At 40.5% G+C, this 254887-nt stretch overlaps 1 protein-coding gene across 1 annotated transcript; it reads left to right on the top strand.

Annotated features, from left to right (window-relative positions):
- Positions 1-44151: 44151 nt before the first annotated feature.
- Positions 44152-210292, top strand: LOC122396746. Its single transcript, XM_043395395.1, has 6 exons — positions 44152-44389; positions 112254-112368; positions 164149-164273; positions 208978-209219; positions 209299-209431; positions 209517-210292. Exons 1-6 carry the CDS (start codon positions 44152-44154, stop codon positions 210290-210292), a joined length of 1629 nt encoding a protein of 542 aa, XP_043251330.1.
- Positions 210293-254887: the final 44595 nt, after the last annotated feature.

Raw genomic sequence — 254887 nt, 5'->3', positions numbered from 1 at the left:
ATCTTTTACGCGTCGTCTGGTGAATTATGCAAGTAGCCGTGTAAGATCCATCTGCAGGCAGGATACCATTTTCTCTGGTGATTTCCTATACAGTGCTGTACAAATGTGACGTTCTAAAAAAGAAAAGAAACAAATTATTTGTACTTTGTTCCATCTCTTCCATTTTACACACTTGCACCCTCAACATCTCGGTTGTTATACATTTTATTCGACGAAATATTAATTTGCTCCCCAGTGGCAGTGCAAATGAAAGGTATCCTCGATGCTCGAAACCACACGTGTAACGTTGGCTGTACAAATATGACGTTCTAAAAAAAAAAAAATTATTTGCACTTTGCTTTTATTTTATACACTTGTATATTTTATTGGATGAAAAATTAATTTGCTTCCCAGTGGGTACAATTTTCATTTTATGGAAGCTCGATAACAATGGCAATGCAAATGGAAAATTCGATGTTCAAAGACACATGTGCAACGCTGTGCTGCTCAGGTGTCCTAGAACGCTAGGTCACGGACTCTTTTACGTCACCTTGCACATGCATCTGCATCTTTCAACGTTAGTACACTCTGTTACACATGGCGTTTTTTCTACATAAATCGAGACACTAAAGAACATTTTTAAAATTCTTTATTATTTAAAAATTCTTCCATTTTCTCCTTTCTCTCCGTCCACTCTCTGCAAGCGTTTCGTTTATTGTTTTTATTATAATCGCGCTACTTGTAAACGCGAGAGGAAGCAAGGAGAAATAGTTTGCAATTTGTATCGTTCCAGCGCGAAAGTTTCAGTCAGCTGACGAGATTCTTCCTCGCGATTCCGTTTGGGATACCACGTGTCGCCTGTCTAAGGCACCATTCTTGCTCACAACGGTACATTCGACGCGTCTGTGTGTGGACCGCGATCCGAATGCGTCGGTTTCGAGCTGTCCAAGTGTGCACGCGTTTGCGTGCCAGCATACATACGAGCTGATATACGTTCCTATGAATATACTGCGTCAGGACTCCTTCGGGAATGTTTCGACCTCCGGAGCTATTGCCGGAGAAGCCTCGTGTTCGATTCGGCCGATACGATCGCTAAATTCCTTTCGAATCCTGATGGAATATGGGCATATCGATCCCGGCAGTGTCTAGCGTCTTTCGTGCACGCGATCCAAGTTTGAAATTACTCGACGAAGTATTGAGCGATAATAAACAGCATTCATTTCCTGGATCCAGATCACGGGAGCTATACGCGAAGTCTCTCGTTCGGTTCGAAATAGCTATTGCATCTCGAGGAGAAAACAAACTTTGGCTTTTGAATTTTGGAACACAATCTCTACAAACACAATGAGAGTTAGAAGCTTAATGAGTTGTTAAAGGACTGGATGAATCATTGAATAATTATGTGAACGTAATTTGGTCGCCATAATCCGGATGAGGGTTAATATACAAGTCCATCTATATTGGGTATGTAATCTCCAGCTCAGAGCTTATTTCTGAACCGACTTAACAGTTTCAGAAACATTAATATTGTTCTAATTAAAGGAAGCAGTCACTTTCGTAAATAAATATGGCGTAGAAATTTTTAAAATACATAATTTCAACCCCTAAAACAAAAATTTAAGAGCACAAATTTCAACACATTTCATTTTCCAAAACTAAATACGTCAATATGTCTAAATCTGGCAGCTGTTTTGGTGCTTCCGCTTTAAAACCGTGGAAGGCTGTTTGTCCCCGTGGCGTTATCGTTTCGCCCGCATTTATTATATTTCGTCGGTTCGATCGTCGAATAAACACGAAGTTTGTTTTCCCCCGGTCCTCGGTGCGTTCTAACGCAATCCTGTTTTGATTAAACAATTTCTAACGGCGATTAATCTCGCGGGACGTTCGTCTTTGTTCCGCGCGACAATTAATTAACTACCCCGGCGGTTATCAAAGTCACACTGTCGGCGGCGTCGCGATGTCCTACTCGAGGAGACGTTAAATTGTTGCTCGAACGGCTCGTTCGAGGTTGAATATCCATTTAGTCCCATTTCGCGACTACCTGGGCCGTTTTAGACAATGATATTTCATTGTTAAGCGCTATTACGTCGGGTGGGGTGCTAACCTGAGAGATCCTCGGGGTGTGCTTCATTCTGGAAACTACGGGATCGATTTCCCCTCGACCGTTGCTTCGGGCCCGGCTCCTGCGGCGCCAGGCGTTTCGTTTACGCGAAAATCGGGACGCGGCCGAATCTCGTTGCCGATTACGTTGTTACGATTTACACCGTCGGTTCCTGCGATTCCCGTCCTCCACCCTTGAGAGGGAATCGTTTTGGCCCATTGTTCGGAAAGACAACAATTATTCCCGTGACATGCACGCATCGCGTGATCCGAAGAAAAGCATCCCCGCGGAATGAAAGCGATGAGCGGCAGCCGGGGCGTTCAATTTCAGTCGGCCTCCATGCGGGCTCCGCGCGCTTTTTCTGAGCAACGGCTCGACAGCGGTTGCAGACGCGTTCGCTTCGATTACTCTCCGTGCATCGCGAAAAGATGGAAACAATTGACGCGGAAAACGACGTTCGCTGATTGTTTGATAGCGCCCCGAGTTGAATCGTTCGAATCAATTCTCGCGTTGCTGAACGTGTAACGAGCGGGCCGCGTATAATATTTTCCTTGGGTCGAATACCACCACTGGAACAAACAGTGTTTAAAAATAGGGCTTCAACCTCGAGTAAAATTATTATTAAACAGATATTTGAGAGACGAAAATTCAACGCAAGTGAAGAACCAAATAATACAGATACGAAGTAATAATAATATATATTACCCGTTATTATTAAATGTAATTTTAAATTTAAATACCGTATATAAATATATTCATAATTTAACTTCAAATTTGTTTCTCTCGAATGAAATTACTTTGTGTAATTTTTAACGTCACCGTGGCAATCGTTTGAAGTTATTGTTGCGTACATTTTGATACAAACATGATGTTGCAAAATATTACAAAAATATAAAGAAGAATTTTTTCACACGATATTTTGAATGGTAATTGTATCAAACGCGCGGATATTAAATTTGCAGATGGTCGGTCGCGTCTCGTAATCCGAGTTACGCTGTTAATATATACGCCTACGTAACAAATTCCGGGATAATCTCTCGTTGCTTTCATGTCCGTCATTTTTGTACCTGCGCGTAACAGTTTTGGGTCCGCGCTAACACGATTGTCCGCAAATTTTCGTGTCGACGAATTTCACTAAAATTTATTCGCTGTTTCTTGCGCTCGGATCGACAGAGAGTAAAAAATGAGGGGAAAGTTTAAAACTGACTTTTAAATAGGATCTAAATTTAGAATTTAAATTTTGCCAATTACTGCTCGCGAAACCGTGTAAGTCTAGTTTAGTGGGACCAACATTTAAACTCGGTATTATAAAAGTTATGGAAATATTAGTCGTTATAATTTTCCAAATTTTGCAGATTTTATACATATAATTGGTCGTTGGAGCACTAGTGTTATTCTAAAACGATAAAAATTCCTATTATCCATTTTTCTGAATTTCACGTAAGAATTAAAGCTTGTAATATTTACTATGTTTTTGTTTAAATAAATTGTCTTGGTGGTTCACACAGTTTAATAGGCAAAAATTTATAAAATGCAGCGACTTTTAGATAAAAGATATTAATTTTTTTGCGAGGTAATTGCGTAAGATTCGCCTGAAAAAAGTTTAACAGTGATTGCAATACATTGCATGAGAAATGCGACCCCTGATACTGTTGAAACCGCCACCGCCACGAGGACACCATAGAACATTGATTTTCTCTCTGGTGGAAACAAGTTCTCCGAGCACCGGCTCCATCCCTTGCAAATTGTTATCCTTGCATTTCAATGAAGAAAATTCGGATCATCCTGGATCGTTCTTTTCTCATTTCCATCACTTCTTCCGCATCCTTCATTCTTTCTCTTGTTCAGATCAATTACAGTCTTTCTTTTTCTCTTTTACGAGGCAACGTGCTTTCAATTTCTCCATTAGATGTATAGAAAATTGTGTTTTGATGTTTATTCGTATGATATCCTTTTATTTTATGTTAAACAATTTTTAAACACCATTGAAAACAAATTGTTTCGAGGCGATAGTTAGTTCTCGAGAAAACAATTATTTAAGAAAAAGTACTGGCTAGTAATTGTGTAAACATCCTGTATTTACATTTAAATTCATTTTCAATTATATAAACAATTTATTATCCAACAGAAATTGCTGAAACTTCATTGAGTGCATAGTGTCAAAGTAAATGTGAAATTAAACATAGAGGGGAGCATAAATTGAAATAGTTCATATGGTCATATGATAGGGGATGAAATGCCCTTTAAAACGAGCGTTCGTACGAGACGATAGCTTTATTAGTTCCGGAGATATGGCGATTTTAGTTTCAAGTCGATATAAGTGTCCGAAGCTTTGTTTACTACGGCCTTGTCAAGGCCGTTGACCGCACGTGACCGTAGTAAATAGTAAACGTGACGTCACTCATTCATTCGGTCAGTGGGTCAACGTGCGACAAGGAGGTCCGACGCGACGTGTTAGACGAAGACAGCGATAGTCGAATTAAGAAAAATTACCTTTTACATAAATTACGATATCTCCAAAACGGGAAGTCCGATCGGCAAAAACCAAAAGCCATTTCAAAGGGGAGGCTTTACCGCTGCTAATGATTGCTTAAAAATAGAGAAAACACTAGTAGTTTCGGAACTGCACGCGTCCAAAGTTTAACTATTTTTAATAGGCGTTAATAGGCTTACGTAAGACGTAGAGTGGAATTTTAAAAATTATACTTTCACATAAATTACGATATCTCGAAAACGAAAAGTCCGATCGACAAAAACCAAAAGCCATTTCAAAGGGGAAGCTTTACCGCTGTTAATGATTGCTTAATAATAGAGAAAACACTAGTTGTTTTGGAACTGCACGGGTCTAAAGTTTAACTATTTTTAATACGCGTTGTTAGACTGTTCTAAGACAGTGGAAACTGAAAATTCTTTCCTTTCAGTAGCTAACCAGAATATTGGTACTAAAGTTTGTCCAGTTTTTTACAAAATAATATAAATCATTCAACCTGTCATTTGATCAATCGTGGTAAGTTTAATGTTAATATAAATTACATTGTAATCATAGATGGACAAACCAAGTGTTGTGTATATATTTTTTAATTTATTAACAAAATACAGAATTACACAAATATGTACACTATTCTTTATGATATCTTTTTATTCTACAAGCAGTTGGTTGTTAGAATTAGAATATATTTGCACTTGTAATCGAACTTACTTATGTTACAGTCCACTGTAAAATGGGGTGATAATTTCTTTTCTTCCCCAAGTTCTTGATAAAGTACAGGTACTAAATTGAACTCTCATTAAAATGTTATGAGCATTGCCGCCATAAATATTTCCAAGTTTCTAACGACTTTGTTTTCCATGCAACTGCATTCGTTACCCTTTTGAACGCCACTGAAAGAACCACTTGGCGCACAAAACGGGTACGCATCTTCATTTTCTTTTTTTCTTTTTTATGGCTTATCGATTCCCGGGACGTTAATACACGATAGCATCAACCGCAATTGATACTCGCGAGCGTAAAAAATTTCAATACCTATTGGCTTCCGTATTATCCGGCCGCCGCACAATCGCCCTGAAAACTGTTTTTTGATAACAGCGCGTTTCCATCGTCTGAAAGGTTTTAAATCTCTGGGTTGGCTGCACCGCCGAGAGATTTCGTCGAAGAAATCCGGAAGTCCCCTAGAAGGAAAAAAGTCGATCGTAAAGAATCTCGTTTCCTTCCTCTGGTATGCGTATCTGCTTCGTGTTTATAGTCCCGACCTACATTTGCGACAATCAATCTTTGTTCCCCGCGTCTGTATGGCGAAATAATTATAATATGAAAAGCGTGGCAGTAAAAGGTCTATAAAATTGAAAATGCTCATCCAATATTCCCCCCGTAGTAAACGCGGGACACGGAACCCTGTTATTGGGATAAATTCAGTTTTCTTCCACGGTGCTATAGTTTACAAAGTCACAATTTTATTTTTTTTAATTCATGTTTTACGACGACTTGATTTCGTAGATGTTGGTTTCTTTTAGATATTTCAGGGCATTTCCTATATGTTTCTGTGACTATAGGTGATGTTATCTTGCAATTTTGTCTTCTACATTCATATAGTAGATGATTGGTCGTTATGGTATTTCTCATTACTCGTGTGTGAGTTTACAGTGTCCTGTTCGTAAGCTTATCGTGATTATTCAATTTGCCCTATGATAATGGTTGATAAAAATCCTGTGTTATTTCGTGCATTTTTGTTTTGTTTTGGACGAGGTCAATAACATGTTCTATTCTCGTTTTGTGACGTGATTTATTGCAAAAGTTACAATTTCATTTACACAGATATTATGAGTGTATCGTATTTGGTCGAACGTAGAAGTTTTCGGCGTCGAAAGCCAGTGGACGAAAATTGCCTAATAGGTCGACAGGTAAACAAATCCCCCGGGATAGACTCCTCGTGAAACATCGGTCGACTCGCTGCGACAGGAAATTTAATGAAGGTTTCACCGGGAAGAAAAGAAATATATATATTTACAGGCGAGCAGTGGCCCCGTGGCGATAAATGCCAAGCGTCGTTTCGTTGGCCTTCGGGAAGATGTGCTCGTTTGTTCTCGACCCCTCATTATACGTCCCTCGTCACCGGTGCCCGTGGTCGGCCGAACGTGTCAAGAGAAACGTGCTCCGAGCCGGGGAAACTTTCGCTGGTCGATTTACGGGAGCAAGGCTGCCGATGAATCAAGAGAGAAATGATGTCGTTCCGCGCGATCACGATACGTTACACGCTACTGTTTTTCACTCGGGGGAAAAACGCGAAACGCGGGGGGAATGATTAATAGGGTCGAATTGATTTCGTCGACGACGCACAAGCGACGGGACGGCTCTTCGATTGTCTTTCGCGACACCCCCCCCCCTGCCCCCCCTCGTAACAAATACGTTGATCGGATAAAGATGTCTCGGGCTGAATGGATTTTGATACCTCGGATACGTCGGCCATTCTTTCGAGCGGAATTTTAGTGGACTATACTTTAAACCAGCATTTGTCAAACTGGAGCTCGCGAACATGTTCGAGGGATGTACTCTCTCGAGAGAAAAAATGGTACATCATATCCTGGATTGCTGTGTAGAATTGTTTAAAATCAATCAAAATATAAGGTATTGTCGATTTTAACGCTAGAACTACTGAGAATTACTGTGTATTTATTTCTATTAAAGAAATTAAAGCGATAGTTGCTTGAACTAATGTATAATGAAATGGGGAAAACCACAGTTTGTTTCGCAATTTTTATTAGAAATTACAAATTACATTTTGACAACTTTGGTTGTTCTAGTATCAATCAAATCAACTCGATTTTAATTTTATTCAGAAACATTCATTTCTAAATGTTTTGGCGTATTTCTACGCACTTTTGCCCCAATAATGGATACGAATAGCTGTTTTATTGTTCAAATACTCCACCAATTCGGTTAGAACGAGGATATAGTCGCTCCTCTATTACGAACTGAAAACAAATGCACTGGGATGCACCTAATTCAACAGAAGTGACAGGATTTGATGTTCAGCTGTAAAACAACTGTGTTGTTGCTTGTTTGCAAGCATCTAAACGTTATTATTACCGTATTTCTACGTATTAACCCCTTAACGCTCATATTTTTCGAGTTAACCAAGTATGATCAGTTTTCTTTATTGGATTTGTTTCTAAGCTATATAAAAATGCGGTTTTTGTTAATTACAATGTTGCGTCTAACGTAAAATTTGAAGGAAAACAAATATTATCATCCCTCAAACCGCCAGTCAGACTCGGGTATGAACGTTAAGGGGTTAAAGAATATATTGCAATTTTTTAACGTTTGCGTGTAAAGAATGAAAGGTCTGACACCTTTGATATCAGTTTATCGATCAATTAGAAAATTGAGAAAGGTAACGCAAGTATTTATTTATGCCTACATTGCAAATTGTCTGGAATCGATCGAATATTGAAGTGGAACAATCAATAGGCACGGTTGTTTGGAGTTTGTATCGGTTACCTTGGAGTTTGGCACTTATTATTCTGGAAATTCTATACGGTTCGCGTGATCTGTCGACGATTAGCCGGTGCCATGGCGCATTACGCGAATAAGGTGATCGATAGCGGTCGGATATCATTGCGAAGTTTCTGCCTCGGGGGCAAGAAGTGTTGTTTGTGGGGAGAACGTGCCGCTAAGCTCGCGACGGGGCTTACGGGAAGTCAAAGCTTTAGAAATAATGAGACGCTTCGTCCGCTGTTTTCTCACACCCTCATCCGCGGCTCTGTTGATTCTGCGAGTTTGCTGTCTCGCAGAGTGACCGTTCAAAAGTGCCTAGGAATACCCGGGGTAACCGACGCGATACCCGGCTCGTTATGAAATTAAAAGCGCGGGAGTGAATTACGAAGCCAACCCCGATAAACAGAATCAACAACACACGGATTAAGGATCGATTCATTAAAATTTTCCTCGAAATTTATGCCTCATTATCAGTGTCGACAGTCTCGTTGATAGTTATATATAGTTATAGTACGCGTATGTGATTTTTATTATTTTCCGTGGAAATAATACGCGAATCCAATAATAAACGCGGCGACAGCGTTAGTCGGAAATCAGTTTGCCCGAAGAAAATTGTGTTCGCAGGGAAACTTGTAAACCGGCAGGAGGAAAGACGATAGAAACTTTCCGCGCAGGTGTATTAAAATTCAGTACACCATACAAACTTCCCGCAGCGGCTCGGAACTCGGGAGACAATGAAATATGAAATTATATCGAATGTAGTGGGCCCTCCGGATACCATTCGAATTAAACTCCGAACAACGGAACGAACCTCTTTAACTTGCGTTATTGTCAGGCAGCGGGGGCCACTTTACGTTGCATTTTTACCGATACGAGCTTTCGGTTTTAACTCGCGCGCAATACAGGAACTCTGAATAGGCTTCATCCCGCTCGAAATGCACTGCCAGATGAGTGAAATACAAATCTATCGAAGCCTCTATTAAAAGAATAAAAATAACCATTCGCATGTATACAAAATCAGATTTAATATCAGACAGAAATGTCAATAAAAGTATCTTTGCATTTCATACTATCGTGAATAGGTCTGGGTTATTTTTATGGAGCATGAGTGTTGAACAGTCAAGTTTTAAAATATTTTAAAAATGACTATTATAGGAATTATTGACTCTGATCGAATTTGAACATTCCACTAGTTCTTTACAACATTATCGATTATATAATGATATTTTCGATTATAGTAGCAACCCATTCGTTATTAGAAACTTTCACCCACGTATCCTACTGTATCTTGAAGAAAATTTTATGGAGTTCACAGAGGACAGGTCAGAAAGTATTGATTAAGACGGAATCTGTCGGATTCTTAGCTAAGACAGGCGACCAGGGATGCAAGAAATGTCTTCCCCCCGCGTACGAAGATCGCATTCACATTTGCACGCAAATCTTTTCCACGGTCTCGGTCAGTAAAAGACGACGCAGCCTAGTATACGAACGTATTAAAATTCAGGACTCCTCGCGAGCTCCCTGCAGGAACTTGGAACTTCGGGAGACAATGAAACGCGAAATTATGTTAAAAAGCGAGTCGCGCGGATACGGGGTTCGGTGACTGTACGGGGAGGGGGGTTGAGTGGGCGAGCTGTGCTCGGATAAAAGTTACCTTGCTTATCGCTTTTCTCGGGAATTCACTGTTTCGCGTGTGCCGAGCGGCCCTCGGCGCGTAAAACAATTTAAATCTTGTCTCCGACCAGAGAATATCTTCCGTTGACAGTCTGCTTAATGCACACAGGTATCAGTCTTTTGACATTTTCGCCGTAATAGCAAAAATACGATCCGATGTAACGTTGGAGTTCTTTGGACAGTGATCTTGCGAATAAATAAACTTTTCTACGGATAGAAAGGACTCTTAAATTAATTACAGGTGTGCTTCCGTTGCTTTGATGACTCGTAAACGGAACCTGATCAATGCAGACCATTGCGTGCAAAAAATAATGATCGAACGGTTTAGATTACAGAAAATGATAATTGGAAAGCACTGCAGTTTAGCTTAAAAGATATTTATTTTTCGGAGGTGGAGTATTGTGGATGTTAGTTAAGCGACGAGAGTGTAATAGCGTGATTTGATTAATAAAACGTTCGATAATGAAACTTAGCTTAGGGGAATTACGGTTTGATGGCGTGGACGTTAAATCGACGTCAGTACACTATCGACTATCGTTAAGTACTGTTAAATTACACGTTGATTCCAGTTACTGTAACGTTGCCCAGTCGTCTAATGGGTATCGACTGTTACTTGAATGCAGACGTTAATCGCGCAAGTAGTGTATAGTAATGCGATTCGAGTGGTATGAGTAGTTTGTTTAGGCGATCGTTGGAATGGCTGTCGCGACGATGTTGTATTAATGATTGGCAACCGCGAGCTACGCGAAAATCATATCATAATTACAGAAAATGTTCGATACTGTGCTGGGTAACCGCGGCAATATTGGTCTATCGATTTTCATTCACTTACGAAGAATAACAAATGGACGGCGAAAATTACGTTGCCCTCGTTACGTACGGAATATTGTACAACATTAAATGCAAATGTTATTACGGTAACTTTGAAAATTACGTTGTTATCAACAAATACATCCGCGATCGAATGCATGTAAATACGTTATTCTATGGAACTTCAGAGTCTACGGTTTCTAAAACATTCTTGATATTCCATTTTGCACAATTTTCTGTAATTGTTCCGTTTCAAAATTCGATCACCTTTAGTACTAGGGGATAAAGATATTAAAAAAAATTATGTAGAAGTATAGTGGATCGTTGGTTTTGTTTTGACAAGGGGAATCTAAGAAATTGTAACAAATTTGAAGAGTAAAGTTGATTAAATGAGAAAGAACTCGTAGAAAATCTTTTTTAAACGAGCAGTACAGGGAGTAGGATTAACTGTATTTGACAAAGTCGGTAGAGAGGAAGTTGCATAAAAGCTGCTACGTAATAATTAAATTATTAAACAGACTACTATCTTGAATTAGCACACCGTGCTGTAAGAACAGTTATATAACGCGGAATGTGCAGTGATATCGCGCTGCAGTTGACTCTTGTCGCGTTCGCCAAACTGCACCGAAGTCTATGAATTTCGGATTCGGTTTTAATTTTCAACAGGTGTGCTCGCCACTTTATGCAGGCGCCTGTTGTTGCAGAAAAGGTTGATCGCGTTCGGCAAAATTAGACGCGGCAGCTGCAGCGACGGAGTTACTCGAAATTCTGCCGTTCGATAAGACTTTACGGATGCTCCAAACAATTTAGCATTAGAATCGAATTGTTTCGGAGCTCTGGTAACTGCGTTCAAGAAGTAAACAAGATATTTCTGTACTCGAATTTCTCTTCCCTTGTCTTTCAATCTTCTCGACATATTCTAACCCTTGGACTCTCGATTTTAACTGAATTATTTTTCTTAATGGTGATTTTTACCAAATTGGCAAATGGAAATCACTTAAGGGTTAATAATAACTTTAGCATTCAGTTGTAAAGTTTTCAATCTGTAATCTGCAATTTTATTCTTAACTGAAATCGTGCTTTGACAGCAACTATATTTCATTATATTTATAATTAATATTGCCTTCTGTGTGTAACTAATTGTATAGAGAAAGGTCAACTGTACAATGTTGTTGTATTTTATTTAATTCGAAAAGAGAATTCGACGATCATCTTTCGATGACATTAAAAATAAAATACTCATAAAATGGTTATAATACCAGTTACGGATTTGTTGTCGACAATCTTTACTCCGATCCGATACATCGTGATTCTAAGTGGCTTCACCAGACTACAAATTTTAACCGTCTCCTGTAGTCACACAGCGTCGTTACCGAGCCTTCCGATAGCTCTATAAAACTTTATATAGAAGCAGAACGAAATTGCCTTTGCACCAGACGCACGTGACGCGCTAAAAGCGAACACAAAATGCTAAACTAGAAATCACGTCAGTGCGATGTTTCGACGGGGGTTTTCTAAAAATCGATGAAAACTGTGAACTTTCAAGGCGTTCAACGCCGGATCATCCACATACGGAAAATAATACAAAATAATTAATTCTCAGGTTGAAACGTTAAAGGAAATAAATTCGAAAGGATGTCACGAATTTATAAAATCTTCTAAAAAATTTTACGGGTTTTGGTTTGACACTGAACGCGTTGAACACGTTTCAATTCGAAGAAAATCCCAGACATCGACGGGGGGGAAAACGATCGATTCGTACGTAAACAAAAAATAGGTTTGAACGAACGAGAACGAGACACGGTGCATCAAAGTTTACCATCGAGATTCGGATCGTTCGCGCAGGGGGAGACCGACTTGCGTCAGGAACCGCGGACTATGGACACCTCCTGAAACTTTTATACACAAGGATGGTCCAATTTCGCGTAAACAAAGCTCCTCGGAAGAGTATTCTCAGCGGTATAACCCAGAACACCTTTCCCGCCGGTCAAAGGTCTTCCATTTCCATTTTGCATACATCTTCGGGGCATCCCTTTCTCGGTGGAACCCCCCGGCGCTAATGTCGAGTGTCGCCGCGACCCCTCGAGGAAGGAGGCACCAGCGAACGTTTTAAAACAGAAACGCTTCCACGTAACGTCCGGCCGGGGCCAGAACTCGTTCATCACTTTTTTATCCTGTTGCCTTCGCAGGATTTCCTCGGAATATTTCCGGTCTCGTAAACCTGGACTCGAGCACGCGTGCATCCAGAAACGATTTCGCCTGCATTCCGCCCGTTGGGGGTGGGAAAGGGGGGGTCGAATGGTCGCGAAGGCGCGTGGAAAAGGTCCGGTGCAATCTACCGAGTAAAAATCCATCCTAAAACTGAAACAGTGGACAAACGGCTCGGTGGATTTTATCGGTTCGTCGTTAAGATTAAAGCCTTTCGTTGGCCCTCCTTCGCTGTTCCTAAACATCGAACGCAAAAGGGAAGAAAGGCGAGGAGTCAGAGGCCCGCCAGGAGCAAAGAGCCTTTTTATTGACGGTGATAAACATTTTTATGGACCCCACGTGAATTACTACTTTTTACAACCCCCCCTCCGTTGCTCTATCCGCGCTTCCCCTCTGCTCCTATCTTCGACCCTCTTGCGTTATTCCTGTTTCTTGGACCTTTTCAACGTTCAGCTTCGCCAAAGAAAATTCATCGACCCGCGTCGCGTACATGCAAATCCATGTTTGTCCAACGAGAGTCGCTTTCGGTATCGCGACCAACGATAATTGCAGCGCGAGATTATGCAAATGTCAACGTGACGCGAAAAGCAACCCCTTTTTTTCCATTTCGTCCCTCCTTAACGACAGTTACGAAACTTAAATCTCGGCTCTCCGCGAATAGAATTACACGCTGCGTTTGCTTTTACACTTTACCAGATTATAATTCACGGATCGAGTCTCGTTCCTTTCTTATTCTCCGAAAATAACGTAAATGCTCTGCGTTGAATTTTTCCTAGCCGCGATATTAATCGTTCGGTACGATGTGTGTAAATTGTCAAAAATCGTAATAATGAAACGTCGTTTCAGCCCGGGAACAAATGCTGTCATAAATTTTATCGTTGCTGGCAGTTGTCTGCATGTAGCATGTTCTCCTTTATCAAAACATTAAAGCGGGATATGCCAAACACGAGCGTTCCTTTTGTTGTTTTTAACTGCACGATATTAATCATTTCGTTTCGACGATTCGCGGAACGCACGTGTATGCTCGGTCGAGAGTTTGGACAACTGAATACACAAAATGTTATAGTTATTTTAAAAAACTTGCGCGGAGACGTGCAAACAAACAAGATCGAAGTGACCCGTCAAAGTGTTTGTCCTCGAATTTATAACGATTTAATCGCTCGATGTGTCTGCGAGGCTATTTGCACAGTTTTCAATTACCGGAACGTCAAAAGTCTCGAAAGTGGTTGGAAGTTTATTCCCTCGGCAGTAATTCAACGCTAAAATTATTGCCCTCCGGGACGCACGTTCGACTGGGTTGTACGGCACGTCGTACAAGCACAGTGGTATCCAGCATTCGAGCTTGCAGAACCTTGAACAGACGAGGCACGTACTACAATGGAGGTACCGTGACCAAAGAAACGTAATTGCAGCGGCGTCAGTCGTTACGAATTGCTTACACTGGACATGCTTTAATTAACTACAAATGGAATTATACTAGCGCCACTGCGACGCTCTCACCGTGGTTATTGTCAGCCTTAAAGATCGCCCGGGTCCATTTTATTCTTACCTCGCGACTAAATTGATTCCAATTTCTCGAGATGCATTTTTCCATTATATTTACGTCACGCTAAGGACACAAAATACAATTGCGAAACCTGTTAAAGATAACGTTCCAAGTATAGAATGTACAAGCTTCCGACGACAGAAAGGAAGCGACAGGAACGTCGAACAAAAAGGAAAACTCGACGGATCGTCGCGCGTTGGTTACACGTGTTTCAATTTCGATTTCCAGTGTCGTGTCTGGAACACGTAACAGGCGGATATCTGACGCGTCCGTCGACGTTTGATTATGTACAACGCTGCGCACGTGTCTATGGAAAATGGGCGGATAAAAAATTTATAAACAACGATGGAACAGTTTCAACTTGTCGCGTAACCGTTACCCTCGAAATAGTTGGAGACGCGATATCTTTATAGCTTGCACTTCAATGATGCGGTTAACTACGCGAGAACAAGCATTTTTATGGCGCGATAGCTCGCTTGTCTAGAACGCGACGACCGTATCGTTTCGACGATGGTTTGATCATAACCGCCTGGCTTCTACTCCGCTCTTAATGGCCTCGCAGATTTTTAAACAATTCTCCAGAAACTTTGATGTTCGAACGCGCCCCCCTGTTGTTTACTTCCGTTTTCACGACGCTCATTTTTCTCTACACGAAACTTTTTTTAACTCTTCCAAGAGCAAGTATTCGGGCTGGTAATTTATAATTTTATGAAAATTGGCTCTTCTCAATGGGCCTCGAAACGTGAGATATAGCTTCCTAATTTTCTTTAAAATCACAAACTCAAAATTTCAGCGTCTCATATTTCCGCCCTATCTCGTAATCCCACCTTCTATTCTGTCGTTTAAATCATGTCGTTGTCATGTTCCTCTGAATAGGTCGTTTATTTCGAGAACCGACAACCGTCGAAAGAAACGACGCTGGAAAAAGACGCGTCGTCTGTAAACACTTTTTCGTCCGGCTTAGCGTTTCCTGACGTTCGAATCGTCGTGACAACCGTCTCGTATCCCCGTTGTGTTTTTTTGCGAGGATCTCGTAATTAGAGTGTCAGTTTGAAAGTGTCGGGGTTCCCCCGAGCCATCGCGCGTCACCGGTGACAGACGCGACGTTTTCCGGATTTCATCGTGACAAAAAAAAATTCCGGGGGAAAGATTCCGCGCGGCGGTAACCGTCGGTTGCAACGTGTACGATAGCCAACCATGGGGATAGAGAGCTGTGTGCATGTTAAGGCAAGCGAGAGCACGGTTGAAGGATGATGCAGACCCAGCAGTGCAACCTAGCACCTAACAGCTCTTATCTCTTATCTGGAACGTCTATGGCTGGAGAGGTTGCTCGACGAAGCGAAATATTCGTCTTGTATGACGGGTCCATCCAAATTGAGATTCGATCGATTCGATACACCACGTCGCGCTCCTCCCCGTTCTCGACGATTTAATAAAATGTTGCCAGCATTTTTCCGACGTAACAATTTTCGCCGCACGATTCCGGCATTTTTTTCGGGCCCCTCCTGACGTCGAAAATACCTTAACGAGGAATTTTCATCGAGTTAATAAAGCTCGGGCATACTTTGTTCCTGATAGAGCAGAAAATACAACGAGAATACACTTCGTTTCTGAGATAATTAATTTTCTAGACAAAGCTATAATTTTAATTTATGAGCAAACATTTGTTCCTTGAAACGAGAAGTGTCTATAGAATTTAGTAATTGGAGGAAAAAATATTGAAGCACGAAGCAAGTTTGCCCTCAGAATTTCGAGCATTGTTCTCTCCATTTCGAAGACTGATTTTATTAGAAGCAATCGACCCTCGTAATTCGAAGAAAAACTTCGTACGGTGTCCCTTAATTCGTGACACGATCGAGGGCTTCCTTTTCGAGACAATTGATTTCGAAAATATATTTCTCGTGATTCGAGTAAACAATTCGTTGGATTTTGTTCGAATGTGAGTTTTTCCTTGTCTTAAAAGCAAAATTATATATTATTTTCTGAACCGACAATATCGAGAACAGAACATTTTAGAATTGAACATTTCGACTTTCTCTGGACAAGGAACCCTTCTTCGTTGGTACCAAGATGCAATACCTTGTGTATTCTCTGAGAAAACGAAGGAGGCATTGATAATATTTTGGAAATTGGCTGTAGCGTTTCCGTTCTGGATTTCAGTCTCTAAACACTCGCGTTCGAGGTCAGACGGAAAAATTTTCTCGAGAAGCGTAATGGTAACGCTGCCAGAATGTAAATCGGTATTCCCTGGGTCGCGTTGAATTTTATATAGCGCACCATACGCGCTGCACCAATTTTCATGCATTTATTCGTCGACACTTTAACACCGCATACAATGAATATTTTCCGCAGTGCGTTGTTCCAGCGTAACACGCGACAACGTGCTTCGACATTTTCTGACAAAAATACTCCCCGTGTCAAATCAGTCGAATAAGCCTACGTTTACCTCTTCGATAATGCATCCAGCATACAGGAAACAATATTTTCTCGAAACTCTTCTGCTTGGGTGGACAATTGAATACAGGAAATATTTAATTAATATTAAATCATGAAAATGATTCAATATTTTCTCAGATTCTTTTTTTTAAAATAAATAACACAGAAATATCACGTATATTTCAACTAAAATTCTCATCGACCAACAGTATCAAAATTGAAAAAATTTTATTATAGAGAAAGATCTTATTTGTTTACAGATAGACTGTTCAAATAGAGAATAAAACAAGCGTTCTTCCAATACAAAATCTCAACTAGCGACGAGGTGGCAATAGGAACAAGCGTTGAAAGTCTCGTTGTTTATAAATAACGACAGTATCATGCACATTGGACGCCCGCGGTGCAGGAACGTAGGAACGAGATGAAATCACGTAGCATCCGCAGTGGCTATAGTTGCGAGTTTTGAGAAGCAGCTACCACAGGAACGTAGTTGGTATCTGGTCCAGGAGCCATAAAGGTTATCGTCATTACGACACACGACCTCCGCGGTGCTATAGTTCCATGTCTCACGTCTCTGCTCGAGAGTAGGACTGTAGGGAATTAGTTGTTGGTTCCCGGAAAACGCAGGGACCGCGCGCGACGAGTCTCTATCTTCGCGGCGCGCAAATATAGGAGGAGATCGTTTTCGCGGGGAGTTTGGACTCGCGTGGCCGTTCACCTTGTTTCGTCGGCGCATACAGAATATTTACTTCGTTCGAAGTTTGAAGTTAACTCGAGGAAAGTTTCGATTGGCCGAGGCACTCCGTCGGCGGGAGCGTCGCGAAGAACAGAACACTTAATTAGCCTGCTTTGGGATACCGTGGGCTTCATCGAAACGCGTTGACACGATGCTCTCGAGAATGATAACACGGAGGAAAGAATATCTTCCCGCGGCGTTGGTGCAATCGCTCGCATTTTTATCGTAAATATTAACGCTTAGGCGGTCACACGGGGACCCAGGGATCCCCCAAGCTCGTTATATCGTTAGTAACTCATTGACTTAACCCTTGGTATACCCAGGCGAGGTCTCTCGAGGACCACGGTATTCTTTTTATACCATAAACGTGGGAAGTTGCTTGTGATTTTTCTATGGGGGCAAAAGAAATAGTGTTTTCGAAAAAATCAGAATTTAAACATTGTGAAAGCCAGGCTCGTAGAATTCTTGACACATTTAATAGTACTCAATGATATTTTTACTACTTTTGCTTCCATTTTTACTTTCATATGTTCTTAACGATCTTTGTCAGGTTCAGATATTTCTCCCGCTCGAAATGCAATCAGAAATGCATTCAAGTGACCATGAAACGCAGAGGATTCAGTATGCTCATGATGCATGCATTGTTTGTTAAGGGACCAAAGGTGAGTGCACGTTGCTGGCGAGTAGGGTGTACCTGTTGGTAAGCAGGAGCGTTTCGCAATATGGAATATCGAATGCAGTGACTTGGCTGTCTGGGGCAGACAAGCACCTAGGTACGAACCTACCGGATGCATCAAATGCACCAAATGCACCAAATGCACCGTGATAACGTCACTCACAGGATGTAGGGCTAGTAATTCAGCCCTCCAAAAGCATGGAAGGGGCGTTTGTCCCCTTCGTGTCTGCTTGTGCAGTGCAACGAGTAATTTTCGAAATTGCCCTTCCGACGTCAATTTCGGGACACGTTATCCGAGGATTCGAAGGAGCGCTCCTTAGAAAAATGGGCGCGATTCGATCGACGGAACATGCCGACTTCGATAGAACGAAACTGTTGAACAGAGCTATGAATATCGTAGATTTATTTGTCTGAGTCGCGACATTATCGAAGTGGATGATTTTAATTTTCGTGCTGATTTGGTTAAAATGTTTATACGTTTTGTTCATTTGTCGGGTCGGTGTTGAAAATGCGTTACAATATTTGCGCGAATGTTCTTTTAATATTCGCCCGACGGAATATGAAATACGCGTGTTCGTTAAGCAGATATTATGCTAATTACTCGAAAATCGATGGTATTGTTGACACCGTACAATTTATACGCTTGATGAATGGTTATAACGAGATCCAGCAGTATTTGATTAATAAATTCTCACGTACTCATGACATAATAAAAACTGATCTCCCGGGGGAATGTAAAATGAGGTGATTATTCATGAGTCTGTGAAATTGCATATTCAGAGGTCGTTAAGAAAGGGCTCTTCTTCTATTAAAAGGAACGCTGAAAAGTGGGAAAGAATTTAATCTGACAATACATACAAGGCGGGGAGCAAAAAGGGGTAATAATTGAGCAATGAAACGGTAATAAATTTTAGAGGGCGATATATTTTTTAAGCCCGGTGTTATCGGTGTCGCAGACTCTTAGATCTATTACAGAAGTATGTAAATAGAAATAACGTTCGATGTATCAATGTATTCGTGGTGTAACGTTTAGTTGTTTAAAGTCCATAAAATCTCTACTTTAAGCGAATTTCCATAACTTTAATATCGTTACGAAATCGTTTACTAGTTACCACGTGCATGATCATGTTGAAAGTTTATAACTATTTCCTGTAATGAATTTTACTGTAAACAAGCCATTGATGGCGCAGTTTCGTGTTACAGTTTGTAATCGAACAAGTCTGCAAACGAGTTAACATCGAGTTCGCCTCGGATAGAATGTAAATAATACAATGTTGCTTGCACAGCATAATCGAGGAAAATATTGTAAGATTTTCAAACGGCGACGTCTCGCTTCCTAGAACTACGCAAAAGAAGTATAATTTTCTGTCTTCCGTTCGTAATAAAAAGTCGTCCATTCGTTTCCTCTCGGTAGTTTTCACAAGAATGATATAGATTATACAAGTCATTCGAGAAAATACAGAAAAGTCGCTTCAGCATTGTGATCGATCTTGAAATTAAATACTATTTCACATTCGTCGCTTTGGTATAGAGGGTGTTCGGCCATCTCTGGGAAAAATTTTAATGGGAGATTCTAGAGGCCAAAATAAGACGAAAATCAAGAATATCAATTTGTTGATTGAGGCTTCGTTAAAAAGTTATTAACGATAATTTTTCGAGGAAATTAAAAAATTTTAAATCATTCTGAAAAAATTATTTTTGGTTGTGGGGGTCAATTACAATCATTTTTGGTCATTAGACATACTCCCGAAATCCTACGCACTTTCGAGAAAAAAATTCCTAACCAATAATATAATAATGTCTGACCATATATTGATATGTTTCCCTGAAATTTAAAAAAAATTTCGAATCGTTCTAAAAAAATTATTTCTAGCTAGAGGGGCCAATTACGATCACTTTTTATGAATAGACATACCACCGAAATCCTACTCACTTTCGAGGAAAAAATTCGTTTAGGTGGACAAATTTTATTAATAATTTTTTCAATAATTCTTCAACTGAGCCTCAATCAAAAAATTAGTATTCTTCATTTTCGTTTTATTTTGGCCTCTAGAATCTCTCATTAAAATTTTTCCCGGGGGTGGTCGAACACCCTGTATAATTCTTAAGGAGTGCTAAGCAAGTTTTAAAATCCGCACGAAGCGTATGTAAAGGCTGGTACCCGGTTCCTAGGGATCCCTCGTGTTCGTAAAAATGTATCTTGAGAGCACTTAGAAAATAAAGTCGCAGAATCCGCGTCATTGAAGTAGAATGGAACGCGAGGCATCAGTACACATTACAGCTGTAGCGGCACAGACAGCGTGTAAACGAATTTTCGCGTCACGTGCAATTCCTTCGCTATGTCCGTACCGCCATTGTGACCCCACCCCGGTCACCGCCCCCTCGTTGCTCTTTTTTTTCTTTTCCCATCCTGCCCCCGATCTTCCTCCATCCCCGGCCACGGCGAAATAAAATGGAAGAACGCCCGGCGCACCGGGGGAACGAAAAGAGCGAAAGCATCCCTCGCCTCGTTTCTTTTCTCCCCGGTACCTTTTCTGTCTTTTCCTCGCGATGCGGCGAAAGGAGGACCGAAGTTTATTTTTATCCGACACCTAGAACTAATTTGATCTCACGTTCGCAGACACTCTTTGAATAAAAGTTCCCCTGTTTCGCAGCGTCGCGACGCTTTCCACGCAAAAATTTCGCGCTGTAACGGCAATACACCGCCGTCACCTTCAGGTGCTCCCCTCTCCAATCGCTGACCTTTGATCTTTTCCACCGATAGATTTTGTTCTGGCGTCGATTCAAAAAGAAACGGCCGGAACCAAGGGGATAAATTGAGGAGTCGTTTTATGTGCTCGGATGCGATCGCCAATTTATGCCGCCGTTCTGAGTACAAAGAAAGGAACATGTTGGACGGGGGTTTTATCGTTTAAAAATTATAGAGAATTCTTGGTGCTTGACGAAAGGTGCAATACCATTGTTTGAGATCATATTTAGCGGTCTTTTCGAATTTATTCTATCGAACGACACCATTTTGTTGTTGGTTAATATATTTATGAGACAATGATACTCATTTCTACCATAAAAATTGTTTCAAGAATATCGACATAATTTACTTAGTTATAATGACATCCATTTATAAATAATGGAAAATAAATTAACTCAAATATTCCAGTCGTTTATTATACTACGTTATATCGTAATACATTGATTTACATGTAATTATTATGAAAAATTAATTTCTGAAGCTCAAAAGAGTCACTACTTTTACAATAATACTTTTAATAAGTTTAAATCAAATAGCAAATGCATGTAATTTCGAACAATATTTATTTCCATTTTCTAAAATTGCTTTCTCCTTTAAATATTTAACTCATACAGAAACGCGTTAAACAAACGTATTATATCTTGGTATTCCAAAGACGATTTCAGCTCGAAATCATTCTAACGTTACGTTTACTCAGCGACGATATTCAGTTTTATTAGTTTAATAACCAGACAGATCTGAGAATATTTATTTCGTACAAGATTCGCGGGGAACTGTTTCTAGTATGTTTTAACATATTACCAGCGTTAAAGTGTACAGGAAACTTCTGGCAAATTTACAAATCTAAAAGGGTACCGCTTGCTTTAAATTTGGTTACACCGAGTGCTCTCAATCGCGTTGCAATCTCGGGAAACGTATTTCATGCTGTAAAAGTGTTGAACGAGTACTTGAATAATGTAGTCTCGGAGATTTCCACTAACCCATTATATGTGCATTTGTCCGTCTAAAATCAGAGATGCTTTTAAAGGGCTTCTATTGTCGGGAAAGAAAAGTAATCTGGAACATACATTTCCTATTATGTATCCGCGTTGCTATTATTTGCGTACGTTCCATTGAATCTTGATATATAGACATCGATATAAACTTATAATTACTAAATAATTTTGCATTTTATTTTATATTTTTTAACCAAGAAATAACATTTTGTCCCATTGTCCGACCACGCGTATTACTATTCTACTTGCGTTTCGTCTGATCGGATACCGGTACGTTCTACTTAATTTTATTAAGTCATTCCAATTATCGTCTTTCGTTCTATTAACCATCTAAGCTCTAGATCTCCAACATTTATTATAAAGTTTTACTAACAAAAATCAATTTTGTTATCCTTATGGGTATTAATAAAAAAATTAAACAAACTTCATACGAGGTACATTAATAAAAAGTAGAAAATAATTTAAAACGTTTCTATCCTTTCTTTTACACATTAAATTAACTTTAATCAGTACAGAGACAATAAACATAAAATTCATTTTGCAAAACTTGATTTTATTTTCGTTTACATTGTACAACACATGTTTTACTACATAAAGTAACTGTTGCATTCGACACTTGACTGTGTTTTATCGAATCTCACGACTTACAAAAATAATTTATCGAAAGGTTTCGAAGAAGCTCGTAAAGTCGAAAGCAGTTCAGGTTTTTATACCCTGTAAATCACTTACAATCGCAACTCCGGGTTCACTGTGCCCCGCTGCCTACATTAACGACTGAAATTCTTCGGGAATCCCGTCGGGTGTAAATTATGGAAACAGAACGTAACGAAATACCAATTAAGCGTACGTTCGCTCCTAAACTTCGCGTTTCGTTAATTAAATATCGAACGCGTAAATATTTCTCGGCACGTTTTGGCGCTGCCATGAGAGTTTCGCCCGTTTCGTGGAACTGGTAAAAGCTTCTCGAGCGCGGCGTAGACCCCGGTGTACTTTACATCCTGGATCGCCACGTATACTCGATCGTGCTTTAACTTCGAAGGGCTCGTTTTGCTCCGTGCCGCTATCTCGACACGCAAACATCGGCAATTTCGAGTCGAATGCAACACGGATTTATTCATACCAACGCATCCGCGCCAGTCTGGAACACTCAAACGTACGTATTTGTACCGGAACGTGCCTCTAACAATCTCCTTTCAGTCCCTCTGAGTGTTTTGTAAGGGTCCAATGGTCGCGACAGTCCGCTCCCACTCAATTAGTCGAACGTTCCTGCGGGCTGCGTGTGCCTAGTTTTGCAGTTGATGCACCTGTAACGCAGTCCACGAGTAATTAGGCACTGTTCGGGCTCGTTTGTCGGACACGCTTTTGTCCTCCGCCAAAAACTCACCATTACCCACCGTGACGTTCTATTCCTCTATCACGGTCTCCTACTATGGTTCAAACTGCGAATAGAACCTGCAACACAGCCGTAAGTTAAGTCATTGTTTCGTTACAAATATTGTGAAATTCCACTAAATTGCATCCAATTAATTCTCAAAGACATATTCGCGTTTTTATATCGAATATACGATTCGGGGGGCGTAGAATCTCGATAAACATTCCGGTTAAGACTGCTGTTCACTTAGAATTAAAATAGAAACGGAATTTTAAACCTCGACTGGTACTTTGCTAGAAAGGGATCGCGTTTTGCAATTCGGTCCTCGTTGGTAATTAATTTCAACGCCCCCAGCGTCTTTGGTTTACTGAGAGGAGATTTCGCGCGATGAAAGCATCTCGCGCTGCCACTAAGCAGCGGGAAAACATTTTGCTCGACGATGTTAATTCTCAAATGTGATATTTCATACGGCGGTTAGAAGTAAATGCGCCCGAGTTCGGGTCGCTTTTGGGGGCGAGACTGGGTTTCCTCGGATATCCAGTCTTACTGCACTCCCATCCCGCGAGAGTGGTTTCCACATTATTGCGCGGAGGAATGTCGTTGTAAGAATTTACCCACCGCCGGACAGTTTTGTACGTTACGCGGCGGTTCGAAGGGACGAATTAAATTGAAGTCGCTGTTTAAGCGATCCAATAAGAATGGGAAGAAGATGTAAGAATGTAGGTTAATACAGAAGGCGGGGGGATACCGGGGAGGCTGATAGCAGCTTACGTAGAAAATTGTGGGGCTGTGGGTCACCGCGACTCGGTATGGTCGTTCCGGAATTTAAGATAAGGAAGGTCTTTGTTCAAACAGGAAAGGTGTTATCGTGAATGTATTTTAAGAACGGCCCCTACCTCGTAATCAGAATACATTTTAAACATTCTACAACGGTAGCATATCGTCATCTGGAATATTCGTACTAAAAAAAAAAAATATATGGATCTTTAACTTTTCTCGTTCGCTGTTGCTCTAGAACCCCAAAGGATCTAAGCTGACTGCTCTCGAATGAAATGGAGAATTATTTCTCAAAATCGAAGTTAATTCGTTTCAGGGGTAACTTACATCGCTCACGTTTTGGCAGCCACGTACTTATTATACGAAGAATAGTCGATGCCGTAGAAAGGGCGAGCTTTGCGAACGATGTTGCTGAAGCTTTTTCGAGAAACTCAGGGCTTTCCTTTCGACGAGCTTTCGGCATTGTGCTGGCTAGCACGCGGGGACTAGCCTGCTCACGTAAATACCATGATTGATGGGCTAGAAACAGCTCTCGAGTCTCCTCTATCCTCTCCCTTGCTCCACTCTACTCTTCATTCACGTCATAGTTCGACCTATTTGGTACGAAGAGCGAAGTTTACAAGGTGCACACAATGGAACCCGATTTTACGCATCCACACTTTCGTCCTTGGCCACTTAACACATCATCCCCAATGGATGTGGCCATCTTGATTGCCCCTCGTTTTCTTTGCTTCGAACATCTTTTTACTTTAGAACAATGGGTTCTTAACCTGGGACCCAGAGATCAATTTTTATATAGAATTACAGGATAATTATTTTCGTTGAATATATTATATTTTAAAATAACAATTTTATCCTTTCAGTGCTTTGAAATAATAGATCAGAGTAGATCTTTCAAAGTCGAGGAATTATAAACTTTGTTGGCTTTTTTATTTAGAAAATAAGTAGTAACAGTAAGTAATGGTCAGACATACCAGCCAATTATAGTGTAACCTTTCACAAGTATTATTCAAAGTATATACAGGCTGAAAAAAATATTGGCAGAAGTTGATGACGATCGTAGAAATGTCTTTTGAAGAATAGATGTCTTTTGACGTATCTCTATTGGAAATATTGATCGCTATGTTTAAGCACGACGATTTGTTTCGGGGAAACTTGATCGTACAGCGAAAGAAATATAGATTGATGCATTCGAGTAGTGAAATGTGTACACGGGGTGCTTCAATGCATTACTTGAGTCGAGTTTGAGAACGTATAGAAACGTGTTTCCGGCGCAACGCAAACGATCCCGTCCAATGGTATAAATCTATCAAGTTCCTTTAAGCATTAAAGCAGTTCATCGGCGTTATTCCCACCTCGTATATAATTTTCGGGCCATTTGATCGTAATAGCAGTATTCAAACGATGTATTGGTTAACAGAGCTTGATAAATGGGGACTTATTCCATGTGCATTGGAATTTGCACGTACCATTACAAGCGATCCTCCGGCATTGAAAAGGATGAATTCACTGGCGGAACGTACTTTAATGAAACAGAAATCAATGTTACTTTTACTCGAATACTTTTTTGTTGCACATAGTTTTCCAATTACTTCCTCAAACACTTTAGCATCTATAAATTTCTCTTGAAAAGGTACGTTCAAATTGAACGTTCCATTTAATCGTCCCACCGTGGAACAAATTCTGTTACGCCATTTTGACTTCGTAGCGAAAATTGAACAACTCATAAACCACAATGAAAATTTAAAAGATAAGTACCAAGGTAAATTGTTGGCTGCTGCAAACAGTTCTGCGGGCTCCGCCAGTAACTACATCGAATTAGGGCGAACCGAAATCAAACCGAATCAAGCTAAATCAAACCGAGCGCAAATTGTAAAGGGCAGCAAGCGTCCGGAACAGTCGCGTACAGATAATGAGTCAATACGATTATCCCAGCCGTAGAACGTTCGTTCCCTTCTAAAGGCCAGTCGATTCTATCGTAACAGGTAATATTTCAGTTTTCTTTCACCCCCAAAATCGAATTCATTATTAAACTCGAACAAACGTTTCACACACCCTTTTTTAATGTACTCTTGCACAATGTAAGCAGTGACAAAGTGTTAAAAAGACAAAAAAAAAAAAATAAAATTTCATACTCTTTGAACACTCACGCGTCAAAATAAAATTCGGTTATATTCTTTCAGAGATAAATCCATCAAAGTGACTACATTTTTTAAATTTGCTTCTTCCTTTGTTTTTGCCATAGTACAATATTCCCTTCGCCTTGTAATAATGTTTAAATTATTTAATACTACGCTGGAGATTGGAAAAAAATTCTTGGGAATACTCTGTTCTTCGGTCGTTCGGGTGTCCCGTCTTGGATGGACCAAGTTGCAAGTTGATATTTGCCTGTTCGCGTTGCCCACCGATTCTACAATTTCTCTGTAGACAATTTAGACACTGGCTGCACTAGGAGACGAACCAGGATCTGTTATCAGCCACAGAGTTTAGTGGTTTCCTCGATCCCAACGTGGATGTCTCTGACACGTATATCTTCACCTGTGCAGCGGTACATCCGTATCTGTCATGGCTTTCGACCCAAGTCCACAGCGTATGACCTCAGGATAGATCAGGTCCTCCTTCCGAAAACCTCTTTCCACCATGACCATCCAGTTCAACGATCCCTGATGCTTCCGCGTCTTCTAAGCATCCAGCAATTTTGCGAGAATTTCACCGCGAAATTGTGCCCCGTCCATAAACGCTCGTTGCTCGTTTCCGATTTATCACGGCCCTGAAGATCGACGACAACGATACCACGAACGGTTGCCTAACTGTATCGATTCCTCCATCCACCGATCAGCTCCCTACTTTGTGTATCATCCCCATAAATCAGCGGTTGTTCGTATTATTTTATATGACTGGCACAGAGTCGATATTCACGATAAAACAACAGTAATTTACTGGTTCACAGAAAATCCAAAGAATTTTCAATAACGGTAAATTACATTTATCGTCGACTTTGCTTGCTTGAACGTTAATAAATATTCATAGAGAAACACATCGAGGTTTTGTTCAAACTTTATTTTACCACTGAGAAAACGTGTGTCCAACTTCGTAACTCCACAGAGAGATTAATTTTGCCAAGGCAATATTGATGATTTTTCCGTTTACCGCGCGTAGATTATAAATCACGGTTCAATCATGTTTATTTTATTACCCAACACGATTAATTATTTCCCAGCGATTAATTATTCTCAAGATTTCTCGGCAATTAATTATCATTAGACGTTTGCGTCTAGCGCTGGAGAAGCTATAATATTATTGACCGCGCTCGAGACTTACCGTTATAATATTTCTTCTTTCGCGTATTATTAAAGCAAGGTAACAAATCACTATTTGTCGGTATAAAAATTACGAAACTAATGTAAAATAAACGTTTTCTCATCAAATGAAATCAATTTTGATTTAACATTTATATTAATAACATGCTTTCCTTGTATCAAATTGACATAATTAAGAAATTCACGATCAAGAGAAAATAAAAACGAATATATAGAATTAGAAATGATTAAATAATAATTGTATGCTGTTACCGAACTAACCTTGGGACTCTAGAACAATCGATTATAAAACTTGGATCGTCGGGCAGAAAAGCTTTTGTGAAATTAACCAGCTCGTTATAGTAATCGATTAATTCCTAAAACGCTCGTATCGGCCGTAGCACCGAAGTTGTTCGACGTCGTTTCTGGCACTCATGAAAATGAAAGTGTCATACCGAAGGTAATTCCAAGGCGGCGGTACAACATTAATCGGCGAAATTTCTGCGAGGCTCGTGCAGCAATGTATTAACAATTTAACGGACCGACACCTGCGATAGCTATTATAATACAATTATACGCAGCGTTTCGAGCGGAGGCGTGTGCATTTGTGTAGCAGACTGCATCCGTACCACGAGGCGCGGGGCGAATTGTTTGAGCTCATAGGTCCCGGCGTAAACTCTATCATTATTCCCTTTCTTGCCAAAGTTTATTGAACCTGATGGGAGCAAAACACGACACGGCATTATATAGAGCATAATAACGAACGGAAAATTATTATGAACCCCGTATCGCATACATACGTAAGGCCGGATTAAGGCGTTACAATTTACCACCCATAATTTAGGTATCAATCATCTGCACTCTTTGTGTAATTTTTTAACTAAAAAGTAGAATTTTAGAGTCATAATTACAATTTTTGAGGGGGATAAATAATTATAGTAACAGGTACTTTTACCATCATGGGGATTATGATAAAAAATTTTTATTCTCATACAGTTTGGTATATTTCTGTAAAATGACACCAGAAATAAAAATCAAGTTGTGACTCTGTAATACATCCTCGTTATGTATCATGCAAGTAGCAATGTTCGTATTTAACGAGTAAACGAAGGTACATAAACGGAAGGCCCGGCGGCGATTGAAGAATATGATCTCGAAGAATCTGCCTTCATGTTAGGAATTTTCCCCTTTCCACGCAGGCATCTTATAATTAAACCTTTTCAAGGAACATCGCGTCGAAGGTACGCGTAAACAAGATAAAAATGTGGAAACTTTCAAATTAAGTCGATCGAATATTAAATAATTATCGGTAGTTATTAAGTAAATACGGTGGAATGTCGATTATTGGAAAATGTGAGACAAAACTTTCCTGATATACCGGTGTATATACGAAGGATCGATAGGGATAAAAATAAAAAGGGAGCATTTGAGGATCAAGTATAACTTGTTTCATCGAACAAAGTTACAATATCGTACGGGCACACAGCTATCGCGTATGTTCAAAGAAAACTTGCTCAGCTTTAAACTCGAACAATTTCAAGATGTGAGACAAAGACTATTTATATTTCACATATTTCATATTTTATGGTTGCATTCGATAGTTCAATCCTCATCTTGTATTCATGACACTAAATCACGCAGCAGTCGTGGTCGTAGTTTCAGGTGTTAGGTGAAATAAATAATTCATTAATATATTTGAATCAATAGATTTGCATCTTACGAAAAAATAATTATATTTTTCACGAAAGTTAAAATTAAAATTAATTAATGCAAGCGTAACTATTATACAATATAAAAATATGTTTGAACACCTGCTGGTATTAAGTAATATTCTAACGTAAAATATGGAATATCTTGAAAAATATTTTATTTTCTATTTATGTGAAAAATGCACAATTCACAAGTTGTTTCAGTTTTTGAAATATCACTGTATTCCAAAGGGAATACTGGAATTTATGAGCAACAAACATAATTCAACAGCAACTGATTCTGCACTGTTGGAATGCTTTAGTTGGTTGGACAACAACGTCCAAATGCTTGCAGACGCTAGATAATCATGCCGTAATAGTTATCTCAGGTCTGTAGCTGGTAATTTCGCATTGCCCTACGCATTCGCGAGGAATTTCTGTAATTTTACCAACGTTATACGTTGCACTTTAAATATATTCGCGTAATTAATTATATCGTGGTAAAAATTTAATTGTTTCGTACCGTAAACAGGAAAATCTCATTAAATAACAATATTTATACTATTTCTGGTCCGCAACGTTCACACATATATTATTACTTTATAATATTAAATAAAGCATTATATAAAAATACAAGTGAACATGCATCATATTCCGAGCGAATACTGTAACAGATATTTTTAACAAAGTATAATATATTTTTGATGTATGGTTTCTTTTGGATCTTTTGGTCCATTATACCACCAAGTAAGATAGATACGACACAACAGTAATATTCGCTGTAATATTTCACACCGAGTCTCGTCCCTGAGAGAGTTGTACGAATAATAGTCTCTATCCAGAAAGAAAGACCCAAGAGAAAACGTCCTTACAATCAAATATAGCAGAAAATTGATCTTCCATGTAGCTTGGTAGGCTCCCAATTTCTAAATTCCAACCATTGCCATGAATTATATATTCGAAAATACATTGGAATTTAATTTCTTAAATAAATCCTCCAATTATTGACGAATTTAATGAGCCCAGTAAAATGAAATTTTTCTCTACTGTAGAAAGTACTCAGTGATAGTTATGAATTGTTTTGGATAATATTCTTTTCGTATGATGCAATGTTTTTGAATATCATTTAATTCGTCACTCATGTTCATCTGAAACAGTAAGGATAACTGTTTAGGGATTTAAAAAATTCTCTCACAAGTACTCGATCGACCCTCCTGTCCTTATATCTATATAAAACGTTCTAATACAGGCTTTAGACCAAAAGTTTATAAATAACAAAATTGTATTTATATTACGTACGCATAATGTATTTTATCAAGGCATTTTCCCTTTGTTGTTTCATTCGCCGCTAATGAACAACGGTTGAATTAAGCCGTAATTGGTCCTGAAATATTCACACCTTCTTTAATTATGTACCATCGCGTCGTGAATACTGCATGAATATTTTTGTAACGGAACAATCGCGCATTATTTCGTTTAATGTTAATTGTAACGTAATACTTACACGTTAGACAAATATTTCATGGTTTCGTTGATTATAATAAATGAGGTACCAGGTGAAAATAAAATTTACATATTTCATAAATAATTAAGTTATACGATAACAAAATTATAAAATTAGGGTATCTTTTTTCGATTTAAATTTATGTGAGAATTGGAGTGCATTGTACATAGGTGTCTCATATCTGTGGATGCGTGTTTCACATATTTTTAACGAAGCTTTCAAAAACTGTAGCATCAGTAATTCTTTTATAAAATTACTACATAATTGCATACATATCCAATGTCTGTATTGAGTTTAAATATAGAAAATATAACATTTACTCGTAAAATTCGACGTGAAAAACAGTGAGGAATATTTCTTGTTCAATATGTAATATTCATAATGCATTAAAATAAGTTTTTTCTTCGTCTAAGAATGTTTCGTAAATTGTCAGTATCTCTGTTAATTTTTAGTTGCATCCTCGTTGCTCCGCTGATTGATCCGATCGGTGCTAATGACCTGCCGGTGGGACCCTGCATTCAATGAACCACGCGCGACCATGATTTCACGCACATTTATCCCGAAGAAAGCCCCGTCACGAAAAGATCGCGTGAAATCGTCCCTTCCTACAGCGTTGGGGATCACCAGCACGCTTTAGATGGCGGCGCGCGCGTTTCGAAGGGCAGTTCGCCTCCAGCCGTCGTGGAGTACGAACGTGCCGGCGCGTCTCTCGATCGTCTCGATACCCACATTGCGTCTGTGTGCCGTGATCCCGTGAATGTTTTGTGCTCGAATGTGTCAACCACCAACGTCGTTCCATCTTCGACGAACCGCGCGTTTTCCACAAAGTTCGAAACGCAAACGATCGTGACTGTCGGAGCTTTCGACAGACCGCATCGGGCAGTGCCCAGCAGCGTTTAAGGACTTACCGGAAACTCGGGTACGTGTCCGCGTAAGCAATCCAGAAGCGAGTTCAACAGCACGGGAAATCGAAGCTATCAATTTGGCCATTTTAAAATTTGAAATTCGAAATAGAAACGATATCGCGGCTCGCTGTTGGCGATCCGACCAAAGCACTCTTTATGCGTTTCCCGGCGTTTGAAAATAGATGTCGCGTGCACGATTTACGGTTCAATCATTGTTTATGGTACTGGGGGAAACGTTTCGCGATCGGGCGAGTTTGTACCCCGTTACGAGTGAGTTCGAGAACGGTGTTGACTTTGAACCGTGGCACACGTTAGTATAATATCTGGTAGCTGTTAGGCGTTCGTGATAGTTCTCAGGTAGGAAAACACGTCGTGTTATTGCATCGATATGTTTGATTATGTTTGTACTGCGATCCGAAGTCGGTTGAATTCCCTTGCCCTCAGCAATTATGTAACCGTTTCATCGAGTTCTTTCGCCAACGAAACCGTGTGCGTTCGCTGGTTTGAATTATTAATTTAACGATGGCGGAACGCAATACTCGTCTGTTTCTTTTAGCGACGTATAAAAAAAAAAGAAAAAAACGCTTCGCGTACGACTAAATGCGTAGGCAGTCGATACCCTTTATTTTCATAGCCGAGCTTTTTCAATGCGTTATCGTGACATTCTCCATACCGTGAACGTAGGAATCTCGACGTTCTGTTTTTTTAAAGTCCACTGTTTTCAAATTAAAAGTAGTCCATCGATAAATACAATTGAATATAAAAACAACAGTAAATAAAAGATTTTGAAATGGACAACTAATTTTCAGAATACACGCCTTCGAACACTCGGTCCTAATTCTGGGGATTTATCCAAGAAAAAGAGAGTGGCTTTTAATTTAATCCATTAGCACGTGGTTTATTTTCAAGAAACGTGGACTTGACTTCTCGTGAAATAGATAAATAATAAACCTTAAAAACGAAAGTAAAAATTTGTGTAATTCGTGTGCAAAGTTTGCATTTATAAGTTAAATGCGTCTTGTTCTCAAAGAACGAGAACAACTTTGTTTTCTCGTTTGCAAATCCTTAGAAAAAATTGCATTATATTTCAATTATCGTTTCGTTTGATCCTTATCTCATTATGAAAATATAGAGAATGTATATCGTTTGGTTAATTTGGTTAATTTGTCTAAACGCGTCCGTATAAATTGCTCGAGATAAATCATGATGACTCGCAGAAGGAAGTAATAAGGACTAGGGAATCTCGACAACGAAGTAATCACGGGGCTAACTAGACGTCACTTCCAATTTCGCGATGCTGAAAGAACGCTTCAGATAAATTGTTATTCGTGGTCGGTGAACTATTATCTCAGTCTAGATGATTCACGGGACGGAGAAATAAACGACTCGATATTCCCCTGTGTATTCGCGGGCCGAGGCACGCCACATTTTCCCCGCAAATTGTTTACGTCTCTTATTTCCTGTTTACCGCGATACTGTCAGTATGGCAGAAGAAAGAATAACTGATAATGCCAAAACGCTGAAAGTTTTCGCGACAATTTGAAACCTCTTTCGAAAATAGGTTCAATTTAAACCACGTTGTTCAAAATAGAGTCAACGTTTACACTAAAATATTTTACTAAATTTTAATTTACAAAAAGGTATAATAAAACGAAGAAAGGTCCTTTTAAAATTAACTCTTCTCGTAACATTTATAGCGAATGCAAATTGAACTTGTAACCTTTATCGCCTGGCTTGAAAAATCGTGAATGGAAAAATGTTGTCGACGCGTTGTTTAAAACTGAACCGTGTAGCAGTCGATGGGTTTAAAATAAACAGATGAGATCTAGAAAGAAAACGCTCGACGCAATTTTAAAGTCATCTCATGGATTTCCTGTCGCGATGCTTTACGATCGAGAAGACGCGGTGGCATTTCCCGGGGGAAATTACGAATTACACGTTTTTCAATTAAATATAGCGAGACTCGTCCACTGAGAAATACGGAGGCGACACGTGGGCAGGGACAACGACGAGGATCAGCGGCGAGGTTCGCATCTGCTTATGGATCGTGAATTTTATCTCGCTGGGACACGTTATATCGACTTAATATCGGAAATGAGAACTATTGTACGCTCGGATACGTTCGCGAAGCGATGAGCTTCGTTATTAAATCCGGTCGAATTCGTGCGATTATTCGTCTCTCGATTGATTCGGATTACATTGAAATACGATAAACAGTTAAAAGTTCCTGGAGAACTTTGATAATTGTTATAGGTGCAGCGGGGAAACGTTAAATTCTTAGTATTCGGAGATTATCTCTGAAATATAACCGAATCGTTTGCTTTCGTTTCTGTAAAGCAGCAGGTCGGATTAATGCTCTACGTTTTTTAATGCAACTGCTGTAGGATTACCGGAGCACAAAGAGATTACGGAATACTATCTGCAACGTTAATTGGTTCGTTAATCCTTTTTTTCCCCCACTGTAAGGAGAATTCATCTTACGCCGTGGCGCGGATTACGTTTCCATAATGGATCATTTTCGATGGTGAAACGATACAAATGATTTTGCAATCAGCATTACACCGTGATTGATCATCGGCTTTTATTGAACTTGTCCAGGAACAAATCGCCATTCCATTACTCGGGAGAGTTACGGGCCACGGATAGTAGCGAAACGCAGCTAAACGTTTTGTGCCACGTTCGAAATTGTACACAGTATTTTAAGGAAATGACAAGAAACGTTCCAACTTTTTTCACTATACACACGTGGAATTATTTCTTGGCCAATAGTTGACAAATCAAAACCTGAAATTAAAAACCTGACTGTAAATTAAGTTCAGTTTTATTTACAGATTTCAGGATTACAGTCAATAATAGAATAAGAATTCTTCCAATTCCTTAGACAGTTGATAAATAGTTAACAATTTGATAAATCTAAATAAAAGAAAATTGATTAATTTCCATTGAGGAAATATCGAGTAATGGTGAAACACGTTGGTCAAGTTGAAAATCAATTTTCTCGGAAATAGTATTTCAAAAAAAAATTCTATTACATATTTTTTTAGGTGAAATGACCATGTTGTTGGTTACACTCAGTTATTGGACATAAATATTTATTGAAGTTTCGTTGAAAAAAAAAGTGCAACAATAATCATTATAACAGTACGGAATTTCATTCCCCGATGTTTTTTTACCTTTATTTGAAACAGAATTTTAGATTGACCCATTTGCAAGAATAACTCTGTGTAAAAATATATTTTTTATTTTTAACGTAGTAAAAGAAAGTTTACAGATTAACTTTGCTTGTTACTCGCAGCCGGTTTGGTAGGTGTTAATAACAAAATATGGAACAGAATTCGTTGCAAACGCTGATTGTCGCTGTTGCAGTTATAAATGGAAATCAATGTAGAATAATAAAATATTCCAACAAATTGCGTAGTGATTTCGAGTGAAAAGACAAATATTCGCGATATGTATGTAACGCAATCCATGCTCTACGTAAAACTGTACACTCGTGTTTTTTGAATTATTTAAAATCTACACTTGATGTTTCACATACAGCAAAAATGTGCAAAGAACAATTTATTATAAAGATTTACAAAAACACGTAAACCTCGTTCGTTCGACAAACGTTTGAATAATAAACGTAGTTCCAGCAAACGTTCAAAGACATCAATCGATGTATACTTTCGACACTCGTCGTATGTATTTGAGTTTTACCCGGCAATAGATCTCGTATCGGTGTGCAAATATTGAATTCACAGGCTTGTTTCTCGGTCGTGAAACTGTACGAGTTAAAACCCAGTTCGCCAATGGTCTTGTTCAATTGATTTGAAAAACGAGCGTTGCGCGAAGTTTGGGTCGTTGCCCCGGTGGCAAAGGATACTCGAAAGATTTTCGTTCCTGTTAGAAAGCAGTTAGAGTGGTTGCTTAAGTCTGTTCCACAAACGCGAGTCGTTTCCTAGTCTTGCGCGTTCCGCAGGCCATTTCATTCGCTCCCTTTTCCTTTCGCTGTCTCTCCTTTTTTTTCCCCCCTTCTTTCCTTCGTAGACCGCTCCTTAAGTACCAGGTAATTAAAAGTTCGAACCAACCACGATTCACGCCTGGAAGGATCAGCACCAAGCTTCTGCTCGCTATCCTCGTTCACCTTTCGCGAATGACGCCCTGGCTCGACTTTCTTTTTCACCTTGTTTTCCTTTCCTTCTTTTTCTTTTTTCTTTTTTTTTTTTTTTGTGATCGCTTTTTGTTGAAAAAACTTTTCCACACCCTCCTCGGCCCCGACGACCCCTCGCCGCGATCGCGACACGTTCGACGTACCGACGAGAAACGTTGAAAAATTCCACGGCGGTTTTGAATCGAATACCAACGGTTGTTCTAACGTTCTTTGATGTCTTCGCGCCTTCTTCGAATGCTCGTCACCGGGACCCCGGAAAAACTGTCGTGCGTTTCTAAACGGAAACCTCTCTACCGACGACCACTAATGAATTTCGACCGAAAGAGATGAAAGCGCCATGGCATATACCAGCGGTTTAATTACTTCTCCCAAACGTCGGTCGCCGTGTTACTTTATTTTCGTGAAATAAGTGTCCGCAAAGTACTCTTCTTTCGCTGTCGCTGGAAATTCTTTCACAGGCATTTCTGACTCAGTAATTACAAATACAGTAGGCTTACGATCATCCAGCACCCGGACGTTGATACTGAACAGTTGATTTAGGAACAAATTTTTAAGAAAAATCGACGGGAGGTACAGAAATTTTTCAGCAAAAAAAAAGATTTGAAATCGTTCTGAAAAAATTATTTCCAGTTGCGGGGGTCCACTAGAATCATTTTTGGTCATTAGACATATTCCCGAAATCCTACGCACTTGCGAGAAAAAAATTATCGAAAATATGTCTGACCATACATTGATATGTTTCCCTGAAATTTTTCAGCGATAAAAAATTTGTTTAAATCGTTCTAAAAAAATTATATTTAGCTAGAGGGGTTACTTACGATCATTTTTGGTGAATAGACATACCTCCGAAATCCTACTCACTTTCGTGAAAAAAATTCGTACATTTTCCTGAAATTTTCGGCGAAAAAAAAAGATTTAAAATCGTTCTGAAAAAATTATTTCCAGTTGCAGGGGTCAATTACAATCATTTTTGGTCATTAGATATACCCTCGAAATCCTACGTAGTTTCGAGAAAAAAATTCATTACTGAAAATATAATGTCTGACCAGACATATTCTACTGAAATTTCATGCGTATGTTCAAAACATCATAATTTCTGAACGAATTGGTGGAATTTGATGTTTCTTGAAAACATTTTTCATTGTTTTATGCACACCATTGACGCGAGAACCACATATTTTACAGCAGCTTGTTTAAACAGCGAATGAATGATGTATCCGTGAAGAAATAAAATAAAATTCGAGCAATGGAGGGTGAACCGACTAACCTACTCGTAACGTATGACGTATTGGTGCATCAAAGCCTCACGAGCCAGTTTCACGGATGATGTGCCGGTACGTCGAACGCTTACTGGCCATTTTCAGAAACACAAATGCAGTAGCACGTTTTTGTCGTTTTCGCTTTTGATGCTCAAACAGAATCTCGACGGGAACTTTGTTTTTTACATTCGCCATGCTGTTCGTCTGCCTTGTGTTTAAGCACAGCATGCGGGAGAGTACTGTCGTTGCAAATAGGTTAACGTACGCGGCAGACAAAGGATATTATGAAATTCAGATTCAGAAAATAAAAGAATATCGTCTGGAAGTAGAGTAGTTTATTCGTAGGATAAAATCATTTTTCGTTACGCGCCATAATACGGTTAGAGATAATGAAATTACCCCTTGAAAGTTGTTCGGTCTTTCCTTTTTCATAGAATAACCGCAGAATGGTAAAAGATATCGTAGAAAAGTTTAAAGTAATATCGAATTCTTCGAAATACGAAATTATGAACACTGGTAAATGCCTAACGAATTATACTTTTCGTAGAGTAACAACGAGGAAATTAGTATGCTCGGTGTATTTTACGAATGAAACAAAAATGGATAAAATGCTGCACAGATACGTCGAATTGAATGTTCTAATCAAAGACTATTCCTGTGAATACATTTTTGCAAATTCGAGGAAATCCCGAGAGAATACAACTAATTTATAAAGCCAACATGAAAGTTTACAAAAATGGCAGCGGGAAACGAAGAAACAAAGTTATACATAGCTATGTATATACACAACTCAATCCCGCTGTTTCAACACGGAAATAGCAACGAAATTGAACATTATCCGTAGCTTCGTTTCTCGAATTTTAAAATCACAGAATTTCCATTCATATTATTATTTTATCCTAAATATTTGACATACGAGGGAGAAAATACGAAAAATATGATTTCGCTAATGTTCCCTTTAGTAAACATTTTGATATATTATTTTCAAATAATAGGATGATTGATAATCAGAATGATCGCTTAAAAATATTCGCTTTCTATATTTTAACTTTTCCATCCAATACAAAAAGAATTTCATATTTAATAATTAAGTAAATTTAATGCACTTCATTCAGTTTCATTATACAGAACATTTCGATGAGGGTAGCAAATAAAAAACACATTTTTATTAAAGCAATTAAATGTACCATAGTGGTGTATATATTAACGCGATGTATGTTTTTAAAATTTTATATAAACGAACAATTTTACAACAATGCAATTTTTGTACCACCTTTTTTATAAATTTAACATAGTCAAAGTTATATTCACGTTTATTTATGATTTGTTTAACCAACAAAAAGCGAGTATTAATTACCTCGACCGACGAATTGCATTTAACAAAGGGTAGTATGAAAATTTGAAACGACCCGGTGAGATATAATGACAACGTAGATGTGAGATACTTGATACGCGTATTATAGTTCCACGTTTGTTTATCGATAATATTATACAGGGTCAACGATATCGGAATTTCTTGGGATTCGCACTGCCCTCTGCATTGCACGTCCTGTTTCAGCTACGGTGCAATTTAAAATTTTTCCAACAGGATGGGGCATCAGCTCATAACGCCCGGATCGTGACTCAATATATGTACAACGGCAATATATCGAGAAAAATGGTTTGCTATACGAAATCCCACAACTTGGTCGCTTCGTTTCATCTATTTCAACTCGCTCGACTTTTTTTTTCTCTCTCGCGCGGTTAAAAAAAGAAATTACGCGGACGCGGCCTTTCCTTTCGATCGATGGCATTGAAGTTAAAATTGAAACTAATTCCGCGGTCATAACCGCTACGCGACTTAAAAATGTAATGGAAAATGTAAAGAAGCGAGTGATTAAATCCGCGAACGTTTACGGCGGGATGTTTGACTATCTGCTGGAATGAAGTAATTCCGCAATATGAAATGCGCAATGTCTCGTAGAGTATTACGATTTTAATGGGCATAGCTTAATACCTTTGCACGAGGAACGATGAAAAAAAAATTAGATCGTTTTTAATTGGAGAATTTAATTGGTTTTTAATAGAAGGATTCAATTTATTTGGTCGAAACATGTTTCTTCTGGCAATTTTATATTTATTCAGAATTACTCAAACGAGGAACACTTCCGATTGATGCGGCAAAACCGTCCATTACATCGTCTGATAGCCAATTAGGAAAGACATTAGGAAATACGATAATTGCAAAAGAAAGTTATGAGCAGAAATGAATAAAAAGTATATAAACAGTAATTTGAAAAATATTATACAACATCCGTTATAATAACTTTCATTGTGATGTTTCTAAAGCTTGAAATGCTGAGAGATGGTACAAGAAAGAGATCAATGTTTTTTATCAACAATCTAGATCTCTTTAGGGCTTTATAGTTGAGGGAGCAAAGGTGGAAATTTATCTCAGTTTCATGCGGAGGCAATCAGACTTCCGAAAGAAGGGAGAGATATCATCAAATTTACAACCATTGTATACGAATCGGAGACAAGAATTTTGGACACGTTGCGCACTGGGGAATATCAAATAAAGCATCCAGCATATACTATCTCGTTAGTTCCAAAAACTTTGATCACAAAAATGCAAATCGAGTTTTTGGCATTTCTAGGCTAGAATATAGCGAAGTTTTGGTTTTAAAATTTTGTGTTTAAATTGATTTATTTATGCAAGACGCGACGAGGCTCCTGTAAGTCGGTGCAGGACTTTACAGACAGAATTGAAAATTGCGTAACTCTTCGGTGGGGGCGATGTGGTTCGGAAGAAGCGTTGTGCGGTGAAGGCCGTTAATGGGTTTCTAGTTACGTAGAAAAACCATTGAAACGTTTTCCAGCTCTCGAAGAAATTAATTCCGCTTGCCATTATCGCAGGCAGCTTGAAAGAGGAGGCCTACCAGTGGTAGCGATCGCAGTATGCTGAAGTGGAACGAGACACCATTATCTCTACCGCATTTACCACTGTGGGGGTTTGATCTGGCCTCAGAAAAATTCTTTTTCCGAATTCCATACACTCGCTCGCGGGTAGGAAATGAGGGAATATTAGACAAAGGGGAAAGAAAGAGAAATGGATCGCTTAAAAACTGCTCGCGAGATCACGCGGCATTTATTCAATTAGCTGACTTGTTCTGCTCGAAATTCTCCGATATAAAATCTAAAATTGTTTAATTATACTAGTTAACGTTGAAACTTGGGCCACGTACTAAAATACAAATAATTATTTAGAAATAAAAGCAGGAAAGTTCAACACAACAAAAGTGTCAAGTAGACACCCACGTTTTTCTAAATGACTAGATATTTAATGTGGAGGAAGAACTATGTAAAGTACAGAAATTAGGTGGATCAAAAAACGTTACACGTGTATCACAATTATATGAATTTTTAATTTTCGTCGTAACAAAAGACAGTTTACGCGGTTCGCGATGTTCAATTTGCCGCTCGTTCAAGATTTCGACTGTCAGTGAAATGATTTTTCTAGCGGCGAACGAGAGGCAGGTATCGAAACGTAAAGTCATTATTTCCATTTCGCTCGTTACAGCCGTTCTTTTTCTACTCCGTGACCCAGTTAAACGAATGAAGTCGTTTGCCGCGTAAGGTTCATTAAAATCCTCTCAATGAAATCGACGCTGCTTCTTGCTAACGAAAGTTCTGCGACGTGCCCCTCCGGCCCCCGACGGTTCCACGAATTATAAACAAAGAGGAGAAGTGGGTTAACGCGATCGAAAAGCCGGGAATTGTCGGGCGGCAATGGCAAACGGGGCAATTTGCGAGGCGTAACTTCCGAAAATCCGTGGATTTCGATGAGTCCTGCGGCGCAGCTGCTTAGAACGAGCGAACGGTGTAAACTTCCTGACGGAAATTTGCGAGACGGCTGGAAGTCAGCCACCCCGGTATATTTACGAAGACGGAAATATTCTCGCGGAAGTAAATTCTCGTTTACGATGGCACGCGCTGCCATTTCGAAAAAGCTTTATTCCCGCCGTATATACGTCGTTCAAACGTCAGGTCAGTCCTGCGTGCAAGCTGTGGTTTCATTGTATCGTAAAATTACGCGAAGTGTGGGGAAATACGAGCAGAACGGCGCGTCGAACGCTTCTTTTCACCAACCGCCCTAACTATCGTCCAAAGCGTGAATGGGAACAGAACGATCATCCCCCGATGTGGTTGTAATAATTATAAAAACGCGAAAGGCAGAATAACGCGGAGTGTTTAATGCAACATTAACTTTGATACTCCACGTGGTTTATTTTCTGAGACAGTCGCGCGGCGAAAATCTCCGCGTAATGCGGCTAAATTGTTACAACTCCGAAACACAATGAAAAAGAATGCGTAAAACGAAAAATGCGGGGAACGGTATTTGACTTATATGTAGACTTTGTAAACTTGTTTTTTATCCGCATACAGAACATTCTCTCTTAATGGAATAACACATCACAGAGATTTACTTATTCTCTGCTTTAATTTACACAAACGTCTACTAAAATGAAAGAGTGTTTTCCTTGTACGCAGTAGAGAGAAAACATTTGTGAGCAATTTTAAACTCGTTTCACGTTTCCTTTTTTTTTGCGTTGATATCCTTTTACATCAGACAGTTTCTCGTCACTCTGGAACAATTTTGCAAAATAAAAACATTTCTGAGTGTTTCACTTCAGCCTCCTCGTGTCCATAGATGGATAAAAGTCTCTCTTCTTCTGCTCTTTTTAGATCGATGTTATATTCTTTAAATTGTATTTAAATTTAATTGTGAGCTGTGTCCTGGATCCATCGCGTGAAACTTTAAATATTTTTAGAAATATTTCAGTGTAATTAGTCGAGGGCATTAAAAATTATAGAAAAATTCCGTGTAATCGTCGAACGGGATCTGGAACACGTATGCCAGTCATGAAGTAATCGGTCGCGATCGTTAGTACTGTTGGCCATTTAAAACAAATTCACAGCGTGGTTTTCCATTCCCTTTTTCATCTGCCTAGGTAGCTGTCGACCTGATCTGTTTCGCAGTCAGCGAATTCCACGTGCATTCGTGTTGGAACATCCGTTGGTCCGACACCAGCATCGATAAAACTAGCTTAGTCGATAAAACTAGCGACGTCTCTGATCCGGTAAACAACTGGTCGTAGTATTCTTTATCTAACCAACTGACAGCATCGAAAACGACAGGCGACATTTCATCGAGCTCGTAATTCTCATCCAGCTTTGTATTAAAAAATACTTTTAGCTTCTCCATTTCAGGAATAGTGATCAGCCATTTTCTTCTTCAAAATTCAATAATTCTGTGTACTTTCAAAATGAAATAATTTTGTTCTTATTTAATTACAAACTATAAACGATCATTATTATTTATTATTGAGACGAATACATATTTGTCTAAAATTTTCGAGATTCAAATATGAGAATTATCTCTCGAGAAACGCGAATGGTGATTAAAAAATCTCGGGGAACTCTAGGTACGAGATTCTCGACCATAATCTCTCAGTTCCTGCGAGATCCATTAACGCAAAGAAAATATACGAAGCGACGGTTATAAGATATTCAATATATATATCATTCGAAATTTTTCCTTTGAAAGTAAAATAGAATACAAGTGTCCTATTAACTATAAATTATAGATTGCCGTTAAACTTCGGTATTCATTATAAAACTTCAGTACGCGATCGTTAAAAAGTTTGATGAAACTTTTAATAATGCGAATAAGTTGCTTAATTCGAACGATAAGTTTTATCTGTTTGGATTGCCCCGTCGATATTTCCAATGCCATTCAATTGGTTATTCTGGCCCGATAGAATTCCACGGTATTAATTGAGCGATTTTATTTTGTCGTTCTCGTCTTCGAGTCTTAGAATCACTACGCTTGTTTAATTTGTATGCAAACAATTTGTCTTGTAAGCAGAGAAATATTCGCTCGAGCGAGCTACATCTATGAGGGTCCCAGACAACCTAAGTCTCGACCATAAATATTTTAAGAGAGTAATACTGTTGCGCTGGAGGGTTACTGTCGGGCTACGTGTATGCATAGAATGTAACTACAGGTGGGCAATTATTTAGAGGCTGTTTCCAGGTGCTTAAATAATGCAAAAATTAAGATCGAAGAAATTGCATTTCACATTTTGACTATTGATAGTAAACATATAATTTTGTGGGTGTTGAAAGAATGAATAATTAATAATTTTTAACAGAGTGTTGGCATCGTGTAACGTAAAAAACAAGTCGAAATCATTTCCCATCGATTATTTATCGCCACTTGGAGCCTATATTTCGGCACGAGAAACTGTGGACCGTAGAACAGTGAGAATTTTCATTGCGAATTAAACCATCGTGGCGCGGGACGGACACAAGAATTCTCCAGAGAAGCTCGATAAAGTCAAACTCGATGGTGCCCGGATAACTTGCTTATCGAGGTCGGATTATTCGCTTTCATCGAAAGGGAATGACAGTATCGCTGGTCAACTGACAAATCGCCACAGGCTTGAAACACCCCGCGTACGGATATATCGTGAAAATCAAGTGCAGATGATCGATGGAGGTACAAATTGCTGTTTCCGTGTGTCGGTACTTTGGAGTGACTTAACGTCGACAACGGGTCGTTTGTAACGCGAAGAACGTATGCATAGTTAATGTCGAAAAAGGAATTTTAATGCCCACTTATAATTTTCTAGAAGAACCGCGAAGGTGGACAGTAGTTTTACGAAACAGTCAGAAATTTCTAGACAGATTGATAAATATTCAAATATTTAAACCACTAACGTCCGTGAGTCGTGGTTTGCATTATTCATTCAGAACTCGGGCCAATAGGAAATAAAAAGTATATTCGGGCGTTATTTAGAATTAAAATTTGCGCCCAAAGTGGCCAACTGGATCAATTTATATTAAATAACATTGTGTCTCAGAATGCCAAAGATAAATTTCTTTAATTTCAACTAAAAGGGTAATAATACTCTCCATAGTTACTTCAAATAAATTTTACTTCACGTGTCAGGATTACGAGTCGTTTAAAATTTTTCTAATACTTTAACGTTTTATATGTTTCAGGATGGTTAACCAGAGACTTTACGAGTTCCAAGACTCCTCGTAGGATATTCGAAACACGAAGTGTGCATCGGTGGCCAGGGGAAGGAGGGACAATGTACCGAGTGTCGCGGAACTCGTGAGCGAATCGCACGATGATGTGTCGAAGCTCGCGAAAAGAAAGGCGGGGATTGCTGAAATCGGCGAGGCGATTCCTTGTGAGCCGAGAGATGTCATCCTGAAGAAAGTGAGGGATCTCAGAGACAAAGATGTGCTGCTCGGGTGGCCCTGGTGGCATCAGATTGACCAGATGCGGCGTCGTTTGCGGCATCGCGGCGCTCGCTGCTCTCAGCACGGCGCTGTTAGGCCCTGCTTGGCTTCACACCGAGGAAAAGTTGAAACTTCCATACTTGCCGCGCAGTTTCGCGAACGTCGTGACCGTGCGCTTCAAGTTGGGTCTCTTCAGAGTCTGCCCGAAAATCGTCAAGCCTGCCAACTTAACGATCCGTGAGTACAAACAGCAATTTTATCGATAATTCTGCAGGCCTTTCAAATTTGGCGCGGTTTGGAGCTCAGCTTGAACGCACGAACAATTTTGTAAATTTTTTCTGAAATACTTTCAGGCATATAGCTTACGTTTCTTGCGGTAAAATAACCAGAAAACGGGTTTATGACTTTCTTAGAAGGAAATGATATTATAAATGTTATATGGAATAGACAATTTTTTTTTTTAATTTTAATTAAATTTGAGAGAAATCGTGATGTTATTATTTTTGTAACGTGTTTATCAAACGACGAATTCAGAAGTACTTTGCTCGGTGTAACGAGCCGCGAAGAGTCGTTTATTATTAGTTGACAAGACAAAGATAAACAGTCCCTTTCCTGCATTAATTTCAGTCAAGTTTGCACTATGTACAAACGATGATTTTATTGAAAATTTACGTTAACTATGTTTTCCAGAGAATCTGAAAAAAGTAAGAATGTTAAATAAAGAAATATTAAATGCAAGAACGAAGGAAAACATGCTTCGTCGCTGAAGCAAGAGTATCATTTTTGGTGTGAAGATTTCATTTCGTTCCATTGTTCCTTCGAGGAACGAAGAGTCATGGTAAAATGTTAGATAAGAACGAAGAAGAAAACTGTTAAGATTACAAGGCTATCTGTATTCATTAAACTCTTATCTTTTCTACTTAGCCCTTGCTAATTAAATAGTCTGGCAAAATTAATACGCGATACTGTCTTTATCGCCTTGAGCGCCTACTTTTCTCAGACGTCTTTTCTTGCGAATGAGATCGAACTTTCTTCTTTATTTTCCGTGAAACTTTTTTCCAAAGTTCACGCACGGAACTTTTAACCAAACCTTAAAGATTCTGTGTCAATTTCAACCTTTTGTAAAATCGTTGTCCTTTGACGAAGAATAGTCTTCTTTTTCGTCGATTCATTCTGAAAATAAAATAAAATCTTTGAGGAGGATTGCAAGTATGCATCAAAATATAATAATGGTTAATAGAAATCGTACAGTGGAACTTTGTGATGTTTGCAATTATCGAACTTTATATACAACCTATAACTTTAACTACCTGTTGCTTAGCGATCATCCCCTCCACTTGTCAACACCATGAAACGTACATCGTGCAATAACCGAGGTTCCACTGTAACTCATCGAACTCGATTCTTGTCAACCATTATTTTTAATATTTTATTAAAACTAGAGTGGACAAGCGCCCCTCGTAAATCGGGGGCGTGTAAATCGAGCTCCCTAGGATTAAATAAAAAATGATTCTCGACGTTTCCATCGCTCTTGATGGATATGAGGTCGATAAAACTGTTTGGCAAATACAAGCCAACAGCATCGAATAAAAGTCGCTGTCGGTGAAATAGCGTGGATGAAAACATTGTGAGAAAAAATGTTCCCCCCGTTGATTGGGAACGCGTCGATAAAACGTACAGGAAGTTGTTATGGCGGAAGGCAGCGACGATGAAAATATTATCCGCGAAATGTTTATCGGTTATCGCAAGGAAACCCACAAAATACACCACCTCGGGTAACTGGCGGTCGAAGTAAACATTGGAGGAGCGAGATAATGCAACGAGTATATTTATCTAACTAATCTAAACGAACGGAACTTTCCCTCCGGCCCCGTCGAGACAGATTATCCCTGTAGCCCCCGATCATCGACGGCGCGAAAAGTTACGCCCGAGAAAGTTTAAAAACACATGACCGTATTATTAATCCTTCTTGGTAAATTATCCGACGGTCCCGACCGGTTAAGTTCCCGCGTACAGATGTCGGGCAGACATTTTCTCAAAGTCAATACCCCAGCGGGGTTAATCCCGCTCGAGATCCACGGGTTGATCTTGCAGTTGAACAGAATTTCATCCGAAAACTTTCTCCGTAAGTTCAACACACCGAGAAATATAGAAAACAGCGGGCCCCGGGTTTTCGCACTCTTCCAGAAAACTATATCCTCCGCCAGAAACTCTAACAGACGGGAAGAGGGTAGGTTGCGGAGGAGAAGGGGGAGGGGCACCTTTATCTAGAGACTTCGAAATTTTCTGTCAGCTTTGCGCGCCCTTCTTGTTCCGCGAGAAGGGTTCGAAAGAGAGAGAGAGAATCCCGGAGATTGCCAGCGCGTTTGAACTTCTCTCGACGAGAGCGGTGTCTCTCTATTCCACGACGAAATCTCGCAGGACAAGGAGGGGCGAACGGCGTTCACGACAGGCGAAGGATTTTCAGGAACGGCATGGAGCGAACGTAAAAACAAATGACAGTGGCTGTAAAGCGGGGCTGAGGAAAGCTCAAGGGGTAAGGGGTACGGTTACAAGGGTGGTTGCAACCACCCGGACGATGACAATTTCTTTTTATTTCCCTTGCCGTCTCGTCTCGCTCGCTCGTCCCCAGCTTTCGACTTTTATTTCTTCTCTTGGCCGCTTCTACGTGCTTTCCACCCTCCCCCCTCACCCCCTCCTACCAGCGACTTCCTCGTCTGTTTCGCCTCTTTTTCTTCCTTTACCCGTGCGCTCCAAGATTTCTTCCTCGCCACACGTGTACACACGTAGACACGCATACGGTCGCCCCGACGTTGCTTTGCTTCGTTGAGAAATTTCCGTCCTTCTTGCGTCGTGGATACTAACTAGGCTTCGTCTGGCATGATTGGCAACGTTTCACCGTTGCAATTTTGGCGCAGTATAGTTTTTGCAACCTCGCGAACACGTTTTTGCAATTCGTACCGGCACGAGGAGAAACGTGGCCTCGCGATTGCTCCCTTTTCCGGTTGCAATTCTTGGGAGTTCTATATCGCGAGAGGCTACGCGTAGTTTTGCAGGCGATACAAAATTTTGTATCGAGTTTTTAATGGCGTTATACCTTCGTAAATGTATTCTCGTTATAGGTAGTTCAAATACATTAATGTTCTCTCACAAGTTTGAATTATGCCTTATTTATCGTTTATAATATATATTTGTATTACCTTATCCTCCCATGAGTTTTCTAAATTTTATCCAGTTGGAAACCCAGACTAAACCACGAGTCTATGAATCGAAAAACTTTTCTATTATTGGACAAAGACGATTTAAATTACCTAATAGTGAGGCGACAGACCTGATAGACCGTTTCACGACTGACAAAGAAAATTCTTCCCGATCGACGTCCGGAAATGTCTCCCGTGTCCACATTCTCAGCCTCTTTAGGGACAAGCTGAAAACTTTGGTTAATTTTGCCAACTGGGGATCGAAGTTTCGTGTTTCACTCCGCTGTTATCTTCTTCGCGATCCTTTAGATTTGGGATCTAGTTTCGATGAATGAGAGAGTCCATCCTGTTTCCCCGTATTCCTCCGGGATCTTGATCTTGTTCTGTTCCTTCTCCCTATTTCTTGCCTCGACGTTTTGACATACTGACATGGGAGAAATTCTCGAAACAACGGTTCGAGAAACACATCGAGATATGGAACTTGGGTACAGAATTTAATAAATCCATCAATTTTTAATTCAGATAGTTTTCCTCCGGGACTCGAATGATTTTGTTCGAACGATCACTTTGTTTTTTAATAATCCGACCAGTAACCAAAGATCGTTACAGTTTTACGAGTTACTTTTTTCTGCCATAACTAAAGGAGTACGGCCACGACGAGGCATAACTTTCTGATTTATAAGTTCGCAACTCAATTAAAAATTTTAATATGCAAACTTCTTAAGTTCCTTTCTAATTCCACGAAGTCGTTATTCACGTGATACTTAACACATAACGGATGCTTGTGTATACGTAAATACATGCAGTACCGCGGCGCTAGAGACTACTAAACGCGCTTTTAATTAATAGTCAATTAGCGATGAGATACTACTACATGTTTTGATACCATCGATTGGTTTACGTTCGACAGTCGATATACTCTTGCATTGAAACACTCGAGCGAATGTTTTCGAACGATTTGAAATATACTGAATCATGCAGCAAATATACTTGTGTAATTACATTAAAACTCTTTGAAATTTCATTGAAGAGTCATTGTCGACTTGTTTGAAAAGTTACAACGGGAGAGTCACCGCGTACCTGTAATAATTTGCTATCTCGATCGACGCGATCCATAATCTTTTTCAAACAAACGAAAAAATACTGGCGGCGGTTTTCCTACAGTTTCGCGCGATTAATTCCCTTTATACGATCAGGCCGTTTAGAGCAGGTAAGATAAATCTGACGTAGCGCCAGGGGATTCCGGCGTGGCTCGTTAAAAATGGAAATTACCGGCATTTTAAAAAGCTGATCTCGCAGGGCGCGCGGAAACGAGCGCAATCGAGCTGGAAAAAGTTGGTTGGAATTTGGCCGGGAAGCAAACTCGGTCTTCCGCAGGATTCACGGAGGCTAACGAGTCCTTATTATCCTCGTCATCGGTCGGCTTTCGTTTCACTGGCGATGAATCCGCGCAAGGACGGTGGAAGGAGATACAACGCGAGAATCGAGAACCACCCCTATGATTTCCAATGCCCGATAGTCGGTGACTAACGACTGCCATTAAATAAAACGAACGAGATCGCGTCAGAATCGCGCGGCTGCCACTGTCACGGAATATTACTACTTTTCTGGACCGTTCGTGTCAGTAACGTTCTACCGATCGCTCTGCAGGAAACTCCAGAGATACGCCACGAAGATAATTTAAACGAAATTATCTCAGCGTATCAATTTTTCATTCAAAGTTTCGACCGTAGTTGCCTTTCTCAGGATAGCTATTGAAAATTTTAATTATCTATTTTTGTATAACTAATTTTATGCAGTTGTATAGGCATGAAAAAAATGCAATATTTGTCTAATCGTTTCTCACCTTTTGATTCCACTTTCACAATTTGCATAATGCCGCAAATGAAATATGATGTTCGAATATCTTCACGAAACTAAGAGTTTGTTAAAATAGAATATTCAGTATATTTCCAGTGAATTGTTCACATCGACGTTAAAAATCGATCGAGTAACTTGATTTTGTGTTACAAACAACGCTAGTTGTACACGATGTTTCAATATTTTTTGAATTCCCTTTTCTTGTTAACAAAACTAAGAGTTTTTAAAATAGAATATTCAGTATATTTCCAGTGAATTGTTCACATCGACGTTAAAAATCGATCGAGTAACTTGATTTTGTGTTACAAACAACGCTAGTTGTACACGATGTTTCAATATTTTTTGAATTCCCTTTTCTTGTTAACAAAACTAAGAGTTTTTAAAATAGAATATTCAGTATATTTCCAGTGAATTGTTCACATCGACGTTAAAAATCGATCGAGTAACTTGATTTTGTGTTACAAACAACGCTAGTTGTACACGATGTTTCAATATTTTTTGAATTCCCTTTTCTTGTTAACAAAACTAAGAGTTTTTAAAATAGAATATTCAGTATATTTCCAGTGAATTGTTCACATCGACGTTAAAAATCGATCGAGTAACTTGATTTTGTGTTACAAGCAACGCTAGTTGTACACGATGTTTCAATATTTTCTGAATTTCTGTGTTCCCTTTTCTTGTTAACGAAACTGAGAGTTTTTGAAATAGAATATTCGATATATTTCCAATAGTTTGTACCGACGTTAAAGATCGATCGAATAGCTTGATTTAATATAATATGCACACTGGAGCATTGAACTCGATTCAACGTTTGTCGTCTATCAATCTCAATCGGTTACTACGGCGTAGTGAATGACAGGTCTGCAAATGATCAAACCACTAATTGACCGATCACCACGATTTCATGTCAAATATCGCGGTAATAGTCTTTAAAGTAAAACGCGACACGGCCAAGCATTACACGCCATCGCGCCCCAGTTCTCTCGCTTGGAAATCGTTCGCGGGAAATGTGCGTTATTCGAAATAACATTGTAATCAATTCCCACCCTATCCATCAATCTATTCGAGCCCTTCAACCTTTGTAACACTGTAAACCGCGACAATGTTGAATTTGTTGAATTTCCAGTTTCCACCAAATCTATAAGTCACATTTTCAGAATGGTTTTAGAAACGACCCAGCAGATTTCGATAAAATTTTATCGATACATAATAAAAACTAAGCAACGTATCGTCGATTTCGCGGGCGGTTAAAATCGGGATCCCGACGGAGCGTTATTCGGTTCGACGCTCCCGAAGAAAGTCAACGGCAAAATTAAATTTTAGGAAACGTAGAAAACCTGACTCGATTTGCTGGTCTAACACAATTGCACGTAAAACCTTGGGGCCAACGAAAAACAACGGAAAGGATCGAGCAATTTTCTACGTGAACGGTTAACGATTAGTTCCCCGAAGGACGTGTGGTTTTCCCCAGCAGCTGTTTCCTGAGCCGGCTCCGTGAACGGCCACCGACTACATCCTTTAGGACCCGCGTCGTATATACGGATATCGAGTGCGCGAACAGGGCAAAAAGATTGACAAACGACGCCGCGATATTATAAAACAATTGATGGATGATTCGATACCGGAAGGAGGACGGCGAAGTGGCGCGTGTTACTTTTTTTTGCGTCCTCGCAAATTTACTTTCGACGGTATTTTATCCATCCCTCGTCATTCTCGCCACCGTCGTTTCTTCCTTTCGCGGCCCTTTTCTTCCCCGCGTATCGCGGACTCGCACGCCCTGATAGGTCGCCCCTCCAATGAAGACAAATCGTCGGCGTCCCGCAGTTTTACGAAGGGTAATTAATTGTCGAGAACGTAACGAGCCTCTCGGTCGCCGCTGGAGCGTCGATACACGGTCTTGATGTACGATCAACGCGTACCTATGGCTATCTGTACAGCAATTTCTTTCAAAGCGTTCGCGATTTTTCTACCTCAATGTGTCACAATGTTATCCTCGCTGCTTCCTGAAACTGCTCGCTCGTTCCTCTTCGATGGCTGAAAATCTTGAATAGGTAAAACATCCAATTACTGTCACTCTGACGATACTGCATTTCTCTTTCGCGTTTATGCATCGAAAGATTTTTCTCGTATTCCTGCTGCACAGTAATTGATAAACTTTTACCGCCGTAAAAACCGCGCAGATATTTTTAATTGTTCTTTAAGCTCCTGAAATTAATTCATTTGCATCCCCTTGTTATCAATTCATCGTTTCAACAACCGATCTATCTTGCGTTAGTTGGCACTGTGAAATCTCTTCTTGCTTGTCCATGGCACAATCTTCTTCAAATTGCATTCCTACATATAGAACCCTTGAATTTGGATTTTTTTTAATCCGTGAAATTAACAGGTAGATCCATTTTGTGTCCGACATCCTTACGGAAATTGCTAAGCAGAAGAATTTTTCAGACTCTTCCCGGAACTTTGCCAATATTCCAAGAAGAAAGTTTCCGTTGGCTACCGAGAGAGCACTTCGAGAAGAGAATTTTTACTGTACGTGTTGTTTCCTTAAATTTCTTTCGAGCTTGTTATTTCTTCGACGCGGGGTGCCGTATTGATGGAGCGAACGCAACGAGACGTAGAAATTGTACGCAGTTCAATTTCATTTCCAGGTTTTCATTGTAAATTTCTCTTATCTTTTCGCCGGCGTTCGCTCGTTTCCCAGCATTCTCTTAGGGGATGTAAGTGGGTGAGTCACGAAGAAGGCTCGGATTCGACCACCATCTTGGGTGGCTCGCAGCCTCGAACTGGAAGCCCCGGTTAACACGCGGATTATTCTGTTCCGTATTTACGGTATTCAAGGGAAGACCGCTAATACCGCTGCGACGAACATTAACATAACATTAGCCGTTTGCATTAATCTGGAATATATCAGAGTGCAACGGCAAAGCAACTTCCACTTGAGGGGATGAAAGTGGAAAAAACGAAACTCCCGGAGACTCGGGACAATGAAGAATGGTTTCGAGCGCGGGCGTAGAAAAAATTAATGTCGTGGAAAATTTTGGAGATTCGTTTCTTTCTTACGGGAGCACGGATTCTAGGAGGAGCGATAAAGAAGTTGTAACGTTCTGTAAAACCGGGGGGAAAATAATATTTTTAATTTCCACGATTTTTTTCTCCCTTCTCCTCTTTTGTCTGACTTGTTTAATTGTTATAATTTGAACGGATTTTGTGTGCTCGGTTATTCGACACAATTATTGTATCATCGTTTCATTTTCAAAAACAATTGGCAATAAAAATTTCAACTTAAATTGACAAGTTATAGAAGTTATTTGATTTCGTAACATACTCGGTTTATTATTGTTTGTACAAGTAAATTTCACGCGTAGATAGTTGCTATTCGACGTAGAAAACCATTATCAGTAATTTTCCGTAACTTTTTAATTTTATGTCGGGGAGGAGTACATTTTCATACCGTCTTGAATATTCGAGTACCCAAAGAGCTCCGTTCAATTTATTTACTAGCTTCCCCGACTGAACCACGAGGGTAGACAGCATGGAAACAGATACCTTACAAACTATCGTATTTCATCGTTACAATTACGTTCTAGCGTCGGTGCAATTAATTTTCAGCGTACAATTTCACAAAAAATATGAAACGAAAGAAGAGTTTGAAACTCGTCATTGTTCACGCCTAATGAAATATTATTTTATGCAAGGGGTTGGAATTCTTTGAGACAGGTTTCGAATAATCGAGAGGCTCGAAATAATATTCGTAATATTTCCTATTAGTTATTATTCCTTGATTATAATAAGTGTTTTATTCCTATCATTGGGGGTAGTTTTCGTCCTCTCAATATAGATAGCAGTCGACGAAAGGAATGGACGTTTGATATCTTTTAATTTTCTATCTTTTGGATAATAATTCTTGATAGTTGTATTATTGGTATAAATATATTGACAAAGGGGCGTGGTAGAATCTCGGAGAAATATCGTAGCGTTTCCCGTTGGTTGCTTAAAAAATACTTCCTCCGTTGCTAACGATTTTCGCCGGGACCTCTATTTTTTAAGCGAGAGAAACAGAGGACTTCCCGCTAGGTCGAGTTGCTCGAGTGCTGTTGGAGCTCAATTTAAGTCACCTAATGACCTTTCTCTGGCTCGCACGTGCGCGTTGGGGGGTTCGCGACGGGTAAAAAGGAAATTCGGCGGTATAAATCGCAACTGTCTCGACACGGCGTGTGCCTTTGCCACGATAATGAGGTTATTTGTAATTCCAGGGCCCACTGATCAAATCTTCCTAATTTCCTGGATCTGCTCGCTTAAAATTCTGCCCGCGGAACGCGCCCCGGTCCGCCTTCCCTCGAGGAACGCGGCCATCGAAAAGGAGTCTTCCTCGACAATGGAACTGTTGCGGAAAAGCTCCGTTGTCGAGTGAAAGAAATTGAAGGAGGACAGAGGTTAAGAGAAAGAGATTGAAAATAAACACGTAGAACGTTGTCGTATTAACTTTTAACGAGCAGTCTGCATGAAATCCCACGAAAAGTTGAGAATTTCCCGAATGAAACGAAACTGGCCCGCGAATTTACCCGTCCCTTTGGAAAATATTACAATTGTAATCCTCTACGTTAAAAATCAAGTTTTGTGGATGGGAGATAGGAATCGATTTACTCGAAGAAAATAAAGACTAACAATTTGAAATAGTGCTTAATGGAACTGAATTATTCGGCCACCCTTGGGAAAAATTTTAGTGGGAGATTCCAGAGGCCAAAATAAGACGAAAATCAAGAATATAAACTTGTCGATTTAGGCCTCGTTAAAAAGTTATTAAAAAATTAAATTCAAAAATTTCAAATCATTCACGGAAAAATTATTTCCAGTTGCAGGGGGCAATTATAATCATTTTTTGTCATTAGACATACCCCCGAAATCCTACGCACTTGCGAGAAAAAAATTATCGAAAATATGTCTGACCATACCATTGATATATTTCCCTGAAATTTTTCAGCGAAAAAAAATTTGTTTAAATCGTTCCGGAAAAATTATATTCCACTGCAGGGGTCAATTACAATTATTTTTGGTGAACAGACATACCCCCGATATCCTACTCATTTTCGAGGAAAAAATTCGTTTAGGTTGACAAATTTTATTAATAATTTTGGTAATAACTTTTCAACGAAGCCTCAATCAACAAATTGATATTCTTGATTTTCGTCTTATTTTGGTCTCTGGAATCTCCCATTATAATTTTTCCTAGGGTTGGTCGAGCACTCTGTATATTTTTTTTATTTCATGACAAAATTTGTTTAGTCGAAGGATATTTATTACAGGTGTACACGTATATACGTTCGTTTGAGTCAGCTCCTATGTGTCAATGATTAATGTGTCAAGTTATAACTGAAACATTTATTGGTATATCCTGGTAGCAATTGATATTGAATCCTGGAAAACTCCATCGCTAGGAAATGAAATATATTAACGCAGGGCATATATTTGGGTTATTTAATTAGTTCGCAGTTCATTCATTTGAATATCATAATAAAATCATTGGGGTAAATTGAAGTAATTACTGGAAATACATTAATGAACGTTCTGTCTAATAATAGACACGATAATTTCAAATTCCATTGCAAACTAAAATGTCCAATTTGTTGTAATTAATTTATCAAATATCTACCGGAGGTGAACGAAACAACAATTTTCTATGGAATAAACTCCAGTAACTCGCGCGTTTGATAATCAACTTTATATCGTTGCTTTAAATTATTGCAATCGTGAGTTAATTGAAGCTTGAATGCACCGAGCGACAAAGTTTCTCGTTGATTGAAATTTATATGGTACGTCAATTCAGTTATTTATTTGTTTATCGAAGAAAATTCTGGTCCACGTCAAAGATTGTTATATCCAATAATAATTTGTAACGTTCCCGTTGCGAACATTTTATTAAACTCTATTATTCTTAAACTCGGTTCTGCTGGACGTAGCACACAATGTATCGTGAAATGGTAAATTTCCATTACAAAGTGAATATTTCTTTACACAGAGAAAATTGGGAAATATGCCAGACTGGGCAATTGAAATCATTTACAGTCGAGTATAATACTTTTTACATCTTATTTTGATGTTAAGAGTTCAGATTTTTAGAAATTTTCTGAGACTGATATTTAACAAGTTAAAATTGAAATTCTGTTAACGTCAAAGTCGCCAAGCACATGTACGCGAAATTATACGGCTGCAATACCAGTGCAAGATGTGATCGTGAGTTTCCTGGAACGTAAACATAACTCCTGTACCCTTTGAACGCAAAGCATGACCATCCTTTGTGCAATAAATACTGCAGACCCTACGTTATGAGCGGAATAATCTCGTAATTTTACACTCTGTGGGAGGTTACGACGTTTTGTGCGCGCCATCTGGAATATTAATGAATATTAATGAATGCCCGTTTTTACCCCGTAACGAGTTCAATTTAACACACTAACTTTCTTCCAAATTAGTTTGGCGCGAAGCGTCTCCTCTCAATTACCATTTCAGAGATCGTACGCGATCGCGAGCACAAAACTTGCGGCAAGTCCGATACATTTTCTCCAAATCTTCCCCGTTCGAGAAACAAAGAATTCTTTTTCTGTTTCGGCTGCTACGCGCAAAACTGAATCGCTATGCAAACGATGAAGTTTCTGAAAAGCTATTTCCCCTCTTCGCTGCTCTTTTCACAACGAGACGATACCCCCCTTCTTAAATCGAGGAAAAAGTGTTTCTTTTACCCTTATACTCTGCAAGTTGTTTTTCCTTTTTTTCTTTTAGTTTTCTTGTTTCTAGTTCTTGTCCGGTCGTTTCTCTCGCGAAATTCTTCGACTATGGCTCGCTCCCTCGCACCAGCGTCCCAGCAATTTAATCAAAATCCATCTCCGTTCTGTTCCGTCCGTCCTATCGGCTTCACCAGCCCCGGGGGTTTTCTTTTATTTGCACTCGAGCTTGCTGCGAAGCCCTCCGGCAGTTACTTCTCCGGACAAACGGAAATTTGAATAATCCTGCCGGTAAGCCTCGTTAAATGCCACGCAATGAAATTTGATGTTGATCGTGGGTGGCGCGAGCGCGTCCCGGCGTCGCCGTTAGTCACGCAATTACGTGATTGCGGTTCCCGGATTATTCAATTATCGGCCACGCACGCGGCGATAAAAATTACAAAGTATCATTTCGATCATTTCTCGATGACGTCCACGCGTCGAGAAGCTAACCGTGAGCTCGATTTATGCGACTAATACGACAAGTTCGTCGTTAGTTCTTCGAAACTAGTCGTCGGAATAAAGTCTGATAGCGAATGAATACTAAAATTAGAAGAGTTTCAAAATTGCTCGTATTTAATAAAATTGTCCATCGATAATTCGATCATCAAATTCTGAAAAGACTTTTGGAAACGAGTGAAACAAATTTGATCTGAAATTGCTTCGAATATTGCACCTGTGACAATCTACCAGCCATTTCGATAAAAAAGTTTTCAATTTCAAAATCGATCACATCGTTGGAGCGTACCCTGTATTTAACCCCTGCATAACCTTATAACATTTTTCAGAATAAAATGATTTATAGAAGAAACACTGTTATTAAACGCTAGAAAGTGAGTTTCAATAAGTCTATGATGAAGTAGGTTTGGAAGGGACTATCTATTGTTTTACTGAATTATTCATAAAACTTTATTGCCACGACTTGTAGTTTATTCGATTATTCACTGGCGAGATGCCCCTGAATCGTAAATTAGGTGATATATCGGAGAAAATTTAATCAAATGTATCTTCTCTGAGAGGAGTAACTCCGAATTCAAAAATATATTTGAAAGACCCTATTATATTGTGTCATATAATATTTCCTTTTCGGAATAATTGAATCGGAAAGTTTGTTGGGTTCGATGTCAGACACGTCTGACCATTACTCGTTGTTTCTACTTGCAACGATATCCAAGTTTTACTCCACTGTACACGTACTCGATAAACATTCAGAATCGATTTTCTCGAAAACAGAATGTTACACAAACAATTTTTATTACTTTTGTATTACAGAATTCTTGCATTTTTCAAAAATTTGTATTCTTGTTGGACAAGTAAATGCTTTGTTTTATTCTAAAACCTTCGATGTATTAGAGATGGTCTCAAATATATAAAATATGATTTTTTGAAGTGTTTAAGCGTTTAAAAATTAATTCATTTTCGATATCAATTTTAGTAGATGAAATTGTCCAATTAATTTCCATTTCAAGTTCTGTGATATGTAAAAGAGAATAAAGTAGCTCCGTTTGGGTAAAATTTGTATAAAATATCGAAGCATGGTATGTGTGCAGCATTTCGTTGGAATTTCGGGATCACGAAAGCATATCGACGCTTCGTTGCGCCTCATATACCCGTGTACGTCAATAATCCAACTTCTCAAAATTTTTCGTTTTCCGATATTTCACTCTCGTTTCAGTTTCCCCTGCAAGCACCGTGCAATACTGCACACGTTTCTGAGACGAAAGGGAATGCGTTAATCCTTCAAAACAGTTCTCTGTACTTCGAAGAAGTTTGGTTGTTAGCTGTCTGTATTTGTACCTTCCGCTTTCACGACTTTCGAAATTTATATTCCTCGTCCAGACAAAAAACAGAGCACCTTGAGCGTAGAGCTAATTGTGGCCAGTCACACGGACGACGGACAATCGAAACGTCTTTAATTAAGAGGAAATGGGGAAGCGCAATTTACAAAATTGCAAGGCAAGCATCGGTTCTATTTTTCGTTCGCGAGATTGCTAAGCGCTACGAAGATAAATTAGAGCAATTTCCGGTTGCAATACAACTAAAAGCATTCTTGGACCTCTCTTAAAAGCTTCCTTCAGTTTCATTAAATATTGTTTCTGAAGCCGGGTCTACGGGATAGCTCTTGCACGGCTAACGTCGAACAATCTGTAATTGACACACTCCCGGGAACGAACAGCTCCGTTTGATCGCTTTCTCAAAAAACTTTACTCAATTCTTGACACACGTGGACGGACAATCTGTGCTAAAAAATAAAGTTATAAAGTTATTCCTCGGTAAATAAAATTGTTAAGTAGTTTAAATATTGTGTAAAGATTTGGAGAGAATTATTCAGAGTCGAATTTGTTCTTATTTGACAAATTGAACCGAAAAACAAAACACGCGAGGGCCAGCGAATAAGTCTGGGTTAATTCTACGAAAACTAAGATGTACTATTTATTTAAGGTACAGAGTATTATAGTTGAAGCTGTGTGACGTAAATAAAATTGCTACTTACGAAACTAACATAGCAGAATTACTTGCACACTAATTTAAAATCCAACCTGAATATATAAGCGAACAAAAATAATTTTTAATTATAATTTGGAAACTAATATGTACCATTTATTTAAGGTACAGACTATTATAGTTGGAGCTGCGAATGTCTAATAGAATATTTTTTCTAAACGAGAATAAACGCGGGGGATAAAGAGTCGAAGTCGGTCGAACGAAAAAACCGACGAATTCGATGAAATTTACGAGGGAATTGGATTAGAGCGTCATCCTGTGGGGTGGCTGGCCGTCGCGTTTAACACACTTGATGCCCACGATCGACGTGCTCGAAGTTCCAGACCTTTCGGTTCGTGGTTTCGAGAAATCCAAGAAAATCTCCGGGATTTTCACGCGGCATTGTCGCGGACCGAAGGTAAAAAGGGAAAGAATGTCGCGTCGCCGGGGGTAGCGACGGGGGCGGCTTGCGAGGGTGTGGTAAGCAACAAGAAACTCGAATCGACTACCTGATGGGTCGGTGCCACGTACCAGATGTTCGGTGTGGTTCTCGGTGGCCATGGATTCTGGGCTCTGACAGCCTCTCGGCAGCGGGAAAAACTTTTTTCGATTTACCTCCCAGACCCCGTCCATTTTTCCTCGATTTACAATTTTCAAAAGCTTTTACTACGGCGACGTAGGAAAATAATATTCACGGTGGTGTTTAATAACAGAAACTGTTTGCCAAGTCCTGTTTCCAGAGTCGTCCGTGGCTCTGAAAACAATTGTTCATCGAAGAACCACTGTTTAAGTAGAACGAAATAAATGAGAGCTCGTGGTAAATGCATATGAGAATAGAAAAGATGTGCATTTTTCTGCATAGAAACGGAGTATTTGACGGTAGGAAGAATATCATTGGGCTGGCAAATAATAAGACGTTCCAAATATGCAACAATGATTTTCCTTGACGAAATCAATGGTAGCAATCCTGTTTGCTTTTGAGCGTTTTATGGGCCTTAAAAGGAAGTTGAAGTTTTCTCGTTTCTGTTTATACCACTTTCATTTACATAGTAATTCCGGAAGAACGGGCTCGAAAGCTGGCGAGTCCACTGGGCTGGTCGATACCCCGTGAAAATGGAAAATTTCCTCGCGATTTATCCGGGGCATGGTGAAACGTAAAGTTCAAGGCGGATGTAAAATGCAGGAACCAAGTGCGAACCGTTGTAAAGCATTACTCGGGAACTGCGCAAGTTTTGGCCGGGAGACGTGGTTAACATGAATCTCTCTGTTTATTGCCCGTATGAATATCGTGGGCTCGAAAACTTCGTCGCCAATTTACCAGTCGAAAGCCCCGCCCGTTTGGCATCGTTGATCGTCGAAGCGACAGTCTTCGAAAACATCGTTGCTCGTAATATGTGGGCAGTTCGTAGAAATTAGAGTTACTTTTTGCACGTGCACGGCAGTACTCTCGCGGAAACAAACTGTGAAAAATCAGAGAGAAGGCTGTGTTTACTGAGTACCAGGCAAGGCGGAACACGAGATACCAAGCGTTGCTTATAAACATTTTAATGGAGTTTGTACACCGGCGCTGGGAGCTGTTGGAGCACGAAAATGGCTAGACCCCGAAAACAAAACGAGGCAGATGATGTGATAATTCATGAAATACGAAATCTTTTTTATCGCGAGATACCGAAGAAACAGTTTCCATTCTACGAGCTAATAACGTAAATCGTTGACGGAAAACAAAAGTCTTTCGTTTCTGTTTATTTAGAGTTTTTATTGACAATACCAAAATAAATTGAAATGAAAATCTCGAAATAATTTGGTGAATTTCAACCACGAAATGCAGTGGAATTTAAAAGGTCATTGACGCTACAGCTGGAAATTTTTAGCCGAGGCAACTTGGCTGCGAGGTTTTAGTAAATTCCTTTCTTCGCATTGAATATTTTCCTGGAACCGACCCGAAAAAAATATCGCTGGCTTCCATTCATGGGCTGCATATCGCGGAATTACGTTGCGTCACACAGTTGGGCTGAGAGGAATCGGGGATTAAGTGTGCGTACTGCGCTGTATAGATTTTCCATAAGCATCGTCTGACTGCTATTTGGAAAGCGAAATGCAGTTTCCGTGCACGGATTTTCGCGATACGAGTATCCATGGATCCGAAACGGCGAGGGCGGTATTTCGCCGGCGAAAATATGTATTTTCGATCAAATATTGGCACAGCGAATTAGTGTCCAGGAGGTAGCTGTAACGAGATCATAAGCTTTCATCTATTCATGAACAGGATTCCCTAATTGGGAGTCAAACGAGCTAGATTTATTGGAGCGTAATGATGGAGGAAAATGAGCCGAAACTGGCCCCAATTACGATTGTTTTTATCGATAATTTACTGGACATTTGTAATCTTCTTATCTTCATCACATTGTGATCTTGGAAAAATTTTATTCGAATTGAAAATAAGGGAAAACATTTCGAAATAACTTTCAGTCCTTTATTTACTGTAGCGGTATTTGGAAATAATTCAATTGTCCATTTTAAATAATTGGTATTCGAGGTAATGAAGTTTTACTGTTTCAAATAAATTTTGGAACGATTTCGTATAAGTTTTGAAATATAAACGTTATCGTTTACATAAAGTATCAATATTTATTTGGTTACATATGTATAGTACATTCGTTTTAGTTTGAATTATATGAATCAATATTAATCACGTATTTGAAGCGATCAATATGTATGATGGACAATAGATTTGTAGAATATTGATGCAGTATATTTGTTACATCAATTTCTTCATTTCTTCGAGTTACTATTAGTTCATAATTTTAATGATTTAAAATAATTTGTAATTCTATCTATGAAAGACTTTCGACATGTTACATTCATTAAAACATATTGGTTATTTTTAAGAATATCTCATTATTATATTCTTCTAAATATAATAATATTAATTTCAATATTATTCCATGAAATAATGCAACGCGATTCTAATTGAAAAATGAGATAACAATGGAATGTGATAACACGTTACGTGAAACTGATATCTGATAAAAGTATCCGGTTAAATAATAATTTTGTCGTATCATTTTGGAAAATTGTCAGCAAATTCTCAGTTGTATGACGATTTCAAGAACCTCTGTGCACAATAATAATATGTTTATTTTACTTTAAAAAAAATAATGGTAGCTACGAACAACAATTTATCTATTAATAGAATAAAATGAAAAACTTCCGAGTTCGAGTTTGCAATTTTGCTTGGAAAAATGCGCCGCACAATGGATCCAAAATCCCGGACGTTATCATGGTTTTTCCGAATGTATTTACATATACAAAATCTGAATACAAAATATAAACATTTTACTGCAATCCTTGGAGGGCTCTCATGAATGTGTAGTTGCGTTCAGTTTACATAATATCATTTTCACCTGAATATTTTCAAAGTAAATACGCAGAAATGCACAGAGTATATTGCAAATCTACTTTACTGTTTTCCTTTATAACGGATCTTGTGGCGGGGATGCTACGTGAAATTTATTAGAATAGATATGAAACATCTACGTCTGCTCCGTTATAGACGCCAGTAAACATTAATTTGCAACGTGTACTTTGATGGATGTACTCGGTTTATTTTAATGCTTTCTCCGACGAAGACAGTTAAGCGCTCTGCTGTGTGCAACTTTGCTTGATTATATTTCGCTGCAGTTCACGATTGAAATTCTATTCGAAATATTTTTGTCAAATTCTATATATTTAGAAAATCTAAAATAATTTCTTACGTCTCGCATATTTTTCAATTTGGAGTCCTGTGGGGAAGTACTGCCGCGTTTAAATAATATCTTGAGTTATTTTCGAACGACCACTCCTGATACGCATAGAAATGACAGCGATCTGAATTTTCTTTTTTAAAATACCCGACGGTTGTATTGAATGCCCGTAGTTGCGCGAGGAAATCAATTTTTATGTTCACCGGAAGAGTCTTGTGGAATACTCCATTACTTACGCTGACATTTTATGGATCGAGACTGTATTATCCAGAAACCATAACTTAAATATGTAATTTATATAACACTTACCAACTTCAGAGTCTCTACATCTGTTCTCAAGATCTACTCTTTCCCTTAAAACGTCAGCGCACAGATATTTCACAAATTCGCCCAACTAATGGCCTTACGTTAAGTTTTAAAAAAATATAAACTATATAACGATTATATCAATCGATAGGAACTTCTAAAAATCCTCCAGAGATTCGAAACTGAGGACAATTGATTCTCGTTTCAGTAAATATCGGAAACGACCGGATTTATTAACGAATTTCGCGAGAAACACGCCCCTGGGACACTTTTCACCGAATTTCCAGTGAGAAACAGAGGACAATAGTTGCGAGAAAATAAGGGGGATTTAATTAGAATGCTTAGTCTCTGCTCTGATTCGTCGATGCTCTAGTTGCCAATCAACGCCCCTAGATATCGGAATTCACTCTTTATCAGACGATTTTCCGTGCCACCCTCGTTATACACGCGAACGTATGCATTTATCGGTACGTGTGCACGAACACGAGTGCCAGGAACGCTTCTTGTCGGGGCGAATCGCGTCGTTTCGTGGATACGAAGCTATCGAATGCCAAAGATTCAAACGTTTATTGCGCTTTGACCATTCGACAGTCCCCAATCGGCGCCCTCGACAGTTATTTGTTTCGATGGGGTAGCGTGGAAAATGCTGTTCTCCTTTTATAATCCCCGTTGAATTGTTTTAGAAATCTCGATACTGTGTTGCGAAGATAACCGACTTTTATTTCACGCAACACGCATATGTTTTACCAACAAATGGAGCATTTACTATCCAAACATTACAGCAATTTTTGCATTGAAAGTTATCGATTTGAATAATGGTTACAATTTTAAATAAATTTCTAAAGTGTTTATCGTATTGCTTTCACAACCAAGGAACTTTAAACTCATTTAATCAAAAGATACTTTTTAAATTCGTAGTAATTCTAATTGCAAGATTTGCATAAGATCTTTTACGCTCGGAATGGAATCTTTATTGTTCGAAAGTTCGACGCGCACGGCGAAATCGATTTTCTGAAGTAGCTCAAATTATGTCATTCCTAAAGCTGTACTTCAGCTTGAAGGAGTGCAAGTTTCGCAAGTTTGTTCGTGTCTAGTTTACTCTCGTTTATCTAAATCGTAGCCGGGAAGATCGAGTAACTGAGAACTTTATCCCTTCTTGGGGTGAACGATCGAGAACCTTTAAATTCTCGAATGCAAATTTCGAAGCATTAACCGGTTATCTGTTTCTGGAAAAAGGAAAGTGCTCAGCCGAAGGAGGTAACCGTTCTACGCGGTTATTCATTTTAAAATATTTCGTCGATGTATTTTAATACCGATTTATGGATATGCATGGATACGCCGATAGTTCTGCAGATACTATTGTTTGATAAGCCCCACGGTATGAAAACACGGTATTTGTATGCCTGAGTTATCGCGATCCGTGCATCAAACCGACTGGAACGAGATAAAGTATTTTCTGTGCGAATTCTGTTTTCCTATCTTCGTTTCGTAATTGTTATAAACATAATAAACATTTAATTTTTAGCCAAGTGTGACAGATATTATTATAGTACAGTCTCTATTCAGTATATTTAAGCAATTAGTACCGTTGCTAATCATTTCAAGCTTCCATGCACCAAAGAATGAGAATAAATATCGAGGGATATTATATTTCATCGCTTCAGTTTCAATCATAGAATCCACTGCAAATTTTGTGTCCATTTTTGCGCGTGTTTCAAATTTCTGCGGACGGTGCGTAGAAAATTAAAATGGTATTCGTTGTAAAAACAGAAATTTCGTAGCGTTTGTAATTTCTTCGAATTTTTTTCCCCTGAATTTATTGGACACTTGCTACACTTTCTCGTCCCGGCGTCTGCAAGATTGCGATCTGATAGATGCATCCGTTCGAACAAAATTACTTTTTTTTCATCGATCTGCGGACGAGCTGAACTGGAAACCGGGTAAAGCAGGTTCGTTATCAGAAGCGATATCTTTGCTCGAACCGGTAATCAAGTTTCAACCTTCCGGTCGCACCGTGCTTCCGGGTTGCTAGTTTCCCTTGCATTGCGGCTATTAAACAACGCAATCTGCGATTCCACGCCCCCGATAAATTAATTTTCCGGCTTCGTTAGCGGCATAATGAGCTTATCAACCGTAATACTATGTTGAGCTCACTCCAGACAAGCGAAAGAAAAAAAAATAGTCAATTCTTCGGTTTGGATTTCACAAATTTACACGAAACACTCGATGGTCGGTGATCGATAAATGCAGAATTTATTTCTGGGTTTAACAGTAAACAATTTTTGCATTACATGCACTCTTATCAGAGTTTTTAATAGTTTGATTTACTGGGAAGCTTTCTTGAAAAATAGTTACACGACAGCTGAATATTGTGTGCTTTCTGTTTAATGTTGATTCCATCGGATATCAATAAATACGTTTATGGAATATTTGCGTCGAAGTTTCGATTCGGCGGGGCAATCATTTTATTTGGGAAAAAGGTTGAAGTTTACTTTCTGCCGAACACAGAACCGTGTCCAGAAATCTATATCCGTGGCTTAAGAGTCAATAATAAAAGGCGAGCAACGGAAGGTATTAGAAAAGGTGTAATATATTTCGAGGATTTATTCCCTACCGACGAAAAGGAATCTCTCTCTGCTAAAGCTATTGCTTTAACAGCCACTCACGTATAGCCGCTCACGTATCGCGATTTATGTTACCATCAATAACGTATAAAAATTTAATTACCGAAACAATAGTACTCTGGCGGATACTGGATATATCGCTTCATGGGTTTCACTCTGTTTACTTTGAACTACTATTTATATTCCATTGCGTGTTTTATTCATTCAAATAACCGGAAGTGTCTGTCGTGTCGCTATTTTCATTACTTTCAACGAACCAATGAAATGTGGTTATCATAGAAATAGTATCAGTAAATAATAGATATTTATTTTCGTTTTTAAGATGTCAAACATAGTACCTCTTAATTTAAATTCATTTTCATGGATATAAGAAAAGAAAAATTTCAAATTATTTCCCAGAAATCCTTACTTTCAAGACTGATCGAATTAGTTCCATTCACGGTAGCGACAGTTATTACTTTTTTTCATACTCGATTGAAAATTGAACTTCCGAAACAACCATATCGTATAACGTTTGATAAAAGACGTAATAAAACACCGCCGAACGAAGTCCTCTGGATTTAACGTCGGTACGAATCCCGGATTACAGGATTACCCAGTTTTCATTTTTCCTTCCTCAATTTCCGCTTTATAATGAAATCAGTTGTCTTTTCTCTGTCACTGTAAAATTGATCGCTTCTCGAGGATTGACTATGAAAATTGATGTCTTGTCATATTTCGGAATCGATTCGTTCATTTGCTGAACGTCAATCTGCTTCGTTATCCATTCTGTTCGAGCAAAAACTCTCGTGCAACTCTTCGCTCCCTTCGTTTTGAAATTTCACAGCACCTGGAACGACGTGAAGCTTTAATTGCGACTTGGATATTTATTTACCCTCCACGAACCACGGTCTTTTTTATTTAAGCAGATTTCAGTCTTCGTTGTGAATACTCTTTCATCAAGCTATGTTTTTAAAAATCACGTGATGGACAAATCATGAATTATACGGTCGTTCCATTCGTTATCTATTATTTAGATACAATTTCACGCAGATCCCTGGAATTCTCAGTTTCGAAACGTTCAGGATAAAGTACGTACATATGGAAGAGTTTCTTTCAGGTCCGTGTTTCGTGCGATTCCCTCTCGATATCCACAGACATCGAAATCCCCACGTCAGCAATTATTTAAAACAGTAACGATCTTCTCTGCCACCTCGCCCTCGCCGCCATTATATCTGTCAATGAAACCAATCCTCTTGTAACGGGCCCCCGCGTCGTTTGGTAAAAGGAGAGGTCGAGATGCTCTTTGGTGTATGAGACTTTATTCGAAGTATAGCGGAGATGCTAGAAAAAGATATCAGAAGCTTCGGTCTGAGCCAAGTCGTCTGAGCAAGTTCGTGGGGTGTAGATCAAAGGAGCCATGTAATTTTCTCGCAGGGTCGTGCCCTATCAGCACGATGACTGTCGCGTTTTCACGCATACGCACACCTGCGTCGCTCGATACATCACGTTCCTGGAAAAGTGCTTCGCGGATGGTCGTCGGTACCAAAGACACACCGCGACGGCCGGCTAACTGCTTTGACGAGGCCGTAAGTTCATTTAGCGCTCGAGATGTCTGGCCACTGAAAGTTGTCTAACTAGTTTATCTTTTATCTTTTACTCGAAATCTGTGTCCAGATAATTCACGTTCCGGGCGTAGACTAGACTCGATATGATTACAAATTAGCCAAAAAAGGCTTATTTGCAACTCCTTTGCATTGTTGTGACATCGAACACGTTGACAAATAATATAATAATACGTTGAAAAATATAATAATGCTTCATCGTACAGTGATATGTTTCCCTGAAATTTTTCGGTTTAAAAATATTTTTTCAAATCGTTCTGGAAAAATTATTTCTGGGTGCAGGGGTCCATTACAATCATTTTTGGTGAATACACATACCCCCGAAATCCTACGCATTTTCGAGAAAAAAATTCTTTACTGAAAAATATAATATGACTGACCATACATTCATATGTTTCACTGAAACTTTTCGGCGAAAAAAAATTTCTTCAAATCGTTCTGGAAAAATTATTTCTGGTTGCAGGGATCCATTACAATCATTTTTGGTGAATAGACATACCCTCGAAATCCTAACCATTTTCCAGAAAAAAATTCCTTATCGCAAATATAATTTGTGGTCAGAAATGCTTCCTCGATTTTTCATGCGTATCTTTAAAACGTCATAATTCCTGAACGGATTGGACGATTTTAATGTTTCAAACGGCAATCAACGCGTATTTTAATGCAGAATATGTAGAAATTCTAAAAATATTGAAATAGTTGTCCGTTGACCCTGTAAAGTGAGAAACCCCCCATAAAAATGGTCCAATTTGCAAACAGCCATAACGTCTACAATAGTGAATACATTTGAATGAATCTTTTTTCTGAAGTAGAGCCCATGTGTACCTATAGACAAGTATTAGACAACTTTTCTGTAGGGCGTCAAACAAAATGACTAAAAATGGAAAACGAATTTTAAGGAAAAATTGATAGGGTGCCTAAATTTTTCGACGAAAAAAAATTTTACTCACAAAACATCTATTCCTTTTCGTGGCCACTCTTTGTACGGACAAATTTGAACAAAATTAAATGGTATACGTTCGACAAATTATTTGAAAGTAAATATATTTGACTCCGTGTTTCTGATTTTTATAATAAAACGATAAATCTGTTTGACGTCGACGACCAGGCGAAGAGGGGCGTTGTTTCTGTGGGATTCTATTTTCTTTTCTAAGCAGAGGAGCACTCGTGCGCCCCGCCAGGAGGTACGATTGCGAGACACGTGTTCTCGTCCAGCGACACGTTGCCCGAAGTTTCCACTCTCGATGCCGGGCGAGCGTTTACACGCGCGAGGATCGTTGTACGGGACGTGGTCGAGTAGCGCCGTGAACGACGCAAAAATTCCCGCGGGCGATGCGGCACGTACGTCGTCGCGAAAACTTCCGGATGATTCCGTCGCCCCCCGTGGGGGTGGGCGAAGGTGTAACGGAGAAAAACGCGGGTCTGCGGGGACCTGCAATTGCGGCGGTTGTAATAAGGACGAACAGAGAACCTGGAGAGAGACCAGGCTCGACCATGGCCGGTGTAGCGCTGTAACTTGTCGGCATTAAGCCAATTAAGATGACGCATGGTTCCAAAAGTTTTGCCCGCCCGTTGGGGCGATCAATTTCGCGTGCCCGTTCTTTGCACCTAACGCCGAGCAATCCTTGACGCCGGCGTGCTTTTACTTTCTGGTAACTCGAGCCAGACCGTGTCCGCGCCCTCTGTTTCCCCTTTCTTAACCGTGGCCACCGATAATTTTTCACGTTTCCAACCGGCGCGGCGGCTGGGAAAATTGATTTCCGGAGTTTCTTGTCGGCTCGACGGTCATCCGAGCGATTTGTCACCGGTAACGTCTGTCGTTAATTCCGCCGGGGGGATCGATTCGCAGCCCTTTCGGTACCAATTAGGGGAAACGGCAACCGACGAAAATCGTGGACAGATTTTATGACCGCGAAGACGATCGTAAACAAACGCTCTGACAAATTGCGTTAGAATCGAATAAATCGAGTGGGCGTTTGCTTCTAGATTTTTGCATAAGCTCAATTTTCAATTATTTTTTAGCTATTTAAAGGGCTAGACTCATGTGAAATGGTAAAACGAGAAACGATATTTGTAATTTAACTACAGCTTTTCTCCCTATTTCTGCACATTAATATAAAGTTTTTGGAGAGAAAATTCACCAACCTGCTCTCTGATAAGAATTAATTCAATAATGGTCAAATATAATACAGCGTGCAGTTCACTGCCGACGATTTTATCATCGCTTTTTAAATCAATATCCCTCGACCGAGAGTTACGAGTATTATGAACTTCTGAACACACCTTTCGCATTAGAGAAAAGCATCGATTTATTTGCAAACTCGACCCTACCAAGGGGACCACTATTCGAATTGTTCTCCATCTTTCTTTCCCGGGCGCACGACTTCCCTTTTCACTTTGATTTGGCAACAGTCCACTTCTCCCCAATTTACATGATCTCGTAGAAACAGTGTTAGCCGGCGATTTTCTTACCGGAGAAATCTTTGGACACCGTCCAAACGAATCATCAGGAAATTCTAATAAAATATTCCGATTGTATAATTTCTATCCACCACTTTATTTGAAATACAGGATACAGAACTAAACAAACATCTGTTTAGCTCGAAATTACGACAGTAGCTTCTGCGCTAGGATACACTTAATTATACATAATAATACAATTTCCAATGCAAATTCACATACATATTTCCAATAAATAGAAAACTGTAATTCGAAATTTCCCACGCGTTTCGCGATACTTTCGTAGTAACGTCTGCGAATTCGATCTAAGATAGTATCGATTCGACACACTTTCCATGAATCCTTCCCCGGCGAGCGTTCATCGACAAAGGCTATCGCTCATTCGTTATCGCCGTATTCCTAATAATAGCCTGTAACCAGTCGAATCGCGGAGCCCTGAATTCGAATCGACAGCAGCTACACTGTGAAATTCTCGTTCCATTTCCTCAATTTGCGAGCCGGGGAGCACGCGATCTGCGTTAAAAGGGGGTCAACGGTTCGAGTCGACAGGTCTGGGTCGTCCAGATCCCGATGAAAAGCGTCTCGCGACCGATTAAAGCGACCGTCGGGTCATTTCCGTCCGGCCACGTGCGATCGAAGGAACGAGGGGGAACGCCGCGTCCTCTTTCTCGATTTGATTCGCGGCGCGTCCTCGACTCCGCCTATCTGTGCGTCGCTTTCGGTTAGTTAACCTCATTGAGAAGCAGTCGCGGCCTCGAATCGTGCTCGATTCGACAGTCACGCCGGGAATGCTGTACGGATTACGTTACCGACGAAGACGTCACCTGGTTCGGAGAAAACAGGAAACAGTTGTTGCGTCGTGGATGGAAATCTACTACAACCCCCCGACGTACGATTTAATTTAAAATTATTTTTCAAACTTATACTCTTTAATTTTGTTTCAATTTATTGGCACACGGAATGGTAAAAAGAATAGATTTGTTTTACTTATAATTTGTTTATTTGTAAAAATAAGCAATCAACGATGAGATCTATCCCAAGTTTCATTCTGATTAAATACTTTCAACTGTTTGCATTTTTGTTGAATTCCAAATATCGTTACGATTTTTTATTTGAAAGTCAGACGAATGTTTGTATTATTTAATTAGCGACAGTAATTTTCCAAGCGTTTTGGGAAATTTGCGAACGCAGAACGGAACGTGACTCCGCCGTATCCGATAGGAAATACTACGCGAAAGGGTCGCGTGGAAAATTACGATATTCGTTGCCCTAAGGTTTGCATACATTCTCCATATCTTTGCCTAAAGTCAGAGACGAACGTTGAATATTATTAAGTACGCACACGAGTATGGAAATCTACGATAATGATAGGAAATTAGGGTTATTCTTTTTCAATGAAGAGTAACCAGGGTAGAAAGACACGAATTTTGCAAAAATTAAATACAAAGTGAACTGTTATCTGAGGAATTGTTTTGTAAATAATTTTTTATCAAAATATTTGTCAAATGGAAGTAAACTAATTTTAGTTAAGTGCGTCTAAAAACGACGAACACTCTGTACAACAAAACCATGAGATCGTAGTGTGTCTACGGTCTATTTAAAATGGAAAAATCGTAATCCTAGAAATGACGAGTGATCGGATTCCGTCCAGTGTGTCGTCAGGATGGCACCCTTTAATCCACTTAGCCAACCTTTTAATCGCATCGGAGCTTTTTCGTTACGACAACAATAGCCTGGCCCGATTCTCGCTATTAGCGAAACGCCCCGCGCGACCATACTCGTTCAGCCACGTCGTAGCGGGCCGAGTTAATATGGCTTTGGGAGCGAATCGCCGCAACAGAATACGCTCGTCCGCCATCCGAAGAATATATGGTTCACAGCAATTAAGCTAGAACGATGGTTTACGGCGAGCCCGCGAGCGTAACGGGATACGATCACTGATTGATTCGAGGCTCGATGAATGCCTACGCTCGCCGCCGCCGCAGTTTTCGGCGGACGAAATTTCATCGAACTTAGATTTGACGCACGTGCGCCGAGATATTTGAGTTTCGTAACGAGTCAACCGTGTGATCTTTGTCGATCGGTGGATTTTCTCAGCGAGCGATTCGGCAAATATTGATAGAGGTGGCACGGAAGTGAAGATTTCGCGGAAGGTTCGCGCAACATGCTTCAAAAAGAGCTCCGAACCACGGATACCAACTGCATCTAGCAATTGATAGAACGCGTTCCACGAGTATAGCCCACACAACAATTTTAATATCAGTAGAATCCAATTCGGACGAGAAATAGAATCGAACATAGATTTTTGGAAATTTCTACCATTGCACTTTATTACCATGGACATACTGAATAGATTTTGTTGGAAACATTTTTTCATTAAATTAATTTTATTGTACTGTCTGACTATGTGTTTGGTTCTTCTACTTAAACTCTGTCTGACTATGTTCTTGGTTGTTCTACTTAAACTCTGTTTAACTTCACTTATCGACTAGGAAAGAGTTTTATTACTATGATCATTACAATATAAACTTATTATAAAGTAAATTAAGAGGATTAGTAACCTGTAGCAGTAAAATTTGACTCTTTATTATAAAGCGTTACAGGAGATAAATAACAATGAATCGTAAAAGAAATAGGAATTCCTGGCAATTTTAAAGTGGACGCGGAACGCGTTTAGCAGTTTTTTGGCGCTTGAACTCTGTTCGACGTGGAATTAGGAACAAGTACACGTGCATTGTGCGTCGAGCTTTCTCGTAACGCATTTAAATCGCTGTTTAATTGTGCGCCGGCGGGAATTCTGGCACTAATAGGTTGTCGCGATGCGCAGAAAACGTGCATAATGGAGCAAGAGTTTAATTAAGCGCCGCTGAGCGTTTAAAGGTGCTTCCGGTACGTTCGTTGAGGTGGGCGCGCGTAACTGTCAAAAATACTCAGTACAGAGTTAAAACTGTTTGAGGAGAAATTATAATTCATTCCGTAATAAAAAAAAATTCCACCGTGCTCTCGTCTGGTCGTAAATTCTGACGCAAATACAGTAATTCCTCCACTTACACGCTTAGGTCGTTTAGGAGCTTTTCGCGTAAGCCTAATTGTATACATACGTATGACAAATTGTAGGTAAAAAGAAGGATCAGGGCCAGGTAAAAAATAATATATTACTTCGTTCTGGTGTAGAAATTTATTCAAATGGTACATCATTCGTTTAAATATCAAATTACCGACGATCTGTATTTTTTATCATCTAATATACTCGTAATAGGATTCGTGGATGGGCCAAGGTATATCAAAAGGAACGTTTCTGGCAGAAAGAGCGAAGATTTCGGGAGATTTTCACAAAGAGTACGTCGTAGGATTATTCCGCTAAAACAAACATTAATATTTCCGCGTAGCTTCGTTGACTGGCAGCAACTGCTGTAGAATTCTCTCGGCAAGAAAAAAAAAAGAACTGACAATGGCCCATCGCTATACTAATGTTACCGACATGGGTCGCTACTCACTGCGTCTCTAAGAGGAAAATTCCCTACTTTCTTCTTTCCTTTCCCGTTCACGAAGCCTTCTTATCTCTCTCCCTCTTCTCCAGGCTCGTTCGTCTTCTCGCTTCTTTCGCGGTTATGAGAAGGACGAGGGAAACTTTTGTTCCCCCCACCTCCTGCGAGTCGACTTCTATTCCCGTTCTTTATCTTTCGTCACCTTCTCGCCTTTTCGCGCGTCGCTTTTTATCCCCCGGCTGCCGGCAAATTCAGCTTTACGAGCGTGAATCCGTGAAAGTTTCACACGTTTCGCGACGGGATGGTTGGAAAAGTAAGAAGTAAATGGAAATCGGGCCAGACATCATTCGCGTACCCGATCCACGTACCGGCCGGGGGAAGAAAATCGTTACGATTTGCCGTCGAATTCGCTACATTTTTATCGTTTACCACCGATTCTTACCCTTGGAAACATACTTGTCGCCGATCTTAAACGATAAACATTTCGATTATTTGGGAGAGGGGATCTACTTTGCTGGATCAGAAGACATTTTCTCAAAAGTGTTTATCAGAATAGAATATTCGAGTAATCGGATATGCCAAATTTTATTTCAATATTAAGAAAACATTCGACGATATCACTTATGGGATTTGCAACTCTTCCAGGCCTAAAATATCTTTATTATCGATCGTCCTTCTATAAATTTGTCTTAACTATGCCTTCGATACGGGTTAACGAAAGCATCAACGTGGATGCAACTGGGTTATTATCCGAGTTTCCAAGTACGCGAGGTTCGACACACACGGCCGTTTCCATTTTCTCCCGGTTTTTCGTGGTCAAAAGTCGCGCGGAATCCGTATTACATATTCCGGAAGTTTGTATGCAGTCCGCAGTTTGTGGGTCAGTCATGTCCAGTACGGAATCAGGAGTGTACACAAAGTAAAAGCTGCCAGAGTACAGCAGACAGTGGAGGCAAACAGAACTGCGGTTAACTCTCACTAAATAGTTACAACGTCGTGCTCGACCAAGGATGAAGTACCAGGACGTTGGCAGCCCCGGTAGTAAGACGTCATCCATTGTCGAAAGATAGTCCTGCCCGCTGAATAAACATTTGCAACCCGGAGCCTTGATTTCCTAACGCATTTAACTTGCTCCGCGATGCTCGTGTCCAGCGATATTAGCTCCCTAAGGAGCGAACAATTTTTCCCGATGCTCTGGTCCCGGTTTAAATCTGCTTCGAGAACGCGAACGGGTGAAAACGTGGTTCCACGGTTATGAATAAATCTCGCCCTCGAGTTACGAGCAAACGACGCAACTACAGCTGGGATATTATTACACCTTGACAGCGAGAATACGGCTCGAACGCATGAAAAAAACATTTATGATAATTCGTTTCTGGCCCAACAATGAATTTCTCGCTTTTCAGAAATTATTTGTCGCGTCTATTGTAAAGATCGAACCAACAAGCTTTGTTCCTAACAATGTTGGATCGAAAGAGTTTGTCCAATGCATAGCAAGAAAGGAACTATGTACCGTTAGTTATGACTTGTGTGATTAATAACATCGATACAAATTGCTTTTCTTATTCGAAGTTCGAAACGAGACCGTTCCTGATTGCGTTTAAACGAGAATGGAAGGTGTCTGGGATTTCATTAGCAGAATTTCGCGACACTCGACGCGGTTGCTTTCGCTTCTTTCCCCCCCCGGCGTCATCGATCGGCGTTGTTTTAAATGAGATTTGCAGACTGCTGTCTCGCGAGCCTGAAAATCCAGTGAATATCGTTAAACGTTGCTTACGGTAAACGCGAACTCGAACTCGAACTCGACGGTTTCCCGCCGCGACGAATCGCTGGGAGCGCGATCGAACCACGGAGAGCTGCACTCTCAATGATTCTCACAGACGCATTCTCTCCCGCGAAACAATCGAAAGAGAGACGATTGTCGAAGGAGACAGCGAGTAACTCGCTACGGGGTAAAATGCATGGCCAGGGGGGAGGGAGATTCCGTCGTAAATTGCACCGTTATCGAAGCTTCGAAACCGTCTGGTAACGAGGGCAGATACGGAGGGTTCTCTCGACCCTGAACAAGGCCAGAAAGAAGATGAAAGTATCTGGTATAACGTCCGCTGAACGAATCTAAAGAACAAAGCTGAGGGCAAGAACGAATCCTCTTGCTCTTTCTTCGATTAGAGAATTTCCCAGCGAACGAGAAAACTTTTTGATCTCTTTTCGTTACCTTTATTTCAACTCCTAACGCGACTATTACAATCAGTTAATTGTTTCTGTGCATTTCCTTTTGAATCGATACATTTTTTCCTCGATGCAAATCGTTCGTGTCTTCTCACTGCTGACTTTCTTGGAGAAAACGTCTCGTAAATTTCGTATCGATCGGCGAACATGGACCCGTAGAAAGAGGATGAAATATATATAGATGGTCGTTCTTCCATAACGACACTTTGAAAGTCGTCGAATGTTTAAACGCGCGAGGATTGTGTACGTCGAGCGTCTTCGCGGGCAGGAAAGTTTACGAGAATAATGCGAGTTGTCGCGGAATAATGTCTAAATGCGAGACCGCTTAGCTTTCGTAGATCATTTTCGCTTCGGTGAGTTGTACTACCAGCAGGAAGCAAGCTTAATCCCTTCTGGTTGTAGCTGTGAATGTAAAATGGTTACCAGTGTAATTTATAATTATGTATATTTGCTTAATTTACGAAGGTTAATTGAAAATATATTTTATAATATACAAGGGTTACTTGGTTAGCGTTTAACACTAGCATAGCTTTCATAATTGCGGCATTGTAACGCGATAACTCGAAAATCACGTGTATTTGCAGGACGAGGCAGGCCTCGTAGGCTAAATTATGCCAACAAATTTCGCTGGTCCGCCACGGCAATCGATCTTCCCATTCCCCCGTAGGAATGCAAGCACTTACGAACCTCGCAACTACGACGACGTATTGTGCCATGATAAATCGAACGGCGACGAGCCTTCGAGACTTATCAGGGAGACCAGGATTAACTGGGAACGCTAGAAAATGTCCAGTATTCACTCATCTCGTAGAAAGCTTCCCTTACAATGCGCAGCACGAAGGTTCACTGACGCACACTCTTTGCATAATGGAACCTCTGTAAACATTCTCAATTGCGACACGTTTTCTCAGAACCTCCTTTGGAGTATATTGATTGCATCTTCCATTGCATTTTTCCCCTCCCAGCCACCGTCTCTTTGCAAGAATACAGTTTTCATTCACGATTGTTATCCTTAATTGAAGCTTCTTTCAAATCGTCACTTTTCAAGGAATTGAATTTTATTTTCTCGCGTTAACCGTGAAGCGTCTCTATGGAACATGTCTGAAAGCTGTCTGTGTGATTCGATACTTGGTAATAAATTTTTGTCGAACTTAAAAAGCCCGAGGGTCATCCTGGTAATTTGAAAACCTAGCCGCGGGCAACGTTGGATAAACTTTTTTCGTTGATTTCCATTGGCGTTTCGAATACGAGAACACTTGTCGAGATTTCGTTGCACGGGTTAGGAAAATAGAATAGTCCCCTTCGATTTTCGATATCAGATACGTCTCGATATTTTCTCGAGCGAATGTAAGATCCTTTCTCGTTTCATTGTTATGGGCAAAAATTTCATACTCATTTATGCACTACCTATTCTGCGAGTGCATTCGTACAATAAAATTAGGAAACGAAATCTCTGGCCGTGTTTGGAGAACGTAGTGAGCCTCAGGGATGAAAAAAGCATTGTGTCGTGCAAAAAATAAATAAAAAAACGTAGAATAATATTTTTACATAACTTTTCATTGTTGAGGAGGATATTCGTATTACCTGACAGTAATAAAAATTTTGTTATAATAAACAGAGTTCTATCGTGTACAGCAAGTGAAGCTTTTTTAATTACTGATGTAATTACATTTAGAAGCGAGCAAGGCAGGTTTCGAAATGTAGAAATCTATACGAGGTGTATGCTTCAAAACTCTCCTAACATATCCATCAAATATACTTGCACTATGTTAATTGAATTGCTCGTGTAACATAAAGCCAACTCTATATTCCAATTGAAACTACTTAATAAGGATGAGTACTAAGTAGAACGACAGCGGTTCGTCGCTTATCTTGTAAATGAATTTCAGTAATTCGCAACTACGCAGACCGAACTACCGTGAAACTAATAAGGGGCGAAGAAAACATGCATTAGTTTTCCAAGGCTTGACACCTAATTACAGTCGCGTGGCCCCAGAGACCTCTTATTTCTTCGTCAGCCTTCTCGAAACCATTTAACTTTAACTCTTTGATGATAGCTTCTGGCAGGAGCACGAGTGAATAAGCAGTACTCGAGAAAACTTATTTCAAATACTTCTATAATATATAGTGGTGATTCCACTTTGCATAATTAAAATGGGGAAACAGAAAACATGGTAATATATTTTTCCATCGATTAAAATGTATCTAGAAATAGTATTCGATTAAAAAAGAATCGAAGGATAAGAAAATCATTGGTACCATTATCATGTATATGAATGAAAAAGCAGGAAAAGCTTACTGTGAAAACCATAGGATAAATGGGAACCGGTAGCTCATACTGAAACGAAAGCATTTCCTGATCTTTTATTGGCCATCGGTCGATTCAGAGAATCGCCCGAAGATTCTTCACGGAGGAAAAATAGTACTTTTTCAAGACAGATTTATACAGCTGTAATGTTTCGTGGCTGGATCGTCGATATCTTGAAATTCATACTGTTCGATGATATTACTGGAGAAAAAACAGTTAACGATAACTTGACCCCTCTAAAAGGCTAGAAATGTTTTCCCAATCCATTTAAAATTTTGCAGAATTTTAAAGCAATACGAAATGCATAATAAAATATTGGATATTTTTTTAGTTATAGAAGTGATTTATAAGGTCATAGGTTAGTGTACTAAAATGTTTCTCCTTTTTTAATAATTACAAAACCAATAGAGGGTTAATATAAACAATATACAGTATTTTTCTTTTATCAAGTTCTAAGTATAAATATGATGTATATTAAATATGTCTGAACAAGTGTCCAAGTGGTCAAAAGCGTTCCTGGGTGGAAATGATGGCTCGTCGAAGGAAAATGTAAACGTGAGCCTGGAGGATCGGTAAAAGTCCCCTTTCTTCGTTCAGTTGAAAACCGTCTTTGGATCACGCACTTTGCCACCAAGTTAGAAGGAAGTTGAAGCCGAGTTCGAGCGTGCCCAAATCCTACGTTCTCGTATACTAGAACCGTGCTGCAGGTGCAACCACTTTGAGAGAACTTTGACACGTATTATGCTCGTTAAGTTAGCTGCGAGTTGCGGGGACCACTTCGCGGCACGCCCCGGAAACGTGTTTGAAACAGTTCGATTTAAATTAATCGGGGGACACGATTTCGCTGCGAATAGTTATCGTGCGTGAAGAAGTTGGTAACAAAATGACGTCGGTTTCCACGTGCTTCAAGTTTGTAATTTTCGCAATTTTCCAACTACTATAATCAGACAACTGCTAGCTTGTCTAAGTAAGCTTTAAGAAATGTTCATCAAAACGTGCTCCAAAAGCAGCTACAATGAGCTCTGTAGACTCGATAGTTCATGAAATAAAAATTCATTTTCACTTTTACTTCTCATATTTCGATCAAATCTTTGACATTCACGATGAAAGGTGCTCGATTTACGAATAAACATTCGTAATTAAATTTTCCAATAATACAACACGTGGTTACGAGATCGACAGGTGTAGTAGATCAATGTCAATTTGAATCTTTATTTATTCGAAACGAGTTCGTCGAGAAGTGAATAGAGATTACAATTATCGATTTCTACTAAAAAAAGAAACGCGAGGGTAAGTAGCAAAGCTAGGGCCATTGAACCGCACGATAGATCGAGTTTGTTCCGATGAACATATTGTATTTATGAACGTCACGTGGCGTTTCGATGTTTGTTCGCGTCAATAACGCGCTACTTTTTTATTCAATTTGTCCGTGTACCGTTTTCCTATCGGCGCTCGGACGATTCGATTTTACTTTCGCCTTCTACCGTAGTTCGAGAAAAGTTCGGCAAACAGCTAAGGCGAAGTCGATAAGGGAATATAGGAAACGAGTAAATCTCTCGTGGGATCGCGGAAGATTCCGATCAGGTAGCCGTCGTGTTACGCCCTTGCATCAGACGACCGGGCAGTTCTTTGAAAAAGTCAAAAGAATCTTTGAAGTCGCTATGACATGAATACAAATCTAATTTCAAATGCGCCGGCGGTGCACGGGCACGGTATCATTCGTTGGCTGTGAAAAAATTCTTGGACACAAGCGAGGCAGAATGGTTTAAGCACACGGTGCATTAAATTTGGAATTTCTTAATTCCTTCATTTAAAAATTCCTTTGCTTACTTCCGCCATCATCCTGTTTCTTCGTACTTTCGAGTGGAATTTGTTTTAATTACGGTAATGTATATTTTGCCACTGTAAACAGTTTGCTTTGAACGTAATATCGTGGTCGTAATTTAATTATCGGGTGAGTTTTGTCCGCTATAATCGAGTGTGTAAATACCGAAAGGAATTTAGCTGATTAATTCTCTGTATTCGCTGTAAATATTTTACAGCATTATATTGATAAATATATTTTCTTTAGAATCCACGCGCAATCAACAGGAATTCGTTCGAGTAGTTTTACACGTTTGGTCAACAAAGTGAGTTTCGCGCGATCCCGCTTAAACAACAGACGTAAACGCGTTAAATTCGACGGCTGTAATTAAAAAGATCGCGAGGCTCGACGAAACGGTGGAAGGGGTCTAAACATAAACGAAACGCGTTCCATATTATTGGGGCAGGCTCGAATTGCGCCGTGTTCGCGGAATGAATAGCCAATAAAACGTTCGAATTGCGCGACAACTGATTAACGATGCGCTCTACACGCGTTATTTCAATCGTTGGAGGTTGGCGTCGCGGCGAGAATTCGCAGTGAAATTTCATCGAGTCGAGCCCAGGCCTCCGCGCGATTCTGCAATTCAATGCGTTCCGTGCTCCCGAGTTTCTTTGAAGAACGAGATGCTGGGCACGGGGTTAAGAGGTAATGTCTGCCGAAGGAAGAAGTGGGTTAACCCTCCGTATCCGGAGCCTGAGTCAATTTTGACCCACCGTTTTAGAGCGCTCACGCACACAGTAACAGAGCTGTTAATATTATTCGTAACCAAGCGGTCATTTAGCTGTCCTCAAGGAGGGCCTCGCGCTTGGGGGTGTCATAAACCGGGGTTTTTCCGGGGCCTAAAGAGTCGGAAGCTCGAAGCGACTGCGTTGCCTTGTGGCATTCGCAAATGTATAGCCGACAACGACGCTTCGCTGCTTTCTCGTGTTTTTTTCTAGGATTGTTGTTAGCTTTGTTGTTTTTATTATTATCATTGTCATTATCGTTATCGTTGTTATCATTGTTATTATCGTTATCGTTGTTATCATTGTTATTAGTGTTATCGTAATGGTGTCGTTTTGTTTGAATTGATACAATGTCTCTACTACCAAACGACGAGCAATCTCTTTTTGCGGAAGACCAATCTCTTTTTGCGGAAGACCACGAAGACGTTCACAACTGCGAACAGTCATCGGATGGTGGAAGTGCTTCGAATAGTGATTCTGAGCCAGAGGTGCAGGATTGGGAATCCGACGAATCTGATACGTCAGAATCTGAAGAAAATACTGTTCCAGAAAACGAAATTGTATTTGGACGTAACTGGCAGTACATTGCACCAAATAACGGAGCAGTCGAAGACCTTTCACGTAAGTGTTCACTTACAGAAAAAAGTGAACACGTAGAAACGGTGGATGAATGTTTCCATTTATTTATGAATGATGAAATCATCCATACGATCATTCTGTACACAAACATCAAGGCAACGAAGAGTATGCCGCCAAATAAACACTGGAAGCCAGTGGACCGCATTGAACTCGATGCATTTTTTGGTCTTCTCCTACTTATTGGGCGGTTCAGAGAATCACGTGAACGCAAGCAGGACCTGTGGAAGACAAGCGATGCATTTTCTCGACAATTTTATACGGCAACAATGTCGCGTGATCGCTTCATAGATATACTAAGGTATGTTATTATTATTATTATTATTATATTTATTTATTATCCTGGTCGTTCGGTTTTGGATGGCTTTCGCTTACATCTTCACATACATCCACACTTACATTTCCATTTACATTTTACTCAGGTATATCCGTTTTGACGATTCTGCCACACGAGAAGAAAGGAAATCAAAGGATAAATTGGCACCTCTGAGGGACATTACAAATATGTTTGTACAAAACTGCAAGGACTCGTACGATGCAACAGCCGTTGGGTGCGTCGATGAACAACTAGTTACATTTCGCGGTCGTTGCTCGTTCAAAGTCTATATGCCAAGCAAACCAGGAAAATATGGCATCAAAATATGGACCCTTTGCGATTCAAAGACTTTTTATTGCTGCAACATGCAAATATACCTGGGGAAACAAGGACAGGCCCCAGAAAAGCAACAAGGGCAACGGGTCGTCAAAGAAATGACAGATTTTTGGAGAAATTCTGGACGCTGTGTAACAACAGATAATTTTTTCACAGATATAAGTTTGGCGGAATATCTGCTAGAAAACAAACTGTTTTTGGTTGGAACAATTCGAAAAAATAGGCGGGACCTACCAAAAATACTAACAAAAATACAAGATCGACTTACATATTCGTCTCATTTTTTATTTACAGAAACAATAAGTTTAGTATCGTATATCCCGAAACCGCGAAAGTGCGTTGTTTTACTTTCAACACTACACCGCGAACACAATATATCTACAGCAGCAGAAAAGTTCAAACCGGAAATAATAAAATATTATAATTCCTCAAAAAGTGGGGTAGATATATTAGATAAACTAGTAAGGGAGTACTCTTGTAGGCGTTGCACCCGCCGTTGGCCATTAGCACTATTTATGCACTATATCGATATCGCCGCATACAATGCTTTTGTCGTATGGCATACGAAATATCCAACATGGGAAGTTAGACACTCCTCAAACATGAGGAGAAAGTTATTTTTGCAAGAGTTAGCAAAAAATTAACTGCTAACAATATTGATAGACGGGCGACGAAATTTGAAAGTGAAGGAGGAGGGCTACAAGCCAATATTGCAATCGCGATAGAAGCGACGGGCAGAAAAATTGTAAAAAAAAAACAATTAGCAGGTCACAAACGTGGTAGATGTTGTTTCTGTATAGGGAACAACAACAAATATCACAATGTATGCGATTCCTGTAAGAAACATGTTTGTAAAAACCACTCTACCGAAAACCGCACACTGTTATGTAATACATGTAGTAAGTAATATAAATGAATAAACATAATTTTTTTATAATTCACAAATCGCAACCCTATTATTGTTTCGTATAAGTACACCAAATATCCAAACGTAATCCGAAACCCTTTCCACCACTTTGCCTAGTATTTCGGCGAGGATCTCGACCGTCCCTACCTGAGTACAGTATCGGTGAGGGTCTCGAGCCACCGTGAATATGTATTAGTGAACTATCGGTGTGGGGTCTGCAAGAACCCAGGCTCAGGACTCGAAGTCCCGTACTCGGAGGGTTAAGTGATCCTGACTGAACAAGTAGACTCGAATCCCCGCTGCGTGACTGACAATGAACCTTTTGTCGGCTGCAGAATTTGTTTTGCAAATTGCCAGGCCCTGCTAGCCCGTCTGCGATCGATCAGCCAGGATCTCGAAAAGCTGTTGCCTGCGAATATCAAGCCTGATCGTTGACCCTTTGTTACTGATGAGATATGTGTGATCGCTCGAACATTGTACAATCTTGCTCCAATGATAAACGAAACCTGAATTCGACTCTACTTGTCATATAGTGTAGATATTTGGATGCAACAAAAATTTTGATGGGCGATTCTAGAGGCCAAAATAAGACGAAAATCAAGAATATCAATTTCTTGCCTGAGGCTTCGTTAAAAAGTTATTAACAAAATTAAATTAAAAAATTTCACATCATTCTGAAAAAAATGTTTTCGGTTGCGGGGGTCGACTACAATCATTTTTGGTCATTACACATACCCCCGAATTCCTACGCACTTTCGAGAAAAAAATTCCTTACTGAAAAATATAACAATGTCTGACCAAACATTGATATGTTCCCCTGAAATTTTTCGGCGAAAACAAAAAATTTCAAATCGTTGTGAAAAAATTATATTCAGCTGTGGGGGTCCATTACAATCATTTTTGGTGAATAGACATATCCTCAAAATCCTACGCATTTTCGAGAAAAAAAATTCCTTACCGAAAAATATAATAACGTCTGACCATACGTCGATATGTTTCCCTGAAATTGTTTGGCGAAAAAAAAATTTTTCATGTCGTTCTAAAAAAATTATTTTCGGTTGCAGGGGCCAATTACAATCATTTTTGGTGAATAGACATACCTCCGAAATCCTACGCATTTTCGAGAAAAAAATTCAGCACGGGCGGAACTTTAAACGTTAATAACTTTTTAACGAAACCTCCATCAACACATTTTAATTTTCGTTCTATTTTGGCCTCTAGAATCTCCCATTAAAATTTTTCCCAAGGGTGGCCGAACACCCTGTATAATCATCGGAAACTCTAGATATCATATCGTTAATCAAAATAGGTATAATATTCCTGAATAATTCAACGGCTACGTCGATGATCAAAGAAAATTTCTACATATTTGAGATGAAAAATTGAAAGGGATTTTTAATTAGGATAGCAGATGCTGGAATGGAATGAAAAAGTCGATAATTAAAAAGGTGGCAACATTTCAAAGTTTCTTTTCATTTCCATGCACCAGAGAAATATGAAAGGAACAAGACATTAAATTTAATTTAATACTCGAAGGAGAATCCTTTGAAAGTCGATTTTTCAGATTAAGGCCAAAACAACCACTTGAAAGTGATTGCAAAACTGGCGTAAAAATAGTGAAAGTCTCTAGTGGAATCTTTTACTTTCAACTATACACTGTAAATGTTTCTATATTTGTAGCATAAAGGTAACACGTTGCACAGGATTTTTGTTCGCGTGAATGCCTACGTGACGTAAGAATAGCATCGACGTCCACGCGGTTTAAAGTCGATCGCGTAATGACTGGCCGCCATGCAAAAAGGTCTAAAGCTTCTGTTATACGCGCACTAATTAACGGGATGCATAAAAGCGTATTAAGTTCGACGCTCGATTTTCCCCTCTGGCAATCAATGCGTCTGGCTACGGTAGCGACAGAGTCCGTATAATCACCTCCGTTTCGTCGCATTTCATTTAAAATATTTCCACTGTCCGTGTTTCATTCGGAGACCCGACGAGCGGGCCAACTAACTCGCGGATGAAATCGTTTGACGAAATCCGAAAAGCCCGGACAAAACGATTTTGAATTTTAACTCGACGCGAGAGAACGTCTTCGACTGAACTCGCATTGTGCCCGTTTCTGATCGTTAGTTCTCGTTCCCCCCGCGCTCGTAATTAGTTATACTACTAATTACGACTGTCCAGGTATTAAGTATAATTAAGGATCCACGACGACTGTTTCGCGAGAAAGTTTCAGCGATCAAATGCTTCCTGTTTCGTTTGGCACATCCTGTCCGTACGTCTCCCATTCCGTGGGATTTCAGCAAACGGGTTAACGAACTCGGTGCCAAAACCAGTCAGCATTCAAATGAAAAAACACCGCGGTGTGCTGGCTAACAGTTAAGGGAAAAAGTAGCGTAACGAGACTGTTGAAAGGTCTTTTGTGGCCAGCGAAAAACGAACCATATTTTTAATACGTTTGCGTATTCGCTGGTCGCACAAAAGTTACAACTGCAGCGTTCTTCTATTTAATAAAACAGTTTCGATGCCATCTGCAGCTAAAGTGAATCCCCACGATGGAACAAATTTTATTAAAAATAATATTAAAAATAAAACATTTTTCTGTCAAATCTCGAAAAATATATTTTTATTACAACATCGTGAACAATTCACATATTTGGGGTCGTATTAGACGAGATACTATTAATTTATATTTTCTATATATTGCTAGTTGCTTACGTGCAGCAACTGGCACCACTCACGTGTCAGCAGTTTCGAAATACTCTGTTGACGTTCACAGTTTACGTTACGAAATGTACAGCAAGCCGAATCTAAAGTACGTTAATAACAGATAGGCCAGAAAAATTTTCTAAATTTTAATTCAAACAATTTCTCGTTAACACGTCAACAAGAAACTTGAATATTTCCACTTCTATTTACAATTTTCTCCAATTTATTTCGCGATTTTGTATCAACCCCCTTTGTCAGGGGTTGGGAAAACGGTGTATAAAGCATAGTTTCGTATCGTCCGCCTGTATTTAGAACACAGATGACACCGTGCGTTCTTGCGCGATGAAATTAGCGAAACCGCGTTCGTACCGCCAAATAAATGAGAAATTAATTGGCGTAAGAAAAAGGCCTCGATTGCAAATGATCGTGTAAGGGATGGGAAACGATCGGGTTCGCCCGGGTAAAAAATTCCGCTGCCGGTGATATCGGATTTTTCTTGGGCACTGGATTTATCTGACCAGCTCCGGCGGTATATATCGAGTGGCCAGTGAACGATAGACTCGATGGTTCAAAGTTTATTAGTAATTCGTTTTATCCGTGAAATCCAATTGGGTGTACGGCCGAGAAGGAGGACGATAGGAAACGGAACGACGCTGGAAGCGGCAGAAAAGAGAGACAAGAAGATAGGGAATGACGAACAACCACGGCGAATTGGCTGTCGCGCAGCGCTTTCCTCGCCCTCGAGGAACCTATGTCTAACCCAAACTTTTTACGAGACTGATAGCAGCCACTTGGGCTTCTCCTAATGCAGTTTTCTTGTCAGCTGGGAGGGGGGCGGCGGTGGTTCGATGGTTACGCTCGATTTTTTCCCCTCATCGACGACTACGGAGTACTGCGAAAACTTCTGGACCCGTATTCCGCGACAACGCTCGGACTTGTCTGCGGGTTCGAGTTGGCCGGGAAAGGTTTACCAACGAAACCGGCAAATTTTTCGGGACGCGTGCTCGATTTCACGGGCTCCCGGGTTTCATTGTTTACGCAAAACCAACTGCAGACTGCACGGGGCTCCAACGTTTAAAGTAACTTATGGAGATGGTCGTACCAAGCAGCGAGATGGGCCCTTTGTTACTCCACGATACAGGAAATTGACGGTAAATTTTGTTTAAAGATTTTGTAAACAACGTACTAAAATCGGAGTAATGTCTTTCAGTAAACTTTCTTCCGTCGAATGTTTTAATCAAGGAAGTAGCGCGATTAAATTAAATCGCCGCGTCCTCCGTAATTACTTTAAGCACAATACGGGTAAACGATTTTCACCTACAGCGTTGGAATCCGGTACGCATTACTGTTATTAAAACGTACGGAACACAGAGTTCTTCTTGTTACCCGTAAATATGAAATTTAGTATGCACGGTAATCCCACTTTTATTATAAATTACTCTCCCGTAAACTCTATTCGGAGCGTATTATTAATTCTATATGCTTCCGGTGCGATTAAAAATTTACTAATTTTATTCAACGCGGTTTTACTTAATCCGTTAAGTGCCTCTCTTTCCTAAGAGAATCGGTCTTTATAATCCTTTCGACGTGGCTCCACGGTATTCTTAATTAAATGCCACATCATTTAATCACTTTTAAATCAACCAAGTTGTTCAGTAGCAAGAATTATATATTTTATATACACGACCATTATGTCCATTCTATTGAGTCCTAAAAAAAATTCACACTGTCGATCCGTGTATAGAAATCAAGTACGATTTAAACATGTTTTAAAGACTTTTCAATAAAATGCTGATAATGAATTAAACTCGACCTATTGGGGCAAGCATGGACCAGCGAAATTTCTATTTCGACGTAGAAACGCGAGTAATATTAACATCGAGAAGTACTAACATTCATAAAGAAGATTACTATGGCTGTCTAACGTCCCGGCGTGCTTCAAAAGGAAATTAGATAAAAAGGAAGAGACGGGAAGAAAGGGAAAAGGACGAGGATGCTTGCCACTTCTTATTACATTAATTTCAGAGGCTCCTTCACTTTCTATAGCACGGTCTCGTTACGGTTTAATTGCATCGCGCATCTCCGCTATTTTGATAAGAGCATCCCAGGAAAAAGAAGTACGGGAAGACAGTCGTGACAGAGCGGAACGGAGAGGAGTGAATATCTGGGAAGATGACGTAGAGAAAGAGGGAACGAAGAAGGGTTGGGCCGGGGTGATATTGATTTCGCAGCAACAAACCGACGGCAGCATTTCATAGCCTATCGAAGCTGTCCTGCGAGCCCAGGACTCGCAAACACCAGAAGTTGCCGAGAAGTTCCGAATTTTCGTGATAAATGCAACGCTACCAGCTGCGTCGAGTAAAACGCTTATCGACCATAAAACACACCGCCAGCGGGTGTTTCCTTTTACCCTTAATCGATTTATTTTCTGGTGTTGCAACGGCACTCGTTGCTGCTGCAAGTTATTAATCGCTTCAAGGTTTTGTTCGTCGGATAACACCGAACACGGTGAAATTTTCCAACGGATGTACGAATTTCCATTCTCCGGGCTTTCAAGAGTTCCGCGGCTTTTAATGCCAATTTCGTAACTGGAGCGCTCGAAATTAAAAATATCGACGGCCGCGAAATCATCCTGGATTGCTTCAGCCTCGTTTCGAATAAAATTTCTTCCGATGGGGCGTAATTTGATATCGATTCTTTGGAATCAGAAAAATTTAGGATTATATTTAAAATACAAAGTCTTAAGTTCGAAGAAACAAAAAAGACAGACATGTTGGAACAACGAAACTTAAAGTCTGAATATGGCGGAGACGCGTCAACAAGTATAAAGTAATATTGATAAAATTGTACAAAGGATTTCAGATCCACCAAACTTTCAAGTTTCACGCTTTCAAAGTTTCCTTTTGATGGCTGTTCTACCGACGACAGAAAACTTTTTAACGGGTGTTTTTTAACGAGAACAATGTATTACGGAAATTAGTTTTTATATAATATGCTTCTTTACACTCAAAACATATGTATAATAGTAAAATTTAAGGGAAAATAAACCAAAGTCACGCTGTGAAGTAGAATAATCAAATACAAATTTTACAGAATTTTATTTTCTTTTTTTGGGATTACACGACTGCGGTAGAAATTTCAAACAACGTTTGTAGGATTTGGAGTTTCCACTTCGCGCGAGTAACTAAAATTGAGGGCCAAAAATTGCGAGGACATCGATGGAAGCAATTGGACCCCAACGGTGCCTTGTAATGCCAGTTACACGCCCGCGGAGAAAAACTTACAATTTCCTGCCTGAACCCGCGTATAAACTACTCCGGAGCAGCGTGGAAAGCTGAAATATTTCTAATCGCGCGGAAACGCTTGGCTACGCGGACCTCGTACTCGTCGACCCGTAAAGTTCGATAAGGCCTACCAAGTGATAAAGTCGACCTTAAGGACAGTGGTCTCAGGACGTGGTTTATCGTTTCGGACTTAAATCGTGTCTGTTATATCAGCGAACACAGGTTCATCGAGAACACATTACTGTCAACCAGAATTGCTGCTTTCTTACGTACTTTTATAAACGATTCATTTTTTAAAACTCGGTATTAGAAATTAAATATATTTTAGCAAAACTAATCCTTCTTTTAGTAAAAATTAACAAAATTGTGGTTATATTTAATTTCTAGTGTCATATTTTTCCTTGTACAATTAATTACACATCCAGATGTTATTCACAGTTTTCCTAATATATTATTGCATGCAAGAATTAAAAGAAGTGTATATTATAAATTGAGAAAAATTATTAAATTGGACGTCAGTAGAGATTGAACTCGAGTTATCCATGTATGATCGAAAACTGGCTTTCACGTTACTTTGTCACTAAAAGGGTCTGCATATTTTTAAAGGGAACAAAAAGATTTAAGAGCCTCGCAATGTGCTCTACTCTGCAGCGTATTTTCATATTGCATATTTGCTTTGACACGAAGGTTGCTTTGCACGAAATTTCGATCCCCTTTCGGCGCAAGAATATTTTCGATTTTACATTTCTACTCGAATCTCGTTGCTTTGAAAGTATAAATTCCGAAATCCTTGTAAAACCTACAAACCGAGTGCTTAAAATATCTTTCAATGATAACTATTAAATTATTTCTTTATTCATTTAATTATTATTTTGTCGTGTTGTAAAGAAAAATCGAGATTAAAAGATGAGAGATCACCAGGTTTGAGAATGTCGAAATTTCGGTTAACGCATCGGCGTCTGGGGTGGTTTGGAGGGTCGTAGAACCGAAAGGGGTAAAATCGCGGATTGGCGGCTAATACAGAGATTACATTAAGCGAGATTTCCGAGTCAAATGCCAAAATGATTAGCATTAACAGGGAACGTCTAACCGGATTAGCTGCTCCGTGATTTACCATCTCCTACAGAAAAGCCGATTTCATCCGCTGGGAGAAAATTTCTTTCGATCGAGTCGACACTCGTACACTATCATCTTAGGAGAATCTCAAAACGAGTCAGCGTTAAAAGCGACTGAGGATAATTCAGATATTATTGGTATCGTTCGATTAAAAAATAAATTTATTTTCAAATTAGATGCAGATTTTTTGTTTGTGAACAACCAAATATTATAAAATATCAGTTTGGAAAATGTGGAAATGCTGTACAAGGATTTAAAGAAGTCAATTGTTGAGCTTCTTAAGCTGTTATTCAAACATAATATTTTGCTGACAGATTCGGTGTTATTAGGGAGATCTATGAACCTTTGAGAGGCAACATTAGCTTAAGGGACAATCTAGTTCGACGCAAACACAAGGATATTAGCAAGGTTCTCGTCCAACCTGCCTTTAAGTGGACACAGCTCACCAGCGCCAAAGGGTCCTTATCGAAGGGACACGTTTCTCTTGTACGATATCTCCTTCGATTCTCAAATCTATCATGGACGTACGAATGCTTGAACAGACGCGATGAACGTTATGAAATTCCCGTAAATTAAACATTTCGTTTCTCATTTCTCCCGAGTGCTGTAAGTTTCTCAAGAACGTGACGTTTTATTTCGTCTCGGACTACGTACAAAGTCTGTCGACAAACTAAAAGGAAAGCGTGATAGCATTGCGTTAATTCGATGTCTTTCAGAAGTTTAAACGGAATAGCGAAATTCTACTTGAATTTGACACTCCATTAGTACATACATAGTCCGTGTCTAGACGAAAATTTTGTTACCGCCGCCAAGTTGATGACATAAATGCATTTTATGGAATCCATTTTCAGACTAATGGATAGCTGCGTACTGTGTCGAAATAATGGATAGACCAGAGAGAGAAAACATTTTTGCTCGTTCCGTCTCTCTTTGTTGATTGTTGCGCCTAGCTTCAGCGATAGCGAACGAACATTAGCACTGTCGATATTATTTTCTAGTAATAATTATATTAAAAAATATGTCATTCATTGGATAGTGGAAACTTCAGATTGCAGATAGTTTTGAGATAAACTGGAAACAATTAACTTTCTGTCTCATTAAATATCTTGCAAAAACTTAATGACTGCTCAAGTAATTCCAACAACATAATCGTTTGGCATAACAGCGTGGAACAATGTAATAACGAGACTACTGTACTTTTCAACTGACACCGCCAGGATCTTCTTTCGCTTCCACCTAAATAACCAACTATCTCCGGTTTATTTGTAGCCGATATTCTTGACAGAATGCTCCACATGGCTCTGTGTTCTGTAAACAAACACCGCCAGTACGTAATGACAAGTGCAACAAGACTTTTTGCGCTGTTTACGGGCGTGGGCGTGCGAGTCGTTCGTTCGATGTGTCCTTTGATCATCGTAATACCCCGATACTCGCATTCCAGCGTGTCCTTCGACGAAGTACGAGCCCGTCCTTCTGTGCAAGAATTTATGAGCGGCCCTTGGAACGCAATGGCGGACCCAGCGCTTTGAGTTGTTACCAGCGGCAAATCCGGAAATCGATGAAGCCGGTGTGTTCTCGCTACAATATTCCGTGCCCAGTGGCTAATGTCTGTTCCCGTATCCATCGATCTACTCTTAATGAACCTCCTGATCGCTATCAGCGTCGTCACCAGCTACTTCAGTTTCCGGCGGTTTAGTCCCGGTTCGAACTTCGCTGGCAAGTTTCGGTGTCCTCCTTTCGCAGACTTCCGGGCCAACGGTTCACCAAACGTGGAAAGTACTGCAAAGGGACGAATTTCACTCGCAATAATCGTTTTTTAACCATTACTTTTTATATAAACGTGAGAGGACAAAGAGCCTCAGACTCATCTCTTTTTGTCTATAAAAGAAGACTATAAGAATCATGCGCCATATTCGTCAGACCTAGCAACGTCTATTATTATTCATTGAAAATAAAAATGATAATGCTAGAGAAATAACTCGAAGATTGTTTCAAAGAATACAAGTGAAGAGCCATTGAACTGACTGTTGCGCAAACATCTTTAATTTGGGAGGGAAAATGGCGGGCGGCAATTTCACGTGTCGGGGCCACTTTCCGCCAAAAGAACTTTAACGCGTGTTCTTTGGTTGCAGAAATTAACAGGACAAATTTGCGCCGAATAAACCGGACGCAATAAAAATGTTAATTCTTCCGGGGATGTAGACGGCTCTGTAATCTCTTTGTGTTTTAAAATATGCGCGACGTTCCGGGTCTCAAAGCATCGCGTGTGATGCAAGATTAATATGCGCTTGGTGCAGCGTAGAGAGGATCAAAGGAAGCCGCAATTTTATTGCAGGTTATTTTTTTACGAGAGCTTAATGGAGATATCTATCATGGGTCTCTATAAGACTGTCAATTCATTTCGAGCGAAAGCGGATGACAAAGCCCATAATGCGATTAAGTTCCGCTAGGCGATCGATCGATCGGGCAAATATTTGGCAAGGAATTCTTTTCATCATATTCCCAGACAATTTTCGGTTCGTCCATTAAGGCGGTAAGCAAACGTTTTACATTTACTATTAATAATATCCTCCAGGTATTTGCCTCGTATACTCTCATCCCTATAACTTTGTTCCACATATTAATATTCGAATAGTATCAGATTCTGCTGAAAATAATACTACTATTGTCAAACTGTTAATAATCACGAGTGAAATTGAAATTGTCACTGGGGGCAATTATCGAAATTATATGTAATTAGGTTATTCGATAATGCTGTTCGATGTAACTACTGTTAATTCTTTAAACGCGAATAATGTATGAGGGATCATGCTGTAGTTGCATAAAACGCGGGCGAACAATTGTCCGCGATCGGGGCTGCGGTCTATTTATCTGCTAAATCTGCATAAAATCTGGCATATCCGCGAGACTCGATTCCATGATCGAACGACCATCTGTTCACATCCGCGTAAAACGCAGCGCCGACGATGGGAATAAATTGGAAACATCATTCCCGATGCTTCTTTTTGAGGTAACTCGCTTGTAATCCTTTTGTCGGGCATCAGAAGATATCAACAACCTCGCCGAGATACGCGTCTTCGATCTTTGGCGCTCATCCAGCGCTTCCGGTTGGCTGCCTTCACGACTCATCGCTTTGTACAATTCCCGTGAAACTCCCTCCGATTCACGAGCCCTTGTATGTTTTCCTTTAATCGGCTTCCTCCTATAGAATCATCGTTTGCTAATAAGATGACGTCATTAATCGAAACGAGCAGTACAATGGGCGGGTAGATGTTATTATGGCGTCGCTATTACGGGTTATTATAGAGGGTATTATCATGTTATAGGAATTTCAATAGGGTGGCCAATATTGAATGGAACGAGCTTCTTTTGATTAACATTCAATCCACTATATTTAACGACAGGCTCGCTAGAATTTTCATAGAAATCTTAAATAATATCACGCTAACTGGATGTTACAACTTGTGTTTTAATTAAAATACTTTTCGAGCACCATAAGCATTCACAGCCATCGATATTTCTTCTCGACGATTATAATTGATGATTACTGGAAAACTTGTCCTCCGGTTTATAGTTTATTTTTCGTCGAAGCTCGCAGATTTCACCTCCTCCACGCAGATCCGCATGATGAACTGTTTTCACCATGCGGACGCTTTATCTGCTTGTTTAAAATCAATAACACCGTTCATAATTTACGTCGTGTCAGAGATTATCGTTGGCGTTCGTAAATCTTCTTATAATCGGGCGGTTTGGTGCTGAAAAATAATCTTCCATTATCGAAAGCGTATGCGGCTGGATCATAGGAGAAAGATGCCAAAGGGAGCAATATTCAGGTGCTCGTACCTAACTCTATTAAATAGTTTAGTTACTTAAAATTATATAAACACGATTCGTTTGATTATTTCACGACCAAGTCGAAACTAATTTAATATTGGAGGATAGCTTCAAGCAGAATTGTGACTACAAATATAATTGTAAATTCATGTATCTAGTATCCTATTTATAATAATTCTCGTATAACCCAGATGTGGTCGTTGATTAATTAAAAAGAGAGTTAATACTCGACTATTCGTTAGCTGTTCGACTCATGGTCATTGTTATTCCTCTTGAAGTCTCGTTCTTTGATAAAAAAAATTCCACCGGAAGGCTCATAATCACTTTGGACTGTTCCGGAATATAGAAATAGACTCAATGTCCCTGATTGCTCGTTAACGTCGATTCAGTGTCCAAGCAGACAGTAAACGAGTTTACCGAAACGCGGTAGACAACGGTCCAATCGGTGCTACGCGAACTGACACCAGAACGACAGCCCGAAGTCTGAGGGGCGTCGTTCAAAGAAGAGTTAATCCAAAACGAATCAATGTCAGCGTCAGATTAACCAAACGCGCCTCGGTAATGGCGGGCAGAGATAGCTGAAAGCAGACAAGTAATCCCTTTCCATTCTCCGATCGCCGGGGCTAGACGTTTCCCTTCCGATTCAGTCAACTCAGCAATCCTTCTCCGATCGACGGGTAGTTTGAATTTACTGCCCGCCTCGAACCTCGACTTTTACGAGCGAGGCAAGATGCTCTACTTGGTACAATGTGTGGAAAACGATCTCGGCCGGGATACACGCGTGCTTGCCGATTGAATCGCGCCCTTAACTGTCCTACGATCGCTGCTCGGCACATGCCTGCGAATGTACCACCCGGGGATTTATAGCTCGATGACAGTCCTACCTCGATTAAGAGGTAATTTCAATGGCCGTCGACGCTTAACCTGATTCCCGAGCAATCCTTGTCAAAACGCGCGCCATTAATTCGTACGCTACGGACCAGGAGTTCGGGATCGTGATATTCAATTTAATTTTATCCCTAATTGTTCCTCCCATTCAACAAATGGGGAGTTGCCAGCGTCGTGCAATTTTGGATACTTCAACTTAAGTTCCTCATTTAGTATGTAAATCAACCACCACCAGCGATAAAATTTTATTCCATTATCAGTGTCCAACGTCGTGCAATTTGGGATATTTTATTTTACGTTTCCTATTTGGTTCGTATTTAAATCGACCGTGTACACTGTAATTTAATTTTTAATCCGATATTTTTACAACACAGTGACAAAGTTACGATTTGAGTAGCGCGAGTAAAATTCTGTTTCGTTATTAAAAAATAATTTGGGATACCGGAGGGTAATAACGATATCGCTACAAATTTCGCTGGGAATGCCAGTCCGCGAAAGTTCGACCATTCTTCCGTTTCTCCGGGAAACTGAGCGAACGTTTCCGCGGGCTCGGGTTCTCCTCCCGTCACGGATGAAAAAAACTGCAAGATCGGCGCGTGAAAAGTTAGCCAATTTCGCGGGGAAACATCAACAGCGCGATGGAAAAGTCGAATTAGCAAAAGGTCGAAATTTATCGGTCTGTCACGCGTGACCCACCAGATTCGGTGTCTCCATCGTTCCACGTTGGTCATCATCAATCACGCGGATGACGAACAAACACATCGATCCACTACTTGTTTGCCAGGCCCGTCCGGTTATTGAGTTATTGACTTTCCTGAATCGGGTCATCCGTGTCGAGGATCGGGTTCAAAAAGTGCACCGATATCGCGCCCGCGGTTTGCTCATCCCCCGCGCCGTTTTCGTAAAGGAATTACAAAAACGATACTTCGAATTTAAGCAGTGCCCTTTACGTCGTTAATTTATTCTTCGATTTCGTACTTCGCTCAGCGCGATCGTGTTTCCTGTACAAAACAATTGGGTGTTTAACTGTAGTGAATCGAAATATATTTTAGGGTTCAAATTATATTCGATTACAATCGGCGCGGCTATAAATTGGTGTTCTCGATTTTCGAAAGGGTTTGATTTACAATTATGGGGTGCTGTGGTCGGCTTAATGAATGACTGGATAACGATACCTCAATTTAGTGGGTTGTGAAACTTGAATGAAATTTACGAGTATCGAGGGAACGACGCGAATAAAAATATTGAGCTTTAGTGTCGAGCAGAAGAAAATTTGATATACGGAGGCGTAATAAAATAGAGAGATTTTTACTTGGACAAATTTTATAATTAGAATACGTAATCTGCTTTGTGGATATTTAAAAATTAGTTTCTTAGTTGTTTAATTAAACAACTTCGACGCTAAAGCAAAATATTTCCGGTTAATTAAGCTCTTATTATACAGTCCTTCGATGTATAAAAATCGCTGTAACGCGAACGCTATATAATTTAATTTATAACAAATCTGTTTGGCACAAAGGCTGCGAACATGTCAGACAGGAGGATGGAACGATGGATAATGGCGCCTGGTTCAATGGAGGCTTAATTCCACCTATCTATAATTATAGAACTACGAGGGGTATATGCCACGGTGGTTTATAACGTGACAAGTTTTATTTATAGTCACTAATAATAGCGGTGATAGGTTATTGTTCCTTTACAATGCAAATACTTCAGTCTTCCTTTTATATATTTAATGAAGTTCGTAATTATACCACATTCTATCGTATCGATTCGTAACGGAGTCAGAATACTATATTCTGTGCGATAATTGCTTATGAGAATTGTTATTGACAACCTTTGCAATATACGTATCCTAATTACGTATCTACTGCACCAGATTAAATTATATAGAGTACTATTCTCATCGATTTTAGCTCTTTCGGACCTGATCTGATAATGAAAATGATCTTCTATATTTCCACATCACCTTTTAATTTTGCTCTGAGGTTGAACACTAAAATTATAGCAGCCTCATAATGATTCGTAATTAAATGCTACGTAGAATATTTTCGATTAAATTAAACTCAGCTTTATATTAAGCACGCCATAAATAAATATCTAACGAGTTCACTGGATGAACACTTTGGCGCCAGTTAATAGTATTCGATTCAGCTTCGCTGAATTTTCTGACTTCAATGGTGTTCCAAAGGTGACGATGAAGCGAATCAAGTTTTTTTTTCGAACAGTTGGCTCCACCCTGAGCGAGTCAACCCTCGTATCACCGCAATCCGAATCAGGGCAGATCGACTTGGACTCTCGTGCAAGCGCAACAACCCAGAAACTCCTGCACACTTGTCCCGTTCTTCGTTAAATTCACGCAATAAATTGTCCCCGTTATCGAACCAATTGACAATCGACAATCCAACTCCGCCGTCATTAATTTGGCTTTGGAGGCGTCTCATCGGAGAACAACTTGGAGCTAGGCACCATACGAATAATCCTCCCGCGGTCCCATCAAATGGCGAGAGGAAACAGAGACGCGGTACAGTGAATAATGACTGGCTGTTCAATGGAAGCTTAATTCCACGTATGCATGATTGCGGAATGGTATGCCGTTGCAGATACAAGTAGAGCGCGGTGCTTTTTATCAAAAGCGTCGATATATTAGCGGGACGCTGGCGCCATACGGTCGTCCTGAATTGTTCGACAAGTGGATGACTCCTGAATTATTATTCATTGTCCGGGCGAAATTACTGGAAATTTTACGCTTTGCTGAAACCTCCGCTTGCGGATCGCTCTTCGCACGCAGCTATGATTTTAATGCCGCGATCGAACAAATAGCGTTGGGGAGGGGACATTTAATCGGAGAAGTCTGGAATTTAGCACTCCATTTCTGTGGGAGATGCAAATATATAGGAAGACGCAGAAGTTTCTATAAATCCCGTTGTTCGATAGCAAACGTCACCAAACACGACGAATGCATCGAATTTTCAGAGTGTGATTAGCGCATAGGTATATTTATTTGTGTAGCTTTGTGGCTACCATACTTATGATATTAACACGATGCTCCATTCTGTATTTACTTCGTTTGCAATATACCGACGCAGATTGTTTACCATTTACGTTCAGATTCCTTTGAACCCAGTTACGAGTAAACTGACGCGTCAAACGCATGTCGGCTGATATTACGCGTGGTTTAATAACCAATGTTTCGCCGTATTTAACTCCGTCGTTGCATTCTTTCGCTATTCTCTTTCTAAGCGACCCGAAGCGAAACGATCGTGGGAATTAATGGGCGCGGTAGTGAGCCGCGGCATTTAAATGCCGCATAAAAATTCACCTGCTGTCCCGTATCGCATTTGCTTCTGTATTCATACGGTTCCCGCGAACAAATTGTAAAACTTAAAGATTAATAGGGACATTAAAACATTCTTGTAAGTCCCCCCAGTGGTACGATTCATCGGTATAAACAAACTTTGCGTTCGGGGCACGCGACCCTCGATTTTCTGGTTCATTCATTGAAGAATTTTCTGAAAATAACCTACAATAAAACGAGACGAGATTATAGAATTTAAAGCAGTCATTTTCTAATATATTTTTGTTATTGTTTCTAAATATATAAAAACACATTTCTTAATTTCCTAAAAATATCCGTTTCGCTCCTTTGGTGCTCTGTAATTCAAAGTGACGTTTTGACAAGTATACGGTGACACAAAGTACTTCTGAAAGGACAGCGCAAAAGTGTCTATGGGGATGCTTTGGAAGGAAGCGTTGGCGTCACTATTCAATTTCATTTTCAAGTATATTCTTCTTATTGTTTCTAAATACATAAAAGGTGGAATGAAAACACATTTTTTAATTTCTTAAAAATATCCGTTTCGCGTGGTGCTTTGTAATTCAAAGTGACGATTTGACAAGAGCTTTCAGGAACGTAAGTGTACAGTGACAGAAAGTGCTTCCGAAAGGATAGCACGAAAGTGTCTATGCTTTGAAAGGAAGCGTTGACGTCACTGTTCAATTTCATTAGGCGAAAATTTTTCGGAAGGTCGGCTTTTAAGGATCACCGACGCGAAGAATTGATGGTGGTGGGTGTGTTGAACAGGCGTGATTAAGCATTGCATAAGAATGCAGACCTGGCGCATAATAATCCCGAACGATGCTTCATTGCGGCAATAAATGTCTCACGGGGCGTCGGCCCCGGCATCGTCGCTGTCGTGGAACTGAAGGGAAAAGGCGGGTAAATTGAAATTACCCCGGTATCCGTGGCCCGGAGACACGGCGAAAAGGTGCACGAAATGGAGAGATAACACCCGTGACTTCCGTTGCCGCGCGGATCGAAATTTCCACCCTCCAGGCCGATGGTAAATCTCTGTAAACAAGGAATTGCAGCCGCGAAACTCGTGTAACCGATTTATTACGGGCCCCGGACGACCGATACACACTTTCTCTAGATCGTGGACGGAAGATCGCTGCTGGACAGTGGCAAATATTCGATCAACGTCGCGACGCTGAAGGATTTATCCGGGGAAGTTTGTTATCTGGCCAGAATTGCTAGTGAATCCGCCTTGAACGATATTCGAGGCGGAATAATTTATCGCGGGAACTTGAAATTTGCTCGAGAACCTCGGAAAGAAGGAGTCGATAAAGTTTGATACCGTCGAGTTTGTTTCGTATATCAGATGAACATTATTCCGTGTTACCGGGGAAATTTACCCTCGTGGACGCGCGAAGCTTTTTGGAGCTTCGTCGTTGGTAGTGGCAAACTTCGAGCAAAGTAAATTTGTGGAAAGTGTTCTTTATTCGTTCCCACTTTTTACACAGTGATGAGACACACGACTCGTGCGTACCTTTTCTACGTATTAACGTTAGAAACCTTGTACAGTCTTTCGTTTCAAACGAGACATGGTGCTTAGTCTTCGTACACTTTAATTGTGCTCCTTTTAACCAGGCATACAATTTCAATTGTGTACTTTATCATAAAAATTCTGTAAATTGGACAGTACAAACAGGCTGATAGAGTTTTATTTTATTTACTGGAGTTCGAGCGATACACACAGATCTTACGTCGTCTCCTAGGGCCAAAACCATCAATCTCGGCGAAATTTCCCTTTGTCAATTAAAATTTAATTTCTACACCGAACTCGATTATCGCTCCCCTTTTAGCAGCCCCTAACTCGCTCTCGCGAGTGTCTGGGGTGTCTGAGAACCTCTTAATTACGTAATAAAGAATTTCGCAAAATCTGACACGCGTATCGATTGAACGTAGCGAAAAAAAAAAAATTAAAAAGAACGGAATAATCCGTGGATAAGGAAATATTTAATTCGAAACGGTAGGTTTTGGGTCGCGCAACGCGTCCGAGGAACTTTTCTAATAAAACCCGGTCCGCGTTAGTACGTCATGAACAAAGAGCCAGCGGGTCGCGAAAATCACGGCGCTGATTTATAACCCCAGAATCCTTTCCATCGCAAAAAGAATATTCGCGTTACGGGGCTGGCAAATAGTCGGCTGGCGGGTTTTCGTGGGACGATTTACAGACTGCGCCCGTGTAGATAAAGGTTTCGCCCTCCAGTATAATTTCGCAGACACCGATGGAGGATTACATTCCGCGTGCAAACGAGAAGCAACGCTGGTAGGCTGTTTTGTTTGCTGACCTGCGGAAAGAAAAATTTCGTCGAATAAAAATCTAAAATCAGTTTTCTGACTGAACGTCTTCGACCCCTTTTGCCTTTAACACAAACGACGAATCGAAATTACAGCGGATGGACGAGACACAAAGAGTGTAATTTTTCTTCTCTCAATTTTATTTCTTTCAGAGTTGCCCGATAGACGGGTGACTTTTACTTTGTGTAAAATATTCATTAAAATTTTCGATTCCCTTCCTTTGCCACGGTTAAATGACATTTTGATCGGTTTTGGACGAACAAAGTGTTGAGAAGAAATTATCCAATATGATAACGGAGACAGCGTGACGGACTGAAACGAGTTGCGCGCCGGGAGCGTTTACTTAAAATGTTTCGAGCGTCAAGTTGATCTCGACTAACGAACTTGCGGCGAACAGAACAAGTGAACGTGTTTGCGTCCAATTAATTTAATTACCGGAAATTATTCTGACGCAGAACAGGGACAAGCGAATATTGCAATGGAACGGACATCGGTTGACGTATTTTCAAAATTACTCAAAACTTGTTCAATTAATGGGTAATTAACGTTCAAGTGTGTCGATAGCGTGTACTCTGAAGCAATTGCGATATTTTGCTGATAAAGGAAATCCAATTAGTTGGAGTCGTTTGGTAGATGCCAAACTGCCATTTACGCGAAGGAATAGTGACGTTTGAATTTTTTGTCCTTAAAATGCTTCAAAGGAAAAATGCAACGAATCTTTCTGCGTATGACAATACATTCCACGCCATTAGTTAAGTGAAATCAGTTCGCAGAGTTCGCGTTACCGAAGTTAGAAAAACAGACATTCGAAAGATCATTTCGAAAGTTTTCGTCACGATCCGCGGATCGTCTCTATGGTCCATTAGTCGACGATTCGAAACGATCGCTTGGCATCGATCCCTCGAAATTTGTCTAAAAATCCCTTCTCGAACACGAGCTCGACGCGTCTTTTCAATCTGTTTGAAGAGGACGCGATCCCACTAGATCACCCTTAAAACCGCGCGTCTTATTCTCGAGCTTCCCTTGGGCACCAGTCTTCAAGTCACGATTCCATTATCGGCCCGGTTTTTCATCGGAATTACAAACAATCGGTCCCGAGTATGGTTTTTAATCCGGCCCAATAAAACAATCGAGTGCCCTTCTCTCTCCGATTCCTTCTTTCTCTCCGCTCGTTCGATTGATGCCAGAGATGTCAGACGAAGCTCTGGGTGCACCGAGGACACCTCATTCCACTTTCTCACACTATGCAAGATCACGCGTACGTGAGCTCGTAGAGTTTCGAAGAGTCGACAAAGGCAAACTGACACATGCCCTTTTCCTCGATTCTCTGAAGCTGACCAAAGTAATTTCAGACCGTCGCGTAGGAGTCGGAAGAGGAAGGCTCACATTTGCCTTCTCGCTCTTGAACAACTTAAATCTGTCCTCATGGCAACGCCATACAATATGGAATTTCATCTCACATAAGCAAAGCATAATGAAAAAAAATTTTGTGAAATTTTGTTCACGGAAATATACGTTTTAAGATCCCCTGATCATGTCTTAACTATTGAAAAACAAGAAATATTTTTTTATTATTCCTACGTATGAGTGTACATGTGTATATTATTTCAGATATCACTTCTGATATATCTGGCAACGTATAACGATTACAACTGACTGCTGCCTGCCTTTGCTGACCATTTCTGATCTCTGGCAGCGTGTGCTGGTCTGTGCTTGCCTCTGCTGGCCTCTGCTGGCCTCTGCTGACCACTGCTGACCACTCCTGATACTTCTGACATCGTATAACGATTTGCTACTTGCCACTGCTGGACCCTGCTGGCCTGTACTGATCTCTGCCAGCGTGTTCTTGTCTCCGCCGGACTCTGCTGACCGCTGCTGAACACTCCTGATACTTCTGACAACGTATAACGATTACTACTAACGTCTGCCAGTCTCCGCTGGCCTCTGCTGACCACTGATGACCACTCCTGATACTTCTGACAACGTATAATGATTACTACTGGCTACTACGAAGCTCTGCTGACCTCTTCCAGCATCTCCTGACATCAGCTGCCCTCTGCTGACCACTGCTGACCACTGCTGACCACTGCTGACCACTGCTGACCGTTGCTGGCAAATTCTGACATGATATATATGTACTAAAGCTTTGTATAATGTAAATCTATGACAATAAATGATATAATTTCAAAGAATTCTATTTGTTCTCATCATTTTTACCTTCCTTTTCCTCTCAAAATCATTACCTTAGTTATAAGACTCCCTGAAACTCCTTGGTTTCCCTGAACCCACTAGGAAGTCCTGAAACTCAGAACTTTGCTAAAAATTCAGGTTTTCCAAGAATTTTCGGCGTTTCTAAGAAATTCCAGGGCTTCCCAGTTCTCTCAGGACTTTCCAGCTGTTTCAGGGCTTTCCAGCTGTTTCAGGACTTTTCAGTTGTTTCAGGACTCCCCAACTGTTTCGGGGCTTTCCAGTGTTTCAGGGATTTCCAACTGGCCCGCGACTTTCTCGCTGTTTCAGGGCTTTTTCGTCGTTTCAGGGCTTTTTCGTGGTTTCAGGACTTTTTCGTTGTTCCAGGACTTTTTCGTTGTTTCAGGACTTCCCAGCTGTTTCGGGGTTTCCCAGCTGTTTCAGGCCTTTCCAGCTGTTTCAGGACTTCCCAGCTGTTTCAGGACTTCCCAGTTGTTTCAGGACTTTTTGACGAAAAATGAATTCTCGATTTTGCCAGCAGGTACGAGAGTGACGGTTACGGATTTCTAGGAAATGACGAGGACATCAGCAGGATATCAGGGGGACATGATATGGGAAGAGGTGGCACGTATCTTATAACTATGGGAATGATTTCGAGAGGAAAAGAAAGGAAAAAATGATGAGAACACATAGAATTCTTTGAAATTATATCATTTATTGTCATAGATTTACATTATACAAAGCTTTAGTATATATATAACATGTCAGAAGTTGCCAGCAACGGTCAGTAGTGGTCAGCAGAGGGCAGCTAACGTCAGGAGATGCTGGCAGAGGCCAGCTGAGGCCAGGAGATGCTGGAAGATATCAGCAGAGGTTCGCAGTAGTCAGTAGTAATCGTTGTACGTTGTCAGAAGTATCAGGAGTGGTCAGCAACGGTCACCAGAGGCCAACAGATACAAGAACACGCTGGCAGAGATCGGTAGAGGCCAGCAGGGTCCAGCAGTAGCAAGTAGTAATCGTTATACGATGTCAGAAGTATCAGGAGTGGTCAGCAGTGGTCAGCAGAGGCCAGCAGAGGCAAGCAGAGACCAGCACACGCTGGCAGAGATCAGAAATGGTCAGCAAAGGCCGGCATCAGTCAGTAGTAATCGTTATACGTTGCCAGATATGTCAGAAGTGATATCTGAAATAATATACACATGTACACTCATACGTAGGAGTAATAAAAAAATATTTCTTGTTTTTCAATAGTTAAGACATGATCAGGGGATCTTAAAACGTATATTTCCGTGAACAAAATTTCACAAAATTTTTTTTTCATTATGGTACTTTGCTTATGTGAGCCTACATAGTTTGGAAAGTAGAAATGCCTGGACAGTCGAGATTCCAAATCGTATGCCGTTGACGTGAGTTTGGATTTCAGTTGTTCAAGAGCAAGGAGACAAAATGTGAGCCTTTCTTCGGAGAATCGAGAAAGAGGGCATATGTCAGTTTGCCTTTGTCGACTCTTCGAAACTCTACGAGCTCACGTACGCGTGATGTGGCATAAGTGTGAGAAAGTGGAATGAGGTGTCCCCAGTGCACACGGGTCTCCGTCTGGCATCTCTGACTGGCGCGTCTTTAAGTCGATGAGGCCAGAGAAATCCTCACCCTTCTCGATGCCCTCCTTTATCCCTCTGCTCGTTGCAGTTCAACCCTCTTCGCGCGTTGCTCGTTCTCGTCGTTCTTTCCTCGTCGCTCTCCCGGGATCGTTGCCAACGATTCCTCGAGTTTCGTCTCTTTTTAAAACAATTGAGCCTCGTAAACAACGTCATTTCCAGGCCTTTGTTTTAGCCGGCCATCTTGCCGCTTGGGGGGATAGAGAAAATGTCTGAACTTGAACCGTTCACTCTCTACCGTTCGCCTCTATTTTTACCGCGAATCGTTTCAAGTTTGCCGTAAAATGTTTGCTTTCTCCTCCTAGGGGTGGTAATTGGACTTCTTGGAAGTTGTGTTTATGACTCAGACCCTCGAAACACCGCCGCTGTTGAGAAGCATTTGGGAAAGCGTTAACGCGTAACGCAGGATGAACTTTTCAGTAAAAAAAAGCTAGTTTAGGAATAAATCGAAAATTTTTGTTATTTCCGAACAAAGCCGAACTTTGGATCGCCCCACTCGTTAAGAGACATCTTATATTGATATAAAGGATTTCATCCATTTTTCTTGAAAGGACATTATTTAAGGATTTTTGAGTCTCCAAGTATTCTCGAAACGCGCTCTCCTCGAAGAAGAGTATTTGGTCTTGACAGACGAGGCTTCTTCCGCAGATACTTGGCAGGCCCGCGATTTCGTCCCCACAATCCATTTCGTCGTGGAAGCTTTCCAGTGCCACCTACTGCCCCCCTCCTTACATCCTTGTACCTGCAAGCTGACGTAAAAAGCCATGGATCCTATAAAGCTCGAAAGAGCAGGCGCCAGGTCGAAAGCTCTTAGCATGTCGGCATCTGTTAGAGTCTGGCTTTCCAGCCGGATGCCAAATGGAGCCTGACAATTTAAGAGGGGGGCCATAATCAAACGAAATGCAATTATTCGCAACGATGTTCATTCTTGGTGGCTGAGACAAAAAAGTTGTGACGTGTTCGAGCTGGGAAAAGACTTAGTCTTCGGAAGAGAAGTGACGTGGACCGATCCTGTCAAATTTATTCCGCAAGAATGACGCAAAAAGGCCATCTGTACGGATTAAAAGAATCGATACCTTCTGTATTTTACAATTACTCATTATTATTCCGTTTACAAAGAATCTATGTAGCGCAAGAATAGTCGCTTTCTAAACGAAGGATTCGATTCTTTCGAACGAGCAGGGAAAGGGAAAATCAAATCGTTCTTTGAATATCGTCTTGAAAAATTTTCACGCTCCGAGACGTCTCCTTTGATGTCTGGCGAACGCACCACGAACGGTTCAGAATTAATATTTTCGAACCCCTCGTACGTAATTTCGGGCTGGAACGGCGCCGAAAGCAGAGAAGACATTAAGACGAAGGGAGAGGAGCGGAATCGAGGGTGGAAAGCGAGTGATAATGGCGGTTATGGGGACGGGGCGCCTCTGAGATCCCACTTTCGAAAACACGCCACGCAGAGTGACGAGAAGGCATGAAGACGCGAAAACGCTCGATGAATACTTAACGTCCTCGCCAATGTCCTTAAAGAACCGCGCGGTAAGAAGACTTTTCATCTCTGGAAACGTCCTTCCCTCGCCTTGCATGAAAGAATAAGGAACCATTTTTCGCCGTTAATCTTCGATGAGCATACTGTCACGCGGAAAATTAATATCGCGTTTCAACGTTCCAAGTTCGACTCTAACGCTAGAAATCGACAAGGGTTAGTTGCCTAAATTGTTCAACGAAAAAAATTTTTTCAAATCGTTGTGGAAAAATTATTTTCAGTCGCGAGGGTCAATTACGATCATTTTTGGTGAATAGGCATACCCCCGAAATCCAACCCACTTTCGAGAAAAAAATTCGAGAAGGTGTGAAATTTTTTGGAAAAATTAAAAAATTTCAAATCGTTCTAAAAAAATTATTTTCAGTTGAGGGGCTCAATTACAATCATTTTTGGTGAATAGACATACCCCCGAAATCTTACGCAGTTTCGAGAAAAAAATTCCTTACCGAATGTCTGACCATACACTGATATGTTTCCCTGAAATTTTTCGGCGAAAAAAGAATCTTTCAAATCTTTCTGGAAAAATGATTTCCTGTTGCAGGGGTCAATTACAATCATTTTTGGTGAATAGACATACCCCCGAAATCCTACCCAGTTTCGAGAAAAAAATTCGAGAAGATATGAAATTTTTCGGCAAAATTAAAAAATTTTAAATCGTTCTCAAAAAATTATTTTCAGTTGCAGGGGTCAATTACAATCATTTTTGGTGAATAGACATACCCCCGAAATCTTACGCAGTTTCGAGAAAAAAATTCCTTACCGAATGCCTGACCATACACTGATATGTTTCCCTGAAATTTCATGCGTATGTTTAAAACAGTATAACTTCTGAACGGATTGGATGATTTTAGTTTTTCAAAAGGCAAGCAACATGTGTTTTAATGGGGAATATGTAGAAATTCTGAGAATATTGGAAAAGTTGTTTCTTAACCACGTACAGTTAGAAAAGCCCCATGAAATAGTAGGAAAGAAATTTGGTACCCCACGAATAAGTTTCCATTTAGAGGTCCTGAGACACCTGCCAGGTTTGACCGTACAGCACAAGCAAGGAGGGAAGGGAATCGGCAGAATCCCAATACTCGTCGCAGCATTCAACATTAACAGGGGGAGCGTGCTCTTTAAGCCAAGTTCCGGCAATCTGGCATCAAAGAGGCCGGGGGCTGTTTCAAGAGCGACGTTTGGAAAAGGCGCAACGCCACGGAAACACCGAAAAGGGTAGCGCATGAACGATCCCGTGGAGGCTACCTAGCCAGAAGGCTAGCCAATTTTTGTGAGTGCACCTTGAAATAATCATAGCTTTCCACCGTAAGTGAAGTCTCGGTGTTGCACACGCTGAAACATCCGTGTGCACGTGCACGGTTGGGTCGGATACAGACGCGGGAATACATTCACGGTGTATGTTCCCTGTACATGCCCTACATTCGTTTGCAGTAGTCTGGCAGACTACGGGCACCAACCACCGCAACGATACAACGGTCTAAGGTGGCTGTAAAGACGCGAGTATCTGGCAGGTGGTGGTCGTGCGGATGCTATATAATATTCATGCAGCGATATTGCATCTTGAGTGGTGCCATTAGAGCGGAGCGTCAGCCGTCGCGGTCTCGTGGCGGTTTGTTGTTCTCCTGGCGCCTTCCTCGCTATTCAACTATCCCCACGGTCTCCGCGCTCTCAAATCGTCGTCATCGAAGTTTCTCGGGACTTTACCGTTCGCTTGGGCTCCCGCGAAGGCGTGAAATTCAAGTTTTTGACAGAGGAACGCATTTTCTCCGCGAGGAATTGCGTGTCTAGGAATTTGCGGCTCTATCGGGGGGCGACTGGGTGTCTCGATTATGCGTGGAACTGCACGGTTGTTCAGAGCTCACGTGGGGTGATAACTACCTCTCGAATTTTGAAAAAAGAATTACAATTTTGTTCGAACGACGTTCTATTCCTTATCACGTTAGAGACACAACAAGCGTTCAGGGACCACTGATACTGAAACCCTACTGTTCGATGATGGTTTTCTGGGGACCCATAATGTAAATTATGTCCATTAACGTGTGTAGTTAGTGTTGAGTAAATGTTCTGGTAGTCTTGGAGTACTAGAGACCTGGTTTCTGCGTAAGCAATTATATGTACTAATTAGAACTCTTTAACTTTGAAAAATCAATGAGATTTAGAGATTGGAATGTTGTGGATGTAGTTTTAATCGTTTAGACCTGTCGTCCCCTGTTTTTTTTATGAATTGGGCAATTTAATGATGCATAGACCCTAACAGATACTTTATACCAGAGGGTAGTTCTGCAACGTGGAATGCTCGGTGATTTCGAGGGACTGGAGGCGAGAGACGAGCAGGCGCCAAAGTCAGATAGGATACAAGCATAGTGCGTGAAAGATTAATGAGGAGTAAATACCTACAGAAGCAAGTGCACGTGGATTGACGAATAAATAGATAGATGCACGTAGAAACACACGGCTAGATGCCAAATGCCAGATACCTGAGCCAACAGCGTCGAAGGGGTCCATCGAACGTCTGCGAAAGCTCCCGGAAAACGACATAAATATTAAATGCTATCTGTTTTCCGAGACGCAGCAGTATCGTGAACTTTAGTCGCAGAAACATGTTTCCAAAGGTCGAAGCCTCCTGGAGAGAAAACTCGTGTGCTCTTTTCACCGTGGGTAATTTTAAACTTTTTCCACCTGCAGTAGACATTTCTTTCATTTACATTTAATCGCGTCACGTCGCTGCAGCGTTGAGAGTGAAAATTCTCCAATTATTTCGGGTATCAATATGCTAAACTGCATATTAAATTAAGTGAAGCAAGCTTGTGGTTTACGATATTATTTTTACGTAATATGAAACGCATTTTCTGGAAAACCACCAGTTTCCATTAAAAAAGCAATTTTTAAATCTTCTCGAAATGTGATTGTGCGACCATTTAAATTGCTCACTCAATCTGTACCCATTAATTTTGAAAAGATTGGATTTCATTACACGGCTATGAAATTCTTTTTCACAAATTTTCACTGAAGCATCACTGAAGAGATCTTTTCTCTTCCATTAAATAATCTCGTTTTAAATCTTCTTAAAACACGTTCACGTACCTACGTAAAATATTCCAAATATTATTCCATTATCTTTGGTTTGTTAATTACGATATTCAATCGATCGAATATCAGAAATCTTTTTTCACCAAACACATGGTTGCGTGGTGTTCGCTCGAACGTTTCACCTACGACCCAAAGCGCGCTGTAATTTTCTATAATTCAAGAAACGCTCGTCGAGAGGTGAATTTTTTAACAATTTGCGAGCACCCTCGGTTTATGCTGGATAGTCTGTTCCCGCCTCATTAACTGTGAATCAGTAGAACGTAACACGGCCCGAAAAAAAACCGTCGGGGGCACTGAAAAAGGCGGAGGGTCGGATGGCGAGGGTCAGGAAAGGGAGAGAAAATTTCGGGACACGAAGTTATCAGGTAGAGACGCGGAGGGGGTAATAGTCTGTAAAGGTGAGGGAGGAGGGGGCACGGAGATTGTAAAATCGATGAGGTTCTTTCACGCCCGCTGCGAGACCAGGCTCATCGGGAATCTGACGTTTTCTGTTTTGCTCGATGTCTGACACCGCGCCACCGACGATCGGAGGGCTGTTCTTTCGTTGGCTGAGCTTAAAACAGGACAAATTCACCTTACTTGCCCCCGTCGCTGCGGACGGATGGCGGCTGGGAAAGCCATTTCACCCTTTAAAGCGAGCTGTCTGCAGTCGGTATATACCCCAACGTTCGAAGATGCTCCAGGCGCCTTCGGAACTCTTCGACTAGAACAGTGGTCGCCAACCCGTCGCCCTCGAGCTCCCCGGTTATTCCTTCCAATCGATTTACCCGATCGTGTTAACTGAAACGGACAGAAAGAATAATTAAGTACACCGTCCGACTTATTTCGTTTTAATAGACTCTGAGCATCGATCGTTTGCCCGGCTGCGTTGAATAACACTTTCGAGGGGATGAAATCCACCCTTAAGATGTGCCAGTTATATTTTAAAAAATTAAAAAACGTTCGCGTTATTAATCTAGAGAGGATTGATGTTAAAAAAATTCCCTTCTTTCGTCTCATTTGTGATTCACTAAGTTTTCAAATTTCAACAAGTAGCACGTCGTTTCTCCAGGTTGAAGACCACTGGACTAGAACTCGCGCCCCCTATTTTAACCCCCACCCACGCGCCAACAATCGTGCACCCATCGTACTCGTTCGAGACGCGGAAGTTTTCGTATCTTCGTCGAGCCTCTTGTTTTGCCGCTTTCCAGTCGTCTAGCGTTGTTGTCGTCGGTAGAATTTTTTGAAAGCATCGGGGTGATTCAGGGTAATGGTTCGCCACTGGCGAATTTATCGGTAGTCGTAGGAGTGCTTTATGATTTGTTCCTGCGGAGATTTAGGAAGCTGTTCTCTCGTGAAGCAGCGTTTCAGCGTATATTCGAGTACGTTCGCTAATTACCTTGTTTAGGATAGTTAGATAACCATCTGTTTCAGTCAGATCGTTAATATCTCTAAAGCTGCGAGTATTGTACGTATTATATAACGAGGAGACTGCACCTCTCCGTTTCTCAAAATCTACTACTTACGCTTGTTTTATTTATGAAAATTAAGCAGTTGTTTCGAGACTGACTGGTTTCAACGCCGAGTAAAAATCGCGACTATTCTCATGACGTAAACAGGAATTAAAAAGTTTCCATCCTCTCATTCAGCGCGGAATTCTCCTGCAATTCAACGCGACTTAAATTGTTTCAGGGATTCCTCGTTTTTACATTGTCTCAGTTTTTGTTTGTTTCTTCCTCATTCGTTTCCCCTATTGTTCCAGCGTGCTTCCTTGAGCAGATAAGCAATTAATAACAATGGTGCTGCGACGATAATTAAAAAGTCGTGCCGCCCCGGCGAAACACACCTTTCCTATCAATACTTCTATCGCGATATTGAATCGACAAAGCAATCTGTCTGTATGGAAATATAATTCCTTTGAAACGAATATCCTATATACAGTGGTTCGTTTTAATTATTAAAATGGAATATTATTTTTCATCCCACTGGCTAATATACCTTCCAAAAAATATTTTTTATTAATAATTAAAAACTGAGGCTTCTATATCCCATCCTGTAAAATATTTTTAATTAAATATCTGGAATCTCCGACGTTGACAGAATTTTGCAAGGAGCTTTTGTTAAATAATACACGTATTTTTAGGTTATTTATAATTTCCTAATGTACACATATCACGTACGATTTCCTCGGAAAATTGCAAAATAATTTCAGAGATAGAATGGACAGGAGGAATTCCTTTTGTAACCTCATATTTTTGCAGCAGTTTTATCTTTCGAAAGAAGAAGGATGACAACTCAGATTCTACTTTGTAACCATAGCGGTACATCGAAGAAACTATTGGGTATTGCGGACGAAGGAAGTATTCTTCACTTCCGCCGGAGCTCAGCATTTCTCTTCTTCCTTGTAGTAACTCTTTATACTGCACTTACTTCTGTGGTACAGGGAGGTCTCGCTTCGAAAACTTAAAAGCACGAAGCTTTGTAAAGGAATCTTCTGCTTTTTTGCCTGACCTCTTCTTCGTAAGCTTGCGGATCTGCATGATAAATTAGATACCGCATTGTTATGGGAGGGTTCTTTCTTTCTAACTTTTCATCCTATTTTAGACTGCACTACGGCCAGCTATATTACTCCCTTTTGCGAGCAAATCCATAGATTTGTCGCGATGCTTTCAAAATATTATTTTAGCGTCGAAATGTTTCCATCGACAGAATTTATCGCTGAAATCCAGCGTATGGTATAAAATTGTGCAATAATCGCAAACCAAAGATACAGTATATCGATACGTGTATTCCTTTCTGTAAAATATATAGAAAGACTCTCTTATTCGTTCTTAGATCATGCATTATAAATATACAAAATTACATTCGTCAAGTTTCTCGATAATTATTTCTGTACACCTTTGTAAACGTAAAAAAAAGATCACGCTTTTGTTAAACCTTTTCCTCGATATTTCTCACCGTCCTGGGGTTGTTCCACGAGAAAGATAAATCTTCATTTTTGTTAAGGTTTGAATTTACCCCCTCGACCCGCATTACACCAGCAACGAAAAATGGTTTCGTATTACGGACGACTTACTCCATCTTGCGCGCAATGATTCAACATTTTTTGGGCTCGCTCGTGAATTTAAATTGTTTCGAAATCTTCCCTGGACGAACAATGTTTCGTTACGAAGCGTTCAAGGAACAAGCGACAGAGCGTGTAGGTCGATCATCAGCATTCATCGAACACCATTCCGTCGAATCGATCCCTTCGATTATTCAGAATTCAAAGGCCAAGGCTCGTTTTTATAATAAATTTACCTTCGATACACGGCGCCGAAGGGTCGCGATATTCATATTTATTTATGAGGAATGCACGAGGGCCTATTGATTTTTCGACGTTAACGCTGTCGGCTCGTTATCCGAACGCCACCCTTTCACCCTTTCATGCCGCTCCACGGGCGAACAAAGCCAGCCTAGGCGCTGCCGGCAGAAGTCCAAAACGGTGATGATCGTTTCATACCGCGGTACACGGTTCAAATACGAAATTAGTCGACGCGGATTGCACCGGGGATCGTTACAACGCGACCAGAGAGAGAGAAAAAAAAATCGCGTTTCGCGCGGACACGGTACGTAATCTTGGACGTACCGGCGCGACCTGTTGAGTGACACGATATTAAAAGCTGTCGTGATAGAAGGTGGGATTGAAAGGACGAAATTGCTACACGTTTTTGTTTAATTCCGAACGCGCGGAAATTGCCTCGTTTCTATGGCCCCTTGAATACAAATCCCAAATTACACCGTTCTACGGTGCTATTAAAATTAAGAATTATGGAGGATATATTTTCAATTATCATCAAAAATAAATATATATTATTCTCTAAAAATGAATTCTTTATTATCTGAGTCCTATTTATTTCCCTAATGCCCACTTTTAATGGTTTGTACAATAATATGTAGCTTCATCTAAGTTATAGTTTGAATTCTATATTTGAGCAAGTAGCAAGAAAAGAAGATGCATTGAAAAATTTTTAAATGCTGCAATATTGAGTTTTATGCTATACAGACAACTAAATTGCACCTGAAGCAACATGTTGTTTATGTAATATATTGTTACGTTCTACCTGTTTGTCAGATATAAAAATCAAGGATCGTGAAATGGGTGATGTTCCTAGCAAGGCTGTGAAGTAACACTTCTGGTATCGAGGGAGGGTTTTTTAAGTTATTTTATGATATTTTCTGCACGGGTAGCAGAAGCCTTTCGCGTTAATTAGTTCTATGAAACTCAATGAACATGTTATTTTTATCGTGTAGTGATCGATACTTTTTCTATATTTACTTCCAGATATTTCTACACCGCCCTGCACTTACGTCAGGTACAGCAGCTTGGAAGACATCAGGCCCCAGGAGTTAGGCTTCCCTGTGCTGGAATTCACGCCCGCCGTGGTCTCGAAAATAAGGTAAGAGTTAATCGTTTCTAGATTTATGAAACTCCGCAATTTGATGAGTTTCAGATTTGTGTCAAAGTAACGATACGAGTAGAGATCGTGCAATCAATGTCTGTAAATCTAGCGTTAATTAAGTTTAATATTAACCCTCTTTGCTACTTCGACGCATTTTTATTGGCATTAAATCAACCTGTTCTCCTGTGTGGCTCTATATATACACACTCTTTGAATAAGTGCTCTCAGAGCGCGCGTGGCAGAAAACTTCTCGCAGGGGAGACCTCTTTGTCGATAAAAATTGTTGGGAAATAATTATAATGGCAATAATTCTGAATAATACGATGTATCAAGTGTAATGAAATACTTTATAATGCAAGGACGGTAGAATCAGTGCTTTTAATTGTATATTCCATAGAATTCGGGGCACGAAAATCTGCAGAACGCGAAGGAAATAGTTGAGAATAGCTACGACTTGCAAGAATGGTCTGAACTTCGAGTTTAATTATGGAAACAATTCATTATCATTTTGAATTATTACGTTTCTAAAGGAGAACGTTGTATCGGAGAAGCTGTCTACGAAGACCACGGCCAGGAAGCGCACAGATCAGATGAATGTAATTAAATGTAATTTAAAAGAGAATGCTCGGAGCACGAGACATTTAATTAGAAACTACGTGGATGAATTCAAGATCAGCGAGGCGAAGGTGGAATTTCGGCGAAACAGTGTTCATCTTATTGAGTTTTTCCTTTTTTCCCCTTTTTTCGCGGAGTTCCGTTAACCGTGCAATTACTTAGACTACGAATAAATTATAGAACATCTCCATGAATAGCGTTTAATTAAATAGCAGCCGAAGTTAGGAAATTAAAGTACCATAGTCTTGTTCTTTCTCGTATTTCTTTTCGACGAATTAAAAATATATGATATGAGCAAAGAATGTACTATCGATACGCGTATATAAAATTAACCAAATTTACGTAACGTGAATAATAAAATATGTACAGATGTCGCGTATATGGTTGATCTCTACTACTGGTCGATTAATATTCCATTAATGGACTTCCAAATGGAGCAGCCTATTTTTGTTTCACAATCACAGTCACATACGACTCGAAACGCGTATACCAGAGTATTATAAAATGCATTTCGACGTAATTTTGTTGCACGCTTTTAAAAAGGGACGTGTACCAACAGTGACAGTGCTTTTAATGGATTCTAAATGGATTATAATTAGTAGAAACGTTTCTCGTTCTCGTTGTTAAGTACATTTTCATTCAGTAAGAACTGTTTTAAAACGCGATTAAACAGACAAAAATCTTCGCACAGATTTATATACGTCATGCTTGGAATTGTCTTCCAACTCAATTCTAAATTATGTAAAAAGTATCTCGACAAAATGATAGATATATTTCTCGTATAAAGGGCAGTTATTCAAATATTCGCCCGTCTCTTCCACCATATTTTGAAAAAAAGAAACCAGACACATTATTACCTAAAATTTTAATCAATATTACGTTCGTTACGGATCAACGGACATTGTCAGATTCGCCAAAAATCCTGTAACCCACGGGGAAATCGGGGATGATAAAAATCAGAAACGCCGTGTTCCAGTGCGCGGCACTGTTGAAGCACGGACAGGAATTAAACGCGAGCAGCAGTTTAAGGCGATAATTAATTCGAAATCAGCAGCACGGCTCGCAGATTAACAGACAGCAGTCCCGCTTTTAGTTGTCTCGCTCCAGTTTGTCCGTTCCGCGCCAACCCCCCTTCTCCACCCGCGCCTCACGGTCATGTAGTTGCCACAGATAAACGCGAATACTTCATAAGCTCGTAATCCTGAAACAAAACGCCCGCCAAGAACAAAGGAACCGTCCCTCGCCCCACCCACGCACGGCAACCCTAGGTTTCCACTTTCCGGCTCGCGCCACCGCGACCAACCCTCTCAATCCGTTGGCAACAACCGCCGTGGAAGAGGGGTTGTCTTCCCCTTCTTCTGCCTACCTCTTTAAGTAAGTCTCGACCAAGTCGTTGAAGCACTAGGTTTATTAAAAGTCACTTCACGCTGGCACCGAAACCAGCTGCCAACTTTGTTCCGTCTTTTGTTTTGGCTTGTTAAATGGACCCGATGCGGCGGGTTAACGTTCCGCTGTGTCGGGGTTGAGAAGATGACTGTGATGCGTTGATTGTTCCCCCCCACGACGATACGACACGGATTCTGAAACAGTATTTGCCCCGTTTTCGATGTACAAAGTAGCGTAAACCGAAGACAAAGACTCGCGGTACAATGAGATTCATTTTTTGTGTCGACATGGCACGGAAATGAGTAACAACATTTTTCGATGCCTGGTATCGAAGGTAGAATATATGTTATTCGAATTTTGTTTGCAGTAAATGCTGAAAGTTCCGTGAGATATTCAGTGGAATACAATTTTGACCCTCGCGTCTGACCATTACTCGGTATTTCTACTTGTTTTTTATTCCCATGCGTTATTCTACATTTTCAATTTACTCTTTCACATTGATTCGCTTTTTTAAATAATATATACATCGCAGATTATAGAAACGTCACGTTGGAAAACATTTTATAGTAATCTTGAAGGGATCGCATTAGAAACCGTGTCGAAAAATTTCACGTTTTTATAAATGCAAAAATATTTATTTTCGAAACAGGTTCGGCGATTGTGCGAATTTCTGTCACTGTGATACTCTCGTCGAGGTATTTCTATGCGTCGCGCGACCATCCTCGGGGCACAGAAATTCCATTTCAACTGTTTCAACGGAACCCATTTAAAAAATTCCATAACTATTTCGAATTCTGTCCAATTTTGTCCAGTTTAACTTATACCATAGTACCGTACAGAGGTGACTAGGCACCTGCAAACTGAACAGCACAAAATTCCCACCAGGAAACCTCACTTTTAGCTTCTTAGAATTCGCGCTAATCCTTCAAAAAATATGAAATTTCCTTACTTGAATAAATATATATTTTTGTATAGGTTTGTTTGAGATTGTTACAGAATTCGTGTCAAGTATTTTTAAGTCAATTAAAATGTTAGCTTAAAAAACATCGAACTCGACGTCCAAATATGTGCAATATTCAATTACTTGATGCAGGCAGAAAAACAAACATCTCATGTTTCGAGTAATAATTCGGTTTTCATTTTCGAGATTGTTCTCTGTTGGTTTTGCTGGGTGAAAAATTCGCCAATGTTTATTTTGCACGTCTATGAAAAATACACAATGTTGCATCTTGATTATTTACTCAGATTGTATGACGAAAAGTTGTTGAAATTGTACGAAAAGGAATGACGTCAGCCAGCGAATAATTGAATAATATAGGGAGAAGTAGATTATATGTAGACTTTTGTAACTTTTCCACTAATTCATGCTTTGGAGTGATAAAACTGGACAAAAGTGGACTACCGGTTCCCTCGGAAGCTAGCTAGGTAGTAATTTTGATTCTAATCTTCAGGCGAAGTGTTGCGTGTATCGTCCAACAAGGGAAAAGAGTGAACTGCGAGAATAAACGAGATAAGGCAACAGGAAGTAAAATGGATGTTGAATATTAGTATATCAAAATTTTCTTGTTGTTGAATACTTTCCAAACAATTACGGAATTACGGGATTCGTTAAAGTCAAAAGTTTAAGTCATCTACGAGCTTTCAAACAGATACCTTTCTGTAGTGGAAAAGAAATTCATTTCTTCGCGTCTATGCATGGCATAGAATTCTGTGAGAATAATAAAATAAATTATTCTATGAGAAACGCCACGAGATCTTGCAAGATAGAGAAATCGGTGTCAACCTTTTAACGAACAAATTGCAGTTTTCTGCGACGTTTTTCACCCTGTATCGCCGATCAGAAAAACTCATCCAAATCGCTGTTATTACACCGCATTAAGGACTCGATTACCGTGACGGGTAGAGCCCCGGGTAAAGTGTTGGCAAGCCTCGGCGATGATACATCTTGTAATCTCTTTTCCTCGAGGAATAACGGAGTTCCACTCACACCCGCGGGCCATAATCTATTTCTCTGGCGCGTTTCTACGGCCCTATTCCCACCCTCCTGGCCCCTGTCGCCCCGCGCGTTGCCTCGTCGAGCTCACTTCCCGACTTCTTCGCCGCGCGGCAGCTTAACCACCGTCTTTATCCTCTCCTGGGAGGTTTATTCTTGCCAGGGTAGAACCGAGTAAATAGCGGCAGGCAAAACAGCGGCCGAGAAAGCGACGATGGTAACCGCGATATTTCTAACGCTCTTCCATCTTCTGAAAGGCTCCTCTTCCTCCAGCCACCCTTGAAACATCTCTGTTGCGTTCGCGCAACTTCGGTCTTGTTTGCAGAAAATTTCGAAACTCGACGGCGCAGAGAACTCGCGGCTCGACGCGTAATTTGGACGATTTTAATCTCCGTTTGAAAAATGCTATTATAATCTTTTAAACGTGTTAGAAACAATTTCTATTAAATAACGAAGTAAGAAAATAATTTCAGCCGGCTTCTGGACGGAAATACGGCTCTGCGAGTCGCGTCAGGGTGAAACGACACGCCAGAAAGTCGGCGAGGAAAATTGTATTATAGGATTACAGGATTCTCGTTTCTACGTATTTTGCCTTGTAATCCAAACAGCCGTTCTCGACTTCTTCTTTTCATCTTCGTGCCGGAAATCGAGAAGTTCCCCGGCTGGCACTTCCTTCGACGGCGCGAGGGATCAAGCACGATTTTCGGGCACAAAGATTGGAAATCGCGCTGACCGTTATTTCACCCCCTGAATGGAACCATCCCCTCTTGCGACCATTGTCCCGTCCCCCACGAAGTCTTTGGAAGAAGGTGTCCCGTCCTTTCTCCATTTTCCTTCTTTTTTTTTTCTTCTTACCTTCCGCGATGTTGGAAGTCTCCGGGTCGAACGAACACCGGATATTACCGGATCGAGCGAATCGAGGATACTTTTCTTCTTGGGCGTTATATTTCTTCGCGACCGCCTCGATGGAAATCTGAGCCGATTCAACGGCGCGAAAGCTCTCCAGATCCATCCGATATTTATGTACGGGAATTTTGTCGTCGAGGGAAATGGACGCGAGGCTTAGCGACCGAGTGTTAACGTCGATCCCCGCGACAGGGGCGGAACAATGGCGAATTTCGCGACGATAGACGAGAATCGAATCGACGAGGAAAGGAAACTTGTTCCGTAGTCGAACGCTGGCTTTCGATCTTTCGTTGCAACAGATGGTTTAATACATATTGATAGACCATAAAGGAAGAATGTTTTATGAGGGAAGTTTACTCAGTCGTTGAGGAATTTTTACAGCACGGGAATGCAATAAATTCTTAAAGTAAAGTGAACTCTGGAACGCGGATAATGGCGGTCGAGTGAAGTTTACATGTTGCTGCAAAGGTATTGCGCTTGTGCACATATGGGTACACTTTTTAATATAAAAGTAAAAACGTTTGCCTCTCCCGTTGGATCACATTCGAGGAAGAAACAATTTTCAACCGAACTTTAAAATTTATCGATATTCCAACCTTTAATTTGGATACTCTTCGACGTATGAAAATGTCAACACTCATTTTCCTACTTCGTATCAAATATTCGAACTGGAGTTTGATGCATGTCAACGTTATTTGCAAGTTCCGCTTGATTGCATCTTAGAAATGAAACGAAAAATTTGTACGAACCCCCAGTTTGATCGATGAGATATCCACCCTCCATTCGACACTCGTTCCAAGCGGATTTCGTTCCTCGAGGTCTCCCTTCCAATAATTGACCGTCTACGATTTGTTGGTGATTCGTGACATTTTTCTGCCGTCTATGACATTTTAAACAAGAATATTCGATCCCGGCGCGTGTTGTTATTGCAAGCCCTGATAAGGGTCCGCGTTAGGCTATAAATTACATTTCCAACTAGACGAAGTCGACCACAGACCCGTCAATAATTCATCGCGAAACTGCTTCCACAGAAAATCTTTTCACGTACTTGGGAGAGGGCTGCACGTTACATCGAGAGTCGGGAAAAATATTTTATTTACTGAGAGACCGACGAAAATATTCTAGTGGGACCAAACTGCTTAACATGAATTTTAAAAACGTTTCGCGGAAATACTCTTTGAGGCATACGAAGACATTTGATCCATCGTTCGATGTCTATTACATTAACGTTGTTCAATTTACTGATTGCAATACTATTGTACTACTGTTTTCATTATCCACAGGCTTGGCAGAAATTCATTAAATTGTTACTATATTTACATTACAATATTGATACGGTTGTATTTCGAAAATTAACAAATTTTTTACAATCTTAGAACAAAGTCTACATCTTACGAAGCAATCTATATTATTTTTCAAGATTATTAATGAAGACTTCATGGGAAAATAAAGTCCTCAAATCGTCAAGATTGCCTACAATTTAATATAGCTCTTTAAATTCGCATCTAAGTACACCCATTAAATTAACGAAACGTCTGCATCTAATTATTGAATTTTTGAAAGCTCACCGACGTAGATTATTGTTAACAGAAAGAAAGGGTTGTTCGAACGTTGTCACGATATGCAAATGCGTGTCGGTTGCGTGACAGCGTTGAAACGCACCTGACTGCCGCTGAGCGATCCGAGAAATTGTCTGAGATTCTCGTGGCGGAAGGACGTAAACGCGTGAACTACGATCCGATTTTATCGTCAGATGAAACGTTGACAATTTCGAAACGTGTCACCTGTTGCACTGACACGCGATGCATTCCCTCGACCGCGATATTAAAATGCAAGCAGTCAAGACTGCTCAAACGAGCACACTCGGCTCGAGTCGGGCGGATCGCTCGAAATCCCGCTAAGGAATATTTTTACAACATTTTTTTTTACAAATAAAATATCCCTTTCCGGGATCACATTTCATTTACGTCGTCTCCGGAATTTTCGCAAAATTTACGAACAGTTTCCGACGTAATAAAATTCGAGTATACTATTTCTCCCATAAAAATTTTTAATAATTCGGGAATATATTTTTCCTCGACCATGACTCGATATTTCAAAGCTTCAAAAATTCTCTGCAATTCTGTTCGTTCCTTCGACGCCATTAATTTTATTACTGGACTGATTCCTGGTAACTCGTACCACCCCAAGTAGAATAGCCCCGTTGTTAGTCAGACGCTTCCCTTTAGATTACGACGCGAACCGCGTGAAGACTTCAGACCTCGCTCGCCTGTGTTTCCTCGCTGTAAATTTTACAACGAAACGTTTATGGTCTTGAAAGTACGTTCGTAAAGATACGGGGAAGTAATACCGCGCGTACGATTATGGTTTCGTAACCAGAAAGTAACTGGTCGAAGAAGAGTATACTTCTCTTTCATTTGTACTATTTCTTTGAAAAAAATTGAAAGAGTTTCAAAAATACGATAGTGTTAGAAACACACCATATACTTTCCGCCAGATTAGACTCTTCGACAATATCAAACTTAAATTTAAATTCAACGAAAAGGAATAATCTGCAAAGTAAGGTTTACTTTGAACCTTTCTTTTTTTTCAAATAATTGACAAGGAACTCTCAATTTCAATTTAAAATGCTAGCGGGGCTGCGATCGCGACGATTTTAAACAAAGTTTCCCTTCCGCTCGAAGGTGTACGCGTGACCGGACAATTCTTTGCGCCGTTTCCATTTACCAAACTTCATGAATCTTTTCCTAAACACGGGCCAAAAGAGATAAGTTCCACCGTGATGGCCCGTGAAATTTCCACTTAGCAACTTTTACCAGGGAACGACGATTCGTCTTTATTATGGCCCTCCCGATTCGACGAGGCTCGCCCGAAGTTTATTGAGCGAAGCCCCGTACACGCGATGGATGCTTGCTCTTCATCCATTTTACAAGTCGGCCCCGCTGTACCCCAGCCCCCCGGGTCCCGCTAGATAAGATTTTCTGAAATTTATCGAAGCGTGGGTTGTTCGTGCGCGAGAGGTACCTCTCATTTTCGCTGGCGCAGTCGAGACCTTATCGGTTCCGAGGAAACTTCCAAGATTCATCGGTCGGAGGCAATAAAAAAAAAAAGAAAAAAAAAACCCTCCACGTGTGCCTTGTGCGAACAAGCCCCCGTTACGTGCCCTCCCCCCACGAGAACCATCTATCTGACGCGGGATTTCGGCTGGCTTCGAATCCTGCGGGCTATCGTTCTACTTCCACGACCAGCGCCCTTCATTGTTTTGCTGGAGGACCAGCAAACGCGATCGCGTGAGGACTTTTCAACATTACCGCGGTTCAGCTTCGTTACTTACCACTGTAACCTGGCATTCCTGACCAACGATGTGCATCTACAAACATTAACAAACTAAATTCCTGAAATTCTATCATTATTCTCCTGTGTCGACAGACGTTGCTCGAAACAGTGGTCAAGCTCGATGGATTCTGCTACTGAGTTTAATGAGAACTGTTGTAAGATACATGGAAATTTTAACGTTTTTATAAATACCTAGTCTTTTAAAGCCTTCGTGATAGCTACAATTGTAACATTTTATCCAATTCGCAATTTGGGAATTGCCACTTACACAACGTTATGATAAATCCTGATCACTCAAATATTGATTTAATAGCCTCTGCAAATGCTGGCTTATGCTATTTCTCTACATGTTAAAGGGAGCTTTGTCTTCCGCAAGCGTTTGCAGCGTTAAACGTACATGCTTGAATGCCATTTGATTCCGAATACGCGGTTCCATGATAACACTAATCCGTCGTAACAATCTTCCTCGTATTTTCGAATGATAATTTTTACAATCGGAGAATTGACTTTTGGAAATTTTCGACGGAATATGAAAAAGATCCCCAAGAAAAATCGAGGGAATTTCGACAAGGCATTTGTTCGAGATAAATTTGTACAGATTTCATTCGGATCGTTCGCTCGGCGAGAATTACGGAAGGAATGAAATGTCGGTCGCACAGGAATCCGATAAACTTCGTTCGCGCGATACACATATGCAATTTCGTATTTGCAATCGAGTTGAAGCGTCGCGCTAGCCGAAATCGATTTTCGACCGATTCATCCAACTGGTTCCGTGTTTCGTTTTTTCTCTCTGTCTCCTTTTCGTTCTTTCACTGTTTTCCGCGCCACGCCCCCGTCCCCGCCTAGATTCCTCCACCCTTTTCCCTTTCGTTTCACGTCAGATGACAGCCAATTTTTATCCCGGTGATTGCATTTGCAATTCCCATGCGAAACTCCCGTTCCCGGTCGCGTCTTTCGCGCGCCTCTGATCCGTTTCTCGATCCTTTCGAACAAGCTTCGCGTTTTTTAACGCGAATAAATTTCAACCTATGTCTTTCGAAGCGTCGACAGCGACGATAAAAGTTGCCGGAACATTCGAAACGTTCACGATCTTTTTCGGTACAATTAAAAATCGACGAAGATCGAAAGAAATTATTACAGAATTGGATAAATTTTACGTTTCAGTACTGCAGAAATTTATTACTTCGATCATCCTTGTGCGTTCATACATCACCGATGCAAAACAATTCCCTGATTGAATCCCTTTGAATTAATATAGAAAGAGTTATCGAATGCTCATTGAGTAATTGAGTATTCCATTGTGACAGATAAGTCCACGATCGCTTATATAAATATCTACATTGTTGTTTATCAATGACTCTGCAATGAGAACGATTCTTTTGATCAATTTCATTTCTCCCTCGTCGCGTCACTTTGCGTGGCTTTGTTCGCAGTGGGTAGAGGCTATTATTTGCAACTAATTACTCTGTCGGTTCACGGTCGTGCAGACATACTTAGCGTCCGTTTCGCACAAAACACGACCGCCGGTGTTCCCTCCCCTCGGCTGAAAGCGCGGGCGAAGAAAGGGCCAAAGTCAGAAAATTCCGCAAGAGCGAGGTGTGGCTCTTGAAAACATAATTCGAGTTCCTTAAGAAGCAATTAATTTCGTCCCCGAAGGAACGATAAAGGACGAGAGAGGGACGACGTCGACGGCAGAGGGAGGCGGACATTTAAATTAAGTGGCTTCCTTCGAAATTAGATCGGGGAGAATGTTCTCCGTTGTTCCGTTCCTGTGTGGCGAACCCGATATTCGTACTTGCTCTGGCTTCCGGTGGAAAATTTACCAGAACCAAACAATTTATCGATCTCGTTGCATCGCGGTAAACACGCCTCATAAGCGTAGTCGAGTATTTTCTTTCGAATCTGTCTGCTCATTACTCGCTTTTTCTACTTGCCTCGTTGCTCCTGAATCTCGTTGTCTTCGAATCACACTATTCGGTTGAGATTGTGGATCGATCGAAGAGAAATCGAAGAGGTGACAAAGTACGTGTATAATATTGAATCGAACCGCAGAGTCCAATTTTTCGAGAAGGATAATCTAGGATATGCCACTGGGTCAGTTTAACCCAATTTCGCGCGAAAGTGGAGCCCCGAATCCGATCCTCTGACCATAGTGCATGTCAATAATGATTCTTCCGTCGTGCACGGACACGATATCGCCAATACGCCAGCCAGGAAGAAAATGGCGAGCCGTCGGGAAGAACGGCGGGCGTTTCCGTGAGAGGAGAGGAGAGGAGAGGAAACAGAAGAGGGAACGGAGCTGCCAGACACAGGACACGGTTTGCTCCAGCGTTCCGCGTCGTTACGGCTCGCGTTTCGACGCACACCGAGGCGTCGCGTGTTACGTGCCAGCCAGCTCGTTGTACGCGGAGAATGTTCGTCGCTGGTATTGCCACGGGTTCCCCTGAATGGGCTGATACAAAGGGAGCCACCATACGACGTGTAACCGACTGCTGACGCGCAACCGCCTCATCCGTGTATCGGCCAACAGCGGAGCAATAACTCAGTTATTGGGCTGCTGGTACTGGTAGAGTACTGGCGATGTTGGTTGATCAGGGAAAATTGTCCTTACCGCTGCTATCTCGTTCCCTCTGTCTTTCGACTGTGTTAATACGCCACCGCACGCCACTGGACGCATCCTTTGACATCCATTTGTGGATTCGAATCCTCTTTCACGGAGAAATTTAATTGTCAAGCTCGGAGGAAAGCGTGTATCCGCGGCCTGATACACGGTTTTGAGTTGTGGAATTGTTGATGATAAATCTTGTCCCCTAGGGCACATCCTTCGACATCCATGCTCTTTCAGGAAGAAATTTAATCACCAAGTACCAGAGGAAAGTATTCGAGACTTGATACACGACTTTGAGTTGTGGAAGAGACGTGCTCGTTGTTCAATTCAGCAACTCATCAGTGAGGCAACTCTAGCAGGTTACGCCTTGGATGCCAGAACGTTGAATGATCGGTCGAGTACTTGCGAGAGAGACGAGAGCGTAGCCCTCTGGTGGCCAGCGTGAAAAACGTCGTCACAGAGACCTTTTACAGCCTTGAATGGACCGCTCTTAGATTCTGAAAGTGTTGAATTCCACAACCCAGAATCCAAGTTCAGGACTAAAAGGTTGATGATAGAGAAAAACAAGCGATAGTATACTAAGTTTGTATGAATGTGAGTGGGGGCTGAGAAGAATAATGGTTTAGTTAGGTCTCATTGAGCTTTCGACTGAGAAAAATGACATTACAGTGGTTTTAAATCGGGATTAGCTATTCTTTTTCCCTGCGATACACGGTGCTACAGGAATCTCTACCACGTTACGGGAATACGGGCAACTTGACGATGTACCTTCTCCTTCACGATCTTGCATGCTAAGGCGATTGGTGGTTACGCGACATCGCTGCACAGAATTATAATGTCGTTGATCGTAGGACAGAGTGGCTCGATTCTCCGAAATACCGAACGTAGGCGGGATTAACCTACTTACACGAACGAGTCGCATGATTCCTATGAAATAACAACGCTCTGCCTATGGTTTCGTAACGTTTGAAGTTCGAAACAAGTTACCAACCCGGGGATTAAACTATTTCGCGTTAACTATACGTCACAGGATAATGAAAATTAATTGGAATTCATGAAACATTTATTTTGCACGTTATATCGAGCATATTGAAATACGAATAATATTAATCTTTCAGTATATTGTAACGTACACTGCATTTTCTGCAAGTTTTCTGCGCACTCTGCATATTTTATTACATGTTTAACGCGTTTTGCTCATATCGACGCATTAAATATTTAATATGTTTGCACGGAATGTCGTTTACATAATTCACGCAAAATATTGGTTACATGTATCGGAAATCATTTTCAATATGGAATCGAATGTATTTACTGAATAATAATTTCTTCGTCAGATTGATAATGGATCGTAAATTGTTTAAAATTCCAAGTTAATGTGGAAGAAATTTTGCGACAAAACGTTTTCAAAAATATATTCTCGTTGAAAGACGCATTGTTGTGAAATTATTAGGAGTAATCATAGTTTTCTTTCACTGTGCATTTATTCAGATAAATTGAAATTATAAATATATGTAACGCGCTCTATGATGAACATTTTGGTTTATCGAGACGCGAAGGAAAAGATGGTTCAGAAGCTTTCCAATGATCAAGATGATTCTATCCGGAGATGAAGCGCTTAACGTAACCGCGTTACCGTGGAGAACTTTTGATGTGGGGTAACCTAATTAATTAATATAGTCTTTACCAATTAGAAGTCTTATTCCCACTGGTCGTTTTCGTTCATTATGTCTGAAGGGTTCCCGCGGCTCTTTGTTTCCATTGGTTCAATGTAGGAACTACTTACTCGAAAAGTTAGCCCTTAATTGGCAGCGACGTTTACGAGCGAAATCATACAAGAAGTAATCAGATTAGAAAATATTTTTAGCCAGGAAACTGAAGCACTTTAATTATTAAAAGTTACTTCTCAATGATAAAACTATTTTTAATTTCAATCTGTTCACTTTATACGAAATCGTACTTAAAGATTGTATAACCTCATAGTCGAATCGTTGTGTTGATAAAAAAATTAATTTAGAGTTTATCTTGTACGAAATATACACTCGTACGAGCGAAAGAAAGGAAAAATGCTATGGTTAATTGCATAATTTATCGCCTTCGATGCTGGTATCGTGTATTCTGTCGAGAATCTGTTTGTCGGTCAAGATTGTTTGAAGTAATAGCGCTCGCGTCTTTCCGTCTGGGTTCTGTTGACTTTGGCAAAACTTACATTCCGGAAACTTGACCAGAAGCTAAACCCAAACACTTCACCTATCTGCCAGACGTCAGAAATCCAAGAACTTGGGCGATCACTCGCGGTATACTAATGTGATTGTCGTTTAGAACAGAGGGAACTGCTATAAATTGGCGCAGGAAGGTCTGTCGTTTATAGCACTTCCTAAACTATGGGAAACAAGCTCGAAACAACTCCGCTAACAAACACAATGCATCTTTCGCGGATACTTTTCCTGCTCGGGGGCATTAAATATACTTTATTCCTGGGAACCATTTCCTCGCGACTTTTGCGTGCCCGTGCAATTTGCGAATATTCATGAAACTTGAACGAAATGTCAGAGAAAAATTTCAAAAAACGTCAGAGATCGCGAACAATTTTTACGGTGAATTCGTGGCAAAAAAAAAAAAAAAAAAGGAGCGAGCGTATCAGCACTCTGTTGGGTCAAATTAACTACGCTGGGACGAATTTTGTTGTGTAAATACAGTCGTGTGGTTTCAGTGACCGCGCCGAATGAATGAGTGCAAAACGAACAAAGTATTTCAACAATTTTTGGAAACATCGTATATCTAACAAATATCTAAAAATTACAGAGTGATTCACACTGAAGATCACGATGGAGTTTTAACTAGTTTTTAATGATACTTTTTAACGATACATTTTTATGCACAAATGACCGCGGTCTAACGATCGCGAATATATTTTCTGATACGTTTCGGTCGACTGATTAGGTATTCGATCGTTCAGGCTCAATAATTAACCTCTAAAAGTTGCGTTTGAACTGACTCGGAACTCCGTTGACGTTTCTATCAGAGTTTACGTTCGAATACGTGACGTCAAAGTTGTAGCGGCTTTGATAAAGTTTATCCAACCACTGGACAGAGAACGCTACCTACGAGGAACCATGGGACTAGGTTCAAATTGCAGCTGACAACTGTGAACCGTCGAAAGGTTTCATGGTAATTGCTTCACGTGACGCGTTATCGATTCACGAGGTGTCATGGGCAACGAAAGCTGTGATACGGATAACTATTCTCGCTTATCTCGCCATAATACGAAGTAATTTTGACCTCAACCTACCCGAATGCTCCAAAATTGTTCAATAAAATATAAATTCCAACTAGTTCAACTAACGACGTATCATTCTTATTCAGAAATTAATACTACTCAACTTTGTCTGCTTACTGTTTGATTCTGAATGATTCTGATATTTGATGCCTTTTTCTTGAATTCCCTTTGAGATGCAACAATTTTGATTTGTAACGATTCAAAATAAAATTCACTTGCGACTTTGTAAGTGTTAACGATACCTTGCAAAAGCCGAGTTAGCTACAAAATGAACTGGCTCTCAAATTCTCAGAATTTTCGCTCGTTTATTGTTAGTTGAAACTGCCCTGAAGCGCGTGTAAGCAGAAACTCCTAAGTCAGTTCAGGTGACGGTTAAAAAGCACTTTCGGTCGTGGTGTGCTCCAGTAAACGCTGAAAAATGATACCCACGGTAAATCACGCGAAATTTCCAGCCGACGATCGTGACTTGGCGAGCAACGTTATGGTAATTGTCTTATTGACTTCTATGACACGAATCGAATCACCGCGATAGTTATCGTCTGTAAAAAAAATTAAGTACAAATTCTTCTTTGCAAGCTCGTTCATTCGCAACCCAAAATAGAATAAAAATAAGAATATAACAATTGATATTTCTCTTTTCTTGTTGTTCAAATTTCTTACAAATTCAAAATAGGATAGACATATAATAAAACGAGAGGCTTCTTCAGATCGAACAATAATTAAAATATTTATGGGATGTGTACACGAAATAAGAGTGTCTAATGGAGTGGAGGATTTAGATTTATGAACAAAGTTCTGTGTCAATGTCGTGGTACTGCTCGCAGAGTCCGGCAGAGACTATCGTTTGATTAAGATTAATGACAATATCTAGGTGCCAAGTAATTTCAGCCATCGAGTCAAGTTGACGCCCGCTACGCGGGCCTTGTTTTGCTTACAGTACATTTATTCAACATTAGTGATACACGATTTAACTTCGTCCCTCCTCGTTTCGCTCCTCCAACCCCTTCCAGCGCGCTCGGGCGCTGTTCGAACTCACCCCCATCAGCTCTGACACTCTGATTTCCCTACTTTTACGTGATTTATAACAATACCATCATCAGCAGGAAGTTCTGACGCTAAGTAGGGAGGCAACAATGCTTTTCGACTGGCACGTCCGATAGATAACGTCCTTCAGTACCCAACTTCCAAGGAAAATTGAGAAATAAGCTTTGCATCGATGGAAATTTGCGTCGAAGAATGTTTCCAAGTTCCATGATCGAAGATCAATTTCACCGTGTCCATTCTCATTAATACAGTATTTATTGTCAATCTAAATCGAGCTACTTCATAACAAATATGAAATGAAATTTTTTAAACAAATCAAAATCCGTCGACAGTGACGCTTTTCAACGAGATTAAAAAAGATTGTATTTCTTCGAGGAACTATGAATTTTTTCGTATACGCATATTCGTTAAATATTTGTTGTATTCCATCCTGTTGCGATATTTTGCGCACGGTAATCGTACGGAGGTGCATTTAAGCTGTTCTTGACTGCTGAATGTTTGCTAGCTCTGAATTTGTGGATTTTACAGCAAACCGTATTTTTGCGACGCGAAAAAAGTATTACAAAAAGATACTCGTTTCCGGTTTGCATTTTCGTTGCTTTATCGTTACACGGAAATTTTCTGTCTCTGAACGTTGGTTTGTAAAACTATAAATCATACAATAACGCAACGAGAGAATTGAGAATTCCTTAATTAATTCTTACTTTTTCACTTTTCGAAGGCTGGAATTTCAATTATTTTACTGTTTAGTTTAGAAAAGTGATATAGGATGAAATTAATCTATTTTTTATGAATTGGAAAATGTCGAGTGTCATTTTAAAATTAGTCCTGAAAGTACCGATCGTTGCAATCAGAATAATCACCCAAACTGCACATTGTTCGCGATATCGTGGATTCAAAAAGCTGATATTACAATGTCGCAGTTTTAATACGAACGACTGCGTGCTACAACTTGCGGGATATCAAGAGTTGCGCTGTGTTCTTGCCGGAGAAAGTTGTCTGAACGCAAGCTGCGAAACCTCCTGTTTCCCCGGGAGCTTTCACAGCGTCATCAAAGTTAGCCACTCGATTCCTCGAGATGTGGTTTTCAGGGAGGGGAGTTAAAAGCTGTTTGCTGCCGGAGCAATCGAGAACTCGGACAGACCAATAAGTCCCGTGAGCCGGTCTAATTATCGCGCCAATAATTCAACTGTTTCGAAACATCTCCACCGACGTTACGCTGCCCCGGAATGGTGAATTATAAAATGATTTGTTCGCGCGTCCACGGTGAAAAACTTTGAACCAGTCACTGTTTTCGCGCCCACCATTCGTTTCAATTAGCGCGACGTGGGTGCAAGCACGGATTGGGAAAAATGGACGAGGAATAAACAGCACTAGTTAGGCAATTTTCTATTTTCTAAGTTGAGGGACGATTAAAAGAAATTTTGATTGGATAAATAGTAAAGATTATCCACAGTTAGTGATTCGAATGATTTATTATCAACGTGTTTACCGCAACCATAAGACAGTGTAATAAGGTTAGATGTCTAAAATCGATTCTCCTAAGCCACGCCAGGTAATAATCGTGAGGGAGGCCTTTGAACTTGAATTCCTAGACAATTTCCTAACTTCTGCCAGCTCGTCTAACTTTCTATCTCATTTACCACGAATCCAGGATGGTTCAATACCACAGATGTATAGTTATTCGATATCCGTACTCCGTGGACTCGATCGGAGTATACCATGTCTCCACTTTTCTGGAATATACTCCGGCAATGTTCGGCTCTATTAATATCACATTATGAGGAAACTTCTCTGGTAGAAAATAACAGTCTTCCTAAATGCATAAACGTATCAGATAATCCAGTGGTTGATCGAGCATTCTTGCTTAAGTAAATTGTATCCGAACATTGATCATCCATACAAATCGACAATTACAATAGAATATGAAAATACAATTACAACTCCCAGAAGCTGGAAATAACAATTATCAACGACAAGGGGGGCCAATATTAACACGAAATAGTGAACTGTTAGGCCGGAAGCGGGAAACTTCCGAATGAAATTTTATAGAATCCGTCCGTGGATTAAAAGTAATTTCAAACTAACGTTCAGGAAGATCGAAGAACCTAAGAGTCGAACATAACCATTAGGAAAAGTTTCAAGCTGGAGTTCGGCGCTATCCGGCAGCCTATGTTGAAAATACTTATTGATAGAAGCACCGTGGCAAAGTTTCAGGTGGGTTTAAGTTCGCCCGCACACACGCAGGGATATTTCACGACGTGAAACTTAATCTATTCGTACCACATCTAACTTCGTTCCTCGATATCAAACAGTCGGTATAATTTCGTATTGATTTCGCTTGGAATTCACATCTAACGAACTTGGACCGGTCGAGCTTAATATTCTCGTCGGAAAACTTTGAAAAAATTAATATTTGCTTTAACAGTCGTTAAATTTGCTACGAGATTCATCGTCGCGTGTTCTCGGATCAAACGACCTTGGTGTTTCATTGCGTTCGATTTTCTCGCTTTAGTCGCGCACCCGCGCCATTTTCGTTCGTATTTCGTTGCTCGTTTCGTTTCGGAATTACCTCCTCTTCCGGCTCGCGTACCACATCGCTTCAAGGTTTTGATACTCGCGTTAATGAGAATGGCGTACGTAAATGTTGCTGTTAGGAGATACTGATTTCTAAAATTCTTGTCTCGCGTCAGAAATCCTTAATTAGGCTGGATTACGTATTCAGAACGTGGTTTAGAAGTTTCACTGGCCTCAACAATTCATTAACAGAAACATTCGTTTGGAAGAAAAACAAAAGCTCCTCAAAAGTGAAGAGTATTAGACTCAAAATAATTTCTCATCCTCATTTGAGGACCAGATTCAAGAGATCTGTCAGACTCTGATCGATACAAACTTGAATCTACACCCTGTCTCCGCCATTACCAATGAATAATTCGACTCGTAATAACTGACTATCTCTTTATTATCCAAGTTATAAAGGAAAAAGATGCTCAAAAGATTAATTATCTGTCAGGATGTTTTTTCCCGGGACTTTCTTCCTAACAGACTTTGATCTACTCTTCCGGAGACTCGATCCACGATTCGGGACAACGAATTCCTGGAGATTCAATTCGTTCGATTGTATTTTAATGCCCGCGTTGGTCGTCAAGTTTCTATCGCGTTTCACGCGTGTATCGAGGCCGAGGAACAATGCAGTTTACAGCTAATGGAAAACTGAACCCACGAGAGCCTCGTTGCAATCAAAAGTCCAAGCCGGTGTCGCGTGCTTTTTGTCCCGGCTGTCTGGCGCTGTTTGTTTTGCGCGTTTCGCGACCGGTGGTTTTTATTCTACTCGACCGTATCGCTAAATCTACGAAGATTATTGCTCAATTTCACGGTGAAATTTTTCCAACCTCGTTTTTCCAGCCTTTTCCTCCCGTTTGCAACCAGTGTTTCCGTTTTTTTCTGCGGTCAGTTTGTTACTTTATTTACAGCTATATTACATATGGACGATCCGAACACGCGGAATGGGCACAAAACGTTAAAACCTCTTCTGTCTATTTTTTTATAGTATCTTCTGGTTTCGAAAATATTTCAAAAGTTTCTTTGATAATGCGAAATACTGACCCTCGTTCGACGGTCGCTATATTCAGTTTGTACCATGGAAACTGCTTATTTCGTAGCCATTGTGGTTCCGGTTTACGTCACCGGGAATATAACGCTGTCGTACTTTCCCTCCGCCCCCCCCCCGATTCAGATAACAAAATGTGTCCGAAATTTGAGCACTCTGGTCAGTATTCACCGTGCATAAATAATAACTGACATAGACGGGTAACTCTTGGGGTTTTAGTAGAGCACAATAGTAAACACTAAATGTATAGAAGTAATTTCCCAATCACAGATTTTCGAAATATTAAAAAAGTATTTTAAATTTTAAATCAAATACAATTTCTAGCCCATGTGTCTCTGTTATAATTCTCTAGTAATTTGCATAAATACGTATCACTACATAATATCGAATTATAGCAATCTACGTGCGAATCAGAAAAATTCCCGAATTACAAAGCTCATATAAATTCTTCGAATCCGTTCGATCATGTAAATCAATTTCTCTGTTCGTTTCGTGATTGACATGTGAGACTGGTTCTTTGTTCAAAGCCGTCTGCGTTAACGCGAACGAAATTTGTTTTGCTGAAATCGACGAAAAAAACAGTGGGGGGGGGGAGGGAGGGGGGTGTTCGATGTAGTACAGAAGCGTGTGACATTCGAGATATCGTATTGGAAATGTTACATACTATATACTCTCTGTTAAACTTAAATTAGTTTGCGAGCTTTCGTGCGTGGCATTTCTATTACATTCTCATTCGTCTATATCGCCAAAGTTATTACCCATACTTTCTGCAAATGAAAGAAGTAAATCGTGGCTGAGTATTGGCTGTAATATTTCTTTCGACAAGATAGCGCAATATTGCACGAACTGTAAATGTTCCGAGATAGTATTAATTTAATTTTAGAAATAGTTTCCGGACGAGTATGTTCGATGCTTCGATATTTGCGATTGCTTCGAGCGTCAATACGAATTTTGCAGCAGTAATTTTAAATGACAGAGAACGTTTATGAATTTGCAATTGATTAAAGGCAATTTTATTGGGAATTGTGTACTTAGTATTTCGATTCTGCCTGACGAAATTAGTCAAATTAACTATAGTGACGCAGCAGTTGCTACCAAGGCAAGTAGAGCTAGATTGTTTTCCTGGGTAACCAGCTACCGGCCATTTATCAGCCACCCTCGAGTTTGCAAGAAACATGTACAAATGGAGTAAATAACAGCCTCAAAAGAGGCATTATCCCTTGTCGACTGCAGGTAAACCTAACCAAGTGTCCTTATACATATAAGCCTCAACTGTAACATTGTACTTTTCGACCACATCGAACAATTAGTCGGCTTTGCAAACGTTTCAAATAGAAATAGTCGATAGAAACTTGAAATTCTAATTACAATATTAAAAGAAAAATTTCCACCGACGAAGACACGACAGATCGAAAGTTACAAAATGAAATATTTCTAAATTCGATAGACAGTTAATCTAATTTCAACTTCCTCTGTCACAAACATGACCCTTTCAAGGCAAACAAATTCTCAAACTAGCTGTAATGTTACAGTTTGCCCAGAGTTTCACGACTATGCTTGATTTTGCAATCGACTTTTCCAGCGAATCTCCTTTTCCATCTGGTCCGTGTCACCCGCCGCCTAAAGTTGGCAATTCCGGATCCTCCTGGCTGGCGCCTGTCTGTGCGTGGCGGCGCTGGAACGGTCACCTTCCGCCAAAGTCTTTCAAACCCTTCCCGAATTACGTCAAACAGGTTCGCGGTACACATCGACGCTCAGAAAATCGAATACCCAATTTTCCGTAAAAGCCGCGTGCCCGGAGGGACAGGAAATTCACGGTGTACAGTCGTTCGACTGCTCAAAGGGAAAGGCTCGCGGAGGTGACCGGAAGTAGGGCGGATGCCGGTACCAAGAGAGGGGGAGGGGGAGGGGGGGAGGGGGGGAGGGTGCAAGCACGTAGGGAACGTTCGCGCGTACCACGTTAATTGGCGAATCACGAGCAAATGAAATTGTCGTGAGCGTTTGATCTAATTAGGCTGGATCCTGCTGATGCGCCTGCGGGCCGCAGAACCATAATTAAAGGGCAGACTCGAATTAGCCGCGAGTCTACCCCGTTGCGAGCCAACCCACCTCCAACGACACTGCGTTCGATTTTCAACCGTTGTGAATTTTAGCCGACCCTTCCCGCTCTCCCACCCCCCAGTCACCTGGCATTTTAATTAAGACCAGCTCGGATCGGATTATCTGTTAACAATAACGCTAAAAACTGAGCCGTTCCTCTATCGCTGTTATTAAAGGGCACGGAGGCACAAGGGCTGCATAATTTTTCATGTTTGACCGTTGAAATTCTCGAAATATACACGGAAAATATGTAGCTACAAATAGTGTACCGATATTTTTGACGAACATTCAAACTGATATTCGACAAAAGCTACTCGAGATGGATGGTCAGGCTAAGTTAATGCCAGGCGAGTAATATGATCACCGACAGAAGAATGTGTTCGCGATAAACGTACGATTGATGTCCCTCCTCGAACGATGCAATGAATGTAATTGTCTTGATTCGCGCTGCGAAATGGCGCCTCTGATCGCGACGATCGTAGAGACCGAATGTTTCCGCTCAAAGACCTTTCGAATTCTCTATGGCGATCGCGCCACGAGATCGATAACGATTATTTGAGAATTAGTCGAACGTGATTGACCTTTGATTTCCCGGAGGAGGGGCACAGACGTTTCCTTTCGAACAAACCGTATTTGAAACGTTTTCGCTAATTTCCTACAAGCCACGTCGATTGTCAAAGAGTTGACTCGCCAGGGTGACGTTTCACGAGTCAATTGTTCCATCGTACTCCATTGATAGGTACCTCATGAACGTCTCGATTGCAGAGCACACGAACGATCTCGTCGATCGTTCTGGTTCGACGCCTTAATACCTCGACTGAAAAATAATTATTCGAATGAAGTAATAAATTGAATATTTTTATGTCCTCCACCGTAGTTTTATTTGGTCCTTGCAATGTGACTCACCAAGTGTACTGCAACAAGGAATTAAACAATTATTACATGATATAAACACTTTTGTAGGGTTTCTAGTCGATGGCGTGACCAAATATTTATATAGAATGTTTGAAACATCGATACGTGATTTGAAAAAACATTTTGCTAGCGAAAATAAAAATCTATAGTCCATAATCCGTTCACAGGATGTTCAACGAAAAACGCCACGATTAATCCACGATTTTCAATGGAACGTACGACGAAATTCGGTCGAAAGGTAAATAGAATATGATTCCCGTGCTGTTTTGGTAGGTTCCAAGGCACCGTTACCGGGCGTTCTGTCCGAAAACCCCAAGCGCCGATAGCGAGCCAGCGATAAAAACAATTGAAAACATAAATCTCGGGCGAACGGTGTTCTCAGTTTCATTCAACGCGCGCCACTTCTCCGTTATTTATGCAAATGCGGCCCGCGGAATTTCCATTTTAATCGATGGCGCCGCGTCCCCGGAAAAATTTACCGCCCCGAATCGCCATCTAATCGTCGACAAAATATCCCCGCAATTGGCCGCTATCGGATTATCCGCGAGCTATAAATTCGACGCGAAAAAAACTCGACGCTCCCGTTAAACGAAACTCGCGACCCGACGCGGTCGTCGCGGCACGAAATAAAAAAAAAGAAAAAAAAAGAAAAAACGTGTCACCGAACTGGCCGATCTGCTTCCAGTCTGCAATCAGGGGTTTAACCACCCGCCCTACACCTATGCCATTTTGTTTGTAACACCCAGCGTCCACGATGAAAACTTGCTTTGAATCGGACCGCGGAACTTCCGGGACGCGCACGTGTCGACCGTCCCAACGTGCCACGGTTTTTGATACTTCGTCGAACGGTTTTGCCACGACGGTAACTTTCGAGACATTGTTGCCGATTGCAACGCGGTCAAGGAACCGTGAATTTTACATCCAACCCCCTCCCGTTGCGCTTTTTAATTCGTCTGCGTTTGGTTTACGACAATGTGACCCAGCTGTTTTTCGCTCTGACGTATCGTGACCTGGTTAGAATTTTTTGGATCCAGCCAAGTACCTTTTGCAACCACTAGTTTGGCGTGGTACCTAATCGTGTGTTATTTAACTCATTCTCCAAGTAATTTTGTATAAATACGACATTAATAAAAATCGAGTAAATACATTGCAGCTTAATAAATTCGTCTTGAAAAGTACTGTCGCATGATCCAAAAAAAAACATATATATTTCCATTTTAAAAACGAAATTTTCGTTTACGCTATAACAGAGATCCCATTTTATCCTGCAATTTACATATAAACGATTTTTTCGTATCAATAGTTATTGAAATATCGCGACTGTCGCACTTTAGCGTGGACACTCTGTATACAAAATCAGGGATCATCAAAAGTGAAAGAAGTATTATTTTTCAATTGCAATTCAAATAAAACGCATTCGATTACTCTACTTGCAAAGAACATCAGCGAACATCCCCCAACTTCCGTTCTAGATTTTAACGAAACTTTGATGACTTGTAGAATGGCTAAGCGTAAGAGACACCTATTTTTCTTGGCGGGTGTAGCTCCAGTTTGAGACATAAAACTTCAAAGTTTCACCCCCTCGTGCTAGCTTGAGACCTATTTAAGGTCTCAATAGGTCCCTTCCTAGTTGTTGGAGCGATTTATATCATGATTTATCTCTTCAACGTACTTCACGCGTTCATACTTCTACTCTTCGATCGATTGCATAAAGTCAACTTGCCCAATCTTTTAAATCCAGTGGCGCAAAAACATCGTACACGTTGAAAAACTTGGCGTGAATTATTTAGAGAATATTAACACTAGATTTACGGAAGTTGTCAATTTGACAGATGTCTGGTTCAATATTTAAAATTGCAGAACGCGTAAATATTATTTTTTAACAACTTACGTTGAATCTGATTGATGCAATGGCACGAATACATATTCTACTTAAAAGAAAAATGGTATTTTTAGGTAATCGTCAACATGAAAGGTATCAATAAATATACGTGCGATCAATGCCCGTAAATCTAGTGTTAAGAAGCCTTTATTTTACATCAATGAGATAAATATGCGATGTTCTAGATTCACAGGTCAGTATTTCTTAAACAGACAACGATAGCGAATGACACCTCTGATTTAACGTATGCACGAGAGAATAGAGAGTCAAACCACCGAGAGTCAAAGCTTGTCCATCGTCGATTGTTTCTTTTCGCCTGTTTCAAGCGACCCGTTCGCTTCTTCGAACCCGAAAAGCCCATCAAACTCGAGGACCCGTTCGAGTTCCTGCCTCTTGAAGCGCACTCTAAACAATTTGCACTCGTGCCGGTGAATTTTCATCCGTTCGCGAAAGATTTCAATGGGACGGTGCAAAGTTTCGGAAGAGCCTAGAGCGAGTTGTTTGTCCCCCCGCGCGACGAATACACGCACCCTCGGCTGAAATTGTCACTCGACGCCCGGTAGGGAAATTGATCATGGCAGCGGAAATATTTACAGACAGGCGCGGTTCGACTTGGCTCGCGATAAAGTTTCGAAAGTACGAAATTACGAGGAGAGTCGATAACAAGAACAAACAGGTAGTACAACACGCTCGAGCGTAAAAATATTTCATCGAACGTTCGCTGGATAATGATCGGGGATCGCGCGAATGCTCGCGGTGCCCCGTCGATGCACCTTTAATTAGCGACGACCGCGGATTCTACGACTCGTTGTCGGCTGGTAAACACGTGCCGCATGTATTTTCGTGTCGTCCATTATGCACGCTCCGTCAACGGTCCATTTAATTTTTGCTGACTCGGTGCCTCGAGCGTACCGACTCCTACGAGACAATAGACTTCGTAAACCGTGACTGATTAATTTATCCCTGTTCGTTTCCGGCGAAACGAACCGTGCGAGGGCGAACGTTTAAACGGCGTCAAGAGTCGCGGGGGCCTCGAGTTCCCGCCATTACGTAAGTAGAATAATTCGTAAACCACGGTAGGAATTTAATCGGAAATTCGAGAGTTTCGAAATCCATTGTACGCTCGAGTATTTTAAATTTCGTCAAAGAGAGAAAAAAATACATGGACATTCTGCTGAAACGTTAATTCCGCGTTTAATAATTTTTTTTATAGAACAACTTGACATCGATTCCCCGTTTCTTGTCGGAATAATAATACAACTTCTCGCTATGCACCCGGTTCCGCGAATACGCGCATTGTGCTCATCGTCTTCCCGCAAACTTTTACGATATCCACGCAAATAAGAACCCGATGCATTTCTCGTGGAAGCGGAAGGATTGTACTCTCGATCAAATTCTCCTGCGCGACGCGGGCGAAAGTTTTTGAAGAATACTTTTATAGTTGTCGCATGCATCGTCGATAACGACTTCGTTCGGAGCGTGACTCGAGCATCTGAAAGACAAGAGTCCCGTCGATGTATTGACTTTATTAGAGGAACAATTTGGCGAGCGTTCCCTATTTTTATGTATAGTAATAGATAGCTTGCATTTCGATAGAGTAGATTGAACGCGATCGCAACAGGTTTCAATTTCACGCTTGTGTTGACGTAATACACGTATTACTGGTATTTCCTGTGCCAATTACAATTGATACGCCGCTTTCACACGGTAATAAATTTCATCGAAACGCTACGAAGCTATCTTAAGTCATCCAAGGCAATTAGCGATTTAAAGAAAATTTATTTATGGTCATAGAAGTCTTCCTTGAATCGCCTTTCTTTTAATAAATTTATTTTTAACATCCAGGAGGGAGAAATCGAATGACATATCGCAGCAAAAACGAGTGGAGGTATTAAACACATTTCAAGCTGACTCTTCCATCGAAATATTTTCAGCCTTGGAGTGACAACGCAAAAATAATAAAAAGCTAACTAAACTCGGGGCTTTGATAGATAGCGTCACAGGGAATCCTCAATTTAGCCGTCTACTAGCAAGCACAGAAAAATTACAGTAACTGATAACAGTAATATTTCCTCCTGTCGCATATTTATACGTGTATCTCATAATACGCAGAGTTATGATAAATTAGCAGCGGTTCCTGTGTACTATACGTTTAATGCAACGCTCAACGTTCTAGCAAAAGAACGGAATTTAACGTTTTCAGTGATGCAAGAAAATAATAGGAGTACGTACAATTGTACTTCATAAATGTTGCGATTAACAACGCTTTCTGAAGACGCAGACGATGTGATTTCGACTAATATATATTTATCACATACTATATATACTTTGTTTCAAGTCGATACCGTAGTTAGTTCTGGAGAAAACAATTACAAACGAACAAACATTCTGCATGCAAATTTAAATTTATTTTCAATTATATAAACAATTTATAATCCAATAGGAAATGCTGAAAATTATTTGGGTGCATAGTGTCAAAGTAAATGTGAAATTAAACATAGAAGGGAGCATAAATTCGAATAGTTGATATGGTCATAGGATAGGGGATGAAATGCCCTTTAAAATGAGCGTTCGAACGAATCGATAGCTTTATTAGTTACGGAGATATAGCGATTTTAATTTCAAGTCGATGCGGTGGCTAGTTTCGAAGATATAAGGGTCCGAAGGGTTTGTTTACTACGGCCTTGTCAAGGTCGTTGGCCGCACGTGACCGTAGTAAATAGTAAGCATTACGTCACTCAGTCACTCAGTCAGTGGGTCAACGTGCGACAAGGAGGTCCGACGCGTCAGACGGAGACAGAGATAGCCGAATTAGAAAAATTACCTTTTACATAAATTACGATATCTCGAAAACGGAAAGTCCGATCGGCAAAAACCAAACGCCATTTCAAAGAGGAAGGTTTACCGCTTCCAACGGTTGGTCAAAAATAAAGAAGACACTAGTGGTTTCGGAACTGCAGTCGTCTAAAGTTGAACTATTTTTAATACGCGTTGGTAGACTATTGCTCGCGGTTTATTGCACTGTCCACTGTGCAGAAAAATAGTTATGCAAGCTTAGATAAGAGGGAAAAATGGCCCAAATAGTGCTCAACTTATGAATCAACGATTGTGCCAGCATCTAACCCAGGACTGCTAAGTTTGCAACTTTACTGTTGGGTCCTCTTCTTTCCTCCATGCTCCAAGCCGCCAAAAAACAAACTAAGCCTCTCCAAAATACCCCTAATCATCACTTCCAAACGGGCCCCGCGTAACCTATTCGAATGATTGATGCGATCGACAGAAAGAACCGGGAATTCGCGAACAGTACCATCCAAGAGAAGAGAATAGATCCGTGCAAAACATATTCGGTCTTCCCTCGGAGTCCTCCGTTCCTCCTTAATCCGCGCGAAGCAGGAATGGTCGCGTCCAGCAAATTACTCTCGTCGCTCCTCATCGCCGCGCGTCCATTAGCAGAATTCCATTCTACGCTTTTTCAATCGTCGGCCCATTCGAACCGCGGGGCAACGTCTCCCGTCCAATCTCCGTTATTCTCAGCCAACGCCAATCTGGCACCTTTCGTTCCCCATTCATTCTGCCTGCTGAACGAACACTGCCGCCGGGGCCACGGGGTAGGGAAAGGAATAAACGCGCGTATCGGCGAGCTCGCTCGCCGAGTCCGCGCGCGAGTAGGTCAGAGACACGCTTCCGATGCGACGAGCCTCCAGCGAACGAACGATAACGCCGCGGAGACAATGAGAGTCGCCCAACAATGGCCCCACGGGGCGGCAAGATGGCTGGCACGGAGGGGGCTGTAGGCGCTGCCAGGCTACGAGATCGACTGAAAAGAGGACGCGATGGCTGGAACGGGACAAATGACGAGTCTACCCGACAGGGCCGTACACCCCGGCACCATTTAACATGTAGCTGAATAGCTATCTAGAAGAATGGCGAAAAGGTCTCTCCTGGGGACTCTTGCCTGGGATTTCGAGATTCTCGCGACGTTCGCCGGCCACCTTTCGTCGACTCCAACCTTACCCGTGAACCCTGCGCCAGATGGACAACGCCATTCAGCGACGCGACCCTTGACCAGAAAGTAGGACTCCCCGCGACAGATCTAGGTTCTGCGGAGTAATTGACTCCGAGGCGATATCTCGTGCTTGTACGATGGCTGCTCCAAGAGTTAGGGGATTGTCTTCGTTCGAAACTTTTATTTATCGAGGAAGACGTCTTTGAACCTCGCGATAACACCACATATCCTAGTTTGCTAGTACCAGTGTCGAATATCGTCCAACTACACTGATGAAAATTGCTTTAAAGATACCCAGATTTCGTCTGAGCCAACAACGTTTAGTTGCCTATTGTTCGAACGAAACAAGGCGTTTATATCCCGACGCGGCTGAATTCGGTAATCTTCTTTCGACTTAACATTCCGCTGGAGTTGAACATTGTAGAAGCGCGAATTAACTGTTGAGAGCAACGTTCGCCGCGCAGACTGCGAAAATCAACGCTTGAATCTTTAAACCAGTCTCGAGTTTCTCGGGTTTTCGAGGATCGCGCAACGTCGGCTGCTAACACGTTGCGTTTAAGTATGCCGACTACCAGCGGTCGATAAAGGATATCATTTGCTTTCGCGGTTTGCTTTCTGAAATACTACGTTCGGTCGCGACATTCCTCTAATAATTTGCGTCGCGTGCACGCCGCGGGTAATATTTGTGAAACTTCGATCCAGCGTAAACGAATCTCGTGCTCCGTCTTTCAAAATATGCGACAATTAACCGACAATTAACTTCGTCATCCGATAGAATTAAACGCTTCGCGAGACGGTGGAATTAAACTCTAAATGAATCATCCTCGTTGAGACAATTAAATGCGTTGGATCGCTGGTCGAGAAACCTTTGGAAACTTTAATGCAACTCGAATTTGAATATCTAGGTTTTGTAGTCGGTAATTTTGATTGAATTTGTATTACCTCTGACAACAACGAATGATTTATTAATATGAAATTACGCGAAACATATTTGTTGCCTTCTGAATTAGATTTAATTTTAATGATACATTACATTTGTTTCAGTTGTAGTTGTCTGATATTTTATTTTGTATTTATTATTAATAAGGAAATATTGCAAGCCTGAAAATTTAGAAATCCTTTCTATTGAATAAAATAGCAAATGCCAACTGTATTTCTGAATTCGTAATGAAAACGTAGTAACGATCATTGTATATGACAGGAGCGTTTGTCAGCACGTCGTGAAAGAAGACTTGCTGCATTCACGGGCTGACAAATGTTCATACTTAGAATAGCTACATTTGGCCTCATTGAATTCATGGTCGCGGGAGAACGTCGCATACTTCCTAAGTGATAAATGCGAATTCCGAAACATTTAACTCATGGAGCACAATTCACGCATGTATTCCAGGTATAGGTATGCAAAGACGACGATTTGAATGTATAAAGCACGGAGCAGCTGATGCGTGAAGTGGGAATACATTTCCGGAAATCGCCGACAGCACAATGCAATACTTAGAAACTACGATTATTAAATTGAAAATTACAGACTCACGGAAGTAAAATAATATATAATAACCGAAGAATTTTTATTAAGAAATTTTGAAAATTTATAAATCAGGTTACTAATGATTGAACAGTAAAGATCGCTAAATTATAAAACTACCGATTTGCGATTTATGAAATCATTGAAATTATTAAATCATAAAGTGTTCGTTTGAACACTCGATTCGTAAGTTATTAAATATGAACTCGCCATTTCGCGCGTAATTTAGTTGCAAAACGATTGGTGTATGAATCACGAATTTATTTAGATTTTTGGAAACACAGAATTGCTGAAATCAATAATTATAAAATTATTAAGCCAGCAGCTACTTTACTATGTCTATATGCGTTTCCATCTTTCGGTACGTTCTCGGTGAATATCGACTGATATATTTTGCCCGGGTACTCCTTGTACTTTGGCATGGAATTTCAGATGACGAAAAACCGTCTCCAGAGGGTATCAAGAGAGAACACGTCTCCGATTTCGTGCAAGTGCTATTTTGGTTGGCGTCGAGACGCGTCAAACGAAGCATCTTTCAAATTTTTGGTCACAGGCGCCAAACCTGTCTAGCGTTACTCGAAAAGCAATCGCGTAAAGCGAGGAAATTAATACTAGATCGACGTTTATCTGATTATGGTTCTTTAGTTCTCAACGAGGTTTCGTGACTATCAAAATCTGTGATCTCATTTTTCAATATAATCAGAGTCTTTTAGAACTAAAAGAAGAATAAATTTTGACAATTATCAATTACAAATTAAATTTAATGTTAATTGATGGATATAGGAACTAAATATATTAACACAGTTAAATACATAAATTACCACATGGGACATTTAACCAACCACGGATCTAAATTATTTAACTTCTGTCGATTCAAAATAATTTAGGAGTATGTAAACTGGAATAATCATGGTAGATCGTTAAAGAATTTCAAAAAAGAGATTAGATACTCGTTTAGAATATCAATCTATAATCGTATCGCTTATATGGCAGAAACGTGACGTAGTGTTAAATAATACATCATAAGTTTGATAAATTTGCAGCGCGAAAGTTAGATAATAATATGTCGCGTTTAGTTCATGAATATACTCGAACATTAAACACGCTTGTCAGAACGCACTGGCTGAAAGTTCCAGGAACAAAGTTACCTTTCTGATAAGTTTAGTAATGGAGAGGTTACATGTATAATTCCTATTACAACGTGTTAACGCCTTATTTACAAATAGGCTGCTGGACACAATTAATTGTTATTATTATTAATTATTGTCAAATATTTCACACATTTTGTATAGCCACACGATACGCAGTGGGATATTTCAACATATTTTCTTAATATTGATACTTCCATAACTCATTTTAAAGCTCCAACTTTCTACTTTTCAATGACTGTAAACGTAATCTACGTTTGGAACTCGAAGTCCAGTGTTAAAGATGTTTTCGAGTTGCTTATGTATTCCAGTTTGGAAAATTGCCACCCAAGATTCGAAGCGGCATTTGTGGTCGAACACTCGAAACCTTGGCGAAGCAACTTGTCGCGTTGTTTCCACAATAACCGCTTCAATTTATAACCTTAACGCGTTTTTGCCGTCGTCTCGTCGACCGAAACAGTTTTCCATCGGTGTCTCGGACAAAAGAACGTTCTTCCCGTTCCCCATCTGAATGGCGCGGGGATTACGAAAAACGAGGAGAACGAAGAGGAGAAACGCGAGCGAGGAAAGGGCGTCAGACAAGTGTTCTCGAACTTCGCACATCGGTTTGAAAGCTCGCTCACTCGACGCGCGGAATTTTCAGGCATGGAACGCGCTGCGCGTTGATGACGCGAGGGAACGGAAAAACGCACGGCGGAAAATACGGACGGAAAATTAAAGCATTTTCTGCCTTCCACGAGAAAAGTCCCGCGACATTCAGCGCCGACTGGTTTTTACGTGTTTACGTCTCTTTGAAAGCGACGGGGACTCCGGTGTTTTTGCCCGCGGATCAACGAGAACCGCTGTAATCTCCGCCAAGCAAGTCGCAATTTATACGTAAATTAACAAGGAATCCGTGGAGAACGCTGGATTCGGTGTTTTCATTAACTTCAGCTTCAGTCTCGAGGCCCCAGAAACGAGATACTACTTTTGAGTGCGTTCTTTGAGGCGACGTGACTTCTGCCGCCAACCAGTGGTTTATTGGACGTGCAATATATCATACATCAGGGAATAAATATGCTCTTTCCTAGGATAATGTATATCTACAATAATAAATTTAATAGAACCACTTTCAAATTGTAAATTCATTGACTGATAGAACGAAAGTTATTCTAGAGAGATTCTAGAGACCGATATAAGACGAAAATCAAGAATATCAATTTGTTGATTGAGGCTTCGTTGAAAAGTTATTAAAAAATTAAATTGAAAAATTTCAAATCGCTCTGGAAAAATTATTTTCAGTTGGGGGAGTTAAATACAATCATTTTTGGTGAATAGACATATCCCCGAAATCCTAACCATTTTCGAGAAAAAAATTCCTTACCGAAAATGTCTGACCATATATTGATATGTTTCACTGAAATTTTTCGGCGAAAAAAGATTTTTTCAAATCGTTCTGAAAAAATTATTTACTGTTGCAGGGGTCAATTACAATCATTTTTGGTGAATAGACACATCCCCGAAATCCCACGCAATTTCGAGAAAAAAATTCGTTTATATGGACAAATTTTCTTAATAACTTTTTAACGAAGCCTCAATCAACAAATTAGTATCCTTGATTTTCGTCTTATTTTGGCCTCTAGAATACCCTGTGTATTTACAATAAGACGTAAATAATCATTGGAAACGTTGCACTGATAATTTATTTTCCTGTTCCAAAAATTAACTCGAAATTCAAACTCGATGAAGCAATTTAGTCGAAATTAAATATTCACGATCGACTGTTGCTACGTAGTCTGCTGTAACGTACTGGGAATTGCAACAGTAGTAAGAGATTATGAGGATCAGGACACTGAACAACGACAGTCACGAATACAATTGAAACGTTCCATCAGATTTCAGCTTTGTCAGGAGTCTAACCGTCATGAAATACGACACATTAAAGATATACGTTCACGGCGTTAAGTTCGTTCGGTTATTAAAACTGCGGGAACAAGGGAAATACTTTTCCCTTCGTGTTAATGAAACTGCACCGTTAACGACGGGAAAGTTTAGCCTGTCTTTTATGGTGGAATTCCTCGCGGAATGTGGATAGAACTTCCGTATGAACTTAATATTTACAGCAGCTCGTTTATAGTACGCTAAAGCGGGCCAGAAAGTTATTGTAAAATTCATCCATTAACTCGAAACGCGTCGAGAGTACAACTGCAACTCTGAAACTGGCGTCTGTATAGAAAACCATACTCAAACATTTAAGTATTAAACGCGTGATCTACCATATTATTAATAGTATTATTTTTTATTCCGCGAGAAAAATTCGTTTCTGAGTATGTTATTAAAAAATTGTTAAATATAATATTGCAGTCTTCCCGATTTCTGGACACTTTTCATGACTCGAGGAACAAGAATTCAAGCTGAATTTGCCAAGAATTCGATAAATTTTGAAATTGATATAAATATAAATATTAAACACAAAGTTTACTAATACAAAATATCGTTCAACCACTATTAGTAATATTCAATATCTCCTCGCCTACCAACGATCCGGTTCTTTTTTTATTTTTTCAAGCTCGTATTTCATTTATTTTTTCGAACGCACCGTGGAAGGGTCGGAAGGTTCACCGTCAGGGATCCGCGGCAGTTCTGCCGGGCTAAACGCGTAAATTATTTGATGTCCCCTTTCAACAGTCACTAATGGCCTCTATGGAGGTAGCAGCTATTATTAATGGTGGACAGTTTGTCGTTGAGCTGTCCAAAATGCCATAAACGTTCTGGAAAGTTCCATTCCCCGCGAAGTTGAGGTATGTTGAGCCTCGTGCTTTTAAGTGTCGTCTGCCAGCGTGTCATTAAAGAGCGCAGTCGCTTTACGATTCACGAAATAGGGGACGTAAAAGTGCAGGAGGGGGGAGGGAAAAAAGTTACGCTCGCGTTGGACATGTGTCCGTGAGAGCCACGGCGCCGGGGACATTCATCTTCGCAAATTCATTTCGCCGTTTGATATCAGGAATAATTGTAAGAACGAAACGGAAGCCCGCGGAAAATTTAGTGGAACGGAATTGGTGGAAATTTTTCATTCATCCCGGACAAAGAATTCCCCCATTTTCCGCGGAGCCAGTTTCGTATAGTAACACGAAGCATTTCGCGCTTAATGAAGTTTCGATTACTGCAATTTAAAATGCGTGGCTTTTCGTACGCGAATTTATTCCCAATACTTCACACTTGGTATTCCTGGGTTGTAACACGACTTCAAAAAATAGTATTGCTCTCTGACAATGTTACACTCATTCAAAAATAAATTCGTAAAATCTTCCTCGTAGAAAGCAAAGAGTTTATCGTTTAAAACGAATATTTCGTTAATTATTGTGTCGCCCTTTCGCCGTAAATATTTCACGACTACGGATTCCAATTAAAAATATTTCACCCAGATTCGTTAGCAAGTGTTTTCGCAAATTTTTTCAGAGAGATAAAGTTACATACGTTATATAAATTCGTTTTAAAATTGGATTTTTACGAAATGTTACTCATCGCCGGCGACATAATTTACAGCACGCCGGAACCAAAAACCGAGCAATCCGGGATGGAGCGATAAAATGATTAAAACCGAGGAAACGTAAAGTGACTGATACGAAAGGATTACGTTTAAACGACCGTCAAATTGAATTAAAAATAACTTTTCCGTTATTTCGGCGGAACGGTTTGACGTCGAGCGCGTAACGTTTCGTTGCATTCGCGTATACTTTTTCCAGAAAAATGCGTCCCCATTCGTTATTCCGTGGGCGCAATGATTCTTGCAATTATTTTAAACTGAATTAGCGCGAGCAATTAATATGGAACGGCTTACAACGGTTCAGCTCGGGTATATCTACTCAGTGGCTCGCAATTTTAAGTAAATGGGATGCAATTCGTTTACGGCTGCACGGATACGTACCTTACGAGTTTCATTGTGTTATACCGGGAATTCTGTTCCTTCTATAACACCGTAAAGTGTATTCGATTGAATACATGGGGAGTTAAGTTACCGTTATTAATTATTGGCCGAACCGCACATTATGCATTACGCCTTGTTTCCAGAGTGAACTGATATCGATTCTAATTTCCGATGGAAACTTCGTTACCAGAATTAAATGCCATCATTAAAACACTTTTACGATTAAGTGGGCGCTGGTGCATCGTGTCGTTGTTTAAAATTTAAAATCGTTCACGTAGTAATTATACCTTCGCTCGTTGCACAGCCACCTATCTGCAAAGCAGCCTTTCTTCCTTATTTTTCACCTTTCAAGAGCACGAACATTGTTGGAAACGTGGACGGGAAAATTATTTTATTTTATTTCGATCAACTGTTACGTGTGTATTAAGAAAATTTATTTTTGGTTGTAGGGGTCAATTACAATCATTTTTGGTGAATAGACATACCCCCGAAATCCTAACCATTTTCGAGAAAAAAATTTCTTACCGAAAATGTCTGACCATTTATTGATATGTTTCCCTGAAATTTTTCGGCGAAAAAAGATTTTTTCAAATCGTTCTGAAAAAATTATTTCCTGTTGCAGGGGTCAATTACAATCATTTTTGGTGAATAGACATACCCGCGAAATCCTATGCAATTTCGAGAAAAAAATTCGTGTAGGTAGACAAATTTTTCGACAAAATTAAAAAATTTCAAATCGTTCTGGAAAAATTATTTGCTCTTGCAGGAGTCAATTACAATCATTTTTGGTGAATAGACATACCCACGAAATCCTACGCAATTTCGAGAAAAAAATTCGTGTAGGTAGACAATTCTTTCGACAAAATTAAAAAATTTCAAATCGTTCTGGAAAAATTATTTGCTCTTACAGGAGTCAATTACAATCATCTTTGACGATCGAAGTGACGGAAGTTAAAGAAATAGAGGGAGGAATAAATTTATTTAACATAACGTAGTTCGACTCGAGGATCCACAATTTTCGACAGGAAATTTGTCAAGAGATTTAAGAATCTGATTCCTGTAATTGGTAAGAAATGCACTAACTGCGTTTGCAAGTGTTTTGCCCGTATTTTTCGTGAATGGAAGTATTCTGTGGCAACTTTGTCGCGAGGGTAGAATTGCTTGAAAACCGAGACAACAAAAAATAGAAAAGAAGCGTATAGTGCAAGCCCAAGGAGGACCGTTAATTTTGAAGCGTTTAAATTATGCTGCACCCACTTGCCAGTAATTAAGATACCGCACACTCCAGAATTTTGCGTCGTGGAATAATTGGGAATGCATGGTTGAAAGGACGTTTTCTCAATAAAACTCCTTAAGACCTCCAATTACGAAATCCAGGAGAATTCGTATTCAGCTAAACCGAGCTTCCGGTTTCGCCACTGCATTCAGTATTCGAATAATTGAATGTCAGACAGTGGGGAATGGGTTGTGAGAAGTATTTGTTCGATTCCATAGATAATACTCGAAAAGATTGAAGAGATACAATTTAAAATCAAATTATGAATGTGAATTAGAATTAAATCATTCTGCAAATGAAAATACTTCGTCTGTAAATTCCCAAATAGAGCAATTGAAAGCCCTTTCTAACGCGAGAAGCATGTTCTATCGAGACCAAGAGTTCGATAAATGATTTCTAGTTGCAAATTGGCAAACCCATTAAACAACGCGTCTCGAATTTTAACTCTCCCAGTCTAAATTCTTCGCTGAAAACTTCAGCTTACCCTCGACTACTTGAAAACAATTACAAAGTTTTAATAAAATTGGGTATTATGTTAATACTTAATTACGAAAACTCATTATAGACTCGCCAAGTTTAATGCACGTTGAGTGTAATTTAATTAAAAATTTCTCATTTTTACACCGTAATATAATAAGTTACTTCTAGTTTACATCATCCTGTTTGTGTCACATTTCCAGCGACAGCCTGTAAAACAAACACCGATGGAAAGAACGATCATAGTTTTGTCAACGCCGGTCCGTAACGCCGAAGTAATCACGGTCTCGCTATAATTCAGCGATCTATGCGACCGAGTCGCAAATTGAATTGCCCGTTGAGCAGAGCCCGGAGAAACTAAAATTAATAGTTTTGGCCAGCAAGGAAAGGCAACGCAGATGGAGAAAGAGGGAGTCACGAACTAGCCACCGATGGGACCTCGGTATGGATATTGGCCAGTCGGTTGGCAGACCTGCCTAGTAATATATCAGACCCGTCCGCTAGTAATATACTGCTTGGTCCGGTTTGTTTCGTACTAACAGTGTTACCAGACGGCGGTGCCCGGAGGAAACTGTCCTTCCATTTACTTACGAAAAAAAAAAACATTGGTCAATTGAACTACCAAGATCAATAAAGTTAGCCAGCGTAGAAAAGTCTTCCTTCCCTTTTAGAAAAAAGATTTTTCCATCTGTTGGTTATTCAAGCCCTTGACGAATGTAGTTTGAACATCAGATTAGGCTTAGAAATTCTGTCCATGCATACGTTCCTCATCTCTCGAAATTCGTGCGTAAGTATTATGTACGCATGATTCTAGAAACTGGGACAAACTGTGGCTCTTCTGTCAGCAAAGACACAAAAATAAATACAGGAAGATGTTGAATCTTCCATGTGGGTCATCCTTTGGCGACACAACTTTTTGTTTCGGTGCAACGATACAAATATTTGCACATCTTTTCTAGATCGAACTGTGCAACTTCTTCCATAATTTCACTTCTCCGCGAACATACTTTTTCCCCATCTTTAAGACAAACTGTGTTCGCAGACTTTTGCTTGGACGATATTTAACACTTTTATGTACGGAATAAATAATGAAATTAATTCATTTGTGGACACAGTTACATTCAGACAAGTACATGGTGCATACTGCATCGTTGCACCGAGGAAAATAATTGTCGAAAAAATGGCCTACGGAGGAACTATTTTTCTTGAATGTCTCTTGAACTTGTTGCTCTGTTAGTGACAGACTTAGTCTCTGAAAATACTCTGCTAATATTCGAGACACGTGGATTAACTGGGAGCTCTGTGGGTTATTGCATGTATATTCAGAACTTGGAAGTGAATACTAATTCTTGGGTTAAATTTATGTTCCTTTCTTGACTTATCTCGCATCAGTTATCAGTAATCTCGAATGAATTGCAAATACGATCAAAACAATTTAAATATTACGTTCCTGAATACCAAAGAAAAATAATTAAAATTTCAAGAACGAGGAAGAATTTTTCTTGTTTGAATGTAATAATAAAATATGATTGAATTATCTAAAATACCCTCAATTTTCTACGTTTTCTATTTTATGAAGTTATATAAGCATCGTAGCTTATGACACGTCTATATGTGACACGAAAACTTTGAGATGATGGATGCCTCACAATTTTCCAACCCCTCACGTACTTCCCCAACTGTAATTTTATCATTCACCCAAGATTCTATCGAATGAAATTTTATTAACACGCTGTCGAAGTAAACTTTCTAGTTGAAAGTTTGGATACCCATATAAAAGTTTCGAAAACCATCCCCAGCACTTGGATATACCCGTCTACTCGCGTAATCGGCTACTATGTGGGCGAAAATAGTATGTTCGCCAAGAACGATTCTTTCAATAATGAAAATTAAAATTTCCATATTTGTCATTGCATATTCATGAGCCTATAATTAATACATTTAAGAGTTCCCGAAGAAAATGAATTGAAACGCGACTTAATTCGAATTGTCTTTAATTAATAATTATTGAAAATTTGTAGTACCTGTCCAATCAAATTAGATTCGAAATAATTTAGATATATTGTTTGTCTCTTTAGGTACTGATGCAAAATACATTTTCAACTATAAAATAAGTACAAATATAAGACGTGAAAGGACTCCACAAGATCTTTGTGCACTGAATTTAACTTTAAGCTAAATGTCAAAAAACTGTAACTAAACACAGAATAAATTTTCGAATTTCTCAAAAGACTTTCTGATCTATCTATCAAAAACGAAACAACGAATTAATTCGACACACTTCTAACACGTTCACTGTCAGATCAAAACCGTATAATACTCTGCAAAAGTAAAATTTTGATTTCAGACCATTGTAAGCTACATAATCTAAGTTTCATTATTTTTGTAACCTTGTTAAAATTCACAAATTCTATCCAAATTTATTTCCCTCGACTTGAGGATTAATTTTTCTAGTATCATAGTGGTAAATCCTGTCACCCACATATGGATGACGTGGCAGTCAAAGTGATAAAGGGTTAAATATTCATTATTAAATTTCTCGAAGGTTTAAGAGTGTCCACGTGGATCGAGGAATCACTGTAAATGTTCTTCGTCGAATCACGAGGAAACTCGACACGAAGTGAGGTCCACTGCTCCACTGGGCTTCGAAATATTTCCCTATGACGATGAGGACGAGAGTACGATAACGCATCTCTCCGACTGCGGCTTTATTTCACGGTGCACTGCACCCGCACAGCTTTTTCCCGCGGAGTGCATTAATGGCTCCGGATGCAGATTACACGAGCCACGTAAAGCGTTCGTCCGAGCGCCGTTTGGAAGTGTTTATCGTCAGATTAGCAATTCTATTGCCGGTATCCTCCTTCTTCTCCGCGCAAAGAAAGCGCTCGTGCGGCTTAATGGAAAATCTTGTCCTTCGACCCGAAAACGACGTCTCGACCTCGACATTCCATTCGACTCGAGTCGATCCGATACCCACTTTTGTGTGACCCTCTTTCTGCAATTACACTTTTAAGGCATTCGAACCATTTGCCGGATAAATTTCCACCAACTCGAAGCCTCCAGCACTTTAGGATTTCACATACACTTGCTGTCGTATGTCTCCTGTCTGAATCGTTTTCAAATAAATATCCATCCCTTCGTCTTTCTTAAAATATTATTAACAATAAAACATTTCCTAATTTTCTATACATTTCACTTAAATTCCGTTCGTTTTTGATGTACTCCATAAATATTGGAATTAATGTATTTACAAAAATAATTATTTCTTTTTCCTTTCAGTGTTGGAGTGATAGTCAGACCTTTTTTGAACTATGTTTGAGACCATGCAATGTCACCAATTTTAACTTTCTGTCGTCCAAAAAAATTGTTAAATGTCACTCAAACATGTGTAAATAAACCCTGTAAATTTTACTGGGAAAAGTGTTATAATTTAATCGTAAAAAATTACTCAAGAAAGTCTAAAAAAACATTCACACTAGAAAATTTAAATAATCGTTTCGTTCCATCGGAACTTCTCGATCGAGAACCTTTTTTGCGATGGCAGGAATTTTTGTTCCTCGTCAAACAGTACCGCGGAACTGTTTCTTGTCGCTTCTTCGCCCCGAAGGAAGAAATTCCGGTGCCAGGGTAACGGGAAATTAATCCGGAGGACCTTTTATTCACCGCAGGAAACTCAACGGCTAGGCTGCTCGCGTCTCGCTCGATTTAATCTCACGACCAAAGCTGTATCAATTACCCCGCCCACCCCTGTTTCTTTCCACTCGTTTCGCGGCCGCGGTAGCGCGGGATTACACGATTTAAAAATGCAAACGCTTTCGCGGCCCCAGCCGTGGAACAAATCGTTGATCTTCCACGGGTCTCCTTCGAACTCGCGATCTCAGAAGTCGGAACGCGCAACGCCGTGATACATAAAGTAATACCGAGAACGTGTAACGACTGTAACATTTCTCCTATTGAGCATCGTTCCGCCGTCGAGGAAGACGAACGTGCAACCTCGATAGACGGAATATCGCAACAACGTACAATCGGGGGAAATTTGTTAGACGCGAATAGAATTTGTCTGACCATCGATCGCTATTACTACTTGCGTGGACGTCCAACTCGATTCTCCTCGAATAGATGCTATTTCGAATTGATACGTCTCTTTAAAAAATAATTGCGAAACCTCGTCCATAACCCAGACCTGCTAAAAAGGAGTTTGACTTTTAATTTTCATTAGTACGTCGTGGTTCTTTCGTTTAAAATTCTAACGAGTGCTTTATATGTTCCGCGACCGTAATTTGAAATTTAAATTTTTTTACGAGGCAAGAAAGTGATTTTAGTGGAATATCTTCCGCGTTATTGGAAGCTGTTATTGATTTCACTGTCACTGACCCGGTGCGTTTAAAAAAATTCGAGAACTTCGGGGAATAAAGTTATAATTAAACCGGTATCGCGAGCTTGCTCATCGGTTTACAATAACGAATATACGTATGGGGGACGGGCTTCATAAATTACGCGATGTGCAGGGCCGACTTACGCTTTATTAACATACAGCCTTCGCGTTGCATATTAATTCCGGTAACCTATACTCTCCAAGAACTTTATAAAACTTGCATCAAGCTTCCCCGGGCACTTTTCGCGTAACGAAGACGAGCTTAACCAAAGCTGCACAAACGTTATATCGTACATAATGCATGGAGGGTAAACAAGGAATATGCATAAAGGCTTGATTCTCAGACAAATTGAAAAGAAATACAGAATTGTTGACATTGGATCTATGAAAGGGAAAACGCGATTTTCGAAACGCTTAGATGAAATTTTTTCGGGAGGCAAAGTGGATGCAACGTGCTCCGTTTTCAATGGGAAATTTTATTTCGATGCACGCCTCCTTTCTTAATGCAAGCGTCTTGCATCCTTTTGGAATTTTCATTGCGCCCGCGAGGTCTCAGCATTTTTCGCTTAACTCGCCGCGTTCGATGTCAAGCCACCCCGGTTCGCAAAATGAAAAATGTAACGTTCGTTGGGCGTAGTTGAAAAGCTTTTCTCTCTTTGTAAAAGAATAAACGTCGCAGAATGCGTGGAGACTTTCAAGCGCGCCGAAAGCATTGTTCGTACAAAAATAAGAGCACGTTTAAGCATAACACATTTTAAGGAAATCCTCGGGCCTTTAAGCTGCTCGAAATTGAAGTCCCGGCCGCGATTATTCCGCTCCTTTCATAGCCCTCGGAAACTTGCCGAGTAAAATTTAATAGGAATCTCCGAGGCTCGTACATGCACGAATACGTATAAAAATTTTCAAGATTTCACCCCCCTACTCTATTCCGGGTCAGATGCATGAAAATATCAGGCTCAACATATTCCCTGAATAAATACAAATCTCGCGGCTGGAAATGTTCTCAATTTATTACTCGGGAGAAAACGCAAGATTCTGACCGAACTGTGATAATTCTGAACCGTTCAGGGCCTAAGGGCAAGATTTACAATCTTGATCAAAATAATTTTATATCTCTCGTTGCACGAACGAGAATCAGAAGTAGTAGATAATTTGTCGTTACGTCGTTACAGCTTCTCGTTAAATTCGATACGAAACAGACCTCAAAGAGTCGAGTATCCGGTTGGCGGAGCTTCATCCGCTCGTTCTGCTTCGGATGGCATTTATCGTAATCGTTGCGGGAACAACGGGAATTCACGTTGGTATGTTTTACGCGAAACGAGGACCGTCGAGTTTCCGGCAGCGCGTCAGGTGGCCCTTTTCCATTTTCCCCGCATCTCGTCAAAGCAAAAATGCGAAGAAAGAAGTAAAAGTTCCTTGTCCGGCGGGCGACTCCTACGACAAATACTTTTTCCACCTCGATCCGATAGCAATCGAGGGAAAACAAACGCTTGCTCGAGCAGCCATCCGACGAACCTTCGTCCTTCCTAAGGACGGATTACCCAGCCATGAGGCTTTTCCTCCCCCCTTCCCAACCCCCCGTTCGTCGACTTTCGCGCTTCGCCGCTCGGGGCTACGCTCTTTTTGCGGGTCGGTCTGACATTCGTCCTCTGTCACGAGGCTTCCTTACCACGGCACCACTGAAAATGTGAAAAATTATTCCTCGTGACTCGGGTTCTAAGCTTTATTTCCCTGTTCGCGGCTTATGGTTGATTTTCTGCGATGCCCCCCCGCGACGCGTTTCGATTCCAAATAGCCTCGATTGAATCGATCCATGGAATTCTCTCCAGCAGTGATAAAACTAAAATAGCAGGAATATTTTGTACTTCATCGGGTGTCCCAGTAATTACCGAAAGAGAGAAAACATGCTAGGAACGGATCTCATAAATATTCAGATTCGATTATCTCGAAAACGAAGCAATCTACGATAAGATTTAATTTCTTCGACTAATTTCTGGATCGTTAACTTTTAATTGTCATATAGCGCAAATATTTGCTCGAATATAGAAGCATGGAAGTGCAGAGTCTGGGATCGTTTGCTTCCCTGACAAATATTTTATTCCCATTAATGAGGCAGGGAATCAAGAACGTCTGAAAGGTGTTCAGGTATCGTACAGACGTGACTAAAATTTATTCCCAAGCGGAATAATCTCCGTTTCTGCATAGCAAACGGAATTTTTAAGCGAAGTCGACCAGGGCACGTAATGCGTTCAATTTTACATCTTGGCCTCTCCGGGCTCAAAGCTGAGTTTTATTCCATCCGATTGATAACACGGAAAGCATTAATGACGCGCTACGGTCTAATAGAATTAACCGTCGTTTACTTCATGCATTGCATTTTTATTAATCCTTAATTTTCTCAATTAAGTCAAAGAAATCTTGATCAAAGGGACGTTAAAACGATCCCGTAGCGATATGAGCACTCTTAAAATTTTCTTGTACCTTCTTTTCATCGATCGATGCACTTTTAAATTCCCGAATAAAACGTTAGAAACGAAAGAAATATCTGTAAAATGCAAAGTACAAGAAAACAAAATATTCCCTTTATACCACACAGCTCGGTAATTTAATATCAAGTGTTTCAACCTGCATAAAACAGACGACCCCAGAAACGAATTATTTGGATATTCATACCTCATGAACGGAGGTTTAAATAATCGATAACAGGAGCAGTAGCTCCCAGTTTACTCGGCCAGGATGTTCTTGGTAGGCCCTCGACCATTCGATAGGTACAGCAACATCGTGCCCGAACTTTTGAAAGCAGCTCTTCGAAACGAAAGCCATCCGAAACTAGCCGCGATCGATTTCTCCAATTCCACGAACACCTTATGCATCTTGCGATCGGTCGTTCCCCGGAGAGAAACCATTCCAGTGTGTAATACTGCATAACCATGCTGCATTACATACGGTCAGTGAGGTATGCGAGAGCTGGTAGCAACAACAGCAGCTGGATCCGAGAGGGTGGCACACCCTGTCCTCCACGGGGTGAATAGCCGTGCCAGTATGTTCCTGGCGGACTGCCAAGCCCTGTAACTAGTCGTACCACCACATTAATAGAGTTTTATTGTTATTTACTGTGACAACGGCCCGTTATTAACGAGCCCCCCTCCCCCCTCCCCGCCGGTAACATGGACAGCGACGGAATTGTTGATCCTGTTCGACGACTTCGTCAACTTTGATCTGCTTTCCCTTGGCTCGTTAGCTTCGATGCCACCAAACCGTTGTTTGGGTGACTCGATATACCAACTGCACGACTACCTTTCATTATCTATTCAACGAGTGTGTGCGTACGTAGTTACCCTTGATATTCAGCGCCGTTTCTGCCACGCTGACAGCTTTTCGTTTCCGGGTCTGATTGGTTCCGATGTAATTTTCCTTTTTCCGTTACAAGGGGCGGCGGATCGTTAGTAAGGGTGTTATCGTTTGAAAGGGTACACCATTTTTTAACGCTACGATCACTAATTTTCGCGGTGTCGTGATCTCCATTGAAGTTACAAAACTTTTTCGATTTTATTATTCAACGATTCAGAGTGAAATGGTCGGCGTCTCCGAAGTGAAAATAAATTTTGCAGTTTGATTCTTCGAAGGCGATTTTATTTGTCATAGCTTGGACTGAAATTATGTAATTGTGTTTTGTAACATCCTGTGTACACACAGGGTAATTAATCCGTGGCCAGTGACGCGTACAAACACCCCAACGTTTCGTTATTAATTCACGAGACTAAATCATAGCAACGTTAATCAAATTAAAACTATCCCGACTTAGTTCGCGAAAACGCGTGACCGAATTATATCGTAAAACTCCCATTTGTCGCCGGGAATTTCAGAATCCGCGCAGCCACAGAGATATTCCAGGTTAACTCGTATAAAATGAAAACGCGGCGTTCCGTTTTCGTAATGAATCAAAACAAAAATATAACTTCGCCAATGAGCGCGATGCGAAAAAGGTCGAGTGTAATAACCACGCCGGGACAGGGTCATTTCACGTGTTGTTAATTAAAAAACACCCGTGACGTTGTTCATTGAAACGCGTACTTTTATGCGCCCGCGTTAAAATCCTTCCACGTCTCTCTTCCCCCCTCGCCGGCGCCGGAAGCTCGTCCTTCGTTCGCCGTAAAATATAACGCGACGTTATCGGTCGGCATTAAAACCGGACACTTTGAAGCAACTCGGTGTCATTAGCAGTCAAACGGTCGAGTTAGTGCACAATAATGAAATGAAACGATAATTTAGAGGGGGCGTTGTTTTACGAAACGTTTGCCGCCGACCATTACTCGCTGCGAAGTTTTAATGAATTTTGCATTGTTTTTCTCATTTCGTCGGCGCAGTCGGGAGTCTACGGTATAATAGGGGGGGTGAACGGTGAAATAAACTCGATAAGAGACTTTCAGGAAGTAATTTATTAAATTACATCAGAGCGGGTATCTTTCGCCAGGAATCGGAGATGCGATTGAATTGCGCGTATTAACCCCGACGAGTTTCTTTTGAAAATTGCACAGGGTTATTTCAGAACGACCGTGGGGGGATCGATTTTACACGAGGCAATAAAATCGAAAACTCGTCCGGCACGCGTAGAATTTACTACGGTCGGGATAACGCGTCTGTTCATAGCTATTTCTACTTGCATCTATAAACATTGGCTATCGTGGCACCATGTGTTCTCCATGGAAGTATCGCTATCTTCTGTCAGGCGAACAACGTCGAACGTGAATAAAATGTCTACGAACACCGGCGCAAGTAGAAATAACGAGCAATAGTCAGACGCGTTAGCCAAGTCGTTTCGAATGACACGCGTCAACCACGGGCTTTCGGGAAATCGATTTTATTTTAAACGAAAATATTATATAACCAGCGTTTTAAAGATTCTTTACACCCACGTGGCCACCAGAGAGAAATAAATGTCGATTTCACGAATAAAATATTAATCAGTGACAGTTTATCCAGCGTGAACGGAGACGGACGCGGGCGAGCACAAAGAATGAGGCATTTTGAGCGACGTTTATGAGACACGAAATTGATTAAAGTCTAATCAGAGCGCCGTGTGATTGAAGGGGGATTAATATCACCAATATAAATGCCAGACGAGATTTTTGCTTTTTGTGAAAATAGCGAATCACAAGCCGCGATTAAATTCTACCCCTTCTGTCGAAAAATTCATTTTGCGGATACACGTGGATGGCATAATTACACTTTCATTGCAGTTTATTCAAGATTTTACATATTGTATGAATATTGAAAATTTATATTGAATTTAAAATTATTTTTAACGCAACACTGTTCGGACACTGTGTGTGATAGATAGGTGCAATATTGATTGCACGTTACAGGAATTTTTTAAAACTATTTCTTGTTCTGAGTATACGTAAGCAATGTTGTTTTAATTAAAATAGTATTAAAGTGATATGGAACAAGATATTTGTCCCTGTTAACTCTTTCGAGTGCCACAAAGGGCCTGGTATTTAATAAATCTAACTGAACTGCCCTTCCATGCTAGGGATACGATTATTATATACAAATAGTTAATTCAACAAACCCCTGTCATAGTATCTGCTTACCCATTAACATCAAACTCTCGCATATGAAACAGGGAATGAAAGAAAAATGAAAATCTTCAGCAAAACGAAGCTTGCCATCAATCTAAAGACGTCTCTTTCAACGAAAACATATTATGTATCCTGAGCAAAACAAGATCATGTTTCTATATCAAAAACCACGACAAAACATGCAAACTCGCGCAAGATCTACCCAACAAAGAAGCGTTTCCATTCTCTGAATACTATAAAACACATCATCCCTCACTGCAGCAAATATTACCGACACAGGTAACAATCTAGTGTAGAAACCACCCTTCTGGCGAAAAGAAAATGCAGCAAATTATGAATCACCTCCTAGACAATGTTATTAGGAGACAATAACATATATAATACAGCAGAGGAAACTAAATTATTAAGAATTTAAAATATGATTTATAATAGGAATTTCGATGAATTTGAAAAAGATAAATACTCTGTAGATTCTGTTTATTGGATCGGAATTTCCGTACGTGGGAGCATAAATCGGTGGCCCAAAATAAAAATACGCGTGAAATTTAGTAACAACGTGGTGCATAGAAATTTAGTAACAACGATATCGAGACGATAAATACGAGAAAAATTTCTACGACGTCCCTCGTAGCGATCTGAAATTATGAGTGTGTATTTCGACGAACGTAAGTTACGGGATAGTACGCTGGGCGTGTCGCTTCTAATGGCCGTTCACTGTCACGATAACTTCCCCTCGGTCGGCTCGAGGTCGCTCGGAGCAAACTAACAACATCAAGCCACGGTAAAAAGCTCCCGTCGTACGTAGTTTCGGATCTCGAGGAATTGTCGTTAAGATGATCGACGTGGGCCCGAAGCTCAAAGCTCGAGCGTCGAGGAGCTCGATCGCGAGCAACCCTTAGCGAGAGACGCGCCGTTACCCAGCATGCACCATTTACCCGATAGCTACGAATACGTGTATTTTACACCCGGGGTATCGAACTCCCCCTCCGTCCTCGAACCACGGGAGACCCGCGTCTGCCATTTCACCTGGAACGACAACCATCCACGACGTAACGGCCCCGATGTTTCGCGGCAGAAAATTTCGCGGAAATTTCAACCCGTTTCGGAGGCGCGGACGAGACCCGCTATCGGTAAGTTTCAGGACGTGAAATTTACGCGACACGTTTCCCGCCCGTCCGACGACGGGGCAAAAATTTCCCCGGCGAATTTTTGCCCGACTTTGCACCGCGGCTCCCGCCGCGAATTCTACGTTTTTCCGTTCCGTGGGAACAGTCGGCCAGCGGAACGTTTTCCAGGCGTGAAATACTCGATCTTTCGCGAAACGAAGCCAAGTGCATCCTCGAAAAAGAAGGAATTAACAATCGTTTTGTCAGTCGTGATCAGAAAATTGCAAGTTAAATTACATTGGACTAAATCTTAACGTCGATGAGAGATTTTGTATGTAAAATGAGACGAAAATCAAGAATTACGAAATTGAGCGCTTTCGTACGTGATTTATTAATTACAGAATTATTAGTTCCTTCAAAAATCACGAGACAATAAACGATCGAAAAAACAACCCTTTGAGAATTGTGTGTCACGAAGCTTTAAGGAAATAGCTCGCGAGTTCTATTTGGAAGGAATATTTCGGGCGTGATAATCGAATTGTTGCCTGCATCGTCTTACGAAATTGAACGGAAGTAATGCCGCGCATGCACTCCGTGTGGGTTTTTTAACTACAGCAATTGGGCATACGAGAGACGGCCAATTAAGGGTTCCGAGCCGGGAGAGGTTTATTGTCGTTTTCGGTCCCGTTTTCAGCCACTCGTTCGCTCTCCATAAACAGACAATGGAGTGGTATCGGCAGGGGGAAAAGAAGAGATGGAAACGGAACAGCCCAGAAATTTGAGCGGTTTCGAAACGATTGCTCGATAATGCAAACGCAATTTCAATCTCTAACGCCTGACTCGAGAGCTAGTCTTCTTGAATCGTCGTTTTTATCCGATATGTGGAAACAACAGTGTCGAACTACGTTATTTTAAAAGTGTTGAGGTCTGTATTGCGAAACCAACACTAGAAAAATAATTTTAACAACTGTAAACCCTATTCGTTATGCTTGACTGCCCTGGCCAATTCTAATTTCAAACCTGGCCTCGTACTAAAAAGTAAATACTGAATGTCCGGACCAAGATATTTTGGAATGTCTATGGGGACAGACGAGTACTGGAAAACACAAATCAGAGTCCTTTGAGTGGTTTTTTGAATTTTTCACGCGCTCTGCGTAAACCTACTGCACGGAGTATGCGAGCATCCAACGTGGAAATGCATATTTTCTTAATTTGAGAAAATTGCCCTGCAATTTCGCAGTCTAATTCTGTCCGAAGTTTCATGTTCATTTAGATTCGCGTTACATTAACTACTGCGTCCAAGACCAGCAACAAATTTCGTAGTTTAATTTAAACTTTATGCAGCAGAAAACGGATGGACAAAGTTAATGCATACAGTAAAATTCCGAATACCTGGTATACTCAAAACTGGGACAATGCAAGAAAATCAAATGTGCTGTATAATTGGACTATACATACGTATGGAGCGATAAAAATATTTCTGGCCACGTATTATATTTTCGAAAAGAATTTTTTTCTCGAAAATGGTTAGGAATTCGAGGGTATGTCTATTCACCAAAAATGCTTGTAATTAACCCCCGCAACCAAAAATAATTTTTTCAGAACGATTTGAAAAAATTTATTTCCGCCGAAAAGTTTCAGTGAAACATATCAAGGTGTGGTCAGACATATTATATATTTTGGTAAGGAATTTTTTCCTCGAAAGTGCGTAGGATTTCGGGGGTATGTGTATTCACCAAAAATGATTGCAATGGACCCCTGCAACCAGAAATAATTTTTCCAGGCCGATTTGAAAAAATTTTTTTTCGCCGAAAAGTTTCAGGGAAACATATCACTGTCGGGCATTATTATATTATTGTTTTCTGGATCTAGAGGAGTCAGAAATTCGGCGAAAATAAAATCACCGGGTCCAAACATCAATGACTGCTCGTTGGTCCCGAAGGAAGCTTCCTCGTTTATCGAGCTTCATAACTTTTTCATTAAGTCGAGGAATTACTTGACCGGGAGTCACGTGTCATCGCGCCACGTAAAAAGGCAATAAATTTGTGCTGCTTGGCCGACGTGCCAACGGCAGACCAGAATTCGGAAGGGCTCACAAAGTCGGTCAGAGGATCAATCAAAATTTAGGGGGCATATTCGTGCTGTCGCGTCACGAGAATTCCAGCTTCGCCGCAAATCTTGATTAACCTCCTCCGTCTTCGTCTCGGGGAAGTTCCAGAGTCTCTGAACGCTGCAACGAGGTAGATGGCTGGCAACATCCATTTTCATCCCTCAATGACGCGTGTCTTGTTTAAACCGATGATCGTTCGTGCTTCTGTACGTAGCCAATCGTTAAATTGTTTTCGAAAAGAACGTGCTACTTTTAACGTCCATATGTGCCTTGCAATTTGTCAAACGAGACGTTTGATCAATTATGGTAACATTGCGGAATTAAATAACAATCGTGATGTCATCTAAAAATGCCTTCTCGACATTCCCCATTTTTTCGTAAATTAGCAGAGACAAAAGAATCGCTTACACCAAAATTATGAAACATTTGTGAAATGAAATATCTTTACTTGGCAACAATGTTAATAAATTATAAAATAGGCTCGATAAGGTAGCGAAATTGTACAACTTTATGAACGAGCCACGAACATAAAGGAAGGATTTTCAATTAAATGGAACCCTTTCATAATGGTAACGTATAACCTTTTCTGTTCCCAACAATGACGAAAATATTGAGATTATGCAAAAGCTTCAGCGTGGAAGTAATTTATAAAACACTGCCTCCGAATCCAAACATCACAAAATTGAACGGAATTAAATGAAAAGCGAAACATGGAATATTTCGTGCTTCGGTAATTCAAATAACGTGTAGTAGAAATTTCCTACTAAATTTTTCATTGTCCTCATGGTATATTCAGATACAAGAAGTCGGTCGAATAATATTAAATTAGTTGCGTTACGCTGGTACCTGGAATTCAACAAATAAACGCGAGATTTATATTCCCAATAAAAGTTTCCTGTTCCTATAACTCTCTAAATAACCTGTTTCTGAAATATTCGTATCCCCTACATAATTTTTGAATATTTTGTTGTACCTGTCTCTCTCAAGCAACCGAATCTATCACTCACATTCCCTCTATTTTTCAAATACTACTCAAGCGGAATCGTACTGCAGTTAGTGACAGTTTTTATTATACTTTTAGCTGCTGCAAGAAAGTAGGACACGCTATTTCGGGGAATTTCAACGTTTTTAGACGTTAAACTCTAACAGCTTCTCAAAAATCGTTCCAAACGAAATACTTTAATATTTGAAGACCCTTTGCGTTAAATAAGCCCTTTCGCGAAAGACAAAGGTAATTTCAATGACTTTAAAATGTGTTGTAGACTCGATTTTAGCTTTCGAGATATTAGCAAAGAAACTTTGTATAATTGTATGGCCGATTTGCACAGAATGGTGGTTTTATTAATAGAAATATTACGTACTGAACTGTGTGATTTGGTCTCGTCAGATTTTAATCTCGCCCTCTGTTAGGAGGCCAGCCAACCATATCGGAATCGGAATTTCAGAAATTTTGGACCCGGATTCTGGTGCACACATTCAAAATATAGGGCGTGCGTGGGATGACAACAGGGCTGATGCTGCACGTTTTGAGACCAGCAAGGAAAATTGAACCGAATCCGCAACAGAACGGCTATTTCACAGAATATTCTCACTAACGTTATTTGCATCGATCAAAGCCAAATTCATAAACCGAAGTAAAACGAATGTCGTTCGAGGAACTTTTCTAACAGTTTACGAAATACATTCAGTGCATTGTGGACGATAAATCGACTTTTAAATACTCCGTATAGAAATTCGTTAACCCGCCTGGTCCGAAATAGAATAAAAGGATTCGAGAAAACGTTCGCGGTCGCAATTTGCATTAAATTTCTCGCCACTCGAGACGCGATTGGACGAGAAATTTCCATCAGTCTCGTCGCGACCGTGTAAATAAATTGTCGACAACGGCGTCCGTTTTCACTTCCTGGCATAAACTATGTGAAATATGTCGGGCGGCCCGACAATAGCCGTCGGTGCGGTTCCAGCGGCACGAACTGTTGTCGACCAATCACACGTTTACCAAGGCATCCGCCAATCCATTGTCGTTACCCGGTTTACATAACGTTTCGATACTCGTTGCGCGCCGTCCTATTTACTCCCAGGAATTGTTTGGAATCAGCGACCAGATCTCGAGTAAAAATTCCTCCGAACACTTTGAGCCGGCGTGAAATTAATATCGATCCCCCTCCCCCCCCCCTCCCCTCCTCCCCGGAAAGGGCGCTGCGATTTTGTACGCCCCGTGGTCCCGGCGAAATTGTTCGAGAAATTGGCGTGCATTTCCCACGGTGCAACGAACGTTTTTGGCATAACTGCTCCAACGAGCGAACCGCGGAGGAAACCGAACGCGTCGAAAGAATTAAGGCCACTGGAATCGAACCAATTTTCAAACGAAATATCTGACTCTCGAGATGAGTAGTAAAAAATATATAATTCTCTGTTGTTCTGAGAAGATTTAAAAATAGAATTTTTTTTTTTTAAGTAATAACTACCTAAGAGGAACACACGCGAGAATAGTAAAATCTGGTATAATTGAGAGTTTCGTCAAAGAGATTACTTTGACAGTGTGTAATTATTTCTGTGCGCAAATTAAGTATTTCATTTATATGCTCAGGATTTCCGCGCTGTTTCAAGTAGCCGCTGCCGCGTTGCTGCTCGCTGCAACGATCTCAGCATTGATTGGACATTGTTACTCGGACCATAGAACCCTCGTCGCCTGTGGACTATTCCTTCTCAGCGGTAAGCATACAACGTGAATTTAATTTAATGGAGGCAACGTCGATCGCGCGTACCAGTCGCGAGAGATGCATTCTTTTGTTCCTTCGTATATAAGAAGCCTAAAAGTAAAGCTAAAAGCTTCCACTCCGACGCGACTTCTTTCCGTGTCACTCAGATCCTACGTCGCCTAATCCCTGCTTCACGGAATCCTACGTTATACGTCGTAACGCGGTGCCCTAAACCTTACTCTGTCCTATTATCGTCAATCCTACTCCAAAGTCGTCGGGAGCCCAACAACTTTCACGGAGCTTCTACTGCATTCGATACACTGAATTGTTATTTATGTCGTTATTTTTATGTCGAACATCCTTCGATACTAACTTTGTACATTATACTGTCACGAATATGCAGGGTTAGTCTCGTAACATGACGATCTCAAATAAGTTGCATGGTATCTAGGGGGCCATACAGTGCTCTAATCTGTTTTTTATTGAGATATTAGGGCCACCTTCAGTATTTTAAATGGAACGTCTAATATTTCTTTTCGAATTCGGATGAAACATCAAATTTTCCGTAAAAAAGTATTACACAAAGTGGGTCATGTTAGGAGACTCACCCTGTATAAATAGTGTCCATAAATATAATTTATCAGAAAACAATTTTAGAAGCCTCTACGGTGGGTTTGTATAGCACTGTGCATGTATAGATCACATTGCTACAAAATGTGATTGAATCCACGTTACAAAAAAATAATCAAAGATTGTGGTCGACACAAAAAGAAAACTTTGATTTTCGGACAATTACATACACAACTTAAAACTTCAAAAAATCAAAATTTCAATTTGAGAATTAATTGTTTCAGTTCCACGGTGAAAAGACCCTAGTGCGTGAATGGTCGAAGAGAAACGCTCTAGAAGCGCATTGAAAAGCATCTGAAGAATCGATCGATCCTTGAAACAAATTCCCCCTCAAAAAAAAAAAAAAAAATAAACGATCGTCCCCTCGAGAGCCAAAACACCGTGCAATCTGTTCGCCTCGAAAAGTACGTTTCACGGTTAAAGCGATCCTCGCGTCCCAAAGAGAAATGTCGGTCCGCGAGCACCGAGTGCTATAAAATATCATAAAAATTGCACCGCGTTACAGCGGTCGCCTCTAATCAGCGATGATCCGGCAAAAAATCGTCGACGGGCAAAGAAGCCGCGCGGCAAACGCGGTGATTAACACGACGGACGCTTTCAGCGCGTCAAAAGCGACAGGGAAGAAACGATAAAGAGGGGCAGGAAAATGGAGGGCGATTTTTGAAAGCGTACGGAACGTTTGCTCGCCGGTCACGTACAGGGTCCGGAGCTGTTTCTCTTTCCCTCTTCCCGCGCGATTCCCAGGCTGGCGGTGTATCAACCGCACTTTTGCCCGCTGAAAAGCTAACAATGTGATCCTCGAGTCTTCGACCGAACACTCCGGCCAGGTGGTTCGCGCGTGAACAGTTCATACATCAACTCGTGGTATACGAATGCCGGCTTCTTTACTCCCCAGGGGTGAATTTCGTATTCTTAGGAGCCACCCCTTAATATTCGGGGATGCTCCCGGAGGCAACGTATTGTTTTATTAAGCAGAACGTTTATGTTTTCGGGGGGAATGTTATTTTTCGACGTTCGTAAGTGAATTGTTTGGTTTCGGGGAAATCTCGTTCGTTCCTGGTTTACGTTACGTTTCCTCGACTATCGTTTCTATGCTGTAACAGTGTCGGCCGGGGGGTTTCCCTCTGCAAATCCACGTTCGGTGAACGCTGCAACTTCCAACTTAACGTTCCTGTTGCGTTGCTAACTCGCCGTCGGATGGACACGGTTTAATTTCAACTAATTTTTTAAACGAGTACCTATTTAATTTTGTTTGCACGAGGGAAAAGAATAGATTTGTTTCGTGTTGATTTTAATATATGAGACTCGATGACGAGTGGAACTTGACATTGGACACTTGTAACGAGTCAAGCAAGAGTTTAAGAATGAAATTAGAGATTTTTCTATACTTTAAGTTTGAAATTAAGATCTGCGTTGTCGAAGTATTTCTTCTTTTGTAATCAAATGAATTGATTTAATTTGTATGCTGCGTAGAAAATTATTAACCTTCCTCCGTTGGTCATACAAGATTAATTTGGCATGTGACGCGATGTAGAATACTAAATTCTACACGGGACGCTTCCAGTATTGCTAATTAGAAACACGAGCGCTGTAGTTGAGTGTGTTACATCCAGTGTTGCCTGTAAACGATAGTTAATTAAAAGGGAATGTAAAAACTGTACGAATTTTCGTTTGTCACGGTCGACTTCCAAGCAATATTACCAAAATAATAGTGTTTCGTGGAACACTGTTATCCAATAGAATTTAATAAGCTTCTTTGTGAACGGGCTTTACCATACCTACGAGATAATCCTAGAGTTACATGCGTAGAATGTGAATTATTAGTTCATTGCGGAAATGACATTAAATCATTCACGTAACAATGGATTAAATGACCAATCGATTCCAGTATATTCCCACAAGCAAAAATAAGAGAAAGGGGTCTGTGAACATAACCGAACAAACGCTTCATTAATAAGTTGTATCAAAAATAAGAAATCATGACAAACTTCCTATTAGTAATTTTGTTTGCATCTTCAGTGGCACTCGAGATAATTTACATGCTCGATTTAAGCGAGACTCTGAATTTTCCAGCGCTCCGTGTAAATACCGATCGGAGAATTGATTCTTCATGATTTGATCGCATTAAAGTGGAGATTCGAAGCTATCGGTAAATAAATGCTACGAGCAATTTCTAATTAATCGCTATAAGAGTATCGAGTAGCGAGATACAGCCGGGTGATTTTCCAATTCGGCTGATATTTAGGGGGGCGAGAAGGCGCGGAACGCGACAGGAAAGAGCAAATGAAAACCGATGGAAAGGATTTCCCCGGGAAACACTGACGATTCTGGCTGGGCGACAGTTGATCCGGGGATGGAGCAGACCGATTAAAAATCACTTGGATGGAATCGTCGCTCGGCCGGAAGGATGAAGCGCGATACCCGCCCGTGCTGCTTTCGACTTCCGACCAAATAATTCGACGATCGTCGAATTCCTCTCTCGCTGCGTGTAATTAGTGACCAGGTTATTGAATTTCAGCATTGTCGGTGATACGTTTCATTGAAAGACTCCAACGGGATTTTTTAATTAATTCGGATTTTACCAAGTGCTGGTTCATTGGGAACGACCAACTGTTTTTTGGGGGATAGCGAAGTAGCTAATGAAGAGCGTCAAGGAGATGGATTTGGTAAAAAAATTGCAGAATGCAGAATGCAGCAGGCAAATGCAATTGATCGCGATTTCCAAGCTTACGGAAAGTACAAAATGACAATAATAATAGTAATAAAATTAATAAGAATAGAGTACTGTCTACTTGCTAAAGTAGACCTCATACGAAGATACCCTTCCTGTAGTTAGTATTTATATTTTCTCCTAACAGTTGCTCAAAATAATTTATTACACACGAAAAATTCAGCACCCTTCGTTCGATCAAAGAAAACAAATAAACTCGACAAATTCATTGATTTAAATGAAAGTAAAATTGAGTAAAGGAATGCTTGATCCTCGAATTGGACGAAATGATAATCGCGGAGGAATTGCTTCTGTATCGAGCATTGGACGTCAAAAACGAAATTCCGAGAGTCACAAAGACGCAATACTTTCCACTCGATCGTCCGGTTCTCATTTCGTGCGTTCCTTTCCTCAAGGATCACCGGGTAATCACGCTCGGGGTAAAAGCACCGGAACCCGGAAGTTCCTCGCCGAAGGCTCGTAATTACGTGTCGGAGAACAGCGGCCTCAGTGGAGATAGAACGAAAAAGAAAAAGATGGACATGAAGGATACCGAAGGAAGAGCAGAGAGTGCAGCTAAAACTCGAGCGAAGGTTCCGTCTGATTTATATCGAGCTTTACTACTGGACCCCGGGCCGATCTCGTCTCTCGGTTTTCGAGGGTGTGCGGTGCTCTCGCAGTTTCTGGAATCTGGATCAGGAATTTCTTTGGAATCCTCACGGATTCCCCGCTTGATCGATAACCCTTATTCCGTGTAGAAAATCCTGATTCATATCTTTTAAGGGACGCGCGGCCCCGTCTTTACGCTCCGGCCAGTTTATTAATAAAATTTCTTGTCCCCTCTGTACGACACTAATTGCCACTCCAAAAACTTGTAGGAATTAATCTCTGTGCATTCTAACGCGTTATGTTTACTGTTTTCTTTTCTGTATTGTATCGAACTCGTATTACGAGTCTTGCTATTATATTTACTTTAATTCTTTATCAGAAAAAAGGTACGTGTATCTCGATTACCGAAAGATTCAATTGTTCGAAGAATAATTTGATTAAATTCTCCCCGTGCCGTGTCGCGATATTAAATTGAAAATACGCGGAATAAAATGTACGAAAGAGTGCGGATACGTATTTTACAAAAGCAGAACGGCTCGACGCGCAAATTAATATTGACTTTCACGAATGAAAACCCCCAGTCGGAACGACGTTCCTTCGTTCGCGTGTTTTCGCGAGACGGGGAACTAGTCGCGACGTTTTATTGGCGGAATCAAAACCAATATAATATCGCGAGACCCCCTTACGCTCTACCGAAAAATAGTCCTCCGCGGCGAACATCAAAGACGAACACGCTGGGTAGCGGGAGCGCAGGGTGAAAAGCAACGCAAGGTCGATTTTCTCGGCCTCGATAACACGTAACGCGAACAAATCGCTTTCCGCGTGCCCCGATGAAACCCTTTGCATGCAATGTATCGGGAGGAACGTCTTTATAGAGGCCCCCGAAGACACGTGGCGCGGTATGAGATCGATCGAGAAGGTTTAAAAATTAATTCGAACGCGACACACGCGTCGAGTAACGACAGGGGGCGAAAGAACAATGATTTCAGTTTTTTTTCTTCGATAGGGGACGCGAGGTTTAGCCGCGAGTGCAATAATTAACTGGTACGTTCAGCCGTGCAAAAGCATTGTGTGTACGTTAATTATTATCGCCGTTGCGTATACGCGACGATTAAACATTCTGCTATCAAATGCCCCGATTTCGTCGGGATTTTTCATTCTTCGCGGCCAATTTTTCAATCCCAACTGCGCGCGTTTCAACATCGCCGACGAATTCTTCGACATCGTGGATCTCCTTTCCAGATATGAAGAGCGAACTATACCCGACGACTCGTTCCGCTGGCCAATTTGTCATGCACCCTGTCCCCCCCTCCCCCTTGACACTGTGTGCGTCGACGAACAAACGAGGGAAATTATCTGCAACGGCTGAAGTAATAACGTTTAACTGCGCCTCCGCGAACTGGGAAAGAGGGCGGAAGGGCTGCAGCAGAGAGCGCGGAATTATAAATTGTTGGGGCATAGTTGTAATTGTTTCATCTCGGAACAGGGTTGAGGGAGAGGGGGGAGGGAGGGTGGTTGGCCAGCTAGAGAGTGTCGTTGGCGCTGGTGATGCACCCTCCAACGTTTCGTCGGTGCGAACACACTGTAAACACCCGCAGAAGTACGCACGCGTCCAACGGGCCACCGATTATTCTACGTGTTTCCAGGGTGGTCTCGCGGGAACCAAGGGGGAGGAGGGGGAGGGGGATGATTTCGCCGCGCGACACTAACGCCCACGCGCGTTTTCAGAGACTTACGAGAACGGGGAATTACCGACACCGAGAGCCTTAACGATGATAAAATCGCCGGTACCGCATCGCTGCTGAGGAGCCAGAAACGGACAAAATTTCAGTAACGAATCGAACGAAGTTACTTTAACTTTGCCCGTTATACCAAGCTTCGAGTTAACTCGGTTAACTTTGGACGAAGAACGACGGCGATCGAGGCTTTTCCACGACCCGTAGTCAACCGAGGTTATTCGATAAACGATTAATTGCGGCGTCGTTGCAGTTTTCGATTGATTCGAGAACGCGTCGAACCTAAACGATTGTCAGCCATTGCTTAATTGACATTGTCATTCTTGACGGGGAAGACAGTTTCGTTCTGGGAGACGTGTTTATTGTATTTATATAAGTGCAATATAAGTATCAAGATTTTAGTGATATAAAATAGAAATTTTCGATGTAATAAATGTGTAAAGTATAGTCAGTGGAAGTTCGCGAACGCGCATGATATAAACGAGAACTACGTTACTTCGAAGCAGAGAAATATGATTAATTTTTCCCTCCTTAACGTTTCAATTTTATAATTAACTGCATTTCACGGATTGCCTTTTATAAAAATTGAAATCGTACGTTGGAAATAATTTTTATGAATGCCACCGCCCTATCTGTAGCACAGATCAAGATAATGAAGTTTATTAATTAAAATTATATAAATGACATTTTATGACGTTCGTACAAAATCAATATCGAACTTAGTATGTAGTTCCCGTGGGTTCGATTCAATTTATGTAATATCACATTTTTTCAAATTATTGAAATCACTTTTTTACTAAAATCTAATTATTTTATGTTTTCTTTATTGCATAGCCTTTACAGCTGCGATTAAAAGTATCCACTCGACAAATCGTGCAGAAATAAATTTCGAGTACCAGAGATACGCGTGAAATCTGGAAAGCAGACACAATGACGATTCTAGCGATAACCGGAAATGGAACAGTCGGTTAAGTAGTCCGAGAGTGTTCGAGAACGCTTCGTTGGCCATGGTGGACAACCATGATCAGTTGGAAATGTTCAGTCAGTCGACACGAGAAATTATAGGTCGGGAATTGACCCGCAGAAACGTCATGAATACTCGGCGAAGGCAAACACCGCACGCGGACATTGTTAAACATTAAATCTCGCGTAAATATTATCGTAAACGTACCATCCATTCTCCTAATAGAAAACGTGGAATAATTTGAAGATATCGACTGCAGGAAAAATGAAAATAAACTTGCATTCGGTAGGAGTAATATTGGTTAAATGAAAAGTAATATTTTTTCTTTATTTTCTTTGTTTAACCGGCTCAACAAAGAAATAATTTATCACTCGATTCTATGCTCGAATCATCGCCTGGAAAATAGACTCAGTTCGTTTCCTGGTTAAGCGCTAAATGGCCTTCGTTTTACAATACCTCGCGTTGCCAATTAAAATCTTCCACCGTCGTGAAAAAGCCAGTTTCCGAAATTAATTTCACGTCCACGCGAGGCCTAATGGTTTTAATTAACACGTGCATTGACGAGGAAGATGTTCCGTTTCCGTGGTAGTTCAAGTTGAACCTAGGGGGCTGAGTTAAACACAAAGCTTTATTGTGCTCGGCCGTACGTCGCGTCGCGTACGTGTAGGTGGATTTGGGGGTTGTGTGCACGTCGAGGTTAATGTACCAAGAAGCGCATTACCGGCGATGCTTACTGTGCTGGGAACAGTAAAGAACGAATGTAGGAAAACCAGCAGTTGCTTAGCGTGTACCGTACGATGGATGGAAGTTGTTTCTTTGCGATAAATCGAAATCTAATATGGCTGTACTTTCCGTCCTCTTAACACTTTCCACCGTAGCTTTTCCCCTGGAACGATTTCCATTTCCTTTCAATCGATCTTTAACGTCCAACTGTATCCTACGCGTTCTTTCGATTGGCTTGGATACGTTTCGAATCTTTTTCATACGACAATTAAATTCTTTTACAATTTATTGATGAAAATGTCACCGCAATGGGAACAGAATAATTACTGTAAATAGTTCCTTTTTTAATCATATATAATTTTTATTAAATTATGTAAGTAAAAGTTTGTATTATACACGAAACTACAGTTTTTACAGACTCCATGAGGCTTCAGAACCAAACACGAAGTTACTTCGAGAGGGACGAAAGTTATTAACTGGCGCGTCCAAGTATTGTAATTCGAATTTGATATTCCGTCAAATTTTCAGCAGGAAATTCCAAACTTTCTCGATAATTTCCCCCGTTTCCGAAGCTAGTTTACGTCGTGTCCCGCGTAAGATTAAAAATTTCCTGCGATCGATGTTCGACGACTCGTCTCGCACTTTTACGCGGCACGCTGAAAACTTGCAATTGTAAAAGAAAGAGAAAAAAAAAGGTACGCGGAGCCAGAGATTGTTGCGCGATTTCTCGCTTCGTTCAGTTAATCTTGGGGAAGCCATTACAAATTTTTTTGCGTTTCCAGCTTTCACCAGCTCATGATTTTCAACGCGGCTTCTCGCTGTTTTATACCGAGCGCCCGTTTCTTGGTACATTAACCCCGCTTCCCGGAGACGCATGTTAACTTTTACGAACTCCCGAATAATATTCCGCATCGAAATTCGTAACGTTCCTGCGATTACGTGGCGTTTGAATTCTCGCTGATATTCTCTTCCACTAAAACGTTGGCTGTTCTTTCTGATTATATTACTGATCGTATTAATATCGAGCCAATCGTACGTACGATCGACAAATATTTCGAAGACATCGTACTACTGATTGTAGATATTAATTTTTGAGAATCGTCAGAAACGTTTCGTGCTAATCGGATAATCGTTGGAAATGAAAGTTGACGATAAACCAGAGTCACTTATCAGCTCCTCGTTAGTTGCGTCAGTGTGCCCGAAAATGGTGGCTTTAATTACCCCAATTAATCTCGCCCCCGTCATCGGGAACCACTGTCGAGGTGCAGCTCGTGACGGAATTGTTTTTTTCAACTGCGCTGTAAAGCATCATTAAATCGTCGCCGGCTGTGCAGGGTTCGTGTCCAGCGTCGCGGGACCGTGAGAAACGGAACGAAAAAGCAGCGGAATTTCTGCGCTTCGCGCCGCGAAATGAGAGGAGAGAGCTCGTCAGAGGGAGGGTTTAGTGCCTAGAGCGGAGAACGAAAAGAAAAGACGTCTCGTTAAGGTGACTGTTTCAACCCTTGAAAATCCCGTCGACGAAAGGGGCCGGGAGAACGAGAGAGAGTCCGGACGTAGACGAGAGAAACACGCTCGGTTCGACGTGCTCGTCCTCGCGTAACGGTGGCCGTATTTATTTTAAAGCTAGGCGCTTTCTGCCCTTCTAATTGACGTCGAATGCTCGCGGGGGTAAACGTACAATTATGGTCGATACGCGTCATCTTCGATATCAGAAAAAACTAGACGCTGGGAGAACTCGTGCAAATCGCTGGACAGAAAATATTGGAAACATGGTGGCTTTTACTGTTTCCACAACGTTGTTTATCCTTACTTTTTAACTCTTTGGGGCACGTTCCTTTTCGATACATCGTGATGCATGGTGGGACATTTATTTACGTAAAACAGTATCTCCAACAAATTTTACAAATGTATTCACTTGTATTGGCAATATTCAACATGCCAATACAGGTTCATCAATTGTTGCAAGCGTAAGGTTTATTGCGACCATCTTTTTCCCCTAGTTTTATGTGAAAAATCGTAGAAGTAATATGTGATACCTTTGTTAATAAAAATATACCAATTTTGTTTAGTTTAAAACATAACAAAATTTCCATGCAACATGGGTCTATTTTACTATCTGAAATCCTGTGCCCCAAAGAGTTAATGATATTATACGTTGTACGTTGCTTGCTAGAATTAGTATTAGTATTTACAAAAAAATTCTGTGTTTAGGTTCTGATTTAAGCAATTCGTTTTGTAACTCTCCTGCGTGAGTAGAATTGTGCAAACAACATATATGAGAGAGTAGTTTAGAAAGTAATTTTCATGGTATACAATGGAAAAGTTTCCGGACAGGAAATGGAATAAATGTTTCTGGTAATGTGCTTTTGTTTTAGAGCTCGTTCCATTGTTCTCTATCTCATATTTTAAATTCAATATTACTCGAAATTCAGGTTGTTTTTTCTCTCTCTGAAGCGGCGTTACGAAAACTGTTATTTAAAAATAATTACACGCTACCGTGTATATTACATTAGTAATGTTGGGGCGAGGCAGGTGCTTTTTCGGACAAAAGGAAATTAACTACTTCTCGACCAGCTACAATAACTGTAAAGCATTGGGATATTGAATGGAATTGCTGCGTAATAATACAGTCGATATAACGATATAACAGGGAAAATGTATTATACGTGCACTGACGAACGTCTAATAATACAAAATTGATAACCCTAACTGTAGAAACATAAATCTGGTCAAATTTGTAACCTGTATTTTCCTCTTTTTTATATCATTAAATATAACTTTCTAAATTGAATTAATGTTGCATTAAAAAAAATTTGAAATTTTGAAGAACTTTCAGAATTTATTATAATCTAAAAACTGTCATAATATCAATGCATCGAAAGAATAAAATCTAAGAAAACTATTTACGAGCCTTCTAGTTGGGTGTCGTTGCTCCGAATGATCATTTTATTAAACTTCGCGAAGAAATTTGTCCACGAGCAGTGAGATTGCATCAACTCGAAATTCAATCTCCGACTAACGCGAGAAATAAGACGTTAACCCACTTCGTCGAACGCATTTCTGATAACATAGCAGGGTACCGATATATAAAGGCTGCTTGGCGAAATCGATAAACATCCAGTAGTCGCTTTCAAGACGTACAGAATCTTCCTGTACGCTTCAGACAATATTTCAATTAAGGGCCCCGAACGGCGTTGTGGTTTCACACATCCTGTAGAAACCGTGGCCAATGTAATAAGCGAGGTTCGACCTCTTGGAGATTCAAGACGGCCTTAATAAACCAAAGACCACCCTCTCAAGAACACCTTCAAACCCTACTCAAGAGTTCGAGCGGTCGATATCAGTGGCTGAGCGGCCGCAAGAGTCATCGTACTCCTTCCCCGTGGTTAATAAACAACTCGGAATTGTAATACATGAAAATCAGCGAGGGGAATTCTTCGGGCGTCTCGATTGCTAATTCTTGGCTCGGTCACAGAAGTAACGAAATCCTACATCGATGCAACGAGTTGAACTTGGACTTGCAACCACCGAAGAGAAACATAATAAACGTTAAAAACTCTAAAAATATACTGACGATTAAAATTTAAAATAAAATTGGAATATTTTATATCAGGGCCTCGCTAGAACTTCCCAAGAATAATTTATTATCGAAATCCTACTCTATTATTTTATAATTTAACAATGGAACGATCAATCGATATTTCTTGGTTTAAAAATTTGGGTTCGTATAAAATAAGGGGAAATTCGATTCTCTAAAATTTGTTGAGTTACTATTACTATATCCATGCAACGAGTTGAACTTGGACTTGCAACCACCGAAGAGAAACACAATGAACGTCAAAAACTAAAAATATCCTGATAATTAAGATTTCAAATAAAATTGGAATGTTTCAGAGATGCAAGGGCTAGAACATGGAATATTTTATATCAGGGCCTCGCTAAAACTTCCCAAGAAATCCTACTCTATTATTTTATAATTTAACAATGGAACGATCAATCTATATTTCTTGGTTTAAAAATTTGGGTATAAAATAAGGGAAAATTCGATTCTCTAAAATTTGTTGAGTTACTATTACTATATCCATGCAACGAGTTGAACTTGGACTTGCAACCACCGAAGAGAAACACAATGAACGTCAAAAACTAAAAATATCCTGACAATTAAGATTTCAAATAAAATTGGAATGTTTTAGAGATGCAAGAGCTAGAATATGGAATATTTATATCAGGGCCTCGTTAAAATTTCCCAAGAAATCCTATTCTATTATTTTAGAATTTAACAATGGAACGATCAATCTATATTTCTTGGTTTAAAAATTTGGGTATAAAATAAGGGAAAATTCGATTCTCTAAAATATGTTGAGTTACTATTACTATATCTATAAAGCAGACGAGGATTTCGTAAGTCCTCACGCTTCAAGATACAGATTCATTGTTTCCAGAGTGACTGTAAGCTGGGATTCTTGGAAAGCGTCACATAGCATGTGCTAAAGCCCTAATGATGGGATAGTCCATCCATTGTTATGCAGGTTGCCTACCAGGAATCCTAGAACAAGACTTCCATAACTGAAGGAGAGCTAGTTCCTGCTCTTCTGCGCCAAGACACAGTGTCTAAACCATCGCGTCAGCGAAATAATGAACGAATTATGGACAACCACAGCTCCCAAGGTTCACTATTGCATTTCTAATTTGTTCACTTATTTCTCAAATAGCGAAAACTAACAGTCACGAGTTTTATTTGTAACATCGATTACTATTGACTTTCCTTTCACGACTAATCATTTGGTAATTCTGATCGATTATATTCAATGTAAAATATTTATCGATCATATTACGAAATGCTTATAAAGTAAAAAAATTTATTTGTAATATGTCACGATGTCCCAAAATTCGAAATAAACAACGCGCAACAAGTTGCTGCTTACATATGCGTTCTTGCATCGACAATTTGTCATTCGTCGGTCCCTCGCGACCGAAGACACGATGTGAACTCCTGATTAAACACAGTCTAATACTCGACGAAGCTTTTCGCGCGAGTAAAACACCTTCCAATTCCCAGTTACAAGATGGAAGCAGTACGAATCGATCATTGTTTCTCTCTGGGTGACAGGAACTTGGATAAAATTCAAATATGAAGTAGAAAATACAGAATGTGAAAGCTTGCAAGTCTATCGAATTTCTAGTCCCCTAAATTTCGTATAAATTCTTCGTGAATGAACTTAAAAATCTATAGATATAGATTTGATACAAAAATGTAAATTCTTTCTTCTCGTGCAATCAAATCGTGAAAACCGAATTTTATATTAACAGAGCTTGTTCTCGAAACTAGTAAATCTTAAACAAGCAGGTGAAACAGGTATTTAATTACACAACTTGAGTCGACAGTTGCTCGAGCCAAAGAAACGTAAACGGTGGCGGGATGAATTCCGTCGCAAGTGTCTCAAACGGAGATTGGCGCAAGAAACGAGGTACTTTTATCGCGCGTAGGGCACACAGAAAGATGACATCCAGACGGCGAACGCGCGCCTTTTGTTTCCTTTTTACGTGCAGTCGAGGAAACTTTGGTCGCGATTCGCGTGGATTCGATGCCGAATCGAAGGAAGTAAAGAAGAAAAAAAATACGTACAGAGAACGGGGACCCTCGAGTTCCGTAGCCGTTTCGGGCGGAGCTCTCTAAAGCTCATCCTACATTATTTTATCCCCCTTCTTACCGCCCCCAGAGGCCTCTTTCGCTCGACTGCGCATTCCTTTTAGCGATTTCAACCCCCTGCCGACAACGTCGCGGCCGCGATGAGCGACATCCGCTTTCGTTTCACGTTCTACGAGTCCTCCACGCGTTTTCTCCGCGCAACCACGTTCGTTCCGGGGCTCCTGGAAAAAGGAGGTTGCGGAATTTTTAAAGGAAATGCTTCTTTCTGAGGAGCCGGGACCAGCAATGATTAGGGAAACCCGGGTCCCCTTGCGGTCTCGTGACGGCGTTCCGTTTCGCGAGCCCGAGGAGATTGAACGACGGATCGAAGTGCAATCGATTATTGACGTTTGACGGTTCCCCTTTTGTTTCCACTGAAACCCGCTCTGGTACTTACCCACGTCGAAAAACCGGTTCAAGATCCCGGAATAATTGACTCGAGCGGATTTCTCGAAAATAAACACCCTCGTTCCAGCGGACGATAAATTATTAAACGATGATTTACGTATCAAACTTTGGGAAATTGAAAATGATACAAACTTGGTGCCCTTTGAACTGACTGTATAATTCTATTAGAATAATTATCTAAAATACTATCACAAATTCTCAAATTGGTTTTTCTCGATAGATCGTACCAACTTATTTTTGCGCGAAGAGTTACTTACGTCCCGTGGGTGCAGCGATTACTGGAACGCCCTGTAACGAGAAACAAATACGCGTAAAGCATCCAGATAGATTGGAAACACCAGGGGGGAAAAGGGAAAACGGAATTTCATCGCGATCGAACGACCTCTTATGCGCAACTTTCGCCTCGCATTTTCTTTCCATGCTGAAGAACTTCTTCTATCTCGCGAAAGAATGTTCAATTATGCAACGCCGCTCGCGAAACTTCCCCCTGTATCGATGGTCCACGGTTTTTGGTGCATTCCGCAGTGGGGAGTGCGCGCCTCTCGGTGAATTTAAATTAATATTCGGCTGCGTGCGTTGTAAATCAGGGTCTACGGTTCCGGGTTGTTGGTTCTGTTTGTTATTCCATGTTTCGCACCGGAAATTACGTCTTACGGCTTCGTTAAGCTTCAGGTTGCGTGAAATATTTGCTAGCTTCTATGTTACAGACGCATTTCGCGATTGTTGAAATAATATAGTCGTCGAACAATGGTAGTTACAATATTATCATCGAGTCTAAATGCATCCTAAATTAATAACCGAATGTAGTGCACAGTCAAAGCTGTTTGTCGATCTACTGTATAAATAGAATCGTAACATTGTCTGAAATTTGATTCTTGGATACTCTATTCAGCGTTTAACCCCTTTACGTACGATTTAATTCCAAATAATTTGTGAAACATATATTTAACTTTGTTTAAATTTGTTCGTACAGGAACGACTACGAAGAAGAATAGATCTGTTTTACGAATACCTCGTGAATGTAAAAATGTGTGGATTTTAATATGTAAGACTTGATGACCAGTAGCTTTGTAATTGTGAAACTTGACATTAAAAACCTGTCACGCGTCAGACTCGTCGTTAAACCGAATTATACATTTTTAAAATTTTTATATATCTGTTTAAATGCTTGTTCTTTCCGGGTTGTAACGTTATTCGGAAAGGTGAAAAGAACTACGAGGCTGAATTTATCGCTTGGCTTTCGAATTATTTTGTGTGTGTAAAAAATTATTGAATAATAAGAAAAAATCAATTTAAAAATTATATTTAATTTTTAATTGGATAGTAAAAATTAACTATAACGATTATTTAAAATTGAATACAATGAAATTCTTGTGAAATAGTCTTATGGTATAGAAAAAAATTATTGAATAATAAGAAAAAATCAATTTTAAAATTACATTTAATTTTTAATTGGATAGTAAAAATTAACTATAACGATAATTTAATTGTAAAGAAATGAAATTGATTTTACTCTGTTTGAGAAGTGTGGTGGCCTTGATTATTGCAGAAGAGGCCACGTAGCTGGATTTGGAGATTTCTCAGGTGTGTCGAAGCCTTTTGACGAGTCCTTTCCTGTCCTTAGACGGCGATGTTTACACTATGGCGGATCCGTAGCGAAAGAGAGCCGCTCAACGCGAGGTTTCGCGAGGCTGGTCGCGCCCCACCACCAAAACCGCCGCGTATTGGCCAAAGGCGCGTTTTCACGCGCAACATGGATAATTTAAAACCTACTGAACGAATTTGTATATTAAACTATAACTATTCAGTGCTTTAAGTATCATTTAACAAAATATTTACAGAAATAGGTACCGTATAAATAAAACTTATAAATTAGGTACATTCTGTATCATATAACATATCGATTTATTTACTATTGCAATTGGCAGACAGTGAGAATTGTCAACATTGTATCACGCTTTCGAAACACTTCGCGAAGAACAGTTGGAAGGGCCAGAACGAATAACAACAGTCTATTCATAATTCCAAAGGGCTCTCGTATTTCGTCAGAATTATTCCAAGAGTTCTCGTTCGAATAAATGAATACAGATTGCGCATAACAAGATTGCAAGGTGTTTAATAAATACAAGTTCGTTACCTCCGTGACAAATGTAATGTAATTAATATTGAATACTTTTCCATTTGGACCATACTGGAATTGAAACATCGAATAATCGAATAATATTTGAATAGCGATAATCAGCCATGGTTCCCGAGCACAGTGGCTCCGAAAAGCCTCCCGTGCCCTTAAAACTCCCTGGGAAAAAGTTTCCCCCGTGAAAGAAAGCTCCTCGCGAAAAATCATTTCCCGGCACGCGAAGCTTCACATTCAATTACGTCGCTTCCGGGCAGAAAATAAAAGCGTAAAATAAAAGTTCGATTCCCAGCCTCTTCCTTCCGAGCGCGACGCTTCCCACGTTGCCGCGAACCCTATCAAAGAGGGCTCATCGACAGTTCGCGATTTCCGTTCGGAATATCGGCCCGCAATACGGCGTGAAGTGTAAAACCGACAGAATGGAAGTCAATTTACGAATACATCTGGAGAGCCGCGAAGAAAGACCCGTCGTGATCCCCCAGCAAGCCCAGGCCACGCGGGGATCGCGGTGGATTACCACTTCAGGTTCGGTTCTCGAGCGCTGGAACCCGAGGTGTACGATATCTTTCCATTTGCTGGGCGTCCCCTTCCAGTCTTTTTACGATACGCCCTAGCTTCGTGTTCCCTTTCCCTTCCTTATCGTTCGTTCGTTCTTCGTTGCTCTTTCTCTCTTCTTTTCCTCCCTCCCTTCTCTCTCGCGCTTTCATTCTTAGATAATCCGACGAGTAAGTCGATATACGCGGCTTGTAGAATTCGAGCGAAATCGAAATCCGCCGGAGAAAAAGAGGCACTGCCGCGCCCCGTGAAAAGAGAAAAGAAGACAGGCTGACGCCCGGTAATATCGCATCTAGAGGAACCAAATTGATTTCTCCTATGGGGCGCGAGCGGGACGCGGATAGGGCACTGTCAGGACCGCGAGACGGAGAGGGAAAGTGTCTGGATTCAACATTTTAATAAAAGCCAGCCGCGATTTTGTCGCCGGCCTCGGTTACGGCGATGAAGTTTCGAGAGGGTTGAACCGACGACCATCCCTCGCGAATGGTTACTGCAACCCTGTGGAAGATCGCATGAGTTTCTTTAGAGACGCTCGACGGCTTTTTGTAGGCAACGTCTACAGCAAAAAGATCCCCTTCCGCGGGACGATTGCATTTGTTCGTAGAACGGGTTTCACGATTAACATTTTGGCGGCTTTTGCAAGAAGAAGCGAAAATTAAATTTGCGTTATCATAAACGGAATTCTAATCGAGCTGTGGCACGTATTGTTTGTAAAGTACACGAACTTTACATGCGTACTGTTCCGAAACAACTTCCCTTTAAAAATATCACCATTAGTTTTGAAAATATTGTCGTGTGAAGGAAAATGTAATTTATAAAATTCTTACTTTGCGTGTTAGAACGATTTATTCACGAATATTAAAACTACTAAAACTTTAGGCGCGCGCAGTTTCGAAACCACTCATGTTTTCTTCATTACTGAGCCATCATTAGGAGTGGTAAACCTTCCTCTTTGAAATGGCTTTTGGTTTTTGTCGATACGACTTTCCGTTTTCGAGATATCGTAATTTATGTGAAGGGGTAATTTTTAAAATTCCGCTGTACGCCTTACGAAAGCCCATTAACGCGTATTAAAAATACTAAAACTTTAGATGCTTGTAGTTCTGAAACTATTAGCGATTTATTAATAATTGAAGCACTGTTGGCAGCGGTGAAGCCTCCCCTTTAAAATGGCTTTTGGTTTTTGTCGATCGGACTTTCCGTTTTCGAGATATCGCAATTTATGTAAAAGAGTATTTTTCTTAATTTGACTATCTCTGTCTCCGTCTGACGCGTCGCGCCGGACCTCTCTTTCTCGTACGTGTCTCGTGACCAAGTGGCCGAGTGACCTAGTTTCTCCGAGTCACGTGCCGGTCAACGACCTTGACAAGGCCGTAGTAAACATAGCTTCGGACCCGAAACTTGCCACCGCATCGACTCGAAACTAAAATCGCTATATCTCCGGAACTAATAAAGCTATCGACTCGTTCCAACGCTCATTTTAAAGGGCATTTCATCCCCTATCCTATGACCATATCAACTACTCGAATTTATGCTCCCTTCTATATTTAATTTCACATTTACTTTGACGCTATGTACCTAAAGAAATTTCAACAGTTCCTTTCAATTATACGACTGGTGCGCGATATAACTGGATTATAAATTGTTTACAAAATTGAAAATGAATGTAAATTTGTATACAGAATGTTTGTTTCTGATTGCTTTCTCCAGAACTACGGTATTGATTTGAAACAAATTTAATTTTAAAGGGCGCCTCATATTTCATCCGATCATTATACATGCAATACAATTTTTGTTTAATTGTTTGGCATTGTGAAAAATGAATTTTAAGATTTATTATTAAATATGGTGAGTATTAAATTTGTCCAGTAAGGATTAAATCAGTGGCAACCAATATCAATTTCAATAAAAATAGAGTACAGATAAAGAAAATAGCAGTCTGTACCTATGAAAACCGTTATTTTCCGAATTTTTCCAAAAAAGAGTGTCCAAATTGAGGAAATTCCTCTTTGTCGGTATGTACCACTAACTGTAATATTTCAACTGTGGCTATCGTGGCGTAGTGGCAGCTCAGGTTGCGTAATAACTTTCTGAACCGAGTTTATATATCACCGAAACATTTTTCCTCTTTCTTTTTTAACTGTATCAACTTTTGACGAGCTATTTACTGGTTATTTTATGGACTATTTTATGATTTAAAATAGATATAGATCTTCAAAGGAAACCGTAGCTGAAATGACAGCACCAACGTTCGAGGATCAAATATGCGATAAAATGAAATTACATCGAATTTATTGAACATAATTCACGTTCCATAACGCGACATCGCTCTGAGCGTATTTTATTGCTTTTAATTAACCTCTGATTAAACTACCAGAATTTTTAACAGCCTGCACACGTTTATTACACCCCTCGTTATTTTAATACGCTGGTCCAATATTCTAATCGCTCGATAATAAATCATCTTCTAGCCGAACGACGAATAACAACTACGGCCGAAAATTAAAATTCACGGGCTTAATAACATTTTATTAGTTTCCCGAGCTTCGTTCGTACATCTAGGGTGATTACATGATCCTCACACATTCACACACACACGCACAGAATTTCCCATTCTCTCCCTCTCTGCCGGGGACATATTTTAACTCGTTCTTTATGCGGGGGCCATTACTCACGGATGATTAATAAAGACGTACATATTAAACGATGACTTTTTACATGGCACCGCGTCAAAAGGAGCCCCGTCAAACTGGCAAAAAGAAGCCAGGGAAATTAGGGGATGGAAGCAGGTTTTTCTAGTGTCTGCCCACTTTTATAAAGCTGCGACTACCGGAAACCCGGAAAAACTGTTCCAGTGATCGATAAGAGCGCAGGAGAGACGCTGTTTAGCATAGAAATCTCATCTCACATCACCAAAAATTTTCCCGAGACCACTCGAACATCGGAATTTGTTTAATGCACCGAACATTATGTACGAGCTGGGTTTTAGGTGTTTGCAACGAAAGATTCTGGAAATAAATAACCTTTTACTCGTATAGATAAAAGTGTTTGTTGCACGTATAATTCTAATTTTTTAACGTTTAAACATTTAACACGATAAAGCTTGTTATCGCTATTATTATTGTTGTTCGATATAGCGTACGAAATAGTGTTTCAAGCGACGTTGTTTCAATAGCGCCAGCGTACGGGATTTTATTTTTTCGTAACAGCGTGTCGAGAATTTTGATTTATCGACACCGTGCTCCATCAGTTCTGCTCGACAAGCCACGGTGCAAGTCCTATCTAACAAGACTTCCACACGGAAGTAAAAAGGGTCCCAGGGGATGCAGCCTTCGCAGCGGAATGCGTTCCATTTTCCACGTCCGGCGGCAGCCGTGATCGTCCAGCGACATCTTTTTTCGATGCGACTCCGCGTCGTGGAAAGATGACACGCCGGAAAAAGAATCGAACCTGACAGCGTTTCCCCGGTTGGACGTCGCTGAGGAAGCAAAGGAAACGAAAATCGAAATGAAAGTCCACGGACGGGTCGAGTTATTTCTAGAAATGTTGATTTTATGGAATAAAACTATTACGATTTTCCCCCCTCTGCCTTTATACGATGTCTTGAGAATTCGGTTCTTTGAACTGGACCATAATCATCTTCAGATCGTGTAGTTAGATATATTTAATAGTATTTTATACTTGCATTCAAGGGGATGAAATAGATTCACTATTTATATGGCTTTAGAACTGTCGACGATTACAGAATTGTATGAGACGAAGAAAAACGTTTTTCTTTCAGGAATTGCTAATCTATATGAACCTAATTTTATTGAGAATAATTAGTGGTACAAGCAAACTCCAATTAAAACACAAATGGCACTGAAAACGTTCTATATTTCGAATAACTTCTTTAGAGACTACAAAAACAGAAATTCTTTTAGTTTGCCTCATTCCTCGAGGACATCTTCTAATAAATCATGAATTCAACAGAATCTTATTTAACTGTAACGATAACGATATTATTCTAGTTATAATTTAATTAATCGATTGGTAACGTTTTCGTTCCTGTAACGTGTTGGGTCGTCCGGGAGCATGATTCATCAACTGTCTGGACTAGTAACGAAGAAACGATATTTCTCAGTCGTCATACCGAACAAAAGTTCTCGAAAAGTTGCGGAAATTTCCGGTTTAAAATTCAGCGAAGTTCGCAGCAAATGGAAGCGCGATGGAATTTATGTCGAACGGAAACGGTTTTCTAGAAACCTTCACCGCAAAACCGCAACCGCGGCCGTAAATCGTGAGTCCTGTGTCGCAGGTTATTAGACCGAAAGTTCCCGAGTTAATCACAACTCCTACGTGCCGCGACGCACTTCCAGAAAGAGTACCCGAGTGGCAGCAACTAATAACGAGAACGACGCCGTGGCCCTAACAACTTAAACAACTTGTCTCCTCGTGTTACTTTCTATGTCTCTTTGTTCTCATCGCCGGGACGCTCGTTGCACGGCCGATAATGAATCCCAAAACGAATTTTATCGCCTTTCTTGTCATCCTTCGTTCCCTTCAACCTTTCCATTAACCTCGAGGAATATAACGAAACCTTTACCCAAGTTTCGAGACACACATTTCATATCGATATTTCAACTTATGCAATCCAAAGATGCACAGTAGTTTGGCAAATATCATTTTCTTAATTTATCTTAATTTGTCTTAATTTTTAAATTATATTATGCTCTTGGAAGGAGGTCAAAGAAATGTGATAACTTGTGTTGTAAAAAGGAATTTAATTTTTCACACGTGTCAGTTTGAAGTCTAACAATTTATTAAATTCGCGAGAGATCCAATTTTTAATATATATTCAGTTTCATGACCAGGGATTTAATTTGAATTTCTTTTCCATAATCTTCTAATCAACCGTGAGCCTTTCTGTTAATGAAACGTGGCCAGGCAAATATTAGTCTTCGTTAATCTAAAGTGAAACATCATACACGTACGAGTCGTAAAAATTCTCTTGAAATGAAGTTATTTACTTAACACCCGGGAAATATCTGCGCAAAGTAACTTTCCGGGGGCCGCGTTATATTTCACTGTGTCCGGGGACCACATATTCTCATATCCCGCGGTTTGGTTAGGAACAGACGAAAGCATTTTTTGCCAGCCAGTAAAATATTCAAGAGCACGAACTTCACTAATAACACGAAACTCGGAGTTTTACGAGCAACAAGAGAAGAGATGGTAAACGAATGGAAAAAGGTTTCGGCGTTTCTTGGTTTCTTTCCGGACGCGATTTACACTAACGGAAAAATTATTGCACTTTTTGCAACAAGAAAGAGATAACGATGCGATACCGATACGGCTGCTTTATTCGAGGACGAAAAAATTCAGACAGAAAAAGAAATAGAATTGTTATGAATTCACTGTGCTCATCTGTTGTTGCAAAAAATATTGGTACGCGTTTTAACATTTTAAACGAAAGTAAAGTATCTCGATTATCGAACACCTTCCAATGTCAACCCTCGTTTAAGAAAAAAGAAATATGAAGATAATAATTTTACAATTTAATAATAAATTGACACAGATTAATTTTATTATAATTATAATTAATTTTACCAAGCAACAACGCGAGAGAATTACTTCCATGCTCGCTAAATTGTGTAACGTAATTTAAAAAATATTTCAAATGCTTTTACGCAGCAAGAGCAGCCCTTTGAGGAGCGTTTTAAGAGTATCCGCAAAAAATACCACGCGTGCCGTGCTAGAAACATAAACGTCCGAGAAGAGATGGAAAAATTTACGCGCATACTTGCCATCGAGGATGGTTTTGAATATCAAGCACATTGCTGGGGTATCTACATCCCCCATAGTTGCCCGAATATACTGTTTTCCCTGCCACCCCCCATTCTTCCATCGATCTGAGGCCGCGTTCTCATCACAAAATCTCGACACTTGTATCCAATCGTGACTTCCCGTATGGAATACGATTCCCCTTCTGTCTTTAATCAAATCGAATGATTTTTTTCTAGAAGACTCTTCATTTTCTCCCTATACATCTCTTTGTCTCGAGACAAACGTACAAACTGTATTTTAAAAATGTATTCACGAAGAACTGACACACGTTAGGGGCTAATTACAAAGATGGAAAAAGTATCAGTGAATGTTATTATCCTCTTAGTTTCTACCATTATTATTTTAGTTCTCGAATGTTTCGCGATCTTCTATTTCTCCGCCATGTACAATCTCGACAGCGTAATAAATGCTCTATTTATCTGTCTTCGTTTCCTCGTATTGCATCGCGCCCGAGACCGCTGACAGGCGGAGAAACTTTTGTAAAAACTTTCTACAAAGTGAAATAAGGAGATTGAGAAATACGAGGTCAAATTACTGTCCGACAAAGATCCAGAGAGTTTCATTGCGTCAACTTGCGATTACTTACGCCCATAGTTGTTCGCCGTATTAAATAAAATTTCTCGTCCGTCCAGGAACGAGTAACAAAAAAACGAGTTCCATCCTCCTTCGCCGTGAAACGTTCGTTTTAATTTTTATTTGACTTGTTTTCACGTCGGATTATTTTATATTTCAAACCGCATTGAATCAGTCGGACGATACTTCGGCGAGTAATTTCGCCTCGGGATTGAAACGATCCCGAATATTATTGTTTCAAGCTGTTATTTAGTGTCCTAAAAATAAGTCGGAAATAAAATTCTTTTTGTATGACGCTTCGTTTATTGAAATTTATAAATCTGTCGAATTTGCATGCGATCCGACACCATTTGGTTTGAACGTCTGACCAATATTCGATATTTCTACTTGCGTGTCTGACCAATATTCACTATTTCTACTTGCACAAATCTCTAAGTTGTATTCTATTGCATACGTACCTGATGAATTTTCGATCTAATTTTTTTTAACAGAATCATCCCCTTTCGTGAATAATCCCTAACAGTAACACCTAACGATTTCACACCCACCCCTTAAATTTAAACTATCCTTATTTTCGATCATTTTACATACACCACTAAGATTGTGATCCATAAAATTCGTTCTAATAGTGTTTTAATTACTATCACACAATGTCCACCCTCGTATTTCATCCCCCCTGTGCTTCTCAGGGGAATGGTGGTAAGTTCTCGACTCAATACTGGAAGGGAGTGAAAAAAAAATGGAAAGTCGACAACCTGCGGGCACGCGGTGGCTCCAGACATTCTGCCACTGTCACGTTCAATTTGAATAAACTACCCCCCGTCCCTCGCGAAGGGAGGACCGCCCGAGGCTGAGAAGCGTCACCACTTCTTCGAACTTTATTCAAATAGAACTGGCTTCATATCGCGTTTTCTTCATCGGACTCCTTTGTTCGTTCTCTGTCTTCCCTTTGTCCCGAGTTTCTCGCACGCTCGCTCGCGACCACATTTTTCCTCCGCGAGTCTTTCTTGGAAACCGTCCCATCCTTCGAGGGAGGGGGGGAGGGCAGCCTCTTTATTTCGTTACCCCGTCGGCTCTCTGATGCGGGCAAAAGTTTCTAATGGTTGTGTAATCATTTGGAAGGCTCTTTGACCCTCGTTTCCAGTTTTATTCGATGAGGATGTGTTTCATAGGGCTGTCTCCCCGCCACGTACGACATGTTTTCAGGAGATCCGCCCTCAAAGCGAGGGCTTTCTTTGGAGCTTTATTGAAGGAAAGATAGTCTGCTTGGCAGAAAGGTCTTGAGAACTCTGAGTGGCTTTAGTCCGCGAATCTGTGGTTCGAATTGAATTTTATCAATATTTTTGCTCCCTCGTTCCTTGCTGGATATATCACGTGCACCGTTGGCACATCAGTTTCACTCGAGATTGAAATTTATGATGTGTTATTTAACGTGTACTAAATTATGTGTGTGGTTCTGTGTGCGTGCTCTTAATTATATATCAGACCCAAGAGAACAACCCTCTTATCCTTCGAAGCAGTCTTGATCACTTCCTGTTTACTTCGACACTCTCGTGTCTAATTTCCTGCATTCAAAGATCCGTGGCGTCCCACATGGTCCCACAACCTCGCGTTTGAACCTGTATCGTATCGCTGTTCAGTGGCACACTGTTTGGTAGTAGACAGGATCTACATGTTCGTGTGTATGAGAATGTAGACGGAAGAGCACTTGTTCGATGAACCCTTCCCTGGTAGAATCGTTCTTCTCTTTGCTCTTCGTGGCCGTTTACCCGATCCCGTAGGACAGTTTCGAGAGTTTGTCGTCAAAATAGCTGCCCTGAGGGCTGATAGGACCTTTAGTCCCTAGACCGTGAGAACTGGTACACGTTCGTTGCATTGTCGAAGTTCACAGCTGTCGAAGCCCTGGTCTCATTAAACTTTCGCGACTTGCAAGTCCCAATAATACGTAATTTTTGTTTGTATTATATACCATTTAATTATAAAAGCACTATTTGCCAAAGATCCTGCTCCATGGAAAGAATAAATCGAAGTATAATTTTGAAATTTTGAGAAACGCCTGAAACAAGTAATCAGCAGTCTTTAATGTCTTTTTTAATTCAAACATATTTTTTATTTTGTATCAAATAGTGCATTTAAACAGTTGCGTGTAGGAATGTGCCACGAAAGAGATATTCAGAACATTTTTTCAATCAATTTTCGTTTTTTCTTTTGTTGTCGAAACTTTCGTCGTTCCACGGGCGAAGGAATTCACGAACAAAATTATTAATGTTTTAGTGGAAACAATTTCGCGCAAAAGGACACTACAAAGCAGTCACGAAATTCGGAATTTCCAAAATTAAAATCCTCCACATCCGTAAACGGCATGTCGACAGAGCCCCCCGGTGTGACGACCATGGAATTTTTGAAAATTACACGAAGCAACCGAGCAATTTCAATTAAAATTCTGCACGCGAACGCAATATCGGCCGGGGATCGTGATTATGAAAGTAATCATGTTACTGAAGTATGGCCAGGATTGCTGAAGGAGCACGTTCGATGTAGCTACCAGCCAATTGCGTTCGTTAAAACCTGACGTTCATTAAACTGCCATAGATATTTGGTTAATTTGTAGGTTCACGTTTCCATTGTAAACCGGCCCATCCGAACCGACTTTGTCCAAGCTTCAATTTCGTGAAAGCTTTTCCAAAATTTTACTATGGAAACACGCGAACCTCTACAGTTTTCATCTTTACTTTGATATTTTTTTTAACGAAACAAATTGTCGTACATTCCTCCGGATTGAACTCAAACAAAATGTAATGTCTAGATAGCCTGATATATAATTTGAACAACCAAACTGTAATAATTATAATCTCTATTGATTAAATACAACGACTGATTAAATAAGAACTAATTTATCTGGAATTTCAACGTACTAAGAAATAATATCGTAACGTTCATGTATGCATTACAGTATCTACGTTTTAAAGGCTATCCGGAGTAGCGTGGAAATGAAATTTTCCAGGCTACGTGTCTTCCTTTCAAGCAAACCGAACGCCTTGTAATCCGCACACGAGCTCCGCAATTATCGACCATCGCGCGGTAAATTAAACGCGAACAGGATTGCAAATATTTTCTTTCGATTTACATCGTTTCCGGTCAGGGGGGAAATAAATAGCCGCGATTTCGAGCGCGTGTAATTCCGTCGGGCGTGCGTTGAAAGAAAATTGATCGTTTTGCACCGACGCATGTTTCGTTAATTCACCTCGAGCCGATATTTCGATTACGAAACAACAGAGGAGACAACAGAGGGTAGGCTGCCGCGTAATGAAATATCGAAACCTTCGTCAAATATTGACGCGGTCGAAATAAAGTTTGCAATTCACTTGTTTGACAGGATTCATTGTGACGACCCTAAAAAATCGAGAAATGCGCCACGCCGAATTCTATTCAATTTACGCGTCCGCGTCGAACCGACGAACAAAAAAAAAGAGGAAAGAACTGCTTTATGCCCGCTGCAAGTTTCCTAACGGAATTCAATTAATTTCCATTCGGTTCGGCCCCTCGTTCCTAAAGTGACGGGCACATTTTTTACGCTCCTTTTCGGACCTGCCCTCCACTCGAAACCGCGTTTCGTTTCCTTCTTTCGGGGGAAACATTTTTCCCCGGGTTTACTTGCTCCCGCGTACGCGGGAACCGCGATCCATCACGATTCTCGATTTCAACTCGCCGGTTTTAATTAACGCAATGAACGTCATCAGAACGTTAATTTTCAGGCTGTTCTAATTAACGCGCTCGTCACCTGTCATGAAAATTACGCTGACCAAACAATCCGCGATTAAATTTGTCGTCGCGTTTCGCGTCGTGCGTTTTTCAAAAATAATCCTTTTCACCGTATTGGAAAACGAGACGGCGAAAATGGGAGAATGAAATACGCGACGTAGAGAAAACTGTTAGCGTAAATAGTCTTTTAAATCGAACTCGAGGAAAACATCGATCCTCGCTCCTCGGCGTTTTAACTTTTGAGAGCGTGAATAGAATACTTCGGGGTTATTGGTATGCTCGTAAATAAAAAATAAAAAATAAAAATTCTCCATCGACTACAGGGACGATTTTCCATCAGCGATCGAAGCTTCGGTCGAAAGAGTGGAACGTAAAACTAAAATATCTGGCGATAAACCAGCTGGAACATTCGATTTGAGCAAAGCCAGATGCGTTATACCGTGTGGGAGTAACGCGAGAAGAAAATTAAACAGAGGAAATAAAGAAACACGAGAGGGAACGAAGCGTTAACGAGAAGGAAACGGAACACGTGATACCCAAGAGAAAGAGAAAACAACGATGCTTCACGCTTCAGTGAATTCCATCGTTTTCATGCAACGTGCAGCTAATGAACATAGTTTCTGCCCGTTAAAGTAATTTTAATATGTTGTATCGGTAATTTTCGTAGCCGCCGCGCGACAGTCTACCGCGCTAATAGCTTCCAGTCGTTGACCAGTACATTCGGTTAATTAATTCCCGTCTCGATTCTGCACGAAACAATGCCCCCGTTTATTGAAAAATCACGCGATTTCGCTCGGGTTTATTCGCGCGTTTTACCGAAAGCATGAATCACCTGACAGGTGGCGTTGACGCGGACGATGTAACGACAAAAACGCATTTTTGTTTTAAATTGAACGCTGCAACTGACGATAATAGAACGATTTAATATTTTTGCAGTTGCATCGCTGCAATTCAGCGGCGCGAGTTTCGTCGAACGATGTTAAATTGATATTTCCTTCCTATGTAAAGAAATAGTGAAATTTAAAAAATATAAAGAAGAACGAAAATACTACTTCTGTCGTATGTATAATAACATGTAAGAATCTTTTAAATTATGAGATGCAAGAGCCATTTTGTATCTCGTTACTGAAAGGAAGAAGCTCGAAGCTCGAAGCTCGAGGGAATCGGTTGAATTTCATTTGCATCGGCTGGCACAATTTAATAAATCAGGGAAGTTCCTATTAATTGTTTAGCTTAAAGCGTAAACAACGAGACGCCAGGGGAACTGTATTGGATGTAATAAGGGAGGAAACTGATAGGAAGAAACGAGACAGGAAAGGCGAAGGAACAAAAGGCTCGACTCTTTCGTATCAAGATATAAATAAGAAGAAAAAAGCGAATGCAGGCCATTCTATAATGAAATCCAGTAATGAATTTTGCGTGTGCTGTGAATGGACGAAATTTGTGCAAATGAGAAGAGTGTATTTTACTTGAATTATTATTATCTTGAGAACACCAAGGTTCGTGAAAACAAAGGTTATTTGTATAATAAAATTCAAACGATTATGAATTTATACTGTTTGAAAAATTGAAACAGGTGATTTTTTATTCAAATATAATTATGAAGGTATTTTCGAAACACGAGGAAAATTTTTAATAAACATCAACATTGTTTTAATTTGAATACAGTGATATTCGTAATGTTAATACATATCGGTGACAAAAATGGCCATCAACTCGTCGGTGAATTTTATATAATTATTATATAATCTAATTCTGCGACGCGTAACAGGAACCCGAGCGAGGGAAAATAGTTGGAGTGAAAATACGGATCAAAATAATATGGAAAAATAGTTCAAAGTGGATTAGAACGAAAGAAGCGAGAAATGGAAAAAGCTGGTAAAGAGAGAAAGAAAAAATGGGGGACGAAACATGCAGATTAATGCTCGAGAAAAATTCAAATAATATAATGCATTGAATTAACGTACAGTACGTTGCATTTATTAATTAATGTATACTGTTAATAGAAGTGACTAATTTGCCCAGACGAACCAAGCGAACGTGCGATTGTTTAAAAATTCCTGTAACATTTTTTACGTTCCTAGTACAAACATGATATTTTATAGGGTTTTGAATGCGAGTGAAACACACTGTGAAATTCTGACGAACAAAGCAACTTTTGTAAATCCGTTGCGTCGAGGGAAAATTCTAAAAATTGAAAATACCTCTGATTAAATAAATAGTATGCTCTTATTTTATATTTCGTTCAGATTTTGTTTGGAATTCTCCACTATTAGTGAGATTCGTGACGTATACAGAGATAACTTTCTGATAGTTTCAATTATCCGTAGTCTAGAAAATTTAGTGTCGGGGATTTCAATGTTTAAAACTGCCATAATCGTAACTTGACTCGTTGGATCGAGTGTCCACGTGCAATTTGTTTCCCCACCTTTTTCGAATAAATTAATGACTGCCCTTCATAAAAAATTTTTAATATACAATTTAAATTTAATTCGAAGGACAGTTAAAATAAAAGCATAAGAAAACCGTAGCCTTATCTTTTCCATATTTTACAGTGTCATCATTAACGTATTAAACAAAAGAATCTGCATACTTTTCGAGTATCAGCAGAAATTACAGATCCCGTACATTTTATCGTAGATAACAGTTCGATTCTACTCGCGAGATTATTACGTTCATAAAACTGATTTATAACTTTGTCCAGACCTGAGGTCGCGGTAAATAGTCAGGTATGCGTATATTTAATTAAACCCAGGAAGCTGACGAGCACAAGTAAATGCAATTATTTATACCGTGTCTCGATTTCTTCGATTTCCATCGTGTTCCCGCGAGAAAATTCCAGCATCGAGCAAATTCGCACGATAATTCCTCGGCGTTAATTATTAGCGTTAATTAGCGAGCGTTTCCCTGTTTGTCCCGCAGGCACATTAAATTTGCACTTCATTAGAGCAGTTGCATACTAATTCGGAAACTTCGGTACAACCGGCCGCGGTATAATTTTCATAAATCAGAATGCACTCTTAACTAGATCGGAAACAATTCTCGCTATGCCAGTTCTCCAGTTACCGGAAACCAGCACGGCCACTGGCGCGAGCCTGTCCCCGGCTACGACTTCGACTCCGACTACGATTTCCGTTCGAATTCCACTTTAACTTTAATTTCCAGTTTCGGCGGCGATTAATGCAAATTCCGCTTCCCTGGCCATCCCCTCTATCCTTCTTCGTGCGTAATTTAGGCTAATCTTATCCTTACGTGTAAAGTGAGATAATTGCGCGCCGGAATATCGCCTCGTTGCACAAAATTTACTCTGCATTGTTATACCTGTCTCGATGCTCTGTTAAATGATTTTACTCTATCTATTCTGATTTTAATCAACGTTGGAATATCGAAAACTATTCTTCATCGACTGTTTCGTTTTCAAGGGACGAAAAGTGCTCCCAAAATTTTTGGATACGATGTTTAATTAAATTCCTCCGGAAACTAATAGAGATGGGTAAATTTCTGAACGTAAATATTGATTGATTTTTATATGCAACAATTTCAGATTCCATAGTCGATCAGACGAGATTAGATTTGACATTTGAAAGGAGATCCGTAGAAAATGTCATCGAAATACTTTCCAACCTCATCAATATTCGTAAATACTGTGTGCCAATGGTTCGAGTCGCTGGCGTCCGATTCTGAAGTGGCTACGAGTTCCGAATGAAAAGAATACTGCAATCTGCGGTGAACCAGAAATCAAATTACCGGCACACGAAGTTAAGGGGTGAGCAGTGGCGGTTCAGTTCTACGGGCTCACCCTCCGCGCATATTGTGTTTGCCATCATATTAAACCCGATGTACGAATCGTTTAATTGAAAAATTTGTTAATCAATAGACCAAGATAAAAGGGAAAGAAATACAGAATTATTGGAAAGTTTGTACTCGCCTTACAAAATACGGAAATCTAAAATATAGGAATATTAAATGCTAAAATCCAAGATGCACGAATACAAAACATTATAATCTAAAATCTAGAAATCCAATATACACAACTACAAATTATAGAAGCACAGAAATATAAAATATTTTAAATCTATCTGGAAACTGCTTTTTAGTTTAATAATAAAGAACAAACACCAGGAAAATCAACAAATGATCTATCTTTCGATTCGTGATTTCGAGATCCTCTGCAGTTGATGTATGATTACGAGCTGGCCACAAATTCCAATGAAAAATATGTCGCGATCGAAAAATCGAATTATCCGATTACGAAGTTGGCGTGCAGCGATTGGTATTCCGGTTTGATGAACTCGGCGGGCGTGTAACTCGAAATGAGCGTTAAACTCGTCGCCATTTCGAACGAAATCAACGAGAGTCGCGATCGAACGTCGCGTTGTTCCGGCTGTACCTTGGTCCGCTGGATAATGGTGTCCCAGCGATGTTGCTACGACCACGGTCGGCCAATTCGGTGACAACAAACCGGCTCAGTTTCAGCGCCGCCTGTGCACCCTTTCCGACCACGGACTCTCACTCGTTCTCTTTGTGTTGGTGTTCCGATGGACACCCGCAAACACGCGATACCTCTAATTAACGCATACCGATGTGAAAACCGACGGGATCTTGGACAATGCCACGCAGACATAACTGCGGCCGTCAACGTAAACACGTTACGTGGACGGTGCTTATGACAAGAGTGGACGGACGATCCACAGGCAACGAGACTCAAACAAAATCTCTGCCCCTGTCGCTGATGGTCGACCCTCCACATTACAATTTTTTAGCTACTCTGAATGAGGTACACCGGTTTGACAAAATCGAGTTTGTTTCGGGATTTTTTAGGAATTTTAATTTTAATACTTATAGACGTAATATTAGAAATTTTTCTTTGAGATTGAAAATGTTTTCTTCGAAAGGATCGTGTTGAGAGAAGACCGTCTTGACTAGCAAATGCTTTTCTGTTCATCGCGAAAGGTCTGAAAATAATTTCAGGCCTTGTCACTCGAGAAACATAATAATGTAATTTATCTTGTCCAAATCGTCCAATGATAAATACTGTAGAGAAAGATGTGAGACTATTCTGAGAGCGTATAGGAATTCGGGTTTGTGACTATGTCGAAGAATGCACGGCGTCGTTTAAGATTCACATATAATGTAAGCAGCAGGATTGAATCTACCGTTCTCCTGTGCAGACAGAATGCGTAATCACCATGATTAACGTGTGTCGTAGAACGAGCCGGCTGCAGTGTCGAACAATGCTGCGCGAATTAATGAGGACACGCGAGCGAAGGTTGTCAGTCGCTGACGCGGAACTATGATCACTGATCGGCGAGGGAGAATTCTGTTGCGACAGGGTTGTTCAATGGGATCACAGTGAACGCGGCTCATTTCACGAAACCTATTGACAACGGAATACTTAGCTCCGCGTAATAGATTGCCACGACGCAAACGGCGACTTTATTTCCAGAGAACTTGAAAATCAAAGTTACAGTAATACGAAACGCTGGGAATAGAAAATCTGAAAACTCTATTCTAGAGGTTCTAGACGCCAAAATAAGACGAAAATCAAGAATACCAATTTGTTGATTGAGGCTTCGTTGAAAAGTTATTGAAGAAATTAAATTGAAAAATTTCAAATCATTCATGGAAAAATTATTTTCAATTTCGGGGGTCAATTACAATCATTTTTGGTGAAGAGGCATACCCCCGAAATAATACGCACTTTCGAGAAAAAAATTCCTTACCGAAAATGTAATGTTTGACCATATATTGACATGTTTCCCTGAAATTATTCGGTGAAAAAAGATTTTTCCAAATCGTTCTAAAAAAATTATTTTTAGTTGCGGGGGTCAATCGCAATCATTTTTGGTCGATAGACATACCCTCGAAATCCTACGCACTTTCGAGAAAAAAATTCTTTATATAATGTCTGACCACACGTTGATATGTTTCACTGAAATTTCATGCGTATCTTTAAAACGTCATAACTTCTAAACGAATTGGAGGATTTTAATTTTTGAAAAGGCAAACAACGCGTATTTTGGCGGAGAATATAGTGATGAATACACAAATTTTAAATGTAAGAATCTAAGATAAATGTATAAATTTGAAACATGTGAATATAAAATATTGGGAATCCAAGATGTGGAAATCCAAAATCTATGAATTTAAAATGTAAAAATCGAAGATACAGGACTCTAAATTATAGGAATGGATTAATTTAGGAGTCCAAAATGTAGAAAAATCCTCCTACAACGTTCAAATATCGTAGACTAAATTTTTGGCAGAAAATCGTCGGAAAATTTTGTACTAATAGGAGCGTCTGTATGTAAATGTTCAATAGGAATGAGTTTACCTTGGACCGCAAACACGGTGGAACCAAGTACCTAGCACCGATCCATGCCAATGAGCTATAACAAGCTTTGTTTGCTTTCAAATGTACTATGACACAGGAAGAGAAGACTCAAGTTTATCGACGTAGATACGCGGCGTCGACTGCTTTACCGCGACTGTGTAAAGCAAATGACCTAGTTTGCATCCGTGTCCCAATTTCTACTTCGTTTTTTATTATTGCGAGTGGCAAGTTTCCACGACGACTGTACAAGAATAATTCCAGATTATTTGAACATAATGAACCATTGCACATTGTATCGAGTCGAAATATATATATTCATTGTTAGTAACCACAATGGGTAGAGATTTATAAGGGCTCAAAGAACCCTTGGTACACAAACATGTAAGATTTGAATTTAATTGAAATGAAAATTTTAACAAGTTTTTAAACGTTACGATGCGTTTATCAATTAGTCTGAATTTGGAAACAACGTTAGCCAGGAAGGCAAGATATTCATCAGACGATGGAGCCAGAGATCTATCTACCAAATTACAAACGAAGCTGATAACGGAAACACGCTTCCGTACGCTTTCCATTATGTTCGTATATACATATGTAACCGATACTAGCAAACGTAACCTATCGGAAAACCGGAAACCTACTTTGACTGTGTGTGTGTGTGGCCCCAGAATGAGCCAACATTTGCAAAACATAGAACCACTTCAAGATCAATTCACTGGAAATATCAAGAACAAAATTTTATGTAATTTTATATATCCAAAGCTGATTTTAATATTATTTTATCCCCAATAATATTACAATTGATATTATATATTATCGTGTGTATCGTTAAATATTGGTATCGGTATTGTTACGAATTTTCTAGAAAACATTTTACGTTTAACGCGTAATGGCGTTGATAATAGGTGTGAATAAAACGTGAAAATGTTCGCGAGTTTCTTTGCGACACTTTTTGCAAGAATCTAGGTCTTTCCTCTTCACCGACCAGCTGTTCTTGCAAGTGAAGGGGTGTAACGTCAAGTGTGCCATCAAGGGGCACGAAGAAGTACATTCCACGTAATAATAACGACGTCGTTAGTTGAACCTTTCCTCCCTTTCGGTGACCCCGTGCAATCCGAGCGATAATTTTTACTAGAATCGTTAACGAACGCACCAATAACTCTATTCAAAATTTTAGGCCCGTTCGAAAGTTTCCCTTCATATTTTTGCAGCTGTTACGCAAAAGATATTAACTTCGAAACCCATTTTAACTTTCGAGCAATTTCATTCATTTCTGAGGACACCGCTCTATAGCCGGGACATTATCATACGAACGAGAAGCTTCGTTTCGATTCTTGAATTATTGGAAGTATTATTACGAAATTATAGATGGGAATTTTATTTGTTTATGCTTGAATCAAATTCTACCAAAATTCCATTTACAGAAATTTAAATAGAATTGCTAGGAATGTGTACATTTTATTCAAACTAGTACATTTCTACTTCCCACAACTCTCAAGCTGAAACAAGCATCGAAACTGGAGAATATTATATTAAAATTTGATTGAAATTGGAAAAAAGGAAATACAAGTAGAAACAGTTCGTTTATGAAAAATTCTAGATCGTGATTTCGCCAACCGCTAAATTCTAAAATAATCACGACTTTTGTATGCTTGAATTCGTGTCGCAAAAGCAATTTTTTCCCCCCCCAAGTGTTCGATTCAACGCGAACCGATCGCGCGAAATGACAGAAACAGAGGCACGCCAGTCGCGAAAACTCGCGGGAGGTATGATTTATCAGACACCTCGAGCGTGCTACAATTTATCATAGATTCGCAGGAATTAATTCGAGATACTATCGCGGTATCGACGGGTAGATTTGTACGATGACCGGACGGCCGGTACGTTCCTGCGATCGCTCGTATAATTTAACAGCAACAATGCTGACGCTGGTAGTAACAATAAGAGGGGAGATATCGAGGGCATAGATGCTCCAAGGTGTCCCAGATAATGTTTGCGTCGGCTAACGTTTTACTGCCACAATTCCCGTAATCTGGAAGTCGCATCGAAGCTCCTTATTCGAGGAGTAACGCGATCTAATAAGAGATACTTGCACCTGCTCGAATGTCTTCGCGGGGAGCACTTATCGAAGGGTAAAACTGTTGCCTGGGAAAATTGCTGTCACATCTAAAGACCTCGATTTAAAATGATTCAAATATTAAATTCCCCAAAAGGTGCTAGAATCTCTCAATATACGCTTCTATTCTTATTGTTTGTTTTACTGAGCAAAATATGAATTCTGCCTTGACCGATTTATAATTTTTTTTTTTAGCTATCGATATAAGTAGGAAATATACATATAGCAAAGATGAAACTCCCGAATTTTCAATTTCCACTGTCTTGAAACAGTCGAACAACGCGTATAAAATTAATGAAACTTTAGACGCCTGCAGTTTCAAAACTACTAGTGTTTTCTCCATTATTGAGGTATTGTTAGAAGCGGTGAACCTTCTTCTTTAAAATGCTTTTTTGTTTTTGTCGATCGGACTTTCCGTTTTCGAGATATCGCAATTTATGTAAAGGGGTATTTTTTTTAATTTGATTATCTCTGTCTCCGTCTGACGCGTCGCGCCGGATCTCTCTTTCTCGTACGTGACACGCGACCGAGTGGCCGAGTGACCTAGTTTCTCCGAGTCACGTGCCGGTCAACGACCTTGACAAGGCCGCAGTAAGAAAGTAAACAAACTCTTCGGAGCCTTATATCTCCGGAACTAGCCACCGCATCGACTCGAAACTAAAATCGCTATATCTCCGGAACTAATAAAGCTATTGACTCATTCGAACGCTCATTTTAAAGGGCATTTCATCCTCTATCCGATGACCATACCAACTATTTTAATTTATGCTGTCTTCCATGTTTATTTCAACATTTACTTTGACACTGTGTACCTAAAGAAGTTTCAGGGCTACAACTCTATAAAAATTCGTATTTGTAACGTTCTCGATACATCTCGGCATTTTCTAACTAAACACAGAAATGAGACACCGCAGAATTCACACGAACAAAGTCAACGACAAAGAACGATTCTTCCAGAACATAAATATTAAATCTAAAAAAGTGTTTACATTATAAAACGTGAGTTCATCCAACAGTGGACATTCGATATATGTTTCGTACGCCGTCGACACGGTCGTAATGAAGGAACTTCGTATGTGTTTACTTTTCCTGATCCGGGCGATCCAATATCAAACTTTTGCTACGTTTCTCATCCCCGGAAGATTACCAGCCTCCTGTGTTCACGCATTTTTGCTTTCGATCGGCGTGGCATCCCTCGTCCAGGGATAACTGCCACGGCGAGGGCAAAGGAACGCATTCCACCGAGATGCATCGAGCTCCGGAGCGATTCCGTCGCTGCGGGCTTCGACAGGAGCCAAGGTTCTTGGAGTGGGCGACGGCGAGCTTCTTGTCGTCGTGGAAATTGGATCGGTTACTCGATATCGTGGCTGGTATTCTCGAAATTCGAGCGTGCTTGCGATTCACGCAACTACGTCCTCGCCTTGGACCGTATTAATATTAAATTCCGTTTGCTTCCACCGCTACGCCTGAACGATGTAGTCCGAGCTTGGGCGCCCTATACTCCTAGACAACGATTTTACGAACAAACGCTTCGAATCCCCGTTTCGTTCAGAATTGATCGTAGCTGTCACTGGTTTATACGAGTTACTGCACGCGGAAATGAACGCGGTTTCCAGTGGTTGTGGTGTTAATTCATTAATCGCTAATGGGCCACGTTGTTCGGGATAACGTTTTAGACTGCGGACCGTTTGTGTTGGTGTTTTTGTCCGCATCAATTCCTAGTTTGTTTTAGCAAATTGTAACCGAGTTCGGCGACAAATTAATGGAAACGGGGAATACGGGTATTATCAGGTCGTGACGGACTCGAGACTGCCTACTCGGAACCTATGACAATTCGAAAGAGGTAAAAGAACGATACGCGTCTCGATATGTCATTTGAACAAGAGGAGTATTTTTCAACGGAGTATTTACGATCAGACGTTTTCATAAAATATTGCGTTATTATAAAAACTGGTAGACGTCGGATCAATTTCGTTATTCAAAGGATTGGAGTTTCAGTAGATGTAATAATCGCGGAGCAACGTGCCAGACTTTGATCAGAGAGGAATTCCGGATTCATATCCTGGGATTTATTTATTCATTTTATACTTTTTCTTCTTTCAATATTGGATCTCTTTGCGCGTAGAATTAAGTTTCACATTTCCTACCAAAACGTTTGAGTTCGAAATTAAATTCTACGGTTGATGATCGCCAAGTTGATCGAAGGTCTTTTGTATTTCACTGTCTGATACTTTACGGGAACTAAAAAATATTGGTCACGTAAAGAAGAAAAACCGAGATTGGCAAAAGTCGCGAGGACATTCGCCTTCGAAGAAAAGTGGTGGAAGAAAGGGCGAAATAAAAAAGGGGGTGAGTGGGAACGACAGAGGGGCAGGTGAGGTGCTTCATGGCGGTGATATGTTGCGACTGGGTCAAGTTATTTAATCCTGGCAGCATATACCATATCTGGCATGCTTGAAATTTATGCGTTGAAACCGTGGTGGAATATTCGACCGTGTGTGCGGTTGCTCGAAATATTCGCGAGAAACACGTGATCCTGCCGAAAACGGTAAATCGATGCCGGGACGACTACGAATCCATTATAATGAAAATATTATCCGTTAATACCATTACGCACCATTTTGGACGAAGCGTTGGTTTCTAATTCCAAACGCACATACTCGATGATCGTCTATGAATTATCGTTCGCACGTCTCTTTTCGAACAACCATCCAATTACATATTCGACAGAACGAATTCATTAAATTTGCTTTTACACGCGTGCAGAACCACCGATAAATATTATCTCGCGCTTTGAGAAGTTCCAGGAAAAATCGTAAAATTGTTCTTTGAAGTTTACTTTGAATTTCTTTTTGTGTGGGAAAGGATTTAAGAATTTTTCTCAGGATAAACCAGGAAAAATTATGCAAGTCCGGCATGCTATTAGCAACGGGATTTTTTTCTACCTCTGAAATACTTTATTTTAAAGAAGATGAAGGAAATTAAGTCGCCACTTAATACACTTTACAAGTAATTAGAATTCATGTTTTTAACATGTTAACTCGCGAAGACCGGGTAACTCGTTAATTATAGTTAACTCTGTTCTTCTGGCGTATTTATTCACGAAAAGAGATCCCTCTCTTTAATCGCGCCATGACATCTATATACATTGTCGTAGTCACGTTTTAAATAATAATAGAAACATGGACAATTTTGGTCAGATTCATCGAAACAATTGTATCACGTTAAAAGTATAAATTGTTAAACTGTTTGTTCATTATACCTGTCTCGATTCATTTTCATTAATATATACAATACCACAACGACTAACAGAAATTGAAATTAATACTGGACAAAAACAACGGGAGCAATATTTCGAAGGAAATTTTATTATCCCGATAGAAAGTAAGACGCAATGTAATCAGAACTTCATAAGTCTCCACGAACTGCTCGGAAACGTAATCCTATTTCCTTGTTTTATTTCTCGAGGGTGGCAATGTTTGCAAAGAAATTACTTCGGAGACTGTGCTCTGTTTCTAAACCAATATTTGCATTTCTTTGTCGTAATATGTTTCGAACATTCTCTGGACAGTACGTGTACGTTATCAATTATATATTAAATATAAATTAACAAGAATTATAAATAAAAATCAATTTCTCTGTACACGATTCGAGGCAATGAAGTTTGTTTATCCTGCACCCTGTTTCGGATTATCACGAACAGTTCGATTAGTCAAGATTGCGCGAGTCTGCCACAGTACACGCTGTTCTACCTCTTCATCTAGTTCGATCCCTCTTTGATAGCTCCGACGGGGTGAATCAAATTTGTCAACTTTGATCTAAGGCACTTTCCAGGAGACTACCGACGCTTCACGGTTGTAAACACAAAATACACGCGTGTTACGTTCCACTTGAAGAGTGTAGAATGAAAAGGAAACGATGTGCAGCAGCTCTACTTCGCCTTAAGAGCAAATTCCAGCTCCCTTTACTACGTTCGAGATATTCTAATTAAAGATTGATGACGTTACTCCAATGAAAATGTAAAGAAATTTGCAAAGGCATGCTTCTTTTTATTATCATTAATGATTAAACACCTAAGAAGAGAGAAAATATAAAACTATTTGGAAATATAAAACTTTTGATGCAAGCAATTTATTGGGACTGATTCTGCGTTCAAAATGAACTCAATTTAATTGTGCAATTATCTGTATATATACCAGACTAATACACTCACGAAAAGTTTTTATAACTAATAGCTTACAGAGGCGGGATTTGATTTGGCAATATAGAAAAATTTCCAGTGAATATCCATTGTTAACTGTGTAACCACAGAGAAATAAAGTTTGGAGGCTGAAGGGCTTAAAAATTTTGATCCTATTGGGCCAGAGCATCGCACAGAACGGATCCAATGCGCGAAATATGGTTGCAAATTATACTGGTAAGTGAAAAACTCAGAAACACGTGTTCCTTCGCTGGTTTCTCGTTCAATGTATTTAGGCAAGAATAACGACCACGCGGGTGAATATTTTAGGGAAAATTGTTTACATGCCTGACGTGGTAAATTGTGTAAATCTCGTGTTGCTCTCAGGATGCGCAAGTAAATCTCGTAGAATTAGAAAAGCAACTGCATTTCGCTAGGTAACGTAATGAGTTTCGGCTTTATCAAAAGTTTGTAACGCGTCAAGAACCGGGATATCTGGAGGAGCAAACTTGAAAGAAAAATGGTCGTGCGTTGCTCCGTGAAAGTTCCGCGACTTCAACAAGTTTCAAAAGCTTTTGTAATAATAAAATCATTTTTTCCTCAAACTTTTCAATAACCGGCAAGAATTAACTATAAAGCTATATGTAACGTTGCTTTACTAAACTCGAACATCTCACATGCCTGTTAAACAATAGTTGTGTGAAACGAACAGTTTGAAGAAAACTATTTGATATGTAACATTTCGATATTTGGTGAAACAGGGCTAATTTGCAATGTATATTTTTACTGAAATATTTTGTCTTTTACTGAATTAGTTACTGAATTAGTTTCCATTGCAAACCCTGTAATAAATAGAAAATTACAAAACTGTGGATGAGTGAATATTGTGAATGCATATTTTAATGAAAGCAACGTTTATCTAGAACAATTCTGTTATGGCTGTTGTCGAAACAAGTTTCTAACCGTAGACAAAATTGCTCCGAGTTCTGTCCTAATTCCACTACATATTTCTTTGGTAAATTGTTCCAAGCATATATCTACCATCCCTTATCTATGAACTTATATAGACGGAAAGGAAGAGGGTTTATATTCGGAGCTCGTATCTAACCCAGAGCTAACTGAGTGCTGGGCTGTGGAATTCTTATGGCTGACTCGTGCAGTCCACTACTACTGGCCCCCTGAAATATTTTGTTTATTTTTCGCCCGGAAGCGATAACGCTAACCACGGAATGTAAATGTCCTCTTAAAACACTAATACCTTGTCTAAAATTATTCTGAACCCTTATCGCGCGAAACTGTTATTATATCCACTGAATTAAATAAAGCAACGATCTAACTGCGTTGGAAATAAATATTTCATGAAACGTTATCGCGATCTAGCTTCGGAACAGCGAACAGGAAAATGTTGAAGAAACTAAGTGCAACGATTTTAGCGACAATTTACAGTTAGTCCAGCGTTTCGTTTTTATTCTGTAATCGATGACAGATAACAAAGAGAACAGACACAGCTGTCAATTTTATATCGTTCATAGCTTTATTGACGTTTATTGTCTATCAGGCTGGTAGAGGTGCTATTGGAAACGTGATCCGAGTGTAAAATCTGTACTCGTTGCGAGGATTCTTCGGTGGATACTCAAAATTTTACATTTTGACTGGTATTTTTTTGAACGAACAAACCTTTTTATCTGAAACTATAATTCCATCTTACGTTGAAGGGAATTGATCGTACAAAGAGCTTGTAATTACTCTATGCTATTTGTATAATTATATCATAAAAATGATCGTACGTTGATCGTGAAAGTTTTTACACTGTGTTCTTGCACAGCTACTCATTTCCTTGTTTTAATAAATTACAACAATGCTTCTGTAATTGGAAAAATTCTCTTCGCCAAAGAATCAAGGGGTCAGGAACAACGGTACGGAATTAATCTGAATTCAGCAATTGTTAGGGTAACTATGTACGATGCGTATTTACTTAACAAACGAATCGGAGCGTTCCGTACCGTGGCGACGAAAACTTCCGGGTTTCGTTATGAACCTCACGTTCCACGACTAAATTGCAATTACTACTAATTAATTGAGCAATAGGTTGAGCAGCAGTCCAGAGACAAAGCGTAGCGCAATCGAGTCAATAGAGAAATTGAAGACGACTCTCGATTGAATATTCCAAACTCGTCGTCGTGCTGATGACAGTTATTCGCGAACTTCCATTCGCCCGTGCCAGTTTACGAGCCTCGATTTATATCCCCGATGCCGTTCCGACGCTAGTTACAATCGCTGTCGCGTAAAATCATGGATGAAAACTTTCGTCAAATTAATCGTCATTATCATCGGTTCGACGCTGTTTCCTTTTTGCTTTTTAATTTTCGCGTTAAACGCGATCGAACGCCCGCGCCGTCGAATTATTCCATGCCCGTTGGCGGTCTGTTTCCGAAGACGCGTGAAATTAGGTCGCGCACGCTAATTAGGGAAAATTGATAAATGGCGTTTGGGTTAGCATATTTTCAAACGAAATCGTTGAATAAGGAAACGCGGCGCTAACGCGTCGCGCTCTAATTAAACCTCTCGACGTATAGAAATGCTCATACGTCGATACGGGAACAGAATTTTTTTCTTTTTTTTTTTTTTCAACAGCTACGAAGTACGATACGACCGTGTTGGGTCGCAAGTTTCGCGACGTGTTCCAAATAAATTCGACTCGAATCTCTATCGAACAAAAACACTTCGTTGAACGTTCGAACGGTAATTATCTATTATGTTCGATAGCGACGTAAATAATTTGTATCCGAATTCGCATCGTTGCTATCAAAAGTAATTAATTCGAACCGAAAACATACCCCATAGGGTTTTAGTGGTCTCCAAAGGCATTTGGATCGCACGATAATCAACTTCTGTGCAATTAACCATAATTGGACGATGATTCGTCGATAATTAGATGTTAGGCAATGATGATAGATCACGACTAACAACGATTATGAGCGATTAACGATGATTAGCCGACGATTAGCCCTGGTTAATCGTGACAAGTGATGTCCCGTTAGATAATGGAATTTACATAACTTCGGTTGATAAGAATGATATAGAATCGTTGTATCTATGACTTATTTGTCAATGTTCTAGGTAATTACTGGTAAATTGTGACTATCATCGCGTTAGGGGAGTGATTACGGGAATATAATGACATAAAATTTTACACCATGAATGACATAGAACCGCTAAAACTCTCCAACTTCTAGAAACGTAGTTTTCAAACTAACGTTTCGACTAATTTCCACGATTAACCTGTATTTGATCGTTGATAATTTCGGATTTTCATAATTGCTTTTCTAGCGACGCGACGTGCACACGGTTCTTCCCAGTGAACACAATCACGCTCGTGGAATGGAAATGAGGCATAAACGTTGCCCCGTAATGACATGTGTCTGATTGTAAAACGTATTGCGGCGTTAATTGAAATTTAAATTTGCCAGACGTATTTGCAACCTCCAACTGGCGTACGTGAATAAAATATGGGTGCTTTTTACGCCCATTGTAAATTTGATAAGCAGAAGTAACAATCGATTGGTAGAACTGGTCACCAGCAGTGGACGAATCTACGATCGATTGCGTTAAAAAGAATCGTTATAAATTTGTGTTCGCTCGAAACATTAACGAAAGAGATTTCTACCAATTGATGCAACTTATTAAAGAATAAATCAATAAATTAAAAAGAAAACAGTAGTATTGGACTCCCCTATCTTCGGTGGATCGTTCGAATGGTGGTAACCTGTACAGCCTGTGGGATGCTTACGGGGGCAATAACAATTACACGCGTTCTTTAACTGCGTTATAAACCCATTACGCGAGAACTGAATGGCCACGGTGAACAGAGAAAGTCTTTAAAAATATGGGTCTAAAATATCGCGAGCAATTGTGGCGCGTAAGCATCAATTTGGTACGTTCTAGTAATAATCCACGTTGCTGTAACGTGGCCTGAATCATCTGTCGTTAAGAATGCAATAACGGAGCGGCTTACCCCGTCATAACAGTGTCCCGTCGGTGGTAGATCGTGCAGCTGGAATTGAATCGACTATAGAACAGACGGGCTGCAAGCCCCGGGTCGTTCGTTTTACGCGTATGCAAATTTTTATGTCGTACTCTTTACGCCCGGGGAAGAACACATCGTATATAAAAAGTAAACGTAGCCGAAGAAACAGGCCACGTCGCGCCGGCAGTCTTTTTAATGCATTTGCGGCAGAAAGGAACCTCGTTTTCGTCACCGACGACCGGGGTGTGCTTTCATCCGCCAACCAGAAACTCGCGAAAGTACTAACGTTGCGCTTCGATACAGGTGAAAGAAAGAAACGAATGACGAGGTACGTACAGGCACAGACGAGGTATACGAGCAGACTTCTCACCTTATGGACTATGTTGTCAGATTGGTAGTGGGTAGTTACCAATGGGTCATCTGTAAAATAAGAAAACATTCCTATTATAGGGAGAGCAGTTAAGCAGTTCATTAAAGCAAAATTAGAAGCAGATGATAAAATGGAAGTAGAGAGAGGAATTTTGAACAATTCGTACTGTTGTACATCACGGTCCAGCACTGGTCAGTAGTGGTCAGTAATGGTCAGTAATGGTCACCCAGGTTCACTAATGCCCAGAGGTAGACCACCGAATTCGCGAGACCCGATCCACTTGGAAGCCCAAGTAATACTGAAAGAGTATGTTAGCAGTGACTCTCTGTGTACCTCTTCCTAAGGTGGAAGAGTAGGGGAACGCAAAGACAAAGTTGACAGTCCGGTCTACGGAAGAAGTATTTCTGTTGGTCCTAGCTCTTGGCCATTCCTGGACCCTTGATCTTATCATCCTCACTGTTGACCATCATTGACCACTACCCAACCATTGTTGACAAGCGAATAACCAAACCAAAACCACCAAAACCACGAAGTCGAAAATTAAAGCCTTCTTACAAGGATCCCCTTAAAATTTTCAACATTTTACAAAGTTCGAATTAATAAACATTCGAGAAGAATACTTGTCCCTATAGATTTTGGACTAGTCAACATTCGCCATCCACGAACAAATACCCATGAAATCGATAGCGTAAAAGTACGCCAACGCAATTAGTAATAGTACCGTCGGATCATTCGACCGGAAGACGCAGTTAAAATGCAGGAAACGCGACAAATTTTATGGAACGATAAACTTTAATGGTTCCATTCGTCTCGCATTGCCACGAAGCTAAGCTGCTGTATTTACCGGCAACCGGAGGCAATACGGTCGCATCTAAAAGAATTACTGGCGATTGAGGCATAATAAAAATAAGATTGAGGTCCGCGAAGGTGGTTTACGAACAACTTAAAAACGTCATTCGTGCTTTCTCACGACTTAATTCGCGGTAATCCTTTTCGTTTAACGCGATAACGTTGGTCTTAGATCTTTCCCGACAGGCGGATAAACAATTCGAACAACAATGATTCTCGAACGATGAAGCGACGAGCAACGTGGAACGAGTAAATTAACTTGCAATTGATCACAGCGTCGCGAGGTTTAATTACAGTTCGCGATTAAATCCTGTAGCCAATGAGTTACTGGAGATCTTCATCGGTTACCAACTCCATAGGTTATCAATTCGAGTTCCAGTAACTTGGATGGCAAATTCTAATCGTGAACTCCGCTCAGACCACACTCGGCTATAAGTCTGGAACGAATCGATTCCGTCCGAAAACAATAAATATCAGAGACATTGGGAAGTACGCCAAGTAATAACTTCATTTGTGTTACAGGACTCTCGTTAGGCGGTGGCCTGATAGTTCTGGTATCGGCATTATCGGACGCGTCGCTAGAGTTACCAGGAAAATATAGTTTGCCATCCACGTCGAGCATGGAGATGGATGACAGCGGTCTACCGGAGTATCAGTACGGTTGGTGCCTTCAGCTGTCGGGATTGGCTTTGATCCTGGCGGAAGTGGCGGCTGTATTCACAATGTCCGGTTACATGGCTCGATTCTCGACCGTCGAAGAAATGGTACGGTTTTAAACTTGCTACATTGTGTTTTTTGTAGGAAGAATTTACCAGAATTTAAACGATGCTCCTGTTACTTTAGGTGAGAGTCATGGTACCTGGCGCTGAGAGGAAGCTAAGAGAACAGAAAGGCTTGAGCTCAGAATACCTCGTGAGGGCTCATCAGAAGTCACCTGGACCACCTCAAGCCAGAGGGTTTGGACAACCCGCAAAAAGTAACCTACGTTTTCGCTACCTTTCGTTCTCGATCGAATTGGCAATGCTATTACGCGATTAATTACAAATCTGTTCATATTGCAGCGCCCCAGCGAGTGGTCGAAGAAGGCACGTCCCTTTTATGCAAATCCGCGCCCGACATTTGTGCCTCCAATCCGCAAGCCATCAGCTACGTCGATAAGGCAGATCTGGCACACGTTTTACCGACGTATCCGGATTCGAAGAATGCCGACCCACGGTACACGTTCAGTGACAAGTCGGAGGCTAGTGTTATCGACTCGCGTTTAAGTGGCTTCGCCGATAAAGAAGGTTTGATAGACTCGAGGATTCTATCCGACTCACGGCAGAATATGATCGCTTTCACCGAGAGCAAGGAGCACACTGTCGGCCAGGAGCCGCGTTACACCGAATTCTCTCCCAGAACTACAGAACAAAATGTGGTGGATTCGAGGTTAAGTGGTTTCGCAGAAAAGGAAGGTCTCCTCGACTCGAGACTCAGTGGGTATAGTGAAAAGAACGAGTCGTTGCTGGACACTCCCTTCGGTTACGACACACGATACAACAGTTTGGCAGGTCAAACGGTGCCAATCACTTTGAAAAACCAGAGCACGTCTGTCTCGGCGATCCAGTCCCAGTACATCTATCAGAATTTCGGAACGATACACTCTGGCATTTTAAGAGTCTCCGAACCTGGTACAAGTTCGAGCTCGAACTCGAGCCAGAGGAGCATGACGCTGCAGAATCCAAAGAGGAAGTCACAAATCGCGCAGAACACTTTCAGCACAATGGAATGCGAGAAGAGGAAACGCGGACCCGGTTTGGCCGGGAAAACAGGATTCTATACCGGGAGCGCAGTATGACCACCACCACCTCCTCCGACGCCAAGGTAACTGGAAGAGGAAGAAACGCCACTGTAATTTCAAATATAAGAAACAAGTGACGTGAAATCTGTTACGTCGGGGGAACTCATTTCAATGGAAAAAAATAAGGAATCTGTTTTATCGTATGTGGCACAGTAAATATCTATGGTATCTGCTATCGATCAAGCAGATAGTGACAGAAACAATATTATCCTATGGGATAACCTGTACCTACCATCGATCATATAGTTCCCTATGGTATTACTACCGAAATCTGTGCAGGAAACATGTTTGTCACATAAGTGGAATACAGACTCGACAAGGAACAATCTTACTCAAAGATTTCGAAAAAGAACTTGTACATAAACTATTGCTATCTAGGTTAAAGATGAACACTATGTAGGAGACTCGATCGAAGCGAATTTTTAACGATTCGAAACTGTTCGAGTGACAACGTCGCGTAGTTGTAAAACATTAAATATTAATCGATAAAATAAGGACAAAGGAATTCGTGGTAGCGTGCATACTCTAGGCGTAGCGTTAAGTGATATAGGTAACGTATCTTAAAAGGGTTAAAATATAGGGTCGATTTTATCAGAAAATTTATACGTCTTACGTGTCAATCCGCAATCCTCCTTGCCTCTAGACGTGCTAGTCGATCTTTCTTTAAATGTTTACACGGGAAAAGCGACGGAGTTCAACTCGTTTAGATATCTAGAGCGATACTCGGTTGATCCACTGGCCTGTCTTCAATCACGGACGATGAAATTCAATATACTCGGCATGATATCACGCCACTTCCTAATTGGCCAGTCCGGCGCGCTCAAGTATAAATACGCGTGTACCTACGGAAAGTAGATCAACTGACACCGAAACTTGCAACTCGCTGTTAAATTTAACCTTCATTAATCACCTAATCGCGTTTCAGCTGCATAATCAATCGAACGAAGCTGTAAGTCGAATGAGGAATACTAACGTAGTTAATATGCTGTAATATACTCGGTGGTCGGTATAGTCACGTATACTCGATTCAGGAGAGAAGGAATGCCGTGAACTACGAGCGAGAAACACGATCGGCCGTTTGACGAATCGTGTAAAAGATTTTACCATAGAAATACACCATCGGCCGAAGCTCAATAATACGAATCAAAAGAGAAAGGAACAGTACAAATTCATTTTTAATATTATATTATCATTGATGTTCGTCGTCGACTTGATTGTCCATGCCCCATTGATATCTATACTTTGTAAGTAACAGTAAATTAATTCACCCTTCGACGAAATAGTTTCCTTTAATCCTTTCGTGGCCAGATTTCGTACGAATTACGTGCAATCATCGTAACAGAACTTTTGCAATGATTTTTATGTTTATTTTTGTTTCCGCACCAGTTACTGTAAATAAGAGACTTTTCAGAGATTTTTCACAGTATTTTGAGACTAGTGAAACAGATGTACAATTTTTTTTTTAAATAGAAATAGTTGAGGAGGAAAAATTGATCTCGATTTAGCACGTGAACAAAGAATTTCTTTCGAGGTGTACTGTGGCCATGAAAGGGTTAATCGTCGACTGATCTATGGCAAAGTCTTTCAATACGTTCGCCAATCTTGGACATATCAGGAACGAAAGCGTTTTTAGCTCAACTGCCACGGAGTCGTCGCGACTTTAATTCTCTTCCTCGTTTGCGTCGCGTACCTTTTCCGCCATTGCGGTGCACTGCAAGGGTTGAGAATATTTTACAGTCTCAGAGCACCCGGGCCAATCCTGATGGAAAGGTTTCACTCTCGAACCGGATCGTACGTCGTTGTGTATGTATCTTTGCAACTTGCGTATATTAACATATAAAGATCGTAGGTGAGTGTAATAAAACGTTTCTTTTCTAAACAATATGCTTCTATTCTTTCCCCAATCTTCGAAACTAACTGTGACTTCGTTGATGCGTATAGAACTTTGCTAAATTATCGATTTCAATGGGAATTTTTGACGGACCTTGATCGAAGAACAATTAAATTTTGATTCGATTCAGACACCAAAGTCAACAAGCTGGTTTAAATAAATATTTTTTTGGCACTCTTCTGTGATAAATAATACTAAAAAAATATCAAGTGCATGGTACTAAGCCCAAATTTAATCGTGTAACATTTTGCTCAGTACTCGATGTACCTTGCCATACCTTATTAAATTTGTAACTTCATTGAATTGCTGACAACGGATATAATGTAAATATAAGTACATAAATTTATTATTTGACTAGTTTATAATAGAAATAATTATGTTTATTATTTATCTATTTAAACCAGCTTGTCGAAGCGACTTTGGTAGTTTCACAATTGAAACTCTAATTTTCACTTATCGAGTAACGAACGAACGTTAATTTATTTTTGGTTTATCGTTGAAAATGTATGTTTAGATAAGGGTTTTGCGACTTCTGTTGGCCAGTTTCCCTTTCAGATGGCTCTGTTCGCAAGAAACTTTCGTTCAGTATGGGATGGAAGCACTCGCCAGATGGCGAGGCCGACCTTATGTCGCGAGACCTCGCCTCTAATGTTTAATTAACGCCGCATAATTGCCCGGCCAATTAGCCGACGCCGTTTAATATTAATCTGCAATTTGAATTCATTTCGATGCGTTTAAAATTTATTGAATACATAATTAATGCCGCGTGTTGCGAATGCAGATACGACGCTCGAATCCCGCCCACGGCGGTTCGCGCGCTGTTCGAGTGATTTATGCAGACAGTCCAGCCAAAAGTTCGCGCCGAAAAATCCCACGAAAACAGTTAATCGTCCCTCAAAGCGTTCCTCGGCCGAGAACCGTGTTGCACGAACGGTGGCGAGTATATACGCATTCGTTACGTCGCGTTTCCAATTCAGAAGCGTGCAACTCTGTTTCGAACTTCCTCTTAATTAATAGACTTAGCCTATTTCCACCGTTGCGCGTACGTTAAGTGTGATTTACGCTCCTCGGGGCTAGCCGCTGTTCCTTCGGGGGGAAATACCACCGGACAATCGAGTTATTTATCGTTAGCGAATTAAATTGAACCGTGCATGACCAGACATGACGCAACTCTTCTCGCTATGCGAACCGTTTGCCCTTTGAGTCTACGATTTCTCCAAATAAAAAAAGATTCTTTCATCGTCCACAAAAAGGGATGAAATCGGGTTCATCGAATAGGAAATACAAATCTCTATTTTACGTGGACGATGACTGTAATTACACGTGGCGGACGATTATTCGAACATGAATTTCCAAATTTCTCGACTTTCGATACCGATACCCTCTTCTTGGGCCCTTGAAAGCAAAGACAACGTCGTTCTTCAATTTCCGTGGGTTTTTCCTTTCTGACGAAACCCGCGAAATCGATACTCACCCCCTGCCGCGCTCGAATCGCAAAGCACGAAGGGGTGCGAGTAGATTGTCTCTGTCATTTACCTGCTCGCCTTCCCCCTTGCTATTCCGCTGCTTTCTGCGTCCGAATATTCGAGCCAACCCCTTCCTTCCTGTAACCTGGCACCCTCGACGTCCGACCCACCCTGCTCGATGCTGCTGCTGCTGCTGCCGGCGTTGTGTCTCGCTCTAATCCAATTAAAAACGGCGGACGATCGCGCGAAACAGTGGCTCATCGACCACGGGAATTTTAATTGATGTTACAGGTATGAGAGGGTAGTAGCTGGGTCTGGAGGAACGAGAAATGGAGAAAGGGGTGGGCTCGAGGGGTGGCCAAGGCAGCGTGGGGGGGCAGCATCGTTGCTGGCTGGATGACGGTCTGTCAGCGAGGCACGTTCCACCCTGACGGAAACTTTCGCGAACACGAATCCCTCTTCAACGTGTCCCTGGGATTCGTGTTAACCATCAACAGCGTCGTGTTTACGCAACACATCGCTCCGAGGGACGATGGAATGCGACCGTGGCATAAGTTTCCTGATTAACCGTATTTTTGGCGCCCGTGGTTTCACGTATTCGCGCCAACGAACCCTGGAGTACCATCGCGATCGACGTTAGAGTCGTTCCTCTACGACGTAGGGGGCAAAATGATTCCGTAAAGTAAACACGCGATACTTAAACTCTTGCACGTTATGCATATTGAACGAATTCGTTAGTCCCTGTGCAACAAAGAATCTTTTCTGAAAGGAACACTGGCTACTATTTTTCAGAATAAAATAGCAAATTTATATTTTTATTAATAGAATTAATGAAATGGAAGCTTCGTAGAAGAATACGATTCTATCTTACGTATTTCTTATATTCTTGCACATTAAGTGAATTCTATAGTTTTTTGAAAATTTAATCTATGTTTGCGTATGAAGAGATCAAATTTCTGCATTTGGATTAAAATACTTTTAAATTGCATATATTTGTATACGTTTATCAAACCCACGAATAAAATTGTTAATTTTCCAATGTTGTATGCTTCCAAAATACAAAAAGCGAGAAATCGATTTTGTAATTTAACACTGTATTCACTAAATCACATTTGTTTGACAGAGTAGCGCGAATTTTGAATCAGAGATTGCCAAATAAATGTACAATAGAATTTCATTATTCAAAGTACTACGTAATTATTTAAAATTAATTTAAATAGCAGTCTATGATTTTATCTCGCCACTGTGCAAATTATACGTATACTGCACCTGTGTGCACAATAAAGACGTTTAACGATAATTATTACAAATTTCGTATTATGTTTGCGAATTTCCCGCTGTAAAATAATACTGGTGTTCTGTATCCGCAAAATGGAACGGTCGAAAATCACATTATTTCTGATGTAATAAACATTTCTCTCCACGAAAATCTAGCAAATTTTTCCGAACCTCAACAGTGACAAATGTAAATCCAACCCTGCGTCTCGTAACTCTTTTATTTACCTATTTTTCACTCGCAGAGCCGTCGACAAACGAAGGAAAGCAGTCGTCGGCGTTGATCGCGCGACATTAACACGGACAAATCAAATTACTTTTCACTAATTTTTCCTCGCGCTATCGTTCCCCGACCGTCTACCGCCCTTATCGCTGTACTCTTTTTCGCGCGTTTCTCGTTTCTTGCCGCCATTGTCGCAAGAAATCCCCGAGGAAGGTACCGCCACCGAGGATGTCTTAATTCCCGCGGTCATCTATCATCGCGTAGTATGTACTGATTAGCCGATTCTATCTTCCAGCATTTTTTTCCACGCCGCCTCGAGTCACAGTCACCTTTTGTTGGCTTGTTTAATAACTCGTGATGAATGTAACCGCGCCGCCTCGCCCGCAGTTCGTCCACCAACGAAGCCAGGATACCTCGGATTCCGAGATATTCTCTCCTCTTCTCGCTCCTGACCCGTCAGAAATTATAACGATAAATCCTTGGCGGAATCTCAGCGGCGAAAAATATACGAACGAAAGAGAAAAACAGGAAGAAGCTTCCGGCGTGCTCTGCAAACGATATTTAAGTTTTCATTTAATCCTTATTAAAAGTATTCGTTATAAATCTCCGTGAGATTATTTCCATTCGTGATTTCAACCCTGTTTCGATTGGCCACCTTTAGCGGTGCAACCGATATTGTTTTCGACGACACCCGTTGATCAACGATTCTATATTGCGCGCATCGAAACGTGACTGCGATTCGGGACGAAGATTTCACTGAATCGAATCGAACAACTAAGTTTCCAAACGGCCTCGCGGAGAAAGTGTAATGGCTCGCAGTTTGGGCTTCGCAGAGCGTGCACGAAAATTCATCGATTCGGTTTTTAAACGCAAGATGCTTTCAATTATTGTAATACCTCTCTCGTTTATTCGGATAAAAATATTAGGTCGTCTGTGGCGAAATGCTAAATATTTGGCACACTGGCGGAGAGACCTTCAAATATTTGACGATTATTTTTTTTTATCGCCATGTTGAGGGGGTGAAATTCGCCCTCAAAGTAAAACGTAATTACTCCGACATGTTGAAAATGATTAAAAATATTGGGAAGGTGTACAGACGAATTGGTAAAAAATTTCTAGTATAAAACTTGGCACGAATTTACGGAAGGACCTAATACCACTGTGAATGAGAATAATTAAATTAAATTTCAACTATTGCAATATTTATATCTGTTTGAAAATGTGTGTAGTATGGTACCTATTCGAGTATTAGTTTTTCATAAATAGAACAAGAAATAATTGCTGCTGAACAAACTTGAAGTACAACTCTGTTATTACCAACAATTTTCTACTCTTCGACAAGCTACACTGATTGAGAATCGAACAAAAAGTATGTCCAGAACCTTTCTTGCAAGAAATTTAATTATTTTTAATTTTTCCTGTAATGAATTAAAAAAGTTGTCTGTAATCCATTTACCCTTCCTGGAGGGGTGAAATCAACATTGTTGGAGAGGTAAAACACCCAAGATTTCTTAGTGACGTTCCAAGGAACGATCTTAATAAAATTTTTCGAATAAAAAATCTGCTTAGAATTTTAATCTTGGGTTAAACGTTCGCGATCTCTCGATTCCACTTCCATTGGATCGCATTTATCACGTCAACCGCACCCTCGAAAGCTGGTCGGCATCTTCGTCGAGAAATTTCAGCCACCGGTGCAGCTACGCCCTCTCCCCTGTACAGGTGGAAGGGGGTCAGGAGGGATGAACTCTTATCTAACCGAGGGTTGAGCAACGCTGGGTAGGGATGTATTAGCGGCCGGTATTAAATTATGGTCAGCCCAAGGCAGCGGGCAGCAGTGATACCGACGCTGGGACGTAACAAACAGCGCTGGGCGCCACCCCCTCGCGGAATTAACCCCCGAGATCGTCGGTGCTTTCGAGGGATAATTTCATTTGGCAGCGACTCCTGGCTAACACGGACCACGGTCCATTCTGGCCGCAGGCTGTCTGGCTTCCAATTCCCTCCCCATCCATCCCCCGTCCTCCAACCTCTCCTCTTCTATCTTCGGGGGTAATTTTTTGCCAAGATACGCAATTTTCCGCGCTCTTCTTGCGTCCGGCGTTCGGAAAACGAGTTTATACGGGCGTCCGCGTTCCGCGAATGGAAATTACCCACGGTGAACAGAAAATATTTCGGTTCTCTCGTAAACAAACCAGAGCGGGGTAAATAAAGAAATTACAACTACCCGTTATCGACGGTAGAAAATCTGATTCTCTCAATTTTTTCCACCTAGATATTTCTAACGCTTTTCTTTAATATCTCCTGTGTATATTTAACTTTTTTTTAAAATTGGAACAGTGAAATATAATGATTTGCAATAGTCTTTTAAAAGAACTTGATTTCTAGGATGATCCTAAAACTTGCTTCTGCGGTTAAAAAATACCAGGATTAAGAATACGAAATACTCAGATTGGTAAAAACTGCACGATTACAAATATGATTAAAACACGAACACATATTTACAAATATTTTTCCAATCATTTCTTTATTCTACGCGCAGAATAGACTCCTATACCAAGAAACTCCTCAATTTCTGTTAACGTATCGTTCATCGTAGACGCGAACGGATTCCATGAAAAATCAATCTGACCAACGATGCCCATAAAACCTGTTTAATTCGAGTGTCGTGCAATTACATCAAACCGGGGAACGCGGTCGTAAATAACCACCGAAAAGGCTTATCTTTGTCAGTGGAACTGCGCGTATTAAAAGGCTAAAGTACGCGACTTTTATTCGCGGCCGGAGATTGTCGGTGGTGGTTTCGAGGGGTAATTTCATTTGGCCCAATCTCCACCGAACGAACTGCCCCTGCCTGCTCGCTGGCCGCGGGCTCTTTCTATCTATGAAACATTTTTACCGTCTTCTCTCGTTTTGTTTTCACTACGGTTGTATTCCCCCGTCGCCTCTTATCGCTAAATCGTTTACGAAGCCACCCTCTTGCGACAATTTACAATCGTTAAGAACCAAGCGCCGCGGCCTTGCATTTTACTTGAAACCCTCCTTCGTAATTAGCACGATCAACGGTTATGATTTGCAATTATTGGACCGCGCCAATGGTGTTTCGATTCTGCTAACGATTAGACGAGTGGTATTAAAGCATTATTGGAGAATCATTCGTTACGAAACTGTGGAGACTACGTAAATTTATATTCGAGCAAGAACTCTCGAATGCTTCGAAAAATACTGCAGTTTTGTAATATATTCAACGATGATTAGATCCAACCTTGCGTTCAATGAAATAAAAGTGTTATCAATGAAAAGGACATTACGAAACATTACAAAATATATTAAAACTTGTGTTTAAAAAAATTTCAAACGTCCCGGAGACTTATCTGAATCTTTCGCCCGTGGATCAGTTCCAATCGAACATAAATTCTCCCCTCAAATTTCGTATCAGTTAAAAGCGTCCCCCTGTCTCCTTAGTCAACGAAATTTCTTTCACGGCGAACGAAAGGAGAAATCGTTCTAGGGGGGGCTTAAGGGATGGTTCCACGCCGCGGCGGAAGAAGCGTAAATCCACGTAATTCGATTTGGTGTCGTCCCTTCGATTCCCAGGAAGCGCACGAAGCTTTCGCAGATTCGTTCCTGAAGGAATAAGAGCGGAAGAAGAAGAGGAGCTTACGACCGGACCCGCGAACGTGATAAACTTCCGAAGGCGTAACTCGACGAAGGGTGAGGACGCTACGAGACCAAGGGTCAGGCCAGATCGGGGGAAAAAATAAGGTCTACTTCTTCCCTGCCCGGAAAGATTGCCCGACGGACAAGAGAATGGCGTGAAAACGTCTCCATTTGCGGGACAAAGAGTTCGACTTTTTCGGAGTCCATCTTCCGCGCTTTATCCTCGGAGGTCCTTCACCCTTGGCTCCAACCCCATTCTACCCTTACCTCTGGCCTTCTTACAACACTGCTGAACCTGTAATGGCGTCTCTGAACGGTTCACTCGCGACGATGGTTCTTCCAAAGATCTCGTGATTTAATTTTATACGTGAATTGTTTAATGGGTTTAGAGTCCCTTGAAATTTTAAGGGAAATTCGGAGTTTTAAACGTTGATCGTCTGTTCTGAAAAGAATTACAGTGGAATTTTCATTTTTCAAATCTAATTTACATCTAAAGAGAAAATTTGAAACTTGGTAAAATTATTAAAATTCTAAACTATAAAATGAAACATCATTATGACGAAATGTTTCTATCCTTTGGAAATAATCTCCAAGTCACTGTAGACTCTCATTTTGAAGCTAATTTATATTTAGAGAGAAAATTTGTGACTTTCTAAAATTATTATTAAAATTCTGAACTATAAAATGAAACGTCATTAGGACGAAATGTTTCTGTCCTTTGGAAATAATTTCTAGCTCACCGTAGACTCTCATTTCAGTGGAGCTCATTTTTCGTGCGAAGCTAATTTATATTTAAACGAATTTATGACTTTGTGAAATTATTATTAAAATTCAGAACTATAAAATGAAACATTAGGACGAAATCTTTCTCTCCTTTGGAAATAATCGCTCGCCATAGACTCTCGATGGTATTGAGTATCAGCGATGGTGGAATTTCAATATAGGAATGGAAATAATTCTAATCTGGAAGTGAATCTGATCGCTGCTGAACTGAATTTCACTCGACGATCGTTTCACATTTCTGTCTCGACCTAGTTCGAATCGTACAGGACGCGATGACGTTGTATTTTATTTGTCACTTTGGTCTAATCGCAATCTCCACACCTGAATAACAATTGTTAGCGTACGATTATTGAAGTTTTCACGCGGCGTTCAAAACTCTCGTAAATAGTTAGAATTGTGAAACGAGGGGAAATGTACAAGTTTGCGGAATGAAAGAAACGAGGACACAAAGTGGGAATAGCTTTTAAATTGCAACCTTCGCTCCTTCGTTCATCCTCGTATCGAGGGGAGGTTCTTTTTCATATTTGGGAACAAATAGTAACCGCATGGGACAAGTCTAAGTATAGAGAGGATGGTTTGATACAACCTACGACATTGCTTTTACGAACGGGCACCTTGTTCTGCAATTTTCTCCATGATTAACTTTCTTATTAAACGTTAACTCGTCGACTACTTACGCGATCGGAATAAAAATCATAATCTAACGACAGTAAATCTTCTATAAAATATTTTTAATTTCGTCTGCACGAGTTTTTATGAAAAAAGTGATAACGGAGTTTCGTAACTGAAGGTTCAACACGACTGTACAAATTTTGCCAAACTGTAAAGTGGATTAGTTTTCGTGCAAGAATCGAACGACCGTAGGGGGTGGTGAGGTTCGAGACTCTCGATGCATTTTCGTCTCCGCGTTAAATAGAGTGCGTTCGCGAACTTTGTTGGCCTGTTCGGTGAAAACACCGAGTTCGACGGGAATCCAAAAATCGTTGGAACGTTTGAGAAAATGGTGGGTGGAAAGTGCGGATACCACGACAAATCAAACCGCGGCAGGTCGATTCGCAGCCCAAGAACGCATGTACCAAAGCTCGTGTATGGAGAATAAGTTCGAGAGATTGGCGGTGGCTGTAGTTGCTATGGCGACAGGACCGTCTAAATCCGCGAAGCACCCTTCCGTCGTCATGGGTCGAGGGGTGGGTGGCGGCACGGGGGTGACAATGGGGGCGCTAAGCCTGGAGATTTGCAGGGACCACGCCGGTTGGTCGGTTCATTGTTTCAACGCCGGGTCTGTCGACGAAACGTATCACCACGAGCTGAATTTCTCTCTCTTTCTCTTTCTCACTTTCTCTCTCTCTCTTTCCTCTCCCAGCTACGGGTGTGCAGCTGAGAAAAAAGTCGTGAAACTTAGGCAGAGACGAACGAGCGGCGGCCACACGTTGAATATAAATCGCGTCGCCTCGCCGTCGCTCCGTGGAAACCACTTTCGGTCGAGAAAAATGCCCTTGAATTAAATCGGCCGCTATTAATTTAATGGCCACTTCATTAGAGGCTGCGATACAGGTATCGGTTACTCGCAAACTCGCTTTTTTCCATCCGTGAAACGTCTCACTTCGCTGCATGCGTGATTCGTCGAGAGTGCCTGGGTATTTCGTTTCGTTCAAACGTCCTCGCCTCGAGACCTCTTTGTTTTAAACTAAAAAACGGCTCGCCTGCTTTCGAAGGCAGGGAAATCAATTTTTAACCGAAACGGATAAAATTTTAATAAACAATTTTAATAAACAGTGTCTCAAACTTTTATTTATCAGTTCTCATTAGAAGTTGTACTGTGAAAATACTGTGAGTTTCGATAGGATCTAATTATCTCGACCCTTGAATTTTCACTTTCGTTCTGAACATCATTTTATAATAAATAGATAGTTTAATGTACTTCTGAGCAATATATAAGCGTTCAAGAAATTTTCGAAAGTTATTTTATTTTTCAGCCCGTTACACTGTCATAAACCCGTAAAGAGACAGTGTCTCATCCAGGTAAATGCCATGCCACGATAGACCTAACTCTCGTGGATAATTTATTTGATAGGGTTGATCATCCTGTACATATGTTGAAATTGCCTGACATGGAATTACGTGAAGATATCTTAAATTGGACACGGAGTTACCTTTGTGGCCTTTCACAAGTTGCTCGGGTCAGAGTATACCTCTTTCGAAATAGTTAATGTATCGTTTGGTGACTGAATTATTATAATACGGGAACATTTAAAAATCAGAAGAAATTACGTGTGAAATTCAATCAAAACATCATCCCACTCACGGATATTTCGAGTACACGCCTACTATTTATGATTTGACTTAATTCTTTAAATTTCTTATTTCTTTAAATTAAATAATTTTATGAAGATATCAGTCTTTGATACACTTGAAACGTCACGAATAGAAAATACAATCAGTTCGTATATTATTTTGTTACCATGTTCAAATATTAGATAATTTTTCGTAAGACTGAAAAATTTAGTAGATAATATCCAACGATGTCATCGATTACTTTTTATCGTCACCACCTGTACAATTATAGCGTGTAGTAGCTTTCCAGGTGAAAGGGAAAGAAGAAACCAGTTATCTTTTACGTTTCGAGCCTGCATCTCGGATCACTTTAGAAATTTAACTTTGAAGAACACCGCAAAATAATTTAGCATTAGACGTTACACGAAACAGTTTCTCCTGAGACATATGTAAATGATTAAAATTTTGAACATAACACGATATTAAATATTTTCTACTTGCTTCTTTAATTCAGTGATTTATTTTTCACTCGTACGCTTCTTGCGTAACATACTCGTCAAGATACAAATTTTTAAGACCCTTATACGACTTCATCGTTCGAACCTCCTCACAAAAATCTTCCTGATTGATTTACTGACTAACCCAATGCCTAAGATACCTATTTACTCGTTTAATATTCCTAGAATATCGCTATTACGTTAGATTACAGTTCCCTGCAACTGGTAGAAATCGGTAAAGTTGGAAGACTTGAGGGTACGATGGTCAACGATCGTCCAAGCGTTCGGTATAGTCGGAATTTTATAGCCACGGCGTGATTAGGGAACCCAAAGCACCTGCTGCGCAATCCTGAATAGCAATTCTCATCCAGACGACGATATAATGATAAATACAGCCACTTTAACGCGTTACAACACGTTTCCATTGATAACCCGCGAACAAGAACTGCAGGGTCGTTTCTACGAGGCTTTCACTTTGTATTCGACTTATGGTAAACATGGCCATTAATCGTTTCGCGGATAATAGGAATTAGATTCGGTTCGGCTTGTCGCTGGGGCTGTTCGCCGGCTCTTTTACGAGGTATAAACGATATTTATGGCCGTAATCCACTTGCCGGGAGGCGTCCTAATGGTTGATTTCTTCATCCTCGTATAGAATTCAAGTTCGGCCGAATCTCGCGGAAACCCAACGCGCGTCGTAATATCGGGATTTATGGTGGATAAATAGTGGATAGTGGCGAGTAAGTCATCCGCGACGCTGAAAGAACGGCCCTAAACGATGGACAAATTGTCCACTTTATTCCAATACGCGTCGGTTATACCCTGTAAATGGAATTGTTGGTGCACGAACGTTACGGATCGAGGGAGAAAAATGGCACTCCGCTTCCACGGCCATACTGATGCGCGCGGAAACTTTTCTACGATCCTTTAATACTCCATCGAGATGTTGCTGCTTGGAAATTCTAATCGACGCCAGCGAGGCTTTGCAACCTTCCCTTGAATTCGTTATCGGTTCTCCTTCTGACGATTTATAGTCCACTTTTGATACCATGGATCCGCGTATTCATAAATATAATAACAGCCATCGCGATTCTTGCGACTTTGGGGGAAATAATTCCTCGGGTTGCAATTAAAAAAAAAAGTTTACCGTCGTTTACGTGTTGTATCAACGTTTATATGAATTCTAAAAACGCAATTATTACAGGTTGCTGTTTATCTTTATCTTAGTTGCATATACCTGTGATTCCACTAGTGAAAAATAATTTTTAAATTTTACAAACAAACTCTACATTTATTATAAATACCTATCATAAAAAATCGTTTATATATGAGGTAAAGTTTGAAAGTGTAGACAAGGAGCATGTAGCCTTGGTGCAAAACATAAAAAAAACAACTATTTCGTATCGTACTTATTTTGTCGATTAAGAGCTGCACATATCGATGGTAATTTTCGCGTCGCGATTAAAAAAAAACTTGAACGAGTACCTTAATTTTATTTAAACGATCCGCTAATGGAAAATGCGTAAAAAAATCCTAAAAAAACCTAACCCAGACCGTATTCTTAATTATTTCAGTGTCAGACGCCTAAACGTCTTAAAATTAAGCGTCTGTCCGTAGCACGTAGTTCGACAGAGAAATTTCCAGACATTACTTAATGTCAACTAATTGCTGTTCGCTTCGGTGAATTCACACGTATCGCACGGGATATTTATTGCACGTTGTGTTAGTATACAACTTTGGCGATGGCTTGTTCGGCTACAATAATTAATGGGCCGACGAAAGCTATATAAATATCCAGAAAGTGGTCACGGTTCACCGATCATGTTCTATGCTAATGCGAAAACTATTAATTAACAGTGATCGATAACATAATACTCGAGGCAGTCTATGTACAGTAGAGAACAGCAGCTGCAAATCCCATGTACGAGCAGGGAAGGATACTTTTCTAGTTTATCGCTGTGTTATTGCAATGTGGGAGCGATCCTAATATGATTCTTCAATTTTTAATACCTTCTAACGGGATAATTTAATATTCTTTAATACTATTGCAATAGTATATTTCAATAATACTATCTGGAGTAATACTATTACAGTATTATATTTGGAATAAACCTATTGCAATATTATTTCAAAATGGGAGCAATCCAAATTAATTCTTCAATTTTTTAACAGCTTTTAACAAGATACTTTAACGTCTATAATTCTTTCTATTTAAGTCGTTTTCAAGGATACGTGACTCAACGAAAACATTTAACATGATAATAAGTAATATAAAACTCGAGCACAGAGGATACAAATTGAAAGTTACTAATTCAAACTTAAGATTTACGCATAAGTAAAAATCATAGACCTGAAACGAAATACCAGAAATATCTAGGCCCCCAAAGAATCGAGTAATCAGTTCAGAAACTGTACTCTAATATTTTCGTAAAAATCGTGGTAAAAACGCGTCTCTATCTCGACGGAATGAGGATAACGCGTATCCCGTAGATGGTCCTCCGGCAAAGCGGTAACACGATTCGAGCCGGGCGTCGTGACGCAGCGGACGGCCATCTTTATTATGACAATAATTTAATTTCGAGCCAGGGACTTCTGGAGCCGCTCGTAAATACGGCGATTATCGGTCGCGCTTATTAAATCCGTCCAGGGACGTGTCCTCTGCCTCGAAGACCGTTCGAGAGTCTCCCGTTTGGACCCATCTTGACCCAAGGATCCCTCACAGTGTTTCTCCCTTCCACCGCGTGCCGTTTCTCAGGCCTTTCTCTCGCTACCACTGACAACGTCCAATCCGCGGTTGGTACGCGTTATCTTTTTCCTCTCGAGAGGCATCCTTTACGATCCGCCGATGCTAATTTTACGGGTCTATATCGCTTCAGCAGCAACGTGGCGGCAGCGCGGCGGCAACGTGGCATCAACGTGGAACTCGCAGCGCAACTACGAACACCCCCCCTCTTCTCCCCCCCCACTATGCCACTCCCTCATGGCGGCTTCACTGATGATGACGAGATGATCACTTAATTTGGCCAACAGCTGCCGCGTCCTCTTCCTCCTTTTCTTCGTCTTCTTTGTCTTCCTCCTCTTCTTAATCTCGTTTCTCATCCTTCGCCGCTCCACCGACTTCTTTTCGTCTCCTCGAGTTGGCTCTCCGACCCTTTATGGCCTGGTCCCGCCGCAAAGGGAGGACTCCGACCGCCAATGAGTCCCGGACCCTTCAAAGGGGAGACACTCGTACCCGAAAAGATGTCCACTTTGTTGCCGGGGAACTGGTAGCCGCTGTGTATTTTTGACGTCGATCGCCGGTTCGCGTGTTAATTCCGCCCGAGTTTCCGCCGCCTCTGCTTCAGAAGGGGAGGGGGGGGGGAGAGGAACGTCTGCTCTGATTGGCGAGGAAGATTGAAGAGAGGAATTTAGCGACTACTTGTTGAAAAGCGATCCGCCGCGGTGTTCGTTCGCACCTGCTGCCCCCGTGTTCGATTTTGCATCGTTGTCGGTGTGGTTCGCGAAGCAGGCTCAACAATTTCAACCGATTCCCTCTCCGCGAATTAAACGAAGACATTCGTCAAATTCAGTAACGCGTTGTTGGCGCGATTCACCGCGCCTACGTTCGTTAAAAATTTCACATCTTACCGAGCCACGAAACCCATTCGTTTCTCGATCCGTGAAATGACATCGTAAATCATTTTCCAGTTAACACTTTTATCTAGCTCCCGTTTCATTTGCATACGCGCCGCTTACGCGAGCATTTTTGCGTATTATCGAACGTCGATTCCGCGAGAGTCGCACCGCGTCGCGTGGAACAAATTAACGATCCCGATGTTCTTTGTTCTCTGCTCGACCGGAAGCTTGTTCTACTATGCAACGCGATAAAGTTTCCTGAATTGTTCGAGAAGAACACGATGTAGTAAATCAACAAAGGGATCTAACAAAGTGGAACGCGAAACCGCAATTCGCAACGCTAATCAACTCGCCGGACTTATCAAACTTCTAGAAACGAAGCTTATCAATATGTATTTGCTCGTAATTACGCTGTATTATTACAATTCTTCCACCAGACGACGTTTCCTTTTCAAAAATTTACCTTTCGATGTTCTTTTTCGCGGGACGAAGACACCTTGAGTCGAATGTCTCTCCAAATATTAAAAAATGGACATAATCGCGAGCTTATCGCGAGTTTAATCAGCACGTATTCAAAATACAACCATTCTTTGTCGCATAAATCATTGTATCAGGAGGCGATCCAGCTAAATTAAGCGTCCATTACGCGTTTCTTCGTCGAAGGTAGAGCGGGTCTTCAAAGTAGCAGCTAAAAACCGAAATTTCCGGATGCTCGAATCAGCCGATACGTGGATTCCACGAGCGCCGGTTCTTTTTAATCCGGGAATGATTATTTATGGACATAAGAGGACAGCCGAGGGACCTAACCGTCGCCTAAATAAGGTGTCGGTCTCGCATACCTATACGAATCCGTTATTAAATTATTATACGAGCAGATGATTTACGGGCTTTTTCGTCATCCAAGATCAACGGCCCCGGGTACTTTCTTCACGGTTCATTAGAGGAACCAGGTGTATCCGACGAAATTGGTCCGAGTTCCAGCGAACATTTGTTCTTAGGGAAGCGATAATTTACAACCAGCACACTGGAGTTTCGTAAAATTAACTCCTAAGAACGTTGCACGGTTTACCATGACAATTCGCTCGACGAAAGAGGAATCGTTCAAACCAGGTGTTTCAAAAATAGTAGATGGAAGCATAAAGAAATTTTAAATAATGTTAGTATATTTAAATGTTTCGTAAACGAGAAGGACCAGTGTTTAAATTATCTTTGCAACCAATCGTTCTAGAAAAGAAACATTTCTGACATCTTTTAGACCCAGATAACACTTGTTGAGTCCAAACTGTGGGCTGAATCAACATCCTTGAGAAGTGACTGTTTCTCGATATAGTCAAGGTAGGTTAACGAAGCAGAGATATCAGTTTTAATTACTTCTCATAAATATTAACATTCATCGATAGATAACATTTAAAAATTCACTTCGAATAGCGGTACCGACTACAGAGTTTGCAAAAAGAGCTCACAACCTCAAGCAAGATTTACGATGAAACTATGTAAATCGGAACAACTTGTAATGAAATTGATGTCAATTAGAAATAGGTATTGCTTCAGCAATTTAATGTCTACGGTAATTCTATCGGGAATATTTTGTAATGTTACCAGTGAAGTGTTAACGGAACAAAAATTGTTCGATGATATAATTAAGATTGTATTCTATTAAGATACAATAAATTAGTGAAAGACGGATTTCTATGGCATCAGAGAATATAATGTACATAAGCTACTCATTTTTGTATCAAACGATTCAGAAAAATAGCTCAACAGCTCATACTTCGACACTCGCTTCTGAAATTCTATAGAATTGTGCACCTAAAAATAAGTAAATAAACATTTTCGCGATTTATCCCGAACAAAGCGTGCCCAGTTTTCGTGCAACCGGCAATTAAGGCTGGCCGGACCAACAGGTAATTACTCCACTAAAAAGACCCACCAGCTATATTAACGAAGCGAATTCTCGCGCGATCGTAAACTCTCGCGCGAAAACAAACAAAAACCCGCGGCGTTCGAATTAAATTCCGTCACGGTTCGGCGCGAGGAGCCATCGATCCGAAAAAAACGTGATCCCCCGGCGTCCGACGAAATTGAAACTCGATTCGTCTCGAACCCGTGGCATCCGAACCATCGATTATACCCGGTCGCGCGTATTTCCCCGGAATCCGAGTACGCGTCTCGCGGTTCCGCCAAGGGATCGCGTCGCCGTTAACCTAGCTCCGAAATCCCCATAAACTTTCGGAATTTATCGGTCGGCTCCGTCTGTCGCCGGGGCTTCGATATTTTCGAAACGGTCGCCCCTGCTTTGGGTGCCTCGCGTGGGCCGCGGCGTAATTCAAAAATTCAAATTACGTATTCTATTAGGTGCGAGGCCGGGGCCCCGGGACGCGGACGAGGGGAGGCGAACGAAGTAGCGAGCGAGATGGGACCCCGGCGTACGGCCCGCCGTAAGAGAAGAAAAACGACGGGAGTCGTGGGGGGGAGAGAGGAGCGCGAGCAGCAAAGCGAGGAAGAACGGACGAGCCACTCTGGTCGAGGGTACAAAAGGAAGGGTCCGGTAGGTGCGCCGTGAGGCCGACGAGGAAGGGGTGGCGGGCCAGGACTCCGTAGCGGAGGGGAGAGCCGAGAAGAAATGAGAAAGAGTGTAATAAATTGGCGGTGAGATTATTCTCGACGTGCATTAAGACGTCAAGCGGCGACGGACGACCTGGAAAGTATTGCCCGACACCTTCTACGCCACTATTCTCCCCCCTCCACGTGTCCCCACCGCTCCACCCTTCTCCCCCCACCCGTCGACCAGACGTTATTCCCCTACCATCGGGGGCCTGTCGAGACCGGCCGGACTCCTCGGGTCCCCCTTCGACGACCTACGGCCCTGCTGTCCGAACACAGGCCGGACAGAGAAAATTATGCTCGGCCTAATCAGCCGGAGGTGTGAACGTGCCCCATCTGAATTCGTTAACCGCGCCTTGTGGGCCCGCAATAACACCGACTCTAAATGTTCTCGATCATCCGCGCTCCTCCCGCGACTGTTTCGGTACGCTCTTCCCTCCCGTTAGATTGATTGGACGGATACTTTTATATTGGACCACGTAGACGGTCAGCTCTTTGCGTTACTACGCCAAGATAAACTCTGGAGCGTTCTGCTAATTAGTTGTTGACTCGAAAGCAAAAACAAAATAATGCGTGATACCTGTGAGAACTTCATTTTATTACGAACAGCGAAATAGAGAAATTGAATATAAAATTATTGGCGAATCGATACTGGTCGACTAAATATCGAAATTAGAAACAAATTTTATAGTAAAATTCGCTGGAAGTGATGCTAAAATGTGAACATGTATGGTCAAATAGAAAACATTGTCACGATTTTGTGTTTATCCATTAACCCTTAATTATCACTAATTATTTGAAAATTTATGTAATCCTCCATTAGTTCATTGTTTTTTAAATGCCTCAAAGGAAAGTTGATTTCCATTTACCAATTTGATAAGAATCAACATCAAGTAAAATAATTCAGTTGAGATCGAGAGTTCAGTTAAGGGTCAAAGAACTTCTGATTTTTGATTTTATAATATTTATCACTAGTCCATGCATTTATTTTAATTTTCCAAAAACTACAGAATGGATTTAAGAATTCTTCGACAAAGAGAAATGAAAACAATTCCACGTATGCAATTTTATCGCCCCGAACCTCAGCCAGATCGCCAAGATTAAAGCTGCCCCGATAAAGATCAGCCTCCAAGACGCTAAATGATTTATCAACGCGAAAGGTTTAAGACACAGGTAGAAACAAGAGCAAGAACAGGTAATCTCGTGGTTCGATCTTGCTGTTGAATGAGATGTTTGTCCGGTGGCTGACCACGGTGTTTCCGGGAGTGTTAACAAGTCCCGATCGTTTTCTGGCCGCCGAAAGGATGAGGAGAGCTGTATGCGGCCGTCTGCGCGCGATGCCAGGTGTTGGCTACATAATGTATTACTTAACACCCACCAAAAAGGACCCACGTGCAGCCACGGGGGGCCCCGGATACCTAATCCATCCGGCCGAATCGTCTTCCAGCCGGTATTCTTTGGCTCTCAGTTTAAAATTGTCTGACGAGGAAAGCTGGTCTGGAACCGATTTGGAGGAGTGTGAAACTGAACCGAACGTTACGAAGCACTTTAAGAATTCATACGAAATTAATTTATCAACGATACTCAACGTTGCATAGAAGATACTATCTAATCATTTTTTTCTCGATTTTGGTTCGTGGAATTTAGCCTTATCTGGCTTATGATTATGATTACTTGGATTTTGTTAATTTCTATTTATGTTTAAAATTCGTACTTCCGATAATACTTTTATGACGACCTCGTAAACGCGAAAGTAAATGTAATATATGTAGAGTTGGAGTATCGCCTATACAGGGGATGTTATACAGGGGATGATTTCTATTTTCCGGCCGAACAATGAATAACAAGATAATATGCAATCAAACCCCAGAATTATCATGCAAAATTCAGGAATTCCGTGAAAGTTCGTGTCGGAGGGAGAAAATCTGCATCGCGAGAATCGAACACCTGATGCAACTTGTACGCCCCTTTGATTAGCTCGCCTCTGGTAGAGTAAACTGGACACTCGGTTCACCGAAACCGGTAATTTTGAGTCCAGGACTTGACCGCAATTGAACGCATGCGACTAGGTATTATTCCGTGCCCAGGGCATCGTGTGGCACGTCCACCTTTTCGTGACGCACCGTTCAATTTTCCAATGGAAACGGAACGAAAATTATTGACTCCGTTTCAATAAAACGTCGCGCTTCGTTTATCGCTGTCAGGGCGTACAGAATTCTTCGTCGAAACGAACAACGCAATACTAGGGACCTTTCAAAGAGGGTTGCATTGTATTAAGCTCGTCTGAATCTATCATAATAGCAAGTAACACAATTCTGAAGAAGGTGAAACGAATTTTATTCGACATTTTAATGGCTGGAAGCAAGACAATAGTCCATCCTAATAATCATAAACCTTTGCAAACTGACAAGTGCACTATTGGACTGTTGTCAACAAATATTGAGGATATACCTGGAATGGAAATGTTCTAAGCTTGCTAGTAACCCTTACTCTAATGAAACTGCAGTCAATCAGCATAAAAAAAAATGATTAGGTTGTGTTCTCTGCACCATCTTATGGGGGACGTGGAAAGACTAAACGTTATAAGAATCCTCAGTCCTCGTTAACAACGCGGGGACGCTAATAACGTCGAGATCTAGGAACGACGAGTGAATTCCAATCAACGCGTTAAATTACACCGGGGACCATTAGCTACCAAATCTTCCACCCACTGCTGAGAATGACGTGTCAAGTATCGGCCATTGGTTCCGATGCAACGCGAACCCGGGGGCCCTCTTTTACCTGTCCAGATGCGTTTCTCGTCCCCTGGTGCTATCCTCGTCGCGCGTACCAGGGACGAAGAGAGAGACGGGGGACAGGTTGGCCGATGAAGACGTTGTAAAACGACTGTACGCTCTGTGTCTCGGTTCTCACACCTTGAAGACGAAGCGGCGCACGGTCAAAGGCCCGCGGGGGGTAAGCCCCTCGGACCGTGAGGCTAATTGATACGTAAGATTACGTTCCTGGCCTCCTTCGCCTCCCTCTCACCCTCGTCGGGATGATTGGTTGTCGGGCCGAAGACTAGTCACTAAATTCTTCGCTCGGCTTGGAAACGAGCCGCGAACTCGACCACGTACCTCTTGCGCGTGCAGCGCGAAATTTGTCCAGCCTCGCCACGAACTAATCTTCATTCATTCGAGTCTTGTTATTCCTGTTAAGCTACATCGTATGGATCCCAATTTTCCGACTATCCCGTTCCTGATATCGTCATTCGAGCTGTTCGAACAAAGCGTGTCCTTGCATCCTTCCCCCATTGAAACGTTCTTCTATATGTACTTTAAATAGTTTTTCAAATAGTTTGAAGACCAAACTATACAATTTTTATCTAAGATTATCAGGTCTTTGACATTTAAGACTCTATTCTATCACCGATTTATGAGCAACGAATCGATTTGCAGATGCAGTTCGAGACACAAAGACCTGTACTTCTACCTACTAACCCAACATTGTTAGCACGAAACGTGATGATTTTAGATGAACTTTCCGATTGTTCGTTTCAACAGTCACGACACATTGATCACCTACAGTCTACCAGCCTCGATTACATCGTATTATCTATTTATAAACATCGAGGTGCATCCACGATCTTTTTCTCGCGAGTATAGTTCGTGGCGTGAGAGCTGTGCACCGGAATAAGAAAACCGGACAAACTTGTTGATAGTAGCATCCACGGAGAGTCCTGCGAAACTATCGACGATTCCTCGGTGGAAAGAAATTTCCGTCAGAGCCACCCTCTTACCCGCTGCACCGTCACATAAATTCACTTCTAAATCAATCTACGGAACTATTAAAATATAACTAGCGAAGCGGGGGCTCGGAGATCGGGTTCCCCAACCTGAAGGATTCGAAAGGAGCCACGAAGGGGCCTCCGAGACGAGGAAGGACACGGGGAGGCGTGGCCGTGGAATGATTTAACGTCGAAGGTCTGTGTCTCTATTCGGCTGGACCGCAAAGGAAGAAGGCGATGCCACGGGAACGGCAACAACAGACCTAAACAACAGCCCGTGCACGTTTTGGGGCGGCAGCTTTACAGCCGTTTAGTGTTTTACGGTCGTTTTATGAACGCCGCGATGCCTTCTCGCGAGAGAGAAGCCAACGTTACTCGTCGTTCAACTTTTAGATACTTCGAGCCGCAACTTTTACTGGCCGATGCAGCGGATCGCGCATCTGTCGGCGACTTTTACAACTTCGATAGAATTCTTTCGATCGGGTAACGCGAATAATAGTACACCTCAAAGGTCTGCTTCGCTGGTGTTTAGTTAAAAAGTGAAATTGGGGAGAAATCAAAATATTCTGACGGAATCTACGCTTAATTCGATTAAATATAGGGTCAGTTGCCCTAACATGGAATAAATCTGTTACCAGTCAAAAGAGCATAAAACTTATAATATTTAAGTTTTAACATGTGCATTAAAAAAGCCTGTCTATGTCTGCTGAATCTTTTGGAGCAGAGAGAACTATTTGCAGCTGATTTTCATACTGGAAAATGGAGAACCGTGTGAACCATAGTCTAGATGCGTTTTACTATCAATTAAGAAGTCTGAAATTTGTTTCTCTTCCAAATTGCCTGGGAAAAATATTGAATTAAATAACAACGGAGCCACTGAAAGATTGAAAATTGTCACTCCGCGAACTAGAGGCTTTGTATACGAAATGCGCGTCGAACGTCTTGGCTTGATGTATCTGCGAAGACGTTACACAGACTGCAAATAGTCCAAGATGCTGGTATTAAACTGTGAAAACGTCAAAGTGCGTTATTTATTGCCTGGCAATGAGTTATAGCGAGATCAAGTCAAGTGATTCTGTCGGCCGTACAGCATCAGCGTCGTGTGAACTGTGCAGACTCATTTTTAAACATTGTAAAAGTCAAGCAGAACTATTGCGTAATCCATTGTAACGGAAAACGAAATGGACAGTGCTTTAACACTGTCTTCCCTCGAAAAGAAAATCAACGGAATGACGTATGGAAATCCTGAGAGGAGGCAAAGCGTCTTCCTCCATTGTATACTGTAAATGATTTTGACCGATTGTTTTCTGATTTTTTCCGCGTTCGAGCTATTCCCACTCTGTTTAATGATCTCGAAATCAATTTATAATCGTAAATACGAATCGTAAGGTGGTCCGTTTCTCCAGTGGGTAAGTACAAAATGACGTAAAATTACGTCAGACGCTACGGACGCGTTAACCCCGCGGGGAAATAAAGGAGAAGTCACTGCACAGCCCATTGAATGGGGCAATCCATTAAGAAGCGAAGTAAATGTATTTGTTTGTGAGAAAGAAGCCCTTAAAGGTGTTCTCTGCTTGTACCTTAACCTTCTTCCAGAAGATGGAGTTATATCAGAGAACTACGTATATTAGTGGCCGTAAGAAAGCCTTATGGGAGGACCTTACCTTGTGTTCCCACATACTTATGTATAAATTAACATAAAATTATCATCGCTTAGATTATTCAGGCGCGTGGAGATGCACGAAGCATCCAGAGTAGACTAAATACTGTAAATGAATCACGAGTAGGAAACGCGTAGATTTGTTCAAAATGTATGAGACGTGTTAACAGAGAGAATCTTGAGATGATCTGCGAGACTTACAAACAGCAAAATTAATTTTTTGTTAATTCACGCATACGTGGGAACGCTAGATAAGATTTTCACACGATTCTTTCTTTTGTCTACCGAGATACATAATTCTATTGTGTAATTCGCCGTAGCATGATTGTTTCTCTAACCACTATCTAACAGGGGATCACGTGAATGGTTTCAATGACCAATAAATAGTTTGATCATTCAATAATATGTCTTAGCGTTCTGTTACGTTACAATTGTAGATTTCTTTCGCTATTACCAATTTTCGTGTTTACTAAATCTAATGTATTAATTTCTTTACTTTTGTCCATTGATTCGTATCGTGTCGTCGTCGTGCGTTTGTTCTAAGGTAGCAAGAAACAGGAATACGTTTCTTACGCTATTACCTATTTCAATGTTGATGTTCGTTTACTGAATCTCGTACATTAATCACTCTAAACTGATCTATCGGCGATCGCACCTCCCCCTCTTTTAATAGCCACAACCGTTACCCGTCGCGGGGCTACGAGGCTCAGCTCGTCGAATTAATAATTGACAGCGTAAACACGCCGCTTTCTAACGCGAGCTCGAATCGCGATGCTGAAATTTACGATTGCTGACGATACGTGTGCACGACTCTGTGGACGCATGCCATACCCAGCGTTTGAAATCCACCTAGGCAATCGGTCGCCCCGTTAACTTTGATGACTCCGTGATAAACGCCGCGTCGTAAAATTATCGAGCGAAAATTACAAGAGCCGTTGGCAGGATCGAAAACACAGGGCGAGCAGGCTGTCGGAAGTCGTCTCGTAATTAGGATCTCGTTATCCAGGTGGAATTTAATCCCGTGGACGCGCCGGATCTCGCTGCGTCGATCGACGCCGATTTCCAACGTTTCGGTCGTGGATTAAGATTCAATAGCGGGGATGGAGTTGTGCAGCACAACGTGCTACCTGTCACGAAAAGCTGACCAAAGGTCGATTTTAAAAACTTTCTGAGGAAAGTAAATACATGAGGAACAGTCTGTCGATCTTTAAATGTAGCCATACGATGAAATTTAAAACGATACACTAGTTCTTTTGGAAACTTGTTTTCAAATATTTTCTAATTTTATCTTTTCCGAGGTTTGCCTGATAAGAGCCCAGTGCCTAGTGGCAGGAACTGTATAATTATAACATAGTAGAGTAGAGTCAAATAAAGTCACAGATAAAGGTCTGTACCTCTGCATAGTTTTAAACACGTGCACATTAAATTACACTCCACTAGATAGTGCACGAAAATTACTGCAAAATTTTATAGGAAATTTTTGTTTAACTTTTGGTAAATCCAAAAGTGTTATCATTCTTTCTCTTAAGTAATCGAGATAAAAAAAAAAATTTCTCCAAATACGTTACGAGAAAATGAAATCGAAGGTATAAAATTTGTTAATTTATTTTTCACGCGTGTTTTAGGCGCGAAGGTAATTGACTTTGCGACTGTATTGGACTGTGAACTGATTTATGTTATATAATAACAGTGGTCGATGTCAATAAACAAGATTCTGTAGTTCATTATTCGTTAAAAATACACATTTTCCTATGGTATCATCGTACGTTCTGCGGCGGGCATACAATTAAGTTAATTTGACTGCTTATGGCTGTATCTCTGCCAGGTCTCAGGAATTCGATTCACTCCGTGGACTCGTTCGCGATAAATTACGTCGAGCGGTAAGAAGTGGTCTGTGGTGATTCTTTGCACCTCACTGTCTATTTGGTGGAATGATGACGTTCGTTCTTGCGCACAGACACAGGATGATTAAGTGTTAATGGGTGTTTTCGTTGCTTCGCTGTCAGCACTTTCGCGATTATAGAAGAGAATAGATACAGAGAAGGAATCCGAGAGACTTACGAGCATTCCATTGTTCGAGACTACTATTTCGTCATTTTATTCCCCTGTCAGTTTCACAGGCACACCTCCAATTTTTATCAACGCTGCTGTATACTCTTATTATGTATCGATAAAATGGAAACTTGCGTTAAAATTTAAGAAAAAAAAATCTGATGAGTTTCAACAAATTCTTCCAATTCGAACCACGCGAGTCACAGAGCAGGAACGTCGATAAATGATCAAACACCCGCGAAACTGAAACGTCGACGGTTGAAAAATTCATTACTATGTCCAGCACATATTTAACCACAGGCGCGGCTTGTACCTCCATCTTGTTCCCCATCAAGGTACCACGACCGCCACTGACATAAGTTTGTCCGTTAACATTCACCAATTTCGTTAAACGATCGGTTGACAGATAATCGGCCCACCGTTTCCCAAAGGGCCTCGCCGGAACGTAGTCCATCCGCATTATCGGTTCCGTGATCGAAAAGTGATCGATATACGCTCAATCCCTGACCCAAGCGATAACGAGGTATTAACGATCGGAGCTGAACCAGTTCGAGGGGAGGCTCCACGCATGCGGAGGGGCCTCGTTTGCCCCCACCCGACACCCGGGGCCCGAGTCGAGGCCCCGATCTCGACTCTTTTGTTTCGAATCGCTCGGACTTTTCGATTATCGTTCGCCGGGCACCGTAACGATCGCCTAACTCAGTGGCCCCGCCTCCCGAGGCAGCGGTGCTCCACCCCCTCGGGGTCTCACCGAAGACGGGCCCACTTTTTGCATTTAAATTAATTTACGCCGATTAATTTTTAATTAAAACCGCGCCGGGCCTGGGACTCGGTAGGCGCGAAATACTTTCGACAAACGCGCCGACCGATCGAACCTCGCTTCCCTCTAATGGGAATCAGGGCCCCGAAATATGCTCCACATTTCCACCAGGGGACTTCAATGATATATTAGGGGGACATCTCGCGAGATTCAAGGGCCCAGTTTGATGAATTTCTAGATTTAAACACTGACGAGAGCAGGAGGCTTCGGTTCTTTTATAAATAAAAAATAAGAGTCAATCTCTCGAAGGAGATTCGTATTCAAAATAACTGCTCACCAGCTTCTTTCTATTCGTAAAAGAATGAAAGCAGTCAATTTTTATTTCGAAAATATATTTTATTTTTTGTAAATATTGATTCAAAGTTTATTTCTTATTCCTTATATGTATACTATCCGAATAAAAATTTGTCTGCTTCATAGTGGCTCCAACTTGGTACATAATGAAGACCTTATCCCGGTAGAATTAAGATCAAATTCCATACTAATTATAATTATTGCAACCAATTAAAATGTGACTGAATTCGCTTCCTGATTTGTTTACGAATATTTGTCGCTCGTAATAAATTTATTCCAGCAAAATGGATACCCAATTTCCAAGAGCGTATGTCGAGAAATTCTCAAGTGAATCGATTATTTATTTCCAAACGGTAAAATCGAAGACGTCTCTCAGAGCGAAGTGTAGCGTTTACAATTAGCAGAGTTTATGTCAAAATAACGGCGGGGCCGCCAAAGACCGCGGGGAATGATTTATTTAATAATCGAGACATAAATTGAGACCCCAGATGCGTTTAACGTTGCAATATTTACGAGGGATGCTAGCCTCGTAACAATATTTTTATCCGGGCCGACGGACCCGATATTCTCAATTCGAATTCGCGCTCAGACGATTGCTTATGCTGATTGTATGTGCACCAAGAGAAACGGCCCAGTGTATCGAAATGCGATCTCCCGGTTTAATTACGAATCCTTCTGGGAACGATCACGACACCAAACGTACGCGGCGATGCTTGTGCTCCGTGAAATCGACCATCTACGATAGGGATTCAGGCGCATCAAGAAAGCAAAAAAAAAGGAAGAAATCTTCAATCGGATAGAAGGATGTTTTCACGCAAACATAATTACCATTGTTGCATTACGTAATCGTTACCATCGCGGTACACTAAACACGCTTTGTGTGCCTTCGTTTGGAAAAGTATTCCTTACTCGCCACTGTTTTAAACACACTCTTTAGTAAGTGGAATTTTTGAAGATCTGAAAATATTATCGGTCAATTTTCACTCTCATTTGCATATAGACTCAACTAGACATTACCATAGATTCAATTTAGACTCTTTAATTCTGCTGTAGTCTCAACTCTACTGTATTAAATGTTACAACTTTTTATTACTTTGACTTTGCTAAACTCTAAATTTGTCCAAGTACACGAATTTTTTTCTCGAAACTGTGTAGGATTTCGGGGGTATGTCTATTCACCAAAAATGATTATAGTGGACTCTCGTAACTGAAAATAATTTTTTTAGAACGATTTGAAATTTTTTAATTTTGTCGAAAAATTTAGGCACCTACCCCCTGTCGATTTTTCTTAAAAACTCGTTTTTCATTTTTAATAACAATTGTCATGTTGTTCATAAGATCATAATCAAACGATTAACCATTGAAAAATTGACCAGGTGGAATTCCAACTCGAATCGTACGTATCGAAAGAAAGTCTGGAGTCACGAATTACTGTTTTCGACGACCATGCGAACGAAAACCGGCGTTGTTCGTCAGAGTGTTCTTGATTCGATTGCAGGAGGACGGGCAACGGAAGCTCGTGCTTTTCCATCGTCTGCTTTTGCCCCGGTTCCTTCTCTTCGTTGCTCGTTTAACCGCGGATGCCTTTCGAAAAGAGAAGGAGACGAGGCGAAACGGTATACGGCGGCACGAATCCACGCCTACCCATAACGATATTTTAATTAAACCGAGGCGCTGGTCGAGCCGAGGAGAAATTCAATCTCGGGATAATAAATGATCGTGGCCCAACACCTTCCTGACTGCTGACGAGCCGACACCTTGGCTTAAAGAGTTCACACCTTTTCCGTGTGCTATGTCCGGAATGGCGAACGCCAAGGATACTCCTCTTTATTATTTCTTTGATAAATTCGATCGAACTCGCCCTTATCATTTGTCTTGGCCGAGTCTGCGGACTCGTCAGCCCGACGTTCAAGCGTGGACTGATTGCCCGCGAATTACTAAAACCGACCGACGATATGCCAGCCACCCCTCTGAGGGTTGAACCTAACGTTGAGGTAATATTTTAAATCAGAGAAGGCGTTGCGATACTTGCTTCGCGAGTTATTCAAGAATGATCCTCGATTCGACAGAAAATTTTGTGTTCTTACTTAAACGAATTCTGAATTCTCGAATTCAATCATTTCCTATTCCTTCATCTTGTTTTTCTTACACTGTTTAAAAATATGTTCCTTTTTTAATTTAATTTTTATTTGTCTGTGCAAAATCCCTATATATCGAATTTTTGGGCAAATATTTCAGATAGTGCACTTTTTTCATAAGTATATATAATCAATTAAAAAATAGTGTAATAATTTTTAATAGAAAGTTCTGAATTAAACTGCATTATTTTGTTTGATTACTTCGTTCTATTTAAACCAGTAACTAACAAGGTTGTTCTACAGTTTGAAAAATAATCACTTATTTCATCACTATAATATAGTACGTAATCTTGCAATAAAATTACGTTCTTAAATATTTTCCCGAAAATGTTAACTAAGAATTTGCATTTGAAATTGTTCGAACATACACGTATAAACAAACAACGAAACGATCACGAAATCAGAGTTTCGCCAAATAAATTGAAACATTAAGTTTGATTTAACGTTTGATATACATTTAAAGTTCGTTTCTTTTTCTTCCAAAGATAATTTGCATACGATAATAGTTTCGCGGTGCATTAATCATTGTTTCAAATATCTATAAAACTCATTTCGAAACGATTCTCTTAAATATTTGCCTCTCAACGTCATACGTAAATCATTCTGTCTGGAATAATTCAAGTAATTATACAAACGGAACATACTCCGAACAATTGCCAACATCATTTATCCCGAAGTAGTTCGTTGTTGCTAAATTATTCGCGGCCATTTGCGTGACGTTTGACGATTATTAAAGGGAACGCGCTTTTGTCGTCAGTCTTGCATGATTTGTGCGAAACTTAACTGACGAGTAATTGCTCGATGATTACCGACTTGAGTGAAATGGCTTCGCCTAGCTCGTGGCGCGTCTCAAAAATCGATGAATTATAGTCCGCTCGTCTTTGTAAAATAATTTATGTTTACAGTAGGCAGTATTGCGTTCATTACACATTTGATAGTTCTTCGACTTCTCATTAGTCATAGTTCATTGCATTGAAACTGAAGCGTAGAATAATTATCGTCACGTTATAAATCGATCCATTACCTTTATGCGTTCGCTCGTTCGTAGTTATTACATTATCATATAAATAAATTAAAACGCCGGTATCACGGTATTCGAAATAATCATTCGAACAAAGTCCAGAAATTTTACTATCATATTTTAATTCACTGGCTCGCGTACGATAATTTTCCACGAGGCAAGAACGCTTCCGCTGCATCGTGATTTATTACCATTTTCTAAATGTCATGAGAAAACCCGTTTCGTAATGTTGCTTGTGAGCGCAAAATTAGATTGCATTTTGTTTTCCTTTTGTCTTCGTGTTTTCTTGCTGCGAAAATATAGTAAACAATATAGTGGTTGAACACACATACATCATCCTTCAAGGTTGGAACTAAAGTCTCCATTAAGCCGCTGATACGAGCAATTCGGAATATGTAATTTCTAAATTATAAATCTTTTCAAAAAATGTTGCTAACTTTAATCACCGTTTAGGTGTTCTCATAGCAAGTTAAATCTGTCTTAAAATAGTACTACGAGTAATTTATACAAGCATTATATTTGTACCTAGTTGTAATTATTTATTCTCAAGTAATATGTTAAAAAATATTATTTAACGAATTTCAAAGGAATATTCCTACTTGTTTAGAAATTAATTCAGCACGAAGATATTAAATCATGAGGATCGATACGTTTGGTTGTATGTACTTTAGCAATTAGTTTCGAATTAAATTGCAAATTACATTTTCAATTAGTGGATCTGTATCAAATTACGAGTTTTATTATAATACTGTCATTAAACATTAATTACAGTTCTAATTAATAACGAATTGCTTTGATTAATGACGACACAAAATCACTCTTGAAATTTCCAATCCTTGGATCTCGCGGGGTTCATTAACGCGCGGCTGAACATTTCCAAACGCGAATATCAATTTTCGCTAGATTTGACAAGAAACGCGACACTTACGGTTATCAAGTATTTACAATGCAACAATGACCTTCTGGCACGCCCACGCCAGTAAATTGCTGCCACTACGACGACAAGACTAATGTCTGCCCGGTGACTAAACAGAAAAGTCGCTTAATATAGTCGGAACACAGTCAATGTGATACAAGTTTCATACCTCGAATCAACTTTCGAAGTTAAATAATGCTAATATATCGGAAAATTGATTTTTATCAAATTACTATTTAAACGAGCAAAAGAGAAAATGTATAATTTGTTATTTAAATCATTTCTCCACGGATTTAATCTACCCTCTGGAGAAGATTAAATCTGCAGTGTTAAAAAGTGTCATGAAAAAGTTACGATTCTAGTAACTTCTTTGAAATTAATATCTTAAAAATTACTTATTTTCCGACTCGAGTCCCCGTTGGACAAATATAAAAAACTTAAGCGAGTCGAGCATTAAAAAGGCCTTCGATGTTAAAAATTGAACGTAGTTGTACAAATTACTGTGGGGGGGGGGAGAATTATTTTTCGCTCAACGACACCGCTCGCGGCCACGCGATGACGACAACGTCACACGAACGCCGGTTGATGAGTCTATTATAAAATTAATAACTATAAATCTCTCGTGTCCCTGGGTACGATAGCACGTGGCTGGCCGTTTTTCATGCTCCCGTTAATTATACACGGGTGCAAATTGAGCGAACCCCAGTAACGAGCCTCTCTCTTTTCCTTCAACGGTGGTCTTTGATTTCTCGTTCTTCTCGCCATCGATCGTGTCCCTGTATCTCGAAACGAAATCGATTTGTCGATCTACAGATACACGTCAATAGACGTTCAACGATATTATCGCTCAATTTCCGTGAACTTCGTCCATCATAAAGCGTAAGAACAATGTCTATGTTCTCATCTCGCGCACAAAATCATTTCATTTGATATTTTCGTCTTGTTTTTGCATCTCTGTGTTTTTCCATTTGAACAATATTAGGTAGACACAAAATATTATATCAGATCGATCGATAAGTTCGTATCATTCGATATTTTGAAATTGACGAGGATAAAATTTGCAATTTAATAGAAACCAAAAAATATTTGTCAAGTTCAGGGGACTTCTGAAATTTTGAACATACTAACGTCAACGATTCATACAAATTTGAGATAAATAACGAAACCAAATTTTATGAGGAATAAAATACAACGATCTCCAGGCTTATTCATAGATGAACAATTTGAAAATGTCAATGTTTTAATGAAAAGTCAAACACATTTTATAGCGACGATACAATGCTTTTGTCGAAGGAAGGACAGTCAAAATGATCCATTCATAATTTCTAATAAAAATTTTAATTAATTAAACATTTATTTCCTATAGCATTGCACGATTCTTCGCGTATCAATCGTTTTAATTTCTTTGGTCCAACTGCACCAAATTCCGTTTTTCATAATTTTTTTTCTTCCGGTGCAACAGTATCGTTCGTAAAATATCGCGTGTCGCGATCGAACCGATCGCGAAGCGAGGCGTCGACGAAAGGAGCGGCCATGCAACTCGCGTCAGAACGCGTGTAGGTCGCATCTAGTTACGTCATTTCCTAGTGGAACAGGACGCGGTCCAACGACCACCAGTAAATTTCTATTAACGGCGCGGCGTTCGAAACAATTGGCCATTAAATCGAACGGTCCCGCGGTAGATAATAACTGGCAATAATCGGCCGGGGCCACCGGTTAGCTTCGACGCTGCTGGGACCCTCGCTCACGGTTCGGTATACCGAAACAAGCCGAGCATCGGTAATGAGAGGCCAATTAGAACACCCCGCCGATGGAATTATCCCCCGACGGTTCGAAATTCAAACTGGCTGCCGTGAGCGTTCCTCCTAATGCCCCCGAGACACGCGAGAAAGAGAGAGAGAGAGCAAGAGAGAGCCACAACGTTAAGAAGAGAGACCTTACGAAGCCTTCCTTCTCTCTGTTAACGACGATCGCTTTTCCTCCGTACGGATAGCCGGACACTGTGAAATCCTGCCCGCCATCGACTAGCCCTCGCTCTTTTTCTTCCCCGCCTTAATTCGACCAGACTTTCAGAATGTCCGGACAAGCCGTAAAATTACATCCGCTTTCGCGAAATCCAGCCAAGAATCGTCTTTCTTTCGAGACATTTTTGCGCGATCGACCTTTCACCTGGGAATAAATTAATCCTCCGAGGCGAGGTAAACGATAGTAAATAAACCCGAAAACAGTCTCATCGAACGTCAGTGAAATTTAAAAATTGTAATATTTGCTTTTTCGAAACGAGACATTTAAATTGCTTATGATACAGTTGCAACAGTATTAAACATACCGCGTCAAGTTACAAGATGGATAACCACTATAACAGTCGATATTTTTCGTAGAGAAATTGTCTAAAGAACCGTCCGTTTTTCAAATTTATTACGTGTTAACAGAGAACATGGTATCAGCGGTTTCAAGGTTTAGACGAACTTTCAAGAAACAAAAGCTCCGAGACTCAGCGATATTAAAATTGACTAAGGATGATAAATTCATCTAGAGACTGAAAGAAATCATGCAAGAAGATGAATACTCCACGGATGATTAATGGTTTTTACGTACGCGTACGTATTTTCCTCGGGTAGAGTCTTCTTCGACAGAAAAACGCAAAGATTTATGGAATGATTATGACAGTAATTAGTTTACAGTAATGCAGTTTTTAACTTTCGCCGGTTACGTTGTAATTCCGCTCGGTAGAATTTATGGCCCTAAAGTTTACGTCGCGAAAGAATCCGATGATTCAAAAAGGCTTTGGGACGTTTACGTTTAAACGTGCACGAAAGAAGGTTGAAACTCGTTTTGTACTCGTTCGTTCCTAAGTAGGAGACTAATGTCCGTCTGTCGATATCTTTCTCGGAGCTTTTGACGAATCTGCCACTGCACGCTACTAAATTACGACATTCGGAGTTGCCGAAGGGAAGGCAGGTTTAATAGAATTCGGTCAATTATCTTGCGTGGATCGCCGGTATCCCGTTAGGTATTTCTATTAGGCGTATTATTATAAGTATTCCATCTAAAGACGGCCAATTACGCGCGGGGCTGTTACAAAAATTGCACTGCCCCGTGTTATGGCCCTACCGACGTCCGACCGTCGAACTTTGTCGGCCCTGTGAATCGAGATCACTCAATTCGATCCAAGCAAAAAACTAAAATGTACATTTCAAATCAACAACTAAACTTTCGCAATATTTTATTTTAAAAGCATCACCTACAATTATAATTCCAATTTTTATTTTAATTCATTCAAAGGACACTGTAAATAAAAATGAAAATCTTAATTTACGACGAAGATACTTTATGTTTGAAGCAATTTCAGTGAACCACTGGTCGACTAGAGAAACACAGAACTTCCTAATGGATTTCAATTTTAAGTAGAATGGGGCGACACTTGTCAGACTGAATCGCCCGAAGCAACTCAAGTATATTCTGTCTGACAAGTGTTGCCCCATTCTACTTGGGTCAAGACTTTTATTTAGGAAGACAACAGAAGCTCGCGACATTGTATCCTCTCGTAGTACGCGATAATTTAAACGACGCCCAATTTCTCGAAAGCGAGGTGCACGTCATGGACTAGAGTCGACAGCTGTTGGACGCGTCCCGGCCCTTTTTAATTGAAAAAAAGTCGTCCCGGCGGAGGCTGGAGGCCCAATTTGTTCGATTATCTCGAGCTAGGTTGCGAGAGGGACGAGGACGCGACGTGGGGGCACCGAAGAAAGGGGAATTGTAGTCGAAGGAAGGGGGGGGGGCCCTTGGCAGGTCGGTCCCCGGGCCGGGACAGAAAACCTACTATAGATTACCGGGCCTGTTATTACGAGGAAGAGCGGAGGTTTTTTCGTGACCAAAAATTGGTTTTTAATGCGGGGTTCGTCGCTTTCTTCTGCCCGGAGGGGCCCCCTGTCGGTAATAACTATATTATCGAGCCCTATGACCACGCGCTTCACCATTATACACGACTCGCATTTGCTATAGCGGTTTATGGGAGCTGGCTCGGGAAGATCGCCCTTAGAGGGTGTTACAATGTGTATCGAGTAAAAATATTGCTATATAATTTTCAACGAATACCTACGACCTAACCCGAAACTATTTCGCGATGCACCTTATCGCGATCCATACTAAACAATTGAAGAGCTCGTCTCGAAAACGTTTCGCATCTAGATTTTTTCAACAATGTTGATTATATAGGTTTCGAATATACAAAGTTATCTGCAATCTTGAAACTGTTTTCCCGTGGAAACTAGTGCTCCAGAAATACGCTGTATCGTTATGTTCACATGATTATAAAAAAATTACTCGATTGTATTTTTAAAAATTTACCGCAATTTTCTATAAAATACGTTTCTTTAAATATCTATCAGCATTTCAGTTTATAAATATTCACACTCCCCGAGCAGATAGAAACGAGAAGCAGATACAGTGGTAAGAGGAATAAGTCGTTAGAGCCACCATTGCTAATTAATTTCTAATGTAACAAAGGATATGATTTAGCTCGATTGGATTTTCTGTAGGCGTGGAAGCAACCCTGAGCATTTTTCACGACGAGGATCCTAACCCGAACCACTTTGCTCCGGGATTGTCTCTCCTCCTCTCGGTCAATATTCTTAAACATTGTTCTGTTCGCGGCAATATCGTCGATAAGTATCTCGAGACGGTTCCCCGAGCCATGAGCTACGATCTATGTGGTGGTATGTGGTACTTTGATGGCGGCCAGCCAGAAGTAAATCTAAGGTTTACGAGGCAGTACCGCCTCTTACTAGCACCTCCTCGAGCTCTCCCCAAAGTTCCATCGGGGAACCGCGAGCGCAGGAGAGTGCTCGTTGCTCGGACGCTCATAATTCTCATAATAAATCGCCTGTAACGACTGACGCCCGCGCCGCGTACAAAGGAAAGACCGAAAGGAAGATCGGGGCAAACGGATCGAGAAACAATGGGTCGTCGGTGATCGTGAAACAATTCGTTGTTGAGAAACGTTGCTATAACTCGTCTTCTAGCCGGTCGTATCGGCAACGAAGAAGCGAAAGGAGCCGCCAGGGTCTCATTAATTTCTACGATTGCATGCTCCTCGATACTTGATTCCTCGACGCGTCCGGAACAACCGTGTCGTACATTGACGATTAAACGCTCGCGAACGGCGCAACGGGAAAGCCGGTCGATTGAATCTTGTATTGTTTTAGCGTTTATTGTTTCACTTCCGTCGCGGGAATCAAGACAATCTACGTTAACTGCTTTACTTAACTGCCGCGGCTCCTTAGCGCACTTCGTTCCCCGTGTCGATACCGCTTTCGTGCTCGGGCAAGTCGCAAGATATTCGTGGCAACGAGCATTCTGTCTTTTCTGGAGAAACGTCGGCGATAATGGCCTTCGAGACCAGCAGAACCAAGATATTATCGATAGAAATTGTTCGAAAGCGATCAAACGACTCCAAGAGTTCTCGGTAAATTAGAATTGTTCTTGGGCAAATCTATTCTCATTACAATTAAGTCAATTTTATACGAACTTCGTGAAGAGGTGTTCAAAATTACTTTTTTGCATGAATCTGAAAATATTTTATTATCGATCGTCTTACTACCCTGAGCTACACGAATTGTAGATTTTATTGTTCGAAAATACTATAAATAATCAGGATTATTTTATGGTACATTTTTTAAATCCTGCAAACAGCTGGAAACGACGAAATATTTTTTAATTATTAAATGATATTATTATCGTACCGGTATCGGGGAACGCGTTTACATCAGCTACGCGTCACGTTGCTTTCAAGATCAAGCCAAGGAATAAATTAGTATCCGTCCTATCCCGATCGAGATGTGCGTGACTATCGGCGAGAGATCCGTATCGTCGATCGGTACAAGAACGGGAAACAAGTATCAGTATTCGCAGAAAAATTAATTGATCGCGTGTGTCGATGACCTGTGTGGGTAAACCAGATATTTGGTGGTGCCATTCGTGCCAGCTGGTTCTTCTGCGACCATTTCGAATGTGACTCGAAAGTACGGAATCGTATGCAACATATATCACGAATAATAATTTTCTCCTTGGCGTCCAAATGCACGAAAATATTAAATGTTGCAAAATTTTCACAGCGAATAAAATACTGCTTCGACCATTTTAGAAACTCATAAGATACTGGTCACTGAACCAAAGATGAAAAATTGTAGTATCGAAAATTGCTTGAAACACGAAAAGTAATATTGTATTTCATGTGATTAAATGTGTCAACAGAACATGGAATATCTGAGAAAATTGATTCTTTATATTTTTCTATAATTTCTGTTGCAGACGTTTTTGCAGAAAAGTTAGTATTCTATTATGTGAAACTTTGTCGAATACAATAGTCGTGTCCCCATATTAGTACGAGCAATAAAACCTTGACTGTGGTAAGGTATTTACTTGGGACAGCACGACCCTAACGTTTAGTCATTAGGTGAGATGGAAATCAGACTTTGCACGAAGTTGACTTTCGAAATGGAGAATATATTGCGCCGAGTAATATGTTCTGAGGATCCCGACTGTTCGAGAAAATGGCGAGTAACAGCAAAATAATAGAAGAGGATGTCCAACACATTTTTCACGGAGACTCCTCATCCACATCTACAACCGTGTTAAATGTCCGTGTTTGAATTCGCTACACGAAAGACCAACCCTTTCGGCGATTAACTAATAAAAATTGAACGACACTTCATTCTCTTGCTATGATTAAAAAGAAATCAACAATCTGCAGAATAATGTTTGAAAAAGTTTGATTGTTTGTAACCGCGAGCAACAGTGAACGACACATATTTCTACGTCAAAAGTATTCCAAAGTGAAGAAACGATCTAAAAAATTTTCACAATCACTGTTTCAGATTAATCTTGATTTCAAAGACTCACTAAAACTAAAGGCCAGACGAGCACACGTTGCATGACGAAGTGCAATTCAAGATGCTACTATCGTTAGTTGATTCCTACTGACGTTTATTCCCTGCAATTTAAGTTTGTTCCATATTTTAACTTCCTGTCGTACGATTTAATTTACGATCATCAAGCATTGAATTTCTCACTGGACTGGTCTTCTTCTTTTTTTAGTAAAACGGCAAAAAATCCTTAAGAAACAATTTGATTCCTCCGATTCGCGGAGTAACTGTCTGCGAAAAGATCCGTATCGTCGCGAGTACGATCGGGAATCGATTTTGGCAGAAAAGTGAATTCCAACGAGCCGCCTGTGGGGTCCTGATCTCGTCCCTCGGACACGCGATAGTGTGCAACACACAGCCATGATCGAACGTAGCGTTCCTCCGCTGGCACGGATATCTGGCATCTTCGCCGAAAATTTCCTAATAAAATTTGTTCCCGCCAGTTAGCCCGAGCCCGTTGCCAAAAGCGCCTATTAATTTTTTATCTCGCATCTTCGCTTCCACCGGGGGCAGCCCTTTCGTGCTTTTCAATATGTGACGGTGGCCATAAAACGTCCCGGGGTCAAAGGACCCCGGGGATCACGGATGCGTCCACCATTATGCATGTATGCACCGTACATAAATCGAGGCGCGTATCGTGCTCCCGTTTCGTGGGCCGTGCTCGAAACCCGCGTATTAAGTCGTTGCCCGTGCAAAGCAAGACAATTTCGCGATCCTCCGTGTTTCCGCGAAGTTTCGATTCCAACGAGTTCATCGGGGAACCAGTTTTATCGGGCACCTGGTAATTATCGACGTGTCGATTTTTCGACGCGGTCCCTCGCGAGACGAATATACAAATAGAAACGAGCACTTTCTCCGATTCGACATTACTTCCAATTGGTAAAATATATACAGAAGAAGATTTTAAGGAAGAATTTTATGCTCGAAGCTACCTAGATCTTGTGTGTTCATATCTCTGCAACAAGCATTCACCGATGCGGCCATTAGTTGCAAAATGACATTTCGTCTTTTCGGAAGTTGACGTATTTATATATTTAAAATAAAAGCATTTGAGACTGTGGAAGAAGAAGATTGCACATTAGGTCACATTTTCAAACTTGACCCATTAACATACATTTTAGTTAGAAAGATGAACAGACGTTTAGACACGAGAAAATAGATATTGCTCGACAGCCTCGAGCAGCTTGGAAAAACATCAATTCGATATAAATTAATTCATCGTTATTTTCTTTTCAGAAATGTTCCCCGAAGAATTCTTGCTTTCATCTTGCAATCGTTATTATACGTATAATCTTACACGCCGTTTATGATCATATATGACGTACACAAATGGACGTGACATTACTTGACAAAAACTCCCATTATGCAAATGACGAATCTATTAAATCACTCCACCATAAGATACGTTTAATACGCTGCACTTCCTCCGGCTATTCGTTTAGAAAAATAAAGTCATGAAGTGTACACAGTTATCATTTTGCCTCGTTTGCATGATCACGGTAAAAAAGTAGGCTGCCAGTCGGCTATCACTCAATTATACCAGACACCTGCTGGGGCATAAGAATCGCAATTTCCAGGAACGGCTACTGTTTATAGTATCATTACGCAAAAACTTAATTCGAACCGGCGATCGTGGCTGGAAAAGGTGCTGCATACTCCTGTAGTCGTTAATTCAATACGATATATGCCTCGAGCAAACCGATGACCATTCTCCAAACAAAATTTCTTACGATACGATGCTCATAACGAGTCGACACACGCAATCAAAACGTTTCTTAAATTAATGTCTCGACACAACTTCATGACGTCACTTTTTTTACACACACAAAATAGATCAGAAATCTCTGTTTCTTTCGACAATTTTCCGACATTTTGTACACGTTTTTGTAGATTCAAACTGAATATTTATAATATTTACATGATGGTAATTATTACAGATTTTTAGCTTTCATCTCCCGTGCAATCATCTCCAATTTAATCGTCTAGAAATTGTGTAGATTTTCCTGACAGATTAGACGGGTAAATTACTTTAATGTACCCATCTTTCCGACGCTGCGATTATTCACCTATTCTCGGCGTTTCTAATACGTAAGACTCACGATATATCAAAGTCGTACCACGAAATTCCTTAAGCCTTTCAGCCTGCAGCTACTTCGACCTGTGTTTGTGGAAACTGTCAAAATCGTACGCCAATGCTTTCTTTGCGAAATTAATAGATGAGATTAGCTACACTTTCTGTAAAATTTCCTTTAAAAACGTGTCCTCGAGGTTGTTTTTTTAAACAAGATTTGATATTTCCTTAAGCTACAATTAATAGCTAAAATCAAAACCACACCAACGATTTACGATAACTGAACTACGGATATTTATGCAAATTCATATTTTTATTAATAGATTTAATGAAATGGGAGCTTTATAGAGGGTTGTTTCAACCCCCAAATATAATAATTCGCATTTTACTTTATTTCTTATAATTTTTCAATAAATATATAAACATCCGCAGTTTAATGACAAGGTAAATAAAAACGTCTAAAATCCCACAATACCCAATCGTGAACTCCCAGTTATCTTTTTAAAAAAGAAATTCCAATAGCTCCTAGAGAAGTTCGCGTTCCCCGAGGTCTTTATCCGTCCCCCGCGATCTACGGACGGGGCAATATTAATTTAAACCAAATTACTGCCCGCCGTGGTCCATCGTACGACAGAACAGCCCGCGTCCGACGCATCCGACGAAACGATGGGCAGAGAAAGAGGAACGTCCAGGCATTTAATCTGGTCCGGCGTGGGTGGGGCCCTCCGTTCAGAGTAAGAAAAACACGGCGCAGGAGTAAAGAAAGCCGGGGCCTTGTCGGACGATGATCGAGCGAGTAGATAACCGATACCTCTGGGAAATATCGGTATCGATAGTCGATCGAGGGCTAAATGGTTTATGCGAGCGATCGACCTCCGACCTTTTGTAATAACTGGCAAGGAATCTGCCGCCTGATCTATTGGATCGGACTCGATCGACTTACACCTTGTCCGCGAAGATCCAACCGTGCTCTCCGCTCGGCCTTTCCGCCTCGCGGATACCACGACGGATAACGAGGGACGCTGCGGCTGAATCGGGACTCTCTCGCGAGGATTCGGTGTGGTCGATCGTTTCTTTCTCTCTTTCTTCGTTGGGGGGAGGGAGGGGACGCGTGTTGCACGAGGATCGATGATCCAGCGTCTGGAACCGCTGGAGCCGGAACGGACCGCAAGGAGGATTAGACTGTCGCGCAGATTGAATTATAACGTCGTCGTTCCCGCGAAGAATAAGATTATCGGGGGCTTTAAGCTGATGGCCGGTTAACAGCGCCCGTGGTTCCGGGCCCTCGATGCTTCTCGTCGTTTAAACGTATCGTCGTATTCGCAACGGTGCCGCGCGATGGCGGAAGTGCTTGTTGATTGTAACTAATCAGCGTCATTAATCTGAACCCGTACGCCAGTGTCTGAACGAGTCCAAGCAGTTGGACATCGATATCGTTCACGGAGAGTTTCTGGCTACATCGAGACTGATCGCTTTCTATATTTTAAGCAACGCCGGAATTAATTGCCGCCGACTTCCAAGGACGCTCCTCCTCCTTGTTAAGAGGTATAATTACCGTTGCGGCGCGAGGCGAGCAGAAAATGACTAGGAGCGACCACGGTGCTTTCGAAGATTGCACTTTATTACTGGCGACACCGTAATATGGCATTCTTGGACAGTCCGTGTATAACGCGCGAGATTGAACTTGACCAGAGGTTGGTCGTGTAATTAGTCGTTGCTAGTGTCCAGGGATTCTAAGGTATGCGTCGATGAGAGAACTGAGAATCTTGGCAAAGCCATCAACTATCGAAGGACGAAATTTTGCACTTCTATTTTACAATGTGAATTTCAACTTCTTGATAAGAAAGGTCCTTGAAAGAAGTCGAGATGATTTTGTGAAGATCTTAAAATACCAAAGTACGAGTTTTATTCTATTATGAGACGCCACGCGAAACATGTAATTACCATAAAGACGATAGTTTGGACAGCATTTCGTGAGACATTTATGTAAGATAAACTGTATACAGTTTCTTACATCACGTGCATCACGGGTCGTAAAACGAAGCTAGGCGTACAATCGTCCGATTTGCTCCTGGGACATTAAATTATCACAAGGGCTGCTGTATATTACTAATAAAACGAAGATTTCGTTCTATCTGGATTTCTAAGAGGAAGTTTTTCTTCTTCGTTTAACAATTTCACGACTTGCAATAGCTTGTACTTAGTACGAATGACACTTAACCCTCAACTTTTGGTAAATTTGATTAAACACGAGGGTGGTAATGCAATAGAAAATAAAATGATTCAAGCAAAGAAGAAAATAAGATACAGATCGTAAGAATAAATAAAAAATAACACAATAAAATTGGATTAGAACAATTCCACACAAATCATAATAAAACAGAATACCCACTAAAGTTCGGCTGGTTTTTAAAGGTCGGAGGCAGATTACACGCTTTCGAAATAATGGCGGAAAAAATTGAAGGGCGACACGTACGATTCGATCGACAATGAAGGCATTTTCTTAACGAAGCGATCGCGGATCTCATAAATCCTCGGATTATTAATACCTAGCAGTCTTCGTGCGTGAATCCGGCAGGTGGTTGGCTGGTCTCTAATCGCGATCCGGGAATAATTTACACTCGTACTTCTCGGAAGCCATCGGAATCCTTAACGACTATCGCCTTGCTTTCGCGCGATTTTCTCGATGGGATGAACGGGGAACCAGGTGACTGGGACCGAGCACGGATACTAGGAACACAGATGGTTCGATAGGGTCTGCGATTATCAATCATAATCATTCGATTCAAGATCGAGGCCCATTCATGTCTGTGCTAAATTCCAATTACAATTTCAGAGCAACGTTTCAAATTTTTAACGAATTTCGAATATAAGTTTTCTAGTATCGTTCGAATAACATTTGGGTTCTTTGTCAACGAGAAATTTGAAGAAGACAATCGATATTTCAATAAAATAATCAAAATAATTGAAATCAGCGCTGAGGATTTTATTTTCGATAATTAAAACAAAAATAAATGAAACACTGTCTGTCAGATCATAGAATAATACACATATTTATATTTAATTACAAAATTTAAGGCAAATGGATTCCTTTTATCCTAAAATAGAAGCAAAGATTTCGTAAAATTGATTCCGATATTGAACTTGAATGTTAACCAATAGTAAATTTCGATTAATGATTGAATGTTCTGTTCCTGGGGAGATTTAACGAGATACGCGGCCAAGTATTTAATTGAGCGACCTATGACTTTTAATTGAGAATTATCGAGCGCGTAACAGTACTTCTTTAATGACTTTATGAAGAACGAATGTGGAACATCAGGTGCACAAGATTGGTTTCGTATCTGATTAAACCTTATTAAACGTGCACGTGTCTTTATTAGATTCTGCTCGATGAAATTCAAGATTCTATAATATTAATATCCAAAAATATTCGCAAAAGTTTCCCTTAAGTGTCCCTTAAATTTCGCGGAATGAATTAGTCTCGCAGAAAATGTCCGAACATGAATTCTTTTTTTTGAATTTAGAAAGAATAAAATTTTTATTTCGAACGTATAAAGTTAAAATTGACCTCAACGATGCTCATATTCGTACACACTCTGCACTATTATTACTGATGATATCATTTAATACAGGAAGTGACAGACGCTTTGCGCGTGGCGAATGAAGTCAACAGACTGTTCTGTTTAATGTTCCATGTACACATACAGAGGCGTAAAATTCGAAAACGATTGTTACACCTGCGCTTCGCGGAGCTCTAGTCCAGAGGAGCTAATTATGTTCGTGATCGTGAACAATACTTCGCCAAAGGAAAAAGAAAACGAAGGTGGCACACACCGAGATTTATTGGTAATTAGTTAACACGCTGACCTTCCCGGTGTCTGTTACGCGCTTTAACCATTTCTAATTGTTTCGTATTCCGTAATATACGCACGTTAACGCATCAATATTTATAACGTTCCGTAAGTAAATTACCGAGATGAATCGTTCGCTCGCCACCCGAAGATATTTTGTTTAGAATTTTAACTGAAAGCGACGTGAACTAATTAAGAGATCGCGTTTCAACACCCCATTAAATTCAAAAATTGCCAACTGCGAGCCAAGTTGGCTACTCTTGGCTAAAATTACATAAAATTATACGAGAATATAGAAACCTTGCGGTAATGAATATTTATGGAAAGAAAGCAACAGAAGCACGTACGCAAGCTAAACAAAGAAAACTGAAAGTTTCGAGTAGATACTCAGTTTTCGTTAGACAGACAATCTTTTTATTTAAATTCAAATTTTCTAACCTTTTTAACATTTTAATTACTTTAAACTAAGAAATAACTTGGATCGTATTCGGTGAAAAATTGATATTCCTAAATATCGTTTCGAGCATCCTTTGCATTCAGTGAAATTAGAATACAAATCGCAATAAAAGTGACAGCACGTCGTATAAGAATATTTTGGTTTGCTTCGATGCACACATATATTTCAGAATTAAGCCATGTGCATGAATTAATAGTATCAACCGAAACATACTTATGTACGTATAATTATACAGCCAGGACATGGAAGGAAACAGCACTAAATGACTACGTTCGTATCCGACGTTAATAGCAAAGGGGTTAATGAATAAAAGATAGTTACCGGGAAGACCG

This window comes from Colletes gigas, unplaced genomic scaffold (genome assembly GCF_013123115.1).
Source record: "Colletes gigas isolate AHSC1104 unplaced genomic scaffold, ASM1312311v1 Colletes_gigas_Sc00008, whole genome shotgun sequence".
NCBI lineage: Eukaryota > Metazoa > Arthropoda > Insecta > Hymenoptera > Colletidae > Colletes > Colletes gigas.
Note: the sequence above shows the minus strand (reverse complement) of the source record. Positions and strands in the feature narration are given on the sequence as shown.

Bases quoted from the DNA above. Each gene is read 5' to 3' on its own strand.
- LOC122396746 (XM_043395395.1), top strand. From the start codon at position 44,152: ATGTGCTGCTCGGGTGGCCCTGGTGGCATCAGATTGACCAGATGCGGC. The intron at 209,220-209,298 runs GTACGGTTTTAA...CTGTTACTTTAG, and splicing joins TCTCGACCGTCGAAGAAATG to GTGAGAGTCATGGTACCTGG. The intron at 209,432-209,516 runs GTAACCTACGTT...TTCATATTGCAG, and splicing joins GTTTGGACAACCCGCAAAAA to CGCCCCAGCGAGTGGTCGAA.